This window comes from Dreissena polymorpha, chromosome 3, assembly GCF_020536995.1.
Source record: "Dreissena polymorpha isolate Duluth1 chromosome 3, UMN_Dpol_1.0, whole genome shotgun sequence".
NCBI lineage: Eukaryota > Metazoa > Mollusca > Bivalvia > Myida > Dreissenidae > Dreissena > Dreissena polymorpha.
This window is the reverse complement of record NC_068357.1, coordinates 100,344,745-100,615,448: the sequence shown is the minus strand read 5'-3', so window position 1 is coordinate 100,615,448 and position 270,704 is coordinate 100,344,745. Positions and strand designations below refer to the sequence as shown.

Below are 270,704 nucleotides of genomic sequence, written 5' to 3'. Positions count from 1 at the left end.
AATAATGAGTTTGCAAATTGCCAGTATTTTAAATGATCCAATAAGAACAATCTTTAGTTAATATGTTCGACAAGAGTTGTGAAAGTAATAGTGGTTTGACGCATTCTGTACATAACAAATTTATGAGCACTTAGTTACAATTTATTACATCGGGTGTTTTTGGTTATGATATGTGCAAACGCGAAGCTGGTTGTACCAAGTTGCAGGTGGATTATATGCGCTGGAGGATTAGAATCTTGCGCATTCAAGGCCGTGCGCATAGATCATTATTAGAGCAAATCGAGTATGGTTGGGTCGACAATCCTTACCAAAGCCGCGTACCATTGAAAAGTATTAGAGCAATCGAGTACGGTTTGGGTTCAATAATTCTTGAATAACATGGAACATTCAGGCGAGGGAATTCTCCTGTTTTGGCCGTTCTCTTCCCTTTTATTTTTTCCCTTTCGGTTTTCATGGGCAATTCCCTGCAGCCATTAAAAACTGGGAACCGTCTAATAAAAGTGGTGGTGGTGGTGGTGGCGGCGGTGGCGGTAGCGGCGACGGCGGTGGCGGCGGCGTAGTAGTAGTAGCAGTAGTAGTAGTAGTAGTAGTTGTTGTTGTAGTAGTAAAAGTAGTAGTAGTAGTAGTAATAGTAGTAGCAGCAGCAGCAGTAGTAGTAGTAGTAGTAGTAGTAGTAGTAGTAGTAGTAGTAGTAGTAGTAGTAGTAGTATTGTAGTAGTAGTAGTAGTAGTAGTAGTAGTAGTAGTAGTAGTAGTAGTAGTAGTAGTAGTAGAAGTAGTAGTAGTAGTAGTGGTAGTGGTAGTAGTAGTGGTAGTAGTAGTGGTAGTGGTAGTAGTAGTAGTAGTAGTAGTAGTAGTAGTAGTAGTAGTAGTAGTAGTAGTAGTAGTAGTAGTAGTGGTAGTAGTAGAAGTAGTAGTAGTTATACAAAATTTTCATTTCTATGAAACGGACTAAGCACATGTTTATTTAATATGTCTGAGCCATCGTGATCGAAATTATTGTGAAGATGTAAAGTCACGTTTAACAATGCCTGACTGTTAAGATTAAGTCCCACATTTGGGACGTATTAACCGACTACTAGTAACTGGTCTATATGTTTCAGTAGTTAACCGAATAACTGGTCTGAAATGTAACAGTTGACCATCTTTAGGACTGTTTTGTTTTACTTGACGGAAAACATAATGATGGTGATTTAAGCTAACTTTCAAAAGACATGTTCTGAATGGTTGACTTTATACAAAACATTCGAACGCTATACCCATGTGCTTCATTGTTCAATGAAATAAATAAATCCGCAGAATCATTAATTCTACTTTTCTCTTAGGTTTAAAGGGTATATTTTAAGTATTTTTTAACGCGTCCTTTCTAAAAAAAAGTTTTATAAATGTATTAATAAAGTTCGTGTATAAATACTGTACATGAATTTAAGAATCAGTTATTGAATTCATTCATGCGAGAATACGGTGAGACCTTAAGCTATAACAACGTTGTTTATGAAATTCCCCTGAGGAGTTTTTTTTACATATAAGCGGTGACTGAATCTACGCGACTTATCGTTTTTCCTTTTGAGAAAATAAATTGATTGTTCATGTTAAAAACAAATACCATGATCAATATCCACGTGTATGCTAGTTGATTTTTTTTATATGTAATATATGCAACTTATGTCGAGATAACGTTTTACGTACTTAAATACTAAGCGCACATTATTGTGTTGTTTGAAATTATGTCATATGTCCAAAACGCACTATGTGTAGTGATTAATATAAAATACTTACTCTGACTAATTGCAAACAAATGAATTGTACACGACGCATAAGTACATGTTTGAATGTCTTGACATCAAAAGTTACATGAAAACAACGCACACGAATTGTTTTAAGAATAAAAAGAGACCTGGGTGTATGTTAATTGTTTAAAAAAATCGGTGTTCAGCAGGGTTGTAAGTTAGAGAAAGGTGCGCTGTGGTCGCATAGATCTATTTAATTATCACACACATAAATGACATTACAAACTCTGGTTTGAGAGCAGAAAACGTCGCAAAATATTGAGGTATTGAGGGATTAAATAATTCGACAACTTTAAAGTGATCGTGCACAATTTCCGCTTCCTCTAATCCGCCCATCCTTATTTTTATTAAGTTCATGTATTATCAGATTAGATTGCTCCGGTGGAATAGATTTGCGCGAAATCACGGATTAAATATTAGTCAATGATCAACAAAATTGTCTACGCTACTTTTGGTGTATTATCTCAAAAGATAGTGTTTAATCTGAACAGACATCCCTACCGCCATATTTCACGTCCTTTAACTCCCAGAATCAGATCAAGCTTACGATATGATATCATGCGTAACCACAACATGCGACAAGAACGTGCACACGTGACAGGATAAGCAGTGGTTTGTAGCTCAGCTGTCCGGCAAGCCTGGTTCAGTCCTCTTGCCATGGAAATCCGCCCCACCCCGACAACACAAGGCCACTTTACATATCTTTCAGAAAAATATAAATAGCTGGCAGTTGCAAATTAAAGTTAATTTATTAGAAAATCTCGTCATCTTTGAAAAACACACATTGACAGATTATGTCAGCACGTTGTTATCTTAACTTCTGATATTCCGACTTAAATTTATTAAATTTATACACGGTCCGCTGAAGGCAATCGTTATTTTATTATGTAGCGCCACAGTGCAGCTTCCAAAAAATAACGCTCGATTCGTCATTGTCGGCTCGGGTACTACTTACATGTACCCCGGGTACTCTTAAGTATACTAACATGTAACCCAGGTACGGTAAATATACTTAAACGTACCCGGTCGATATTAGACTGTACCCGATTGCATTCCAGCCCGATATCCCATGCCGTAAATCGCGCTACCGATTACCGAAAAACGATTTTGTTTATCTAAAACAAACATCTTTTTTTAAATACTGCACCAAAATGCTTTTTTAGTATGAGCTTCGATAATATAGAGGCCATTTAACAGAACATTGACATAAACATGAACATAAATTAAAAAAAAATAGCCGACAACGACCGATTTAGCGTTAAAATTCCCAGGAACGTTTTAGTATATTTACCGTACCCCAGGTACATGTAAGTATACTTCAGAGTACCCGGGGTATATGTAAGTAGTACCCGAGCCGACAATGACCAATCGAGCAAAAATAACGCGCCTGTTATATAGTGACTCTTAAATATCATTGAAACCGACACTTTGAGTGCAACATTAATGAATACAACATATTTGTTAAGTAATTTTAGTACAACGCACAAAAGATATTCCTTATGGTGGCGTCCGACATGAATTAAAACAATTATTTTTTTAATATGTTCAGGTTGCAGATTTAAGTATTATTATTTATTTTTTTGCACAGTTAAATAAAAGTTACTCACTTGCTAACATTGAACAATAGTTGTCCCAAAATCATTATGATCTTGTAACGCTCAATGTGCATGACTGCATTCCTCAATCATAACATGACTGCATTCCTCAATCATAACATTTGATGTAAGCCGAGTCTTTGTAGTCCTAACTCCAATCGTCAGCAAATGTTTACTTTTCCAAAATATACTAGTATGCCCCCCCCCCCCCCCCCCCCCCCTCCATTCGGGCATTGTGGCGAACCTACGCGCTTGTAAAATTTGAATTGCCTCTGTCGGTGAAGGTTGCTTTCAGGCACACCCCCGAAATTCGACAGTTTAATTGGTCAATGTACACACACCCCTAATTGAAACCTGTGGAAAATGCGACACACCTCCATGACCGACCTGTAAACAAAATAGCGTGACAAAACATAGTTTTAAGCGAAATGAGGAAATTTTGTGGCTATCTCCAATCAGTCTAGAATTTTTGTGCGAAATTATCTCCATTGTTTGCATCAAAATAGGATGACATGGCGAAGTATTGTCAGTACGAATTGCACAAACAGGAAAGAAAGACGCTGTTTGAAACTCGAAGCTATAGCTCGTAAATGTCTCTGCAAAGGGATCGTTAGCGAAGATAAAGTCATCATTTTCTTTTGTCCAGCAGCTTCGAAAGCACCTATATTGTAGTTAACAATCCGAACAATAAGAGCATTATTTTCCGTCATTTTTCGTAAATTGAGGTCATCAGGCCCAAACACGTTTTGAACACGTGTTGTTGTAACAGTGTTTCACAAAGTAGAATACCTAAAGCCATGTTTGCTCCATGTTATAAGATTTTTTTACTAAAATACCCCACCCACAGCTATGGTTCGTTCAACAATAATAATAATTGCATGGTTAAGTCTATTTATATAATTAAGTTGTATACTGATAGTTTTAATAAAATAGTTTAATAAGAATTATAATGATGACGATGACGACGACGATGACGACGGCGACGACGATGATGATGATGATGATCACGATACACAGGTATACACGAGGTTTAGTGCTTGTGTTTGTTTTCTTCAACAGATGCGTTTTAGGTACATTTATTCCACGGGATCACGGCGAAGATATGCACGGCTGGTAACCTCTGTCGCCATCTCTTTGTGGAGATGCATTAATTAACGAATCAACGATACTTCCGATGTGCTATTGACCGCAAGTTTTATAAAAATGAGTAGACATAAGAAGGTGGGCATGTCGAAAATGCTTTCTTTGTTATAGAAAGCTTTTCCTTAAAAAAAAAACAATCGGGAAATGTTGTGCGATTTGTCAAAACCTTTTTCATTTTAAGCCATCAAGCCATTATTGGCAAACTACAATGTATTTCAAACACGGGCTACTTAAGTTATATATATGTCAATTTAAATCAACAACGTAATCTTAAAAGTATGTAAAGATAATAGTATTAAACCAGTTTATATAAAATCACGGTTTCAATTTGTTTTGCAAATTTGTTCTTGGGCCATCTCCTTGGCATTATCTCCACATTTGCTGAAAATGCACGTGGAAAACCTGACCAGTATCAAATTTTTGAAAGTTGTATTAATGAAGCCAGATTTAATGTTTGAAAGCAAATGTTTTTATTTCACAAGTGATACAAATCGGTGTTTATTTGCCCACAAAATAAGTAAAGGCACTAAATATGTGTTTCAAATGTCATAATTTTACAACAATTATGTTCCATTCGAATCAAAATTCGTTGTGTTAACCCTTCATATGTTTCTGTACATTTTAGAAGAATGTGTTTACCTGATCGCACTCTATCACCCAATTAAAAATGCGTAATATGCGACAAACAACGTAAACCGTGCTCGATTTTTCTTCGATTGTAACTAAATTCCAGTCATAAGCTCCCTATCGAAAGTATAGTAAACATGTTTATCAATGCATCTTTTAAAAACGAGCTAGCACCAGAGATTAACACTCGTGATATGGATAATTTAATTTTCACGGAATTTGAAGCATGTTGACAAAGCCACGTGATTATGACCGTGTTCAATAAATCACGAGCATTTCTAATTACGAATAAATATATTAAAAATGAGAACTGCTACAGTTACAAACATTCACAATGAATTCGCAATACATGGCTTTTTATTATACGACACACCTAAGATTAGGTGTATTATTGCGTGCATTATCAACAATCAAGAATCTGTAGTTATCTAAGTAAATAGAATTTTTTGGTAAACCATATGTCGCTGAAACTGCTATGCATCTTTATGACGTTTCGTTGAACTTGTCGTATATTACTTTTATGTATACGAAGACATGTCTTTGCATTATATTTATGTTATTGCGCAGCATTTGAATATGCAATTATGTATTTTTTGACCAGCTGTGTAACAACATTTTCTATATTAATGAGGTCCAGGGTGTGGATTCGGACCCATATAAATAAAACTCCGATCCCACCGATTTCGTCTTAATGTTTTCACTATTATCCGCGATGTCACCGGTATGCTGTTGTGTCGTGCTGATGCTTACTTTTTCCATGCGGCATGTACCCAGTGGTTCATGTTCAACGGTGGCTATTAGTTCTTTCGCATCAACAACATCGTTGTTAAATTCCTACGCATCGGGCCTTTACATCGTTGTTTAGTGACTAAAGGCTTTATATTATGTGACAAAAGAAGCGGCGATGGTATTTGTAATTTGCGGTTAGGCTTTTTTTTATCGTTTATCTAAATTGTTTCGCCTAAGATGGTCTGATAACAAGATCGCACCATGTAGCACAGGGTGAAGGTCGTTTATGACACACCCCTAAAGATAATGTCGCACGGGTGAAGGTCGGTGTTGACACACCTCCAGAGATACTGCAATTTGATTGGTTAAAGATGTAAACAAGCAGACACACCTCCGTGTGTTCCATGTTTACGAGCCGAGTTTGTTTCTTAAAGGGGCATTTATCAAATAATTTGAAATGTTAACGATTTTGGAAAATTTGACTTTCTTGCATCATCATCATCGTCATCTACGTCGTCATCATCATCATCATCATCATCATCATCATCATCATCATCATCATCATCATCATCATCATCATCATCATAATCATCATCATTATCGTTATCATCATCATCATCATCATTCTCGTTATCATCATCACCATCATTATCGTTCTCATCATCATCATCATCATCATTCTCGTTATCATCATCACCATCATTATCGTAATCACCATCGTCATCATGATTATCATCAACAACAACACTCAACAACAATGAAATTTAACATATGCGTGAGCATAAAACGGTTAATTTCAGAGGGAACATCTTGATCATCATCTTCTTCTTCATCAGCAGCAGCACCAGCAGCATCGTCATCGCTTTCATCATTATCATCATCTTCTTCTTCTTAATCACTATCATCGTTATCACCATCGTCATCATGATTGTCATCAACAACAACACTCAACAACAATGACATTGATCAACACAAAGTGCATACATATTAACATAAAACGGTACATTTTGTAGGCAACATCATCATCACCACCATTATCATCATTATCACCACCAACACAAACATAATTACAATTATACCAGTTATATACAGTGTTCAACACCTGAAAGCTTATTATAATATTACTGGAATGTTGGTATTCATTGGTGTCTGGATTAGGTTAAAACACTCGTTTAAACTGTGTATAAATCATTCTAATATATCATATCGATAATTAAGTTCAATTGATTTAACATTTGAACTGAATGTGATTTGAGACGTTTTATGGGTGTGATTGAACGATTGCACCCTATCTTTACCTGAGCCAGAACACAAACGCAATGATTGTATCTTGGATGAAGTAGCCTACTATATTTTTATTAGTATTTTATTTTTATTATTATTAATAACACATAAGCAGTGTGTATTTTTCAATTGAAAATGGCACTGTTCTGGCAAATAGCTCTTGTAAAGAAAGACTATTTGGGAGTTTTTTCTTCCATCTCTTGACATTTTTAAAACGTTAGTTTCAAAATTGTCCTGTTCCTTTTTGCGCATCGCGGCTGTTGCTTTCCGCTACGACTGTCACTCAAAGTCCGACAAACTCCGCCCATTTCGTTAAGCCGTTAATTATGCATTTCGAGCATGTATATAAATCGCCGCTTCAACAGCAATCATCATTCGGCATTAAAACTCGTATACATTTATAAAAAAACTTCAGTATTTACGAAATTTATAAACTAAGTCTGTTTATGAGAAGCGTGTAAAATATCAAAACAGTTAATTGCTAAAAGCGATCTACATTGCTGCTCGATTTTTGCTTTAATTGACCTTATTAGTACACGATGGACAGCATTACGGAACTGGTGCACATGGGCAAAGAGAAGATGGGGACGTGGAAGAAGTTGGGAGTGGTCGGCGTTCCCGTCAGTAAGGGACAGGTAGGGGATTTTACATTGTATTAAGATTTTGTTTAGCAGACGTGTAGCTCACTAAATTGAATTTATTGTAGATTTTGGAGAACATATGTCGGCACCCAGGCCGTAATGGTTTGCGCTCCTCAGAACCAATGTTTGATTGTTCGTTGTTAATCGTCCAATAATCAACGCTTTTACATGCATTCGAAATACCTTCCAAAATAAGGTACTGTGGCGTCTCATCTGGATCCAAACTGTTTGCAAAGGCCTTCGAAATTCGGTTCCAGCACTGAAAGAGTTAATCCCTCGTAACGAGACGCGCTCCTTTTGTGATATTGGTACCCTTTAGGTAGAAGTATATGTTAGCATTCAAACTTGTAAGCAAACATTCGCAAAGGATATACATTCACTACATTAAATATCTTATAGCCGCATATGTTTTCATAATTATAAATGTAGAGACTAACTAACTTTTTTAGTAAAAGCGATACCTTTGTTTCTGCTTGTTTTCGCTCAATACGCTCTTCAATAGTCCATTAATTCAATTATTTTTCCATGCAAGTCTTATTACATCTTTGAATGTTTGATTAATATTAAGTAATTTTGACTAGAAATTTAAAATCAAACCTTATGGCAACATTTCACATTGTAAGTGTGTACATATTATTATACGAAGATATTGGTATGTGTGGCGTAGTTTTCAAAACTAAGCACGTTATTTATTTACATATCATTTAGATATTGATATGAAGCATATATAACCCATTCTGGTAATGGAAATGGTATTGTTAATGATTTTTATTTACTGATAGTTCCATTACACCTCGTCACATTTATTACATTTATTACATGGAACTCATCGCAGATTTTCATGAACGATGGTCAAAATACACATGCGTTTTCTAAAGTTGTGCATAATTTCTTTTAAACAAATTTTGTAACAAAATTTATCAAAATAAATATTTTCGCTCATAAAAATGTAAAAAAAAAAAAAAGCAAACACCCCATCGAGCATTCTGTCCTTTTAGTGACCTCCCAATCACGAGTAGCTACACACGACTGAGTGTATTAAGGCCTTTTAGTCACCTCCTAGTCACCCCGAAATAATATAACCTATTTCAGTCATCGATCGGCTTCGGTGCGCTTAATGTTTTACGGGTGACGTGTCGGTCACTGAAAGGCGGGAAGGCCCGCGGACTTGTTCATAATTTCTTTAATGGTATTCTTTAATGGATAGGAAAATTATTGATAATGTTCACTAGTGAAAAAGCAACGTGTTTTATATAGGAGATTTTAATGGTTTCTTAGTGTGTGAGTTTTCACCTTTTCGGCCTTACTGTTTAATATGGGTTTGAACCAACATAAAAAATAACATGCAGTATAACATTTGGAAGACATGCCCTGCAACCCACCTCAATGCTTCTTACATGACAATTTCTCATTTACAAATTGAATATGCCGTTGGTGTAACTTTTGTCCCACTAAATCATATGATTTTATTATATTATTCGTTTTTTATGCTTTCATTTAGAATGTTTCTTCTTCATCAAACCGTATTTTGCACTCTTATTAGACACACATTTCATAGGGAATAAGGATACCTTACGATAAACCATAATCAAACATAATCTGTTTCCTGAGTGTTTAAAGTTTTTGTTTAATCGGGGGTCCGAGTGGGCAAGGTCCGAGCGGGCAAGATGGGACTTTGAGGCGACAGGCAGCTGCGCCCGTCCATTTAGGCCTAGTTGCAACACTGATAATGGTCTTTCATTTTGTAAACGTTTGTTTGTAAATTTTGTCCATGTAAATATCCTGGAAACAACATAAAACTTCATACGTATACACATGTTACACAGATTCATTCTAAAACAAGGCAAAAAGACTTCGCAATGTTTATTTTTATTTCCTGTATATAAATTTCGTAATAATAAACCGTCGCGAAGAAAAGTCATTGGTTAATATCTCTGCGTGTGATTCCTTGAATTGTACGACACTTTTTATATGTTGCAGCGGCGGGACGGCACCGACAAGGGCCCCAAGTTTCTCAGGGACGGCGGCTTACTGGAGCGGCTCAAGAAGATCGGCTGCGAAGTGAAGGACTACGGTGACGTAGACTTTGGCTACATCGACAATGACATGCCGCACGAACACGTGAAGAACCCTCGAAACATCGCACGTGGATCCCTCAAGGTATGTACTTATGCACATAATTTATATAGACGGTTGTTGGATTTTATAGATGCAAATTGTTGTTGGCTATTGTTTGTTTATAAGCCATTTGTGAGCTTTGTCCTCGTTAAAACTCGAATAAAGTTAAGACCATATTGCTTAATTTAGTTAACATTTAGGGTGAATGCTTCTGTATATTTAGTTTTTGCTTATTTGGCTTACGCCAAATATTTCTTATTTTCTATGTACGAAATGAAATTGCTAGAAGATTGGAAACGAAGAACACTTGTAAAATGAAATTTACATCAACGTTAACTTGATAATAAATAAATCACTGCTTTTCTTTTGAAAAAAAAAAAGACTGCGGACCAGGTTGAGCGCTGTTTGCGGACAGAGGGCCACTGCTTGGCCATAGGCGGAGACCACAGCATGGCCATAGGAACCATTATTGGGCATGCGCGCGTCCACCCGGATATGGCCGTCCTTTGGATTGATGCGCACGCAGACATCAACACGCCTCTGACGTCAGATAGCGGTAACATACACGGGATGCCCCTCTCGTTTGTCGCCCATGAGTTGGATCCTTACGTCCCTCATATGCCCGGCTGGGACGAAGTTCAACCATGGTTTGTGGATACTTTAGTTAAATTTTAAATATAAAAACGGCACATTTGTTGACCTTTGTATTTTGTAACTAATAATTTAATGTTTAGTTCAAATGAATTAACGGAACCAACATAAAACAGTGCCTTAAGTATGTGAATCAGGCACAAAAGGCTTCCGAACATACACGAAAAAAGCCCGTTTACTTTTAGTTTAAACCTATTTATTTTAGCCCGATTGCATTTAAAGCCTTAGGCCTATTGAAACGCTCTCGAATCCGTTTCATGTTAAAGGAACCAGTACTTGGGTTCTGTATGGGGAGATCGAAGGAACGCTCCCAGTAGGGATCGAACCCGTTACTTCCCGGTCGCTAGGCGGACATCATATCCACAACGCAACGTCGTGTCAGGTCGCAGTTGACCTATATGAGATGAAATATATAATAATAAAATTGCGCCTTCTAGTGTTACGTATGGCTAATACTGTAAGATGAGACTTGAAAGTCTTATCAGGTTCATAATCAGAATATATGTATTGTGCTATTTGCAAATTCTAGTATCGGCCTGGACCAGATTGCATGGATCGGCCTGCGCGACGTGGATCCTCTCGAGCGAAAGATCATCGACAAGTTCGACATGAACGCTTTCAGCATGCATGACATAGATCTGCACGGCATCAAGAACATCCTAGACATGGCGCTGAAAGCCGTCGACCCAGAGTGAGTGCACGCGCGAGATATTATGATATTGGGCTTGTTTCGAGTGGTCGCCCTTGAGATGCCTATTAATTTAATAAGCAGTTTTTATGAAATACTTTGACAGACAAATAAACATCTTTGAGCTCATAATTAAAAAAATATCAACCGCAAACCTTAAAACATGAATACAAAAGTTGTTTGGGAGTCTTATTTTACCCGCTCAATTATCTATTAATTACGTCCCTTAGATAATAGCAAGTAACACTACATGTATTCCTTGTACTAAACTAGCGAAATAACATCTTCATCAATACCGATAAGTATGGTATACCCATAGTATTCACTATAGCAATATGTATTTTACTCCAGAGGTGTTAGGCCAATTCACGTGAGTTTTGATGTTGACGCCCTGGACCCCGTACACACGCCCAGTACCGGAACTCCCGTCAGTGGCGGCCTGTCGGTCCGGGAGATGTGCTATATAGCGGAAGAGCTCGCTCTTACAGGTCAGTATCGGGTTTCATGTTTATATCTGCACTAGGTCTGCCATAGGCTCAAGGTACAGCTCAAGTTTTTTTTTTGATACTGCAGCTTCTCTTCTACGGCGCTAGACAACGACAGTAAAGTTATTTCATAAAAAAATAAACTGTTGGAAGCACGCTACTGTGCAGCTTTTGTGCAGATATTATTTAAAATGTGTCCACAGTTCTCATGTTTACAGTAAATAAAGCAAGGGTGGTGGTGAAAACAAAGGGTCCATATATTTATAAAATGCGGAGGGTCCACATTAACTTGAAATTAAGATATCACATATAAGGACTACGAAGGCAGTGTGTGTGCTCGCTCAATGCAGGCGAAAAGGCCGTTACATTGTACGATACTTTGTATTGGAATTGAAAATTCTTCGAAACTAAAATCATTTATTATTCAGGACGGCTCGCTATGATCGACGTCGCGGAGGTAAATCCCGCCTTGGGTGACTCAAAAGACGTCGACGTTACAGTACGCACCACGATCGACGTCATCGCTCGTTTCTATGGGCAACGGCGTCAAGGAATCGCTCCAACCGGCACCGACATCCCACAGGCGACCATTCGCCGCAACTCTTTAATTAACGCGCTTTAATTCACGCGAGAAATCAATTGACAATGGTTCTCATTGTTTGGTGACCGTACTTCTCCTTATTTGGAGATTTTCAGCCATCAAAGTATGCCGTTACTGTACGTGGCAACAAAATACTAGTACTTTAAATTTAGTTCGTTGTTTGTTGTTGTTGTACTCTGTTATTTGATTGTTAAACATGCTCACGCTTTATTTTAAAACTTTTCGTATTTAAGGTATTGACAAAAAAAAACGCACTTGCATTATTCTTTTTATGATATGTATATGTATGTTTAATTGTTATTAAATCAATGTTGTTTTAAAACGGGTGTTAGTTTTTACCTATACTTAGAAAAAATCGTCAAAATCCATCGATCTGTATTATCATCAATACGTAAGTCACATTAAACGATTGCTATAAAGGAAGTGTTAACATTTCACCAATCTTAAATACATTACAAGAAAATGTACAACTGAAAATTTAGAAGGTTAAGTCTTCGTACACGTTGTATGCAGGCTATTTTAAGTCTTTAACATAACAGTGTTATGTTATGTTGAAGCTACTATAATTACATACATGTTTTGTTGAGCAATTGTAAATACGTGATCATATGCGTTTCTACAGTTATTAAATAATATATGTTATTTAAAGGGCATTCGAATAACTATTGAGTAATCATAGGCGAAAACAGGGACTAACAGCGGTGTCCACCACCCACGTAAACAATATATTATTTCTATTTTCACATGACTTAATATATGTTTACGCAATTTAAATGATTACTTCGGCTCGAGATTTCTTTCTGCATTGTTAACGAGTACGTGGGTTGACTGGTCTGAATTGAAGATGGAGCGTCACATGCTGATAATCATTTAACACTTAACGCACTTCGATGCACATAATTGGACAGTTTTAAAATTCACATGCATTGAATGTACCGAGGTAAGCAGGGTGACACATTGAATGTACCGAGGTAAGCAGGGTGACACATTGAATGTACCGAGGTAAGCAGGGTGACACATTGAATGTACCGAGGTAAGCAGGGTGACACATTGAATGTACCGAGGTAAGCAGGGTGACACATTGAATGTACCGAGGTAAGCAGGGTGACACATTGAATGTACCGAGGTAAGCAGGGTGACACATTGAATGTACCGAGGTAAGCAGGGTGACACATTGAATGTACCGAGGTAAGCAGGGTGACACATTGAATGTACCGAGGTAAGCAGGGTGACACAACAGTATTATTCTAAGCTATATAGATCAACACTGAACATTTAAATGTCTTGTTGAGAAGCCTCATTGAACATGAAGATGTAACACCGACTGAAACTTCTTCGCGTTCTACTAGCGTTCTTAACTCTCTTACTGATGTGTTTAAAATGCTTGAGGTATCGGGTGAGAACACATAGTAATCGGCAGCGTTTTAGGCGTTCCCGATATAAACGGCGACAATTTAATATTGAACAATCGTAGAGTTAAATTTGAACATTACCGTGTTCTAGAGCGCCATGCATAAACTGTTCAAATATTTACATTTACTTGTTCAACACGTAGGATGTTAAGAATCTCAACGTCATGGTGTAACCACGTGGGGCGAATCAACGAAGAATGCGAGGTTAAATGTGTAACTAAATGGTCTTTTATTAGGATTTACTTTATTGTTGCTTAATTAACACATAGACATCGATGGTATACACACTCAGTAAAGTAGGTTTAATAAATATAAGCCATTGTTACGTTAACACTTCACGTGCGCGGGATAATACTAAGAAGAAATAAAATTGTGCGATTTGTGTAGTTGAGTTCAGATACCGTTTGTGGTGTGTATCGAAACAAAAAATGTAGCGCAAAATGCATATACTTTTTTTTTGTATACACATCGGTGTTTCAAGCAAAATCTAGACTCACAAAGAACCTACACGAAATAGTAAAATGCATGTCCATTAAGGTTAATATGTAACTTGGTGCATTTAGAAAAAAAAATCAATTGAAAACTGAATCTGCTAAATTCGTAGGAAAAAGTTTGGACTTGAACACAAATATGGGTCTTAAAATTATATGTAGTATATATCTTTATGTAAATAAAAAGCACGTGCATGTATGCATACGTTTTAAATCGTATCTTAAAGACATCTACTCTTTACCAAACAAATCAACATGTTTTTTAGCTTCAAGCGTAATCGAGCCCCTGAATCAATATTATGTTTAGGTCAACACTAATCCTACCTTGACCGTATTCTCACGAACGACAAAACACCTCGGTTGACCAGCCGAGCACAACAGCCCGAATAATGCTATAAATGCAATAAATAAATGTTCCGTATTGCTTTAATAGCAGAGCGAAAATTGAATGCATTAACCTTATTTAAGGATAATCCAGTATGTCGTACCATCGATTGAACCAGATTTCAACCATCACCTTTGCGGCGACTATTTTTATCACACTGGTTCCCCTCGCATAAAGCCAAGAACGGTGGTCCGTTGTGGTAGTGTCAACCTCTGTATGAAACGGCAAGAACACGAAAACATGCGACAACACGAGATTACGATGCGAAAACGCGATCTTGCATATGTCATGACTGCGCAATCGAATCAGCATAGCAAGAGTGCGAAGTTAACCACACACTATAGACCTACTCTCAATCAGGGACCTAAACAACCAAATAAATTTACAAACAATCAGGGACCTATACAAACAAAATTGGTTTCTACAGGTCCCTGTCTTGATCGATATCACGAAATACATATGCAGAATCGCGATCTTAATATCTGGATATACCCGGCAGCATAATTGTTTCGCTATCCTGATCGTATTCTCGCAATCTCGCATAGGTATTTCACGACGTAGCATCATAAACGAAAGCCTTTGTATTGTGTAATCGCGTTCTCGCTTTTATTATTAGATCGCCGATGATGCGCCATCCTACGGAATCTGGAACGTGCCATCTATAATCTCGCCCTTCTTTCATCAAGGGCGACACACGACACACGAAGCGATACACGATATTTTGCGCGACTGTCGCGGCGACGCACGATATTTTGCGCGACAGTCGCGGCGACGTACGATATTTTGCGCGACAATCGCGGCGACGCAAGATATATTTAACACGATATATCGCCCTTGTGAAGATAGCCTAAAAGGCGATATATCGTGTTCAATATATCGTGCGTCGCCGCGACTGTCAATACTGTTCAAACATCGCTGTAACAATTTCGCCTGTCGACTATCGAGTTTTTAAAAAATTAGAATGCGACAGTCGCCCTTTAAATGCGGTATCTCGCCATTTGAACACGACCGTCGCACTATACGAACGCGACAGTCGATATGCGATATTATTACTGCGATATTTGAACAGTACAAATATCGCGTGTCGCCGCGACTGTCCCGCAAAATATCGCGTATCGCTTCGTGCGTTGACTGTCGCGCAAAATATCGTGTATCGCTTCGTGTGTCATGTGTCGCCCTTGATGAAAGAAGGGCGAGATTATAGATGGTTAAAATTTACTAAATGATCGCTTCATGTAGGGCTGTACTCTCTAAAAATATCATAATTGACAGGAAGTCATGTTTTACACTTTTTACTATTATTCGGGTGTTATCTTTCGGAGATAATGGTAGGGCATGAATAGGTGTTCACTACTGAATCCCTGAAATATGATAGTCTTGAAGACTATAGTAAACCATTGCACTAGAAAAGGTTACATACCACTTAGAAACGGCCGAAAAAAAAGTTGCAAAAACAGTCGATTTTGATTTGTGTCAAGTTCTTTCTTGCATTGTACATGCCATATCTTTTTTATTGCATAAATCGATTCCGCTTAGAATGGCCTTTAAGAAAAGGTATGGTTATGGGGGTCTCTATGTGCAAAATGTTGCATTTATTTTCGCTCAAAGTTGTCGCTTTTACATTGAATTATATAGGGAAACTATTTAGTATATTATGACCTAAATAGATGGCACTATCCGGAATCCGTACCATCCCGACGCGAGATAGCAATGTGAAGTTGCGAGAATACGATGCAAGATATCGATATAACGATGCAATATATTGATATAGCGATGCAAGGTTTCAAGAATATCATGATGCAAGATCTTGATTTGATATCGTCATTTCGCATATTGCTTGCGCATTTTCCGACACGACGCCAATACACGAGATAACGATGCCAAATGGCGATACTAATATTGGGTTCAATCATCGTATTATGATCTCGCGTTCTCGCAACGTGATTTCGATCCTTCGTATCGTGTCCTGGCGTTCTCACTGTTGTAATCTATAGTCATGAATTTAAAAAATAAAAAATAAACCTAGTGCATTGGCGGAACACCGTAGTAAGTATATAAACCCACTCAGGCGTAGTATAAAGTCTCACTTCAGAAGACCGGAGCATGTCTATATAAAAACGCACAACTCCGAGATACGAACGCGCATGATAATAAACAGTTTCACATAGATCTTTGACAAAATTTATTAAAATAATATCTATTGAAATATAGAAAGGATTAATAAGAAAGTTTAACTTTAATTCATCGACTTATGTTTTGACTACACGCGTATATAAACGTTATGTCTATTTATCAAGAAAGGGAGAAAAACGATCGTTTCATGACGACAGAAGACAATATGTCGTTGGATACTCTTGGAATCGTAGGAGTTCCAGTGAGCAAAGGCCAGGTAAGCATTATATTGTTCAACTGTTTATTTTTATTGAAGGATATTAGGGCTGTAACGAATACACTAGGTGACGATTACGATACGTATCACGAATACAGGGTGGCGAATACGAATATTTATTCGCGAATATGAATCTAAATGAACAAAAGTAATACAGACAACTTGACATGACATTATATAGTATGAACTATGAGTATCTGTCAATTTTATTAATTGAATATCATTGCATACCGAAAATATGAAATATAACCCTGTGAAAAAACAAAACACTGACTAGCACTGCTTAAACTTTGAACACAGTCTTGAAACTTTAGAGAAAACATGACTAGTACCAATTAAATCCTTGAGTAGAACAATTGAGAGTCAACTGTTGACACATACGTGACAGTACCCATTCACATTTTTTAGTTGATTAGTTGCACAATCGTCGTAAAGATAAACAAAAAAGGAATTCCATCTGCTAATCCTTTGTTTGTATGTGTGAGCATCAATTCACCCGTATTTACCTAGATAAACATTAAACAGTGATTTTTTTCACCAGATTGGGAATGGGTCCGGTACCCATGCCATTGGGAATTTTTCGCGTCGTTATCGTGAAATCACCAAATTGGGAAAAAAACGAGTCGCGAAATCTTCCCAATTGAAGAATGGTATTTTATTTACTTTGTTTAACTTGTGTCAGCTTTAAATGACACAGGAAAGCATCATAAACTTTTATCCACAGTCACGCACAAACAACAACATGCTATCGGAACACAGATTGTGTTATAATTAGTTGCATTATTTTACCCTTTCAAAGTGTTGAATACAAGATGTGCATTGATAATTATGAATCAACACACAAGTATGAAGAAAACAGCACAATAAACAACCCTCTTACGGCATTCATTGTGCATGAAAGTGCTTAATATAAATTGTATTTACATACACTACCTATCCATCCCACAATTAAAATAAAGATATTTTTTATTGATCGATACTACGATGCCGGCAATATGCAGTGCTGTTAGATACAGCATTCATACATTTGCTCCATAGTAGGATGCAATGTGTGAAAACTATCAGAGATTTGACAGGATTATTCATGTGTATTTTAATCCAGTGTGAGGAAATATATTGTGTTTGCTGGAATTTAAATGGGAGGTTGCTTTACAGATATTGTTTGTGGATTTACTTTAAAATGAGGGCGAAATGAATTTCGCTTATCTCTTTAAAAAAAGGCCATATAAGCCGATGGCGTTTTCGGGGATTGTTAACTCTATTTTGATTGGGATTTTTTTTTCGGAAATTGGTACGGGTCCGGTTCATTTTGGGAACGGCTCTGTAATTCATTGGGACCAAAGAAGGAAAAAACACTGCATTAAACAACCATCGAAAGATTTTTAAATTCAATGTCGTAAATATTCAACCGGTGCCTGCCATTTTTGTTGATATTCTCACTGTGTAACATAGTGGGTGGGGTAAACATGATGAAACACGCCAGAATAAGGAGAAAAACATTTAAATATAGGGGTTTATTGTATGAACCTTCATTTGTATGGTTAGATAAGATGATTAAACATAAACTTTCAAACTCGAAACCACATTGTTTGTATTCGTCAAATATTCGGTTCGGGAGGTGGCGAATAACGAATACGAATAGTCCACAGCCGTATTCGAGTAATTCGAATATTCGAATGTATCGTTACCGCCCTAATGGATATGTTATTTGTTGAAAAACAAAATTAGACAGACAAACCAAACCATGTATTTAATAGCAAGGTATATTTCCTTCTACATATTGAGTCCGATAAAACAACGAGGCCATATCCGAGTTTTCAGCTAAATGTCCTCTTTTATGGGCGATTTTCGGAGAATTCAACAGCAAGTGAAAATCAGCACTTAATTTGCGTGTAATTTCTCATTTATTAGACTAATGTCGGAGACTCAATATAAAACGTTCACTGTCACAATATAGAAAACGAAATTGATGGACCATGCTATTAACTACAGCGCCGTGACGGCACAGAGAAGGGCCCACAAGTGTTACGTGACGGCGGACTGATCGAGAAACTGACGCGTTTCGGTTGGAACGTCACAGATTACGGGGACGTCAATTATGACTACGTCGACGATGACTTGCCGTATGATCATGTCAGAAATCCAAGACACATCGCCAGCGGCTCATTAAATGTAAAGTTGTGCATTTTTAGAATGGTATTTATTGCAACTCTATTTTCAACATTTTTTTTCTCATGGTATTTTGTTTATTTGTGTCGCTTTCTTGTGAACGTTTTCTTTCATCTAAGCGTAAAGTACGAAGTAATTTGTATTTGATTATTGTTATTTTAATAATCAACACAGATGTTCAGTTCTTATTCATGTTACAGACAGCGGACCAGGTGGAGCGGTGTTTACGGGCGGAAGGACGCTGTATCGCGTTGGGCGGCGATCACAGCATGGCTATCGGAACCGTCATGGGTCACGCGCGCGTCCACCCGGATATGGCGGTGCTCTGGATTGATGCGCACGCAGACATCAACACGCCGCTGACGTCAGAGAGCGGTAACATTCACGGGATGCCGCTGTCGTTTTTGGCGCACGAGCTGGACAACTATATCTCGTATTTACCCGGATGGGAGGAAGTAAAGCCATGGTAGTTTTTGCATTTCAACTGAAATGATGCTGTATTTTTATAATATATATATACATCGTGATAATTCATCATCGAAAACATTAACTCGTGTTTGTTGACGCAAAATATGTTTAGAATGTTCCACAGCACTAAATGTTCATATGTACACTGCACGAGTGTGAGCTAAATTAACTTTCTGACAAGATCTTAGCATTACACCATCACTTATTTCTGTTATCGTTGCCTTTTTTCCAGTATCAGCGTTGACCAGGTGGCGTGGATCGGCCTGCGGGACGTGGACCCTCTGGAAAGGGCCATCGTAGAGAAGTTCAACATGAACTCGTTCAGTATGCAGGAAGTGGATCAATTAGGCATCCGAAGGGTCCTCGACATGGCGCTAGAGGCAGTCGACCCGACGTAAGTTTGATCCATTATTATCTTGCAGCGTTATAGCAATATTATTGATACGTCAAATGCGTTTATTTTTAGCTATATTGCGTATGAAGCGGTGGTTTGGTTTTAAGTATATCTTTAAGTGTTCGTGCACCGAATCAAAAATGCATATCATTTATGTAACCTTAATGCACAGGGTTGATAGGTCATTTGGGGATTTTGATGGATTATTGAAATAATATTGAGCTACCATCAGTATCGGAACCGTTTTCCGGGTTGAACCAATATTTGGTGTCTTATGGAGGAGATTTTGATAACGTTTCCCGAGTGTAGCTCAATCACATGACTTCTCGATGGCTAGGTGGACGCTGTACCCACTCCTAGCATACCACCAGGAATTGTTTCCCCATTTTGGTTTTTGTTCTCAATTCGTTCTCAGAAATAACCCCCTTTGTTGACTGAAAATATTAAATATATTATTGGGATAAAACTGTTGTTGCTGAATATTTTGTAGATGTCAACATAGTTTTAGTGTTACAATATAACCAATACGTTAAATTTAACGCAGCTCTTCGTGTTTCTATATCAGCGGTACCAAACCCATTCACGTGAGTTTCGACGTCGACTCGATGGACCCACTGTACACGCCCAGTACCGGAACTCCCGTCAGTGGCGGTCTGTCTCTCCGAGAGCTGTGCTACATAGCGGAAATCGTGGCGCAAACAGGTGAGCGGTTTTTATCCGCTGTTTTGGAAATAGATAACGGGACTCTCAAACCCTTTATGACATTGCTGTCGTGGAAATAGATAACGGGACTCTCAAACCCTTTATGATATTTCCAATTTATTTCATGATTTTTTTTTTAAATATTGTCTGTGTGATTTTGTGTGTAGTTCAGTAAATCGGAAACTGAAGTTACCACGTCATTGGTTTTTATTTCATAAATATACTTACTTCGAGTTACACTAACTATATTCTTTCTCTCATTTTTCCATAACCATGACTTATGCTGTGCAATCGTGAAGAACTCAAGTGTATGTCTGGTGCACTTCCACGTCTAACTTTATTACTCTTCTTCCTGCAAAAATTAATGCATCGTCCGCAGATTTTCTTTATTTTGATACGTTTGTGTAAATCAAAGCAGAGCGTTCTATGATACACGTGGTAAACTACCATGCTAACATAATCTGTGAGTGTATTATCTATTGTACTTTCAGGTCGGCTTGCGGTTATAGACATTGCGGAGGTGAACCCGACGCTCGGTGACAAGAACGACGTCGACCTCACGGTAAAGACGACGATTGACGTTATCTCGCATTTCTACGGCCAGCGTCGTCAAGGCAACGCCCCCGAAGGCGCTGAGATTCCGCTTTCGATTACGAAACGAGTCCCATTGAAGCCCAGACCTGTTGGGACAAGTAGGAAAGTGCTTCAAAACTAAAACGTAGCGTCGTGTGTTTGGCTCAAAAGATGGAATGAATTCGTATCCAGTTAAACCTCGTTGAGGTACATGTATAAGTAATGACATTTTTACAGCCATTGTCATGATGAGGCGTTTTGGGCGAGTTCGTATTGTAGACCTCTCCAAAACCTAAAAAAGCATTCGCAGTGGTATCATGATTAAGCAAAGAGGACCGGAGGAATGGATAATTCATGTTATAGTTAATTACGGTATCATTTATTAACCTGACAATGAATTTAGGTCGAGGTCCCTCATGATCTTTCAAACTACGCATTTGTGTATGTGCATACGAACTATCACACTAGCAGATTTGTGTTTGAATCATACATTTCTTTACATATTTTTAGAGATATTGTTGACATTCGAACGTTGACCCTAATTATCAGTTGATATTTTACACTGTATGACTTTCAATAAGTTGATTCGTCGTTGTCATTGGAAACGAATTAATCCGGTTCACTACTACTAAGTGGGTTTATGGATCACTGAATTCGTTTATGTATTTTTCGCGCATATGTAAATGCATAATTTAGAGTTTTGAAAACTGTAAGGATTACTCAATTCAGCATTTTAATGATCAATAACGGCACGTGTTCATTAAGTACTCGCTCCTTATATCCTTTTCATTCGGTACATTTTGAAGTACTAAAACTTTGAAAAGTTGTGACAAGTAATTATCTACGCAAAGTGGTTAGGACGCAGTACTTGACAATGTATATCCTTTTTTTGACGTCAATCGATTGTTTATGTAAATGGTCACGTTTAATGTGGTTTTGTTTGTGTATCGATCCGTGATCGATATCTTGTTTAAACCGGAGTTCACTATTTCGCAATATGTGTTTATTTTCCTTAAGTGCAATATGAAATCTTTACAATTTCTTCTTCTTGCTTGGTTTACCGTTCACCAGCTTAACCTGGTTACTGTTATGCAATGTATTTATTATTACAAGTGCGATATACTATGTATAGATCTGAACTGGCGGTATCAGGGTTGGTTACGTATAAAATACTTGCCAAAATGTATATTAATATTGATTTGTCCTTATCGTTAATGTATATTCATTGCTTTTGTAAGGCAACAAAGTGTACATGAAGCAATTGTTGGTGATTATAAGCTTCCCAAAAACTATACGCAAGTACCAGTGTGACATTGCTTAATCAAGGCGTGATTTTCTATGTTAAAACTCGGGTTATTGTGACATTACGATATTTATTTTATTGTTTTTAATTTTCTATGTTAAAACTAGGGTTATTGTGACATTACGATATTTATTTTATTGTTTTTCTTCGCATGTAATAGTTATACTACATAAATCCATGATAACACGCTGGTATTATACAGTGTTTTTTACAGTATGATATCGCACGTTTGTAGGTGCAATGCTTACATACACAAGTTTAAACGCATATGCAATTTTTACATCGTTTTTAACTTATGGTGAGGCTTTATTTATATTATTAAATGTTGAACTTATGTAATTCTCATATATATATTACAGTTACATGCATCACATATCTTTTTTTATGCAACTTTTCTTTGTTGTTATAATTTAATGTATTTAATTAAATGTTACCAAAACACAACTACGGTATTCTTTGTTTATTCTGAGAAGTTTCATGTCGTTGCCGTTGTTTTTTTTATAAAAAGTTTGCGAATACTATGTATGGATATTAGTGTGATGTGAACGTGTCAACACAGTAGCAGTAAGTAGGGCCGGTGACCGTACGTTTGTACGGCCCGAAAACGAACGAAAATGAAAATATCCGCAAAGATCCTTCGTAAGTTGTCCAAGAAATTTTAAAACAACGAAGTATAGCCATATGAAGACAGACCGGGAATACGCCAAATATATTTTTTGTTAAATATGCTGCAAAAAAGGGCAAAATTTTCATGTAGTTCAACTGTGAACAAGAACAGATAGTGCTTTACATTAAAATGATACAGAAAAACTAAAGATGTAGAATTTGAAAGGCAATTAAAAAAAAATGCTTTCATTTGGTTTATATGAAAACATTGGTGAGTTAACACTCGTTTTTTTATGTTCAAACAGGTCCAAAATATTTGTGAAAAATTGTACCGATTTTTATGGCAAGCGGTTCGACGCATAAACCCAAGAAACTAGGTTTCTCATGAAAACCTAGGTTCTCAGAATGAGAACCTAGGTTTTCAAATGAGAACCTAGGCTCTCATGTAAAACTAGGTTTTCATTTGAAAACTTGGGTTTTTTAAGCCATGTGCAATCTTCAAGCGAGAACCTAGGTTCTGCTGAGAAACCTAGGTTCGTGGGATTATGCGTCGAACGGCAAGAAACTAGGTTTCTCACGAGAACCTAGGTTCTCAGAATGAGAAACAATGTTCTCATGAGAACCTAAGTTTTCAAATGAGAACCTAGGTTCTCATTTGAAAACTTGGGTTCTTGAAGCCATGAGCAATCTTCAAGCGAGAACCTAGGTTCTCATGAGAACCTAGGTTTTCAAATGAGAACCTAGGTTCTCATGAAAACCTAGGTTCTCATTTGAAAACTTTGGTTCTTGAAGCCATGTGCAATCTTCAAGCGAGAACCTAGGTTCTCATTCTGAGAACCTAGATTCTCATGAGAAACCTAGTTTCTTGGGATTATGCGTCGAACCGCAAGAAACTAGGTTTCTCATGAGAACCTAGGTTTTTAAATGAGAACCTAGGTTTTCATGAGAACCTAGGTTCTCATTTGAAAACCTAGGTTCTCATGAGAAATCTAGTTTCTTGGGATTATGCGTCGAACCGCTTGCCATAGATTTTCACTGACAATAGACGTACTAATTTATACGTTAATCCTGAAGAATGAAACATAAATTCTCAAACTTAAATCTTTCAAAATGCAAGCAAATGGTGGATAAAAAACTTGTCGGTTTTTAATGAGTTGATTTTGAACCACTCACGATCATATGACATTCATATTTCACTAAGACGCAGTCAGACCTAGGTGCCCGCGTTTAATGCACTTTCACGGCATGTGAGTTTCGTTGGTGGTCACCATACCGGACAGGTTTGGTTTCCTATAGTTTTTTTTCCGGTTGCACCAATTATTATAAAAACGAACCAACATGCGTGAGAAAAGTTAATTAGAAAGCAGTGCTGGGATACACTCGAATAATTCATCCGCAGTATCGTAAGGACCTTCATATTACTATGTTCTGTATGTAAGTGTTGTACAATAGAAGCACCTTCGCCTGTGAAAAGACACATCAAGAATACATTTGAAAGAAGAAGGAATATGTTTCCATTATATGAGATGTAAACATTTCATGTACGCATTCCTTTTCCACATAATCATTTTTTAAGTTAATTAAACTTAGTTACCCGTGTTTCTTTTTATTATTTATTTTAAGTGATTAAGTTAAGGGTAAGGTGAATAGCACTTCGAGCAAACGTTATCTTTGCGTAAAGGGGAATGATCCCTATGAACAAAAAGGGTGTTTTTCCTTCGCTTACTCTTTTTAAGTTTGTGACTACGCATTAGAATTGTCTTGATGATGCGATTCTCATTAACAACGACATATGATTTTATGAAGAACAAATCTTCTATAATTGAAATTAAACACCATCGTGTTGATCCACATGATCCGTTGTTTTTATCAATCTAAAAGGTGAAATTCGTCTTTTGCTTGCGTTTTAATACCGAAAAAAATATGCAGGGTTACTCGTCTTTGTATCTATATTCGATGTTGTTTGAATACTCAATAGCTATGCATTCAACCATGGACCCCAAAACCCATACAAAACACTGATTTCGTTATTGCGTCATTTTGTTCCGAATGTACACATATAAATTCCAAATAAAAACAAGATCTCACGCGAGATAAAATGTTGAACAAACAAGATTAACCCCATCCAAAACTAGCTACACGTTGATACATTAAACCAATAAAAGTCACCGGCAAATTAATTTCATTCCGCACACAAGTGTAAAAAGCGGTCGTGGTAAGGTTATGTTGACATATCAGCAAAAGTCAAATTACGGGTATCCACCGACTGTCCGAAATATGTGCTGAATCAAAGATCGGTTAATATATTAATAGGTCTTTGGCTGAATTATTTATTCGAGTCTTGTGAAAAACGTTTTTCAGAACGTGCTTGTGATAACTGAAAAACATGGAAGGTTGTTACGATAAACCCATCAAATTAAGCAACTAATTATTTTCATTTTAGATAACGGTATATATTTTTAATTGATTGTGTCTTTTTTTATTAAAGGGAAATGGTATCACTGTTACAAGTTTTAACGGTATTTTACTTAATTATATTCATATAAAGATTAATATGTCCATCAAGTAGCACTCCATTTTAAAGACACGAATTTAATTGATGCGTTTCTCTTGCCTCAATTTAACAAGTTGGCTTTCTTTGACCGAGTATTACCGTATGTGGAAAGTTCGAAACATCAAGAACTGTATGATGGATGAATCAGCCATGTTGTGCAAAATCGGTATTATTTCTGCCTACGCAGAGCGATCAGTAGCTAACCTGGGTATTACGACTTTCTAGAGTGTACGAAGGTAAAGGAATACATCTGGAGCTACACGGTTCGAATATGTCCTGAGGTCCATGTTTACATGACGCAGTTTAATTTTATGGACTGATTTCTATCGTGTTGGTGGGTTTAAAGTAACACTTAAATACGCCCACACGAAAGAATGGCAAATATAACAAACGTGTGATATTTGCCCTCCTTTTAGCCGTGCTGCCGGGTATAGTTTTCGTTCTATCGTTTGTAAATCCGCCGAAATAACAACTCGAAAAAGCAATTGATATACCTGCAAGAACGACAAAACGGCGCAAATACGATAGATATGGCCATTGGCCCTTTCTTGTTCTGGTTAGTTTTTGTCTGCGACTTTCATACCCGCCAAAACTATAGATCGATATGGCCAATCAGTCTGAATGGATTGGATTGGGAGAAATTAAAATATAATGATATAAAAAGACAAAACTATAGATCGATATGGCAAATCAGTCTGATTGGATAAGATTGGGAGCAATTAAAATATAATGATATAAAAAGACAAAACTATAGATCGATATGGCAAATCAGTCTGATTGGATAAGATTGGGAGCAATTAAAATATAATGATATAAAAAGACAAAACTATAGATCGATATGGCAAATCAGTCTGATTGGATAAGATTGGGAGCAATTAAAATATAATGATATAAAAAGACAAAACTATAGATCGATATGGCAAATCAGTCTGATTGGATAAGATTGGGAGCAATTAAAATATAATGATATAAAAAGACAAAACTATAGATCGATATGGCAAATCAGTCTGATTGGATAAGATTGGGAGCAATTAAAATATAATGATATAAAAAGACAAAACTATAGATCGATATGGCAAATCAGTCTGATTGGATAAGATTGGGAGCAATTAAAATATAATGATATAAAAAGACAAAACTATAGATCGATATGGCAAATCAGTCTGATTGGATAAGATTGGGAGCAATTAAAATATAATGATATAAAAAGACAAAACTATAGATCGATATGGCAAATCAGTCTGATTGGATAAGATTGGGAGCAATTAAAATATAATGATATAAAAAGACAAAACTATAGATCGATATGGCAAATCAGTCTGATTGGATAAGATTGGGAGCAATTAAAATATAATGATATAAAAAGTAGTAAATTGTATCGGAATAGTCAATCTTTTGTAGACTGGCATCAGGCCTTCTTTTATTCAAGAGGAATTAAGCCCAGACTTTCCTAGTTTAAGTCACGTGATCCTACTAATTTTTGACGACCTTCTACGTGAACTTTGTCTTCCAACTAGTACATTTTTTTGTTTACGTTGGATCTAAACATGGTGATATGGTTCCCGTCATTCAACAAACAGAGATGCGAAAATCCGAGCGGCGGTAAATGGGAAGTAACAGAAATATTTAAATTAAATATGAATCAACCTAGTTGTCTCCCTTTATAAAGTTTACCCCTACAAAAATCGCTCGACATTTATGGGAATGTTACTATATATATGTACGACTGTTGAAGAAAAAGCAACGTGCATAAACAATAATTTTGTTTCTATTTCAACTTAACACACAACTTCGGGAGTTCCTCCTGCCCATACTCACTTTTCATTCGTCGGTTTAAAGAGGCCTTTTCACAGATTTTGGCATTTATTAAAGTTTGTCATTAAATGTTTAAACTTTTATATTGATAAATGTTAACATTGGATCTAAAAAGCTCCATTAAAACAAGAATACAATTAAAAAAAATATTGTAACCCTCATCTGGGCTCGAACCACTGACACATGAAGTAAAAGGCAAACGCCAAGACCACTCGGCCATCTGCGCTCATACAACCAGTGATGAATTTTAAACTATAAATAACAAGTTTTCGTAGTATCACACAATTTAACAACAACACTCTCCAAATTATTCAATCGTTTTCGTTGCAACGTTTTATAATTTTCAGGTTTTCAAATCGTCAAAAGATGCATGTAATGGATATTTTAGAGCATGGTAAATGTTCAATATTACCGTCTCCTTAGAGACATTATAACTACAACGAAAATTTGCGAATCTTACACATCTGTTTTAATTTGTCAATTTATCGAAACGTGAAAAAGCAGATTTTAAATGTATCTATAACTGAAACAGAAATAATGGAAATAATCAACATTTTAAAAACTAACAAAGATATAGGTGATGTCTTAATAAGTCATCTAGTTCTAAAAACTCAATGGTGCGTCTATCGCAGAACATTTATGCTTATTGTAAATATATCATTACACGAATGCATATTTACTCCGTTATGGAAACATGAAATTGTGATGCCCTAACATTCAAACAATGGCCCCATCTTTCTTTTAGGAAAAAATATGGAGCGTGTATTAACACTTGTATAACCATTAAATTGCACACAATTTAATTGATTGCAAAAAAGCAGGATTTCTTAGTGGGCAATCAACAGTAAACTTATTAATATATTTGATCAAAAAGCTTGACCTAATGACGACAAAAAAAATAATTGTATGGTGTTCTGCGATATATCCTAGGCTTTTACGCGAGTTTGGCATGAAGGTATTTTATTCAAACTGATACCAAATGACAAATGACAATTGATTGAATGAAATTGTCTACAGTTGAAAAAGTATCTGTTTGCTCAGCCAAGTCTCAAACAAGTCTCAAACATTGCAAGTAAATACAAGTTTTCCTTTGGGCTCAGTATTTGGACCTTTTTTTGGTCTAGTGAAAATTAATTGTTATGTTGTTTTGTTTTCACCCATCTTCTTGCGGAAAATACTTAATAAGTATGTTTTTCATCTACAGTCATGCTGATCTTAATGGTATTTTGAACAATGTGGACCAATCTAGGGCTTGATGAATTTAATCTCCACAAAACAGAAGCAATTTCATTTACAGCACAAAATACTATTTCCTGTCACATATTAATATTTGATAGTATGCCCGAAACATGTGTTCATAATCACAAACATCTTGGTCTGACGTTAAGCAGAGATGGTAAACACATAAATAATATTATAAAACCCGCGAAAATGTGAAGTTCAAACTCACAAAAAAATGACTTAATTTTAATATACTATTTTTTCACCCACACGCGGGCATTTCTCTACTGTATGGGACGCTTGTACTTTGAACGTACTTTGAACGTCAAGAAATTACTTGAAAAATACAAAATGAAGCCGCTCGTATAGGCTACCGGTAAATCCTAACTAAAAATGGCGCGGCAGAGGCCGACGCGTATCCCCACGCCGCATAGATGTTATATTTAAAGGCAATTTTGGGTGGGCACGACCTATGTTGGTGGGGCCCCGGGGTGGGTAACGTGGACATGGATTGTCGAGAAAGACCGTGTTGTCATAAGAGATGTTCAGTTTAATCTGAAATCAATTGGTGAATAATTAAAGAAGTTATGTTAAAACAAAATTTTGGGTAGGCGTGGTCTATTTGGGAGGGGCGCCACAGGGTTGGTAATGGGGCCATGCACAGTTGAGATTGACCGTATTGTCATAAGAGAAGTTCAGTATCAATTAGAAGTGAATCGGTGTAGAAATGAAGAAGTGAATGTAAAATAATCTAAATCATTGAGTGAAAAATCTCTGACCCGGCCCGATGCCAACCCCCATAACTTTTGACTCAGGGGTCAGACCAAAATTCCAAATAGTGCATTGTCGCACATATGCTTATAGTTACCATGTGTTTAAGTTTCAAGGTTCTAGTGCTAATAGTGTTGGAGGAGATAGTGCCCAGAACGGACGGACAGACGGCGGAGATAACCACAATATCCCCACGCTTAAAAAAGCGTGGGAATAATTAGATCTGTATTGCTTAGAAATCTTTATAATATCTGCACAGAGCATAACGACCAGCGCCCCAATTACCTAACTACTCTTCTTAGACTAATAGTTTTTGAAAAGTCCCCCCGAAATCTTAAAAATTCGGTAGACTAATGTTGCACCTTACTTCCTTTAAAGTCCTACTTACCGGTTTTTTTCTTTTTAGCGAATAGCTCTTATTTCTGCGTTACGGCCGTTTTTACCTTAATCTGTGAAAAGACCCCTTTCAAAACAACACCTCAATTTTTAACGACGTTAATATATATATATAATATATATTTATAATATATTATACGACAAAGCGATTTATAACCTTTATCTTTGGGCCTATCACTATTTTAATACTATCCTAAACTTATAAGATTTTAGCTCTCCTGCGCACAACGTGCTTATTGTGAGCTTTTGGTATCACCTTTTGTCCGTCGTGCGTCGTCCGTCGTCAACATTTTGGCTTGTTAACACTCTACAGGTCACATTTCTTGTCTGATCTTCATGAAACTTGATCATAAGAATTGTTACAATGATATCTTGGTCGAGTTCAAAAGTGGGTTACGTGAGGTCAAAAACAAGGTCACTGGGTCAAATTAAAGAAAACGCTTGTTAACACTTTCACATTTATTGTACAATCTTCATGAAACTTAGTCACAACATTTGTCCTAATGATAAATCAAAATAATTCCGGTAAGTTGAAAAACATGGACGCCAGGCGGCGGGGCAGTTTTCCTTATATTACTATAGTAAAACCTTGTTAAAACTCTTGAAGTCTTTTTTGAGTCCAATTGGTCAGATCATTTGTTCTAAGGATATATCGGCTGAGTTCTAAAATAGTTCCGGTTTGTTGAGAAACATGGCAGCAAGGGGGCGGGGCAGTTTTGCTTATGTGGATATGGTAAAACATTGTTAACACTCTAGAAGTCACGTGTATAGTTCAATCTTCATGAAACTTAGTCATAACATTTGTCTAAATAATAATTCGATTCGGTTTGAAAATGGTTTCGGTCCGTTGAAAAATGTGACCTTAAGGGGGCAGGGCAGTTTTCCTGATATGGCTATAGTAAAACATTGTTAACACTCGATGAGTCACATTTATAGTCCAATCTTGATGACACTTGGTCAGAACATTTTATTTTTAATGATAGCTCATCTGAGTTTGAAAAAGGTTCCGGTCAGTTGAAAAACATGGCCATCAAGGGGCGGGGCAGTTTTCCTTATATGGCTATATTAAACTTTGATAACACTCTAAAAGTCACATTAATAAGCAACTCTACATGGAACTTGGTAAGAACATTTGTTCTTATGATAGCTCGGCTGAGTTTGAAGATAGTTCCAGTCCGTTGTAAAAATATGACCGCCAGGGGGGCGTGGTAGAGTTTTCCTTAAATGGCTATAGTGAAACCTTGTTAACCCTCTAGAAGTAACATTTATAGTCCAATCTTCATGGAACTTCGTCCGAAGATTTGTTCTAATGATAGCTCGGCTCAGTTCAAAAATGGGTACGGTTCTTTGAAAAACATGGCTGCCAAGGGAGCGGAAGTTTCTCTAATATGACTATATTAAAACCATATTAACATTATTGTTGTATTTAGGATGTTGATGCACAATGATGATGATGATGATGATGTTTATGATACTGGTTGTGGTAAAACAAATGAAACAACAAGAATTCTTACATATGAATCTTATTTTACCTTTTATTCGCTTAAATTAATCTCTATAAAACTCATTTATACACGTGCTTGCATTGTTGCTGCTGCACTAGTGTTGATTTATGACTTCTTAAAGGGATCTTTTCACGCTTTGGTAAATTGACAAAATTGAAAAAAGTTGTTTCAGATTCGCAAATTTTCGTTTTAGTTATGATATTTGTGAGGAAACAGTAATACTGAACATTTACCATGGTCTAATAGAGCCATTATATGCATCTTTTGACGATTTTCAAACCTAAAAATTATAAAGCGTTGCAACGCGAAACGAATGAATAATTTGGAGAGTTCTGTTTTTGTCGTTAAATTTTGTGAAACTACGAAGATTGCTTATATAAGGTATAAAATACGTTAAGCATGTGTACTTGGCGGAATAGCTCAGTAGGCTAAAGCGTTTTTACTTCAGGACTCTGGCAGGACTCCAAGGGTCACTGGTTCGAAACCTGGTTCGGGCAATGTTCTTTTCCTTTTTTTAATTTTTATTCTTGATTTTTTACTGGAGCTTTTACGATCCAATGTTTACATTTATCGATATAAAGCATTAAATGAATAAGTTAAAAAATGCCAAAATCTGTGAAAAGGCCCCTTTAAATATCAATGTGATGATTGTGTAACACTCCCTGGAAAGTGGCATCAATGAACTGGACACTCCCATCAAAGACCTTTGTCTTGATGTCAGATGGACACCATTCATAAGATAGATTACAACTCAATTAATGTTTTAGGCTAGTAGTGCTTATCAAAGATTTATGATTTGCAAATGTTTTATTGTTGTTTCAATATCATCACAAATATTGTTGCAAGGTGAGTCTGAAAAACAGCATATACATAGCATGATTGGGATAACATTCATTGGTAGACGGTACCCACTGGTAATCATTAATCGAGGATATAACAGCCACTTCAAAGATTAACGACTATTTTACTAACATAGTGTAACCGGAAACTAGTACCTACACAAGCTCCTTATACAATTAAAGAGGAACTTGATAAATATTTATCTTTTGTTAGTTTTTTCTCTTAACTTAAAAGACTTTTCGCCTTTTAAGACTTGTGTGTTTAAATGCATTCATCTGCCTTTCCTTTGTCATCATGTGTAATGCCTCAATAACCATATTATAAAATGGCATGTGCACTGAAGTTACTTCAATACACTTATTTGTGTTTTCAAATAAATTTTAAAACAAAGGTAAATGATTACAATACAAATCATTTGTGTAATTTAATGATACATGCCAAAATATTTGCTCCGTGTCTAAACATCGATAAACAGATGTGTAAAGGCTGTAAAACCCCTTGATCTTTAAAGGGGACTTTTCACAGTTTTTGGCATGTTTTGAAGTTTGTCATAAAATGCTTTATATTGATAAATGTAAAAATTAGATACAAAAAGTTCCAGTACAAAATCAAGAATCAAATTAAAAAAAGAAAAAAAAGTTAACCCTCAGCAGGGCTCGAACCACTGACCCCTGAAGTCCTGAAGTAAAAGTAATATCCACTTAGACCACTCGGACATCCTACCGGATACAATGCGTGATGTATTATATACTTTATATAAGAAATCCTCGTAGTTTCACAGAATATAACGACAACAACAGAACTCTCCAAATTATTATTTCGTTTCGCGTTGCAACGCTTTATAATTTTCGAATTTTCGGGTTTTTAAATCGTTACAAGATACATATAATGGTTATTTTAGAGCATGGTAAATGTTCAGTATTACTGTTTCCTCACAAATATCATAACTAAAACAAAAATTTGCGAATCTGAAACAAATTTTGTCAATTTTGTCAATTTACCCAAACGTGAAAAGGCCCCTTTAAAATCTGCAGACGAAATGTGATGGCATTAAGAGACCGTTCCTCTTAGACGTTACAATGGATGCTGTGAGCTATAGTTTCAACTCACAAGTTATTAAAACGCAACAAAATATGGGAAAAACATTCAACTTTAATGTAAAAACCAAAATAACATCAAACATCAACGTTATAATCTGTGACCTCTACCTGAACGTCCTCGACCGTGACGATCTGCTGTACGGGAGGCGGAAAACTACAACGGGCGAGGCATGGTCAGGGGTGATAACCCCAAAAAAGGGTTAGGGTAAGGGTTAGGGTTAGGGGTCGGGTTAGGGTTGGGGTTGGGTTTAGGCTAACCCAACCCCTAACCCGACCCCTAACACTAACCCAAACCCTAACCCTAACCCTCTACCCCCCCTTGCGCAATACCATACCATGCCTCGCCCGTTGTAGTTTTCCGCCTCCCGCGTACAGCAAGCGCTTCTCCCGATACCGTTCTTTTCAGTGGAAAAGTGCTGACGTCACAAAGAATGACTTACTCGATACGAGTCGGCTCGTGAAAGTTAATCCAGTTGTAAAAACTCAATTTCAAATGTAATCAACGTAACTAAGTAATTTGCAAATTTTGTTAACCTATTTAATTGTATAATGCAAAACGGTTCAAACAGTAACACATATGATAACGAGATTTAAAACATAAATAAAACTTTAATGTGAATTTTTAGCTGATTTGTTTGTTTTGGGCAAACGAACTCCGACTGACGTCTGACGACACGAACGGTTGTGCAGAAAGCTAGATGCACCCAACCGTTGAATTTATCACACTGTGCCCAGTTGACGATCTTCAAATGTGGATGGAGACTTAAGTCTGGAGGTGTAATCTGCTTGCAAACGCAGCATGGTAATGTGTCGTCCAGCCCATCATCATCGGTGTCCGTCTCCATGGCAACATCGGGTCGATTTATTTGAAGACCACTCGTGGATGGTAGTGGACTGCTGGACATTATCTTGCTGGTGTCGTTGAGCTCCTTTCTCTGGGATGTGTACGTTGCGAGCTCATTTTTATACGAGTCTGACGTAATTTCTCGTCCTTCTGACTTTGGTTTGTGCGTCCGTGGTTTTGTATTGTTGCACGAAGAGCATTACATTTTGGTTTGGTAAATGCTGCATTTCTTTGATGACGCTATGTCGTTTTCTTTTTTTAATTAAGAAATGCGAGCACCGCATCTTTCCCGCCCTTCATTGCCGCTACTTTAGGAACAGGACTTGCTGTGCGGAATCGCTCACAAGTTATCAGCTTCTCGGCAGATATTGCGTTGCTTGACAGTGGATGTATTCCGGTTTTCCTGAATGCCGACTGGATATTGAGCGGCGTCATGGCCTTCAGGTATGCCTTACATGCTTACTTTGCCATGTCATGTTATTTTCTGCCCCATGTGAGCATTCATGAAAGACGCGCATTCATTGTAGTAGTACGATTTAAAAGGCTCAAACAAGAACTGACTGCTGCGGTCCACGGGCAGAGACGTGTTCACGGAAGTGCGTCTTCAGGTACGCCAGAAATACGTCACCGTTAGACCATCCGGAGCCTGACATGACCCCCCCCCTGGCTCCCGGAGACGTACCTTTCATCAACTCGGGATTAAACATTTTGCCGTTAAAACAAAATAGGGTGGGAGTGAGTTTCCTGAGGCATTAGCGCACGCGATAACGGTTGTTGTTGTGGATCTGGGAGATGTTATGGCCTGCGGTTTGCTGCCGACGGGAGCGATAACATTGGGTGGGTTGTGTTCAGGCTGAATTCCAGTTTCGTCAATGTTGAACTTAAGATGTGGCTTGTCTAGGAGATTGTGTTTCTGCACCCGATACAACTCGAGTTAGTCTGTTCAACAGGCCTTAGGTTAATGGAGTTAGCCTGTGCGGACAGGCAATGGTATTACCAGGTGTACGGCAGAAACCCCCTTCGGAAGAAACCCCCTTCCCGAAAAACGGCACAGCGGAACAAACCCCCTTTCATATTTTGCATACGCGGTATAAACCCCCTCGCTAGTTTTGCATATGCGGAATTAACCCCCTTCCATAGCGGAATTAACCCCCTTCCATAGCGGAACAAACCCCCCTTCCATAAAGAAAGAATATGCACGTTTTTGTAAAATATTTTGTAAATACGCTAGCTATTCTTACGACACAGGAACAGTAACTCCGATCCTAATAAAAAGACGAATGCTTCGGTTATGGTAGGTAAATATGTACGTAATATCGTCGTCACGATCGGCGCGGGGCGCTAATTTGTCGTTGCTGCATTTTATTAAATTCGTCTTCAATGTAAAAAAATTCTTGCCTATTTTGGGTTATTGTAAGATATTTTTTATCTATATAGTACAATTTAACACATATAAAACTCTTATAATCTCAGTTTAACGAATGCAAGTAAAATTCACACGACCATCTTAACATTGTCAAGTTGTTAACAAACTGCCGGTACACTTCTTTAATCAGCACAAAGCAGTTTGGAAATAAATTTAATTAAACAGACGAATTAACAACTTGTGAACTAACGACCGGTACACTCCTTTAATCAGTTTTTCACATCTTCTTTTAAAGTGATATTATGCGCGTTTTTCACTGTCGAATTGAGATTCACAGCTTGAATATTTAATGTGTATCATTAACAACTTGTGAACAAAAGTACACTTCTTTCATCCGATTTTCGCACATTCATTCAAAGTGATTTTATGCGCTTTTTTCACTGTTTCAGTTTTTCACTGTTGAATGAGTTTAAGCTGAAAAGAAAAGAAATTACATGTCAATATACTGTCCCGTAATGTCCCGAAATTATCCGTATAACAAACAGAACAGAACCGTATAAAAAAATTGTGTCTGTGTGTCGTATGAATGAATCTGTCGTTTAATTGAATCTGCACTTACAGTAAATTAAGTGTCACGTCGTACATCGAGTCATTTCGTCAATTGTCAGAAGGAAAGTACGGTTTATATTCCAATGCATTATTTTCTCTTTCCTGGATATTGTTTTGATATGTTGATGCTGTATTTACAAGTATAAGTATATATGAAGTGAAAACACCAAAAAATAAACAACGGTTGCGATACACACTCATAAAGTTTAAAACATAGCATAAGCTGCTAGATGCGCATAACACTTTGATAATGGATTTTGGATACCACTTCGGAAGGGGTTTATTCCGCCTGTCTAAAAACTTGAAGGGGGTTTGTTCCGCTATGGCGTTTTTAGGGAAAGGGTTTCTTCCGCTATGGAAGGGGGTTTGTTCCGTGTATGCAAAATATGAAAGGGGGTTTGTCCCGCTATGCCGTTTTAAGGGAAGGGGGTTTCTTCCGAAGGGGGTTTATTCCGGTAATCGTATTACCATCATACCATTTGGTATGGGGTTAGCCTCTTGTACAGTGCGTGGTGGTATAGAAACTATTTTAAGTAGGTATGCAAGAGGTTAACCAGTTAGATAACCGAAACAACCAGTTAAACGGTTTCATTTTTGGAGAAAACTTTAGTCTGTATATGCTCATTTTTTTCATGCAATAATTCATACGATAAACGTTTTGAGTGCGGCATACTGCCAACTTACGCTTGCGCCAAGTTTAGTAGTTCCAACATGTCGCACCAACGACGGTACTAAATAACGTGTCAACAAACAAAGAAAGCAATTAAACTCGCGAAATTTAACTAGCGAACTGGGGGGGGGGGGGGGGGGGGGTTGGGGACTATTAGCGAAGACGTAATTGACACATTTATCTTGAAATATCGGATGAGACAATGGACGGCTTATTTTGATGTTTTCTTAACCAATAGCCAACACTGATTGCTCGCGAAAATAAAGTGTTTACAATTGGTAACAATTGTACCAAGATGTTTGACGTCACAAGATTTTGAGGCAAACGCTTACACAAAATGCAACATCCACATATCGCTCTCTGAATTCGGGGAAAATGGCTGCCTTGGTAAAGTTGGTAAGAACTTTTTTTGTAGATTTTTCTTATTTAGTTGATTGCAATGGATTCATCATTACATTTGATTTAATTTAATATTGCTAAATAAATATTGATAAAGTAACATGATATGAACAATATACCGCTTTGGAAATAAGTCGCAAGACTTTCAAGGGCTTTACTGACAGTACAGTGACGTCAGTGTCCGTCTAATATATATCACACTATTATAATAAACTTATAGTTATCAGTCTAAATTTGTAAGTAAATAAATGCAATAGTGCTCGAGTTCCATCTGAATATAAAGAAGTGAAACTCCAGCTGCTGGAGCAGTATTGAATTTTCATTAAAAACAATTAGTAGGTCCTTTATTTAAGGCAAGTGACCGATTGCCCAAACAGTACAAAACAGCACAATACAAACCAACATAAACACAAAATATGAATAAAGCTGGGGTCACCGCCTTGGAACGGTCAATGCAAAGCATTGGGGGTTTAAACCTGGTTATAGAGCGCTCAACGTCACACTTGGCCCAGCAATATTCGTAATACATTTAAGTGTAAATAAAATTTAACGTCATAGCATTGTAACTCAAATTAAACAATAATAAAAGGGAATTAAAACGCATGCAATTTAATTACTATTTAATTACTCAATTGCATTGAAGATACAAGAGTAACAGAATTACAACTTTTTGACGAACGATCAAATAAAACTATTAACAATTGTCAACTACATTCCTTCTTTATAGAAAAGATTTGAGAATATAGAATCATAGAGTTAATATCTCAGATAATCATCGCGCAAATACAGGAAGAAGCAGCAATAATGGGTGTAAAAATTCCATATTACATAGCTTGGTAGTTTATGTGACTGCTAAACAAATTAAAAATAATTAAATCAAACAAGAAACGCCTATCAGAGAGAAAATATAAATAAAATGGAACGTTATAAACCCAATGACCTATGCATGTAGATTACAACTGGTAAAGTCGGTCGTATGACGTCACAAAAATCCATAATGACGTGAACAAATTCCAAGGGCAGTACTAAATAAAAATGTTAATGGGGCTGTGCTACTAATAAAACAAGTTTAGGTGATTTAATATTAAGAAGCAAATGAATACAAATGGTAATTCCATTAAAGCGACATTGTTGGAATCAAACAGTATATAGGTGTTTTGACAACTGAAGAAAGAAATGATTTGATGTACGATTTGAGTCCAAATGTAGTTTACATGCAGATTTGTTCATACGACACAATGACACAATTTTATTCAACAGTGAAAAATGCCTATAATGTTGTATTCATGCAGATTTGTTCATACGACACAATGACACAATTTTATTCAACAGTGAAAAATGCCTATAATATCACTAATGATTCCAAATTTTAAGGGAAGAAAGATATAGTGAATCGAAAACCATCAAACACGTGTTTTTAAGTACATAAGCATCGTATCCTTTTGATAAAAACAAGTTAATTAAAGTGAAAAGTTTAATATGAACATTTGGTTTTTACATATTTTAATTTGCGGACACGCTTCAAAACATCTCCGTAAAATGATGGATGGGAGATTCCATTTTAAAGAAACATTATATTTTGAAATTAAATCACCATACTTAGAGTAAAATCTAGCAAATTTATTTCTTAGGTTATGATACAAAAAGCCTTGTTTTAGCAATTTTTTAGTTAATATTAGATTACGATCATTAAAATCTTTAATACACGAACATGCTCTGGCATAACGTACCAACTGCGAAATGTAAATACCGTAGGAAGGTCCTTTAGGGATGTTGCCATCTAGAAACGGAAAATTCACAATTTCAAAGTTAAAATCGTCCCGTTTGTCGTATAAACTAGTTTTGATCAAATTATTATTAATAGTTAAATGTAAGTCTAAATACGCAGCGTCTGTATTGGATATACACGATATATTTAAGACTAGTTCTTTTGGGTAGATTTTGTGAATATATTGTTCAAATAATGGATTATCTAAATTAAGTATGTCATCAATGTACCTACTAGTAAGGTTAAAACATTTAATCAAATCTACTTGCTTAGTTTTAGATAATTCTAACATAAATTCGCTTTCATAACAATATAAAAAAAGATCAGCTATAATTGGCGCACAATTAGTACCCATAGGAACGCCAATAATTTGTTTAAATATTTTACCATTAAATTCAACAAACAAGTTATCCAAAAGAAAAGTAAGTGCTGCACAAAAGTCAAGACCAGTCCAAATGATGTAATTATCTAAGATCTGATTAGTAAAAAAAGCTGTTTTAGTGTTTAAAGCTAGATACAAACATTTCTCTCTAGCAAAAGTTTTTTCAATCAAAGAAACAAGTTTGGATTTTATTAAAGCGTGAGGAAGCGTTGTATATAGTGTCGAAAAATCATAAGTACTTACCTGTGACACCTTATATTTTTTATTTTCAATTTTATCAATAACTTCTAAGGTGTTTTTTATTGACCAAAATAGGTTAATATTACTATTTTCATAAACTTTATTACAAAATTTAGCAATATGATATCTAATAGCACTCAATGCAGATGTAAGATACACTGATAATTGTTTGGTGGTACAAGACACTGAATTAGCGATAAAACGACTTTTATATGGCGTCTTATGTAATTTAGGTATCCAGTTAAGTGATGGCAATTTCTTGTCAGTAATATTGACTATTACATTTAACTTTATGCATTGGGCAATATGGTCGGCAATAATTTCATTAGGTTGCTTATTGTACTCACAATATGATGTAGTTTGTGAAAGCTCTTGTGAAATAGTTTGAACATAAAACACTCGTCATATTATGATAACATTATTAGCAGCCTTATCCGCAGGAACTAAGACGAATTTAGATTTTAAGTCTTCAAGCAATTTACAGAGATTTTGTTTATTAAATTTAGGTGAATGTGGTAGGGCCAAAGGATGTGTATCATAAAAACATATTTTATTCATGGCCATACTAAATATTTTTGTTTTCCAATCATTGAGTGCAGTAATTTCAGCATTTTCCTTCCTGCACCATTTAGTGCAATAATCATGTAAGGATGTTACGATATTCTTAATGCAGTCATCAAAATTAACAGGAATAGGCAGTCTGTACTTAGGGCCTCTGCGTAGCAAATTTCTAAGGTTTTTATTTTTAATGAAATGAAGGTCCCCAGTAATAACATGTCCAACTAGACCATATATATATTTAGAACTAGTACAGTCACATAATGTAGGACAATTTCTTATTACATTTATATATGTGGAAATAGAATTATAATTAAAAACGATACTTCTTACAGGTTTACTATATTTGTAGCAAATAAGTGGTGATTCAGTATTGCGGAAATAAGGGGGAATCAACCGACGTACATTTTTATCATTGAATATTTTAGGAAGGTCAATTAAATCAAGACCTTTGTTACAAAACTCAATTTTGATACGATTTCTAGTTTTGTTAAGTACATTTTCAATAAAAGGTTTAAGATAGTAGTCAGTGAAAGATTCAATAATACAAGCACATTCATATAGAGGGTCAGATTGAAGTAAAATAAGTTTACATTCCTTATCAATATGCGCCAACGAAGAAACAGAAAGAGAGCAAAGTGCACTTAGTAATTTATGTTTACCCCCATTTTGTGATACTGTGTAGCAATCATTTAAAGAAAGCAGACGTTTAAATTTACGCCTTAAGTTACCATTTTTCCTAATGCCATGTGAACGTTTATTTCTTAGACGTTTACTAAACAGAGAAAATGAATTAATCGATTTATTTTTAGAAATTGTTCCAACATTTAGAATATTATCATTTAATCCAAGTGGGTAAGCTGATTGCAAACGTTTAATCCATTCAAATTCTGACAGCCACCTTGCTTTTAATTGGCACTGACTTGAAGTACTATTATTAAAAATAAGTTGCTCCACAGGTTGAATTGAAATATTTGTTACGCTATGACCTGTTTTATTAAAGTGCTGGTAAATGAAGTTATAAAATTTATTGTTATTTTTAATCTTAAAAAAATGTTCCCTAAAACGTGTTTTAAGTGATCTACCCGTCTGCCCAACGTATTGCGCACCACAACAGGGTACATTTCAAGTAATAACATAAACCACATGCATAGAATTTCATGAGACATCGGATTTAATATTAACTGAAAATTTGCGGTTATTAACCGATGAAAGAATAAAAGAGGACATATTTAAAAACTTGCAACATAAACACTTCCTGGAGTTGCACTTATTTATTGTAGGATACCGATTACACGGAGCTAAATTACGCTGCGAACTAGAACCCAGCCGCATTGTACCGCCAATGAAAGATGTTCGAAGTAAACTTAATTTGACTGTAGGTTTAGAAAAAAGTAATTGTCTATAATTTAACGGCAAATGAATACTACGTGTTATCGGAATTCTCAATGGTGAGAGAACAACTTTCGGGTTTTTTGTAATCAATCTGTCCATAGGTTATTTATTTGGCGAAACCACCAATCTTATAATCACATTTATACACATTGCCAAGTCAACATACATAAAAGAGTAAGAGGCAGCTTGTCAGATAATGGTTTGTAAAAATTCAGTATAACCTGCAGAACTCTCAATTGATGAACATACATGTTTACTTTATAAGTACAGAGAATGTATAAGAATCTAAGTATAAGAAAGGTCTTAAACAAGGTTTCTTAAAAAATAATAAAAACACAATACCGCCACCAGCCTCTGAAGGCTGAAAATATAACAACATCGAAGATATGTACGGGGATACACGCTACTGCATCTACGCAGCACACATCAAACTGTTGTGCAATGCAATATAAAGAAGTGAAACTCCAGCTGCTGGAGCAGTATTGAATTTTCATTAAAAACAACAGAACGTCAACATCTAAATGTATCTCAAATTTATAACTCATGAAGTCAATTTGATCTGTGACATTTCAGGGGCGTAGCTGTTATAAGGCACAGCTGGCCCGGGCCTACACTTTTTTGAAACATGAACAATAAAAATGCTTCAATTTCGAAAAACGCATTTAAATGTTGACCTGAGTGGTGAGGTGTTAGAAATCTGCATTTCATATTGACATAATCCTCAGACAATGGATTCTGGTGTTCAAAGGACATATCTTCCAATTATTAACTTTTCTTCTTTCTATGTGCATAGATTCTAGCTCACTTCCTTTCACTTGACTTGATGTTACAAGTACATGTAGATCTTCTTGTCTCCATTTTAACATTAAAGTAAGTTGTAATCGGTTATCGTTGGATTTTTAAGAAACATTACGAATGATGTTTATGACCGCGGATATTTAAAATGGAGCACTTGCCCCCGTATCCCGATCCATTGACTGAATCCGGGTCGGTTCGGTCCATTGATGCCGAACAAAAACTAAACTTAGTTCTATGACATTGAAATAAAACAGTAAAATATCAAAGAAAAGCAGGCCAAAGTATTATATTTTCTTAATATCTTATTATTTGTCTAGATATACTTTAAATCTCACCACAGGCGTTATAGGACTTAAAAATGTTCAGGGGGAGGACCCCCGGACCCCCCATTTTTATGTATCATATCCGGGTCTACAGCTAAAAAAAAAATGCTAGCTACGCCCCTGTATTTTAGTGCTCAATATATGGGATCGCCCAATATTAGTGTTTGTTTTTAATTCAATTTGTTTTAAGCTTCTGTGAAAATGTAAATATGTTATTTAGTATTATGTGCAGAATAAACCTTATGATCAATCTATAACATTCATTCAGTTTAATTTAAATCACACATGGTTTAGGTCTGCATTCATGTTAAAAGCCCATACAGGGGCGGTTCCAGGATTTCTGGTTAGGGTGGGCGGGATATTGAAAGATTTGCTGGGGGTCCAGGGCAAGGCCCTGCTAGGGGGTCCAGGGGGCAAAGCCCACAGTAAGCTCCACGATTAAAGTGATTTGAAAGCTTTAACAACCACTTCTCGAGCATGTCACGCCTTATATACTATCATCAAAGTACCTTCTTATACTGCCAAACAAGTGCATAGTTTATCGTTAAGGGGGCACCGGAAGCTTCACAATTTTTATTATTTTGAAGGCTTTGACAACCACTTCTTGAGCATGTCACGCCTTATGTACTTTTATCAAAGTACCTTCATATAATGCCAAAAAAGTGCATAGTTTTTCGTTTATTGGGTCAAGGGGGGTGAACCCCAAGGAAGCTTCACGATTTTAATGATATTGAAGGCTTTGACAACCACTTCTCGAGCATGTCATGCCTTATATACTTTAATCCAAGTCTCTTAAAATGCGAAAAAAGTGCATAGTTTGTAGTTTTGGGGCTCCAGCCAGGGGGGGGTTGCGGACGATTTTAAGTGATTTTGAAGGCTTTGACAAGTTTTAATAGGTGATTTAGGACTTGTAAAGTGTGAAACATCAAATGTATTGACTTAACTTTGGCAACTGGATCAGCCTATGGCATATGATAATGTTTGTTTTAAATAAATTGATTTATTTTATTTTAACAATAGTTAGGTATGTTTGGCAAACCCATTTATATACTGAAAATGCTTCTTATTTCACACTGAATAGGTTTATTTTGGTTGTTTTTTGCCGTCAATAAAATATGCCACACCATTTTTGACTATTACTCCCACCCCCCTCCTTTTGTGTCACAAACTGTCACAAGTAACGTCTCGGAACCGCCCCCCCCCCCCCTAAAGTATGCCACATTTTGATTTTTCAATTGACACCAAATTAAAAACACACTTCGCTATTAAACTGTATTAAAATATCATGTTGCCACAAGTATCGCAGAATTACATAGTTGAATAGTAAGTTGATGACAAAAGTCACAGTAATGCATGGAAGAATTAAGTAACCCAATATAGATTGAAAACAAACATTGCAAATATTTGACTTGGCCATTATTTAAAGCACATCATTATATTCTTCTTATTAACACGAGTGAGGTCAAGTTTAAGATAATCTTTCAAGTGTTATTATTCTGCAGACATAAAACAATGCTTTGCAACAGCGTAATAGCATTCCTAGCGAGACAAATCATGAAAAACACATGTAAGAAATACACATTTCATGCTTTTTTGTCATAAAACTCTATTCACATGTTTTACAAAATGTTTGAAAAAAAAGTTAAGCCATTTAATTATAAAAAAATCTTTAAAAAAAGCACAACAGAAATGTGTGATATCATCAATGGCCCGACCGCACTCCCCCTGTCACAAACTGTCACACTTTCTCATGCCTCCCCCTCGAAAGCGTGACATACTATATGGATGCCCCTGTTCACCAAATAATTCAACTTGATTTGTTTTTGGTCTAAATCATTATATTACTACAGAATGTTACTTTTTCAGAGAACCAAAATAACAGAAAATCAGAAAGAGATATTATGTAAGTTCTTTGATGAAGGGATGATTTCGAAGGGAAAGGAGAAAGCTGAATACCACAACAAGGCCGCCCAAGAAACGGGGCTAGACATTAACGTTGTCAAGGTTATAACTGTTTTGTATTCAAGGGATCTTTTCACGTTTTGGTAAATTGACAAAATTCAAAATAGTTATTTCAGATTAGCAAATTTTCATTTTAGTTATGATATTTGTGAGGAAACAGTAATATGAAAATTTACAATAATGTACTATAGCCATTATATGCATCTTTTGAAGATTTAAAAACCTGAAAATTAGAAGCGTTGCAACGCAAAACGATTGAATAATATGTATAGTTCTGTTGTTACCGTTTAATTTTGTGAAACTACGAGGATAATGTTATATAAAGTATAAAATACGGCGGTCATACATAGTTGGCAGGATGGCCGAGCGGTCTGATTGATTTTTACTCCAGGACTCTGGGGGTCACTGGTTTGAGCCCTGATGCGGCAATTTCTTTTCCCTTTTTTTTAAAATTCAATTCTTGATTTTTTACTGGAGCTTTTTAGATCCAAAGTTTACATTTATCAATATAAAGCATTAACTGACAATTTCAAAATATCCCAAAATCTGTGAAAAGGCCCCTTTAAAATTGACAATGCTGCTTTAGTTAAGTATTATAATCTAATCTTGGGCATGAACAGATTTTTTTTCTCAGAAAGACATCATCAAGGTTTTTTTTCTCAAACACTGCAATACTCGTTCTGCAGGACGAGTGCCTGACACTTTTCACTTGTTCTGCAAATTATGCAGTCATTCTTCCAATATGTATGAAATAAAGATTGCAATGGGCTGATACAGTCTTCACGTTAATATATTTAAACCACTATCCCGAATTATGAAGCTATATCTAAAACGGACAAAAAATGCAATACCCTGACTATATAATCTAAAGAAGTTAAACAGTATTGCACTTCATTCATTCACACCTTCGTGGTCATTTATTTATGGCAAGGAACCAATTGCCAAAACGGTAAACGACGCCACAAAATGTAACAACATATACACATAGTAGAATAAAGTTGGGGTCAATAAAATAAATATATTATTAAATTCTAGTAGCCTGAATAACATTTCATCAGTCCCGTGCTGGCGGGCTTATAGTAAGAGTGAAGACTGGGCTGATACGACTTAGAAAGTTTCCTATAATACGCCTGAAATTTACTCAGATTAACACATTTACACTGTACATGCCATATTCATCTAATGTGGAAAAAAATATGTCTGTGTAATCTCCATTTTAAGCTGTGAAATAAGTTACTTTGTGAGAAAAAAAAATTAAATGAAGACGATTATTTTGCTTTACTGCATTTTGTGTACTTTTAAAAACAGCAACTTGACTTAAAATTATAAAAAAAACACTTAAACTTTCAGGATTATGAAGGCTTCACGATGTATGAAATTTACTATGCCTACTTCAGGTTCATTTAGTTCTTCTTTCTGTATTGAAACGTATAAAAAATGTATTAAAATAAAATAAACAATCATACTGGTAAAAAATACATTTGATTTTAAAGAACATTTTCATAATGTTTATGAAGTGAACCATATACTTTTCATCCATGTGACATTGATTTATTTTAAGGAATGGGTTGGGAATCATGCTAAGAAACTGTCAGGACGCAAATATACGTATGGCAGTCGCACAGCTGTTCACTCCAAAGGTGTTTCTGCATACAATCTGTATGTAAAAGAAATGAGAGGTACGTATTGTGTTTGAATTAATCCTATGAATGTTTTCATCAAGAATAATACAATTAAAATTTAAGAGTTGAAGAAAAAAGTTTAAAATGTTAACAATTCTGTATGATATTTTATCATGCACTTATGCAAACATTTTTTTTATGTCCCCCACCACTATAGTGGGTGACATAGTGTTTTTGCCCTGTCTGTTGGTCTGTCTGTCTGTCTGTCTGTCTGTTGGTTTGGTCAATCATTTGCCATAACTTTTGCAATATTGAAGATAGCAACTTCATATTTGGCATGCATGTGTATCTCATGGAGCTGCACATTTTGAGTGGTGAAAGGTCAAGGTCATCCTTTAAGGTCAAAGGTCAAATATATGGGTCGAAATCGCTTATTTAGTGTACACTTTTGCAACATTGAAGATAGCGACATGATATTTGGCATGCATGTGTATCTCATGGAGCTGCACATTTTGAGTGGTGAAAGGTCAAGGTCATCCTTTAAGGTCAAAGGTCAAATATATGGGTCGAAATCGCTTATTTAATGTACACTTTTGCAACATTGAAGATAGCGACTTGATATTTGGCATGCATGAGTATCTCATGGAGCTGCATATTTTGAATGGTGAAAGGTGAAGGTCAAGGTCATCCGTCAAGGTCAAAGGTAACATATATGGGGACATAGTGTTTCACAAACACATCGCTTGTTCCTTTATATAATAATGCCATTACCTACCTGGCGCTAAGGAAAAAACTTAATAGCCAATTTTATAACTGATATGGGCTAGCATCCAACAGCGCACATTTGAGATACATGTGGATGTAGAAATCAGGGGGGGGGGGTAATATTTCCTCACATGTCATCAGTGAACTGCGTGTTAATCTTTCAAGTACCAGTTTCAGCATCAGTGGCCTTTAAGAAGAAAGTAATGAGTACACTGTGCTGTGCACTTTGTTTTTCTTCGAAATTGTGTATGCAAAAACCTTCATGAAAGTCAAACTCTGGTCAAATTCTTGTTAAAGAACACTCCAAGCAGTTAAAATTGACAAGCAACTACAGACTCATTTGATATATGTCTTTTGTAATATCATTTTACTCAATTTGCAGATTCATTAGGCCCTATGTCAACATGGGCAGAATCCTGGAACATGTTATCACCTACAGAAAAAGGTGAATATGCAGAAAGGGCAGCTGTCACAAAGGACCAAGCTGTCTTGAATCCAGCCAGGGCGATAAAACAGATGATCAAAGAGATTCATTCAAGGGTATGTATAATTATTCTTTCATGAACTTTTGCCAAGTATTGCCAATATTGTTAGTTATGAAATGTTGCTTATTGCAAAGACAAATTGTAAAAGGTTAGTTTTAATTACATATAAGTGGTGTATACTCTGAATGAATGATGCCTCTGTTATACGTATTGAACATACCCTCCATCTGCATTATGCATGTATTCATGTCCCTTTTTAATCCAATTGAAATGGGAGACATATTAAGTTGAACTTGTCTGTCTGTAAGTACCTACTTTGAGAACTTTGGGTTTCAAATGTCCTCTGTCACTAGTAGGTGCACTTGTCTGTCTGTAAGTACCTACTTCCAGAACTTTGTGTTTCAAATGTCCCAAACTAGTAGGTGGATCTTGGTCATACTCTCAAAGTTGAATTAATTTATTGTGTAGGTGAGTGATCATACAGCATATATAAGATCGTTCTGAAATGATTTTTGGCAAAATTATGGCTTTGTCTTGTTTTGTTTTTTTAATTATAGTCTCCTGAAGATTGTGTTTTGAACTTCTCAACCTTATTGATCTCCCAAACTTTGAAAGACCTTAATCTGAAGATGATGGTTTAAGAAAGACATTTGGATGCACCACTTTTTGGCAGTGCAAATCCGTAACCGGTTAACTGGTTTCGATATTCGAGCAGTTAACAGGTTAATCGATTGGCGTATTGACACATGAATGAAAAAAATAATTACTGAAACCATGTTATCAATTAAATACTGTTTCTTTACAAATTGTGTTGGTCCATTAAATTGGGAATATACATTTGGAATCCAATACTTAGTCATTTCCAACATTGTTTACATGCTTGTGGGTGAACTGTGATGTTTCTCTGTTGTAATGTTACCTTCATGTGATTTACACATAACTTTTGTTCTACACCTTGACCAATGAAAGCTAGTGCAGAATTTGAATTATGTTGTGTTTTATTACCACTCATTATTCTTTAACAATTATGTGCGTTAACAGTTTGCTGATTAATAACAATTGTCAATTAGCGTAAATATATTTTGCAATGGGCATTGTGGTTTCCTTACCTCTGTTGTTAAGGCCTGTTAATACTCAATGTCTTAATTAGGGTGTTTAAGTTTGCAATAGTTTTTAAAACAAAAGTGATCAGGTGTAATCACAGTGTCCAGCGATATTGATTTTATCAAGCAATGGTAGTAAACACAATCGTACAATAAAACCTGTTCATTAATATGCTGCACCCCGATAGTTACAACTCTAATTGCTTTTGATCCGCTTGGGGCATCACGGGTCGTTATTGCCGATAATTTGCGATAAGATAAGTAGATAAGCCAATACAGTGAAATGAAGTAAAAAAAACACTAAACATTCAACCAAAAAGTGTGTTTTCTGAAGAGTAACCAAATATTAATATTGTAACCAGTTAACCTCCTTAAGAAATGGATAACCGATAAACCGAATATTGCCATTGCAAGTAAAATGTTATGAAAAAGTTCAAGTTTTTTTAGCAAAAAAGTTGTGATCAATTCTGTTATCGAAATAAGTTTATGATATTTGCGTGATATAAATATTATCCATGTTTTGTTCAACAGTGTATAATTCAATAATCAATTAATCGTGATGGGTAATAAAAATAAGTTTTAAATTAAACCATAAAAGTTTGATGCTCCTATGATTTGTGTTTTTTTGTTGTCACCCTTGTTTTTTATTTTATTAAACATTTGATAAAGCCAAGGATAAGTCTTACTTATATATAACAAGCCAACAAATCCTGAAAATAGTTGGCTGAAGTGTGCATTTGCTGTCTTTGAATTGACCAAATTGCCAGAAGCTCAAGACCTGTAAACAAACAATTAGGGCAACTTTATTTTAAGTCTGCAAAAAAAGCTAGTACAAGAAGTCTCAACAATTACAAAATGAAAATGTTAATTAACTCCAAAATGATAATGTGAAGATTGATGGCATCGCATTTCTTTTTAAAATCTTTTTTTTAAGTTTGGTAGGGAAGTGCTTTTGAGAAAATATCATTTTGTGACATTTTTGTTTAAATTTGCTTGCTCATCAATCTTTGTTTTTTCTTTATCGAGCATTGTGTGATAGAATTTGTAAGTTGTTGTACACTGAAGGAAAATAACAACTGGTTAGGGAATGTAGGTGATATTTATGTATGACATGTTTACAACACCAATGGCAGGATTTGTCTCCGTAAATAGTTTTTTTGTAAGATTATGTTTATTATGTCCTCCTTTAATTATGATGTCTTTACAAATGTAAATAGATCATGTATTATTTACAAAACATTCACTTTTCTGTAGCTAGAGATACTTCAACAGCTCGGATTAGACCCTTCTGTCATTGGAATAGAAAATGGCAGCGAAGTTGTTTGTGGAACTGGGTTGGTCCATTCATACATTTGCCAAAAACCAGAAATCATGCAGGATCAACGCTCATTTTTGTCGCGAGGTAAAATTATATTTAAATTAAGATTTCTGTCTTTGTAATTGACGACACTACATGTACTGTTAACAACATTCATTTGGATAGCTTTAAACAAATTGAATTGTACATGTTTGTTAAAAGTTTTGCAAACATGTGTTTACGCCTCTTCAAATGCTTACTAAGTATTCACATTGGTAAACAAAGACAATGTTACTGTTAAAGCTTGAATGTCAGGAGTTGTTTCTGTAGCATGATTACTCTTGTTATTGTCCCCTACCGGTTTCACCGGTGGAGACCTATTGTTTGCGCTCTGTGTGTCCGTCAGTCTGTTTGACTTTTCTGGATCCTGCGATAACTTTAAAAGTTCTTAATATTTTTTCATGAAACTTGAAACATGGATGGATGGCAATAAGGACATTATGCACCTCATTTCATTTTGTTCCTATGCCAAATTTCTGGTTGCTATGGCAACAAATATATATATAAATGATACTTTTGACAATGCTGGAGCCGATAGGGGACATATATTGCTTGGCAATAGTCTTGTAATATGTGGTGAAGTCTGTTAATAGTTAATTCCATATTGAGTCTGCCAAGCCAAAAAAGTAAACATTTTGTTCAGTTGTAGGTTATATGATAGAGAGCTTGTGTTGTTAATGACTATATTACCTCTGCAAAGAGTTCAACACTGAATGTCTTCATTGACGCTAAAGCTTCACAAACGGTTTTTGCAGGCATGTGGCATTCCAGTTGGAGGACAGTAAAGAGTTCCATAAAGCGCAGATCGAAACCAATTTTTGGGTTTGTTGGTGTTGCTGGCCACAAATTAAACTTCAAAAAGGTTAAAGCTGGCTCTTCACAACGGCATAAGGATGCCCTGCACTCATGTTGCTGACCTTTCAATATTATATTTGTTTAATTTACTACACATTTTATGCCAACTTTATCAAAAATGCATATATAATCATAATTGAGCACATAATTTTTTTTTTTTCTGTATACACATAGCAGTAGCCTCACAGCCTGCATAAGAAGTTTATGTATCAACACAGACTAGCAGATATTTCACACGTTTACAATGACTGCAAAATGCTTCGAGGTTGTGAATTACAACAATAAGTATAAAGACTGGGACATACAACTAAGTATTGACACAATTAATCCATATGATTCTATCACACACAAATTTGTATTCAATTGAATTTAGTATTTTAAAACAACCCTTGATAAAGATGTCGGACCTAAGTAATTTTAGTCTAGAAAGGGCTGACGTGTAATTTTCAGATAAGAACATGTTGGTCTTTTACATGAGTTACTTCAATAGCACAGCCTGTTAAAAAAATATATATTGTACCTTCATTATCAACCACGAAGATGGTGCTTTCATAGATGCTGCTGCATTCATAGTCTGCCTGGCGTAAAGTCCGCTGTATCACGAAAGGAACATACAGTGTTCCCTGAAAAAAGTAGTTGCTATTTAAACATAAACTAAACTAAACATTACCGAAAAAGAATACTAATATAAGTGATTTTAGAACCAGAGTTTGTTAGCTGTATTTAACACAATAAAAGCAATTTTTACTGAACTCTATAAGCTCAAACAACTCAAAAAGAAAACATTTCATACTCTGTGTTTTGTAAGCAAACATGTCAGCAGTTAACCATGCACAACACATTTAAATTATTCCAAATTAGTTTATTGTCAAAGTGATCTTTTGAAAAATGGATTGGAAAATGTTCAACAGCAACAACTATGTCAATATCAATGTCAATATCCAAGTAATGCTCTATTGGTCTTTGTAAACTTACATCTACCCCAGGTACATGTACGGTAACTATACTTAATCGTACCCAGTCGATTTGAGACTGTACCCCAGTTATGTTCCCGATGTCGTAAAACGTGCTACTGATTAACTTGAACAAACTGCTCTTTAAAAAAAATACATCAACATGCTTTTTGAGTATGAGTTTTGATAATAAAGCGGCCATTAAAAAAAAATGACATAAATGTGAATATAATAAATAATAATATTAAATAGCCTACAACACCTGATTTAGCATTAAATTTCCCAGTACATGATGCGAGTATACTTAAAATTACCCGGGATACATGTAAGTAGTACCCGAGGCGACACTGACCAATCGAGCCCAAGTAATGAAGGAAGATGTGGCTAGCTGAAATAGTAAAATCTAGTTAATTAACCAAGCAACTCTAAAATGGTTTACAAATAATTACTATCCAAAAGAAACTAAAGACACGAGAAACAAATTAACTATTATAAATTCTAATTAAAATCATTGGTATAATAGACATGTGTATGTAAAAATTAAACCTACATTCCATTTCTTTGGTCGATGAAACAGCATTGGCTTGTGGATTTGATTGCAACACAAATCGCAATAGAAAGCATAAGGACCGCAAGTGTCACAGTGTATAATGTTATCCACTGTTGAATGACACAGTACACAGCATGTTATGTTGTTGCTGGGATCATTTCCTCTATGTGGGTGTGCAACATTTTCGACCGAATTGCCTCCCAAGCTTTCAGAAGTTTTTCTTTCTTTGCAGAGTAGCTCATGCCTGGAACAATCACACATATCCAAGCTAATTTTGTGTTTTCACTTAAATCATCTTTCCATTATCAGAACCAGATTAATTGGCAACACAGATTAGATAGCAAATTCAATGGTTGGCATTAACAAGCCGTGTGCCTGCGGCCTTGCAGCAAGTTGGCATGTAATGATGTTACTGGAGTACAGTTTAAATAAAATAACAAATATAAATTGTTTCTAAATGTTTGCATTGGGGTTACACATTATCGTATACATAACACTTATTGTGCAAGCAATGTTGAAACTGATTTTAAATAAATTCTTTAGCACAATAAACTATCTACATTTTGGCGGCATACGAAGACCACCGCAACTGACTGGATTTATTAACTATGACACAATTATGTGAACTATGTACATAGGAGTCACAAATGTCAATACATATTAAGGCTCGTCATTGTAACATATTTCAAAAAAATGTTGACATTCATAACTTATGCAATGTAATACCTACTTGGTTTTATTAAAGAAGTGGGTGGGGGACTTGGAGGCTCCAGCATGTCCATCGCAATTTCTTTATCGGTTGCACTCGATATCGCCACATTGGCTGAGCCCTGGTTGTTATGAGCTTCATCGTATCTAATGTATTCAGATCGATTTCTGCCATTTTTACGACATATCTCCTAATTTTTGGAGGTTTTCTAGCATATTTGAACCTCTTCATGTTGCTTAATTAAACGCGAAAATAGGGAAACCCTAAAATAATATGATTTGTAAAAACCGCTTTCCTAAGAGAAGCGTTTTGATTGGTCGCTTATGAATTTCGGATTTACTCGCCCACCATCATTTACTGCGTTTTAAAGCCAGGTTATCTACAGGCTAACCCCATACCAAATGGTATGATGGTAATACCATTGCCTGTCCGTACAGGCTAACTCCGTTAACCTAAGGCCTGTTGAACAGACTAACTCGAGTCGTATCGGGTGGTTTCTGAAGGGAAATTTCTAAATTCTTGAAATACTGCTCTAACGCTTCGGGGTTGTTGACTTGGCGCGGTTGGTGTCTAATGCTCTCAGCTTTAATGAAGCTTTTCTGTCGTCCCACCTTTTTCTAAATCCGTATAGCCGTGTTGCTCATTGGTATGTTATTCGATTTTCTTCTAAGTTCGTTAAGCATTTCGCCGGCCAGCTGTTTAAGTTTCGCATTCGTAATACCATACCCCAAGTGGGACAACGTTGTGATGCGCTCAATTAGGGTTTCTTCTTCATCTTGCGTCATAACTCTCCATCATTCATTCGGATTCTCTGCGTTTACAAGACCCTTAACGCGATCCCTCAATGTCTGAGTCGGAACTCCGAAATTGCGCACTGCAGTGTTAATTTTTAGACCCTTTTCTTTAACTGCCTTGTAAGCAAGAAGCAGGCTTTCTGGATTGTATTTTCGTTTTCCGGCATTGTACTGTTAGGGGACGGGCTGAAAGGCAAAATTAATGCTACCTAAATTCTTAAATGTGTTTCATGTGAAGCTCGTATGATGCATGCTGAACTTTCGATCAATAGCTTTAATGTTCGATCCCCTCTAAATGAAGTTATAAATATCTGCTTATAAACTCAACAATCTATTTCGGTGAATGGCACTTTAGTTGAAATAGTGTGAAACTATTTTACTTAAATTGCCATTCGTGGCTCAGACATAACACAATATTTTTTCCATTCGATCTCGGTAATACCCGGAAATGAATGATAACACCTCATTAAGGAGACGGATTTCAGTGATATTTCAGTCAGTGTTTTTTTCCACCATTTTGGGAATGGGACCGGGTTCCTTTAATTTGGGAAATATTGCGTTCTTTTGACTAAATTTGGGAAATTAATGTTGTGGATTTAATTCTTCTAAATACTTTGAAATTGATAATAATAGTGATTTCAATATGATATTTTCTATGGTTCAACTTCTAGAGCTTGACTTAGTGATAATTTACATGTTTCGACTTATTAAAAAAAATAATTTTTTTTTGGTAACCTTCAATTGGGCATTTAAAGCGGGTATATACGATTTTTTATTTGTGTTAAATTGAAATATATTGATAAAATATGTTACAATAACATAAAATGGGAAAGAAAAATTAAACATTAAAGCCGAATTTCATAAAATGCAGCAAAGACAAATTAGCGCCCCGAGCCGATTGTGACGTACATATTTTCCTACAATAACCGAAGCATTCGTCTTTGTATTAGGATCGGAGTTACTGTTCGTGTGTCGTATGAATAGATATCGTTGCGGGAATTCAAATAAACCGTTAAACTAAGTTTAGATTCACATCGTACATGTATGGTATACATGCTGGCGAATTCGGCTGTACAGCCGTTTTCAATTTCAGAATTAAATATCTGGCTTATTTCGCATTTTTCGACACATGTTCTTCTTAACTTTTATTTTAATTTATATTGAAATATATATATAATAATTTTTTACACATTTTATATAAATTCATAAATATTTAACAAAATCGTATATACCCGCTTTAAGGTCCCATTTGAGGAAAATATATAATTTTTCCATTGGGAATGCGTCCCTTTTCCGGACCCAAATTGGAACGGAAAAAAACACTGACAGTGCAACCAAGCTTGAATGAAAGGTTAAAATTTTTATATTGGATTTTAATTGATTTTTATGCACGTAAGTGAACATGGTTTAGCGTAGACTTCCTGACATTACCTATACTTTTTAGGGCCTAAAATACTGACCTGATTTGTTACTTCCCTTCTGTGTAAACAAAAGACAACATAATTCTAAATCGGATTTTAAAGTAAATTTGGTTCAAAGGGTACTGATTTACATATTGTTTGTTATAATTAAGCATAAATATGATAATTTTCAGCAATATACCTGCTTATGACGCATGTTTTCTTCTGTATTTTCTTAGAAAGACGAGGTCCAGCAAAAATGGCGTAGTTTTCGGACAATGAAAGTTTCGCACGAGCTGTTATTCTTGAAATATACGTGACGTGACGGTATCTCGAGAATAGCTCTGTCCAGATTGGTGACTTGACAGTATGTTCAAATATATTATCAAGCGCAAGCCAGGATCAGGTTTTATCCTGCCTCTGTTGCAAACATTGACCTAATTGAATAAATTTTCCTATCTCCAGTCAACAGGAAGTAGTGTATTCCTACGCACGCTGTGACACATAGTTGATTGTAACCTTTCCATTACACTACACAAGGGTGTAGTATTTTACCAATATCGGCTGCTATCGTAATTGTAGATCTAATAAAATTATGAAAATAATGAAATGAAACAAGATTAAAATATATTAAAAACAATCCAAACATGTCATAAATCAATTTCAGTGTCAATTGGATAGAATTGGATGCATGGTAATCATAAATTGGATCCTTACCCTAGTTCTGGAAACACAGCAATTGTGGGTTGTCAAATGCCTGAACTAATTGAGTTAAGTACAAATGAAATAAAAGAGTTATTTGAATCTGAACTTAACCCATTTGACACTGTAAATAAACCTATGGAAGCACACATTAATCATGGCATCTCACAGCAGCCACGTGAACATGAGCTTGACAACAAAACACATGATGCCCTTTTGACTTCCAAAAGCAATGTCGGATTTCTTTGAGACTCTATAGCGCATATACACGTTAAAACTTTGAATCGAGCAAACAGTGACTGCAACTTTTTTTGTGTTGGCGATGGATACATTTGTGTTATTTTGTGTTGAAAATACCAGTTTGCATTATTTTCCAGATAGATACGACACAAATAACATACCAAATAGATATTACACATCCGTTAACCCCTTACCCTAACCCTACCCCTTACCCATAACATCACCCTGAACCCTACCCCTAAACCTAACCATTCCTGGGCGGAGTTAACACCGCACTACTTTTGTGCAATTTCTCTTTGGGTGATGAATCTATTTGGAACCCAATATTCTCGTGAAAATACCACGTCGTGACATGTGTCTTGTTGGTGGGTTGAGTAGCTAACAGTAACATCACGAAATGAACATGAGGGAGACACAATCGAAGGAGCTGTTGGGTTTGGTGATACTTCTGTGTTTGTAGATGTATGGAATCTGACAGGTAAGGGTGATTCATTTTTGTTTGTTCCAGTCAGAATGGAAAAATTTTCCTTGTGTTTACTTTCCGACATAGTTGAATAGTTAAGTACATACTGAATGTTTTATGTCCGCTGATCTGCATTATGTCAGTGGGAACCACTCTACTATCTCAAAGTTTTGACACAAGTGTTTTTTGGGTTGCATGGTTTGTCAGAATTTTATTGTTGTCGAGGCCAGCTTCTAAGCACATGGTTTTCATTATTTGTCCAAGTTTCTTCGCCCCTACTGGATTTCGTGTAAACCACCGGTCTTCTCCCGATGTAATGGCACATGTTCTAGGGGCTATGTAGAAGGATGTTCTGGCACTGAAAATCCTGGTGGTCGGTGCTTTTTTTGAAGAGTTTGTACATCTCCACGGGGCACCTATCCTTGTTGACAGCAGCCCAGACCTTTGGCTTCAGCGCTGGAGTATCGGAAAGACTGTAGACAGTGCGAGTTTTCGTTTGTCTCTCGTTTAGTTGTAGGCATTTCTGCCCTGCTGAGTCGCAGTTTAATGTTATGTCTCCCCATCTGTTAAAAATATAGTTTTTTTTCTTCATGCAAATTATATTAATAATTTCAAAATGATTATCGTTAAAAAAATTGTTCCTGTCATTTTTTTAATTTATATAATTATTTGTTTTTGTTTCTTTTTTATTTTATATTTTAACAAACCAAGATATTTTTTTTTTTAATTGCATGTTTCACTTTTTAATTGATTTCATGAAGGTGCTGGTATGTAGTACACATGTCTATGTGTGAAACTGGATGCTTATGTTTTAAAGTGATTACTAAAATAATCAGCAATTTCAATTACAAAATACATGAAATAAGTAAATAACATGTAAAAACATATCATTTATATTCATATGCATTGTGGATTAACATGTGCATTGTTATCATATTGTCAAGTAATTTCTGTAGTTCAATGAAGAACACCATTCTTTTTCATGATATGGAGATCCGAGTTCAAGTCTCGGCAGAAAAATTGCATATGTTAACTTGCACATTGAATTTTATCCTGCCTCTGTTGCAAACATTGACCTAATTAAAGCCGGTTCGAATAAATTTTCCTTTCTCCGGTTAACAGGAAGTAGTATATTCCTACTCACGCTGTGACACATAGTTGAGTGTAACCTTTCCAATACACTACACAAGGGTGTAGTATTTTACCAATATCGGGTGCTATCGTAATTGTAGACCAAAAAAAATCACATTTTCGATTCGTTTTTTATATTTCTTCTCATATGTTCAACTGGAAAGTATTAAAAGGAACGGTTTAAAGTGGAACTATTTTTTACGTGACACAATTGATAGTTATTCGGTCGTCAGGAATATTATGTACATGTAGGAGGCTCGACAAGATTAATTATTGTTATGTCAATTTATCATTTGTCTTTGATAAAACGTGTCAACGGCATGAAGCAGGAAAAATCGAATACATGGTTGGTGCCGAGATGGAGAAAGTTTATCCGGTTCGGCCCGAAAAAAAAATAGAGCTCGCTAAAGCTCGCCCTATTTTCTTTTTCAAAGCCTCACTGGATAAACTTTCTCCATCTCGGCACCAACCATGTATTCTCTATATCTGTTTTAATTTAATTTAATATAGATAATGCATTTTTTAAATTTAGTGTTAATAATCTTTTTAGATTTATCATCATTTAATTATATATACCTTAAATTGTAATTTTCTGTTGTGCCTCTCAGTCCGAGGAAAGTGCAGTTATTGAACCACAGTGTGTTTAGCAGTGATTTTGGTATGTTCCATCCTAATACCTCCTTTTCGAAGCTTTTTTGCAGCATTGGGTTTGTTCCATTTTCCCATTTTCTTTAAGCTTCTTTGTTTCGCCCGGAGGGCATCTCTTGTGAGCTGAAAGTGGTTGGAGTCCTTTTCCGTCATAATTTTGACTGGATAATTATGTCTTTTTAAGTGTCTTTCATTGCTTTAAATCCCCAATGCTTTGAATTGACCGTTCCAAGGCGGTGACCCCAGCTTTATTCATATTTTGTGTTTATGTTGGTTTATATTGTGCTGTATTGTGCTGTTTTGTACTGTTTGGGCAATCGGTCACTTGCCTTAAATAAAGGACCAACTAATTGGTTTTAATGAAAATTCAATACTGCTCCAGCAGCTGGAGTTTCACTTCTTTATATTGATATCATATTCCGTATTGTAGTTGGTTCATATTCCGTTTCATCGCCCTTTTTGACTGACAGAATGTAATTTGCAACATATTCATCCAGTAAGTCTGGGGCAATTTCATGAATATTTTTTTTCTTGCTTCTAAATTTAAGTACATAATTTAGGGTCTTTTTTAAAGTATTTTTGTTTTCGGACAGTTCAATTTGTATTTAACATCATCAAGTATGAAATGTTTAAATTCCACATCAAAATACTCTTCCCTATCAACCGTAGCAAAATTACATGTGTGTACATATACACTGACCTTGACACTGTTTCGTTATAAAATGTGTTGTTTATTTCTATAAATTTTACTGTTCAAATTGTTGACTTATAGCTATCATTGTGACTTCTATACTTCAATATGCTTGTTTGCTGTTCTTAAATTGTTTAAAAAAGTTGGATAAATTTCCACAGCGAAGAACTATTTCGTTGTGTACATGTAGTGATTTTTAATGGCGGCTCTACGGTCAAGTTTAAAAGTCACTGTACCAATTTTGAGATGCTTAATAACTGCTTGTGACTATAATTAAGATCAAACCAAGTGGAAACAGGATAAATAGAATACATGGTAGGTGCTGGGATGGAGAAAGTTTACCCGGTTCGGCACAAAAATGAAAAAAAGTTTCATTTTTTAAGCCTCACCGGATAAACTTTCTCCATCCCGGCTTAAACTATGTATTCTCTTAAACTGTCAAGGTCGAATAACCAATATAAGAAACCAACCCTTCCTTTTGTATTCAGCTTGACTGTTTCCTGTATGCATGTATTTTCAAAGACCGTGACAGAGGTAACAGACTAAAAAGCATAGACTGAAGATTTGATATTGTCACAATTTGAACAGTTATATTCTCTTTAACAAATGGCTCTCATTTAACATACATGTACTTTGGTCTTTGAAAATGAACGGACCCGAAATCCCGAAAGAATGAGCTTTGAAAAGCAACACACGATTGATAATACATTCAGAACATGAACAAGAGTACGTAAATGTTGTTTATGTGAATCAAGGTAAATGAAAATCAGTCTTAACTCATGTTTCATGATGCAATATTGTGTTATTATTATATACACGATAACCGATATTGTCTTATTGTTATATAACACTTCATTTTATTAATATATGACCCTTAGACTTAGTGAATTGTAAAACAGCCAGACCGATATTTGGGTATATTGATATCGCTATCTGTTTATAGGCGCAATCTAAATATTGTCGTCCATTCCCCATGGTAGATCTGTGTCCGAAAAAGTATTGTATGTAATACCTTTACATCGAGTAGTAGGAAATATTGTCTTAATATTTTTTAAACGCCAATAATGTAGTGCATTATGAGTATGAGTCCACATTAAGAAAGGAAAATTCACGACTACATGTTCGTTGATTTGTGTGCTGATGAGCCATGCCGTCGGACAAGATCATTCACGATTACATCGCGGGCGCAGTGGGAGGTATATATACACATATATTTAAAAATTACTCTTTTAAATATAACCTTATTTCAAATTGTGTTAACCCTAAAGTTTAAGACGATACCAACTTGTTTATCGTTTGTTTTCATAACCAAAACTTGAGTCTATGTGTTTAGATTTCTCAAAAGTGAGCAGGCGTTTTATACACTAAAGAATTTACTACTGGACATGAGATTATTAATTGTAATTGGATACAAAAACTCGATGCAGTTCTGCTTCCTCTTCTATTAAAGTTTTATTCAAGTTTTTTTTATCCAACTGATTTTAAACTACTGACTAAACCTGTCGCGCTGTCAGAACATATATAAAGCAACATTTTAAGTTATGGTAGCCTGGACTAGACTTCAGACTGAACTATCCCGATCAATGTAGAGCCAGCCATTAAAATAAAAATGTTTATTTCCGTAGGGTCTGCCGGTCTTATCGTTGGGCATCCTTTTGACACGACAAAGGTAAGACTAGTGTTAAAGTCACTATCACGCTCACCTATACATACTGCTACTGTATTATGCTATATAAAAACATTCGACAACAAGTAGTACCATACGATGGTTAATTACAATAGGAAGACCCTAAAAACAAGTAACATTGATTTAAAAACGTAATATTACAATCATTCGGCAAGTTTTAAGCATCTAAATATATAAATATCGTTCCACGATGTAATCTACTTTCGCTTTCGAGTCAGGATCGGATTCATTCGGGTTGCGTTCATTTGCATAATTTATACAAGCCATTTTCGCATTCGCTAAGTTCCAGTTACCCAGAATTCATTTTGATTTCACAGAATGATTATTCATGATAGCTACGTCATGCTTCCGACGCTTACCGTATCCAATCTCGTGTTCGCCCGTAAATGTTCGGATATTTCATGGGAGATATAAATGGAATTATTTGTGGCCACAAAAAAATAAAAACGAGCATTTTGTATCTCGTTAAATCAATTCTACCAGACAACATCTAACGTTGAAATTTTGCATTTTGCTAAAAGGAACATTGATTTTTTATGGGTTAGCTTTATTTAACGAAATATTCGATATTTTTGAGCGTGATTGTCACTTTAATACCATGTGTATTTGTGTATCTATATATGAATGTTGTATAAAGTAGGCGCTCTTGCTGAGAAATCCTTGATCAATCTTAGATTACACAAAAATGTTTTATGTAGTCGACATAAAGCTGAATTATTGGTTAAATTTATGATTTTAAAGAAATAAAAACTGCAAACAGAGTGAACTAGTGATCAAATGTAATACAGAGATTAAGTGTTACTTTTTTATTCTTAAACACTCGCCGCGAAATTGATTGTTATAATACAGCATAGTAAATGGCTGCCTTACTTATATACAGTTTGTTTGTAATGTATTCCAACTTTACAATTCCATCTGTCAGGTTCAGCTACAGACCCCTTAATTATTTTTTTCTAAATGTACAATGTCATCTGCCAGGTTCAGCTACAGACCCAGCATTGCGGCCACAAGTACAGGGGAACTTTGGAAGCCATCAAAAACATCAGCTCGTTCGGAATGGTAAACGTCTTTGCCTCTATCGTCATCAGCAACAACAATGGTATAATTATCAGCTTTGTCATTATTATTGTCGTGGTTATAATCGCCATGATATGTTTCTCAGTTTTCTCTATTTCGTTCGGAATGCTCATTACCCATAGATATGGAATGGTACTCCGTTCGGAATGGTAAATAGTATTGCCATAGTCATAAACATCATCATCATAGACCAACCTTGTTCGGAATGATTACGTGTTTTGCAAATATCATCTTCTAGATCGTTAACTTTCACCGTGACATCTTCTTAATTATAATTATCATCGTTATATTCGTCTTGAATACCATAATTGTCGATAGGAAAGGTAGACATACTTGTCGCTTTCGTTATTACCAACGACGGAATTTACAATTTTGAGGTTTAATTTTCCCTCGCAATTTTCTCCAAACGATACAATCCAAGTTTAATAGGCCGTTAACATTTTCAACAACTAAGCCAATTTATCTGTATACCATAGGTTCGTGGTTTCTACCGAGGTCTTTCCTGGCCCCTGTTATCGCTAGGAGTTGTCAACTCAGTGTTCTTTGGAGTTTACGGACACACGCTTAAGTTACTCGATTCGAATAATAGTAAGCGGAAGTGCAACTACCTCAACATTTTCATTGCCGGCTGTGTAGGCGGTTCGGCGCAGCTCGTGTTTGTCGTACCTGCGGACTTTATCAAGACGGCATTGCAGTCACAAATACCGCATGACGTCGATGGTTTCGATAAAGGTGTGGATTTTTTTTTTGTTTCCGCCGATATATATTTATTTGGTTTTTGCTATACATTTCACCATTAATTTATATAGCCTTGACCTACTTAGGAATAAGCATAATGCACATTGATTGTACGTAATGCACGCTTTTATAATGGGTTAGAATGTATTCGCACAGCACCTTTTGCTATCCTCCATGGATAATTACACAGTTGTAGTATATGAGCATCTCCAATCCTTATATTCTGACCTCACCTTTGCTTTGACATACTTTAGACTGAGAATAATGCAAATCGTCTTGGACAGGTAAAGTAAATTCAACCATTCAATGAAGCACCAACACATTTTGCTTCAAATATGAACAAAGTGGAACTGACCAATGATAGGCAAGTGTATGGTCATGTATGTACGGCAAGATACCTATTACCAAAACGGTAAGAGACACATTTGTACTAAAAACAACAATTAATTCACATACATTAATTTAAATGGGGTCATTGCATTTGAACCATCCTATGTATAGAGGTGTCAAGTCACAACTTTATTCGGTTCGATATGCCAATACCGGACAACACATGCACATTTTTACAAATTTGTTCATACACTTAGAAATCTTACTTGTTAAAAAATAATAATTTGCTAATACGTGCTGTTGAATAAGGCGTATATCATTATTAAAAATATGTTTTGTTAGTCTTATAATATTTTAAAAGAAGTGCCCATGCAAAGTGCAAAATGAAACTGGTTATTTGAGAAGCGGCAGATTTTGAACCATCAAGGAAAATTATTAGGAGTTTAAACAGGTTTTAAAGAGATAGAAACCGTAAAACTCTTTAATAGTTACACAATGTTGTAAACAACCATGTGTTATCCACTCATATCACCAACTTTACGACGTTCTTGTCCTGGGTCATTGACCCAGACTGTATGATAGCGCATACTCGATAAAGGCCAATGCGGATATTTACTAATTAAGTTTCCTATTTTATCGACTCATTATCAACTAAATTCAGCTGTATGTATCACCAGTGATGAAATCTTCTATAGTGATGTAAACAGTCACGATGAATAACAGTAATTTCATATTATGATAATGGCCCGATCATTGTAATCTTACACTCAACATCATGACCTGTCACAAAAATTAAGTATATTTTTATATTTCAGATAGCTTGTACGATGTTTTGCATACATTCTTTCATGTATTTATTTGTGCTTACGAATTTCCTACCAATAATATGCATTAACGGAAAATATTGCCTTGTGGTAGTAGATGTAGAAACAAACATGACATTAACGTGAAAAGGGATAACTGCAGTTAATTAATTGACTCTTATGTAGTGTTATAGGTCATCATTAATAAATTAGAATGTATCATAAACTAATCATCGACGTCCTAATCTAGTATTCCAAGATTGACAGGCTGAGAGAAATGTTAGCCCTAGAACGATCCAATAGTTTTACTACAAACGCTAGGGACGACGAAGTGTGTTCGCTGATTAGCATGTATGGAGTGCATCAAGACTAGTTTTCCCACATCGCAGCTGAGTGTGGATGAGTTCATGCTTGCATGACGATCTAACTACTTCGCTAAAATGTCGATGTAGGTTTAGTTTAAGTTTTTCTTTTCTGCACGATGTTTCATCTGTATATCCGTTCTTTTGCGTTTTCTAGTGAGAAGACCTTACTTTAAAGGTCCGATACAATGCGCCAGAGTCATCTACCAAGAACGGGGCTTTCTGGGCTTCTACAAGGGCGGACTGGCAATGACTTACCGAGAGGTCCCTTCGTATGGAATCTACTGTTTCACATACGAGTTTTTGAGAGCTAAAATGCACGAGCACAAGGTTCTGGCCAACAATGGCGTCGTTGCAAGTTTGATTGCAGGTGGACTAGCGGGTTGTTGCAATTGGGCGTCCGTTATTCCGTTCGACGTCATCAAACACCGATATCAGGCGGACTTTACGAGACAATACAGAGGCTTTGTCCACTGTGCCCAAATGTTGTATAGGGAAGGAGGAGTAAGAATATTCTACACCGGATGCTTGGTCACGTGTCTTCGAGCGTTTACGGTGAACGCCGTGACATTTACTGTCTACACGCATTTATTGAAACATTTGGAATTACACTATTAGCATTTAAAAAACAACAACTGAAAAATGTATATATTGCCTTCATAATTAATAAGAATTGGCACCGTGTCATCAAATGTATAAAATTACATTTATGTTCGTTCACCAACAACTTGGCGAGTATTGTTCTTCTGTAAGATTGATATACATTGAAGTAATGTTGGGAAAGGAATTATTTTAGGGTAACCTGAACATGAAGTGCTCAAGGTTAGCTATTTTACTCATGCTATTCACGGCGTTCTTTGTCGTGTGGGCCACCACGTTTTCTGAACCATGATGAAACTTGGTTTATCTTTAAAATATCTAGGACAAGTTGAAATCTGTGTCATGTTTGTAAAAAAGCTATGTAACCACGTCAACTATTAGTAAAAGTTAATTCCATCTCATTTAAGGTAAAATATTTCATCACATATTAATGATAGTTGGACATACTGTTTATATTGACAATACATAGGCGAAGTTTGAATCTAGGTATTTTGTTACAAAAATCACCAAATACAGTCGTAGAAAAACCGTGTAATTACTCAAGACGAATGTTTATGACTAACTCATTTGATTAACTTGGTCAGACTATTTGAATTGACAATATCTTTATGCAAAGTTGTTACTTTTAATGCCATGTGGTCATACAAAATTATCATGTGATTTTGTGTGAACATGAGTTGAAATCTGACATAATTTGAACAACATATGTTGTAATCAAATCTTGTGAATGTAAATAAAAAATCTTTATATTGCTGTTCTGAATCGATATTTGATTTCATTAAGAAACATTTCACGTGTACAAATTCAGGGCAATATGGAGGTTATACACATATTCAACAAAAACTATTTTAGCCAAAGGAACTGCAGCGACCTGGTTTTATAGTTTCGACCTGCCGGTACGCTCGATGCTCACGCTAACCCCTTATCGAAAGTCTACCAGAGTCTTTAAATACATGTATATACAGAGCTCCAGATAAGGGTCGTATTTTCGTAATTACGAATTATTTTCAAGTCTGTTACGTATTTATTTCAAAATCTTGTCGTACCATTAAGAATTACAAAATCAAGTTACGAATATTATTTTTACATCGGTTCGTATCGATTTTTATTGAGTTCTTTTCGCGTATTAAAGATCTTTGCGTTCCTCATATAGAATGGTTATCGGGTTTGTTTAACAAAGCGCATTTTTTTCCAATAAAAGCAGCGTATACAGTCTATCTGTCAAAAACAATGGCGGCGCCCAGAGAGCGTCTTTAAAAACTGCAAAGTGTCCAAAAACACGCTTTTAACATATTGTACGCAAAGAGAGCCGAAGTTAAATGTTTAGAAAGACATTATAGAAAATATCTTATACGATGTTGTATGTTCAGTTGCCGACAAAGTCGGAAAAGCTAAACAAAAACACGACACGACGGGTCCAAACTTAAACACAAAAAAAACATTGAACGAGTGGAAGGGACAAGTCCCGTGGCTAATCGTTGAAAAGATTGAAGGGGAGACCCGTTTTAATTGTGACAAATGTAAAAATTCATCTAAGGCATGCAATCTAAGCACAGTTTGGGCATATGAAGGCATTTGAAACATAAAATCGTATAATACTGAAAAGACACTGTTGAACTCGTATAAATAAAGTTGCTAGTATGTTTATTTTATTTTTTTTGGCATGAAAATAACCATTATTATTTATTTTTAGGTCATTTAGAAAAAATAAGAATTATTTTCCAAAACTTTGTAGTAACGTTAAGAATAAAATTTCAGATTTAAGAATTCTTTTTGAAAATCTGGTAGTAATTTAAGAATTTCACAAAACCTTATCTGGAGCTCTGTATATATATATATATATATATATATATATATATATATATATATATATATATATATATATATATATATAACGCTCAAAATCAATAATTTTGTACTGTATGAAGGAAATCATTTACCAACCGCCATATTCTGTAACGAACGACTTGTGCAGAGGTGTATTTAGACAGTATTTGGGCAAATGAATGTGTTTGCTAAAATGATACTTCTATCCAATTGTGCTGCATATTTAAGTAAGGTCCGAATTAAAAGCAGTGTAATAGAATTTTAATGGGGACAATTGATTACTTTCAAATTCTGGTAGACATTGACATGTAGGTTTTCTCATTTCTTCATATCGTGCAGTTAGAAAATATAAAAAGGGACATTTTAAGTTATGGCTGCCAGAGCTTACAAAATTTCATGAACAACACGCTTAACTCAATGACATTTTAAATTGAATAGTGATAATTATAAATGTACAATGAAACAATATACTATATCCGCCTACTTTCGTGTCCGGTTACTGTCTTGTCGCGCATGCGCCTACAATGGATAGTGATGAAACATTTTATGAATTGTTTACCATCGAATACATAATATTTCAATATAAAAAAACAACAACAACAACACAGTATCCTTTTTTACGGTGGCATAGAGGTGACACTCACTCCTCTTTTTCAAAGTGCACTCCTCCTTTTTCTATCTCGTGGCCACGACTTACTATCTCGTGGCCACGAGTAAGCTATGTCGTGGCCTCGAGTAAGTAAGTCGAGGACACGAGATAGAACATAGAGGATGAAATTTAAAATAAGAGGAGTGCAATTTAAAAAAGAGGAGTGAATTTCACCTCTATGCCATCGTATTGTTTTTACATATTCACTCAGTGATATTATGGGCATTTTTCACTGTTGAATTGAGCTGAAAAGAATTGACAGGTCAAAAGAGTTTGTTAAAATGTGGTTACTGACCAATTATCTGCAACACATCTTGCTACCAGTTGTTTATACAAATATATTTTATATTCGATATTTTACGTGACTGGTGAGTTCTGTACGCCGAAATCATCCGTAAAACAAAATTGTGTCTTTGTGTCGTATGAAAGAATCTGCACTAAAAATAAATTTAGTATCACATCGTACATGCATGATCAGTTGTTAGTCCATATAAACGGACTCCCAGAGCCTTTGATAATTTTTGCTATGGCGGCTCTGGCAGTCCATATGTACCCATTCATAGACATGGGTGCAGTTCAGCGCAGCGAATCCGTGCGCTTTACTAAACAGACGTCGTTCGAGACAAATTGAGGAAAATAATGAATAAACTTCATAAACATGTTAAATTTACCTGAATGGCAACCTACGGATGTCATCCTTTGCATGCACCCTATAAAAACACGACGATGTTTCAATACACTTTTCTCGCTTACATGTTTATGTTTAAATTTGAAACAGTTTATTCTGTATCGAATACCACATCATTATCGACTTTATTGGCTGGAAAACATAACCCGACGTGCAAAATATTGGTGTACTGCGACCTAACCAATATTGGGTCAATTTTCCAATATGGCGGATACAGCGTACAAAACAAAACCTAAGTCAATAAAATCAATTATTTCTTGCTTTAATTGTACCATTTGGATGCGTTTGTGGTTTAGACCTTGCATTGTTGATAACATTTTGCACCCATGGCCAAGAGAGAGCGCATTGCAACTACCAGCAACCCATTGGGTTATAAAGCTGATAGTTGAATTATTGCAACTAGATCAGTTGTCAAACGAAAGTACGGTTGATATTCGAATGCATTATTTTTCTCTTTCCGGGATATTGTTTTACTATGTTGATGCTGCATTAACAAATATAAGTATATATAAGTGAAAACACCAGAAAATAAACAACGGTTGCGATAGACACCTATAAACTGTTAGATGCCCATAATATCACTTTAACAATGGGAAGGTGATCAGTAATCTGTATCATCTAGATAAAGTTCTAATTGAATTCGAGCTCTGCGTTTTGCCTCATTCTAAATGGGTCTTTTAGTGGGAGTTTTTGTAAATTTCACTTATTGAAATGTATTGTTTCTTCAAAACACTATCTTCTGTATTTAACTTCTGTATTAAACAATGGTAGCGAGTTATTTTCAAATAAAATAATCCATCTGAGAATAGTGATGTTTGTATTTTTTACCACGTATTTTGTGTATATTAAATCTGGTTTTACACGTAAAAAAAACTTATTGAAACGAAATTTAAACCAGGAAGGAGAAACACTATTTAATGTTCTATATACCGCTTAACTAAATTTCAAAATGCGATCGTAGATTATTGTCATTTTTCATCACAGCCATGTTTTTGAGCAGAACTTTAAAGTGATATTATGGGCATTTTTCACTGTCGAATTGAGTTGAAAAGAATTAACAGGTCAAAAGAGTTAGTTAAAATGTGGTTACTGACCAATTATCTTCAACTCATCTTGCTACCAGTTGTTTATACAAATATATTTTATATTCGATATTTTACGTGACTGGTGAGTCCTGTAAGCCGAAATCATCCGTTAAACAAAATTGTGTCTTTGTGTCGTATGAACGAATCTGCACTAAAACTAAATTAAGATTCACATCGTAAATCGAATCATTTCTGTCGTCAGTTGTCAAAACGGAAGTACGGTTGATATTTAAATGCATTATTTTTCTCTTTCCGGGATATTGTTTAGTATGTTGATGCTGCATTAACACAAATAAGTGTATATGGAGTCAAAACACAAACAATAAACAACGGTTGCGATAGACACATATAAACTGTTAGATGCCCATAATATCACTTTAAGTGTGCTCAGTTAATTCGCCGGACGAACTCACCCCATGTGATACATATCAAATATGGCGTGTCATGCAAGTTTGGTGGAGGTATTTTCTTACAATAACACAGCTCAAGGTTTTTCTCCAGATTAAATATCTTTCTTCGAATCACTGGACGATGCGTATTTTACTAAGTTAAAACCACTTATGGACTGTATTTGAGATAGTGATTCAAAAAGTTGTCCTAACTTGCACTTTCCTTGTGTTTTGTCTTTTTCCGAGATTTAGCGGTATTATTGTAGTTATAGACATACATTGAGCCGCGCTCACTTCATCGCTTATGTGCAGCTCATCGAGAATCGACTCTTCCGTTATTACTTTCCACTTTATTTGGATTTTGTCATTTTTGCTTTTTTTATCGTTAGCGGGTTGCCAGACGCACGTAAACTTCTTTTCAGCCTTAAACAAAAGGACATTTTCTACAGCTTCTTTTATAGATTTAAAGTCCGTGACTTTTAGTAGAGAAGACGCCTCTCGGAAGGCTTCGCTGGGATATAGGTGGCAGCATAGGGGCATTGCCGTTATATTTGAAAGTAAGTCTGAATACTGGCTGGGATCATTTCCTTTAGATTTGCCTTACAAGCAATTTCAGCAAAAACAACACTTTCTTGCCGTTTTGCCAGTATTCACCTGCATATCCTTTTTACATTCGCTGTCGTAGTATGACTTCAATGGTTCGAATATATACACGTCGCTTCTCTTATCGCGCGAAATATTGAGTACTGAATTTAGACCGCGATACACGAGAGTCCGATAATATGGGCGATATTTGAATAATAAAATATCGTGTTTCGCTTCGTGTGCCGCGCAAAATATCGTGACACGATATTTTGCGCGATACACGAAGCGACACACGATATTTTGCGCGATACACGAAGCGACACGCGATATTTACCACGATATATCGCCTTTTGGGCTACCTAACCAAGGGCGATATTTCGTGGTACATTCTCGCGCGTCGCTTCGAGATATCGTGTATCGCTTTGTGTGTCGTGTGTCGCCCATGATGAAAGAATCGCGAGATTATAAATGGCACTATCCGGATTCCGTATAAATACGCCCACACGAAAGAATGACAAACATAACAAACTTGTGATATTTAGCGTCCGTTTTGTCGCTCTGTCGGGTATAATTTTCATGCGGTCTTTTTTAAACCCGCCGACATAACAAATCGAAAAAGCGAGAACGACAAAATGGCGCAAATACGATAAATATGACTATTGCCGCTTTTTTGTTCTGGTGAGTTTTTGTCTGCGACCGTCAAACCAACCAAAACTATAGATCGATATGGCAAATCAGTCTGATTGGATAAGAATGGGAGCAATTAAAATAAAATGATATAAAAAGTAATAAATTGCATTTTACTAGTATTTCTAGTATTTCACACGCGGCAATTTCTGGACCGTATGGGACGGTTGTACATTGAACGTCAAGAAATTACTTCAAAAAATCCAAAATGAAGCCGTTTGTATAGTCTCAATCCTAATTAGATCCGTATCGCTTAGAAATCTTTATAATATCTACAAAGAGCATAACGACCAGCGCCCCAATTACCTTACTACTCAACTTAAACTAACAATTTTTGAAAAGTCCTCCCGAAATCTTAAAAGTGCGGAAGACTAAACCTTACTTCCTTAAAAGTCCTACTCACCGTTTTTTTTCTTTCTTTTTAGCGAATAGCTCTTATCACAGCTGTTTTTTACCAAAATCTGTGAAAAGGCCCCTTTCAATAATCAAAACAACTCCTTTATTTTAACGAAGTTAATATATATATATATATATTATACGACACCGCGATTTATAACATGATCTTAACAATTATCTTTGGGCCTATCACTAGTTTTAATACTATCCTTAACCTTATAAGTGGTTTGCTCTCCTGCGCACAACGTGCTCATTGTGAGCTATTGGGATCACCTTTTGTCCGTCGTGCGTCGTCCGTCGTCAACATTTTGCCTTGTTAAAACTCTAGAGGTCACATTTATTGTCTGATCTTCATGAAACTTGGTCATAAGCATTGTCCTAATGATATCTTGGTCGAGTTCAAAAGTGGGTCACGGTTGGGTCAAAAACAAGGTCACTAGGTCAAATTAAAGACAAAGCATGTAAACACTACATGTGTAATATTTATTGTCCAATCTTCATGAAACTTAGTCACAACATTTGTCCTAATGATAAATCAGCTGAGAAAATAATTCCTGTCAGTTGAAAAACATGGCCGCCAGCGGGCGGGGCAGTTTTATGACTATAGTAAAACCTTGTTAAAACTCTTGAAATCTTTGTTTAGTCCAATCATCTTGAAACTTGGTCAGAGCATTTTTTTTAATGATTTCTCGGCTAAGTTCTAAAATAGTTCCGGTTTGTTGAGAAACATGGCTGCAAGGGTGCGGGGCAGTTTTGCTTATATGGATATAGTAAAACCTTGTTAACACCCTAGAAGTCACATGTATAGTCCAATCTTCATGACAATTGGTCAGAACATTTTATTTCTATTGATAGCTCATCTGAGTTTGAAAAAGGTTCATAACATTTGTCTCAATGATAGTTCGGTTAGGTTTGAAAATGGGTTCTGTTCGTTGAAAAAATGTGACCTCCAGGGGACGGTGCAGTTTTCCTGATATGGCTATTGTAAAACCTTGTTAACACTCGAGAAGTCACATTTACAGTCCAATCTTCATGACACTTGGTCAGAACATTTTATTTCTATTGATAGCTCATCTGAGTTTGAAAAGATTCCGGTCCGTTGAAAAACATGGCCACCAAGGGGCGGGGCAGTTTTCCTAATATGGCTATAGTAAAACCTTGTCAACACTATAGCAGTAACATTTATAGCCAAATCTACATGGGAGTTGTTCAGAACATTTTTTCTTATGATAGCTCGGCTGAGTTTGGAGTTCCGGTTAGGTTTGAAAATGGGTTCGGTCTGTTGAAAAATGTGACCTCCAGGGGACGGTGCAGTTTTCCTGATATGGCTATAGTATAACCTTGTTAACACTCGAGAAGTCACATTTATAGTCCAATCTTCATGGAACTTGGTCCGAAGATTTGTTCTAATGATAGCTCTGCTCAGTTCAAAAATGGTTACGGTTCTTTCAAAAACATGGCTGCCAAGGGAGCGGAAGTTTTCTAATATAATTGGGCATCAACATCCTAATTACAAAAAGAATGTTGATATGGTTTTAATATAGTCAATAATTGACTATATTAAAACAATATCAACATTCTTGTTGTAATTAGGATGTTGATTCACAATGATGATAATGATGGTGATGATGATTATGATACTGGTAGTGGTAAAACAAATAAAACAACAAGAATTATTATATATGAATCTTATTTGACCTTTCATTCACTTTAACCTCTCTATAAAACTCATTTATATCTGTGATTGCATTGTTACTGCTACACTAGTGTTGATTTATGCCTTCTTCTGGGCAATCCCATCAAAGACCTTTGTCTTGATGTCAGATGGACACCATTCATACGATAAATTACAACTTAATTAATGTTTTAGAACTAGTAGTGATTATCAAAGATTTATGATTTGCACATGTTTTATTGTTGTTTCAATATCATCACAAAGATCATTGCAAGGTGAGTCTGAAAAACAGCATATACATAGCATGATTGGGATAACATTGGTAGACGGTACCCACTGGTAATAATTACTTGAGGATATAACAGCCACTTCAAAGATTAACGACTATTTTGTTACTGACATATTGTATCCGGTAACTAGTACATATCCGACTACTACTCAAGTTCCTTATACAATCATTGAGGAACTTGATAAATAGTTATCTTTTGTTAGTTTTTTCTCTTAACTAAAAATGCATTTTGCTTTTAAAGACTTGTGTGTTTAAATGCATTCATCTGCCTTTCATTTATCATTATGACTGTGTGCCTAAATAACCATAAATGGCACACAGGTGGTTAGCGTGTGGCTATGATATTAATTAGTGAAAACATCATTTTGAATGATAAATAATCATATTATAACGAAAAATTAACTTTTCTGAATTTTTTTTTATTTCACTATCAAATATATATATAACAAGGTATGCAACTCAAAATCAGCCCAAAACGGGGTGCATCGCTTTGAACAGCCATATCTTCATAAATTTTGCAGCGATTTTCACGATCTCGGTCTTATTCAACGCAGAAATGAATTTCCTTTCTGGAAATGTATATGTCTTGCAATATTTTAACAAATGCTGGGTCAACTTTTAAGAAATAACACGATACACAACACGCATGACCCAGTTGACAGTGATCATGCTGTCTTTAAGACTGAAATCTTCACGGAGTAAAGGGCAACTTCCCTACAAAGTTCATGTAGTTCGATACCATAATTCAATAAAACGTATGAAAAAAAACATTATTACCGTTCTTGTCGTTACATTCTGCATCAAGACTAACTGTCCAGCGCCGTTTGAAACCTTTGTTTACATACATTTCAACTAACTGACATTTTAAACATACGAGTGATTTCATTGGTCCAATGCGGAGGTGTGTCTTTACAACTGGAGATTTCATTCATAAAGAATACATGATCACTGTCAACTGGGTCATGCGTGTTGTGTATCGTGTTATTTCTTAAAAGTTGACCCAGCATTTGTAAAAATATTGCAAGACATATACATTTCCAGAAAGGAAATTCATTTCTGCGTTGAATAAGACCGAGATCGTGAAAATCGCTGCACAATTGATGAAGATATGGCTGTTCAAAGCGATGCACCCCGTTTTGGGGTGATTTTGAGTTGCATACCTTGTTATATATATATTTGATAGTGAAATTTTTTTTTCAGAAAAGTTAATTTTTCGTTATAATATGATAATTTATCATTCAAAATGATGTTTTCACTAATTAATATCATAGCCACACGCTAACCACCTGTGAAATGGCACATGCACTGCACTTACTCCAATACACTTATTTGTGTTTTCATATAAATTTCAAAACAAAGGTAAATGATTACAATACAAATCACTTGTGTAATTTAATGATACATACCAAAATATTTGCTTCGTGCCTAAACATCGATAAACAGATGTGTACAGGCTCACAGGCTGTAAAAACACCTGACCTTTAAAATCTGCAGACGAAAAGTAATGGCATATTTATATCAAAGGGGATCAATTGGGCTGTTTTGACAGTTCGTTAAATAATACTTGATGTAACAACGGAGGGTCCGGGGAGATACAAAATTATTTAATATAATGTTAGCTAGTGTAAAGACAGCGTCACTCTTCTTAAAAAAATTCAACCCATTTATGAAAAAATGGCGGCATTTTTTATATTTATATTTTTACGTAGATCAAAGTGCTGAACTGCCGCTCAATTAATTGCCGCTCCATAAATTTGCCGCCCTAAGCGGCCGCCTACTTCTTCTAGCGGTTAAACCGGTCCTGAACTCATGTTCGACATCGACAATATGTTCTTGAGGGCATTTTAATCATTATTGTTTATTTTACTTTTTATTTTGTTAAGTCATTTGTTTTTATTTAGAAACACCTTGATAACATTAAGCTTCCTTTTCTTAAAGTCTAATTTCATACAGTAATGTGATAATTATGGTAATCTATGCCAAATTAAGGAAGCAATTGACCAAGGACTAATAGCAAAATAATTTGAAAGCATACTAGCAAAAGTACTGCTTTTAAAATTAATGAACTTCCAATAGCTAAATTTGATTTTTTTTTTCAAATTTGAGAAATTTACCATAAATTGCTTCCATTCCAGTAGAAAGGCATGGCTTTAAAATGTGACGTCATGAAATGAAAAAATGGCGGCACACATGTTAGGCATCATGCGTAAGGGATCATTCAAGGTAAGTATTAGTCGTTTAATGATTGTAGCAATATTGAAAAAGTCAAGGGTTCATATTTTATCACACAAATAGTAAACAGTAACGATCTGTCAAAACTTTATGTGCAATTGACAGCGGTGAAGCGAAATGTTTACGCTTATGCCATTGTAAATGAATTTGTTTTTTTCCAGAAAACTCACAACCTTTTTTGAAACATCGATAGTTTGAGATGAATTTAAAAATAATATGTGCAGAATAAAGTATGTTTTATTATCTGTACCTCTCAATTAAAAAAAGTTAAATGGAAAACATATAGAAATAGAATAAAATTGGATGCAACGGAGGCCAATTTTAGCTATAATATCATAAATAGAACAATTGTTCCATTTATTATAAACAATACTTGCGAGTTTTGTCAAGATTGAACAAGTTAACTACAAATAAGGTTTCTATGATAATAAACTACAAGCATTGAACCTATATGGGCGGTGAAAACAATTTGTGAATACCATTTTGTTAAAGTGCGACACAGACACATTAATTAGCACCTCGTGTTCAGCTTACCAAAAACGTCCCACAGATAACCCATGGTTGTAGTAGCAAAGATCCTAGTAGCCAGCGGCTTTCATTTTATTGAAAGAACAAGGGACAATAAACCAAATACACATGATTCAATCTTGCTTATATTAAATTGTATACAATCCTGTATCGCTATGCAAAATATTGCCTTGTTTTGATATGACTGACAAACATATACAGTTTCTTTTCAATAAACACACGCGATTGTTGTCATTTTACAGACGATGTTTTCATTGTGGTTGTTGTTTTCCAACATAACCGTTGTCAGATTCCCCATTTGTAGCAAACCATGGCATTTTATGACTTTTGTCGAGCATGTATTGAACATCCTGCTTGAGTGATGAGACATATATGAAACGTATTGACCAGCATTTTTACTTGCTCATCTTTGCATTTGGTTACATTTCGACATTGTAAAAGTAACTAACCTTTTTAAGGTTCAATATTTTACCAGTCAATGTCCGATCACATTTGACTGATTCAACGTTCAAGGTTAATGTGACACTTTATGGCGTAAGCTGATCACTTTGTCCAGAGAATAGCTCTGTCCAGCATTGGTGTCTTGCCAGTATGTGCTGATTTATTATCAAGCGCAAGCAAGGATCAGGTTAACTGTCAAGGTCGAATTACTAATATAAGAAACCAACCCGTGCCTTTTGTCTTGAGTTTGACTGTTCCCAGTATGCATATATTTTAAATACCGTGGTAGAGGTAACATACTCAAGAGCCTATGATTGAAGTTCTGAAATTGCCACTATTTTCAGAGGAACATTCTTTAATTTAAACAAATGACTCTCAATAAACATACTCTAGTCTTTAAAATTGAACGGACAGAAACCCCCGAAGAATGAGCTTTGAAAAGCAACAGACGATTGATAACACGTTCAGAACACAAACAAGAGTACGTGAATGGTGTTTATCTGAATCAATGGAAATTAAAATCAGTCTTTACTCGTGCTTTATTATGCATTATTTTGATATTATTGCATGCACGATAACCGATATTGAGACTTAGTGAATTGTAAAACAGCGAGATCGGTATTTGGGTATATTTACATCGCTATCTGTTAGACGCAATCTTTCATATCCCAAGGTAGATCTGTGTCCAATAAAGTATTTATGTAATATCTTTACATCGAGTAGTTGGAAATATTGTCTAAATACGCAGAAACGCAAATAATGTAGTGCATGATTAGTAGGAGTCCACATTAAGAAAGGAAAGTTCACGGTTTCATTTTGTCGTTGATTTGTGTGCTGATGAGCCATGCCGTCGGACAAGATCATCCACGATTACATCGCGGGCGCAGTGGGAGGTATATATAAACATATATTAAAAAATAACTCTTTTAAATATTACCATATTTCAAATTGTGTTAACCCTAAAGTTGAAGACGATACCCACTTGTTTATCGTTTGTTTTCGGCACGAACACTTGAGTCTTTGTGTTAAGATTTCTCAAAAGTCAGCAGATGAGCATGCGAAATTCAATTGTAATTGGATTAAACTCGATGAGTTTCTGCTACATCTTCTATTGAATTTTTTATTCAAGTTTTTTATTCGTCTGATTTTATACTACTGCCTAGACTTGTCAGAATGTATATGAAGCAACATTTTAAGTTATGGTAGCCTGAACTAGACTTCAGACTAAACAATCCCGATCACTGTAGAGCCAACCATTAAAATAAAAATGTTGATTTCCATAGGAGCTGCCGGTCTTATCGTTGGGCATCCTTTTGACACGACAAAGGTAAGACTAGTGTTAATACCATGTGTATTTGTGTATTATGTACATGACTATTGTATAAAACAGGCGCCATTGCTGCGAAATCCTTTATCAATTTAAGATTACACAAATCTGTTTTATGAAGTCGACATAAAGCTCGAATTATTGGTGAAATTTATGATTTTAGAGAAATAAAAACTGCAAAAAGAGTGAACTAATTAACAAATATTATACAAAGATTAGGTGTTAATTTTGTATTCTTAAACACTCACCGCGAAATTGATTGTTATATTACAGCATAGAAATCGGCTTCGCCTTACTTATACGAGTATACAGTTTGTTTGTAATTTATTCTAAATGTACAATGCCATCTGCCAGGTTCAGCAACAGACCCAGCATAGTGGCCACAAGTACAGGGGAACCGTGGAAGCCATCAAACACATCAGCTCGTTCGGAATGGTAAACGTCATCATCACCAACAGTTATATAATCATCAGCTTTGTCATAATCATTGTCGTGGTTATACTCGCCATGATATATTTCTCTATTTTTTCTATCGCGTTCGGAATCCTCATTAACCATATCTTGTTCTGAATGGTAAATATGATTGCCGCTAATGACATCATTACCGCCAAATGTATAATTTTCAGCGCCATGAATATTATTTCCATCGTCATCAATAGCATCATCATAGACCAACCGTGTTCGGAATAATTACGTGTTTTGCAAATATTGTCCTCTAGATCGTTAACTATCACCGCGGCATCTTCTTTGTCATAATTATCATCGTTATTTTCGTCATGAATACCATCATTGTCGAATTGTAGACATAATTGTCGCTTTCTTTATTACCAACGACGGAATTTACAATTTTGAGGTTTAATTATCCTTCTCAATTTCCTCCAAACGATACAATCCAAGCTTAAAAGACCGTGTACATTTTCAACAACTAAGCCAATTCATCTGTATACCGTCAGGTTCGTGGTTTCTACCGAGGTCTTTCCTGGCCCCTGTTATCGCTAGGAGTTGTCAACTCCGTATTCTTCGGAGTTTACGGACACACGCTTAAGTTACTCGAGTCAAATAAGAGTAAACAGAAGTGCAACTACCTCAACATTTTCATTGCCGGCTGTGTAGGCGGTACGGCGCAGATCGTGTTTGTCGTGCCTGCGGACTTTATCAAGACGGCATTGCAGTCACAAATACCGCATGACGTCGATGGTCTCGATAAAGGTGTGGATTTTTTGTTTCCGCTGATATATCTTTATTGGTTTTTGCTATACATAAACATATCACCATTAATTTATATAGCCTTGACCTACTTAGGAATAAGAATAATGCACATTCATTGTTCGTAAAGCACTCCTTTACGATGGGTTAGAATTTATTCGCACAGCACATATTGCTGTCCTTCGAGGATAATTACACAGTTGTAGTATATGAACATCTTCAATCCTTATATTCAAACCTCACTTTTGCTTTGACATACTTTAGACTTAGAATAATGCAAATCGTCTTGGACAGGTAAAGTAGATTCAACCGTTTAATGAACAACCAATACATTTTGCTTCAAATATAGACAAAGTGGACCTGAACAATTATAATAAAGCGTGTGGTCGTTTATGTCTGGTAAGACACCTGTTACCATACTGTGAGAGACAAAACAAGACACAATTTTACTGAAAACACTAAAACACATTCATTTTTATATAAAACTGGGATAATTGCCTTTGAACAATCCTATTTATAAAGGTGTCACGTCGCACCTTTCTGCTGATCAATATTACAATATTGGACAACACATGCACTTTTCTTTTACAAATTGTTCATACACTAAGAAATCTTACGTGCTAAAAAGGAATAATTTGCTAATATGTGCTGTTAAAATAGGCAAATATCATTATTTAAAATTTGTTTTGTAAGTATGATAATATTTCAAAAGAAGTGCCTATGCAACATGCAAAATAAAACTGGTCAGATAAGAAGCGACACCTATGGAAACATCAATGACATTATTAGGGGCTTAAACCGGTTTTAACGATATTTTAACCGTAAAACTCATTAATACTTACACCAATGTTGAAACCAACCAGGTGTTATCCACATCATTGACCCAGACTTTATGATAGCGCATACTTGATAAAGGCAAATGCAGATGATGATTACTTCTTTTTTTTACTATATTATCGCTTCATTACCTACTGAATGTCACCTATTCAGTGATAGATGTTTGTATTTGTAGCGATAAAATCTTCTATAGTGACGTGAGCAGTCAAGATGCGGAACAGTTATTTTATATTTTGATAATGACCTTAACAATCAACATCATGAACTGTCACACAATTGGTATATTTTATTTCAGAAAGCGTGTATGATGTTTTTGCATGCATTTGTTCGTGTATTAATTAGTGATCATGAATTACCTACCAATAATACGCATCCATAAATTAAACGAAAACAAAGCTTTGTGGTGGAAGATGGAAAAACCAACATGGCATTCCAATGAAAAAGGGGAACTACACTAAATTTATGGACTCTTGTGTATTGTTATAGGTCATCAGTAATAAATTAGAATGTATCACTGATATTATCATTGACGTCCTAATATAGCATTCCAAAATTGACAGGCTGGGTGCAATGTAAGCCATAGAACGATCCAATAGGTTTACCACATAAACAAGGGACGACAATTAGCATGTGTGGACTGCATCAAGCCTTGTTTTCTGAATGCGCGGCTAAATGTCGGTGAGTTTATGCTTACAGTTTGTATATGACGATCTTAGTACTACGTTAATATATAAATTTAGTTTTAGTTGTTCTTTTCCGCACGATGTATCATCTGAATAACCATTATTTTCCCTTTTTCTAGTGAGAAGACCTTACTTCAAAGGTCCGATACAGTGCGCCAAGGTCATCTACCAAGAACGAGGCTGTCTGGGCTTCTACAAAGGCGGACTGGCAATGACTTACCGAGAGATCCCTTCGTATGGAATCTACTGTCTCACATACGAGTTTTTGAGAGCTAAAATGCACGAGCACAAGGTTCTGGCCAACACTGGCGTCGTTGTAAGTTTGATTGCAGGTGGAATAGCGGGCAGTTGCAGTTGGGCGTCTGTTATTCCGTTTGACGTCATCAAAAACCGATATCAGGCGGACTTTACGAGACAATATAGAGGCTTTGTTCACTGTGCCCAAATGTTGTATAGGGAAGGAGGAGTTAGAATATTCTATACCGGTTGCTTGGTCACGTGTCTTCGAGCGTTTGCGGTGAACGCCGTGACGTTCACTGTCTATACGCATTTATTGAAACATTTGGAATTACACTATTAGCATATTTACAACAACAAAAAAAATATTGCTTTATTAATGAAAACGAATTGGTAACCGTGTCATCAAATGTTTAAAATTACATGGTATGTTCGTTTCACCAACAACTTGGTTAGTATTGTTCTTCTGTAGGATTGATATACATTTAAGTAATCTAGGGACAGGAATTATTTTAGGGTAACCTGACCATGAAGTGCTCAAGGTATTTAACTCATGCTATTCCCGGCGTCATTTGTCGTGTGTGTCACGTTTTCTGAAACTTGATTTGTCTTTAAAATATCTAGGAAAAGTTGAAATCTCTGTCATGTTTGTAAAAAAAGCTATGTAACCACGTCTAATCTTAGTAATAGTTTTTTCCAGCTCATTTAACGTAAACTATTTCATCACATATTAATGAGAGTTGGACATAATGTATATATTAACAATATAAAAGCGAAGTTTGAATCTGGGTATTTTGTTTCTAATACATAAATCACCAAATCAAGTCGTAGAAAAACCTTGTTATTAGTCACGATGAATATTTATGAATAACTCATTTTGATGAGCTTGGTCAGACTATTTTATTTGACGATATCTTTATGCAAAGTTGTTACTTTTGCACATGTATCCATGAGTCATATGGTCATATAAAAGAAATTATCACGTGATTTTTTTAATATGAGTAGCAATGTGGCATAATTTCAACAACATTTGTTGTAATCATATATCATTCATCTGCTAAATGTAAATACAACATCTGTTTATTGCTGTTTTAAATCACCTTTGGATTTTATTAAGAAACATTTAAGGAAATTTGTAGGTAATAAACATATTCACCACAAACAATTTGAGCTTACGGAACTGCAACGACCTGGTTTTATAATTTTGACCTACCGATACGCTCAATGCATCGAAGGTCTACCAGAGTCGTTAAATATACATTCTGTAACGAACGACTTATGCAGACGTGTATTAAGACGGCATTTTGAGCAAAAGAAAGCGATATGCTTGTTATAATGATACATCTATCAAATTGTGCTGTGTATTTAAGTAAGGTCTGCAATAAAAGCAGTGTAATATATTTTTAATGGGGACGATTGATCACTTTTCACATTCTGGTAGACATTGACCTGTAGGTTTTCTCTTTACTTCATACCGTGCAGTTAGAAAATATAAAAAGCGACATTTTAATTTATGGTTGCCAGAGCTAACACAATTTTACGAACAACACACTTTACTGAATGACATTTCTAAGTAAATGATGATAAAGATAAATGTGCAATGATACAATATTCTATGCCCTCGTACTTTCGCGCCCGGTTACAATTTATGTCGCGCATGCGCCTTCAATGGATAGTGATATTAAACCTTTTATGACTTGTTTACCATCGATTACATGATATTTCAACATCAAACAAAATACACAGTATCTTTTTACATATTCACTCATTATTTTTCTTGGAAATATAATCAGTGATCTGTATCATCCAGAGGAAGTTCTAATTGGATTCGAGCTTTTCGTTTGACTTCATTCTAGATGGGGCTTTAGTGGGAATTTTTGTAAATGTCACATATTGAAATGCATAGTTTTTTCAAAACACTGTCTTCTGTATTTAACTTCTGTATTTAATAATGGCAGCGATTTATTTTCAAATAAAAGTTTCCATCTGAGAATACCGATGTATGTAATTTTTATTACCGCGTATTTTGAGTATATTGTATCTGTAGTCGGGTCAATATATGAAAAAATATCACTCAACCTCCAAACAAATTCTACAAAAGGTATTTTAACTGATCCTGGTAGGGTAGAATGTCCTTTATAACATATCAAAAACAAAAGTTTACCGAAAAAGGACCACCGGAAAGTGTGTTTTTTTCAAGATGGCGTCCAAGATGGCCGCCAAAACCTATTAATGATGATAACTATGTGAGTATCCACTCAAATTTCATGATTTTGGTGTCCAAACTATAGTTTCGGGGGGGGGGGGCAAATGCAAATAACCCATTAAGCTAATACAAAATTATGTAAGTTTATTACGTTACAGAGAAATCCAACATGAGGTCCAAATTACCGCTAATACAATGACCACAAGTGCATAACTATTGACTCTAATTCATTTTCGCAATTTTATAATAAATAGGTTTTCATGTTTTGTTTTAAATAGTTATCCCTAGTATAACCTTGTATTCCATTATTGAAGCTCACGCGTAATAAACAACAACATATAAAAGCATACCACCGTTATACAAACTTAGCAGACCTGCGTGTGCTATACATTGCCAAATGCTTGTTTTTTTAGGGTTACGTCAATAATGCCATTATATTAGGCCCTTTCTGTGTTTATTGCAGCATTTCAAATCAGAGCAGTAAACACGTTATTATTGTCTGTTTTTGTCATAAATGGTAAAATAATGATCACAGACACTTTCAGGCAAGATTTGAGTTAATGAGATTACAAAGATTAACTGGGGTGCTATTCAGTGGAAGGGATTGAATGGAATAAATGAAGCTAGTGTGAAGCGGAAGTATTATCTTGTAACTGAGGCTGGCAATAAAGAACATTAAAATGTCGTCAGCAGTACACACGTGATCATAACAGCAAAAGTTATGCTGCAAAGCAAAGTAACTGTTGTAGTTCTGTAAAAAAGAGAAAAACAAGGTTATCAAGTGGAGGTTATGAAAGACTGCAAACTCTGTGGTTGTAAGGTTAAATTGGGCACAGGACATTTTGCCTGGGTACGTACTGACCAATTATTTTAGAGGCCTGTGATTCCCGTTTAGATGTCATTCGGTTATCCGATGACAAAGACACAAGGTGCAAGGTTGTGGCAGTTGGTCATGTCATTATTGAAGCAGTTCGTTCACGAGCTGTCATTATGAGTGGGACTTGCTGTTCACATCGATCATCTACAAGGTCCGAATGTAATTATCGAATGCAGTGGATTTTGTGGAACCTGGCAGTGATAAAGATATAGACATCCCCGAATCGCAGACAAATTTTCTGATTCCGCAAAAAACAGGCCAAAGAGCTTAACACTCGAAATAAGACATTATTCCTATCGTGGAGTATCGATTCGCACGGCATTCTTGTACTCAGGGAGTACTTGAGGACCTGACGCGATTTTTTGATGATGACAAGATGGTCGATATTTAGTGAGAAGTCTCCTTCAGCTTCAAGCAGGCAACACCGAATTGGCAGGGAATGATGAATATTGTGCCGCTGGAAAGCCAGCACCCTGAGCAGGGAATGATGAATATTGTGCCGCTGGAAAGCCAGCACCCTGAGCAGGGAATGATGAATATTGTGCCGCTGGAAAGCCAGCACCCTGAGCAGTCGTAAGTCAAAGTCTTGCCTATTATCATTTGTATTCTGGGGATATATCGTGCATTATGTCAACATTTGACTCTGTTTGTAACCTTGCCATGAAGCACAACATTCCCACCATGTTAACGTCTGACAAAACCTTATATTGGAAGACTGCCGAATTCATCATTGATGTGCCACAAAGAAGTTGCCTGAAAAGTATTGTTCTGATGTTGGGGTGTTTTCATATAAACTTGCTGGGGGTCATAGGAGTTATCATTGAAGGAATCGGTCTAAAAACATACTTGAGTCTGTTTATGGGGAAAATGCCATTGTGCAAATAATGACAGGTAAAGCTGTTCAGACGGCTTTGCGGGCCATTTTCGTGTTGACAAGTGCCTACATAGCAAGCTCATATCAGGAAGATCCCGAGATTCAGATACTGCTTGTTCAGGCAGCGTCATATTCTGACATTTAGATCAAATTCGAGACGGCTACAGAGAAGAAGTAACATGACCTTGCCCGGACCACAAAGACAAGCCAATTAGTGCTGAAGTATTACCTTATGGTAAGCAAGGCAAGGATGTTGATCAAGGCGGGTTGTACTGGTTGTTGGATGATGCCTTTGCAGGCAGTATCCAATTGTCTTTCCGTCTTTGCTGCAGCTGGTTACTTCAATTACCTGCGATCTGCTTATTACTATCTTCAGCCAATGAGCAGCCTATATGAAACGCACCCAGATGAGGTCTCTTTAAGAACACAGGTTGTCTCAGAGGTCGGCAGAGGGTACAACGAGGTAATGCAAAACCGCTGGGCCCTTTCTGCACCTGTAACAACCGAGCACACCAGTGCGATGCAGGATTGCACAGACCTGGCCTTTAATACAAGTCCACAGCACAAGACTCAACTGAGGTGCACATCAAAAGAAATGCTTCTGATCTCGAGAAAATGCAGACAAAGCGTAACAACCTGCTCGAGCCTAAACAGCTGATCTTTTGCGAAATACATTGTCAATTGGATAGTGGCTGGATCAAATGTGAATGTTCATGCATTTCAGGAGGTTTGGAAAAAGATCATAAGAGATAGCATAGGAAAGTCGACCTTTGTTTTATAAATCTAACGGTAAGAGAAAAACAGATACCAAAATCTCGGGAATAGCTCTGCTGTTAAGATTGCAAAAGACTGTGCTATTTATCCTGCCCTTCTGTTTCAGCGTTTCCTGGTCGTGTCAAAGTCTGGAGATCTTTCCCTTGAAGACATCTTGTCGTATGAACTAAGCCCCAATCCTCCTGCTCTCTCTGAGGCCAAGAACATACGTCATAAAGCAGAAAAGCCTCAGATCATTCAGTCGATTAAAGATCAAGCTGTAAACGTATCAAGTAAGGCTTCGACGAACTGTATCCCTGAATCAGATTGTTATGTGATTGATGGTGGCTCTTTGCTTCATCTTTACCATGAAAAAAAAAGGCGACACACCGAACTCAAAAGCCGAGTCTTATGCAGATGTCACGGACAAGCAGCAGCGATGTTCGATGGTCACGAAGACGGTCTTTATATCAAAGATATCACACACCAGAGACGAGGACCAAAACGTGAAGCCGAGTATGAGTTTCAATAAAGAGAAGAATTATCATACAAAAATAAGGACTTTGAATCTTTTTACAAAAACAATTCAGGCATGATTGCTCTGATCAGCACAGCTCTGACTAAAAGGGGATGTTATGTCATTTTGTCACCAGGGGTTGCAGACGTTGATATTGTTAAAGCAAAAGTGGAATGGTCCCGCCCATAGCCCCACAACGTAAACCGGCGAGGATACATATTGTGTATCAGATGATAGTGAACAGCTGAATGTCATAAATTGGATTTTATGTTAAATCAACTGCTAGGTGATATCAACAATTCAATCAAAGTCTTCTGTGTCTCCAACACTTTAACGGTGTTCATACAAATTATCACCTTAAAGTCAAACGTTATGGACTTGTGATCCTTGTCATTGTGGCGATGGCTATTTTTGGAGGCCATTGTGGATATATGTGTTTCATAATAAACATACACAATGTCTGATGATCTTAGAGTATAATTAAGTCCCCGAAACCTGGGTATAGTCACAAAAACATCATATTTGAGTGGATATTTACATAGTTATCATAAATAGGTTTTGGCGGCCATCTTGAAAAAACATCCGGAGGTCCTATTTCGGTAAACTTTTGATATGTTATAAAGTACGCGCTACCCTACCAGCATCAGTGAAAATACCTTTTGTAGCAATTGTTAGGGAGTCAACGTGTATATTGACCTGACTACTGGTTTTACACGTATACATAACTTATTAAAACGAAAATTAAACCAGGAGGGAAACACTATTCAATAATGTTTTATATACCGCTTAACTAAATGTCACAATGAGATCGTAGAATAATGTCACTTTATGTACTCCACAAAACCAGCTTTCTCTTTTATATCATATCCCAGACTAATATTACAGGGATTAGCTTTCCCTCATACATGCCCAATGTTTGAAGAGACACATTAAATATCAACGCGCCTCTTTTTACCGACAGCATATCCCTTCCTATATATCGCAACATTAACATTATGTGAGATTCTGTGCTGTATCTGCAGAATCTCTGATCAGACAATTGGGTTAGGTTTGGCTGAAAACAATTACTTTAAACAAAATATCAAAGCACTGAAGGCACTGACGTTGTTCGCTATTGTATAATTTTTGACGCAACTCATTTAAAAAAATGTGTTATAGCTTTTAATATCGCAAGTTTGAAATGAACACAACCAATTCAAATTTGTAAAGAGTGTGTCTTAACGCACAGGTCGAGATGCGTGTGCACTATTTATCCTCATATAAATGTTAAAGAAATAACTTAGACAAAATAACAACAACATGTCTCTTTTTTGATGCTCTGAAAGCATTATAAATATGATGAAAATGGTATAATGAAATTAAAATTTGCAAACACCATCATATTAAATGAATATTGTTGGAATATCGAATACCTATCTCACTAAGAATATAATTTCGTGATGAAAATTCCATTTACATTTTTTGAAACCATATACAATTCAAAATATACAATAAGAGAATTGATGAAAAATAAATAAAAAATAAATCTGCGAGCAGTAGTATTTTACTCATGTAAAGGTAGTCATAAAGACAGCGTTGTTTACCCTTATTGATGCATTTATTGATACCATAGTAGTTCACATGGGGTCAACGTTTGCTGATGATATTTAGCTACAAAAACGATAATGAAATTTGCACTTTTGTTGAATTTGTGACATTCTGCCTATTTGGCATGTTCAACCCCTTGTCTATATATTATATATCATATATAATGATTTTTTTTTATAGAATTGTTTCTTTATGCAATCCCAACACTGTGTCGGGTCCCTATGCAGACATCTACTTCTGAAACATGAATTGTGACGAAAATAGCTCTCCCTGGCTCGTTTTGTTACATAAATACGTCACATGAGATATGTAATAAATCAGCTGAATGAAAACAAAAGTACGGAAAGATGGTTTCGTGATACATTTTAGTAAACGTACAAAATAGGATTATATTGAACAAAAACTAATATACTACAGGGCTGGGTCGGACGTCTATAATCGGACAGCCGAAATAACGACAGTGTTATTGTATAAATATATACCTTTTAAATTTACAATTATAATATTTATATTTTAATAAAATTTTATATTGTGTCAAAATTAACTGAACCATATTTACGAAGTTATGTTATCAATATGGCAACACATGTGGTTTTAACTGCACATTATTTGCAGTAAAATAACGATCTGAACGTCGTTTAATCAATATTTCACACATACATTTTACTCTTACAAACAAAATCTGTAAAATGCGTTCGTTATAACCGGCACTTATTATTAGCTATTGTGTTGGCATATTGATTCAGTAACCATATCGAATAATAGCATTCTCTTAAAGTGGGTATGCACGATTTTGTCAAATATTTACGAATTTATATAAAATGTGTAAACAAATATTATAAATATATTTCAATATAAATTAAAATAAAAGTTAAGAATAACATGTGTCGAAAAATGCGAAAAAAAGCCAGATATTTAATTCTGAAATCGAAAATGTCTGTACAGACGAATTCGCCAGAATGTATATCATGCATGCACGATCTGAATCTAAATTAAGTTTTACGGATCATTTTAATTTTCTGCAACGATATCTATTCATACTACTCACGAACACTTACGCCGATTCTAATAAAAAGACGAATGCTTCGGTCATTGTAGGAAAATATGTACTAAATATCTTCGTCACAATCGGCTTGGGCGCTTATTTGTCTTCGCTGCATTTTATGAAATTCGTCTTCGATGTATATTTTTGTCTTGCCTATATTGTGTTATTGTAACATATTTTAATCAATATATTATAATTTAACACATATATAAATCGTGCATACCCACTTTAAACCAGTACTGCATAAAGCAATCGGTATCTTTGAATAATGATGCTTAAATCAACGAATGCTAAAACGTGTGTGTGTTTCATTAACACAACACTTCAAATTCGAAACAAATACTGTCAGCCAATCTGAAAAGGAAGTTTTCCGAAAACATTAAACGAGCGTATACATGTGAATAGGGAACTTGCACGTTTAATGATATCACATAGACGAGAGTGTGCCTCAAGACACCGTTGCGGCCCGTGGTATAGGTAAAATGAAGTTTCCTGGTAGTTCATCTGACGTCACTTCTGGATTTGTTCGGAGAAGCGGAACGTCCAACAGATTTTTGTTTTCCGGTACACTGAAAAGTAGGATGGAAATATCAATGTTGATAAATAGACTATCATTGTTACTGTCGATGTCAAACATTTATGGGTATAATTAAACTCTCATAATATTTGTTCGTGCTTTTTAAACTGCCCGTGAATTTAATGTAGATTACACATTATTTGTAGTTTGATGAATTTTATTAATACAAAGCGTTCTTATAATGTGATGTTGAGAATTTGCGGCCAATAAACATTTGCAGTTCTCTATCAAAGTATCAAACAACGAGTTTATTTATCTCCTAATTTGTTCAATATTAACGAAACGATGTTGTTTTTTTCAGAAATAATGTAAATCTGGTTTAGCAATTATTTTTTAAGTAAGACCGCCTCCACTCAGGGTCTATGTGACTTTTTGCCCCCACCCCCCTCTTTGCTTTTTAAATGGAAAGTGTTAAAAAGATAATTGTGTTCTTGTATATCTTTAGAAACATATGCGCGCCGCTGTGCATATTGAAATAAAAGTATGGATATTTTCTGTCCCAATGGCCACACCAATTGACCAAGACAATTATCACTCACAGCAATGTATGTAATTTCTCCTCCATAAGTCGAGAACGCTTGACGGTCGAGTCGGGTGTATTCACTGGCTGGGAGGGGGGACGAGACGACGACGCGGAAGTGGCCGACGAACCGCGACTTCCGGACGAACCGTTAGCGTATTTAGAAAATCGACGTTTATGGCGGGCAAATCCGTCTATAAACTCTCTGTGAAAAGAATACAGGTTTTAAATGTGTTCTTCATCTCCCAGTAAAATATTGGTAAATAAAAGTAATTTAAAAGCTTATAGCATAATCTATAATTATTATTATATTTTGGAACCCGAATAAGTATTGCGATGATTTCAGCCCGTTTACCACACAATTATGAATATATTTCATAGCGAATATGACATAACATGCATGTAGTTATATATGTCACCCGTAGGACTATGGCAAAAATGCAAACGTTGGACGTACTAAAACCAGTTTTGTTACAATATTAACACAATTATTCATCGAAAAGTTTAGGAACATCCACGCTACGTACTCAACGTCTATTTCGCCGCTGTTGTCGACGTCAAACACGTCAATGAGATGGGACAATTGCTTCTCATTCAGCGGACAATCCAACTTGCCGAGACACGACACCAGTTCCTGCTTCGAGAGCGTACAACTCTTGTCCGTGTCAACCTGCTTAAACAAGTCGAGCACCTTGATATTGCGGCTCTCTATGAAGTGGACGAAGACCAGTACGGGGTCTTTTGCCCAGCCCTCCTGCGCTTTCTTTTCCGCCACCTTGCACATGTCGCGCGAGTTCATGAAGCCACCAATATGAACGGTAAACAGCGGACGAGCGCGCTGGACGTCTTCCAACATTGCGTAGAATTCACGCGGTACACATGCGTCCTGCGTTGAATTCGTGTTATATTTTGTGTTATTTATCAATATATATCAATGCATTTAGTTCAAACTTAACGACATTGACTATGTTTTTGTCAGTTAGCTTTAAGTTATTAAATTATTTTCATTATCAAATTCGTTAAACAGCATGCACCAACAGCATGCACCCACCAGCATGCACCCACCGAATGAACATTAAGGCTCTTAATCGACCACTGAAACTACGTTTTTTCCAAGTTGGCTGGTCATACTTCAATCAACACAACATCAACCATGAAATCAATGGCTTGTCTTGAAACCACGGCTCAACCATTTCACACAATAGCTATGACGTCATTGCCAATGACAAACTCGTCCGCTACTTAAAGAAATCATGATATAACAATGAGGTATTCAATCCACGGCCCTGACATTTTACTGCAGCTATGAATTCCATGACACGGACCAAAAGGGTTTCTACCTGCACCATCTATGACATCATAGCAAGGTCTTGAAATCATGTCACCAACTTTCATAACAGATTTTAATCTCATTGCGCATGAACCAAGAGTCTTATACTTACATCAGCCATGCCATCACAGAATGGTTTGAAAATCACGACCCCAACTATTTATAACTGTTTATAACGTCATTGCCAATTGCCCAGACGGCTTGTACTTACAGCTATTTCAATCTGCTCCAGTACAGACGTCTCGCTCTTCTGTATCAAAGTCAGGGCTGCCATGGGCCCCTGTATTGTTATCGGGTTGTTGGTTAACTGCAAGGAAGGGCAAATAATCAGGTATGACACCTTCAATACCTTCATATGCTAGTGACGATCGCCAAACTTGACAAGCCAAGCTCACTGATTGATTGAACCACTATGGAGTCTTTTTTCTGGGAAGAACCAGTATCTGGTGTCATAAGTAAATATCTTAAGCATTGTCCCAACTTATGGATCGTACCGGCCTGATATCTTCTAGTTTGACATTATATCCACTGCACCAGCGCGACCTGAACATTTGGAAAATATTCACACACAAAGCCGGACATCTTACCCGGATAATCTTGAGTGCCTCGTTCTTGCCGATGCTCGTGAAGAGCATAGCCACGCCCTCCAGTCCGATGCGGTTTGAATTGAGGGAGAGGTCGGTGAGGTAGCGGTTGGAGGTGAGAGCCCTTCCCAGGCACTCCGCCCCCGCGTTGTCCACGCCGTTACCGGAGAGATTGAACACGCGTAAACTGTTGTTCTCCTGAAAGATGAACGGCGCAGTCGTTGACAGTCGTTAAACGAAGTTGTATTGAATGTGATCGCACAGCAAGAAAGAAAGAAACATGTAAACGCCAAGGCTCGGTTGCCCAAAGCGTTAATGACCAGTTAATGTAACCGCATGTTAACTTCAGATCCAGAAAAAAATACTTTTAAAAGCACGTTTGTGATTAAACGTATGCAAGTTATTTTGGGGAACTATTGGTTTGATCAGTCGTTAAAGATTTGAGTTACTAGGCCTGGGACGACAAAAAAAGTCATTAATGTAATTATTGTATTCGCGCCTTTTTGTCGTTTTGGTGATTATATTTGTCGTCATGGAGCGACCTTCAAACTCGCCTACACGCTAGCGCGAGGGGACGAAAAGTATGAAAGATGATCCAGGAATGCCGCTCTCGAACATATACAGTACAGCTCACGCAAAACCAACAAAATCCGCGGCTACGCCGCGGACACACTCTTTTGTTTTCGAAATTACTCCGCATCCACAACAAGTATTCCCTCGGCATCATGCCGAGGCACTCCGCGATGATTCGCGGAGTTACGCCGCGTCTATTCCTGCCTCGGCATCGATCCGCGGCAACACGCCGCGTCTTTACAAGCGGCGGTTCGCCGAAAAAAAAAATTACATACCATAACACATGTTAAATATTTTTTAAATAAACGATTATTAGAAACAGTTACAAATAATACGTTGATTTGTTTACTTCTGCGTGATTGTGTAAACTTTTGGTAAGCTTCTCTGCATACGGAACTTCATACGTAATGATTTTGTAGGTCATTATAACCATATCACTGAACCTTACACAGTTTAATCCCGAACATGATCTCGGAAACAAGATTTGCTTTAAACATCGAAATAACATATTGAGTATCATAATATTTGCGAAAATACATATGAGAACCAAACAACTATACACATAGAAAACAAATATAAATAATGTTGACAATTTTAATAAAAACTTATATTCGTTTATATTTAAAAATGATTACTTTCACTTCGTCCCGATTTTCAGAAATGGCCATGTACATGCTGCATCTAAATATAAATTTAATAAACGAAATTATCGGATAATATATTGAAACATTAAACTCGGCATAAATGTGACTACCAAAATAATATTGTGACGCAAAACAGTATCTTTATTGTGACAATTAAATACACTTGTAAATCTGCTGTTCTCTTAGAAATTGCGCGAAAATAAAGATGACTTGTGTAATATCACGTTATCTGCCTGGAAAGCGTGAGCATTTTCATTGTAATTTCAATAAATCTGTGCAAATAATACGAGGATATAACAAGTAATACAAGCGTATGCGAATGCAAACGAAAATGAAGTGAGAACCCCGCCTTAAAGTATTGAATTTTATACGGAAACATTAGGCGGTTAATCTTTTGATTTGTCTGCATTTTTTTTATACTGAAACATTAGGCTGTTAATCTTTTGATTTGTCGGCATTTTGTTTCATTTCAGACTCCATGCAGTTTGAAGATCATAATCTCAGTGCTTTATTACCCGAACTCGTTAGTTTCTGGACACTTGTGCTACTGAAAATAACCACCGGTTATGGCCCAAACAAGCACAAAGTGTCTAGTCTCCCGTGTGTTTTATCCCTAAATGTTAGATAAGCACGTGCACTATTAATTAGTATGTTGGTCAGTACAAAAGGCCTTCTGAAAACCGCCAAGTGCGTCTTTGTTTTATTGCTCAATCAAGCACCGATAATCCAATATCCCGTGTATTACAAAAACACACACTTTAGATAAGCACGTGTCGTCTGTCAAAACCATAGTTTATCAGTAAACATATCGAAGTAATTCTCGCATATGATCTCGGAAACGGGACTTGCTTTAAACATTTACCATAACGATATTTTTTTCCAGAAGATTTGCTTAAAACAAATGAGAACCACACTTTAGATAAACACGTGTCGTCTGTCAAAACCATAGTTTATCAGTAAACATATCGAAGTAATTCTCGTATATGATCTCGGAAACGGGACTTACTTTAAACATTTACCATAACGATATTTTTTCAGAAGATTTGCTTAAAACAAATGAGAACCAATCAAACATACACAGACAAAACAAAATGTAAATAATTATGACAAATTAAAGGGGCCTTTTCACAGATTTTGGCATATTTTGAAGTTTGTCATTAAATGCTTTATATTGATAAATGTAAACATTGGATCTTAAAAGCTCCGGTAAAAAATTATAATAAAATTAAAACAAGGAACAAAAAGTAGCCGGTACCAGGGCTCGAACCAGTGACCCCCGGAGTCCTGGAGTTAGTCTGAAGTAAAAACGCATTAGCGCTCTCGGCTATTCCGCAGAGTATACACACACAAGTATTTGAAACCTTATATCTTCGTAGTTTCACAAATTTAAACGACAACAACAGAACTCTCCAAATTATTCAATCGTTTCGCGTTGCAACGCTTTATAATTTTTAGGTTTTCAAATCGTCAAAAGATACATATAATGGCTATATTGGACTATGGTAAATGTTCAGTTATACTGTTTCCGCACAAATATCATAACTAAAACGAAAATTTGCGAATCTGAAACAACTTTTTTCAATTTTGTCAATTTACCAAACCGTGAAAAGATCCCTTTAAATGTAAAAAAACGTTGGTTTATTTTCGAAAAATCGCTTTTCCTTTCTCCCAATTTTCAGAAAATGACTTATACATGTTGCAAAAAATCTAAATATAGATGACGCTGTTAATTGGTCGTTGTAAAAGAATATTAACTTTACATGGCACTTTGTGTGCAATCAGATACAAGACAGTAATTGTTGCAATATTGAACGAACTAAAATATGAAAATGATACAGCGTTTTTTTTTACTTTTATTGTATTCAGGAAAATGTCAAAATCATTTGCGAAATACCCCAATACTCAAATGGAAATTCAATACGAAGCTTTTACAAGGTTGTCTGCGCTACGTAGTTTCGTGTATCAATAAATTCACCCACGCCTATTTTCGCGCGCTTTTTGTTTTAGACAAACACTTGACACGAAAATATCATGGGCATATACATGTATTTATTTGTGTCACCCTTGTCCCGATTGGACACCTATTTCATCAAATCTTTAAAAAGAAACATATGCCGAAATTCATTTGATATTTTAGAAAAATGTTGGATGTCTTTGTTAATGAGTTTTCTTGAGCTCTTTTCTATTAGTATTTATCAGAATTTGCATTTGAAAATGGAATACACGGGATTAGCGGGTAATGGATAGAGACGGAAAAATTCGCATGTATGTGGTAATCGATAATGACAGTAATAAACGCATGTATCGGGGAAACGATAGACTCGGGATTATACGCATCTATCAGGGAAAGGGTCAAGAAACAGTTAATGAAGATAATTTGGACAGATGATGCAAAACCTTAATGTCAATGTATTATGTAGTGAATTGTTTCGCAACGTAGTAACGCTCCATGTAATAAATTGTATGATGCGAAACTCGGAGTCCATTTCTATCCGAGGTACATGTACATTGTAAATTATAATTAATACGATTGTCCGCCGAATGACTCGACATCATCAACAAATTCCTCGGCATCATGCCGAGGCGTGTCGCGGAGACGAGTTGCGGAGTGCCTCGGCGGACAGACGAGGCTACTCGGCGACCAGATAGTCGATTCCGAGTCGACTCCACGAACAAAAGATGGCGTCTGACTCCGCTGATCGCGGAATATGTTTGTTTTGCGTGAGCTGTACTGTATGGCCAATCGCATTATAAACAACTGGATATTAGACAATAACGGAATATCTAAAATGTTGAATGAAACATATCTAAGGGCTAACAAATGATAGAGCATTTTAGTAGAAAGTTTTGGGCATTGGGCATCAATTGAGCAAGGTATATGACTTCACAACCTCAAATAACTTTTTAACTGATACATTTAGACTATGAGGCTTTTAAACGCTTGTGTTTTTATATATATAGAAACGGTTTATATAGAAACGACTACATTCCCGTCATTTACTTAAACCAAGAACGAATGCTTTTCTGAGTCTATATGTAAATATAATGTACTTTATATGAAACTTTGTTATAAAACCACGTAATTCACGCTGCATCTTCAACGTCACTAAATGCTTTTTATTATGAATTTTGAAAGCTTTCGACAAAAGAGGCGACAAATGTCACACTTTTCGTAACGACGTTCTTTTGTCGTTTCCATTGATTTATTTACCGTGTTTCGTGTTTGTGTCAACACACTATAAAGCCGCGAACGCGCTAAAACGAAATGGCAGAAAGCAAACATCATAGACAACTGATATAACATGCAATTAGAACTGCAGATCACATGTTGCTGTTCGTTTTTTTTCTACAAAATGTGTTTCAAACAGCGTTAAAGAGTAAGAGAGGTCTCAATCTTACAGCGAGTCCTTTGGCCAGGTGGTGGATCCCCGAGCGCCGGATCTGATTCCAGGCCAGGTTCAACTCCTGTAGCGTCTCATTGCTGTCTGTGCATATATACAATAATAATAATTATTATTATTATACTTGATCAAAATTAAAGAAAAAAAACCTTATACGTAGAATGTTTATTTTATACGGGAAGTTAATTAGTGCCCTAAAGGCAAAAAGGGCTGTAGTGGAATAGAATTTTAAATGCAATTATTTACATAAGTGACCATATAAGCAGCCACTTGCTTATAATCTGGAATTAGATTTCGATTGAGTTCCTTTAAAAAAATAAACCGTCATAATATCATTGTATATAAGCCTTAAAAGATCCCAAAATCATGATTTTATCACCACATACATTAAAATGCTGAAAACGGCGGCTATTTTAGACGCCATCTTGAATTTCTCAAACCCCCCCCCCCCCCCCCCCCCCCCCCAATATTCCAGCCCGGCATCAGTTGGATTCTTCAACAGTTACATGTTCCCTTTCAAAAACACTATGACATTTACTATTCACTTTAATGTCGGGTGTATGTCATTTTCTGCCGGACTATTTGCCCATGGCCTTTGCCGGACTATTTGTCCATGGCCTTTGCCGGACTATTTGTCCATGGCCTCTGCCGGACTATTTGTCCATGACCTCTGCCGGACCATTTGTCCATGGACTCTGCCGGACTATTTGCCAATGGCCTCTGCCGGACTATTTGTCCATTGCCTTACCTATTGCCTTGCCCAAGATTTCAGCCCCGATGTCTCCGAAATTGTTGTGCGACATGTCCAGCTTTTTTAGACCCGTGTATTGCTATAAAACATGCATGGGAATACATTAATGAATTGAAACGAAAATGGGCATTGTTAAACTTTACAAACCACTAACTTATATGTATATGTATATGACATCATACAATACTATCGATATCTTATATTATATCATACGTTTCATATAAAGGGAAGTGGGTCATTAATTTTCATCTGTATGGTTTAGGAAGTGTTCAAATACTTTTGAAAATAAAAGTAACCAACACTCGTATATGAGCATCATCATAAAAAAGTTTTCCGTAAGGTCAACTTTCAAGTTGATGTTTTTTTTTCAATCGAACTTTCATATCAACCTTCTTACTTCTTAAGCATATGATTTAAATTTGTACCCGAAAAGAAATGTTAAGTGAAATGTTCAGAGAGTACGGCTTTGTATGCTTGGAACATCCGAAAAATAGTTAGAGACAGAACATACATTTATTAAAATCTTACCTGGCTTTTGTCATTGGTTGCTATAACAATATTACTACTTTAATAACAAACTGCGAATAAGTATTATTATCACAATCGAAACTATATAAAACAGAACTTTTCTATATGCTTAAAAAACGTGAACAAACACGCACATGATATTATATGTGCTTTTATTATATACTTGATATAAAACGAATTATTAAATACAGATCGAAAAAATGCAACTTATTGAATAGTAAATGAATAGGACTGGCTTCCGAAGGCGTTGTTACTGAACAGAAAACACTATTCAAACAATGTCTAATGACTACTCACAAGGTCCTAATTTTATAATTGCAGAACTGATCGTAGGTAGGGACCTAGCGTTCAGATTCATACTACCGGACTAGCGTTTATCTTAAAGCAGTGGGTTGATGCTTGACAGTGCAATTGGCAACAACAGAATAGCTTCCATACACATCAGTACTTTAAATATGTTAACATTATACGCGTATTATATTGACTTTCAGATCACAATGGAACTTTAAATATGGTCGTGTTCTGAGATTCTTCAGTAATAGTAGACTCATTTTATAAAGCTGTACAAAGAGAAAGCATCATTGGTCAATGATTCTACAAAAGGCAACATGAGTTTTTTAGTTGAAAGGTACTAGTAGATCGTGTTTGTCATTTGGTTCAGACACTTACCAAACAAAGACAGGCATAGCAGCATAAAGAGAAAGAAAGCCTGTAAGAAGACTTTACTAATAGCAGATTCGGTATTTTGCAAATCTACTGCCATTATAGTGAGTGAACCGAACCACCAAGAGATCAGAAAATGTCCGACCCAAATCCGTTGTATTTTCTATCGCAAAGTGATCATCATTCAGACCATTTTTATCACAAATCACATACTAGTATATTACATCTGTGAAAAAAATATTTCATTTTTCAGAGACGTTCATTTTGAGATCTGATTATTCATACACCATTACTTGATCTTCATATTGTCAATAATAGTCGTGAAAGTTTCCTTATTTAGTTATTAGGAGATTTGCTCTTATGGTAAATCGTCTGCTTCTGTGATAATGACAAATACTTAAATTTTTGGTAAATACTATTCGATATCATTGAACGGGGATTAAGTACATATTAATCACAAGCATGTGCATTTTTTATTTATAGCCAGATTCCAATTGTTGTTGTTGTTCAACTTGCGAACATTAACAATATTCGTTTTAATTTGGGCTATAATTATTGATATAGTGCATATATTTAATATGCGTTTTAGGCCGGACATTTCGCTTGAGATTTGTAGACATTAAAGTGTTACTTGATGTTCTACAGAATACTTACACCATTTTTGAAGACGGGCTATCGGAAATTCCAAAAGCAAATAGCACAATGTAAATATCTATCTAACAAGAACACCACACTATCCATGATTGGTTAAAAAAAACGCAAACAGTGGTAGAATGACAACACACACCCATCGGTTTTCCGCGAAGTTGTACAAGGGGACAGGTAAGGCGCTGGTAGTTTCCAGTTCCAATGATAAATATGGCGATGATGTTAAGATGGTACATTAACGCAAATTCTACTTCAATTAAATGTAAAAAAAACGTTTACATAAATAAAGGTCCCTACATATTTCGTTACTAAATGGTCATATTAATCCCAAACCTTTACTATATACAATGTCCATATAACAAGAGTTGTTTGAAAAAGATGTGTGCCCCGCCCCATATCTGCCCTCCTGGTACATGTAGTCAAGTGTCAACATGAGCACCAGCTAAGAGATACTGTTTATGTTCCTTGTCCTGTGACCTTGAGTTTGACCTGGTAATCTTAAGGTCGATAGAGGTCTTACATTTATTCTTGTGCTTAATAATTAATAAGGTCGCAGGTTAAAGTATCCTCTATACATCGTGTCGAAACGGATTAATGTTACAAGCACCTGTGACCTTGACATTGGCCCTGTTGACCTTCAAATCGACAGACGTCTACATATACTTAAACTGTAACGTACATGTGTATAGGCAGAAAAATAATTCAATACTTACCCCGATTGTCAGAATAGCTGCGAAGTGTTCAGCATCTTTGTCTTTAAATTGATTGCCTTAAATAATAAAACATTTATGATTGAGGTGACCGATTTGGTGACCTTAGTGCTAGTGCAAACTATACGAAAAATAAGAAGTATAATACATTGTACTAAAATGTCTTACTCATACTGATTATTTTTCTTGCTTATTGGTACATTGAACTAATTCGGAAAGAAGCATTGGAAAGCGAACATGCAAATATTAAGAAAACAAAAACGAAAACCTGCTGATATTATTTACTCAGAGACATTGAATACGGTATCTCATGATAAATTATGTATGTTTTAATCTTTAGTATGTACTAACACCTACACACCACTGTATCAACGATACAGTGGTGTGTAGGTGTAACCTACCTGATAGTTTTAATGCGATGATGTTGTCGTTTTCTTTGAACACCCCGGCAATTACCTCTGCTGCGTACGTTTCAAGGTCATTCTCAGAAAGATCCTAAAATTATGAAAACTGACTTTTAGAAACATGTGCAATTATAGAAAATAAACAGTGAAGGATTGATGGAACTTTCCTAATTTAACATGCACACATTTCCTTTAAAAATCCTCACATTATAACATGTACGAGTACGAGTGATAACAAAATACCAGAATTGGAGACATTTTCAAAGAATGGAACAATTCAATGAAAAGCTCGTACATTTTTGTTTTTGTTCAGGTTTTCTATAATGATTCCACGACAATGATATAAATATGGTCACTTGGTATGTTATAGACATAAATATGTAACGTGGTCCAAAAATATTTTTTGATGTGTTTTATAAGCTTGAGAAACTTACTGTACTAAGTTTTCCTCGATTTATTTATTGTTGAAATCCTTGATTATAAATGACAGTTGATACCTATTGGTGTTTATTGTTGATCGTAGTATTAAAATAAGATGTATCTAGATCACTAATATTCGGTAACTGTTGGATTGTAAAGGACCGTCGGTATCTCTTATATTTAACTTAAAGGGTCTGTGGTCTCAGATTTACATCTATTTTTAGGATAACATTCTCTGGCAGCATCTAGGATTAAGTATACTAAAAAGATATGTTTAAATGCGTGTTCGAAATGGTGAGTGGATCTTACGACGTTGGCCAGCTTCCTTGAAAACGGGCGTAATGCATGTGCGTAAAGTGTCGTCCATGATTAGCCTGTGCAGTCTACAAAGGCTTATAAGGAACGACACTTTCTGCTTTTATGAAATGTTTCGTTTAAAGGGAGTCTCTGCTAAAGAAAAATCTACTGTATGCGGAAAGTGCCGTTCCTGATTAGCCTGTGCGAACTGCACAGACTAATCTGGGACGACAATTTACGCACAAGTATACAGCCCATTTTAAATGCATGTTAAATTGTCGCTGAGTGGATCTTACGACGTAGGTCAGGTACTCGTTTTCCTTCAGCATCTCCCCGACGTGTCGGATACCGTCGGTGCCTATAAAGTTGCCTGCGAGTAGAAGCCGGCTAGAAACTCTGTCCATCTGAAAAAGCGGGTTTTTTACGTTACATTATATGTTTTTACTTCAATAGATATTTGGGCAATGTAATTACTATGAATTCAATGTTTGTGTGAAAGCGATATAACCGACTCGATTGTTACTGGATAAATACTTCGACTTGTAGACACATTTAAAGTTACATCTCGTTTTGATAAGTTGATCTGCATTTTTAGCTATTTTTTCCATTTTTTTACACGACAAGAAAATGATAACACTGTGATTAAACTCACGTACATGTGGTCATAGTGCAATATATAGACAAATGGCAGAACTCAGCAAAAGTCTTTAAAATGCATGGTTTTAAAAGAAAAAAGTTTTTCACATGAGAAATCACAATTAATTAATTAAAAAAAATAAAGTAAAATCGCCCTGTATCTCCATATACATTTTATTAACGTGCATTTGATGTGAGTGGTTTTAAGCGGTTACATAAAGCGGATATTTTCAAGTGTTGGTCAACAGTAATACAAAGACTAGTAAATTGCTATTTTTGTTTAGTTTAGCATATTTGCGCTACTTAATAAGGAACATTTCATTTAATGCATTTAAAACCACTATTGTTTGATAAGAAACGTAACGGTCCTCGTTGTATGGGTATGTTTTAAAGTGTTAAGATGGTTGTTTCATTTGTTAATTCATACACAAATGACATACAATCGATATAACGTTAAGTCACGCAAATATGTCAATCAAATAAAATAGTCTTCATTGCAAATATGCACTTATGAATTTACTGAATACGTCTTCGATTTGTTTAGTCTAATATTTAAGATAAAGGTAGCTTTAAAAATTAATCAGGAAACGAAAATACACTCCTAATAAACATTTACTTATCATTATAAAAGCACAGCTATTTTGGGTAAACTTTGAGCATTTTAAATTCAATAAAACCCGCTAAAATTCATTTTTCGGAAATTACTCAAACGATCGCTTTGAGCTAATGTAGGGCGGGACCATATACCCGTTGTGACTAACCACTAATCCCGTGGCCACAGCACGGGTTCCTAGGGGTCCGAGTCCCTGGTAGCTGAGATTAAGAGTGTCCGTGTCGATGCCCCTTACAAAGCAGGTCGCAGGAACGATCCCCAGCTGCCGACAGGCCGCCAAGTAGACCTGCCGGGCCTGGTCTTCCGAAATGTATTTGTGGGGCGGCGCCTTCCCTGGAAAACATCATAACATGAGTCGTGTTATGAGAAAACTGGGCTTAATGCATGTGCGTAAAGTGTCGTCCCAGATTAGCCTGTGCGTTCCGCACAGGCTAATCAGGGACGACACTTTCTGCTTTTATGACATTTTCGGTAAAATGAAGTCTCTTCTTAGCAAAAAATCCAATTTAATCGGAAAGTGTCGTCCCTGATTAGCCTGTGCAGACTGCACAGGCTGATATGAAACGACACTTTGCGCACATGCATTAAGCCCAGTTTTCTCAGAACGAGACTTGCTAGTATACACTAGTATACACTAGTATTCACTAGTATTCACTAGTATTCACTAGTATTCACTAGTATTTGAGGTTTCGAGGTTTCAATTATTGTTTACATATGTATTGTAATACACATTCTAGAAACATATGTTAGCCATTCATACGAAAACATATGTGAACATTAGCGTGAAGTTCTTTGCAACTGCAAACATTCGATCGGTAATTTTTTTTGTAAAGTTTGGTATTGAATCCAATGTTGAACGTCAATTCAATCGTTAATAAAATAATTATTAATTGATCCTCGTGCATGCATCGCATTTTTCCAATCGCTTTTTATGCTTTATATGTGACATAGCTTCACAGGAAATAAAAGTTGTGAAAAAGAAACTCATGAAAAGACGTGAATAATTTCGTTTCGGTTTCTAACGGTTATCGATATAGTGCTATATTGGAATAACTAGTCAAAAATCAAATAAAACAATAGAAAATGCAAATAAAAAATGTCAGCGTGTAAAATTGTAATTTACATACACACATGTTGCATGCTCGTTGCTAAGTTTAAAATAAAGTTATATATAGTAGGGAAAGAATGGTGATAATACAGCATGATTTTTTTGTGTATAAAAATCTGTCATTATATGATATATATGATATATGACATTATATGCTGTACGTTATACAAGAGCAAATTGATCACAAAGAGGAAGTCGCTGTCCATTAATAAGTGAGTACCGGTATTCGAATTGAAAGAACTTATTTATAATCATGGACAGTAATATTACCAGAATACACACTTTTGTGGCTTGAACTTAAAACGGGTCGATGATTTTCTGACACTCGGAATATAATACTTTTGTTACCAATCTCAAATTATGGACAAATATACTTTTAAGTGAACATTTATAATTTAATATGCGGTCGGAAAAATCTACAGCAATTTATGGCGTTGGAAAATGTTTATCGATATATTAAGAAAACCCACATTCTACATCAAAGTAAATGGTGCAGGTATACATATTTGCATAAAATGACCAATCACCCTTATCGATTCAAGAAAAGTATAGAAAAGTGTTAGCAAAAGAGATATTTTACGTTCAAATTTAATTTAGATCCTATTCACAAGAAACTCGGTCTGTTTAGATTATTTTGTAATTTTCAAAATTTATTGTACCGTATTTGAAAAGAAAGAAATAAGAAAATACATTATTCAATAACTTACAATGAGCCATACATAAAATAATGTGGTAGAGTAAATAACATTCCGTGTCGATCAGAATCCTAGACAAGTCAGTGCTTGAGTAACCACACTAGTGTTCATTTTAAAACTTCATAAAAGATTTTTTATGTAAAGAGTGAAAACAAATTAAATGAAACGAAACTTTTGGCATCGTATAAACTGATTTTTGTTAGAATAATTATTTTATAACTTAATCAATACAGTTCATTAGTTCTTTTCTGAGTTGTGTAAACAGAACACAAGCTTATTAAAGTAGTTTACATGCATTTATGACATTAAAGACATCGAGTTTGCTTTCCTGATGTCAGATCACAATATTTCTTTACAACAGTTTTCATAATTTTGCGACAAGTAGATGTTAAGATATTTTGTTGACACCACACCGGATGTGGATTGTCCCATGTGATCCTCGCTATGGGCAACAGGATCTTGGTTCATTTGCATTAAGTGTCGTCCCAGGTTAGCCTATGCAGTCCGCACAGACTAATCAGTGACGATACTTTCCGCTTCAATGGAATTTTCCGTTTACATGAAGTCGAGTCCACTCTAAAGTTTAGGCGGAAAGTGTCGTCTCTGAGAAGCCTGCGCAGACTACACAGGCTAATCTGGGACGACGCTTGACACACATTCGTTAAGCCCCGTTTCCCAGCTACCATTATCGTTGTACCATACATACCTTCATCTTCGAGATCCGTGTCCCACTCCTCGTCCGAGTCCACGTGCAGCACGGCGAGGTCAGGCTCAGGGGTCACGTGCGCTGACTCCTCCCACTCCGAGTCGGGCAAAATGGCGGCCCCATCGAACTCGTCACGTTCCCCAGATTTCAGCTCGATATCATGAAACACGGTTCGTGACGTCAGATGCTCCATGGTTAAGACGTCCAGCAGTATCGTCAATCACGTATATATACGATACTAGATATACATCCGAAATTCATGCACTGATTTTGCTAACGCGGAACGTCTAAAATTTAAATGCTTCTATGTTCGTATTACAAATATAAATCCAGAGTTTAAACACCAATTAAGCTACAACGTATGTCGTTTGCACGTATGGCGGGAACGCCGACGTTCACATTTTTAATTGATCTAAATGGATCTGAAAATATAATTATGTCCTCTTTTCATACTATACACTAGACTTTGAACGTGTTTTGTGAATTTGCAACAATTAACGTGTGTCGCTAGACAAATTTAAATGAAAACCTGCATTGCTCAATGCACATCCACTAAAATTCCTTTTTATTTAATCCTACATTTAAACCCTACGTGACGGCGCATACACACATTTTGTTAAAAATCACACCCATAATAGCCTTTTACTTTTGATTTGAATACTTTTATTAAACGCGGACGTGGTAACATCCATTCACTTGTATCGCCTATTCTATAGGTATTTATCTACTTGAAACATTCAGTTAATCCTACTTCATTGCATAAAGACATCAATAAATTGCTATGTTTCTTCAGTTTTATAGGCTACTCAACTAGTTTAAATGCAGAGATAAACCGAATACATCATTTTGTAATCAATAAACTCACGGGGCGGCATGCTTCTAATAAACGCAAAGGCTGTGTTGATTTGAAGTTGAACTGTATAATATAGCCACAGGTTCAGTAAAATTAAAACTAGCTATGTCAAACATGCATTCAACAGGGATTAAAATCGATGAGACGTTATATGGATGCATGATATGAGCTTGAAAATATGGCTGATGTGTTTATATACCTTCATTATCATGATATGTGTTTGAAAAACACACACGTTTGTTAATGCATTTAACAAAGACTATCAACCCTTATATTGTGAATAGCCTGTGCATTCTCTAACCTCGTAAATATTAATTTACAGATGATATTTGTGTTGCTGACTTTTTGACTGTCGGTCCGTGAGTTAACGTTTTAAATTCAATATAACGGATTTGACACCACATAAAGACGATAGGAATGGACAGTGGAAGTCCACTGACGATATAAAACAAACATTTACGAGCATTTATATAACGTTCAACGCCGATCGGAACAACATTTACATGCACTCAAGACGATGTTAACTGACGATAGAAATAACATGTAAATGCGCTGGAAATGACTGACATTCAATCACAGTAATAAACGTTTACGGATATGACGTACGGTGGCACTAGAATGTGTTTCAGTGACACATAGTTCAAAATGAAGTTAAATGTATCCAGCTTTTGAGTAGCGTAATTATCAAGTGTGTGTCGACTTGCAGTAATGTCGAACATTTATATGACTTCAGAAAACAAAAATCTACACCTCGATATTAAATTGCACGTCGTTTGAACGTTTAAGGCGTTGATGAAATGTTGAAACAGCTGGCTAAAGAGCCGAATCTCAAAAAGTGTTTGTCCATTTGACGTTAAGTGACCTTTTCACCGATGTCGGCATGTATTGAAGTTTGTAATTGAATGCTTTATATTGATAAATGTAAAAATTGGATCTAAAAAGCTCCAGTAAAAATAAATAAATAAAGAAAACAAAGTAACCCTCAACTGGGCTCGATCCACTGACCCCTCGAATAAAAGTCTAACGCTTAGACCACTCGGCCGTCCGTTCTTATACAATGAATGATGCATTTTATACTTTTTGTAAGCAATCCTCGTAGTGTCACAAAATATAACGACAACAACAGTACTCTCCAAATGATTCAATCGTTTAGCGTTGCAACGCTTTATAATTTGCAGGTTTTTAAATCGTCAAAAGATGCATGTAATGGATATTTTAGAGCATGGTAAATGTTCAATATAACTGTTTCCTCACTAATATCATAACTGCAACGAACATTTGCGAATATGATTTTTTTTTAAATTTTGTCAATTTACCAAAACGTGAAAAGGTCCCTTTAATTTTTTAAGTATGTTACCGATGGTAAGTCCCTTGATATTTCATTTATCACAAACCACTTTTATGCATCTGTAAATACAAATACTTAAAATCAATATACATTCTGTACATCTCGCTGTAAGTTGTTTCAATTACACGAAAAATTAATTTTACTCCACTAATATTCGTCCAGTTAAACATAAGTATCTTATTTAATCCGAGAGCTATTATATTTGTATAAAAATAAGCTCACGTGTGTTCAACTAGTGAAGCTCCCACTGTAATCCCTAATTAAAATAAATGCCTGCACTCTGCTTTTTAAAATCGAAACTTTAAAACGGCCACATTATCAAGTTTATGAATAAAATATTGAAAGATCCGCTAATTACACAAATATGCCAGAGTTTTCATATTCTAAAGGACAAGTAGAAAGACGCGGAGAATCGATGATTGGAAAATAATTAGCGCGGTAATTCAAAATGTCAAAGTAAATTAGAAGTCACCATTATGGATACTAGGTACTACTTTGATAAAAAAAATCCCCACGAGGATAATGTGTTTATGTGATATAATTGAATTTATATGATAGATAATTGAACTCTAACATGTCATAAAACGTGATTATTGTTACTTTGAGATGGGTCGATTTTATCAACACTAAACAGTGTATTGTCTTACAAAAGCTTTTTATTACATGTTAGCGTTAGATAAATTATTAATACTGGTTATAAATGTATATGACGGCTATGGCCTGTCTACGACATAGAGCTAAATGTACATAAGTTGAATCGCACAAGATGCGGTATTCACATGACAGCATGGACGCGGAAATTCCAATACTGGAAAACAACAGCGAAGTAAAGGAACAACGTAAATGTTCGACTTTGCCAACAACATTCATTTGTAATCGGTGCTCTTTACACGAATATATGACGTAAATTGGTTGTGTGTGTGTGATGTAATGTGTTATTATGTATTGTTTAAGTGTTCTATAGCTGCTATTTTGGTCAAAGTATGTTTTAACTGCTATTTTGGTCAAAATGTGTTTTAACTGCTATTTTGGTCAAAGTGTGCTAAAGCTGCTATTTTGGTCAAAGTGTGCTACAGCTGCTATTTTGGTCAAATTGTACTACAGCTGGTATTTTGTTCAAAGTGTTCTACAGCTGCTATTTTGTTCAAAGTGTTCTACAGCTGCTATTTTGGTCAAAGTGTGCCACAACTGATATTTTAGACAAAGTGTTCTACAGCTGCTATTTTGGTCAAAGTGTGTTTTAACTGCTATTTTGGTAAAAGTGTGCTACAGCTGCTATTTTGTTCAAAGTGTTCTACAGCTGCTATTTTGGTCAAAGTGTGCTACAACTGATATTTTGGTCAAAGTGTTATACAGCAGCTATCTTGGTCAAAGTGTGCTACAGCTGCTATTTTGGTCAAAGTGTGCTACAACTGTTATTTTAGTCAAAGTGTGCTACAACTGCTATTTCGGTCAAAGTGTGTTTTAACTGCTATTTTGGTCAAAGAGTGCTACAGTTGCTATTTTGGTCAAAGTGTGCTACGGCTGCTATTTTGGTCAAAGTGTGCTACAGCTGCTATTTTGCCAAAGTGTGCTACAGCTGCTATTTTGGTCAAAGTGTGCTAGAACTGCTATTTTGGTCAAAGTGTTCCACAGCTGCTTATTTGGTCAAAGTGTGTTTCAACTACTATTTTGGTCAAAGTGTGCTACAACTGCTATTTTGGTCAAAGTGTGCTACAGCTGCTATTTTGGTGAACGTGTGCTACAGCTGCTTATTTGGTCAAAGTGTGTTTCAACTGCTATTTTGGTCAAAGTGTGCTACAACTGCTATTTTGGTCAAAGTGTGCTACAACTGCTATTTTGGTCAAAGTGTGTTTTAACTGACTTTATGGTCAAAGTGTACTACAGCTGCAATTTTGGTCAAAGTGTGCTACAGCTGCTATTTTGGTCAAAGTGTGCTACAACTGCTATTTTGGTCAAAGTGTGCTACAACTGCTATTTTGGTCAAAGCGTGTTTTAACTGATTTTATGGTCAAAGTATTCTACAGCTGCTAATTTGGTCAAAGTGTACTACAGCTGCTATTTTGGTCAAAGTGTGTTTTAACTGCTATTTTGGTCAAAGTGTACTACGGCTTCTATTTTGGTCAAAGTGTACTACAGCTGCTATTTTGGTCAAAGTGTTCAACAGCTGCTATTTTGGTCAAAGTGTACTACAGCTGCTATTTTGGTCAAAGTGTGTTTTAACTGCTATTTTGGTCAATATGTACTACAGCTGCTATTTTGGTCAAAGTGTGTTTTAACTGCTATTTTGGTCAAAGTGTACTACAGCTGCTATTTTGGTCAAAGTGTACTACAGCTGCTATTTTGGTCAAAGTGTGTTTTAACTGCTATTTTGGTCAAAGTGTACTACAGCTGCTATTTTGTTCATCAATATGCCTGGTAGGATTCCATTTTAAAGGGACCATTTCACGTTTTGGAAATTGACAAAATTGAAGACAAAAGTTTCAGATTCGCAAAATTCATTGTAGTTATGATATTTGCGATATTTACAATAGTAATACTGAACATTTACCATGCTCTAAAATATCAGTTATGTGCATCTTTTGTCGATTTAGAAACCTGAAAAACTATAAAGCGTAACAAACGCGAAACAATTTTAAAAATCGTATTGTTGTTTTGTACTGGAACTATTTAGTTAAAGCATTAACTGACAACTTGCAAAGTTGTCCTTTGGATATTAAGAGGGCGCGGAAAATTGATTTGTAGAAGTAGAATAGTAATGAATGAAATGTACACGTGATACTTCTTCTATACGCACGCGCACCACTGTTTTTGCCTTCTACCCAATTTTTACTTATTGTATAAAAATAAGTGTTATTAAATAAATATGAACAAGGTATCTGTATTGTTTTGATAGACGTCTATATTTACGGTCGATATGTCCTATATATTGAACTTTCTGGTTTACCTATTATTGCTAATACAATACATAACATCATGTGGATAATATTATCTGTTACCGGTATGGCGTAACACCTTTAATAAATTAAAGTGCTCTGTGTCGTTTAAACTTTTTAAGTCAATAATCTTTGCTCCAATGTTTCGATACGTATTCCATATTAACTATATCTATCTGGATCAGCGAACTGTCATTTTTGTGTAAGATTAATCGGCCGAGATGTGATTAAAGTGAAATGGGGCCGTGGTATATTTTACGCTATGTAATAAGACACGTAAGTGAACATGATCATAGACAAGACGACTACTTGTATGACCATTATGATGCAATATAAAATACCCCTTACGTCTAACCACCTTATTATGTATGAATGCTTAATTAATCTTTAATTTGACCATTTAAAAAGGATATATATTTTTTCCAAACAAATCTATAATCACCATGTGTTATTCTTGAACGTTAAGTGGGAGGGGTAGAAAACTTTGGGATCCACACAAACATGCAATGTCGCATAAAACGCGGAAGGACACTGACAACTTTGAAATACACATTTTTATGCCAGTCGAATCTCGCTTTAATAAGCCTCTCGTTCTGAGTCAACTAAAGTATTCCGATAGAGTCGTTTTTTATTGCGAGAAACTGCGCCACAGCACGCGTTTTTGTTTATACAAGACCAACTTTTGATTTAGAGACCCGTTTATAAATAAAGAGAATATTCCTCAACAAATAAATGTCCGTCCCGAATGAAAACCTTGTTGATGTTCAGGAAGTTATTTTTGGTGCGTATTCTGTATACGTGTTCATACATACACAATTTAACTTGACTCGTGCTTCAAAAATCCCGTTCGTGGAAATTATGAACTTAAATGTCTGTTCTTTTGTTGTAGAATAATTGTGGTTGAATGCATATGAACCTGCACAGTATTTCTTTGATTATTGGCTGATTAACCAGGGACCTATACAAACATATTTGTATTTGGATTAACCAAGAAAAATCATGTTGGAATTGAAAACAAACCGCCACACTTTCGCTTGTGGAATAGACTTCTAGGCAGGGAATAAAACTATTCAACGAGCCGTATGTTATTTTTCTTTATTCAAAAATACAATGTGATTGGGACGGAGATTTGATTCAATTATCATATAAATTAACAATACATAATAAAAAGTTTAAACACTTTTACATAAAGTAACATCTACAATAATATTTAATACCGCTAAGCAGTGGGAACGAACATGGACGGCATTAGTTGATTATAGTGCATTTTTATTAAAAACGCATTTATTATATACAATATTACTATAGATAACACCTTAATGTATTTACAAGCACATTATTTTTTTTTCAATTATAACTATGTTGCCAAGCAACGAAATCATTCAAAGGTCCAAAACGTACACTGAAATGAAACGTATTCTTTAATTTATATACATGTATATATACCCCCACTCTGAAGGAACGAGTTATTGAAAAAGCAAGATGACAGTTAAAAAATATACCCATAAATGCAGGTGTTAATCTTCAATACAAACATTTCAGCAGCTAAATTATGATCGAATTCCTAACAGTTTAATAATATTGACAAATATCATTCTACAAATATTGACGTTTTGTATCATTGTAACAAGTCAAATCTATATTATTTAAGCACCTGAATAAATATTTGGAAATAATATAATATTTCCTTTAAAAGGAAAAAAAGAAGATATTCCAGAAAAGTAAGTTGCACATGATATAAAGTACCAAAGATCTATCATGTTTAACAACCACCATATTTGTAACTTGCTTTTTAAGAACATCATTGGACCTGACTTTTAGATGACAAACACAGCTCCTATGTTTGTAAAAGGACTTTACATATTTTTTTCACTTTCTTCCAAGTCTTACATGTCAACATGTCTTAAACTTTCTTAAAACAATGTATTTTTATAATACTGATCCTGTAATTCAGTAACATGTGTTTGCTTTATTTGTATATTTTGTGTATTTATTCTTAACCTTTATCAAATGTAGGTACAACATATCAATAATAAAAAGGAAAATTGTTGTGCATGCCCCCTGAGAGGAATAATGTACAAATAACAGTGCTGTGTATAACCAATGTACATTCTTTAAGTACATTTGTTTATCTAGTTTACATTTTTTACATGCCATATCAAATAAAATCTAACATAAAACAGCATATGTCATACAATTCTCTACACCAGCAACAAAGAGTACAAAAATAAATCTTGATGTTCATTTATATTTGAATGTCAATGCACCAACACGAAACTTATAAAACACAATATACTAGCTAAACCACACCTTTGATTGTAAGAAAAGTATACTTACTTACAGGCGAGCTACACATATTTACTTATTTAACTAAAATGTATAAGTGCTACACATGTGCTTGGGCAATGTAATAAAACATATCCAGTACTGGGTCCATTATCTATTGGAATGCTTTCAATAAAGGAATGCATTGTTATTTACATTACGTGCAATTGAAAGTGGAATGATCATATGTTATGAAAACAGTTTCAAAACCAATAATTGTCAGTATAAATGCTTTCCATATCCAAGATTAAATATAAAACATTGAGAAATATGCAAAACAGATTATCATAGTAACAAATAAAACAGACATGGGCACATCAAGTCAGTCTGCAATCACATAGGCATTTCCATATTATATTTTATATAAAACTGAAGTAAATTCAAACATGTTTAAAAATAGCCAAGAATTAAGTATAAAACAATGTAGTTGGACAACATGTAACTTCCAACAAGATTGTTTTTGCAGTTTGATTTCTACAACATTTTTCAAGTCACTTGCACAGCACTGATTATATCTAATTGTATGGGAGAATTGTTTGGGAGATGTATGTGTCTGAAAAGAGAGAGCAAGACCAAAAATTTGCTTTTTGTAAATAACGATCATGTATACATACTGGAGTTTTCCACATGAAATGGAATCCAAAATTTGACTAAGTAATTTATTTATATAGCACAACCCCAAAATGTCCTTAGTTTTGCCACACTGTCTGACTGTGCACAACCCCATAATGTCCTTAGTTTTGCCACACTGTCTGACTGTGCACAACCCCATAATGTCCTTAGTTTTGCCACACTGTCTGACTGTGCACAACCCCATAATGTCCTTAGTTTTCCCACACTGTCTGACTGTGCACAACCCCATAATGTCCTTAGTTTTCCCACACTGTCTGACTGTGCACACCTTAGCCTACTGGCATCATTTTCAGTATTTTTCATATAAGTGGCAATATGAAATCAGCTATAACATCGGGGAAAAAAAGGGATTTCACGATTACATAATCATTTCACAAGGATTAACTACAGAGCTAGCCAAAACATAGTGACATCTGCCGCAATCTCTCTGGTTTGAAAATATATATAATATTAAAGTGGCATACGGTATGATAACTGGATTGGATGTTTTTGTACTAACTGTCTGGCAATTATCCAGTAACTGCTACTAATCACACTCTCTTTCTCTCTGAAAACCCACTTCAAGGTCCATTTTCCCAACACAACCAAGGTCCATCAAAATCAGGTTATTCACAACTTTATCTAAAGTTCACATGCTAAAAATGTATATTTATGTTTTTATATCACAAATGTTGAAGGTTTTTAAAAGTATAGCTTGTTAGTAACTTTTCTTATAGCAAACACAACTGTGTCCTTTGTAAGCTTTGAGACATACAACATGTGGTAAGCCAATAAAGCATGTTGGAGATTTTTTAAGGACATCACAAAATGTTAAACATTCAACAATAAAATGTGTTACTTGTACCCCAAGTCTTAACTTTTGAATGCTTGCATAAGTGCTTAAGGCATCCATGGTAAAAACAGTTTCAGTCAAATGATCTCTGCATATGTAGATGTACATGTTAGAGACATTGGAACAGGTATCATGGCTGTTCTATACTTCCCATAACTGAGCCTGTTGCTAATAGCAACCAAGGTACAGTTGCAGTGTTCATGGTCAATCCTCAGGTCAATGTTTATTTTCTGTTGTTTCGATTGTTGTTCATTCTGAAAATGCATTAAATGAAATGGTGAATATGTATAAGAAGTCATCAAACTTTAAAGTATTGCCACTTAAAAGTACATGGATATTTTATAATGTAAACATTTAAATTCATATAAAAAAGGAAATTATAACCTTTATGAAATGTTATATTGAAACATTTTAAACTGTCTGAACACAGTCATACATAAAAAGTAGTATGTTCACTTAATAATTGTCATATTACATTTTGTATATCTATTATAAGAATCGAGTGATCTTCATAAACAATGTTACGGTCAGACAGATGATTCAGTTAATAGAATTAATTAATTACAAGTAACATGCTTTAAAACTAATTCTGCCACAATACATTGCATACAATACAAGAAAGAAACATTTCAAACAGGGAAACAGTTATGAAAATGTAAAAACAGTATGCAATACTGCAAAGAAAGAGAAATAAACTCTGGTCAAGCCAGAAGACACAGTTGTCTTTCTTGGATCTTGTTTAATGAATAAAGATATATATTAAATGTGATTCAAAGGTTAAGCTTATTTCATATCACATAGACATTTTGAGCAGATATATATAGCTTTATATTTGAAACTTTTTTAAAATTTAGTTTTTACTGAGGAAGATTTTTTTTATTGCAGTTCTATGTCATCCTGCAATGCATGCAAATGCTAATGAAATACATATTATTATGTACTGTTTGCATTTTTTTTGCTGACGATAGATGTTAACTAGTGACAGGTGTCCCAGGTAAGTTTCCATACATATTTCTTAACATTTTGGAGAAACCTGTCTTATGTTTACGTACGAGGGTAAATGTAAGACATGGTAAACCAACAACACAAAATTAATGCAAATGCTGACTTGCACGCCCAGGTACGTGAGAACCATAGGAAAGCTCCGTCAGGGAAGAACATATTGTTTTCAAAATTATCAAGTTTGTAATAATAGATTCACTCCCCTAGTTTGTAATCAATGGTCCTAGAGGATGAGAACAGACTAATAAGGGTGAGTTCGCAATCAATGGTCCTAGAGGACGAGAACAGACTCATACGGGTGAGTTCACAATCAATGATCCTATAGAGGGTGAGAACAGACTCATTAGGGCAAGTTTGCAATCAATGGTCCTAGAGGGAAAAAACTCATAACTCATAAGAGTAAGTTTTGATCAATGGTCCTGGAGGGTGATAACAGACTCAAAAGGGCAAGTTTTGATCAATGGTTCTAGAGGGAGAGAACAGACTCATAAGGGCAAGTTAGCAATCAATGGTCCTAGAGGGCGAGAACAGACTCATAAGAGAAAGTTTTTATCAATGGTCCTTGAGGGCGAGAACAGACTCATAAGAGTAAGTTTTGATCAATGGTCCTAGACAGCAAGAACAGACTCATAAGGGCAAGTTTTGATCAATGGTCCTAGACAGCGAGGACAGACTCATAAGGGCAAGTTCGCAATCAATGGTCCTAGAAGGCGAGAACAGACTCATAAGGGCAAGTTCGCAATCAATGGTCCTAGAGGGCGAGAACAGACTCATAAGGGCAAGTAAGCAATCAATGGTCCTAGAGGGCGAGAACAGACTCATAAGGGCAAGTAAGCAATCAATGGTCCTAGAGGGCGAGAACAGACTCATAAGGGTAAGTTGGCAATCAATGGTCCTAGAGGGTAAGAACAGACTCATAAGAGTAAGTTTTGATCGATGGTCCTAGAGGGTGAGAACAGACTCATAAGGGCAAGTTGGCAAACATTGCCCTAGAGGGTGAGAACAAACTCATAAGAGTAAGTTTTGATCAATTGTCCTTGAGGGCGAGAACAAACTCATAAGAGTAAGTTTTGATCAATGGTCCTAGATGGTGGGAACAGACTCATAAGGGCAAGTTAGCAATCAATGGTCCTAGAGGGTTAGAACAGACTCATAAGAGTATGTTTTTATCAATGGTCCTAGATGGTGAGAACAGACTCATGAGGGAAAGTTGGCAATCAATGGTCCTAAAGGGCGAAAACAGACACATATGAGTAAGTTTTGATCAATGGTCCTGGATGGTGAGAACAGACTCAAAAGGGCAAGTTCGCAAACAATGGTTCTAGAAGGTGAGAACAAACTCATAAGAGTAAGTTTTGATCAATGGTCCTAGAGGGCGAGAACAGCCTCATCAGAATGAGTTCGCAATCAAAGGTCATAGTTAGTGAGAACAGACTCATAAGGGCAAGTTCACAATCAATTGTCCTAGTAGGTGAGAACAGACTCATAATGGCAAGTTCACAATCAAAGGTCCTAGAGGGCGAGAACAGACTCATAAGGGCAAGTTCGCAATCAAAGGTCCTTGATGGCGAGAACAGACTCAAAAGGCTAAGTTAGCAATCAATGGTCCTTGAGGGCGAGAACAGACTCAAAAGGGTAAGTTGGCAATAAATGGTCCTAGACAGCGAGAACAGACTCATAAGGGCAAGTTCGTAATCAATGGTCCTTGAGGTTGAGAACAGACTCATAAGGGCAAGTTGGCAATCAATGGTCCTAGACAGCAAGAACAGACTCATAAGGGCAAGTTCGCAATCACTGGTCCTTGACGGTGAGAACAGACTCAAAAGGCTAAGTTAGCAATCAATGGTCCTTGAGGGCGAGAACAGACTCATAAGGGCAAGTTCGCAATCACTGGTCCTTGAGGGTGAGAACAGACTCATAAGGGCAAGTTCGCAATCAATGGTCCTAGAGGGCGAGAACAGACTCATAAGGGCAAGTTTGCAATCAATGGTCCTAGAGAGCGAGAACAGACTCATAAGGGTACGTTGGCAATCAATGGTCCTAGAGGGTAAGAACAGACTCAAAAGAGTAAGTTTTGATCAATGGTCCTAGAGGGTGAGAACAGACTCATAAGGGCAAGTTGGCAATCATTGCCCTAGAGGGTGAGAACAAACCAATAAGAGTAAGTTTTGATCAATGGTCCTAGAAGACGAGAACAGACTCATAAGAGTAAGTTTTGATCAATGGTCCTGGAGGGTGATAACAGACTCAAAAGGGCAAGTTCGCAAACAATGGTCCTAGACAGCGAGAACAGACTCATAAGGGCAAGTTCCCAATCAATGGTCCTAGAGGGCAAGAACAGACTCATAAGGGCAAGTTCACAATCAATGGTCCTAGTAGGTGAGAACAGACTCATAATGGCAAGTTCACAATCAAAGGTCCTAGAGGGCCAGAACAGACTCATAAGGGCAAATTCGCAATTAATGGTCCTCGAAGGCGAGAACAGACTCAAAAGGCTAAGTTAGCAATCAATGGTCCTTCTGGGCTAGAACAGACTCAAAAGGGTAAGTTGGCAATCAACGCTCCTAGACAGCGAGAACAGACTCATAAGGGCAAGTTTGCAATCAATGGTCCTTCAGGGTGAGAACAGACTCATAAGGGTAGGTTGGCAATCAATGGTCCTAGACAGCGAGAACAGACTCATGAGGGCAAGTTCGCAATCAATGGTCCTTGAGGGCGAGAACAGACTCATAAGGATAAGTTGGTAATCAATGGTCCTTGAGGGCAAGAACAGACTCAAAAGGGTAAGTTTGCAATCAATGGTCCTAGTAGGTGAGAACAGACTCATAAGGCTGTAAAATTTCCCAAAATGTTCTCCCCTTGTAGGACCATTGATTGCGAACTCGCCCTTATGAGTCTGTTCTCAATGATACTCATTGCATGCATATTTTAAGATCGTTTCCATGAACTCTAAATGAAGTGATTGTGAACTATGTAGTACTACCAACCAAAGAACTATCAATCTGCATGCATTTCTTGTTACTAATTGTTTAGAAAGAGGTATTCTGTAACCTAAGTATTCTTCTATTTTTATCCAGTTTGCTAGAAATACTAAGGTTATACTGTAGTTTACCTCGACTCTACATTTTGGTTATATCTGTAATTAGAACATACGCAAAACATCTATTGGTTCAATTCTAACAAACAAGGATTTTACAAGGAAAATGCTTTAAACTTTTCAATAATAATATTTTTCAATTGAGTCAAATATTCATATATTTCGGTTGCAGTATATCTGCTTTAAACTTCTTTTGGTTTTTGTACATAATTTTGCCTAACACATGCTTGTAGCACTGTATTAATAACAGTGAATATTTCAATCTGATATGCTTGTTATAAAAACAATACATCAATTCCAAGCTGTGCACTGTAACCTGTGTGGGATGAATTTGTGTGCACAATTGTCTAACATTTTTAACATTATTATACTTTGAAACAAGAGATGTGTTTGTCAGAAACACAATGCCCACTATTCGCCACTTTGAAGTCATACATTCGACCTTTGAACTTGAAGGATGACCTTGACCTTTCACCACTCAAAATGTGCAGCTCCATTAGATACACATGCATGCCAAATATAAAGTTGCTATCTTAAATATTGCAAAAGTTATGACCAAGGTTAAAGTTTTGATGCCGCTTTGAAGCCATATATTTGAACTGTGAACTTGAAGGATGATCTTGACCTTGACCTATCACCACGCAAAATGTGCAGCTCTATGAGATACATATGCAAGCCAAATATCAAGTTGCTACCAAGGTTAAAGTTTTCCACAGAATGACAGACAGACAGACAGACAGGCCAAAAACAATATACCCGCAATCATTTGATCCGGGGCATAAAAATACAATGATATTTGACCTTTGACCTTGAAGGTTGACCTTGACCTTTCATCACTAAAAATGTGCAGCTGCAGTAGAAGTAAGTAAGAGATTGAATGGATAAATGATTTTTTTTTATTTTGACCTTTGACCTTGAAGGATGACCTTGACCTTTCACCACTCAAAATGTGCAGCTCCACAAGATACACATGCATGCCAAATATGAAGTTGCTGTGTTCAATATTAAACAAGAAACCGTTGGAGACTGGTGATGCTCCTCAATTTTTTTTTTTGTCACAATATTGCACTATATATTCAGATAAAAGGAAACGTCTTGAGGGGCATAACTTTGGACAAAATAATACGATGGATGGTTTAGCAACTTAAAAATTTCAAAGGGCCATAACTCTCTAAATAAATCATCTAACCAGAGCCCACACATAATATGCACATCTCCTGTTGGTAGTGAAGCTTCCCATAAAGTTTAATTGAATTCCCGTAATAAGTTGCTGAGAAATAGCTCGGACAAGAATTGCACTATATGTACAATGGAAAATTTCAAAGGGCCATAACTCTGTGAAAAATTAGACGACAAGAACCGGCTGATAATATGCACATCTCCAATTGGTAGTGAAGCTTCTCATAAAGTTTAATTGAATTCCGGTCATTAGTTGCTGAGAAATAGCCCGGACAAGAATTGCACTATATGTACAGTTAATGGAAAATTTCAAATGACCATAACTCTGTGAAAAATCATCCGTCCAGAACCGGCTGATAATATGCACATCTCCTCTTGGAATTGAAGCTTCCCATAAAGTTTAATTTAATTCCGGTCATTAATTGCTGAGAAATAGCCCGGACAAAAATTGTGCACGGACGGACATATGCACGGACAGACGAAGCGGCAACTATATGCTCCCCCAAAAAATTTTGAGGGAGCATAAAAAGTTATGATAAAACTTAAACGAAGGTTAATGTTATAGGAAAGAAAAATACAATGATATTTGACCTTTGTCATTGAAGGTTGACCTTGACCTTTCACCACTAAAGATGTGCATCTGCACGAGAAGTAAGTAAGAGATTGAATGGAGAAATGAATTTTTATTTTTTTTATCTTGACCTTTGACCTTAAAGGATGACCTTGACCTTTCACCACTCAAAATGTGCAGCTCCACGAGATACACTATGCATGCCAAATATGAAGTTGCTGTGTTCAATATTAAACAAGAGTGCCAAACTGTCACAAGATACGCCCGTTTTAAGACTTTGGACAACTTGATAACTTTACCATGACCCATATTTGAACTTGACCTACATATCATCTAGACACAACTTCTGACCAAAGTTGGTGAAGATCTGATGAAAACTACTTCAATTAGAGAGCAGACACCATGCTAAATGCTTGAAATGCACTACGGGACCTCGTGACCTAGTTTTTAACCTGGCAAGACCCATATTTGAACTTGACCTACATGTAGATATTGTCTAGACACAACTTCTGACCAAAGTTGGTGAAGATCGGATGAAAACTACTTCAATTAGAGAGCACTTGCTAAATGCTTGAAATGGTTTAAGTGACCCTGTGACCTAGTTTTTGACCTGGAATGACCCATATTCCAACTTGACCTAAATACTGTCTAGATACAACTTCTGACCAAGTTTGGTGAAGATTGGATGAAAACTACTTCAATTAGAGAGTGGACACCATGCTAAATGCTTGAAATGCACTAAGTGACCCTGTGACCTAGTTTTTGACCCAGCATGACCCATATTCGAACTTGACCTAGATATTGTCTAGATACAACTTCTGACCAAGTTTGGTGAAGATCGGATGAATACAATTTGAATTAGAGTCCGGACAAAGTGGCGCCGTTGAAAATGCACTAATTGACCCTATGACCTAGTTTTTGACCCGGCATGACCCATATTCGAACTTGGCCTATATATCAACTAGATGCAACTGCTGACCAAGTTTGGTGAAGATCGGATGAATACAATTTGAAATAGAGTCCGGACAAAGTGGCCCCTTTGAAAATGCACTTATTGACCCTATGACCTAGTTTTTGACCCGGCATGACCCATATTCGAACTTGGCCTAGATATCAACTAGATGCAACTGCTGACCAAGTTTGGTGAAGATCGGATGAATACAATTTGAATTAGAGTCCGGACAAAGTGATGCCTTCCGCCCGCCGCCCGCCGCCCGCCGCCCGCCCGCCCGCCGCCCGCCCGCCCGCCGCCAAGGGGTTTCACATAATACGTCCCGTATTTATACGGGCGTATAAAAAGTTATGATAAAACTTTAACGAAGGTTAAAGTTTTAGAAAATAAAAATACAATGATATTTGACCTTTGACCTTGAAGGATGACTTTGACCTTGACTTTTCACCACTCAAAATGAGCAGCTACATAAGATACACATGCATGGTAAATATCAAGTTGGTATGTTCAATATTGCAAAAGTTATCAAACTTTAACCAAGGTTAAAATTTTGGGACAGAATGACAGACAGACAGACAGACAGGCAGGCAGGCAGGCAGGCAGGCAGGCAGGCAGGCAGGCAGGCAGGCAGGCAGGCAGGCAGGCAGGCAGGCAGGCAGGCAGGCAGGCAGGCAGGCAGGCAGGCAGGCAGGCAGGCAGGCAGGCAGGCAGGCAGGCAGGCAGGCAGGCAGGCAGGCAGGCAGGCAGGCAGGCAGGCAGGCAGGCAGGCAGGCAGGCAGGCAGGCAGGCAGGCAGGCAGGCAGGCAGGCAGGCAGGCAGGCAGGCAGGCAGGCAGGCAGGCAGGCAGGCAGGCAGGCAGGCAGGCAGGCAGGCAGGCAGGCAGGCAGGCAGGCAGGCAGACAGACAGACAGACAGACAGACAGACAGACAGACAGACAGACAGACAGACAGACAGACAGACAGACAGACAGACAGACAGACAGACAGGACAAAAACAATATACCCTCGATCTATCAATTCGGAGGCATAAAAATATAATAAACAAGGTGTTAAATAGAAAATGTGTTCACAAATTAAACAGGGTCAAACACAATTATTTGTGGAAAACCTGCAGTTAGGGAATTGCATACAACATGTGTTATTTAAATACAAAAGCCACAAATCCAAACAAACAAACTGCACACAATATAAAAATAAACCAATAATTTAATAAAACTTAAGGAAATAACTTAATATTATTTATAGTAAATGACCCACATGTGAAAAAAGAACTATAATGATCTAGCATGAATGTTACATCAATGCATACGTTTGTTCACTAAATTTACATTGATATAATATTGCATGATATATAACACTAAAACAGCACTGTATATTTTTTCAGCTCTTGAACATAAATGTAGGGTTTTCTTCTATTTTATGTAATAGATGTACATATTTAATGCAGTATCAAAATGTGGGCCACTTGGTTAATGTGCAAACAAATGTAAGCCACAACCCATCAAATGCACAGCAATATGCTTTGACAGCCAAAAGGCACAACAAACTGGCAGATCTCATTGAAAATGTATGTTCTATGTTGTTTATAATTATCAAGTCAAAGTATTTAAATGATAACAGATTCTGAAAGACTACTTACTTAGAACTGATGAATAATAAAATCATAATACTTTTCATCATCCATGTAACAAGTTCAAAATAATTTATACAAATTATTAGATCACAACTTTGAATATAAGTTACCAAAAGGTAATGGTATAAAAAACAAAAACAAATCCTGTCAATTCATCAGAGGGGGTAATCACGTGATAGTCAAGATGGCGACATCAATACCGAGACAGTTATTTTTCGCCATGTTATACCCTTTATTACTTCTGTTTATTTTCCAAACGACGCTCACTTTCCAGCCATATCAGTAAAAAGGTGTTTAGCGTTTATTTCGTATTTAAATTCGCTTTATATCTCGACTTTACTCCCCGCATATTTTATTAGTGGAGCCCTAATTAGGTCATCCCGCTAAGAAATTTCGCACCGAGAAAATTCGAGATATAGAGCGAATATTCCTATGAAATAAAAACCAGTAACTTTCTTCGTAATATGGCTGGAAAGTGAGCGGAATGAAAAATAATAATACGAGTAATAAAGAGTATAAAATGACGAAAAATACCTGCCTCGGCATGGACGTCGCATTTTGTCTGTCACATGATTACCCCCTCTGTTCATTGTTATAAGAAATATTGACTGTTTAATTTGGGGATTGGGGCTTACAACTACTCTACTGTGAAAACACTTAACCGATTGGCTGAAATTGCATGTCTGAGGGGACATAACTCTGTAAAACACTGTCAAATAGCTGCTTAACATTGTTAGGAACAACCTGTACAAAGCCTTGAATGCACAAAAAGTATTACTAAAATATGTCAGTAAAGCATTCAAAATTAAAATCACAAAACTTTGATCATTTCGCTCCTATGGATCTAATGCTTGTGGTCTATCAAGCAAGATTTGATATGAAAATTCAGCATCAAAATGTAGTTGAAGTTTTAATTCTGATTAAAAGCACACCACAATAGAAAAATAATAAGCATTTTCTTAAAATAATTTAAGCAATAGACATCATAAAAGCTTGGCAATGATTTAATTGATTGTTTTGTGTTAATTTCCTCTTCAAGCCACTTACTCGAAGGATGCATGGTATTCAGAAAATATCTGGAACACGAAATATACTTTTAAATTAAATAATTTGTATCAAATAAATTTCGCTAAAACATAACCACACCACAGCAAAGATCCATAAGGCACTTGTTACTGGAAATTAAACTGTTTTAAGCTTTAAGTTCACCAATTAAAAGCAAGCATATTATCAAAATTAAGTTATTTACATTGAATTTGTATAAACAATCTGATAACCATGCCTAAAATAAAAGAAACATAAACAAATACAGTTCATAAGTTGAACTCAATTTGTTTTAATCAATAACATTTTATGTGTCAAAAAACACACAACAATTTTTACAAAAACCCATACAAAGATCTTATGATACTTTTTTTTAATAAACAAAACAACATCATTTTAGTACTGAAAGCACTAGTCACCCTCAGGCAAGCAATTGGGGGGATCTCTACCTTGTCAACCACTCAACATACTCTGCAGTTTGTGATGGCTGTGTTGCCACATAAGGAATTTGATTCAAATAGAACTGTGCCCGATTCCCGCTGTTTGTGTAGGCAAACCCTCCGTACCCTCCAGTTCCCCCACATCCTGCCTGGTACATGGTGTTCGTGCGCCCGAGTGGGGCGGGCTGGTTGGACGCTTCTCCGTTCTGCTTGGATCGCCTTCTCCCTCCACCTGGCAACAGTTGAACTAGAGAAATGAAATGTTGGAGCTGAATTGTAGTAAGATGTCCAGAAAAAACAATACTTTTTTAACTTGGTTTTGAAAATGGGGTTTAATGCATGTGTGTAAAGTGTCTGATTCATTAAGAAGGGACTATTTTAAAAAAAAATCATAAAGGCAGAAAGTGTTGTTCCTGATACGCATGTGCAGAATGCACAGACTAATCTGGGACAACACTTAACTCACTTGCATTAAGCCAATCTGGGACAACACTTAACTCACTTGCATTAAGCCAAGTTTTTCCCCGAGTACGTATATTTGTGGTGGGACAATCAGAGGAAATTAGTTGAGAAGTAATATGTTAAGACTCCCTAAATGAAGACAGAGTTGGCTGCTTTGATGAGTCTCCATTTTGATTGGAACTCTGTCTTCCACTGACTGAAAACAGTTAGACCGCAAACGTTGAAGCTGTATTGTGCTAGACATTCAGAAAAAACAAATTTATTTACTTGTGTGTGCATCTTTGTGATGGCATATTAAGAGGATATAAGTGATATGGACTGGTAAATGCATATTGGTGATGAAATTTTGAAATAAAAGGAGCTAATTTACTCAGTTATATGCATAGATATTTGTTGTTGCCTGTTATGAGAACATTAGTGATACATATTTGAGGTCTGATGTTCAGAAAATATATGAGATATTTACTGATGAAAGCATATTTGTGATATGCTCCAATAAAATTCAGAGAATATATGAGATATTTACTGATGTAAGCATTTGTGGTACGATCTGTTTAGAAAATTAGTGATATTTTATTGTTATTTGCATATTTGTGGTCTGGTGTTTAGAGAATATAAGTGACAGTTAATGACATATGCATATTTAGATTAGATAAATGAAGCTTAAAGATGAATTGTGGAGGTATGTTGACACATGTGCATGTGGCATTTACTGGTCAATGCATATTTGGACTATCATAGCTAAATAATGTATGTCTGTGGAAGTCAACACCATAGTTATAAAAAAAATATAATTAAGTAAAAGATACATACAAGAAATGAAAGGTATTTCAGACACAGTAGTTTCAGAGGTAAGACAAATGTATGACCATTTTAATAACACGATACAGAACTCAAATCATTTCAGACCCAGTTATGTCATTAGCTTACCTCTTTGTGCAATATCTTGTGCTGCTGATGTATCGTCATAGAAGATACTTCCATTCCAGAGAGGAGAGGTTGCCAGCTGCATGTTGGTGACCTTGACAGGGACTTGGGCCTTATACTGGCCAATACCGGGCAGGGAGCCATCGGCCGCAACCACCCCGGCAAGGCCGGGCTGCAACACCCAGAAATATGGTGATGATGGGGATCTGTGAAAAGGGGGTTTAATGCATGAGCGTAAAGCGTTGTCCCAGATAAACGTGTGCAGTCGGCACAGGCTAATCGCACACGCTAATCAGGGACAACACTTTCTGATTTTATGATAGTTTTTGTTTAAATTAAGTCTCTTCTTAGCAAAACTCCACTTTTTGGCAAAGTGTTGTCACTGATTGGCTTGTGCTGACTGCACAGGATAATCTGGGAGGAAACTTTACACACATGCATTAAACCCCCTTTTCTGATAGCACAACCGATATGCATCTGTGAAAGGGCTTTGCTGCATCACTGCATTCATTTACAAATGAAAAAGGTGGAACATTTAGACATTCATACTATAAGTAACTGACTATATGACCCAGTTATAGTGTCACTTTATTATGTGCCATTCTTGTACATTTGTTACATACAAGCACTATTTAACAGAATATAAACTTATTTAAAAAATAAATGGGCCCTGCTCTGCAAAAAAGGAGTTTAATGCATGTGCGTAAAGTGTCATCCCAGATTAGCTTGTCAAGATCCCAGATTAGCCTGTGCAGTTTGCACAGGCTAATCTGGGACGACACTTTTTGTTTTGATGATATTTTTTGTTTCAAGAAAGTATCTTCTTAGCAAAAATCCAGTTTACGCGGAAAGTGTGGTCCCTGATTAGCATATGCAGACTGCAAAGGCTAATCCGGGACAACACTTTACACACATGCATTTAACTCCCTTTCACAGAGCAGGGCTCATATTTCCTGTTTAAGGTGAGCATCATTACAAAGTGACTGTCCATCTGAACAACAACAACCAGCAGCTTGCTAGCATTGACACTGTCCATCTGAACAACAACAACCAGCAGCTTGCTAGCATTGACACTGTCCATCTGAACAACAACAACCAGCAGCTTGCTAGCATTGACACTGTCCATCTGAACAACAACAACCAGCAGCTTGCTAGCATTGACACTGTCCATCTGAACAACAACAACCAGCAGCTTGCTAGCATTGACACTGTCCATCTGAACAACAACAACCAGCAGCTTGCTAGCATTGACACTGTCCATCTGAACAACAACAACCAGCAGCTTGCTAGCATTGACACTGTCCATCTGAACAACAACAACCAGCAGCTTGCTAGCATTGACACTGTCCATCTGAACAACAACAACCAGCAGCTTGCTAGCATTGACACTGTCCATCTGAACAACAACAACCAGCAGCTTGCTAGCATTGACACTGTCCATCTGAACAACAACAACCAGCAGCTTGCTAGCATTGACACTGTCCATCTGAACAACAACAACCAGCAGCTTGCTAGCATTGACACTGTCCATCTGAACAACAACAACCAGCAGCTTGCTAGCATTGACACTGTCCATCTGAACAACAACAACCAGCAGCTTGCTAGCATTGACACTGTCCATCTGAACAACAACAACCAGCAGCTTGCTAGCATTGACACTGTCCATCTGAACAACAACAACCAGCAGCTTGCTAGCATTGACACTGTCCATCTGAACAACAACAACCAGCAGCTTGCTAGCATTGACACTGTCCATCTGAACAACAACAACCAGCAGCTTGCTAGCATTGACACTGTCCATCTGAACAACAACAACCAGCAGCTTGCTAGCATTGACACTGTCCATCTGAACAACAACAACCAGCAGCTTGCTAGCATTGACACTGTCCATCTGAACAACAACAACCAGCAGCTTGCTAGCATTGACACTGTCCATCTGAACAACAACAACCAGCAGCTTGCTAGCATTGACACTGTCCATCTGAACAACAACAACCAGCAGCTTGCTAGCATTGACACTGTCCATCTGAACAACAACAACCAGCAGCTTGCTAGCATTGACACTGTCCATCTGAACAACAACAACCAGCAGCTTGCTAGCACATTGACTTTTTACTATTCTCGAGTTAGATTAGCCATCTACACTACTTCATAGAAGAAAACTATATAAAAAAAATTAGTACAAAATACAGGAAATCAGTCAATACATGTATCAAAAATTCAAAGACAGTTATATTGTAGAAGAGCAAAACTTTTTGCAACCACTTTATATTCATTAACAACTACAAAGTCAAAACGAATATTGATTACCTATGGCAATAATTTTTATATATTTGTCACAGATGAATTGTTACCGTCCTGCAGGTAATATAAGAATTTGCTATTAAAGTTTTAAGAAAAAAAAGATAACTGGCCGTGAGAAGGCCCTAGCAATATGTTAAATTAAACAAAGGGCAATAACTGCTTAAAAAACGAAGTAATTGTGATACCTTGAAGATATGCAATGTATATAGCACTTTGAAGTAATATTTATGTAGAATTTTGTGAACAATGGCATGCCAAATATAGGATTTGCCTAAAGAAGATTTCATTTGACACCAAGGGTAATAACTCCTTTAAAATACAAAACAACACAATCATGAAACCTTAACAAAATGCGCTGAAGCACTTACAGATAATAATTCTGTTATGTAAAAGTTTAATAAAAATTTCACCCAAAATGTAAGAGAAATAATGCACGTAAGCTTTGATATCGTATCTTTAACAAAGGGAAATAAATCCTCAAAAAATATGACAATTGTGAAACCTTGACAACATGCACTGAGGCAGTTGTAGATAATAATTCTGTAAAAGTTTAGTAAAGTTTGCAAACAAAAGGTTGAAGAAGTTGTGCACAGAAGATTTTACATGTAAAACCAGACAGACAGACTTCCAAATGATTCCAGTATACCCCTTGTCACTTTTGTAGTGAAGGAGTGGATTAACAATGAGTAGGACCATACATTTACGTCACGAAATTGACCAACTGAAAGCTGTTGTTGAATGATTAGCTACAGGAATGGATGATTTAATTAAATCAATTTTATATGGACAAAATATCAGGAAATGGACTAGAACCAATTACATTTTTTGGGGGCTTAAAATGTTTGGTTACACTACATATATTAAGGCTAATGTAACAGTTACTTGTGCAAATGATCATTTGTATATACCTGAAGTTGTTTACATTTACTGAGCAGTAAATATCTTAACAAGCATGGCGGACACTAATTTATAAGTCTATTGTAACCATCACTATTTCAGAAATATACAGTTAGTTCATACAAAAGTAACACAAAATAACAATAATAATTTCATAACAAGTATTCTTAAGTGACTAAGGGAGGTAACTGCTTGTGCTGCTGACACCATATAACAAAGGGAGATAATTTGCTTACGGCAATCTTATTCCGTTATAATAGCGTTGTACCTAAAACATTTAGCTCAGCTGAAACGTTCTTAGCAAAACAACATTACAGCCTGCATCATATATACTATTAAACAAAAACAGTTTCAAAGACTAGCAATTTGCAAAACTAATCTTGCTTTAAATAATCACTATTGTTACCCACTTTTATACTACAGCCAAAAGTCAGGGTCATTTAAAATAAATAAATAAATAAACTTTATTTACTTGATAAAATTCATTAGCCATCCCAATTTTCCAAATTTTTACATTTTAAAAGTTAAACTATAGAGCTTCAGTTTATAAATATCAGTATTAAATAATGTTGAGGAGCAAAAAGTAGGTATTCATTGACCAGAGACGACTAATTAGTCTCAACAAGTTATAACACACACAGCAGAGATAATTCTATACATATATATTTCTTTATTTATAAACATTTTAAAAAAGTACAACAAATGTTGATATTTCAATATGAAATTCTTGTAAAACTATACATATACATGTATTTATACAAGAGGGCCTGAAAGGCCCAAAGTCGCTCACCTGAGACAACAAGATATTTTTGGGACAAATCTTCTGACCAAGTTTCATGAAGACCGCCCCTTGGAAGCCATGTTTTTCAAGCAAACATAATTATTTGCGAACTCATCCAAGATATCATTGAGACCTATCTTCTGACCAAATTTCATGAAGATTGGACAATAAATGTGGCCTCGAGAGTGCTAACAAGGTTTTACTAAAGCCATATAAGGAAAAATGCCCCCCCCCCTTGGCGGCCATGTTTTTCAACCAAAGGGCATCATTTTTTAACTCTGCTAAGATAATATTGGGATGAATCTTCTGACCAAGTTTCATTAAGATATAAATGTGGCCACTAGAGTGTTAACAAGATTTTACTATAGCCATATAAGGAAAAATGCCCCGCCCCTTGACAGCCATGTTTTTCAGGCAAAGGTTACCATTTTCAAACTCATCCAAGATATCATTTGGACAAATCTTCTGAGCAAGTTTCATGAAGATCGGATAATAAATGTGGCCACTAGAGTGCTAACAAGGTTTTACTAAAGCCATATAAGGAAAAATGCCCTGCCCCCTGGCGGCCATGTTTTTCAACCAAAGGGCATCATTTTTTAACTCTTCTAAGATAATATTGGGAGGAATCTTCTGACCAATTTCATTAAGATATAAATGTGGCCTCTAGAGTGTTAACAGGTTTTACTATAGCCATCTATAGCCATATAAGGAAAAATGCCCCGCCCCTTGACAGCCATGTTTTTCAAGCAAAGGTTACCATTTTCAAACTCATCCAAGATATCATTTGGACAAATCTTCTGAGCAAGTTTCATGAAGATCGGAAAATAAATGTGGCCTCTAGAGTGTTAACAAGGTTTTACTATAGCCATATTAGGAAAAATGCCCTGCCCCCTGGTGGCCATGTTTATCAACGAACCGGCATCATTTTCGAACTCTTCCAAGATATTATTGGGATGAATCTTCTGACCAAGTTTCATGAGGATTGGACAATAAATGTGGCCTCTAGAGTGTTAACAAGATTTTACTTTAGCCATATATAGCCATATAAGGAAAAATGCCCCGCCCCTTCGCAGCCATGTTTTTCAAGCAAAGGTTACCATTTTTGAACTCATCCAAGATATCTTCAAAGCAAGTTTCATGAAGATCAGAAAATAAATGTGGACTCTAGAGTGTTAACAAGGTTTTACTATAGCCATTTAAGGAAAAATGCGCTGCCCCCTGGCAGCAATTTTTTTCAATTTTCAACCAACCGGCATCATTTTCAAACTAGTACAAGATATTATTGGGATGAATCTTCTGGCCAAGTTTCATGAAGATCAGACAATAAATGTGGCCTCTAGAGTGTTAACAAGATTTTACAATAGCCATATTAGGAAAAATGCCCCGCCCCTTGGCAGCCATGTCTTTCAAGCAAACATAACCATTTTCGAACTCAACCGTCATATCCAGAAAAGACATGTTGTGACTAAATTTCATGAAGATTGGACCAAAAATGTGACTTCTAGAGTGTTCACATGTTTGTACTATATACGAAAAGAGAAAACTGCCCCGCCCCCTGGTGGCCATGTTTTTTCACCAATCTGGACCATTTTCAAACTCATCCGAGATATCAATGAAACCAATGTTTCCACCAAGTTTCATGATGATTGGGCAAAAATTGTGACTTCTAGAATGTTCACAAGGTTTCTCTATAGCCATATAAGGAATACTGCCCCGCCCCCTGGCGGCCATGTTTTTCAACTGACCGGAACCATTTTTGAACTCAACCAACATATCATTAAGACAAACATTTTGACAAAGTAACATGAAGATTTGGCATCAAATGTGACTTCTAGTGTTCACAAGGTTTTTCTTTCTTTTGACCTAGTGACCTAGTTTTTGACCGAGCATGACCCAGTTTCGAACTCAGTCGAGGTATCAATGTGACAAATGTTCTGACCATGTTTCATGAAGATCGGACAATAAATATGGTCTCTAGATTGTTTACAAGGCAAAATGTTGACGACGGACGACGCACGACGGACAAAAGGCGATCACAAACCTCACCATGAGCACGTTGTGCTCAGGTGAGCTAAAAACAAGACAACATATCGTCTTTTTTGAAATGTTACCAGTTCACATCAGGTATAGGGGCCATATGTGATGCACAGAATCCTTATAAAATGAACCAATTATATTTAATTGCACATCAAAATATTTGTTACATTAAGTATAACAAGATGGCCTGAAAGTCCCAAAGTCGCTCACCTGAGAGGAAAGGAACTGACCTGTTCTGTGCAGCACAAGATGTCATTAGAACAAAATGTTCTTACCAAGTTTCATGACTAGTGAACACCCTGGCAGCCACATTTTTCAACAGACCACAACCATTTTCATACACATCCAGGATATCATTTAAATAAATATTCTGACAAAGTTTCATGAAGATCAGACAATAAATGTGGCCTCTAGAGTATTAACAAGATTTTACTATAGCCATATATAGTCATATAATGAAAAATGCCCCGCCCCTTGGCAGCCATGTTTTTCAAGCAAACGTAACCATTTTCAAACTCATTCAAGATATCATTGAGACCAATCTTCTGGCCAAATTTCATGAAAATTGGACAAGAAACAAGGAAAATGTTTACGCCGGACAAAAGGCGATCACAAAAGCTCCCCATGAGCACGTTGTGCTCAGGTGAGCTAAAAATACAATGTAACAAGAGATGTGTTCGTCAGAAACACAATGCCCCCTATAGCGCCTCTTTGAAATTAAAAAAAATAAAATAAAATTACCTTTGACCTGAAGAATGACCTTGACCTTAAACTTCCACCACTCAAATTATGCAGCTTCATGAGAACGCCGCTTTGAAATTATCATTTTTTGACCTTTGACCTTGAAGGATGACCTTGACCTTAAACTTCCACCACTCAAAATGTGCAGCTTCATGAGAACGCCGCTTTGAATTTATTTTTTTTAACCTTTGACCTTGAAGGATGACCTTGACCTTAAGCTTCCACCACTCAAAATGTGCAGCTTCATGAGATACACATGCATGCCAAATATCAAGTTGCTATTTTCAATATTGAAAAGTTATGGCCAATGTTAAAGTTTTCGGATGGACAGACGCCATATATTTGACATTTGACCTTGAAGGATGACCTTGACCTTCACCTTTCACCACTCAAAATGTTCAGCTCCATGAGATACACATGCATGCCAAATATCAAGTTGCTATCTTCAATAGTGAAAAAGTTATGGCCAATGTAAAAGTTTTTGGACGAACGGACAGACGCCATATATTAGACATTTGAACTTGAAGGATGACCTTGACCTTCACCTTTCACCACTCAAAATGTTCAGCTCCATGAGATACACATGCATGCCAAATATCAAGTTGCTATCTTCAATAGTGAAAAAGTTATGGTCAATGTTAAAGTTTTAGGATGGACGGACAGACGCCATATATTAGACATTTGACCTTGCAGGATGACCTTGACCTTCACCTTTCACCACTCAAAATGTGCAGCTCCATGAGATGCACTTGCATGCCAAATATCAAGTTGCTATGTTAAATATTGAAAAAGTTATGGCCATCGTTAAAGTTTTTCCGGACAGTCGGACAGACTGACATACACATATACTGACATACTGACACACTGACAGACAGTTCAACTGCTATATGCCACCCTACCGGGGGCATAAAAATAACTTTAAATCCCAAAGTTTTGGATTATTTCTTGTTAAAAATAACAGGAATTATCTTTTCTTTCATGAAAAAAAAAGAAGAAATTCAACTGATAATGCGGTTGATCATAAAATTAAATGCATTTTAAAATTTGCAAAATCTAGTTATTGTTTCATCTATATACAACTTATTATAGTTAACAAAAGAAAGTAGCTTTATACCCCTGGCTTCTTAAGTAAGCCAAGTGATCATTGAATGATTACTTTGTTCATGTAATAAACAGTTTATTACTAACCCCTTTTTTTGTTGAACTAAGTTCAAACATAATTATATCATAAGTGACTATTATTCTGCCTATGACAAGCATATTTTCATAGGGATTTGTCCCTTTGCCCCCTATGTTGTGACTAATATTAAAACTTTCTAATTTTATCAATAATGCTTATAAAAGCTTATTGCATATTTTTAGAAAGTTTTAATATTAGTCACAACATAGGGGGCAAAGGGACAAATCCCTATGAAAATATTGTGACCTGTAAAATACTAAAAACTCAAGCAAAAGCTACTAAATTCTGTGACTAGATTGCAGCTACACGTGTCTATTCTTTATACAGAGTAACTTACTTCATATGAATTTAAAAGACTGCCCTGGAAAAAATATGTTAAATTGATAACTGTGACAGTATTAACAAAAATTCACAATATATCACTTTAACTTTTAAAATGCAGTGCATAAAATACTTATGTTACCACACAGTGCCTTGTGCCTGTATTGGCACACCTTCAGCAATATTGGCCGCATTGTGCATCATCACACAACAAAGCAATGTTGTGAGCTATGTATTAGATACATTCAAGATAGATGGAATCTAAAACAAGGGACAAAATTGTCACAAAACCAGGTTTTCATTGTGAAAAAAAATCTGATAAAGGGAGAAAACTCAAACTGAACTTTTGAAATGACCAAAAAAAATTAACCCCCTTTGTAAGTTTTTTTTTTTTTTTAAATCTATTTTTAGTCGTGGCGACCTTGACATTGGAGATATTGACGTGATTCTTTCGTGGGACACACCGTCCCATGATGGTGAACAAATGTGCCAAATGATTTTAAAATCTCACAATGAATGACATAGTTATGGCCAGGACAAGCTCATTTATGGCCATTTTTGACCTTTGAACTCAAAGTGTGACCTTGACCTTGGAGATATCGACGTAATTATTTTGCGCGACACACCGTCCAATGATGGTGAACAAATGTGCCAAATGATTTTAAAATCTGACGATGAACGACATAGTTATGGCTCGGACAAGCTCATTTATGGCCATTTTTTACCTTTGAACTCAAAGTGTGACCTTGACCTTGGAGATATCGACGTAATTATTTCGCGCGACACACCGTCCAATGATGGTGAACAAATGTGCCAAATGATTTTAAAATCTGACAATGAACGACATAGTTATGGCCCGGACAAGCTTATTCCGCCAGCCCGCCAGCCAGCCAGCCCGCCAGCCAGCCCGCCCGCATTCGCCAATCTAATAACCAGTTTTTTCCTTCGGAAAACCTGGTTAAAAACAAACCAAGAAAGAAACAAAAAAGCACAGTTAATAAACGTCAAAGAAATGCATGCTTCAAAAGTACACCATGTAATTTCTTTTTCAAAGGTACATAAAAAATGACATTACATAAAGTTACATTGATTATACATGTTTACATTAACAAATAATTAAGATTATTAGTGGAGTTAAAACAAGTTGTTTATTGAGAATTGTTATCTTATTTTCTTTATTATAATAACCCATTACATATAGATTATGCCAACATGGCTTTATGAAGATTTGCAATTATTTTCTAACACCGGTGTGGAGAAACCACAATTGTTTAACTGTCTATGGATAAAGTCATGGTACATAATACATCATTTTCATGCCATGAAATGTCATCATCATAATAATTGTCTATGAACAAAGAGACTGATAAAGTTTACTTGTAAGACAGTACTAAAACCTATGCAAGTTAAACAGAATTCCACACCCCTGTTTTGTTAATGACAGACTATTTACTACTACTAACAGATGACATGTAGTTATCATTTGCTACTGGAAGTACAGATATTTCACCAAAGTTATGTATCCATTTGAATACGATTTCCACAGACTTACAAACTTGTATCTAATAACATCTTATATCTTCTGTTTGCATCTGCCTTTTGACTGTAAAGGTACTTAAAACAAGAGGCCCTCAAGGGCCCAGGGTCGCTCACCTGAGAGACTTAGATGGAAAGAAACAAAGATTAAAACTCTTCAGCAAATATTTCAAATTATTAGTATGACAAGACTGACTTTGAAAATAAGGTGTTTGAAAGTATTCACAATAGGCCTATATAGAAAATTACCCCACCCACCCTGGCGGCCATGTTTTTAATACCCAGATTTTTAAAAATATATATATAAGGAAAATGCTTCTTAAAAACATAAAGAGAAAACTGCCCCATCCCCTAGCGGCAATGTTTTTCCACTGATCATGACCATTTTCAAACTTATACGACATATCAATAAAACCAATGATTTGACCAAGTTTCATGATGATTGGCCAAAAAATGTGACTTAAGAGTGTTCACAGGCTTTTTCAGTATATAAATATAAGGAAAATGACCCCCCCCCCCCCTGGTGGTCATGTTACTAGATGGATCAAAACCATTTTTTAACTCAACCGTCATCACATAATCCAGGAAACAAGGGTTGTTAACATTGTTTTGTGAAAAAAAAGGTTTGCTGTTTCGGCAGATATATACATATATCAGTAGTTTTGTGTGTGTGTGTTTATATTTTTTAAAATAGACATTTGTTACCCGTTGCGACAAAGCTATTATTTTTGATAAAAGTAATATGAGGACAGTTATTTAATAATGAGTATCAGCAAAAGAAAATGGAAGTACATTTTTCAACAAAGTGTTGTCCAAATTTGAGATCATGAGATAAGCATCTCAGCATCTTATAGGGGATGACTGTTTACAATCTGTTTAGCAAGAACACTTTTAGATACTGAAAACAACCATATTTGTTCAAGAGATTGTGTTTTTATAAAATAGTTTTTGCATAATTAAATAAAATATGTTGAATTGTTATCATATATCAAAGTCAGTTATACAAAAAGTAAATGAGTATGAGAATATGTACAGCTACTAGAAATTCAATATTACCGGTAATCTTTTATAGTACAAAACATCACTTGATCTTTCTTATAGTTATAAATGTGTGCAAATATAGAAGTAAACACACACAATTTAAGAGATTTGAAAATGTATCATATCAAAACAACTATCAAACTATTTGTAATTTAAATGCACAAAACATCTGCAGCATAAATACATTATTTTTGCAAAAACAAATGCAAATCAACTTTTCTTCAAACAGTTGTTTGTGCTTCTTAAAAGATGTGATAAGTTGTTGTTTTTTTACTACCAAATTGTTCAGATTTTTGACAAAGTGTTTTTAAACAACTGGAACAATTTTAGGACTCACCTTGCATTGATATTTCCAATTGAAACAACAATAAAACCTGCTAAAATCACAAATCTTTCATAATCACACACAAACTACTGACTAACTGAAAATTGTGGGGGTAAAACATTTCAAATTGTAATGTCTTATCTATCTTATGAATGGTTTCCATCTGACATCAACACAAAGGTCTTTGATGAAAGTGCTTAGTTAATTGGGGTCAATTTCCAGGAGTGTTACACAATTACCACCTGGCAACAATGCAGGCACAGGTATAAATGAGTTTTATAGAGAGTAGCCTATGATAAGTGAATGAAAAGTCAAATAAGATTCATATGTAACACTTCTTGTTGTTTTATTGGTTTTATCACTATGTTAAATTTCTGCAAAGATATAGATAACAATCAGAAGTAATGGCAATAATTAATGTGAGTAATGCAATAATTATAATTAGATATTTGGGTTGTGGTTAATGTTTCTGAATCCATTACCAGTATCATCATAATCATCATCATTATCATCATCATCATCATCATCATCATCATCATCATCATCATCATCATCATCATCATCGTCATTGTGCACCAACATCCGCATTACATTTAGAGTGTTAACATCGTTCTAATATAGTCATATTATGAAAACTGCCGCTACCCTGGTGGCCATGTTTTTTAACAAACCGTTACCATTTTCGAACTCAGCCAAGCTATCAATACAACAAATCTTCGGACCAAGTTCCATGACGATTGAGCTATAATTGTTACTTCTAGAGTGTTAACAAGGTTTCACTATCGCCATATAAGCAAAGCTGCCCCGCCCCCTGGCGGCCATATTTTTCAACAGACCGAAACAATTTTCAAACTCAGCCTAGCTATCATAAAAACAAATGTTCAGACCAAGTTTCTGAGTGATGAAGATTGGACTATAAATGTGACTTCTAAGAGTGTTAACAAGGTTTAACAATAACCATATAAGCAAAACTGCCCTGCCCCCTGGCGGCTATGTTTTTTTACCGATCAAAACCATTTTCAAACTCAACCGTCATATCCAGGAAACAAATGTTCTGACCAAATTTTATGAAGATTGGACGAAAAAGGTGACTTCTATAGCGTTCACATGTTTTCACTATATACATTTAGAGAAAACTGCCCCACCCCTGGCAGCCATGTTTTTTCACCGATCTGGACCATTTTCAGACTCGTCCGAGATATCAATGAAACCAATTTTTTTACCAAGTTTCATGATGATTGGGCAAAAATTGTGACTTCTAGAGTGTTCACAAGGTTTCTCTATAGCCATATAAGGAATACTGCCCCGCCCCCTGGCGGCCATGTTTTTCAATGGACCAAAACCATTTTTGAACTCAACCAACATATCATTAAGACAAACATTTTGACAAAGTTACATGAAGATTGGGCATCAAATGTGACTTCTACAATGTTCACAAGGTTTTTCTTTTTTTTACCTAGTGACCTAGTTTTTGAGCCAGCATTACCCAGTTTCGAACTCGGTTGAGGTATCATTGGGACAAATGTTCTGACCAAGTTTCATGAAGATTTGACAATAAATGTGGCCTCTGGAGTGTTCACAAGGCAAATGTTCATGACGGACGCAAGACGGAAAAAAAGGCGATCACAATAGCTCACCATGAGCACGTTGTGCTCAGGTGAGCTAAAAACATCAGAAGCATAAAATGGGAACTTTAAATGCAAGATTTCTATCAGGCAAATGTGACTGGATGCTAGTTTATTAATTTTTAAACTGTTTTTTACATTGTGTAAGGGAGTTACAAGTGAAAGCATTCTCTGATCAATAATGATCGCTAACGCCTCTCCAAGATGCACACAGATGGCAAAAGAAATGTGTTCATATTATATCATGCTGAGAGAAAATCGTGACAGTGTAACATTGGTTTGAAAGGGACCAGGCCACATCATAAAGTCTCTCCAGAAACAAAATATCCATATACTTCAGGTTAATATCTATAGTTACTTTTTAAAATCAACGTAAAACTACGAAAGAGGTAATCAAAGTGAAAGAAAACAGAGTTACTAAACAACAAGTAACTTACATCTATATTGGTTACATTTTTTGGCTGAAACTAATGTCAAAAGTTACAGTCCCCAAGCAATAGATCAACATTCATGTATCTATTTGGTAGTATATGTGAAAACCTTCTAAACATCTACATGGGGAAAGAGGTCATAATAAAATAACATTTAAAAAACAGGTAAAAGTTACATTTGAATATGCATATTAGTACACACATTTTAAAGAATACATTGGATGAAAGAAACAAAACTAATATCAGAGCGTGAAATAATCAACATCAAGTGTGAATATATTAATGCCAACTGCAATAGAAGAACATGATTTTTATAATTTATACATTCTATGTACTAGAAAAGTTTTCACCACATAATAATGTTCCATAATAAATATAAAAGAAGGAAATTGTCAATGACTGAAAAAAGCTTATTTAATTTTCTTTTTGAAGCATATACTTAAACATCTAACAGACAAAAAAACCTGCAGGAATGTTTAAAGTAGCAAGATTCCGAAAAGTACGTTAAAACATGAAATACTAAGAAAAACTTCCGCTAAGTCCACTGCGAATGTGAAACTACATAGAATCTACCTTTAATTCAAGAGCTAATAATCTAAAACCAGACATTACAAAAGTGTTGACGCTTGTTCATCTTATATATAAGAACAAAGACAACAGAAGCACAACTATAAATGTCTGGCTCTACTACAAGACCGAAACTTGCTGTTACCTTCAAGCCGAACTCAAGCTCCTGTGACAATGGAGACAGTGTGAATGTTTATGTCACATTGTTACTCAACAAGAGAAATTTGAGGCCCTTGCATTATTGCTGATACAAACAAGTCTTGCTCTAGGAAACAGCGCTTAATGCAAGTAAGTAAAGTACTGTACCAGACTAATAAGGGAAAACACTGTCCACCTTGGCTGGAGTTTTTAAAGAAGAGACTCGCTTAAAACAAACTATTCCTTAAAAGCAGAAATGGTCATCCCTGATCACCCTGGGAACCTGTACAGGCTAATCTGGGACAAAATTTAACAAAGCATTAAGCCTGGTTTTTCCAGAGTTTGGCTAAAATCCTTGTATTTTGTAAAAAATAAACAAGGTAGTTGACCTTCCATTTTCTAATGTAAAGAAATTAAAATAGCCAGTTTGGTGATTTTAATTTTATACTATATAACATATGGCAAAGGATCATGTTCTATTTATAAAATTAAACCGAGTACCTACCAACAATAACACAGTGGTTTCTGGTCAGAAAATATACTACATGATTAAATGGACTATGAAAAAAACAAGAGATGTGTTCGTCAGAAACACAATGCCCCCTATTGCGCCGCATTGAAATATTTTTTTTTTGACCTTTGACCTTGAAGGATACCTTGACCTTGAACTATCACCACTCAAAATGTGCAGCTTCATGAGACGCTGCTTTGAATTTTTTTTTTTTACCTTTGACCTTGAAGGATGACCTTGACCTTGAACTTCCACCACTCAAAATGTGCAGCTTCATGAGATACACATGCATGCCAAATATCAAGTTTCTATATTCAATAATGCAAAAGTTATAGCCAACGCTTTGATAGAAGTTATGAGCATTTTACCATGCTAAATCCTTGAAATGCACTATGTGACCCTGTGACCTATTTTTGACCCGGCATGACCCATATTCAAACTCGACCTAGATATTGTCTAGATACAACTTCTGACCAAGTTTGGTAAAGATCGGATGAAAGTATTTGAAATAGAGAGCAGACACGAAAAGTGTGACAGACAGACAGACAGACAGACAGACAGACAGACAGACAGACAGACAGACAGACAGACAGACAGACAGACAGACAGACAGACAGACAGACAGACAGACAGACAGACAGACAGACAGACAGACAGACAGACAGACAGACAGACAAACAGACAGACTGACAGATGGACAGTGCGAAAACTATATACCCATTTTTCTTCGAAAGGGGGCATACACAAGTTTTGGTTGTAGATATACGTTCTTTTCATCATAATATTTAAATTAAAACATGCTGGTATGCAACATTGGAAAATGTGGCTGCATATCAGACAGAATATTTTTTCGGTTCCGGTATTTGATAAACTGCAGGGTTCAAGCAGACAACTTCATTTGTGACTTATGGTGCAGAAGACTGTGTCAACAACATTTATATTTACCTTGGTAATAACAAGTGGTATTTGTTTACACTACAAAAAAATATCTCCTAGTTATTGGGTTTTCAACCTGTTTAAAAAAAGCCATTCTAACAGGTCCCAATTTTTTTATTTTGGTTGCAGTGTAGGCAACATTACCATCTTTCATTGTATACAGTCAAAATACACATCAATGAGATAAAAAGTAACAATTCCCTGTCTCAAAAAATCAAGACGGCAATGATTGCTCTGAAGCGCTCAACTTGTGGACACTTAGAAAAGATTGGATGAATCATGTGGTCTCTAGTGCAATGACTAGCTAAAAGCTAAAATAACTCACACTGACATATGCCAGACTTAGGGTGATCACAATAGCTCACAATGAGCACTTTATGCTCAGGTAAGCTACAAATAAAACACCCTAGGAATAATGCAGCTGCTGACCTACAAAAAAGACCTACAATAATGTGACAGCTACATAATTCAACCAACAAAGAACACACATAATCTGATAATAATTGTGCATTTACACCAAGACAAAAACTGATTACCATCATATATTATGAAAATACATAACATTATAGATCCATAAACTTCTTATGACATTAACAATCCTATACAGCCAGCATCCTCAAACTCAAACCTGGTAATTGATGCATGCAGACTCTTAGGAATATTCACAGACTCTGCAAAACATCATCCTTACACCCAATTATTCCATGAATGTTTAGCTATCTACCCAGCAAACCCTTGACACACAACAATTTAATGAATATTCATAAGCTTCAGCTTCCCAGCAACCCCTTGACCAATAATAATCTAGTGAATATTAACAAGCTCTACATACCAAGCAACACCTAGGCCAACAATTATTTGTAAGTTCTTTTGCCCCAGCATCTTTAAACAATGCTTCCTTTTTTGCTATGAAGATTTATATGCTCTAAGTATTCAAACTTTTTATGAGTATTTATAACCAATGTCTTCCATTGGCCATTTGGAACAGCCCCACATTTTGCAATGGAACAGCCCCGCATTTTGCAATGGAACACCCCACATTTTGCAATGGAACACCCCGCATTTTGCAATGGAACACCCCGCATTTTGAAAATATTTATTTTATTGCCTACCTTCTTGCCCATTTAGAAGAGCTTCAGCAGCTTCACAATAAATTAAAAAATATTGATAAGACCCGCCTACCTGTTGGTCCATGAAGTAAAGCTCCGCCTTTGCCCGCTCCTCCTCTGTCACTGGTATCCCGTCGATCACCATGAGGTTCTTCAAGCGATACACAAGCAGGGGACGATGTAAGTGTCGCCTTGCAGCCTGTTAAAACAAAATAACCCTACACCATTGTGATAATACTTAAATATGTAAACATCTGAGAACTATTGATCAATTCATGCTGGGAACAAAGTTTAATTTGATAGTATAGCATTGGACTATAAAAACAATTATTGTAAGTTAATTAGCCTGTTTTGGTCAAATCGGACTATAGCAGATTTTTGTTAACTATACCTTTTTTTCATCTTGACAAACATTATAATCAAACACTGGACATTCAGCTCAGGTCTCATGTTCATATCAGTAAAGGATGTACTCACAAATACACATGAGTTGCGTTCTGAGAAAACTGGGCATAATGCATGTGCGTAAAGTGTCATCCCAGATTAGCCTGTGCAATGTGCACAGGCTAATCAGGGACGACACTTTCAGCCTAAATTGGATTTTTGCTAAGAAAAGACTTCATTTAAACAAAAAATGTCATAAAAGCGGAAAGTGTCGTCCCTGATTAGCCTGTGTGGACTGCACAGGCTAATCTGGGACGATACTTTATGTACTTGCATTATGCCCAGTTTTCTCAGAACACCACTCAATTTATTAAAATATATCAGGCATTAGTAAATGCAGGGATTCATCCAGAGAAGCATGCAGAATAAGAAAGTAAAGTTTATACATCCAATCACATTAAACATTTCGGTCAAACCCAATGATACAAGGCCTGGAAAATTTGGGATAAGTTAATGTTTGCAAAGTGTTGTCTGTATCGTCATGCGCAGTCTAGTGGATGTCATTTTAGATAAGAAAGAAAATAACATCAAAGCAGAAAGTGTTCTCTTCAAATTCCCTCTGCCCAGAAAACAGGTTGATCCTCGACGACACATTATGCACATGTACAGTTTTGAATATTATATCTACACATTTGAGCCTGATTCTCAGAAAACAGGGCTTACTGCAGAGACAACACTTTTCACCTAAACTAGATGTTTTGTTTAGAAGAGACTTCAAACAAAAAATCCATAAGAGCTGAAAGTGTCCTCCCTGCAAAGGCTAATCTGGGATGACACTTGCACATGCATTCAGCCCAGTTTTTCCAGGCTTGTTTGATATTTGTGATAGTTACATTATGGAGAAGAGTTTAATAAAATTTTGAAGCGAGCAGCATCACATAACACGCTATTTTTGGGATACACAAAGAGGTTTAAAGTTGGAAAACACATATTGAACTGGTGGAAATGAAAGAAAATAATTAGAATGTTACAAGGTCTCTATGAAGACACACATGTAAATAAAAACATTCTTTCTTAAATGCTAGCTAGAGACAATAATTATGAAATATCAAATAATACTTTACATGCTGTTAGACAAAGGCACTTGAACCAACATGACAATGTACCAGTAGCAAACTCAATAATTAATTATGGTCTAAATTAATTTTCATCGAATTATCATTGGAAATGAGTTTGTGTCAATACATTTTCTTGTAATTTTACTCTTTGGCTTCATATTGCATAAAAGCATAAACAATAATTTTATTATAATCCTAAAATTCTTATCACTAGCTGTCCTACAGTATACTATTGTTTCTCTGTATCAACTTGGCTGTTTACAACAGCTGCTCTATTCATATACTAGTACATGCAACTAAAACAATGTCACAAACATGACCTGAATACCAGTTGTCACTTATGATTAGGGTTTTTATGTCCCCCACTATAGTAGTGGGGGACATATTGTTTTTGCACTGTCTGTTGGTCTGTTGGTTGGTCTGTTGGTTGGTTGGTTGGTTTGCGCCAATTTTAACATTTTGCAATAACTTTTGCTATATTGAATATAGCAACTTGATATTTGGCATGCATGTGTATCTCATGGAGCTGCACATTTTGAGTGGTGAAAGGTCAAGGTCATCCTTCAAGGTCAGAGGTCAAATATATGTGGCTAAAATCGCTCATTTTATGAATACTTTTGCAATATTGAAGATAGCAACTTGATATTTGGCATGCATGTGTATCTCATGGAGCTGCACATTTTGAGTGGTAAAAGGTCAAGGTCAAGGTCATCCTTCAAGGTCAGAGGTCAAATATGTGGCCCAAATCGCTTATTTTATGAATACTTTTGCAATATTGAAGATAGCAACTTGATATTTGGCATGCAATTGTAACTTATGGAGCTGCACATTTTAAGTGGTGAAAGGTCAAGGTCATCCTTCAAGGTCAGAGGTCAAATATATGTGGCCCAAATCGCTTATTTTATGAATACTTTTGCAATATTGAAGATAGCAACTTGATATTTGGCATGCATGTGTATCTCATGGAGCTGCACATTTTGAGTGGTGAAAGGTCAAGGTCAAGATCATCCTTCTAGGTCAAATATATGGGTCAAAATTGCTCATGTAATGTAACTTCTGCAATATTGAAGCTAGCAATTATATATTTGACATGCATGTGTATCTCATGGAGCTGCACATTTTGAGTGGTGAAGGGTTACGGTCAAGGTCATCCTTCAAGGTCAAACGTCATATAGGGGGACATTGTGTTTCACAAATACATCTTGTTTAACTCAAGATTGCTTGGATCACACAATAAACTCGGCAATGTGTGGATTGCAATTAACTCAAGAAAGTAAGGATTACATTTAACTCAAGTAACTCAGGTGTTTTGACTGCATTTGACTGAAATGTGTAGATTGTAGGGAAAAAAACAACACATTTTTTAGGCCTAAGGTTCTCACGTGAGACCCAACTGAACTTATTCAAGCTGTTCTTGTAATAGTTCAGATATAAGGATAACTCCCCCTCCCCAACCATAACTGCTCTTTTTTAACGGACCAAAACCATTTTGGAAAGATTTGATTCCTACAAATGTTTTGAGCAAGTTTCATGATCATTGAGCAAAGATACGACTTCTAGGACCTTCACAAGATTTAACTATAGTCAGATAAGGAAAACTGCGTATAACCTGCCAGCCAGATTGGGATTTTTTCATGGCGCTTGAATCATTTTCAAACTCGACTGAGATATCATTGAAACAAGAGATGTGTTCTTCAGAAACACAATGCCCCCTACTGCACCGCTTTGAAATAAGATTTCTATTTATCATTTGGCAGGTATAGAAATCATCTCCCATTAAAGCTTATTACTTCCCTTGGCAAGGCCTGTGCTTTATCAAAGAGATCATAGCCAGAGTTCATCATGTATCTATGGACATAAGTCCACAGGTATGTAATGAACTCTACCATTCACAAATTAGTACAGGAAAGAAATGATAATTATAACATTAAAAAAAAAAACTTTGACAAATCAATCATTTGAGTTATAAAAAATCAAAATACAAAATCTGTACAGTAACTGTGAAAAGAACCTAAATTCTTGGTAAGGAAATATATAATCTGAGATTTATAATTATATAAATTACTTCCCTTGAAAATAATTGTCTCTAACAAATCTCTATTTTTAGTAGCAAATAATTAAAAGCCACTACCGTGACTGTAGATTCACCACTCAAAATGTGCAGCTCCATGAGATACACATGGATGCCAAATATCAAGTTGCTATGTTCAATATTGAATAATTATCTCCCTTTAAAGCTTATTACTTTCCTTGGATTTGTATTTTTGACCTTAGACCTTGAAAGATGACCTTGACCTTTTACCACGATGTGTTTGTCAGAAACACAATGCCACCTACTGCGCTACTTTGATTTATTTAACAAAAATATATAATTTGGCAGGTCAGATAATTATGTCCATTTAAAGCTTATTACTTCCCTTGGATTTGTTTTTTTCGACCCCATGACCTAGATTTTGACCCGGCATGACCCATATTCGAACTTGACCTAGATATTGTCTAGATACAACTTCTGACCAAGGTTCGTAAAGATCGGATGAAAACTATTTGAATTAGAGAGCGGACACGAAAAGTGTGACAGACTGACAGACAGACTTACAGACGGACAGTGCGAAAATAAATACTTCGAAAGGGGGCATAAAAACTGTTTTGAGCAAAATGTCCATAAAGACTTCTAGAGTGTTCAGAGGCCATTTTTTAAAATTTGACCTTGTGACCTAATTCATAAATCAACATGACCAAGTTTCAAACTTGGGAAAGATATCTTTTTGACAAAATAATTTTCTCCCAAAGTTTAATGTAGATTTTGATACATAGCCCTTTTATAACTTTCTTTTGTGGTATAATTGTCATATGGATTCATAAGTACACAATACAGAGCACTATATAACTGGAATATAAATGCATGCATTCAACAATATAAAGCACACTTACTTTCACTAATGACCATGCCTTCAAAGAGGAGGAATTAAAAAATACAGCAAGCGATTATAGTACTTTTCCAAGAGCCTGTGATGTGTCAAATAAAAGAAACAACTAAGACATGCAACTATTAGCTATTTTGAATAAATTTAAGTACATAAATCGCTAACAATCAGTAATAAAATATGTTCCAAAATAACTACAGACTATCATGCATGATATTAATAATGGCATAAATTGCACAATGTCATACATGTGTGAGTGTTTTCATGACTACACATATTTGTCAGAAAATTTGTGTTTGAGTATAACAGAGGGGGTAATCACAGGACAAACAAAATGGCGACGTCCATGCCAAGGCAGGTATTTTTTGTCGTTTTATACCCTTTATTACTTGTATTATTATTTTTATTCCGCTCACTTTCCAGCCATATTAAGAAGAAAGTTACTGGGTTTTATTTCATAGTAATATTCGCTCTATACCTCGAATTTACTCGGTGCAAGATTTCTTAGCAGGATGACCTAATTAGGGCTCCAATAAGAAAATTTGTGGGGAGTAAAGTCGAGATATAAAACTCATACGAAATAAACGCTAATCACATTTTTACTGTTATGACTGGAAAGTGAGCGTCATAAAAAAATAAATAAACAGAAGAAATAAAGGGTATAAAACGGCGAAAAATAATTGTCTCTGCATGGACGTCGCCATCTTGACTATCACGTGATTACCCCCTCTGTATAACTTAGTTACCGGTAGTTTAGTGTTTTTCCCAGGAGGGCAAAGTGTTAATTTTAATATTGCAGGTTAATTATCATGATTTTTTATCTCTTCATCTCAAAATCAATTAGGGTCCGGCTTCTCTGACCAACAAACTCATTTACATGATTGTATGCAAATTCAATACATTTTAATTTGAAACTTGTTTTCATGTTAAAACCCATGCTACCTTGAGCTTTGACTAGTGGACCTCCAAATTGAAAAGTTTCATCCTTTACTTCCAAGTAACTAACATACCAATTTGCGTGTTTGGTATTGGAGAGTCAGAATGTTTCAAGATATTGTATTGACATGTATTTCATGTCACAAGCAAATTGACTTTGAGTTTTAACTCAAAATCATTCAAGATATTGTATGGACATGTATTTCATGTCACAAACCCCATTGACTTTGAGTTTTAACTTAACATCATTCAAGATAATGTATGGACGTGTATTTCATGTCACAGGCCTCATTGACTTTGAGTTTTAACTCAACATCATTCAAGATATTGTATGGACATGTATTTCATGTCACAGGCCTCATTGACTTTGACTTTTAACTCAACATCATTCAAGATATTGTATGGACATGTATTTTATGTCACAGGCCCCATTGACTTTGACTTTTAACTCAACATCATTCAAGATATTGCATGGACATGTATTTCATGTCACAGGCCCCATTGACTTTGACTTTTAACTCAACATCATTCAAGATATTGCATGGACATGTATTTCTTGTTACAGACCCCATTGACTTTGACTTTTAACTCAACATCTTCTAGGGGTCTCCCTTTCCATCCAAGTAACCAGCAAACTAATTTAGACAATAATAGATCAAAGGAAACATAAACATAATGGTCTACAAGCAGACTGACCAACCATCTGAGTGAGTAAAGGATAGACAGTTGCTGAGCAATATAGCAAACTTCGTCAAAGGGGGAATAATAAAAATGGTGAAGCACAATGGTTTTTGAAATAATCTTAAATAGCAGAAAACACAAAACTTATAAATAGTTCTGAAAATTTGAATAATGAAGTCATAAAAACATGTATATGTAACACTATGGAACACCAGGCACAAGATAGTGATAACGAATCAATGTAAACATGTACATGTAACACTATGGAACACCAGGCACAAGATAGTGATAACCAATCAATGTAAACATGTACATGTAACACTATGGAACACCAGGCACAAGATAGTGATAACGAATCAATGTGAACATGTATATGTAACACTATGGGACACCAGGCACAAGATAGTGATAACGAATCAATGTAAACATGTACATGTAACACTATGGAACACCAGGCACAAGATAGTGATAACGAATCAATGTAAACATGTATATGTAACACTATGGAACACCAGGCACAAGATAGTGATAACCAATCAATGTAAACATGTATATGTAACACTATGGAACACCAGGCACAAGATAGTGATAACCAATCAATGTAAACATGTACATGTAACACTATGGAACACCAGGCACAAGATAGTGATAACGAATCAATGTAAACATGTACATGTAACACTATGGAACACCAGGCACAAGATAGTGATAACGAATCAATGTAAACATGTATATGTAACACTATGGAACACCAGGCACAAGATAGTGATAACCAATCAATGTAAACATGTATATGTAACACTATGGAACACCAGGCACAAGATAGTGATAACCAATCAATGTAAACATGTACATGTAACACTATGGAACACCAGGCACAAGATAGTGATAACGAATCAATGTAAACATGTATATGTAACACTATGGAACACCAGGCACAAGATAGTGATAACAAATCAATGTAAACATGTACATGTAACACTATGGAACACCAGGCACAAGATAGTGATAACCAATCAATGTAAACATGTATATGTAACACTATGGAACACCAGGCACAAGATAGTGATAACAAATCAATGTAAACATGTACATGTAACACTATGGAACACCAGGCACAAGATAGTGATAACGAATCAATGTAAACATGTACATGTAACACTATGGAACACCAGGCACAAGATAGTGATAACGAATCAATGTGAACATGTATATGTAACACTATGGAACACCAGGCACAAGATAGTGATAACGAATCAATGTAAACATGTACATGTAACACTATGGAACACCAGGCACAAGATAGTGATAACGAATCAATGTAAACATGTATATGTAACACTATGGAACACCAGGCACAAGATAGTGATAACGAATCAATGTAAACATGTATATGTAACACTATGGAACACCAGGCACAAGATAGTGATAACGAATCAATGTAAACATGTACATGTAACACTATGGAACACCAGGCACAAGATAGTGATAACGAATCAATGTGAACATGTATATGTAACACTATGGAACACCAGGCACAAGATAGTGATAACGAATCAATGTAAACATGTATATGTAACACTATGGAACACCAGGCACAAGATAGTGATAACGAATCAATGTAAACATGTATATGTAACACTATGGAACACCAGGCACAAGATAGTGATAACGAATCAATGTAAACATGTACATGTAACACTATGGAACACCAGGCACAAGATAGTGATAACGAATCAATGTAAACATGTACATGTAACACTATGGGACACCAGGCACAAGATAGTGATAACGAATCAATGTAAACATGTATATGTAACACTATGGAACACCAGGCACAAGATAGTGATAACGAATCAATGTAAACATGTACATGTAACACTATGGAACACCAGGCACAAGATAGTGATAACGAATCAATGTAAACATGTACATGTAACACTATGGAACACCAGGCACAAGATAGTGATAACGAATCAATGTAAACATGTATATGTAACACTATGGAACACCAGGCACAAGATAGTGATAACGAATCAATGTAAACATGTATATGTAACACTATGGGACACCAGGCACAAGATAGTGATAACGAATCAATGTAAACATGTATATGTAACACTATGGAACACCAGGCACAAGATAGTGATAACGAATCAATGCCTCCTCACAATAGGACTAACAAAGTACATGTTAAACTTTTATAGTTCTGATGCAATGAAATCCATTATAGAATAACAACAGTTGTTTATTAGACTATGTACAACAAAACTGCAAGCATTATTTCAATTCTAAAACTATGTGTTGTTTAAGCAATTATAAGATTAGAATAGCATTTCACATTGTCCCCATAAATCAATAAAATGAGCTTCAATCTACTTGTTTTCTGTTTGTAGTCAAACATGTATAATCTAATTACAGTCAATCTTGTGCTTGCGACCACTTGAATTAGGGGACTTTTGTCTTATGCAACCACTTTAAATCCCGCCCGAGCGTTTTACCTATATTTTCATATTGTATTAAGCGACTTTTTGTCTTACGCGACCAGCGACCACTGATTTTAGTGTATTTTGATGCCCGAGTCTTGAATCAAGCGACCGCTTTAAGATAAAAGTGGTAAATCTGTTGACCGTTCAGGGACAAATCAGTGTTGATTGTTTATCTAAGTCGAAAACATGAACGATGACACCTTTGTTGTGATTTCACACCAGCCATTTTCCTTTGTCTCGATGACCGGTTCTGACCGGTGTTAATGCTGACTGCGTATCAATTTTTGGTGTCGAATAATACAGTGAGGTATTGCCAACAGACTACGGGTAAAAGAGTTTACTATCTGGGACGTTAAGTGACAAATTTGATCGCCGATTTTATTGCAGAAACAATGAGCCGACGCGACAAACATTTTCACAGTGTTCTTGAGAGGTGTAAAAAATAAACTATTAATCGGTAACATGTAGCGAAATCTGTTCATTAAAAAATGTAATTGTTATTATGCTAATTAGTTTGTGTTAGCAAATTTTCCAATCAGGCGTGTTTATTTAGTTTTCAATCAAGGTGTTTTATTTATTTCCCTATGTACCATAATCGAGTCAGATATATATAAGCTTACATGCAGAAATTAAAATGTCAAAACAGAAAGTATTAATGTTAAATGAGAAAATTCGGGTATTGGAAGTGTCGAAGAGTAAAAGTGCACTTAAATTTAATTGTGAATGAGTTTGGAGTCAGAAAAACCCATTCTCCATGCAAACCATTTACATTGTATTTAGAATTAGAGAGAACAAATACAACTTATTGTAAGTAAAAAATTGTTTTATTCATTACATTTATATTTAGATTCATTTGATTGCAAAAGCAGAAATCGCTGTGTCAAAAAGAGATAATCCGATATCTGGATTTTAAATCAAAAGTATGCATTCATCACAAATGGCCTTTTTTTAAATTTAAAGACCATTTTATTAAGAGACCACTTTTGGTTACTCCCTTTAGTGGTCTCTAAATACAAGATTGACTGTAGTCACAATTGTCATGGGGCATGTTCACTATGATGTAACTATATTAGTTCTACCCATCATACCCAGTCTACTCTGTCTCCTCTAAACTATAAGAGCATAAATGTACATACAAAAATATAAATAGAGAGAAATAATCAATCAAAAAAGAAACGTTGGAATAGCCGCTGATTCAACTTACAGATTAAGTATATTTAGGTTACATATAACAACTTTCAACAAACATGATGAATTACAATTTTTCAAAACAATATTAAAGAAAAAAAACAACAAGCCGAATGTCTAATGTCTAAGCTGAAAAAGGGGCATAACTTTTGTAACTTTTAATGTATGGTGATACAAAATCTCACATGCTCTACCTGATATTATAAGAATGCCTGACTATGAACAGATTGACATGACAGACAACTGTTGTGATTGCAGTATGCTCCCTGGTCACATATATTTATGGAGGGTATACTAAATTGGAAGAGCATTAATTGAAATACAGTTGTAACAAATGCTTTATTGCTTTAATGTACTTGTCTTTATTTTATATGTCCTAAAACCACACACATATCCTCATGTACAACTGTTCAACAATATAAACAAAAGAAATCAATTTAGTTATCTTATTCCAAATATAATACTTATTCCAACAAGGGCTGTTTGTAAAACATGCATGCCCCCCATATGGGCTCTCCGTTGTAGTGAGAGCCATTGTGTGAATATGTTTTTTGTCACTGTGACCTTGACCTTTGACCTAGTGACCTGAAAATCAATAGGGTTCATCTGCCAGTCATGATCAATGTACCTATGAAGTTTCATGATCCTAGCCATAAGCATTCTTGAGTTATCATCCGGACACCATTTTACTATTTCGGGTCACCATGACCTTGACCTTTGACCTAGTGACCTGAAAATCAATTGGGGTCATCTGCAAGTCATGATCATTCTACCTATCAAGTTTCATGATCCTAGGAATAAGCGTTCTTCAGTTATCATACGGAAACCATTTTACTATTTCGGGTCACCGTGACCTTGATCTTTGACCTAGTGACCTGAAAATCAATAGGGGTCATCTGCGAGTCATGATCAATCTACCTATCAAGTTTCATGATCCTAGGCCTAAGCGTTCTTGAGTTATCATCCGGAAACCATTTTACTATTTCGGGTCACTGTGACCTTGACCTTTGACCTAGTGACCTCAAAATCAATAGGGGTCATCTGCGAGTCCTGATCAATCTACCTATCAAGTTTCATGATCCTAGGCCTAAGCATTCTTGAGTTATCATCCGGAAACCATTTTACTGTTTCGGGTCACTGTGACCTTGACCTTTGACCTAGTGACCTGAAAATCAATAGGGGTCATCTGCGAGTCATGATCAATCTACAATCAAGTTTCATGATCCTAGGCCTAGGCGTTCTTGAGTTATCATCCGGAAACCATTTTACTATTTCGGGTCACCGTGACCTTGACCTTTGACCTAGTGACCTCAAAATCAATAGGGGTTATCTGCGAGTCATGATTAATGTACCTATGAAGTTTCATGATCCTAGGCCCAAGCGTTCTTGAGTTTTTGTCTGACAACCACCTGGTGGACGGACCGACAGACCGACCGACAGACCGACATGAGCAAAGCAATATACCCCCTCTTCTTCGAAGGGGGGCATAATAAATTTAATATGACAACCATAATTGGTCTGAAAAATGGAAATGGAAGGCAAGTATAAAAAACATTCGAAGTGAGAATATAGCTGTGTACAACCCCTGATAAACGCCACACTTTTAAAAATCTTACTTACAATCGTCAAGGTCAATTAGTGCGTTCTTTTTATTTTAAACAATTATGCCGAAGCATTCTATTTGAGCCTTTTAGGCCAGCTATTAAGTCTTCCATATACTCGTATTAATAAAAGACCATCACATAATTTGACTATAAAATGCTCCCTTTTGAAATTGTCAAGCCCTCACCCGCGTTTATTGAGGGACTGTATACAGACAAAATAAAACCTACAACTGTTCGAGTCCACAGTGATACTTACAGGGTTATTAACAACAGAAATCTCTATCAAGTTGTGAAGTCCATCCAGGTTTTCCAGCTCTATTACCTCCTATAAAACAAGAACACTGTGAAATAGGTGCGCTTCATGTGTTTACTATGCGTATTTTATAAGTAAAGTTAAGTTTTTTTTAACATGTCTTTCATATGACGTGTTTGATGACAATATCAGTGAAACAGTATTTAAGACAAATACAGTAAAGTTCAGCTGTCTATTAAAGAACATAGTCCTTCAACAATAGATTATGATAGCAAAACATGAATCATGGCAAATTACTAAAGAAGAAACTGAACATTTCAGTGCTTTTCTTCTAAAGGATGTTTGCTTAAGAAGATTTACTTGTTAAGATACATCAGACTAAGATAAGGCTCATACACACCCACATATTTGGAAAGTACACAAAGAAAGAACACAAATGTTGGTGTTTAGTTTGTTATTACACTGACTTATTCCATCAGAGCCCAGACAAAGTAAAATCACCTGAATTCTGTTGCAAAGCCAATTTCTTGAATTTTCTTTGAACCAAGGTAAAGTCCACTCACTTAACGTCTGTTGGAGCCAAAGTCAAGCCTTCAGACCTGAATTCTGTTAGAGCCAAGGAAAAGTCCACCAACATGAATTCTGTTGGAGCCAAGATAAAATCCACTCACTTGAATTATGTTGGAGCCCTGGAAAAGTCCACTCACCTTAACCTGAACAGACTGCGAGATACTCGCAGGCTGTTCTGGTTTTATGTTGTTTGCACATAGCCTTTTTCACTTTGCTTCTGAGTGGAAAGGGTAAACTGTTGGGGCCAAGGTAAGTCTTCTTACCTGAATCCTGTTGGAGCCAAGGTAAAGTTAACTCACCTGAATTATGTTGAAGCCAAGGTAAAGATAACTCACCTGAATTATGTTGGAGCCAAGGTAAAGTGAACTCACCTTAGTTCTGTTGGAGCGACGGTAAAGTCAACTCACCTGAATTCTGTTTGAGCCAAGGTAAAGGCCACTCACCTGAATTATGTTGGAGCCAAGGTAATGTACAATCACCTGAATCCTGTTCGAGCTGATGTTAAGTCCATTCACCTGGATACTGTTGGAGTGAAGGTTAAGTCCACTCAACTGAATTCGGTTGGAGCATAGGTAAAGTCCACTCCCCTGATTAATGTTGAAGCCAAGGTTATGTACACACACCTAAATTCTGTTGGAGCTGATATTAAGTCAACTCACCTGAATTCTGTTGGAGCTAAGGTAAAGTCCACTCTCCTGATTTCTGTTGGAGCCAAGGTAATGTACACTCACCTGAATTCTGTTGGAGCCGAGGTAAAGACCACTCACCTGAATTCTGTTGGAGCCGAGGTAAAGTCCACTCACCTGAATTCTGTTTGAGCCCAGGTAAATACCACTCACCTGAATTCTGTTGGAGCCCAGGTAAAGCCTCTGCAGGTTCTCTAGACAGTTAAAGTTGGCAAGCTCTCTAAGACGGTTCTCCTCCATGTGCAATTCCTGGAGATTCCACTGGTTGTTGAAGGAGGTCTCGCACACGTTCTTGATCTTGTTGCGGTCCAGGACAAGCTCTCGAAGATCATGTAACCCTTCCATGCCCTCCACTTTCTGAATTTCGTTTCCTAGGAAACAGGAAATAAAAAAAAAAGCTCTATGTTAATCTTATGCCCTCTATAGTTTAAATATAAATGACTAAAGGGTCCATTTTTTAGATAATTTTAAGGCTCAATGTTTCCTGAGGCAATAGGGTTGATAATTGAATTTTGTTTTGGTACAACTCAAGTGCCCACAAATACATTAATGATGTGTTGCCACAAACAACAGTCAAAACCCGATGGCTCGAACTTGGGGGGACCCACAACAAGAGTTCAAGCCATCTGGAATTCAAGCCAACTGATTTATAATGCACTTTTGTTTACTAACATGAATTTGCATAATGAGAATTTCAAGTTAAATAATATTAATACTTCCTAAATTCCATTCTACTTTTTTCTTTGGAATTAATTAGAACCAACTATTTTACACAGTTACACATACAATAAAACAAATATCTTATAATAAATTATATCAGTGAGTTGTGCGTAGCACATTTACGGAAACATGTAAAAACATCACTTACAAACAAAACATGCATAAGCACTATATACATATACAAAGTGTCTTTTACTCAAATTAATCAACGATTTAGTCAATGACATATTTGCCACCGGGTTGTGACTGTATTGCAACTATAAGAAATAAATCAACAGTGCTTTACAAACTGAAAGACTGATCAACTGCTTAATTGACATGAGTAAACCAATTTACACCAGTTTACCTGATTGGGGGCTGTGGGTTCAACTTTGGTGAGTGTACTTTAATGTGTCCCAGTATTGCTGCCTCATATACCTTAACACTGACTTTAGTAAATTGAAGTAATAAGACTGTAGCCTACCTTGCAAGAACAGTGCCTTTAACCCTGTCAGCCTGCTTAGCTGTAAAGCAGCCATATCTTTGATGCAGTTGTACCTGAAATACATGTGAGACTTGCATTGTACCTCAATTAGCCTCTCACTTTTGATTTACTTGACCTTAAACAATTGGGATTTCATTTAAATAGTCAAATTACAAATTCATGGTAGTGATCATGGACACAAAATAAGCAAATAGATTTCCCTTTACTCATCATCATATTTTGACCTATTTGTAGTACCTTAGAGAATGAAATTAAATCATAGACCTTTCTAAATAGAATCACAATTTAAATTCTTCAATTCCAACCCTAAGATACTGAAAAGCATCAAACAGCATAAAACCTAAACAGACAGGGAATCACACGCACGCCTGTTCAGGTTTTATGCTAGTAAATATAGCCATTATTAGCTTTGCTTATGAGTGGGAATGGGTTACGAAACTTCTCATATCACGACCAAATACCAGCCTACCCTAAATGCAACACCTCCAGATTCTCCAGCACAGGGTTGAGACTCGAGTCCTGGTTAAACAGGTCAGCGCCATTGCGCAGGGTTGCCTGGTTACCAGTCAGAGTTGTCTTAGACTTGCTGGGCTGCTTAGGCTTTGGCATGACACACTCAATACGATTGTGGTTCAAACATAGCACCTGTTGGATAGAAGGTGGATAATGCAAAATAACAAGCGAACAAAATCATATTAATGAACAGATTTTTTCATGATTAATGCTTTGAATATTATGTATCTTCATGTTGGAATAACAAGTTGATGTTACCTTTATTTTCTTAAACTTACAAACAATATCAGTTTTGTGAAGCTATTTGATTAATAAAGCATTCAACAGAGCAAATAAACTTAATTGGGAGAGAATAAAATTCTAGATTCCAAACTTGTAAAAACATTTTTAACTCTTAAATATGGATATATCTTTAGGAAAGATTTTATTATAAAGTAAAAGAATTTACCCTGAGATTTGGCAAGTAGATCAATCCACTGAATGATGTTAGATTGTTGTGCTCAAGATTTATACTGAAAGAGAACGAGATGTTCTAATTTCCTTTACAGTTATGTTGGTTATAAAAGATGTAAGAATATGGCCAATACTTAGCGACTGAAATGTAAACAATTAAAAATCTGTTTTAAAAACTGTGAAAACCATAATATTTTTCTTTCCTGAATGCACAAGTTACATAAATTTTATTGCATATTGATTAAAAATAAACCATTATTATAAAAAACAACAAACGTATTTTTTTTATAAACATATATATTTACATGTCAACATTTTCATACACATGAAGGATAGTAGTGTGCAACACACATTTTACAGACACTTATAGCAAACAGATTTAATTTCCATCAATTGTTTCCAATAAAGAAGAATATCATTCAAAAATCAAATATATCATAATCACCTGCGCAGATTAAGAAACACGTCCCTAGCCCCTAGGTCCACGATTCTGATTCCACTTGATGGCAGATCCACTTCCCGCACATCAAGGAAGTTGGAATGTCCCAGTTTCTCTGCCACAAAGTCAGGGGTCAGACGACCACCAAACATGTCCTTGGCATTGTTACCTTCTGCAGCCTCCTGAATTTGAAATAAGGAAAAACAACTTAAGGATAAAACATGTTTAGAGAAATAACAAAATGAACTGTTCTGAATGCTTTGGGCATTTTATTAAATTTGCAAAAAATGTTACAAAGAAACAAGAGATGTGATTGCCAGAAACACAATGCCCCCTTCTGCAACGCTTTGAAGCCATATATTTGACCTTTGACCTTAAAGGATGACCTTAACCTTTCAACACTCAAAATGTGCAGCTCCATGAGATACACCTGCATGTCAAATATAAAGTTGCTATCTGAAGCGACATAGAAGTAATGAGCATTTTTCGAAACCTAAACACAAAACCTAAACACAAAGACAGACAGACAGTGGCGGAAAGACAGACAGACAGACAGACAGACAGACAGACAGACAGACAGACAGACAAACAGAGAGACAGACGGACGGACGGTCCGATCACTATATGCCCTCCTTCCGGGGTAAAAAAATGTTCTTTTACATATAACTGAAGACATTTCAATCTAAAATCTTATACATAAAGAACAGCTGTGTTTGTAAGGTATACACTCAACAATGACTTACAATGGCTGTTCCATCAAGTGCTTTCAATGTCCTTAGATGATAGATGACAAACAGTCGATAGTTGTCGTTGTCATTGGCCACAGGGTTTCCGTACATGTCCAGAATCACCAGATTACCCAGTCCCTAGAAATAAAGCACAAAATCAAGTTTGTTGAATCACATAACGATTATTTCAATAGATGAATGAATATTATTTAAACAACTTTCTTTTTAATGCCAATAAAATTATAAATATAGGAATAATGAAACTCCTCAAACATCAGGGGAAACATTTGTGCTACCAATTGCCTATAAAAAAACAGGTCAATAATTTAATAATTTTACAACATTGACTTAGAAATAAGCTAACAACCAAAACAAAAACTGTTTTTGAAAAAAACAACAACAAAAAAACAAGACTATTGCCAAGCAATATATGTCCCCTACTGGCTCCACCATTGTCAGAATATTTTTTTTTTATTTGTTGCCATAGCAACCAGAAATTTTGATGTAGGAACAAATGAAATGACGTGCATAATGTCCATATTGCCATCAATCCATGCTTCTAGTTTCATGAAAAAATATGAAGAACTTTTAATCAGGATCCAGAAAAGTGAGACAGACTGACAGACACACAGAGCGCAAACCATAAGTCCCCTCCGATGAAACCCGTAGGGGACAATAAATATAAAGAACATCAGTACTCAAAAATAGGCTCTGTAAGCAAACAAATTGAAGGAGGCATACTTCACCTACCTCTATCTTGGTGATATCATGATTTAATTGTTGGCATTTTTCCTTCTAGTCATCATTATTATTAATAAATTTCAGATTAACTTAATGTGTAATCACTGACAGTTTATGTGCAATTACAAAATCCAAAAATGCCCATGCACATCACTGGAAAACTCACCTTCAAATGGAAGACATCCCTTATGTTAGCCATGCGATTATTTCCTACATAAAGCTCCATAAGCGGTGTACAGTTCTGCAAACCCACAATTGTAGTCAGCTCGTTATTATCGAGGGCAAGATAGTGCAGGTGCACAAGGGATTGGAACCCTGAGTTATCGATGGTTGTGATGTAGTTAAGCCCGAGGCTGAGTCTGCGCAGGCTCGAGATTTTTGACAGTCCCTCCACCTTTGTGATGCAGTTGTTCTCGATGGATAGTTCCTCTAGTTTGTGGCAATGGTCCAGACCCTTCATAACAAGATGTAAGAGATCTGATTTAAGGACCTTTTAAGAGATAGGAACAATTTTGAAAATATTTTAAAGATTGAGCAAGGAAATTTTCTTTGAAAAAGCAATAAATATGAGCAGAAGGTTACATAAATTACTTTGCAATATCTATTTATATGGGATAAGTGGATAAGTTTGAATTAAAAATGAAAATGTATCCATAATAAGGCGCTGTTGTACCGGTAATCTTTTAATGATACAGTCAACCTGTGTCAATGTTATCAGCATCCAAAAATAGCCTACGGCTTCATAAACAATGAAAGGCTCTAAAATCTCTATTTTTCGATTACCATAATGGAAAAAAAAATGGGGCTGATATGCACGCTGTCTAACGCGATTATTCCTAGGCTGGATGCATTCTTAGAGCAAACCTCATTATTGTTGAAGGAGGTGTATTTCACCTACCTCAATCTTGGTGATATCATTACAATTGAAGGAGGCGTATTTTACCTATCTTAATATTGGTGATATCATTATTGTTAAGGGAGGCGTATTTTACCTACCTCAATCTTGGTGATATCATTATTGTTGAGAGAGGTGTATTTCACCTACCTCTATCTTGGTGATATCATTATCATTGAAGGAGGCACATTTCACCTACCTCAATCTTGGTGATATCATTATTGTTGAAGGAGGTGTATTTCACCTATCTCAATCTTGGTGATATCATTATAATTGAAGGAGGCTTATTTCACCTACCTCAATCTTGGTGATATAATTGAAATTGAAGGAGGCGTATTTCACCTACCTCAATCTTGGTGATATCATTATAATCGAAGGAGGCGTATTTCACCTTCCTCAACTTGGTGATATCATTATTGTTCAAGGAGATGTATTTCACTTACCTCAATCTTGGTGATATCATTATAATGGAAGGAGGCATATTTCACCTACCTCAATCTTGGTGATATCATTATTGTTAATGGAGGTTAATTTCACCTACTTCAATCTTGGTGATGTCGTTATAATGGAAGGAGGCATATTGCACCTACCTCAATCTTGGTGATATCATTATTGTTCAAGGAGGCGTATTTCACCTACCTCAATCTTGGTGATATTATTGTTTAAGGAGGTGTATTTCGCCTACCTCAATCTTGGTGATATCATTAAAATGGAAGGAGGCTTATTTCCCCTACCTCAATCGTGGTGATATAATTATAATGGAAGGAGACATATTTCACCTACCTCACTCTTGGTGATATCATTATTATTGAAGGAGGCATATTTCACCTACCTCAATCTTGGTGATATCATTCAAATGGAAGGAGGATAATTTCCCCTACCTCAATATTGGTAATATCATTATTGTTGAAGGAGGTGTATTTCACTTACCTCAATCATGGTGACATCATTATAATTGAAGGAGGCATACTTCACCTACCTCTATCTTGGTGATATCATTCAAATGGAAGGAGGCTTTTCCCCTACCTCAATCTTGGTGATATCATTATAATTGAACGAGGCATATTTTACTTACTTCAATTTTGGTGATATCATTACTGTTCAGGGAGGCGTATTTCAACTACCTCAATCTTGGTGACATCATTATTGTTGAAGGAGGCATATTTCACCTACCTCAGTCTTGGAGATATCATTATTGTTGAAGGAGGCATATTTCACCTACCTCAATCTTGGTGATATCATTATTGTTAAAGGAGACTTATTCACCTACCTCAATCTTAGTGATATCATCATTGTTGAAGGAGGCATACATGTATTTCACCTACCTCAATCTTGGTGATATCATTATTGTTGAAGGAGGCATATTTCACCTACCTCAATCTTGGTGATATCATTCTAATGGAAGGAGGCTTATTTCCTCTACCTCAATATTGGTGATATCATTATTGTTGAAGGAGGTGTATTTCACTTACCTCACTCTTGGTGATATCATTATTATTGAAGGAGGCATATTTCACCCACCTCAATCTTGGTGATATCATTCAAATGGAAGGAGGCTTATTTCCCCTACCTCAATCTTGGTAATATCATTATAATTGAAGGAGGCATACTTCACCTACCTCTATCTTGGTGATATCATTCAAATGGAAGGAGGCTTTTCCCCTACCTCAATCTTGGTGATATCATTATTGTTGAAGGAGGTGTATTTCACTTACCTCAATCTTGGTGACATCATTATAATTGAAGGAGGCATATTACACCTACCTCAATCTTCGTGATATCATTCAAATGGAAGGAGGCTTATTTCCCCTACCTCAATCTTGGTGATATCATTATAATTGAAGGAGGCATATTTTACTTACTTCAATCTTGGTGATATCATTATTGTTGAAGGAGGCGTATTTCACATACCTCAATCTTAGTGATATCGTTATTGTTGAAGGAGGCGTATTTCAAGTGTTCCAGCTTCTCCAGATTGGACAGTTTGGTGATGTGCTGACCATCAAGGTTCAAGGCAGTGATCTGAAATCATGTATCAATGTAAAACATTTTGATCATATGAGCTGCAGTCTAGGAAAAGTGGGCCTAATGCATCTGTGTAAAGTGTCGTCCCAGATTAGCCTCTGCAGTTTGCACAGGCTTAAAATGGAAAACACTTTTTTTTTTAATTCTTTGTATAAAAGAGGTCTCCTCTAAAAAAATGCAGTCTAGATGGAACGTGTTGACCCTGATTCACCTGTGCAGACTGCATACAAAACTTTAAGGGCAAGCTTCAAGTCCAATTTTCCCATAAATTCTTATAAATAATGTCCACTTTTCAACGGCCTTTTGCTTTTATTTGGACTTCTTGAACTTTAAAACACATAAATTGTGTTATTAAGTGTTCCATGGGAGTGTAGAGAATACTACATATGTTGGTATGTTAATCCTACATGATAAATCAAACTTCATGTAATCTTTCACAAATTCAATTTACAAAGATTCAAAATGGTTGACATTTATAAAGTTGTTATGTTAACTTCACATTGAAATAAAACCACACTGTTTCATAAAATATCTTTAGAAAATCACATACTATGTAAACTACATTTACTTGAAAGAAAGTACAATAAGTACATAAATCAGGTCAGCATTGTTTGCAAACATGGATAAGATGGCTTCTTCCAAGGTTTTGAATTCAGAATGCAAGTTGTGGGTGTTTTAAAACCAGACAAATAAATCTTGTCTATTGCATTGGTTGCAAATACACTCACCTTTGAGTACCAATGTGTATCGTGGTCATTCACTCGTTCTGGTTTATTGCGGCTCATTGCGCACATAATCTGACTGGTAGAGAGCAGGCTAAGCGATCTTGGCCGCGATTGGTCAGTTCTTGAGAAGGTGAGGAGAGACACCTGGGATATGCGCGAGCCCGCTGCAACTCGAAGGGCACTTGAGGACTCGGACTCGTGGACAGGGATCCTATTGAGAACGGAGAGGGACTTGAGTCTGCCAATGATTCTCAGTCTCAGATTGTCTGGCTGTGAACAAACACAGAGAAATAAACACATTTTTTCGCCGCCAGTTTTATTATTAAATAAAGAATGCTGTACAGTAAAAAGTAGTGAATGTAATAGCGTATAATTTTCACTATTCAGATAGTCTCAAATACTGCATAAAAATCATCAAATGTGTTATTTAATTTTGGATTTATTTGAAGGATTCCAATTTAAATTTAGATAGAAATGTAATACATACATGCTTATCCATCAATGTATGAATCTAAACTATTTTTTGCACATTGAACATATATTGGCATGAAAACAATCCTTCACTGAACAAGGGAATGGTCGAGCGTTTTTTTCTAAAAGAAGTAAATAATTAAATGCTATTTTCTGACAAGTCCAATTGATTCAACGACTACATGCCTTCTGCCAGGGATTGTTCCGCACATCTAGTGCCGTCACGTTTGGCGTGTGTTTCCTCAGTAAGGACAGCTCGTCCTTTGTGTTGGTCAGCTTGTTCCAGCTCAGGTCTAGCATCTTCAACTTGTTTAAACCCTATGAGTGTTGCAAAAAGTTGCATAAATATATTGATTTATAAATATAAAACTAATACAGAGGCATTAACAATTGATACAAATGGGACTCTCATTCTCACATTTTAAACATGTTCAAATTCTTTTAATTCATGTAGTATAAATACCAAAAAGGGAATCTGTTAAATTTCAATTAAATTTCTACAATAACTATTATATGTATGTGTTAAATAATAATGACTGCAATCTTTTAACATTTCCAATTTTTAGACTATTTCAAGAAATAGCTGGGAAAAATATTGATATCATATGAAAAGCTTAAAGATCGTGTCCCTGTAATATGCCCATAAAAGAAGACAATAATGTAGTTGCTAAATGAGTATACTTCTTGTTTCCTTTTCAGACTTTAATTATGGAAAAGACAAAAGTTCTATTTTTTACACATATTTTACACAGTTCTGTTTTCCTTACAAAGAAAACCTACCTTTAACCCTTCTAAAGTGGTTATTTTGTTAAAACTTGCATCTAACTGCTCCAGCCCCTAGAGAGAGAAGAAACAACAGACTTATGAATATGACATTTTAAGAATAAATTGCCCACATAAACAATGTGTTAAATAATGAAGCAAAAAGCTCCACTTTTGTGAAGTTTGGAACAAGTTCAAATCTTTCCTGGCAAATATGTTTTTTACCTGTCTGTTAAGGCAGGGTTCGAACAATATTAAAATTTTAATCTAATGACTAAAACTGAAAATGTTTAAAATAAAGACTCATCATTCACAAAAAAAGATAATTGTTTTACTAATGACTCATCATTTGTGAAAGAGATCCTGTCTAAACTTGATAACTGACCATATGTGCCAACTCATCCAGCCGTGTGAGCTCATTAAAGCTGACCACCAGGCGTCGGAGGCTCCGTAGCGGCTGGAGTGGCTTGAGACGTGTCAGGCCGTTACCATGGAGATTTAGCACCATAATATGTTCCAGCTCCTGCTCCATGGTGAGCTTCAGGAGTAACTCGTCTGTGAGAGATATCAGTCTGAAACACGTGGAAGCTTGAATCAGTAAGGATCAGGGCATTGACTTATAGAAGATCTTAAAGCAAAACAAGAGCACTGCATAACAGGTGCCATTGCTCGGCTGCGGGTGCATTTTTTAATAAATAAAAGCTTGTCAGATTTTTTTTTTTTTTTTAAGAGGTCACAGTGACCTTGACCTTTGACCAAGTGACCCAAATATGGGTGAGGCGTGTAGAACTCATCAAGGTGCAGCTACATATGAAGTTTCAAGTTGTAGGTGGAAGCACTTTGATTTTACAGCCAATGTTCAAAACCTTGACAAAATGTATAGGTTTTAGGACGACGCGGACGTCGGACGACACAACGAGCTGGCTATGACAATACCTCGGGTTTTCTCCGAAAACAGCCGAGCTAATGAAGTAACAACTTAACTATTTCTCACAACAAATAGACATTTATGATCACAGTGTTTTTTAAATAAAGGACATAAAAAAAATTCAAATAAAAACTTGGTGCTTAATAATTATCATTCTTAAACGATAGCATCTCAATCTTAATTTGTCGCAAAATGTTTAAGATGAAAAGCTCCAAAGGAAAACATGGATGTTACAAATCGATGATTTAGACTTTTTTAGTTTTCAATGCAGGAAAATGTAAATTCAAGTATTGAAAGAATATTCCATGAATACAGGGAAACTTCAATGAAATATCCAATGAGCATATTATGTACAAACAGGAATTTGAAATGCAGCACTTACAGTTTGATTGGTCATTGTCCTCTCAGGTACTACTTTAAGGTACCTGGTTAATCTCAGGTATACTTAAAGGTACCCGGGGTATGAAAAATACGCTAAAAATGACCCCCAGTACAACTGAGTATGGCCTGGTGCCTTTAAGTGTATTTTCTGTACTGGAGGTACATTGTAGTACATGTATACAACAATAAATTGAGTACAAGTACCTGGGTCTTTGTTTGCTCTGTGGCTCCATGTTTAGAACGTCGCTGTCAATACCCTTGTCCTCCTCAAGTGGGGGTGGGCTGGGGTAGCTACTGTCCTTGTTGTCCAGCAGTACGTCGTTGAAGGCAGCAAATGGGGACTTAGCATGCATCTGAAGATGTATAGCATGTGAGATGTGCTCCTGAAGATGTATAGCATGTGAGATGTGCTCTATGAGGACTTAGCATGCATCTGAAGATGTATAGCATGTGAGATGTGCTCCTGAAGATGTATAGCATGTGAGATGTGCTCCTGAAGATGTATAGCATGTGAGATGTGCTCCTGAAGATGCATAGCATGTGAGATTTGCTCCTGAAGATGTATAGCATGTGAGATGTGCTCCTGAAGATGTATAGCATGTGAGATGTGCTCCTGAAGATGTATAGCATGTGAGATGTGCTCCTGAAGATGTATAGCATGTGAGATGTGCTCCTGAAGATGTATAGCATGTGAGATGTGCTCCTGCAGATGTATAGCATGTGAGATGTGCTCTGTGGGGACTTAGCATGCATCTGAAGATGTATAGCATGTGAGATGTGCTCTGTGGGGACTTAGCATGCATCTGAAGATGTATAGCATGTGAGATGTGCTCTGTGGGGACTTAGCATGCATCTGAAGATGTATAGCATGTGAGATGTGCTCCTGAAAATGTATAGCATGTGAGATGTGCTCTGTGGGGACTTAGCATGCATCTGAAGATGTATAGCATGTGAGATGTGCTCTATGGGGACTTAGCATGCATCTGAAGATGTATAGCATGTGAGATGTGCTCTGTGGGGACTTAGCATGCATCTGAAGATGTATAGCATGTGAGATGTGCTCTGTGGGGACTTAGCATGCATCTGAAGATGTATAGCATGTGAGATGTGCTCTATGGGGACTTAGCATGCATCTGAAGATGTATAGCATGTGAGATGTGCTCTGTGGGGACTTAGCATGCATCTGAAGATGTATACTGTTGAATGTGAGATGTGCTCTATGGGGACTTAGCATGCATCTGAAGATGTATACTGTAGAATGCGAGATGTGCTCTATGGGGACTTAGCATGCATCTGAAGATGTATACTGTAGAATGCGAGATGTGCTCTATGGGGACTTAGCATGCATCTGAAGATGTATACTGTAGAATGTGAGATGTGCTCTGGGAAAATGGGGCTGAATGCATCTGCATAAAGTGTTTATTATTTGCAAATGCTTTTTGAGAAGTGAATATAAATGCTCTTGTGTATTGTTTGGTGAGCAAACAATCCTTTGAAGCGGGTATTTCACTGATATAAACAATGTCAATGAATCATATTTGTAAAAAAACATGTTTTAAGCCATGACCCTATTTTATTTTCAATCATCTTCATACAAAAAGGTTCAGGCTGTAAAAATCTCTGCTCAGCCATTAAGAAAAAGTTGAGTCCAAACAAATTTATAGCCAAATGCAATGTATCAAAAGGTTAATGCCTGTCACTTTTAGTGTGTTTCAGGAGTTGAGGGGATGGAATGAAGTGATTTGAAAACACTATAATAAAAAGAAAATAATAAAAACGAGGCAAACAATTATAACTCTTTCATTGCAATTACCTTTGTTACATATTCATATTCCACGATGTACTCTGGCAGGACCAGGTCTCTGTCAAATATGTACCACTCACACTGCCTAGAGCTACACTCACAGGGGGCACTCTCAAGGTTCAGGATATCTGAAACACATGAATGTGTTGTATCCAATCTTTCCAAGCGACCAAACAACTGGGTTTCCTTAACAATTCATTTTGACATTCTGACAGTATGGATTTCCTTGTATGACAGCGATGTTTTGTCTGATAAATTGTTAATTTCCAGACTGAAAATGGTAAAAAAATGTCCCAAAACCACGAATCTAATAGCAGTCAATTGAGTGTACTGAAAAAGCTATCAACAGACTAACAAAGCATATTCTCATCGTAGAGTCACATTTTCATCAACATGCTAGCTTCTATCTGACACTCAGTTAGGCGTCTCTGCACATGGGCCAAAAAATAGCACCTTAGTCTTCCGATACTTATTTCAGATTTTAGTCACAAGGCCCTTATTCAGAGAAGTTCAAACGTGAATCAAGAGAGGTAATACATTTACCAAAATATCATGAATAAATATGATTGCCACCCTTACATCTCAACTTTTTAGATAAAGTAAGGATACAAGACTTTGGAAAAAAACATTGGCAATCATTATTTGAGGGTGACAGAACTCAAAAACATTAAAACAAATTACGGTCCCATGTATATAAGTGGTTTCACAGAATTTTATACTTTCAACATCCCATTTACATGTTTTAAAATAAAAATAATGTGATCCAACAAAATGACACTCACTTTTTTCTTGCCTGATACACATTTTTCTTGGCCTGTATACTGAATCCAGCTTTGAATAAGACTGCTGTTGTATCCTGCAAAAAAAAAGATAGAAACAAAATCTTTTTTAAAAGCCTTCACAATTTAAACGAATATTTGACAAAAAGTCGAAAATACAAGCTGAATTTATGTTTTCAACATAACAATATCAGGATAAATATATTCCTAGAGCATTCTTATAAGACATGAACATTTAATTTGTTAGATATTATACCAATGTGTTATTTTGCAAAGAACTTTTTCCTGATTTTATTTTTTTTCATTTGTAACTTACATTTTATCATCCATAACCTTTGCATTTTTGCCAAGGTACACCTTGGAGATAACCAACTGACCTGAAAATTTAACAATACCTGCAATTAATTGGTTTATTATTATTTCATTTCAATTCAATTATATCCATGGTTATATATTACAAACAAAGAGCAATTGCATAATGGTAGATGAACTTCACGTGTTTTTATGAAGAAATGTCAAGCATGATACACTTAACCATCTCTGTATATCAAAGTTAAGTTGCACCTCAATAAAACTATAAGACAAAATATTTAACAAACCATTGTTTCCCAGAACCCCCTCCCAATTTATTTTAATTGAATGTACAAAACCCGACTATCACAACTATTCTATCCAATTAGATCAAATGCTTTGCTTTCACATCAGCGGTCAATTTCAGTTGACCATTCAAAAGCTGTTCACATAACCAGCACTTAAGCTTGGTCTTAACTGATGGGCGCACCACTTTGTTGCCCTTCCTTCTAAGACTTTTGCCATGCCTTTTTTCATAAAGCAAATTTTATTTGAACTTTCAACGTTGTATGGGAAATATATCTCGGGGATAATAAATGTATGAAAGCACACACTAAAGCGCCCTTCAGTCAAAACAACATCCTGCCCTTTTCAAATCATAGCTGGAGTACTGCCTTACTGATGCATGATTTGAACATTATCTTTGGATGCAGAGCTGCCTTTTTTGTTCACAAGTCATTCGAATTATTGTTCTGTTTATAAGAAATCCCTTTTGGAAAGCTATACTAACCATATTTAAAGGGACACAACTCCTGCGTATCCTTGCCCCTGTTTTTCTGTATCAAGTGGTTAATGCGGTGTCGGTCAGCCAGACTGAGACTGTTGCTCAGAGGCACTGCACCATCACGACCCAGTTTCTGTAAAAGTGGAGGATAACACATGCTTGTTAATATACATTATATATTGTAAAACTTTTCCATACACAACTCTTTGTCATTCTGATTTGTTCATGTCCATGTGGCTCAATTACTATGCATATCATGGTTTATTAGCAATACAACAGAAATTTGAAATGAGCGTCAGTCGGTCAAAGTGTGCTTAATACATGTGTGAAAAGTTTCATCTCAGATTAGCCTGTGCAGTCATCACAGGCTAATTAGGGACAACACTGCTTTTTTGGTATTTTTGTAAAAAGGAAATCTCTTCTTAGCAAAAATCCAATTGAGGACTTCACAGGCTAATCTGGGATAACACTTTATCCACTTGCATTGAGCCCAGTTTTTCCAGAGAGAGGCTCAAAGGTATTTCCTCAATATATGCCAGCCCCTACCAGATAGTTGTCAGCGTCCATAAAGCCCTCCTCTAGGACCCTCTCTGGCTCCAAGGTACCCCCAGACAGGGCAGGGTCCCACATCCAGAACAGGTACTCCAACAGCTTCTTGTACCCCACACTTCTAGTGGCACAAAAAGCATACATTCACCAATTGTTTGAGTAAAACACAGAGAACAAGGGACAAAATTGTCACAAAACCAGGTTTTCAATTTGAAAAAAAGTCTGATAAAGGGAGACAACTCAAACTGAACTGATCATTTATAATTAACCCCCTTTGTTTCAAAATGAATCTATTTTTAGTCATGGCGACCTTGACCTTAGAGATATTGACGTTATTCTTTCGTGCGACACACAGTCCAATGATGGTGAACAAATGTGCCAAATGATTTTAAAATCTCACAATGAATGACATAGTTATGGCATACCAAATATGAATGTTACATTTGAAGGGACATAGAAATTATGAGCACTTTTCAAAACCTAAACGCAAAGTGTGACGGACAGACGGACGGACAGACAGTGCAATCACTATATGCCCTCCTTCGGGGGCATAAAAATCACACCCCTGTTAACAAGATATGTATAGAAAAAGACATCAGGTCCCACAAATACGAATTCAAAACTTAAACAAGATGCATTTGTGAAACACAATGTCCCCCTATATGACGTTTGACCTTGAAGGATGACCTTGACCCTTCACCACTCAAAATGTGCAGCTCCATGAGAAACACATGCATTTCAAATATAAAATTGCTAGCTTCAGTATTGCAGAAATGACATTACATGAGAAATTTTGACCCATATATTTGACCTTGACCTTTCACCACTCAAAATGTGCAGCTCCATTAGATACACATGCATGCCAAATATCAAGTTGCTATCTTCATTATTGCAAAAGTTTTCATAAAATAAGCGATTTGTGCCACATATATTTGACCTCTGACCTTGAAGGATGACCTTGACCTTTCACCACTCAAATTATGCAGCTCCATGAGATACACATGCATGCCAAATATCAAGTTGCTATCTTCAATATTTATAAAGTATTCATAAAATAAGCGATTTGGGCCACATATATTTGACCTCTGACCTTGAAGGATGACCTTGACCTTTCACCACTCAAAATGTGCAGCTCCATGAGATACACATGCATGCCAAATATCAAGTTGCTATATTTAATATAGCAAACGTTATTGCAAAATGTTAAAGTTGGCGCAAACCTACCAACCAACAGACCAACCAACCAACAGACCAACCAACAGACCAATCAACAGACAGGGCAAAAACAATATGTCCCCCACTACTATAGTGGGGGACATAACAATTAAGTTTAAACTTTAAAGCCAAGTGAACATTGAACATAAAACAATTTATATCTCCATCAGGATTTTACCTGTTTGAGATGTAATATTCCCCTTCTGGATCATCGACAATAGAAGTAAGTTTTTCATCAAAACGATTGCGCAAAATTCGGTTATGCAATCGGATGATTCTACGTATTTTTATGGCAACTATGCCGTGTTCGCGATAATCTGAGGCACAAAATCGTGACAGAACGAGATCATGACAAGATGTGAACCTGAAAGAAAATAAATAAAGTAGTTGTTGTGCGCATTTCAAGGAATTTCACATAAAATATTAAAGTGTATATACATATGGGAAATGATTAAAGAAAATGGATCATTAAAGATGAATCGCATACCTATTTTAGCTTCAAGTATTACATGTATAATGTTTTGTGCATCCACAAAAAAATATTTTATGTCAAGATCAATAAACAAGAGTGCACATTTTTCAAAAATATGGCATTTAAAGGTAAAGGTTACATTTATTTGTGTAGGATGCTTTAATATGCAGTAGAAATATTGGCAAAAAAAGGTTTAATGATGATACAATTACAACTATCAGTTAGTGAGAAGGCCACGCAGTTTAAGATCATAGGACCCACAATTTCGCAAAGACTGTACAATGAAGGAATCTCGCTGCACTCACCACAAGTCTGAGGGAGATCCCTCCTCATATCGCACATTGCCTCCTGACTCCAACTCCACAACCATGCGGTTCACCAGAGTGCTGGCCGACTCCTTAAAGCGGGACACCATTTCCTCATAGAACCACTCAATCCTAAAGCAGATGAAAACAATCCATTAACAACATGCCATAGTTCTAGTCTTAACCCTTTCTTGCTCAAAATAAAAATGGCTATATGCGATCAGCATCAAGCCAGAACAGCTTGCAAGTAACTCGCAGTCCGTTCAGGTTTATGCTGTTTGCTGATCTTCAGTGTCCTAGGGTTGGAAATTAAGCCTTTAAAACTTGAATTGAGTGAGAAGGGTTTTAATTTAATTTGTTTTGCTAAGGGGCTACAAACACGTCAAAGTGCATATATGAGTGGTTATTATTTCAAATAAAAATACCATGCGGTACAACAAATTCTACATCTATTAAAGCATATTCTTGTGTTTTATGTGTGGATGAATGCATGTGTCAGCAGTGTAGGAGAATGACTTATGGAAAGATTTTGTATACAGACAAAAACTTGGCTACAGACAGAGATATACCAATACAGACGTCCATGGAGATTTAAGTGTGCCCCGTTAATACCCATCCGATATTTTGTACCTGCTCCATTTACTTACTCAGCACATTTCTTCTCCCATTTCTTCACTCTTTCTCTCACAGCTTCCAGCTTAGCTGTGAACAGTGGTGAGCTACTCAACTTCTGTAGATCCATCTGTAATATCAGGTACATATAATCTAATGCCAACTCCTAGAATATTCATTTAAAAAAACTTTGCACAAGAATCTGGTTACATTAACATAAAGGCTTTTCTTACAAACAAAATTGTTTTCATTGAACTATACATTTTTTGTAGAATCTTTGGCATTTCAAAAAGTTTATTAGCATGGCAGTATATGCTTAGCCTGAACCAATAATAATGAAAAATTGTCCTGTTTCTTTCTTTTGTTGGGGGGGGGACTAACAGGTTTCTAATACACATTTGCTCTAGAAAAAAAATTTGGAATCAATACTGATGAGATGTAAGGATACAGTATTTTCTGGCTAAAAATAGCGTTATAACATTTCTTATTGTTTACAACAATTGGGTTATTCATAGATGCTATTAAATGTTCATAGTAAAATTTCCTCAATAAACATCTTTTTAAAAAGACTTTTTCAGATTATACTATATATTTTATTATATACAATGAAAATCAAAGCTCTAAACATATAAAATTCATTTCTGCTTCCATTTATTCTGTTAAAACAATTAATATATGAGTAAGTAAAACAATTTAATCATGCATGGGGTTAATTATTGGGAAAGGTTAATATCTAAATCATTAATAAGAAACACACACAAATGAGTAATGATATTACTTTAACTAACACTTTGTAACAATTAAATAAGTTTTAATAGAAATATGCATAACCTCCTTAAATGTACAATAGAAGCCACACTTGACAAGAATAAATATGCTTGTTTAATTGATTTATTTGGTTTTTGCTATTTTTAACACTATTTCAGTCACATCCCAGTTGTCAGTTTGTCTAATTACACTTGTCCTGGGTAAGCTGGCTAACCAGTACTGAGTGCATATTCTAATGACAGTAACAGGCAAAATCCCTAGTTGATTCAGAGGTATGGGGAGAACAGCTGTAAAATGTCATGACAAATCACCCCACAAGTTATGTAACCAGATCAGCAATCCTCAAATTTGAAGTCCACCACTCTATCAACTGAGCAAGCCGCAAAGTTAACTATGTTTCAATAGGTGAAACAAGTCGGTATATAATTGCACACAGGAAAGCTGGTACATGTAATTATCCTATTGTTGCCCAATATGTCAGCATAAAATACTGTAAAGGGGTGTTAAGCATTTTCTTAATTCCTTTTTTTGACGTTTTTGTGTGTAAAATATAATACATTTTGGTATCAAATTTTAGTTATGTTAAATCTGATTAATTTTTACTGAAACTTTTGGTCATGAATATTATGATGTTCCTCCAAACAAATGCCTCGTGACCTGATATTAGACATTTAATCAATTAACTTTGTTTCAGGCTGATATCAGGGTAAAGGTAAGAAAAAAGTAGGAAGTGGTGACTGAAAACAAAGCATTAGTGAACAGTTAATGTAACTTCATTCTTAAGTCAGTAATTTAGTACATTCTTAAGTCAGTAATTTAGTACATATACATAAAATTGTGTCCCTTTTTGTTATTTCAAGTTGTAACAAATATCAATTCATTGAAATTCCAATCAAACAATGTGTACTGAGTTTGCTTATCTTCTATAAACATTTAATGATAATTTTACTGCTTAAGATATTAAAATTAACATTTAAGCTGGGATATGAAACTTTTGCAAACAACTAATTAAATGATTACAATCATTATTAAACTTCGCTCTCTGATTCATCCACTAAACATATTCACTGATGAGCTTGCATTGTTGCAGTTCAACTGCTGCAAATACCAATTAACACAATTCTAATCTTAATATTTGCATGATAATTAGGCAAATTCAAAGGCCTGAAGCCAAATCAATTTTAATTTACCTATGAACGCCTAATAACATTGATGGACTTTGACAGTCTCATCAAAATTCTAAGACTGTACGAGTGTTTAGTAAAACAACCAGAGTACTTGTTAAAACCTACATCAGGAGGAATTTATAATTAATTATATACAGTTATTTAAGGGGCATATTGACAGATAACAAGAGTATTATAGTTTAAAAAAAAGATGCTGCATTCAATAAATGCGGACACCACTGTTAGAAGCATTGTCAATAACGATTCATAGTCTATTTGAATAAGAACACAATTATGTCAATGTCATATCAATTAGAAATCCTTACCCTATCCCTAACTCATGGTTTCAACTTAACATACATCAATATAAATACATTATTCTTGCTAGATAAATGTATAATAATAGGATGTAAATGAGCATTGTTTTAAAATGAGTAAATCTCTTGGAGGAAATGCTGTCAATATGCCCTTTCAAGACATTACCAGACACAGCAGTCAGTAGTGAATTTTAGTACTTTACAAAGACTGAATTGGTTAACTGTAAACATATGAAACACATGCAGGAACTAGGGGAAGGTCACCTGTTGATTGTCAGAATTGACTGTGTTTGAGGTCACGTTAGGCTGGTCGTACTCATGTGTGATATCACTGTTTTCCATCTAGAAACATGAGGGCAGACAATGATATAGAGATGTCATTTGTAATAGTATTTAGTCAAGAAAAGTCCAATGTTGTTGAGTCTTTTATTTCATTAATGATTATCCTCGATATTTTATATATGCTGTAATTTGCGTCTGCAATTGATCTCAAATAATGTAAGAAAATAAAATATTCACTTATGTCTTTGTTCTTCATTGAAACCTCTGAACACTTCCTTTATTTCAGACTTTCCTTCATTTAACTGCAATATTATTCATTTATGTTCTTATGAATTACCTCCTTGAGTACAGAGATTAATGCCCGTAATCTCTCCTGCGGGAAATGAAGCAGATGTTGCTGGTAGGTCTGCATTTTTTCTATCACCTGTGCCATGTTACGGTACACAGTGCGAATACGCATGTTGTAATACATCTTTTTCTTAAGCACTGTTGTCTGAAACATATTAAATGCTTCCAATTAGCTTGGAAAACACCTAAAAAATGAAATCAAATCTTGGCACTTGTATATTTAACAAAAGCTGGTGTTCTAGTTGTCATCTCAAGATGGTTACTTTGATCACTATATATACCGGTATGCAGTCACATAACATTCGTCTTTCTCATAAAAAAAGTAATGGAACCAAAATTCATAACTAAAGGCAATCGAAATCTAGAAACATGACCATTTTGAGCACTTTTAATTTTTCTTTTTTATTTCTCTAAGGTAAGATAATATTAAATGCAACATTACAAATATAGAAACAAGAGATCAATTTGACAGTATTGCTTCTACTATACAAATGTTAAGAAGACACAACAGAGCAAGTTTGATGCTTGATGTGTACATCTCAATCACCACTCTGAAATTTGTATGCGAGATTAAAAAGTAAATAATAAATAAATGGATTAAATACACCAATATTTGAAATAACCAAATCTCAAAACTTTAACCTTCTTTCAAGTTTCAAACACACTTAAAAAATTGAAAGGTTTAAACTTTACCAAAAACATGAACTAACTTGACTTAATAATTTTTTTTGTAATCAATTGAAATTAAAAAACACACACTAAGATTCTTAAAATTGCTTAATTTAACTTAAAAATATACCAATAGTCTCACACCTAACTTCTGCAACCTCTGTAATCATCTTGCCTATAAGTTCATATAAGCCAAGCCTTATCTTAAATAAAAAAGTCATTTGAATCGTAACCACACTGATAGCCTCAAACCTACCTCAGCGACCTCTGTCATCGTCTTGCTGGAGACTTCGTACGTGTCCAGCCTGGTGAGGGCCGGCAGGTGGTACAGCACGTGGGTGGCGTAGTTGCACAGCAGACTGACGGGCGCGGGCGAGTACAGGGGGTCCTTGAGGCTGAGACTCTTCAGGTGGGGCAGCCGCATCAGGTGAGTCAGGTCCTTAGGAGAAGAGTAGGACAGGGGGCTTAATGCATGTGCATAAAGTGTTGTCCCTGATTGGTCTGTGGCTTATCAGGGATGACACTTTCTGCTTATATGGGATTTTTGTTTAAAGGAAGTCTCTTCTTATAAAAAAATCCAGTCTAGGCTGAAAGTGTCATCCCTGATTAGCCTGTGCTGACTGCACAGGCTAATCTGGGACTACAATTAATGCACATGTATTTAGCCCCATTTTCACAGCATGTGACTCATATCAGTTTCATGACTTTATACTGTTACTTAGTCATGTGTGATATAGGACTAAAAAGGCTTGACTGTATATCATATTGTCATTTTGTTTAGATTTGTAACCAAATTTACATTTACTTTGAAAGAATTACTTTACTGACTAGATATTTGCCACTGCTTAATATGGACAATACAGGATGTTCATATTCCCACTCTTCAGCCAAAAAAAGAAGAGTATTCCATATGAGGTTATATAATATCTGGTTCGTACATGCTTCTCAGATAGGCAACCCTGATTAAACCCCTTTTTCATGCCAATGAGAGCTTGGTTGGTGGTCATTCTGGCTTTCCTCAACAAGACAACACCACACAAAAATTGGCTGCCTCTCAGAAAAACAAATAAGATTTTCATCCCAACTCTTATTAGTCAAGCAAGTAAATTGGGTATGACTGCTGGGACACACTCTGGGTTCTCACATAATGCAGCCCCTGGTGCAGAATGACCTTAAAATCTTCACAGACATATTCACACTTTTGAGCTGAACGTGTTTGTTGTGTATATGTCAGGTCCTGAGACCTTTATTAACAGAGATTGCTTTGATGGATCAGGCGAGCCAGCAGTCAGTACAATGAACAAAAAAGCACTCTATTCATTCTCAGTTGTCAGCGACTCAATGATATATGATCCACATCATGCAAAAATGGGACTTAGGACATATCAAATCAGTGTACCTCCAGATATGCCGTATACTGTGACAAGTCATCATATCAACTAATGAGACTACAAAATCTTGCCTTCATGACAGAGAGGGTAGCTTCTGACCAGACTGTGCATATGCATAATTGTATACCTTTTTTTTAAATACTTGGCTCATTTTTCTGCAGCACTATTATCCCATGTGCACTAATATGTTATAAATGTTTGCTAAGGATAACATACATGTCAGAACCCAGTAAAAAGTAATTGAATCAGGATCCAGGATCATAAAAAAGGTAATGTTTCTCTTAATGTAAAGATTGGGACACACACACGTACCTTGAGAGAAGAAATCCTATTTCCAGAAAGGTTCAGGTCCTCTAGGTGCTGACTAGAGTCGAGGGTATGGCCTGAAGGCAACAAACACACAGTCCCAATCGGCAAAATTATGCACATTCTAGCATACATTTGATGCAAGATGTCAAAAAACCTGACTTTATCTGTAAAATGTCATTCTAAATCAGCGTGTTAAGTCCTTGCTTATTTTTTTTAATTAAATTTTGTCACATTATTACATTTTACTCTGTTGTTTTCATTTTCATTTCATTTCAAAGTCAATAAATAACTTTGAAACAATATCTAAAAAAATTAAATATGTTTAACCTATTCTGATAAAAAGAAATAATGAACCTGTTTAATGTTCCAAACATTCCGAAATTCTCTGATTTGTCCTATTTCACTCACCAATCTTCTCTATCTTGTTTTCAGCCAGATTCAACTGCTTAAGCTTGGAAAGCCCTTGCAAATTCTACAATAAAAACATAAACATTATGAATCATGATTATGCATAACAAGGCAGTCCTGCACAAACACACAGGCTGGTCAGGATCTTCACTGATTGCATGTGGAAACAAGGCTATTGTCAAGCAATATGGTCCCCTACCGGCTCCACCATTGTCAGAAATTCCACCGTTTTCAGTTGTTTTTTGGGGGGTTGCCGTAGCAACCACAATTTTTGACGTAGGAACAAAATGAAATGACGTGCATAATGTCCATATTGACATCTATCCATGTTGCAAGTTTCTTGAAAAAAATATTAAGAACTTAGAAAGTTATCGCGGGATCCAGAAAACCACCATTTTCAGCAGTATATCTAGTCTATTTGTTGCCATAGCAACCAGAGTTTTTGACGAAGGAACAAAATGAAATGACGTGCATAATGTCCATATTGCCATCTATCCATGTTTCAAGTTTCATGAAAAAATATTAAGAACTTTTAAAGTTATTGCAGGATCCAGAAAAGTGTGACAGACAGACTTACAGACAGACAGACACACACAGCGCAAACCATAAGTCCCCTCCGGTGAAACCGGTAGGGGACAATAAGATCCATTGTCGCATGACACAACTCAAATAAAGTAAAGAACTGAATTTCAACATGTAAACCAATCAACAAACAGCCAGCGAATCCGTTTGTAGAGTGCGGGCCAACAAATCTGAGGATCGTGAATGTGATCCCCCATCCAGCCACATAATTTGTATGGGAAATGGTAGTAAAATCCAGGAAAGTGCAAGTTGGTAATCTTACTACCATAATGCGACTGAAATACAGATGAAAATGGTGAAAATTCATATAAGAAAACAAACAAAAGCATGTTATCATTACCTCGATGTTAAGAATCTCGTTTTGGTTGAGCCACAGGACCTCCAGCTCTGTGAGTGCCTCCAGATTCTCTATGACTCTGATCTTGTTGCTGTACAAGTAAAGCTTGTGGAGGTGCTTCAGGTAGTGAACCTGCTCAATTTTCTGAAAAATAATCAACTTCAGGTAAAGTTCACCAACTCTAATTTCTGTAGAATTATCAACTCGTAATCAATTTTATCTGCTCAATTTTCTGTAAAATAATCTCACTTGAAGTCAAGTTCAAGTCTCTCAGAGCAAATAAACCCGTACCTGTATTGCACACTCGCACACCCACAGTTCAGTCAGCTTCGGGCAAGAGTTGAGACCCTCAATACGCTGCAAGCCCGACTGATTTATGATCACAAGGGTGCGTAAATTCGGGAACATGTTCAGGCCTACCATCTTTGGGTAGCCAGAGAAGAAGATCTCAAGTGAAAGAACACGATTTGAATCTTCCCCGCCGTTTGACACTTTGTTATAGCTTATCCCATTGTTTACACACTGAAATAAATTTTGACAAGTGCATATTAAAAGGACATCAGTTCCAAGGAATATAATTGTATTTTTTTCACTTATAACCTTTTTGGTTTTAATAAATAGCTTTTAATATTGTATATTTACAAAAACACTGGCTACAAATGTTACATCAAACTTCAAAGTAGAAATAGTAGTTCACTTGTTAAATTTAATCCAGGCACTCTTTTTACCTGATGTTCAAAACTTGACTTTTAATTAACAAATCATTATGCTTTTGTACATTGTGTTTGGTAAGATCATACATGAGAAAATATTTGTGCATAGTGCTTATACAAATTTGTGTTGATTCCGACTTAAATGTTAAACTTTTTAGATATTTAAACTAACTTCCAACATGCTATTACATACTTTAACCAAAGCAAACATTTGTGCGATGCAATATCTAGTAAAACAGATTAAAATAAATTACAAAATAATACATCCACTTATAAAATAAACATACACAATATAAAAAAGCCGTTGAAAATAAAATATTAAAATCAATCATTTAAGTAAAGCCAGCACTTACAACTTCCTTCATGATTTCCTCCTCTTCCTCCTTGCTAATTCCATTTCGGGGGCGGGCTGTGGGGTGTGTCCCCATGACAGCCCCACCCCCACCCTGTGAGGAGGCTTGGTCCCCAGCCTCCCGGGGTGTCGCCTGCGAAGGCTCAGACATCAAAACCTTGTCAGTTTACTGATGGCATGATGGTTCCATTGTTTCTGCTGGTTATATCCTGAAATTGAGCCCATTGAGAGATAGACTGGTTACTTCGTATAATGATTACAAAATGTGACTGGTAAATAGTTTTTGAAATGTTATACAGTAACAAGTTTTTTAAACAAATTTAACAGTGTTTTTATGCATCCCTTGGTGTAGGAACTCTTGGAAAACAACAATGCCTAATTTGTGAAAATGCTGATGGCTAAATCAGTACAATTTTGCAACTTATCTTGACTAAATTGTGTTCTTCCATTTCCCATAATCCATTTAAATCACATATTAATTAAGTACAAAGTGGCATGCTTTGAAAACCAAAAAAACAAATCTATTAATGCTAATCTAAATGCATTATAAGCTTATAAACATTTCTATCAAGGAGCAACAAATGATCAGCAGTTTTGGCGCATGTAAAACATAATCTTCAAGAACTCACATACAAAGAATTCAATATGCTTAATCCCAATCATGTAAAATTCTGCCAAAAAAGTAACATTATTATTCTTTTAGACATTCCTATACTGTACCCTAATGTTTACAATTTATTGAAGATTTAAGGGTCATAATTAGGCTCAGAATAACATGTTCTTCATGTGTTTGATGACATTTAAAAGGGCCTTTTCACGTTTTGGTAAATTGACAAAATTAAAATAAAATGTTTCAGATTCTCAAAGTTTCATTGTAGTTATGATATGTGTGACTAAACAGTAATATTGAACATTTACCATGCTCTAAAATATCTGTTATATGCATTTTTAGACGATTTACAAACCTGAAAATTATCAAGTGCTGTGACGCAAAACGATCAAATAATTTGGAGAGTTCTGTTGTTGTCGTTATATTTTGTGATACTACAAGAATTACTTATATAAAGTATAAAATACATCACTCATTTAATGAGCATGGATGGCCGAGTGGTCTAAGCGATAGACTTTTACTCCGGGGGTCAGTGGTTTGAGCCCAGATGAGGGTTATTTTATTTATTTTTTATTTTTTTTACTGGAGCTTTTTAGATCCAAAGTTTTCATTTATCAATATAAAGCATGTAATGACTAACTTCAATACATGCTAAAATCTGTGAAAAGGCCCCTTTAAACACAGTTTGTTAAAGGAATATGGAAAAAATCAGAAATATGTAACAAACATTCAAAGTTCAAAAATAATATACCCCTGAACACTCATCAAGTAAAAGTACCAACAGCATGCTGGCAAGAAGGTTTCAATCAAACTATAGCAAAAATATAAGACTTTTATTTTATGAAATATAGGAATGGAACGTAATGACCATAATTATTGAACATCGTTACACATAAATATATTTGAATTTTAGAAATTATTAATAGATGCTTATAAAGAATATAATGTTATAATAAAAATAATAGAAGTCCGTTGTACATTATTATGTATAAATAATTAAATTTGGCAATTATAAATCTTTTATTATAATATAAAATACCTATTTTTTTAATTTCTTATAAAAATTCAAAGTTTATTTAAAATTTCTGAAAAATGTTCGGTTAGAGTACATGTTTATCGCATGACCAAAGAATTAACGTTACTCTTTCCTTCCTTCAGAGGTTGAAATGTCAAATAATGTTGTTGCCATCAAATAATTTCGTTGCATTTCCTCATAATTAGACCACAGGCAGACATATTGATTGTGTAAGCAAATCAGTTAGTAAATGGGTATGTTAAATTGCGATGCAGTATATATGTCACATTTGCGTTCATGTCTGTCACTTTCTGCCCGTAAAAGATGCGTGAATCACACACAAGTCAGTTGTTAGGAGGATTTGGCTAGATAATAATTAAGACCATTGTATATTGAAAATATAATTTTAGTTTGAATATTAAAACAAGTTAAAAATCGATTTAGAAGAAAAATAAAATAGAATTTGTAAACTATTCAGAGACTTACATGTATCTTTTTTAATAATAAGTTATACAGTACAAACAATTAGTGCATACACATATAATTACGGTACAGGAGTTTTTAGCATATTTTCAAAATATAGGATTTTTTTTTATAGTTACTATAATTGCTTGTGCCAGAATATTCTGAAATCCCATAAAGTATGACAAAATTATTGACCCGACACAAACATATACTTTCACTAAAGCAATGTCTGGCACAAGCAGCTACTTTCACTATATCATCCTATCGGGAATATGCAAAAACTTCAAGTGTCCGCTGTGACCTTGACATTAAAGTGAGCGATCTGTTTGATGACCAAACCATGCCATTTTGATATATTTATAATTTGTGCTTATTTATTTGAAAATTTTCTAATGAAAACTAAGTAATAACACAGACAAAAAAAGCCCCTCACAAACAACAGGACAGGGGTAATATGCCCTTTTGCCGTTGAATGTCAGTAGTAAGGCAATTCATAGAAATGTTACAGTACAAATACTATTATATGAATGATCCTCTATCCTATTTACTAAATCATAAATATCTTGTATCTGAATTAGCAAAATTTGTGTTCACATAAATAAATTGTAAACTGAGACATGCAAGACCAAACATTGAAACTTAAGAGTAAGATGCTTGCAAAGCGAGCAAGGACTTTTTGTTACACAAACGGACAAAAATATATAAGAAAGTTGAGAAACATTTACAGAAAAAGAGGAATATATTGGTAATAATAGAGGTTTATAAAAAAAGGATTTGATCTACAATATTGGTGATTTTGTAGGAATATTTGAATTGTTTTACAGCTTGTAACTTTGTTTATTTGTAAGTCCATGTAAAAAGATATGTGATATTATTTGTCTTAAGTGTATCACGTTTCAAGTATCAACACCTAATCTATTTAAACGTCAATAGTTTAATAGTCAATACTGCATGTATCACGTCAATTAACATATTTGTCAAATATTTACACTTCAGTAGTATTTCTTTCAAATGCTTTTCTACTCTTCAAACAAAAAGTTCATAGTGTTACTACGTCCACATGCTACAAAAATTGATAATTCATTTTTTAACATCTTTATTCCTATATGTCTTTTATTGCTATGTATTTGTGCTTTTTTTTATCAAAGGATTACCAATAAGTTAACTAATAAGGTTTTCTTCCACCAAAATAAAAAAAAATAGTTTCACTTATATATATATAGCACGGGAGCCCCACCCCCACCCCCTTACATTGTTATGCTCCACCCTGTTAAAATATTTAGCCCACTTCCATTTTTATGTCTTATTATGTCTGTATGTCTTTTATGTCATTTTAAATATAGTAATATACAGTGTTTATTAATATTATCATTAAATTATATTTGATAATGAACATATTTCATGGATTATGCAGTATGGAAGACTGAGTATGACTATATCTCCAGATACAACAAGTAAAATACCAAAATATCACTGAATTTGAATGTTAACAAATCATATTCCAGGTAAATTGTTATTATCTCTAATACCTTTCACAAAGGTCCATCGGCTCTGAAAACATCGCATCTAAATTTCATGATGTGTTCTTTTAAAACCCTTTATTACTAAGAGTAGTAACCAGGGGTGTCGGAATCAAATTGACATTAGGGCGGTGGATGGGGTGGGTACGGGTGGGGGTATCCCCCTCCCTTTGGTGGGGTTCCAACATTGAATTTTGAGTCATTAATGATAGACAAAAACCTGTATGTCTATAAATTAAGTCACAAACAAGAGATGTGTTTGTCAGAAACACAATGCCCCCTACTGCGCCACTTTGATACATGTTTTCTTACCTTTGACCTTGAAGGATACATGTGCATGCCAAATATCAAGTTGCTATGTGAAGGGACATAGAAGTTATGAGCATTTTTCGAAACCTTAACGCAAGTGTGACGGAAGGACAGATGGACAGACAGACAGACATATGGACTGTCTGATCACAATATGCCCTCCTTCGGGGGCATAAAAATAGAGGGTAAAATAGAAGGTGTCTGAAAACTTAGAGTAATTATGTTACTACTCTTATTCGGACAGTATATTTTACAACTCTATTGTACAAGATTTCCATCCTGTTTTTGCTTATTTCGTGACACTTCAATCATGGATTTTTACAACCGGATTATAGGTCAAAAAATCCTGGCAGATGCATGTCTTAAAGCAATAAACGATAACATTTGCGCAATTTGGTAAATAACCATTTATACCGGTATAAAACAAGCATTTGAAATGATATTGTCCTGTTAAGGAAGCGGTATGTATAATGTTTTTACTTTTTTGTTCCGAATCATTTCAGACAAGAATATCAAAGATGTGAAGTTGTATTTATTTCAAAGTAGAAAAAAAGAGTTAATCACAATAAATTTATTGTGTATTAATTCCTTTTATTTCAAGATAATTATAATATTCTGACACTTAATTTTTGTCTCTACATTTTCAAACACCTGTAATTTTTTTTTAATTTCCGTATCTACATTTTGAAATTATTTTTTAGTGTCCGAAAAACTTACAGTAATTACAGTACTCTGCATAAGAAATTGTTCATTAAATAAAGTGTTATCTATATCCCTTCAATATAAAAAGAACTGTTTTCTGAAGCAAAATTATTATAGATGCATGTCAAAAACACATCAATATTATTATTGATGCATTGCAAGATTTCAGGTTAACGCTACAATATGCCTCGATGTCCTTGATCTTTGCACACGACTTGCATGTGAAATGCCTTTTTTACATTGTGAATATTTGACATGCTGAATATTTGTGGTAAGTTATTTTAAATTTTTACAATGAATGATAAAGGATGCTATTGCAGTCTGGCTTTAATGAAGGACTTAATGTTTGTTCTTAAGTGTGATCTTGGCCTTTGAGCTTTGACAAGCCTTTGACACACATACATGCATGAGACAGACATCACATAGTGACCACATTTACAAATTATTTAAAATTGCCATATTAACGTGAAAATAAAATTTTGACTTAACACGCTCCACTCTTGCATTCACTTCTATTAAATAATGTAGTTTTTCTGTCAGTCAACCAATATAATAACCACACATAAATATTTAAAATTCAAAATTTATGATTAATTTATAGTTATATTTTTAATTAAGCTTCAAAATTACTAAATAACAAGCAGAATCACTGAATGTAGTTATGTTTTCAACTTTTGCCAATGATTCAATTAAATTCATTTTTCAATTGAAAGCTCGGTCTACAATAACTCTACCTACAGAATACAATTTCAACTCCAAACCTCCATCTTATAGGGAACTTTTCACAGATTTTGGAATGTATTGAGGTGTGTCATTTAATGCTTTATGTTAATAAATGTAAACATATTAAGATCTAAAAAGCTCCATTAAAAAAACAAGAATAAAATTAAAGAAAGAAAAAAAGTAACCCTCAGCTGGGCTCGAACCACTGACCCCTGGAGTAAAAGTCTATAGCTTAGACCGTTCGGCCATCCGTGCTCATACAATGAGTAATGTATTTTATACTTTATATAAGCATCCTCGCATTATTCAATCATTTTGAATTGTAACGCTTTATAATTTTCAGGTTTTTAAATCGTCAAAAGATGCACATAATGGGTATTTTAAGCACAGTTTATGTTCAGTATTACTGTTTCCTCACAAATATCATTACTACAACGAATATTTGTGAATCTTAAATTTTTATATGTTATTTTGTTGATTTACAAAAACGTGAAAAGGCCCTTTTAACTCATGAAATTTATTGGAAACTGTTTTTCCATTTCAGCAATGGTCATCTTGATTTTGACCTACGCGTACTACTAAATAGGTCCCAAATGTAATCTTAAGCCTGGTTTAGGTGTAAGCTACCAATACAAAACTGCAGTGCAAACCTTTATCTACACTCAAATAATTGAGCAGAAACCAATTTTTTTATTTTTACTGACAGTTACCTTGATGACTTGCTCCAAGCGCAAGATCTGCATGTAGGGAACCTAAAAATTAAAAATAATGGCAAACTACCTCCATAAGAAATCAAGTTATTGAATATTCAAAGTTTTTCTATTTGTAACAACTACATAGATATTGACTGTGACCAAATAACCACAAAATCCAATCCCAAGCTAGGGCATCATGCAATCTTGTAACATGAAACATTTTATCAAGGTTGGTCAATGCAAATGGAGGTAATTGAATGCCTCTGGCATAAATAGCGATATGGAGTTTTGCACACAAACATTGAAGATGCAGAATCTCACAAATAATAAACTCAATTTGTAAATGCATTGCCTTTTTAAATGATATGCCTGTACATTTAACAGGGCTATTGATAAAAGATTTGAAGTCATCTTAGAACTCTTGATTGTTTTATTGCCTACTAATCTGGTCCTTTAAAACTTCTTACTTCTGTAAGCATATATATGATTGTTATCAAACTGCTGTCTATGTATTTGGGAGTCTTTGAAGCTTTCAGCGGGTATATGTCTACAGAAATATTTCGGAAGATCATTGTCACAACGAATATTCTTGTTTATTTTTAACTTGACAATTTTTCCAATAGAGATTTATTCAACTTTGTGCCGCGGTATGTGAGATGGTGCCATAAATATTTTTTGAAACAAGAGATACATTTTGTATCAACAAATATCTGAAAAGATACATATTCTGCATCTTTAAACTCGGACAAATAGCGTTCCAATGGCAATGATGTATTTGTGACAAACATGTATCATGAATAAATCTTCAAATACAACAATGTTGTTTATACATTGCGCAGTGGTGACACTGGAAGAACTAAAATATCCAAATATTATTCACACTTATACAGTGCATGATTATATTACTACTGGGAAGAAATCACTCCCCCTTTTCTCAGAGCTCCAGATAATTTTTTAAGATAAAGAGTATTTCACTCATGACTTTTTTAGCTGATGAGTAAAATACAAAATCAAAGACTTTGCCGGGAGTATTTAAAATACTACCCCAAAAGACTTTGATTATGTATTTTATAAATTTTGTATACATAAACATGGTGAAAACATGTAAAGAACATCTACTCTTGTTTACATAAACATGCATTTTGAAATGGTTGATCAAATAATCCGAATTGGGGCACTGTTGCAGGCTTGGCAAATTTGGAAAAAATCTGCCGGTCATCCGGACAGGCATTTCAGAAAATGTGGCATTGTGCCGGTCCTGAGAAAATTTAGCCGAACCGAAAAAAACAACAACACAACACACTATGTACATGTACAACCTTTTATTTCAGCTCAACAAGCCACTGCCAGTGCTTTATCCTAATAAGATAACAGTTTTTCGGTGCTAATCAATTCGTCCTGATTGTCTGGACAATCTTCTTCAATTTCTATAGAAATGTAAAAACGACATATTGGATGATGATCATCCAACGCAATATGTAACAGGGCATCTAATTGGTCAAACTATATGACCAATGATATTCATTTAGGCTTTATAACAACGTAAACTAAAGTAAGAAGAAGCATCGAACATAAAATTGCGGTTAACAGACACTAACATGTACAATGTAAAATGATAACATTTTTGGAGACCTATAACGAGTGCATGTTATATAGATATCACTAGAACATTGTTTATTTTTAATGAACAACCTTTTTAAAGCCATGCTTCATGAAGAAATTCATATTTTAATATCCTTATCTTCCCGAAAATATGTCAAAGCTATCAAGATCTTTTTTGTTAGCCGCAGTTGCAGATTTTATATCACATTTTGCCGGTCACCAGGACCGACATTCTTGTTAAACCAAATTTTTATGATGATTTTTTGCACTCATCAAAAGTATAATTCATGCGCATTTGGAAATTTTCCATGAGTATTTTTATGCAAACACGCATCTTATATGGACCTCTGCCTTTTCTGCAGTGGGAACAAAAAAGTCCGAACAATTTTTTTTTTCAAAAATGTATCTGACTGACAGGGCATTGCTGGTAGGTTCTGTGTTTCTGAACATATTTCTTTGAACATATTTCTATATTTCTTAGGTTTTACTGACCTGATTCAACCAAAGGACTTGAATAAAACGTAGTCCAGGAAAACCCTTGAACAAATATGAACGAAAAATAATCCTGATGATTTACTAATCTACAAGATTTCGAACACATACACACGTTCAACAATCAGCATATATGTTAAGCAGATGCTACCTGTTCACTTTTAATTTGACTTATTAAGTTGGCTATGATTATGAGGTGAGAAGTGCGTGCATGTTTACATATTTATCAGAAAATGTCAATGCTATCTGCGTCGGCCATATTGAAGCTATATCCGCTCATTTCATTGGTCAATTTCATCTCATGGTGCTAAGGTGACGACAAAACAGGTGCGTGTGCAAGCGTTTAATGATACAGATTAAAGATGTCTGCGCCCTAGGAAATTGCCGGCTTGTAAATACAAAAATGGACTTGCAAATATGATTAAATTTTGTAATGGTCCTTGAAAAATAAAAACAAATTTGAACAACCGTAAGTTAAATTTGTGTTTTAAAACACAATTCGTTTAAAATATTGCCAAATATCAATTGTAATGTTTTTTCGCTTATTTATATATGGAAGGTCAACACTTGTCATTTTACCCTTTTCATTTTCATCATACGATGCTATCCGGTAATCTTGCGCAGTTAAGGGTCAATTGGTTTAAAAACACGTTCTTTTTATAAATTGGCAACATAATACCTAAATTTATTATGAAAATAAAGAGCTTGTGTACTTATTAACCCAAAAATATCTGATTAATTCACTGAAGAACTGACCGATTTGATTTCAAAACAAACATGATTCACCTCATTTTCCAACTATCACCGTGTCCGGTTATCTTGCGCACTTGGTGTAATGACCTGGTTTAGGCAAAATTGTAAACATATGGTATCCAATTATTGACAAAAAACATTCCAGAACAATATTTTAAAAATCAGTTTGTAAAACCATTGAAATTTAATGTGGATTTCCAGTGCAGTTTTTGTTCACTACAAATCAACAAATAATATAGTCACTAGTATTAGTGTACAATTAATAAAAAAAGTACCGGTATGTGTGAAAAAAATGTTTAAGAATTACAGGTTTAATTTTACCACGATCATGCTTCCATAGTTTACAGAAAATATAAAAACTAGGCCATTGCGCATGCGGAGATCATACCAAAAATGTTTGACAGAATGGCGGGAAATGATGACTATATCGTCTGATGCGATATATTTTCAAAGGCCAAAAATACCATTACTGATCGGATATTGTGCAATGGAATGCTAAATTACATGTTGGATTTATGAATTCTTAATTTAAAGTATGAAAACGCTAAAGACTGCAGGGAATTTGTGATTCATTTCTAATTTATCGTAAGAAGGCCCGTGTTTACGATGTATAGGGATGACACAACCGGTGTTTAAATGTAATATCGAATTTTATTTTGCATGGAGTACATACCTTTTAAATCCGTTAATGCTTATAAATGTGAAATTCCATCTTTCATCACTAAAAAAACCATTCGTAGTCTGCGAGATTCGAAACTGCGAAGTGCGCGAGATTACCGGACGCGCAAGATTACCGAACTTAACTGCATACAACTACAAGAAAATACAACATAATACTATCTGCATGTAATAATCCGCTGATTAAAAAAATAATTATTCCACCTTATTGTTATTTGTCAAATAAGTGGAATTAGTGAGTGGACATTTCAATATAATTTAAAGACAGTAAGTTTTAAAGGGGCCTTTGGCAAGTATTGAAGCTTGTCATTAAATGCTTTATATTGATAAATATAAACATTTGACCTAAAAATCTCCAGTAAAAAAAACTAGAATACAATTTAAAAAAAGGAAAACAAAGTAACCCGAAACTGGGCTCGAACCACTGATCCCTGGAGTACTTGAGTAAAAAGTCTCCCGCCTAGACCACTTGACCATCCATGCTCATGCTTTGAGCGGATGTATTTTTTACTTATATAAGCAATCCTCGTAGTTTCCCAAAGTGTAACGACAACAACAGAACTTTCCAAATTATTCAATCGTTTCGCGTTGCAACGCTTTATAATTTTCAGGTTTTCAAATCATCAAAAGATGCATATAATGGCTGTTTTAGAGCATGGTAAATGTTCAGTATTACTATTTCCTCACAAATATCATAACTAAAACGAAAATGTGCGAATTTGAAACAATTTTGTTTAAATTTTGTCAATTTACCAAAACGTGAAAAGGTCCCTTTAACCTATGCAAGGCACTGCTTTTAAAGGCTCTCTCCAGTTGATTTCAGTGTATGACTAGTACTTGGTGTCTTTAGAAGAGATCCCTGATAACATTTTTAGTGAGGGCATTGAACCAATGACCTCTGATAGCTAGGTGTATTCTATATTCAAATGAATGCTCCATCTTAAGCAATGTAAACATTCTTTCTATCACTACATACAGAGGTAATAAAGCAAAACAGCTAAACAAGAATTTCACCCTTTTGTGATAATTGACTCTCTAGAGTCTAGACTTCTTTGGATTGTATTCTTAATTTTTGGCTGGGCTGTTTTCGGAGAAAACCCGAGGCTCGTCCACTGTCCGTGTTGTGCTAAAACCTTTACATTGGCTCTAAAATCAAAGTGCTTTCACCTACCACTTTGAAACTTCATATGTAGCTGCACCTTGATGAGTTCTACACACCACACCCATTTTGGTCTCTAGGTCAAAGGTCAAGGTCTCTGTGACCTCTAATATAAAAAAATCTTCTGACAAGCTTTCATTTATTCAAAACTGCACCCGCAGCATAGCGTTGGCACCTGCTTTGTGGTGCTCTTGTTTAAAATATAGCTTTCTTTATTTTCTTTCTGATTCCAACATAGTATGGAAAATAGTTATATACTATTATTGAAATCGCAGTTTTCATAAGGTTGATTAATTATAATCTATTATAACATGGACTGTATAGATTATAATATAAATTAAAATATAATATTAAATTAATAATATATATATTTACTTGTAAGACACTGAATACATTTTAAAGAACAAGCTACAATGTTTGGTAAAATAAAATGTGGTAAATGAATGTAAAAACAACTACATAGCACTCTATTTTTGTAACATGTAATTCTTTCTTACAATACTTTACTTTTAGATACACTAAATAATCTATGTTGTCACATGACACATTGTTTTATGTTTTTACTCATACTGGTGTGTTTATTTTCAGAATGTAAAATGGGGCTGTCTGATATCATTTCTTCTCTTCAAGGCAACCCCTACTTTGGGGCAGGCTTTGGTTTATTTGGACTGGGAATGACAGCAGCAGTGGGTCGCAAGGCTCTTCAGGTAGGCATGATAGCCTTCAGGCGCCATTTTATGATCACATTAGAAGTGCCAAGCAGAGACAAAAGTTACCAATGGTTATTACAGTGGATAAGTGAAAAGGGAACAAAGACCCAACATTTAAGTGTTGAAACCTCGTTCCACCAGTCTAATGCTGGTAAAATATCAACAAAGTATGACTTTATACCTAGTCCTGGTAGTCACTTTTTCTTTTACAAAGGTCACTACATACGGGTGGAAAGAAATAGGGAAAAACAGATGTTTGACTTCAACAAATCTGCTCCGTTTGAGACAGTGACATTGACAGCATTAGGTAGAGACAGAGGGATATATTTTAATATTTTAGAGGAAGCCAGGCACATGGCCCTTCAAAAGCAGGAGGGGCGGACAGTAATGTACACAGCTGTTGGCCCTGAGTGGAGACCCTTTGGGTATCCTAGAAGAAAGCGGCCATTGAACTCTGTTGTATTAGACAAGCAAGTGTCTGACAGAATAATGAAAGATATTACTGAGTTCATTGATAATCCCACTTGGTATATGGATAGAGGAATTCCTTATAGAAGAGGATATTTGCTACATGGACCACCAGGATGTGGTAAAAGCAGCTATATCAATGCACTTGCAGGTAGTACTTTTGTGTATGGTACATTTATTATATGCCATGGGTGTAGCAACCTTATGACTGTTTTTTGTTTCTTGTCGAGCATGCAAAATAGGGAAATGATAAAATTAAAGTCAATGAAGCCATGTCATAAAAAGTATATAGTTTTTTTACTTTTGCTTGAAGAGACATTTTGATTGTTGTAATTAAGTAGTCCACATACATGTTAACATTGATATTGTCACAGCTATGCATTTATTGGAAAAGCATTTTTTCACAATATGTGATTTATACAGCAGACACTGAGATCAATGAAATTTCAAAAATTAATACAAAAGTAACATTACTTGTAATATTTCATTTAAGTAATAATAATATGATATATCTCATTGAGTATCATTCTGTCAAAGTGGTCTAGTTTGTGAGTCAAATGAACATTTAGGGAAAAGGCCCATAACTTGTTATAATTACTTGTGAGTACATTCCCTCCGTTAGTAACACCTTCTGCACAACTTGATTGCTTGCTTTTTTAAACCGGCCCTCTGTTTTCAGGCAGCCTTGACTACAGTATATGCGTTCTAAACCTCTCTGAGCGTGGCCTATCAGATGACAGATTGAATCATCTTCTGACTGTCGCCCCGGAACAGAGTATCATTCTTCTTGAAGATGTTGACTCTGCTTTTGTAAGCAGAGAAATCAGCTCAGAAAGTATGTGCAGTTTTAAGAGGCCATTTCACATCCCCAAATTTTTGTCCCATAATTTAATCTGCAGCATGTTTGATTTTTGCTACTGTTGGACCAATATGCCCGTTTTCCAAATGAATTTTAATAAAAGACCGGATACATGTGTGGGATTTTGACCAGTCGGTTTGTTTGTTAAATTGTTTTCCACAATTTTATAGCAGTTCATATTTAAATAGGACTTATTACTTACTTTTTAAAAATTGTATGCCCCCGAAGGAGGGCATATAGTGATCAGACTGTCCGTCCGTCTGTGCTTCCGTCACACTTTGCGTTTAGGTTTATAAATAATTCTCATAACTTCTATGTCCCTTCACATAGCAACTTGATATTTGGCATGCATGTGTATCTCATGGAGCTGCACATTTTGATTGGTGAAAGGTCAAGGTCATCCTTCAAGGTCAAAGGTAAAAAGACATGTATCAAAGCGGCTCAGTAGGGGGCATTGTGCTTCTGACAAACACATCTCTTGTTTAAGATGTATTTTCATGCCTTGTATTCATCATGCACCATTTTAATTTAAGACAATCTTTGATTTCCAGTAATAACCCCAATCACCAGTCGATTTTCAGACTCATAGACTTATCTCAATAATAGGCTTTCTCTCAAGAACAAAATTGTAATCATATATTTGCAAATATCCTGTTAATAAGGTTCCTGATTTTAAAAATATCCTTACAAATGCCATAGTTTAAGCCAGTGGATAATATATTATATATATATACATGCATATAGTAAACAGTTATTTTACAAGCTAATTGTCTCAAGAATTATTGTGTATATATGGAGCCCTGAATCTTCTAATTATATACATCCAACAAACCCATGTTTGAGGTTGCGGTGGAGTTTTCCTAGCAATTAGAAGGTCATGTTTTCGTTCCCCAAAATGGGACGGTTCTCAAGATCTTCTCTTAAGCCAGCAAGTACTTATTCTACCCAGAAGATATAATCGAGATTGAATCAATAATCCAGAGCCTTGGATTCAATCTTGCTAAAATAAATAGTTTCAAACTAAACCAACTAACCTGTTTTCCCTGCCCACAGATTCTGTGGCCTATCAGGGTATGAGCCGCCTCACGCTGTCGGGACTTCTCAATGCCTTGGATGGAGTGGCATCAGCTGAGGCCCGCATCATCTTCATGACAACCAATTATGTGGACAGGTACTCCTTAGTGGTCATTGACATGGGATATTACATCAAGCTTACTAGCCAAATATGTCTATTATTGACCAGTGGGTCGATATCCATCAATGACTTTGTTGATCAGTCTTTTGTTGACATTTGTGTGTTAATAAATGTCGACTATTGACTTAGAAAACTGCATTTGAGCTGCTTAAGAAAGCACATGGTTGCATAATGAAAAGTGATTTACTGTTGCAGAATATAAATATATAATCAAGAATAATAACAAGCGTGGAACTAAATTTGCTATTGCAACTGCTAATTTTGATAAAAGCAGTGGCAAACTGAATACCGTAAGGCAATATGCCAAGTAAAATATATAAATGTGAGTTCTCTACATAAAAAACATGAAAACCAATTTTGCAAAATTTTGTGGACTTGAAACATCAGAGTTAATGCTTTATGAACTTATGAATACATGTATGAAGCTTGATAAGTCTGTTGATCAAGAAGCAATTATGAAACCTGTTCTGCTATCAACTTAAAAGATTTAAAATACAAAATGTAGCCTACAATATTCAGAGACTACTATAAATCATGGTTTGGAAATTACTTGAACAAGGTACACTTAAAAAATCAATTTGAGAAAAAGAATATTAATGTCATCCATGCAAGAAGTATAAAAAATGAACAAGGGTGGGCAGATGTGGTACATAGAGGATATTAATTGGTTTTTGTAGATTATTAATTTTAATTCACAAGTGATCAGAGAAATGAATATTTTCATGAGTGTCTCAGCTATGAGTGATTATATTTGTTTTCTGTAATCATGAGTTAATAAAAAGAGATAATATTCCAAAATTTGCTTTTTTACGACATTATTTTATAGCAGAAATTACCTATAATTTTCACGGTTTTTAATTGGTTAAAATAGTAAATCATGTATTTTAATCACTTGTCTTTCTTTATGAACCACATAAAAGCATGCAATATAATTTTGTTATGTTTCTAACCATGATCATACAATTTTAGACTTGATCCAGCCTTAATACGACCTGGTCGTATAGACGTGAAGGAGAAGATTGACTATGCTACCGACTACCAGCTACAACAGATGTTCACGAGGTTCTACCCCAGCGAGGCTCCTGAACGAGCACAGGTGTTCTCTCACACTGCACGGACGCACAACACTAACATTAGTCTAGCCCAAGTGCAGGGACTGTTTTTGAAATTCAAATCGGACCCAGACTTGGTGTTTCAAAACATAGACAAGTTGAAGTCTATGTAGTTTGAATAAGATATTTATTCAACATATGCAAATCATAATAATGGTGTATTGTTTATATGAAAATAAAGAAAAATTACGGTTCACACGTTTAGTTGGTTTGTCCGTCATGCTGTTACTCTGTGTTGTGAACTTGTCTCTTAGCTTCTGTCAATCAACTTGAAACTTTTTATATATGCTGTTATCACTATGAAGAAGTGCATAACATGATTTTAATGTACGTCACAATGTTTTGCTTTTTACTTTGTGTCGTCAATAACAAGTAGCTTGTTTAAGGGTTTAAATGTCTTGCAATGCCTTCAAATATTTCAAAGATATCTCATTTTATTAGCTCTATTTTGAATGCTTTGAAATAAAGCAACAACTTATGCTACATATACAGGTTTTCAGCACTGCTTTAATTAATGAACTTAACTTGGCAATTGTCAGAAGGACATAAATGCCACTGCATTCCAGAAATTCTAATAAGGCTGAAAAAATGAACCAAAACCCCAAGGAGACTTGTAGTCTTTTTGAAAATCAATGTAACGGATTTTAAAAACATATCTAAAATATGGAGTGTGTATGTTAATATGCTGCTTAATATGGTTGAAAAGTTTCATAACTCTTGCAGCATTAATCGATACAAACATTTTACAAAAGGAAAAATGGATAAAGGCAAATCTTACATGTTTCCCTTAAAGTGGCGTTATCATGTCTAATCAAGACAAAACATTTGTCAGGGTTAATAAAGATCAATTTGTTGTCATGGGCTCAGACACTACTTAAAAGTATCCTCCCAAGTTCTGGTAAGTTTACTACAAAGTACACAGGGTTAAGAAAATATGCTTAAAGGCAGTCAGCCATACTCCGGGGTACTTTAAAGTAAATGTATATATTACGGATACCCTGCTTACTTTGTAGTATACTGAAAGAGTACCCGGGGTACTAAGATAATACCTTAGCCTACAATGACCAATCCTTGATGCTAAATTGGTCATTGTCGGCTCAAGTAGTACAAACTGTGTGTGTATTTCAAGTTTATAAGGTCCTTTCCCAGCCAGAGGCTACATTACGTGTGAACCTGGTGTGTGCCCCAGCACTCATTCCTATATAACTTACTAGACTCACAAACATTGGGACATAATTTTGAATTATAGCTGCAATTTTTAGCTATTTTGTTGTAATGAATGATATTTCAACGGTATGGTCTCCGGTCTTGTGTTGTGGGGGGGGGGCCGAGGAAACCACAACTGTCCGGTATGGCAACCACCTACCAAACTCACATGCTGCCGGGAACGGGAATTAAACTTGTGTTGCCCAGTTGAGGAGCCAGTGTACCAACCACTGGCTAGCCGGACAGCTAGGTTTTAAAAGTACCCTGTGTACTCCTAAGTATACTAACGTGTACCACAGCCATGGAAAATATGCTTTAAGCCACACACCTTGAAATGAACTACATGGCATAGTAAATTTAAGTATACATAAGAAACATATTTTATCTATGCCAAGTAGAATATATCTGGTGGTTACAAGGTAGAAATCAGTCTTTTTGCGCTTTAAAACTTAAAAATAATCGCCTTTGTCGAAATGGACGTATACGTCTAGAAATCCTACTTTCGGTTTTAAAAGCGATACCGTTTGAAAATAAATTGCTTGCTAACTTGGCTATAGATTTAATTTTATCTATGCCAATTAGAATATATCTAGTGGTTACAAGGTAGAAATCCGTCTATTTTACGCTTTTAAACTTAAAAATAATCGCGTTTGTCGAAATATACGTATACGTATAGAAATCCTACTTTCGGTTTTAAAATTAAAGAAAATAATAAATTACTTGCTAACTAGGCTATAGATTTAATGACAATTTTGCACACTTTCAAATTGCATCTATATGTATTGATTAACATGTATTTCATTTCAAGGTGTGTGGCATTAAGGACGCCTTGCAATTTTCCAGGGTACTTTTTTGTACATTTTCCGTACCCCAGTTAACTTTGCAGTATCCTTGAGAGTACCCAGGGTTCTTTTAAGTATTACCAAAGCTGACAATGACCATTCAAGCTTTAGTAAACATGTTGAATAATAACAATAGTTTCTTTAAATACTTTATAGAATAGAATGTCAAATGCAGATACTGCACCAATTACCAGCAAACATAAATTTGAAACAAGAGCTGTCACCATAGGATGACTTATGCCCCCTATAAACGCTTGGTATAAGTTATGAGCTTTTTTCAAAACCTAAACGCAGATTTTGAAACCTAAACGCGGACCCTAAAGTTCAAGGTCACAATGGTCAAAATTTGTGTGCGTATGAAAGGCCTTGTCCATATACACATGCATACCAAATATGAAATTGCTATCTGAGGCCACATAGAAGTTATGAGCATTTTTCGAAATCTAAACGCAAAGTGTGACGGACAGACGGACAAGTGACCCCATGACCTAGTTTTTGACCTGGCATGACCCATATTCGAACTCCATCTAGATATTGTCTAGATACAACTTCTGGCCAAGTTTGGTAAAGATCGGATGAAAACTATTTGAATTAGAGTGCGGACACGAAAAGTGTGACAGACTGACAGACGGACAGTGCGAAAACTATATACCCCCTTTTCTTCGAAAGGCGGCATAAAACCAAAGAAAGCGCAAACTGGATGTTTATTTTTTTTTCAAGATAATCATGTAGGACCAAATTTAAAATGCAAACAACTTGAAATAAAATATTTATTCAAGTACCAACACATTTGTTTTTCAATTACAATATGCTTTAGTTTATGTTTTTAGTCCCCTACCTGTTTCACCGGAGGGGACTTATGGTTTTGTATCCGTCCGTCCGTCATACTTTTCTGGATCCTGCGATAACTCTAAAAGTTCGTAATATTTTTCATGAAACTTGGTATATGGATAGATGGCAATATGGACATTATGCACGTCATTTCATTTTGTTCCTACGTCAAAAATTGTGGTTGCTATGGCAACAAATAGACTAGAAATACTGCTGAAAATGGTTTTTTTCTGGATCCTGCGATAACTTTAAAAGTTCTTAATATTATTTCATGAAACTTGGAACATGGATAGATGGCAATATGGACATTATGCACGTCATTTCATTTTGTTCCTATGTCAAAAATTCTGGTTGCTATGGCAACAAATAAAATAACAAGAGCACCGCCTTGCGGGTGCAGACCGCTCATCTATTTTCTTTTTAAAGGTGAAGGGACTCTCATTTTCAATCACAAAGGAGGGAGGAGTGGAGTGAAGAGGGGTGTATAGTGTGGGGTTGTGGACATTTATTACATTATCTTCCAAAAAAGCGAAAAAAAAAAAAAAAAAAAAAATCGGGGGGGGGGGGGGGGGGGGGGGGGGGGGGGGGGGGGGGGGGGGTTTTGGGTTGCGATGGTTGGACGGTATTTCAAACATAACCGTTTTAAAAAAAAATGGGGGGGGGGGGTATAGTGTGAGGGTTGTGGTGATAATTTGTGAGATGATCTTAAAAAAAAAAAAAAAAAAAAATCAAAAAAAAATATTGGGGGGGGGGGGGGTGGGGGGGTGGGGGGGTGGGGGGGTGGGGGGGGGTGGGGGTTTATAGTGTGAGGGTGTGGTGGTCATTTGTGAGATGATCTTAAAAAAAAAAAAAAAAAAAAATTTAGGGGGGGGGAGGGGGAGGGGGGGAGGGCACGGGGGATGGTTTGGGTGAAGTCTATTGTGGTATGTCAGGTAAGAGTAGTTTCATCAAAGTATCAATCAAATCTAATCATAAATAAAGAAGTTATGGCAATTTTAGCAAAATTTAATAATTTGACCTTGAGAGTCAAGGTCATTCAAAGGTCAAAGTAAAATTCAAGTTGCCAGGTACAGTAACCTCATGATAGCATGTAAGTATTTGAAGTTTGAAAGCAATAGCCTTGATACTTCGAGTGGATCGAAACACAAAATTTAACCATATATTAAAAGTTACTAAGTCAAAAAAGGGCCATAATTCCATAACAATGACAACCAGAGTTATGCAACTTGTCCTTTTACTGTACCCTTATGATAGTTTGTGAGTGTTCCAAGTATGAAAGCAATATCTATGATACTTTAGGGGTAAAGTGGACCAAAACATAAATCTTAACCAAATTTTAAATTTTCTAAGTATAAAGGGCCCATAATTCCGTCCAAATGCCAGTCAGAGCTACATAACTTTGCCTGCACCGTCCCCTTATGATAGTTCATAAATCTTGCAAGTATGAAAGCAATAGCTTTGAAACTGTAGGAATAAAGTGGACCTAAACACAAAACTTAATCAAATTTTCAATTTTCTAAGTATAAAAAGGGCACATAATTCTGTCAAAATGCCAGTCAGAGTTACATTACTTTGCCTGCACAGTCCCCTTATGATAGTTAGTAAGTGTTGCAAGTATGAAAGCAATAGCTTTGATGCTTAAGGAATAAAATGGACCTAAACACAAAACTTAACCAAAATTGTCAATTTTCTAAGTATAAAAAGGGCACATAATTCTGTCAAAATGCATGCCAGAGTTATCTAACTTTGCCTGCCCAATCCCCTCATGATAGTAAGTAAGTGTACCAAGTTTGAATGCAATAGCATTGATACTTACTGAGAAAAGTGGAACTAAACGCAAAACTTAACCAAAATTTTCAATTTTTTAAGTATAAAAAGGGCACATAATTGTGTCAAAATGCACGCCAGAGTTATCTAACTTTGCCTGCCCAGTCCCCTCATGATAGTAAGTAAGTGTACCAAGTTTGAATGCAATAGCATTGATACTTTCTGAGAAAAGTGGACCTAAACGCAAAACTTAACCGGACGCCGACGCCAACGCCGACGCCGACGCCAAGGTGATGACAATAGCTCATAATTTTTTTTCAAAAAATAGATGAGCTTAAAATATTCTGACAATGGTGGAATTTCTGACAATGGTGAAGCCGGTAGGGGACTTTTATTGTTTGGCAATAGTCTTGTTTATTTGTGTCACCAGAACATTTACGTACAGAAATTATAGATTGTTGTAAGACAATAGAATATGTTTATACCACATGATGAGAATGCCTTTTTCAACATGATGTTTCAACAACACATCATCTTTATCTTAAGTCTCCAAAAAGAAACTAGTCCACAACACTTACATTTATTGATAATATAAGTACCTGTTTGGATTATTTTCTAAGAAATACAATTTACTGGCATTTTAATGTATTTTATAAGACCTATAAAGCCATCCAATCATGGCATTTTCAAAATAAATTGGACTGATATTTCATTATACTAATTTTTTCTGACAGAACAGAAAAACGTTTTGACTAAGAATGCTGGCACCAAATCAATATTTACAAACAGGCAACAATAATTTATGTAAAATATGAACACACTTTGTATTAACCTTCCCATGTCTGCCTTCCATCAAAAAAGATAAATGCCACAGTTGTAAATTCCATTCAAAACGCATTTGTCTAAAACACAACCTTTCAGAGAACATCTCATTGGCTTGTATGATAATCTAAAATCAGTTCTGGGGCACTCAGGGCTTTTGATTTGTACCAGTATAAATTTCTAAAACAAGTAAAACAAGAGCACCGCCTTGCGGGTGCAGACCGCTCATCTATTTTCTTTTTAAAGGTGAAGGGACTCTCAATTTCAATCACAAAGGAGGGAGGGGTGGAGTGAAGAGAGGTGTATAGTGTGGGGGTGTGGACATTTATTACATTATCTTCCAAAAATGCGGAAAAAAAATAATTTTTTTCCGGGGTGCGGTGTGGGTGGGGGGGGGGGGGGGGGGGAGGGGATTCTTGGGTGCGATGGTTGGACGGTGTTTCAAAAATAAAATAATAAAAATAAATATTTGTGTTTTTTAACAGTTTGAAAAAAAACAACATTGGGGGGGGGGGGGGTTATAGTGTGAGGGTGTGGTGGTCATTTGTGAGATGATCTTAAAAAATAGGGGGGGGGGGGGGGTTGGGGGAGGGGAGGGGGACACAGGGGATGGTTTGGGTGGAGTCTATTGTGGTATGTCAGGTAAGAGTAGTTTTGTCAAAGTATCAATCAAATCTAATCATAAATAAAGAAGTTATGGCAATTTTAGCAAAATTTAATAATTTGACCTTGAGAGTCAAGGTCATTCAAAGGTCAAGGTAAAATTCAACTTGACAGGTACAGTAACCTCATGATAGCATAAAAGTATTTGAAGTTTGAAAGCAATAGCCTTGATACTTTAGAAGTAAAGTGGATCGAAACACAAAATTTAACCATATATTCAAAGTTACTAAGTCAAAAAAGGGCCATAATTCAGTAAAAATGACAACCAGAGTTATGCAACTTGTCCTTTTATTGTACCCTTATGATAGTTTGCGAGTGTTCCAAGTATGAAAGCAATATCTATGATACTTTAGGGGTAAAGTGGACCAAAACACAAAACTTAACCAAATTTTCAATTTTCTAAGTATAAAGGACCCATAATTCCGTCCAAATGCCCGTCAGAGTTACATAACTTTGCCTGCACAGTCCCCTTATGATAGTTAGTAAGTGTTGCAAGTATGAAAGCAATAGCTTTGATACTTAAGGATTAAAATGGACCTAAACACAAAATTTTCAATTTTCTAAGTATAAAAAGGTCACATAATTCTGTCAAAATGCACGCCAGAGTTATCTAACTTTGCCTGCCCAGTCCCCTCATGATAGTAAGTAAGTGTACCAAGTTTGAATGCAATAGCATTGATACTTTCTGAGAAAAGTGGACCTAAACGCAAAACTTAACCGGAAGCCGACGCCAACCCCGACGCCAAGGTGATGACAATAGCTCATAATTTTTTTTCAAAAAATAGATGAGCTAAAAATGTTCATATTTAAAACACTTAAATTAGCCAGTAGTACACAATAAGTCCAGTCAACTGTTTTTCTTCAATCCTGGCGATGTCTGCACAGCCATCTCTGTCACCATCACATTCTTCTTACGCACAACTTTCCTCTTCTTAGCAGCTGGTGGTGTTGCTGACAAAAATAAGATAAAAAACTATGCTTAAATGGACTCATCACAGATTGGGGCGAAAAAAACAACACATTACAAAATGTTTTTGTAGAATTTATCAAAACAGTTTTCTAAAATTGCAGATAGAGTTGCAGAACATGATTATTTTTATAGTTATTAAATGTCTATTTAAGAAAAATAATTCAAGGGCATGTGTATAAGGTCAGATAAAAATTTTCTGCAACATAAATATTATATATTTTAACAAAAACTTCAATTTTCCACAAGGAATTAGTTGCACAGGCAATAAAGTTTACAACTTAAAAACAAAATATCAAAATAAAAAGAGCCAACAGCAGTTGTAAATAACAAAGATAACAATTTTCTTGCTCTATTTCACTCTAATGTCACATCTATTCATTTTTACCTGCAGGAGATTTTACTAGTTTTGCTTTAGGTCCATTGTTGATCCCTGGAGATACTGAACCCTTGGGCGAGGCAAGCCTTGACAGTGCAGGGGATTTCAAAGTACCAGCGATTGTCTTGGCCCCAACTTTTCTTGCCAAAGCCGCTGCAGCTGTAGGGGACTTTGTAACCTTTTTCACTGGTGATTTCTTTTTGGCTGCAGAGCTTGGTGTAACTGGTTTCTGTTTTGGTGCTTGTTTAGCACCTGGTTTTGCGGGTGTTGTTTTAGCTGTCTGTCTAGGAGGCTTTGCCTTCGAGTTGTTGGGGGTATTGGTCCTTGGTGATGCTAATGCTGTCTCTGCTTTCTTTTGTTTTCCATCTGTGTCTGTGTCCTGAATCTTTCTTTTCACTGCTTTCTGTAACGAAAACTTGGTGATTGTAATGTGTTTTTAAAGTATTTTTGATAAAATTTACCTCAAAACCATTAAGATATTTAAATTGTAGATTGTAAAATCTATTCAAACAGCTCTTACTAAAACAATATTTATAGACAGCAATCTATTATCTGTTGAAAGCAGCATGATTTTTTTTGTAAAACCTATTAATATAACCTTGATAACTTCAAAAGCATCAAGCTGTATACAGAGAAACTTCTGAGAGAAGTTGCTTGAGTCTTTTTGAAACACCTTATGAAATACTCCCTGAGTTAAAAAAATCTCCGACAGCTTCTGTCTACAGCAACATTTAGATAGGTATAACATGTTTTATTTCAGCTTGTTAACATCAAAAACTGAAGGTTTTACACAGAAACACTCCTCAAGTGGGAATTGAAACAAAGACCCCCGAATCCTACCTTTGGTGAGACCATAGGGGTGCTAGGCTTGGCTCCAGCAATCGGGAGAGCAAGCTTCCAGGTGTCCTTGATGTGGAGGTCTGCCAAGCCTTGTGTGAATATTTTCCGCATTTCCGAATAGTCGGGCTTCTTTTCATAATCCAGTTTGGATACCATTGTCAGGTATGAGGAAATCTCAGCTGCAATATACAGAACATTTTAATGACATAAATACGTTACCTGCTATCCCTAGCTATACCTTTTCAAGGTGGGTTAGCTTCTCCAGAAATCTCCAAGCGCCGGAATCGGCCACCTTTCTAAATGAAAACAGATCAGGTTAAACATAGTACAATGTAACCTAACAGGACATCAAGAACCGCAACTCATCTTCCTTTTCTGGAGAACCGCCATGCAGACCGCCATTTTTCGTCGTCATTGAAATTTGGTCTTTTTACTCACTTCAGCGTGGTTGTTTGGGTTTGGAATTGATAAATTGCATGATTTATCGCTTCTGCTCTATTCAGAAATTGTTTCTTGTAAATGTTTTGTTGAATATTAATTGATTTTCAGACTTTGCCGGGTTTTGATAGGTGCTAATGCACTTGAGCACTTGCATTTCGTGCTTTAAGTCAACAAGTTATTGACTATATTGTACAGTGTATTATACATTGTTTTACTGTTTATTTCAGTTATTTTGTTCTTTAAACACTGTTTTCTTACGTAGATTCTTTTCTTTATTCTGTTTTCAGAATAAGAATGAATCTACAAATTAGAGGCTGATGTGGTCATATAAAGGCTTCGTGGGATTCGCACAAGTCTTGTTTATCGTGTACTCTTTGTACTGTTGATCATAAATGCTCTGTTTGCAGTGCGTGGGACGATGCGACATGGCAGAAAGAAATCTGTCGCAGAACGATTCTGAGCAGGAAACGGGCAGATGAACCTTGACCAGATTATAAATGCCCGGTGACTTTGCTGTCCACGGATGACAGATTGCAGCATCAGTCACCGGGTATCGGGCAAGATGGAGATCGTACTGTGCTAAGTCAGTTAGACAGTCAGTCAACATCAGACCATATGAAGACCCCCGTCAGCTGGTCTTTGCCTGATGGCATTGGTCATCGACCAATGCCAGACCATTTGGCAACCGCCATACTGTCATTACCTGGTGACAACACTGGTCATGATATGACCGGTACGTCACTGGGTACCGGACCGGTCATCGGTCCATGGCACCAGTCCGGTCACCAGTCACCGATCCGTGGTACCGGTCCATGGATAGGTCCGGTCACCGGTCATCTATCAACAGTGACCAGTCCGGTCACCGGTCAATACCACTGGTCAATACTACCGGTCATTGATCAACTATCAGAAATAGACATCGCTCATCATCATCGGACTATTCCTCCTCTTCTTCCTTTTCGTCAAACATCTTGGTCGTCAATGAGTACCGACAATAAAAGTAGACGTCTGACACGCTCACCTTTATCTAGCAGACCTTATTTCTGGCGTCGATATGATCATATCAAGGCTCTAGGAAACACTATTCTATGAGACGTCATTCCAATTGCAGCCGATCTGGCATTGCAGGAATAAAGCTCGTTGACATGCTTCACGTAGGCATTGTCGTTCTGACTACTCTTATCCTTCACCAAACTATCCTGTTTCGGATTGTAATGTCTCTTAACCTTATGTAACAGTTCCAGTTTCCAGTTTAACATTAACACACGTTGCTGTGACTGGTAATAGTTCGCAGACCTTGTCTTCTGGTGTTTATCTCACCACTACGGATACATGCTCTGCACCACGGGTATCGTCTACGTTACCTTGTCGGGTACCTCCTACTGCTACACCGTCAAATCCAGACACTTTATGGCTTCAAGATTCTTCGAGACAATTTGTACCGGTTAATTCTGATAATTTACCGTCGACTTCCGGTTTAAATTATCATTGTGTTGATTTTGTGAATGTTCATTCATCATTACCAGATAGTCACGTGACAATCTGGTGCATGATAATCGGCTTAGTATTTCCACTTCTGTTTCCGCTGATTCAATGCACACTGCTGGTGTTGTAGACAATGAGGCCAATTCAGAGGCAGATTCCAATAATGACACTGATCAATATTTGGCATCAATTAATCAGATCTATGAACATATATTTCAAACTCTCGGTGATGATTATTGACCAAAACCTTCTGAGATGTCTGCTAATTTGACGAATTCGATCACGGAAAAATTAGTTCGTACATTTGATCCCAACAGGCTTTCTCAGGCTACTTCTCGTCCTGATACACGCCTTTCTTAATTGGTTCTACTGTTTTATCAGTTTTTCAATCGTTGGAATCAGCTAATAAAGCCATTTCAAAACGAGGAGAACTGTGGAAAGTGTCTAAGGATTTGTCTGATCCTAAACAGCATGAACTTTCTAGAAGCTACAAGCCTTCTGTACCAGATCCAACTTCTGGCTTGGATTTTTCCAAATTACCGGTTCAGGATCCTGACATCAATAAGCTTTTTCTTAATATGCCTACTTCTTCAACTTCTGCGTCTGTTCCTTATTCCATGTTGGAATATTGGGGAGTGAGAGAGCGCAGATCTTAAGATCTTACCAACCAGATAGATCTCATGCTAGCAACTATTTTGCATTTGGTGTGTGATTGGTCGGATTCGGTTCCTGAATAACTTCGTGATTTGTTAATTCATCTTTCACTTACGACATTGTCCCTTTCACATAATGCTGCTTCTTCAATGTCGGAGATGCTAAGGATTTGTAGAAACCTTTCATCTTTACCTAAAGATTTTCTATTAGAACCAGGTATGAATTATCTCAGAACGGCACCTCTCTCATCAGAATTTCTTTTCGATGGAAGGATACAAGAAGCAATCACAGCGGACAAAGATGATCAACTTCATGCTTCTTTAGCTAGAAAAAACTCTGGACAACCCTTAGGGGCCTTTAAGCGTCCAGCTTCTAGGACACAGGCAGTTCCAACAGCTACGAAGGATAAGAGAAACAACCTTTTCTCTAAAAGGTCTTTGTTGAATCAACGGTCGGTTCCAAATAGACCATCTTTTAATAACAGACCTTCCTTTTCTCAGAGGTCTTCTTAAGAATTCTGGGAAAAAGAGCAAACCTCAGCCAGATAAGACAACTTCCAAACCTCCTCCTGGCAGGGGCGGACCTCCTCCTTACCAGCCCTAGGGGCCAACCCTTTCTACCGCCATCTCCTCCGATGCCGGAAATACCAGTCGGGGCCAGCCATCTACATTTTTCAAATCGATGGTAAGTAACTTCGGACACTTGGGTTCATTCTCTTGTTACAAAAGGCCTGACTTTTCAATTTGAAAACAGACCTCCACTTTCTCGCGTCCCTATAGAGCTGGTAACTCCGCATCCACATATTCCAGAGTCCATTCTCGGTCTCTTGGAAAAACAGGCGGTAGAGAGGTTTACAAACCCTTATCCTTCAGGATTTTACAGTTGTCTTTTTCTTGTTAAAAAAATGGTTCCTGGAGACCAGTAATAGACTTAAAAGTTTTCAACATGTATCTACTCAAACCAACTTTCAAGATGGAGACTCCTTCCTTTATAAGGAATTCCATCAAACCTCTGCACTGGTGGGTGTCCTTGGATCTGAAAGATGCTTACTTCCATGTTCCTATACATCCCAACTACCGGAAGTACCTTCGTTTTGCCTTTCGAGGCCAGGTATACCAGTTCCAAGCGATGCCATTTGGGTTGGCAACAGCTCCACTTGTCTTTACCAAGCTCATGGCTGCAGTCGGAGCACATCTCCAAGACGGTATTCTGCTTCTTCAGTACTTCGACGACTGGCTGCTACACCAGCTCGATCGTCAATTGCTTCTGCAACATCTGGAATTTTCTTGGAAGGAACTCCTATTCTTAGGGCTCCTTCTAAATGCTGACAAATCAGACCTCATTCCGTCTCAAGATTTCACCTTTGTGGGAATGAATTTCTTGACTCACATCAACAAGGTTAGAGTGTCACGTCAACGTATATCAGACCTTCTGGTGAAGGTCAATTGGGTTTTGTCCCAATCTCATATAACAGCTCAAGAGTTCCTCTCTCTCAACGGTATCCTGAGCTCAGTAGCAGACTTTGTGCAGTTAGGACGTCTGTTCCTTCATCCTCTTCAGCATTACCTCTTAGCTTGTTGGAAATGGTCTAAGGACAATCTGTTATCTCAGATTCCAATTCTTCCTGAGTTAATACCTCGTCTTCAGTGGTGGCTAGACAAGGAGACTCTCTTGGCAGGAGTGCCACTTCTTCCTCCGCAACCGTCTTTGTATCTTATGACGGACGCAAGCAAGGAAGGGTGGGGTGCTCATCTGCATCCACTTAGTCTGATAGTTTCAGGGTGGTGGTCTCATCAGGAGTCACATCTACATATCAACAATCTAGAAATGCGAGCGGTCTTTCTAGCTGTATCTCATTTCCAGTCACATTCTTCGAGACTCTTGTGTGATGGTGTCAACAGACAACACATCAGTTGTGACTTACATTCAGGCACAGAGGGGAACACATTCTCACTCCCTGTATCTAGAAACCAGGGAATTACTTGTTCTTTGCAAGATGCTCAACATTTCTCTTCTGGCAAAATATATTCCAGGTCGCCTCAATGCCCTGGCGGATGGTTTGTCTCGCAAACACCAATTACTTCCATCAGAGTGGACACTTCATCAAGAAGTGACCAATCAGATTTTTCTCATGTTCGGTTATTCTCTGGTCGACCTATTTGCAACCAGACACAACCACAGACTTCCACTGTATGTGTGTCTAGTTTATGATCCAGCAGCGTGGGCAGTAGATGCGCTTTCGTTCTATTGGGACCAACTGGACACCTACGCCTATCCCCCACCCATTCTGATTCCTCAAATATTGGAGTAAATCAGGGTAAGTTCGTGTCACATACTCCTGATTGCCCCTTGGTAGCCCAGGAGATCTTGGTTCAACAATCTTCTCAGTCTCCTGTGCCATTATCCCAGAAAACTTCATCACAGATCAGATCTTCTATCTCAAAGAGGCAGACTACATGGGGATCCAGCATTGTTCCACTTACATCTCTGGCCGTTATCAGGCAATCTCTGCAGAATTAACGCTTTTCTGTCAGGGCTTCAACCCTCGTTGGTTCTGCAAGGAGAAAGTTCACCAGAGCAGTCTATGATGCTCGATGGAAACTCTTCTCTAATTGGTGTATTCGAGGGAAAATTGATCCCCTCAATCCCTCTGCTAGACGCATAGCGGATTTTCTCATCTATCTGTTTGATGATAAGAAACTTTCTCTTAGCTCCATCAAAGGATATAGATCTATGATTTCGCATACATTGGCTTTTAGTAAGTCATCACAAGTCTGTGCTGATCCAGCGATTTCGGAACTGATTCGATCTATGGAACTTAAACGTCCTGTTTCTCGGACACTTGCTCCTAAATGGGATTTGGCTTGTGTTCTTGATTCTCTTACTAAGGCTCCATATGAGCCTCTGGATCTAGCTTCTTTACAGTTCTTACTTGGAAGACCGTTTTCCTTCTTACTAGGGATGGTAGTAGTATCCGAAATCGGTATCCAGATAACCGTATCCGCTATCCGAATATATTCGGATATCCGTATTCTTTTTTTAAAAAACTACAAAAGGCTGCTGCCATCATCACAACACTGAATACGTTAGTGTGCATTGTTTACAGAATAACAAACAATATAACACATTTATATGATTTCTTTATTTCAATTATTTTATTTATAAGAACAATATCAAAGTCGCAAAATATGTAATTTCTTTTTTAAAACAAGATGTGTTTGTGAAACACAATGTCCCCCTATATGACATTTGACCTTGTAGGATGACCTTGACCCTTACCCACTCAAAATGTGCAGCTCCATGAGATACACATGAATTTCAAATATAAAATTGCTAGCTTCAATTTTGCAGAAGTGACATTACATGAGAAATTTTGACCCAAATATTTGACCTTGAAGGATGACCTTGACCTTTCACCACTAAAAATGTGCAGCTCCATGTGATACACATGCATGCCAAATATCAAGTTGCTATCTTCAAGTATTCATAAAATTAGCGATTCGGGCCACATATAGTTGACCTCTTGACATTGAAGGATGACCTTGACCTTTCACCACTCAAAATGTGCAGCTCCATGAGATACACATGCATGCCAAATATCAAGTTGCTATCTTCAATATTGCAAAAGAACTCATAAAATGAGCGCTTTTGGCCACATATATTTGACATCTGACCTTGAAGGATGACCTTGACCTTTCACCACTCAAATTGTGCAGCTCCATGAGATACACATGCATGCCAAATATCAAGTTGCTATCTTGAATATTGAAATACTGCAAAAGTGTACATTAAATGAGCGATTTTGACCCATATATTTGACCTTTGATCTTGAAGGATGACCTTGACCTTTCACCACTCAAAATGTGCTGCTCCATGAGATACATATGCATGCCAAATATCAACTTCCTATCTTCAATATTGCAAAAGTTATTGCAAATGTTAAAGTTGGCGCAAACCAACCAACAGACCAACCAACAGACAGGGCAAAAACAATATGTCCCCCACTACTATAGTGGGGGACATAAAAACACACACATCGTAAAACTAAAACAAAAGCATACTACGTTATATACATTCTACATAAAGTAATTACATTCAGTTTAATTTCATTTGTTTTCGCTAAGATGCACTGACCAGGTTTTTGTTTCGCTATTTAGTTTGTTCCTTATCCGGTCGACGAGAACACGTGCTTAATCGGAACTGATTTTGCTGGAACTGCCAGAATACTTCGGGAATTTGAGAAATTGCGATTCGTATTCTCCTTTTTTAACAGATAAAAATTGATTGTCCAATTGAATTTTTTTTATTAAATAAAATTAATACTCAAAATCAACGAAAATTTCATACAATTGTTCGTAACATAAACTTAACCAATTAAAAATCAGTTTTCCTTATGGCAATTGCCAAAATTTCAACGCCAGATGTGGTCTGGTTAAACAGATGTTTGTAAATACAAATTGCTCGTTTTTATTATTGTTTTGCATATTAAATTCCATTGTAAATTTCCACAATGATATCTATTCATACGACATATGAACACTAACATGGTGTTTGTGTGTCGTATGGATAGATATATTACCGGGAAATTAAAATGGAATTAATTGTGTCACAAATAAATAAAAACGAGCATTTTGTATCAACAAAAATCTATGTAATCATACCACATCTAGCATTGAAATTGTGGCTATTGCTATAAGGAACACTGATTGTTTAGGTGTTTACTTTATTTTCCGAAATACTTTACAAATTTTCGTTGATTTTGAGCGTTATAGAGACTTTAAATTGGGCAGAGATAATTTTTCCATACTGTTGCATCCGTCGAGAAGCCAAGTAGCAGTTGGTGTCAATTATCGGGAAATAAGGACCATAAAACAAAACAAGGAGGCGCAAGTTGGCAATTATGCAACTCGGCCATTATCAACAAGGTGATCGGGAACTGGCAGGGGCACTCGCTGAGCAACAACCAATTAACGGGTTTATGTTACTCTGTCAACGATGTCTGGTATACAGATTAACGTCGAAATATACAATAAGGAACATAGTGTGCATAACAATATGGGTAATATCATTTAATCAAGAATTCGGATCCTTTTTTACGATTCGGATACTTGTTCAGTATTCGGATATCCGGATAATCGTTACCATCCCTACTTCTTACTTTGGCTTCAGCAAAACGGAGAGGTTAAATTCATGCACTTTCTATCGACGATGTTCATCTTCGTTTTGATTCCTCAGATGGATCTGTAGCGTTGTTATGTCAGCCAGGATTCCTTGCTAAAAATCAACTCCCCTTCATGGCTTCTAAACCCTTCAAAGTCTTTCTAATACTTGTGGACATGAAGATGATGATAGACTTCTTTGCCCGGTCAGGGCGTTGAAGTTCTATCTTAAAAGAGTAAAGTCTATTCGAGGTTCTTGCAAAAGACTTTTCATTCCGTTAAAAGGGGGTGGGGGGATGTGTCTGCGGCATTTATTTCTCGTTGGGTAGCCTTGACTATTAAGAAGGCTTATTCATGTTCTCATCTAGGGATTTATCCCTTTTTAAGATTAGACCGCATGAATTAAGAGCTCTTTCGGCTTCGTGGGCGTATATTAATAATGTTTCATTTTCTGAAGTGCTTCAAGCTGCTTTCTGGAGGAATCCAACCTCCTTTTCCTCATTCTATCGTCGTGTCAACAAGACAATTTATATATGTTGGGTCCTCTTGTGGTGGCTCAAACAGTAGTTTCTTCCATGGCATAAATGTGCTGGCCCTATCCGGAAATTAATGTACAATACTGTACTAAGGAAGATTATCTGAGGACAGAGTTCTACTATCTCTGGCTAAAAAACCTGAATATGGGTTTTGCTGTGATGGGAAAATATAAACGAGACCTTCACGCCACAGCTACAAAATCAGCTAGGGATAGCAGGTAACGTATTTATGACATTAAAACAAATTTTCTTTAATAAAATTCATTTTAATTATAAAAAACTTACCTGCTATCGGTGAGTCCCACCTCCCACCCCGCTCATCCTTTAATATTTTCATATAATTTTGAAAAAGAAGATGAGTTGCGGTTCTTGATTTCCGGTAAGGTTACATTGTACTATGTTTAACCTGATCTGTTTTCATTTAGAGAGGTGGCCTATTCCGGCCCTTGAAGATTTCTGGAGGAGCTTACCCACCTTGAAAAGCTAGGGATAGCAAGTAAGTATTTAATAATTAAAATGAATTCTATTTATAGAAAATTTGTGTTAAGATACCATGCTTGGGGTAGAAGCAATCTTACATGTCATTGTGATATAACCATAGTTACTACAAGTGGTAAATTAAGAATTCATTCAAATAAGAATAATACAAATGCCACACAGTTGGGATAGTTCAGAAGTCACTAAGTAGAATTGAGAAGTCAATCAATAAGGTTCATTCATAAATCATTCGATTGATATGACTCAAAAGTCAATCAATAAGGATGATTTATAAGTCACTAAAGATAATGCAGAATTCACTAGTTCAGAAAGAGGTCTCTAAATTGAAACGATATGATAGGTAACTCATTCCTTTACATGTACCGGTAATGTTGACATGCATTTGGCATACAGAGTTTCTTTTGCTCACACTAGTGTTATGATAAATTGAACCTTCAGTTTTATGTTGGAATATATATATATATATATATATATTTTATTTATATACATATATATATATTCCAACATAAAACTTTATATATATATATATATATATATATATATATATATATAAAGATAGATAGATAGATAATATATACACATATATACATTCCTTTCTTTTAGATTAGGGACAAAAAAGTGTTCAGCTGTTATTAACAAGAGTATCAAATATAAATTGGTTAGGAAGTTGGATGACTGGGCATTAAGACTTGACAACATCTTTGTAGTTATTGATAAATCAATCGCTAAGCGAGTAAATATTCTCTAATTCATAATCTCATTTGTGGAGTACTTTCATAGGTTATTATTTGACGGAAGATGTATAGACATATACCCTAATCATTTAATGGATCAACATCGAAAGGTAACAACATACCTGGCGCATTTCCGTTTGGGAAGCACTTCTTCATCAAGGAAGATATATCATTCATGTATCTGAAAAGATGAAAAAGTTTTCATGGTAAAGAGAAGCACTTTTGGTATTTGCAATTGATCATTTAAAAAACAAAACTAGAACTGCCACTGTTGTGCCTGAAATACTCCCCACATGCCACTTAGTGAGAGGACATAGTCAGTAAAGTTATAAGAACTGGTTTCCAAACAGTGTAATGTTTGTATTTAGTAAGTTTTGCTTTGATACGTAATATTGTAGCAAAGATAAGCCCTGAACAAAATTTTAGCATGAAAATTAACAAGGGCAATATTTGTAAAATTATGAAAGCAAGAGTCAATGGACTTGTGCACAACACATCTAATTATTGATATCGAGTTATCTTTAAATGTCAAGTTAGTACCTCTCATAGTTGGCCCCCATTCACAATTTTAACGTAATAAATTAACAAAAGGGTAATTGCTCTCAAAATATGGAAACAATAGTTATGGATCTTGTACAATTCACATCCCATCAATTACATTTGTAAATGTACATACCCATTTAGTTTAAAGATCATGCCACTTAAAGTTTTCAAGATATTACATACAAAATTTAAATTGAAAATAAACAAAGGAAAATAACTATTGAAGCTTGGAAGCCAGACATTTATAAGAGTAGACAAGAACAGTATTGGGCCTTCACACCGTCTTGTTAAAAGGTAATTACTCATATATTCTGTTTTTTGGTATTGTTATAATGTAAGTTGTACAAGCGGGTGGGGGGATATGTTGGTTTCAGGTTGTCCGTTGTCACCTGGACAGACCCAAGGAGACATCAACAAACAGACGCCGGGCATTAAGGCATTCCAATATATCATCATGCGCTCAGATGAGCTATTAAGGAAAACAAGAATGTGTTCGGATAATTTTTACCCCAGGGACATGATTTACAATTTTCAAAATATTCAATATGGAAAACACGTAACCCCTGGGCGTTCCTAATTTTGACGCCAGGAGCATAGTTTGAACAACATTGGTATAAGACCACTATGCTCTGCTAGATGGCAAATACCGAATCTCTGGGCCTTGAATAACATTGTTTAAGTCTTGTTAAATAACAAGTACCAAATCAGTGGGCACTGCAGTTTCAGATTTTTTTAAGTGTTAATTATATGCAAGAAAAACAGGTAACCACAGGCCCAGGTAAACTAGAGCTTTGTTCACAGACGTGACGTATACCCCCACATGCTGCATTGACACAGAATAGTTTGCATGCTGTCTTCACAAAACAAGAGAAGCTAATTTATGGCCATTTTTAAGAATTATTATGCCATTTTCATTTATGGCCATTTTGATCTTTGAACTCTTGAATTCTTTCGCATGACATGCGGTCCAATGCCTGTGAACAAAATTAATGTACAGAGTAATTTTAAAATCTCACAATGAATGACATAGTTATGGCCCGGACAAGCTCATTTATGTCCACTTTCGACTTTTAAACTCTAAGAGTGACCTTGACCTTGGAGATATCAACGTAATTCTTTCACATGACACACCATCCAATGATTGTGAACAAATGTACCAAGTCATTTTATAATCTCACAATGAATGACATAGTTATGGCCCGGACAAGATCATTTATGGCCATTTTTTATCTTTGAACTCAAAGTGTGATCTTGACCTTGGAGATATCGACGTAATTCTTTTGCATGACACAACGTCCAATGATGGTGACAAATATACCAAGTAATTTTAAAATCTCACCATGAACGACATAGTTATGGCACTTACAAGATCATTTATGACCATTTTTGAACTTTGAACTCAAAGTGTGACCTTGACGTTGCAGATATCGACATAATTATTTCGCATGACACGCCGTCCAATGATGGTGAAAAAATGTGCCAAATGATTTAAAATTCTCACAATGAACGACATAGTTATGGCCCGAACAAGCTCATTTATGATAGTGAACACATTTGCTAAATGATTTTAACGTCTCACAATAAATGACAAACCTATGGCCCTGACAAGCTCATTTATGGGCAACACCAAGTGTGACCTTGGAGATATCGACCTATTTCTTTCGTACTTAGTACATTTGTTCACCATCATGACACACCGTCCCATGATGGTGAACAAATGTACTAAGTCATTTTAAAATCTAACAATAAATGACATAGTTATGGTCCGGACAAAATTTCGGTTTAAATGCACTAAGTGACCCAGTGACATAGTTTTTGACCTGGCATGACCCATATTCAAACTTGACCTAGACATCATCTAGATACAACTTCTGACCAAGTTTGGTGAAGATCAGATGAAATTTTTGGGACAGACAGCCCGACCAACAGACAAAGTGACTCATATATAGCTCCCATTACCAATGGTAATGGGGGTACAATAAATGTGTCCTCTAGAGTGTTAACAAGGTAAAATGTAGACATCACACAATGGACAAAAGGCAATCACAAATGCTCATTAAGAACACTTTATGCCCGCGTAAGCTACAAAGGGGCATTAATAAGCTAATAACACAATGACCCCAGAAACACGTGTGATTATTCCATGGGATAAGTGTAGGAGAAACAGTGATATGGAGATGTTGAACATTCACCATAACCAAATTTCTAAGTACAAAAACGAGTATTATTCTGCTAATTTGCAGGTCAGAGATATAAAACTTGGCCAGATATCTTACATAATGACCCCTGACACATGTGTGAAGTTTCAATTAAATATCTGCAGGCGAAACAGTGATATTGATAAGTTGAACACAATAACTTTAAGCAATTTTCTACGTACAAAAAAGTAGGCATAAAATTGATTAATAAAAGGCCAGAGTTATAAAACTTTGTATGTGATCTTACATTAACAAGATAACCCTGATCAATTCTGCAAAGTTTCCTTTGAATACCTATAGAAGAAACAGTGAAAAGGAGTTAATGCATGTTTATGTAATTCAGAGTATTATTAGGGCGCGGTCATGTGGGTGAGAAGTATAGCTTGGACTATTCTCTAAAAGTTGAGGTAACAAGAGCACCGCATAACGGGTGCCACACTAGGCTGCGAAAGCTTGTCAGATTTTTTTTTTTAAAAGGTCACAGTGACCTTGACCTTTGACCTAGTGACCAAACAAGAGATGTGTTTGTCAGAAACACAATGCCCCCTACTGCGCCGCATTGAAATAACATTTATATTTATCATTTGGCAGGCATAGAAATCATCTCCCTTTAAAGGTTATTACTTCCCTTGAATTTTGTCCAATCCAACCGGGTTGGTCTCACAGTCAATTATGACCATGTCAGACAACACCGACAACCAAGGCCTGTGGTTTAAAAGAGATCATAGCCAGAGTTTTTTTTTCTTTTTCATAAAGTTGACCATGTATCTATGGACATACGTTCACAGGTATGTAATGAACATTAAAGAAATTATAATTATATCATTAAAAAAAAAAAACTTTGACAAATCAATCATTTGGGCTACAAATAATCAAAATAATAAATCTGTACAGTAACTGTGAAAAGAACTTCAATTCTTGGTAAGGAAATATATAATATGAGATTTATAATTATATAAATTACTTCCCTTGAAAATAATTGTCTGTAACAAATCTCTATTTTTAGTAGCAAATAATTAAAAGCCACTACCGTGACTGTAGATTCACCACTCAAAATGTGCAGCTCCATGAGATACACATGCATGCCAAATATAAAAAGTGTCTATGTTCAATATTGAACAAGGGCTGTTGGTAAAACATGCATGCCCCCCATATGGGCTCTCCGTTGTAGTGACAGCCATTGTGTGAATATGTTTTTGTCACTGTATGTCAATGACCTGTGAAATGTATCCAATTAATAGTGCAAAAACCAATCAGGACCTATACTAATAAATAACATGTTTCATTACCATTAATAAATAAAACATTACAAATTGTGTGCACGTTTCACATATTGTCAAATAAGTCAAAATGTGTGAAAGGAATCCAAAAAATCAAAGACTCAATCATATACCGGTAATGGATATAATTGATAGCAGTTAACTCCCCTAGTCAATGACCACCATAGATAGCAATGCAATCTGATTAAAAATAGCCAAGGCTAGTGTTGTGTATAGACCGTTCCATAATCGATAAATTGACCGCCGCCATATTGTAAGTCACGTGACTGTCCGCCATTACACTGCTGCTAACTGGTGCGAGTCTGCGATTCCAAAAGCCAAAGACGTAGAGAATACCCGCTTAACCGTTGTCGGATAAATAAATTACTTAATGAATTAATGTGAGGCGATTATCACATTTTTGTTGTTTAAATGATTGTTTGAAGTTGAGATTGATTGTTACAAATAAAATGTTTAAAATGCTTTCGTGTATTTGTTTTTTTTATATCTGTAATCAAGTGGTAATCATCGGCGAAAATTTGCCGGTTCAGTCGCTCATACTATGTCTTTGATTAGACTTGTTACTTTTAACGTTTCACAAACAATTCACGCATGTATTGTTGTGTTGATGTTAATAGCCACAACATCAAGCAATTTATATTTTAATTAATACTTATTAAAGATTCTCGCGCAATTAATTACCGCTAATTGTTTGTAATTGGTCTCATTTGGTAAAAATCTACATTCCAAAATCATAACATATTATATTAAGTACGGTATGATATTTTTGATACGCCTTCCATTATTTTTCTTGTTCTGATATCAAAGATAAAAAAATTGTGGTTTGGATTTATTTTTATTTTTTTTTAGATGGAATTTTGTCACGTTAAAAAACGAGCTTTTTATCATGAGAGAGTGATATTGATCTTGACGATATTTTATGTGATTATTCGGAAGATGAAAGGAATGCGATCTATGTGATATATCTATATTTTCATCTGTGAATCATTCAACAGCTATAAAGCTAAAAAATACTGAAAAAATGTATTTCATAGGTCTTTGAAGTAACGCAAAACATATGGATAACGACACCAAATGTTTAGTCAATTAATCCACACAAAAAAACCTCCGAAAAAAACACCTAAATAATATTTCAAAAATATATTATTAAGCGCCAAACGAATTTATTAATACATTTATTTGCAACTTTAAAAACGCGGCATAAGCATCAAATTAAAGATTATCTGAAGACTGAAAGGCCAACAATTTGACACAACAAAGAGCTCTATGCATAAGCCGTAATATTTTTTGCAGAAAAGCTTCAATAAATTACAATAGTAATACATCTAATTATAAAAATATAATTATGAATGGCATGAGTACGTTAGTGTGATACTTACGTGAGTAATAGAAAGTGTAAGGGGTGCATTGAAAATAAACGTACTACAAAGCCCTATTAAAAGCGAACTGCATGACAGTATTTACATGTAATTTTAATTTGATGGGTTTTGTACAGAGAATGACGCTATTGAGGAATATTAACATACAACTGAAAAACACAACTTTACATGATGCAATTTGAACTGTGTATTCATGTATATTGAAAACTCGTTACTAGTGAGTATGAGTGGCAAATATCTAACATTTTAACACACATATATCTATATATTAATATTTTTTTAAACATTATTTACCCCCGTTCGTGTCAAATGTAATTTCTTGTTTTTATGATGTCGTTCGTGCATTGCCGTAACATTAAATCTTCATACGAAATGACGTAGTTTTAATTAACCGATACCCGCTAAATACGTTAAATGTTATGTTTTTAGCTAAATTTTATAATTATCAAATACTTTTTTTCATAAATTAAACCAGGGATTAAACGGGCTAGTATCTTTACGGTGTACAATTTCTGATATTCTATATTGGACATAACTTTTAATTTGTACAATATGTAACATATCTAATGAACGCAACTGTTAAGTATGTCGGGGGTAAAATATTAAACCAAATGACTGCTTAATACTACCAGAAAGAGAAGACATGGTGGCATCATCAATTGTGTTTAATGACCAGACTGTCATCTGCCACCCAGTGTGGTTTATGACACCCCGGGATGACGCCATGTTGTTAGTTAAGTCTGGATAATATCTGATCAAAACGAGATAATCGGATTATGCAGAACAAACGGGCAATTCAACACTGGAATGCAAAGGATTACGAGATTTTAAGATTGATGCAATCAAATGATAAATATTGCATTTAGTTTAATTAAATGGGTTTTTTAATGTGTCAACGTTTTTATTTTCCTAGACAAATACCTAAAAAAATGCACGTTTTTCAAACATTTTTCTGTTCTAACACTAGCTTAACATCTCCTCGAGCAGAAAAACTTTAATTTCATACAATTTGCATGACAAACAAAAAAGTTTTACAAAAAGAAAGAAATTCACCCGTTGAATAATCGGTGCTCTCTTATATATGTTACCGGTTGTTTGGCAGTAGTGTAATGGCGGACGCGGAGAGTATTCAGGGGAGATAATTTGGTAATTACTAAATTATGGAACGGTCTATTGGGCAAATGTATACAAGTGCAACTTGACCACATGACCAGTATCATGTGTTTACCACACACAGAAGTCAGTTATGTAATAGACCATTAATTCCGCTCCCAACTTTGGCCACTTGCCAAGATACTGACCAGTATCAGATGGGGTTGTGAAACTGTGTAAACAGTGAACACCAGTCCATGTAATACTGGCCTACCACTTGTACTAGTTGATTTGGAGTTAATACAGTAATGCATGTACAAATGAGACACTAAGCTCAAAAGTTAATTATATGTGCCTCTGAAAAATAACCCGAGGAGTGGGTTGAAATTTACACTCTTTACTTGGCATTTGAGGAAATCTGAACTCTCAGGGTTTGGATAGAACATCCCCAAATTAACTTTTCTTTACACTGTTGTTATTTTTGTTCAATACACAAATATTAACCTAACTTTACAAATCCTGTACAGTAAAGGAAACTAAATCTAAGTTGATATTTTAATATGCTTGATCCTATTTATGTATTAACATTGTTTTATACATACAAACTGTGTTGCTGTTTTTCAATTAACAAGCAGATTAAAAATTAATTATATATTTATGTATAATTTGAATTGACAAAATTAAATGCAAGTTGCGTAGCAAGAATTACATGTTTGATTTATTGTCAGTGAATCGTGACATTTTCTCAATGTTTCAGACCACCAGTTTGTCAAAGCTATCAACCGCTTGGATGGTCAAGCTAAATAGAATTGACCCAGCAAATCACAACTGTCCTGTTGCCATATAATATTACATATCATATTACATTGGTTTTTTAAATGTTGAATTCTCACGTCATTTCCATAAACATAGTATTTACTGGCACAGAAACAAAGGCTTATACATCATTATGAATGAACATTTGTCAAAAATACAATTTGTAAGTCTCTTAACTGGACAGTGTGAAAACAGAATAAACTAGTGACCTGATAATCAATAGGGGTCATCTGCGAGTCACGATCAATGTACCTATGAAGTGTCATGATCCTAGGCAAAAGCGTTCTTGAGTTATCATCCGAAAATCATTTTACTATTTCGGGTCACCGTGACCTTGACCTTTGACCTTGTGACCTCAAAATCAATAGGGGTCATCTGCGAGTCATGATCAATCTACCTATGAAGTTTCATGATCCTAGGCATATGCTTTCTCGAGTTATCATCCGAAAACCATTTTACTATTTCGGGTCACCGTGACCTTGACCTTTGACCTATAACCTCAAAATCAATAGGGGTCATCTGCGAGTCATGATCAATCTACCCATGAAGTTTCATGATCCTAGGCGTATGCATTCTTGAGTTATCATCCGGAAACCATTTTACTATTTCGGGTCACTGTGACCTTGACCTTTGACCTAGTGACCTCAAAATCAATAGGGGTCATCTGCGAGTAATGATCAATCTACCCATGAAGTTTCATGATCCTAGGCGTATGCATTCTTGAGTTATCATCCGGAAACCATTTTACTATTTCGGGTCACCGTGACCTTGACCTTTGACCTAGTGACCTCAAAATCAATAGGGGTCATCTGCAAGTCATGATCAATCTACCCATGAAGTTTCATGATCCAAGGCATATGCATTCTTGAGTTATCATCCGGAAACCATTTTACTATTTCGGGTCACCGTGACCTTGACCTTTGACCTAGTGACCTCAAAATCAATAGGGGTCATCTGCAAGTCATGATCAATCTACCTACGAAGTTTCATGATCCTAGGCGTATGCGTTCTTGAGTTATCATCCGGAAACTAATTTACTATTTCGGGTCACCGTGACCTTGACCTTTGACCTAGTGACCTCAAAATCAATAAGGGTCATCTGCGAGTCATGATCAATCTACCTACGAAGTTTCATGATCCTAGACGTATGCGTTCTTGAGTTATCATCCGGAAACCACCTGGTGGACGGACCGACCGACCGACATGAGCAAAGCAATATACCCCCTCTTCTTCGAAGGGGGGCATAATAATTTTCTCCCTTTTCAAAGCTTATTACTTCCCTTAAATCTGTATTTTTTACCATAGACCGTAAAGGATGACCTTGACCTTTTACCACAATGTGTTTGTCAGAAACACAATGCCGCCTACTGCGCCACTTTGATTTATTTAACAAAAATATATACGTGGGCAGGTCAGATAACTATGTCCATTTAAAGCTTATTACTTCCCTTGACTTTGTTTTTTCGACCCTTGACCTTGAAGGATGATGTTCACCTTGAAATTTTATCACTCAAAATGCGCAGCTCCATGAGATACACATGCATGCAAAACATCAAGGTGCTATCTTCAATATTTAAAAAGTTATGGCCAATGTTAAGGTTTTAGCACGATGCCTAGGACGGACGGCGGACCTCGGACGGCGGACGATGAGCTTGCAAGACAATAGCCTCGCTAAAAATGAGGTTGTCAAAAATTTTAGTGTTTCCAGAAACTTAGAATACAGTCATTTATGATTTTTGTGTTAGGTTCCCACAATAGGGTCACCTTTACTTGTGTTAACTTAGGCTCATTAAATACAGTCTTCATTACTTGCATAATGTTTACTTAAACAAGAGGGCCTGAAAGGCCCAAAGTCGCTCACCTGAGATAAAAAGAAATGACCTGTTCTTTGCAGCCCAAGATATCAATGGAACAAATGTTTTAACCAAGTATCATGAAGAATGAACAACAAATGGCCCCTTGGCGGTCATGTTTTTTTTAACAGACCTGAACCATTTTTTAACTCTTCCAAGATATGTCCAAATTTCATGAAGATTGGGAAAAAAATGTGTCTTCTACACTGTTCACATGTTGTCACTATATACATATAAAGAAAACCGCCCCACTCCATGGGGGCCATGTTTTTTCACTGATCACGACAATTTTCAAACTCGTCCGAGACATCCACATAACTAATGTTTTGACAAAATTTCATGATGATTAGGCAAAACATGTGACTTCTACAAGCTTTTTTACTATATAAATATAAGGAAAAAGATCCCCCCTGGCGGCCATGTTTTTACCGATCCAAACCATTATCGAACTCAACTGTCCTATCCAGGTGTGGAAGTGCAGTCTCCTTCGCTTACGCAAATGAACCGGTCACAGGACGGTTACAAGTTATGTAACTTTGTACGCACTTATGTAATGCGGAAATATTTATTTGACAAACTCTTATTTCCGGTCAGGATGAATATACTGACTGGTTGTAATTCAATTAACAAAAGGCGTTCATTCAGGGACGCCTAAATACACTCAAAGAATTTATTTATAAGTGAAAACCAAGGCAGCTTTAACAAAAATAACTAGTTTTTATTCCAAGAACTCGGAAAATGAAGAACAATGACAGAAAATTATGAACAGGTACAAGCCAAGTCTAAAGAATCTAAGTATCGTTACAAAAATGAGCAACATAAAGCAAATACCTTAATGAATGTAAAAAGAAGTTCAAAATCTGTAAAAAAACTGATATAAATATAAGTTACTGTTAGTCTAGAAAGTGCTTCAAAAATCTAGTTTACAAAATAGGTCTAATTTAATCTAAAAAACAATATTTATGGAGATAAGGAAACTTCAGTGAATCAAATGTAAAAATAAGAAAAATTTACTACAGTTATTGAAATAGAATAGTCTTTCTAATTTAGAAAATGCCAAATAAAAATAATTTTAATAATAAGAATAATTTAGAAGATAATGCCAAAATGTCTTGATGCTGGTGTTAAAAATAATTTAGAGTTTAATTATTTCAAAATTCCAACCTTTTTCAAGAGCTGTTAACTTTTCAAGAAAGCATCAAGAGGTGTTTAAATCAGCCCAAACAGCTTATTTTATACAGTTCAGAAGAGATCAATGGCAGAATAGTCGATTTTCCCTCAGAACAGTGCATTTATCAATGATCAATATCTTCCCAAATTCCAGAGCAGAACTAAAAATAGATTACTGAACCAGGTTAAACAAGGGAGATAAATACTGCATAAATACTGCAAAATCATGTACATGTTGTCTTTCTTTCAGTTATCTCTTAGTTGAAAGGCTTATCATAAGTTTTAATGACTAAAACAGTTATGTTAACTATGAAAATTCTGTGTTATGAAAATTAACACGGTTAATGTCACATAATATTTACATAATAAAACCAAACTTTACTACACAGAAAACCAATGTTCTGACCAAATTTCATGAAGATTGAGCAAACTAGAAAGTTAACAAGATTTAACTATAACCATATATAGCCATATAAGGAAAAATGTCCCGCCCCTTGGCAGCCATGTTTTTCAAGCCAAGGTTACCATTTTTGAACTCATCCAAGATATCATTGGGACAAATCATCTGAGCAAGTTTCATGAAGATCGGAAAATAAATGTGGCCTCTAGAGTATTAACAAGGTTTTACTATAGCCATATAAGGAAAAATGCCCAGCCCCCTGGCGGCCATGTTTTTCAACCAACGGACATCATTTTCGAACTCATCCAAGATATCATTGGGATGAATCTTCTGACCAAGTTTTATGAGGATCGGACAATAAATGTGGCCTCTAGAGTGTTAACAAGATTTTGCTATAGCAATATATAGCCATATAAGGAAAAATGCCCCGCCCCTTGGCAGCCATGTTTTTCAAGCAAACGTAACCATTTTCGAACTCATCCAAGATATCATTGAAACCAATCTTCTGACCAAATTTCATGAAAATTGGACAATAAATGTGGCCTCTAGAGAGTGAACAAGGCAAATGTTGACGTCGCACAACGCACGAAGGACAACGGACAAAAGGTGATCACAAAAGCTCACCATGAGCACAAACCATGAGCACGTTGTGCTCAGGTGAGCTAAAAATCCTACACTACTTGTTCTATGTTTACTACAAAAAAACAGGCCTTACAAAGAGTTACTTGTGCTATACTTACTCAACAAAACTTATGTTATTTGTGCTCAGTTTACTCAACGAAGCCTACATGAATTGTGCTATATTTAATCAACAAAACTTATGTTATTTGTGCTAAGTTTACTCAATAAAACTTATGTTATCCGGGCTAAGTTTACTTAATAAAACCTATGTTATTTGTGTTAAGTTTACTCAAAAAAGCCTATATTACTTATGCCATGTTTACTCAACTAAACCTACATGTACATAACTTGTGCTTTGTTCACTCAAAATCTATATTACTTGTGTTTAGAGTCGGCCACATAGTTTTTGTCTGCCAGTTTGTCCTCCCATGGCAGGCGCCCACAGAGCCACTGCAGCAGACAGTACCCCAGTATCTCCATGTCTGCCCTTCGAGAGGGGTCTGCAAGACACCAATGATGGTATCAAAGTATTGTATTTTCATGTATTTTAAATATGTATAATAAAACATGGTTAAGACTGACGTACTATGTACAAGACGTAATATATTTCTGTTCTGTTCTGCTCTGTTATGAAATGGTACAGTTGAAGACATATTGAAATTTAAGAAAAAAAACATTCTAGCTTGCCAACTAAGGGTGTCTTCTCTTCGGTCTAGATATTTGGGAAACTGAGACATTGTAGATTAAGCTTTCAGCTTTAAAAAAAAACTCATTAAAAAACTCTCAACAGGCATGATAATCTTCAGCTTTCCACAAACCTACACCTTTATGCGCGTCTCTAGACGTTAACTCTATTGTGCCATCATGGGCCTTTGTTAACCTCCCACTTACCTACACCTTCATGTGCGTCTCTAGATGTGAACTCTATTGTGCCATCATGGGCCTTTGTTAACCTCCCACTTACGTTCACCTTTATGCTCGTCTCTAGATGTGAACTCTATTGTGCCATCATGGGCCTTTGTTAACCTCCCACTTACCTACACCTTTATGTGCGTCTCTAGATGTGAACTCTTTTGTGCCATCATGGGCCTTTGTTAACCTCCCACTTACCTACACCTTTGTGTGCGTCTCTAGATGTGAACTCTATTGTGCCATCATGGGCCTTCTTAGGCTCCTCTTTGTAAGGCTTGTGATCACCGTCTGGGGCGTACTTGAAAGCTAGTCCATAGTCCACCAAGAAAACCTAGGGAAAGATACAATAAATGCTCTGAAAATGTATAAAATCATGTCTCTGACTTAATCTGTTAAAATTCAGTTGGCACTTTTTACCTTTGCCTGTGAATTTGACAACTTAAAAATGAAAACAAAATGGGAAAATTAGAACATGGTTATATTCTAAATAATAACAAACTGTGAACATTTAAAACCCATCACTTTTCACATAAAACTTGGCCACAAAAATTAGTAAATGTTATAAATATATGGCAAAGATTATTTTATGGTTTGTTTTTTATGCTTTTAAACTCAGATGCACATCATAAAAATTTGTACCAGTAAAAGTATTAATCAGTTTTAAAGAGTATTATCAATGATTTTTCAGACTTGTATGCCCTAAGTAAGGATCAAAACCATAGTAAAACAATCGTTGGTTAGTATCTGTTATTATGATTTAGGTTAAGATACAGAATAACTAGAGCTTTGTCACAGACGTGACAAATACCCCCACATGCCCCATTGACACATAATATTTTGCATGTCGTTTTCACAAAAAACAGCGGACACCATGCTCAATTTTTAAAATGCACTAAGTGACCCCTTGACCTAGTTTTTGACCCAGAAAGGCCCATGTTCTAACTTGGCCTTAAGATCATCTCCATAAAACTTCTGACCAAGTTTGGTGAAGATTGGATGTAAACTACTTGACTTAGAGAGCGGACACCATGCTGAATGTTAAAAAACGCACTAAGTGACCCCGTGACCTAGTTTTAGGCCCGGAATGGCCCATGTTCAAACTTGTCCTAGAGATCACTTAGATAAAACTTGTGACCAAGTTTGGTGAGGATTGGATGAAAATTACTTGAATTAGAAAGCGGACAACATGGTGAGGTTTAAAACGCACTAAGATACCACGTGACCTAGTTTTTGACCCGGCATGACCCATATTCAAACTTGACCTAGACATCATCTAGATACAACTTCTGACCAAGTTTGGTGAAAATTGGATGAAAACTACTTGAATTAGAGAGCGGACAACATTGTGATATTTAAAAAGCACTAAGTGACCCCGTGACCTTGTTTTTGACCCGGCATGACCCATATTCAAACTTGCCCTTGACATTATCAAGATACAACTTCTGACCAATTTTGGTGAAAATTGGATAAAAACTACTTGAATTAGAGAGTGGACAACATGGTGAGGTTTAAAACACACTAAGTGACCCCGTGACCTAGTTTTTGACCCTGCATGGCCCATGTTCGAACTTGACCTACACATCATCCAGTTAAAACTTCTGACCAAGTGTGGTGAAGATCGGATTTAAACTACTTGAAATAGAGAGCGGACACCATGCTCAATGTGTAAAACGTACTAAGTGACCTTGTGACCTAGTTTTTGATCTGGCATGGCCCATGTTCGAACTTGGCCTTCAGATCATCTAGATAAAACTTCTGACCGAGTTTGGTGAAGATCGGATGAAAACTACTTGAATAAAAGAGAGGACACCAAGCTGAATGTAAAAAAAAACGCACTAAGTGACCCCGTGACCTAGTTTTTGACCCGGCAAGGCCCATGTTCAAACATGGCCTTAAGATCATCTAGATACAACTTCTGACCAAGTTTGGTGAAGATCGGATAAAAACTACTTGAATTAGAGAGCAGACAACATGCTGAATGTTTAAAACGCACTTAGTGACCCCGTGACCTAGTTTTTGACCCGGCAAGGCCCATGTTCGAACTTGGCCAAGACATCATGTAGATACAACTTCTGTCTAAGTTTGGTGAAGATCGGATGAAAATTTCTTGAATTAGAGAGCGGACACTTAATACTGACCGACAGACAGACCGACGGACCGACAAGTTCATTCCTATACACCCCCCTAAACTTCGTTTGTGGGGGTATAATAATAGTTATAAAGCCCCTTTTAAAATGGTGATGACTTTTGCGAACAATAAATAAAATTCTCCACGAGTAAGAATAGCACAACAACTTACAACGTCAGCCTCCACTTTCCCATTTTTATATCCCAGCAAGCAATTGGCTGCCTTCACATCTGCATGTACATAGTGGTTGTCATGGAGATATTCAAGAGCGTCTATCTGAGAACAGTGCAGCAAAATTGACAGTCAGATATGGGAATGGCTTTCATAAATTATGGTATTCATTGATAATAGCCTAATTATGCTTATTTAAGAAGAAACAAAACACAATAAGAATTTTTTTTAATAATAACTATTTTAAATGAATTGAATTGAACATTCTGAACATTGATAACAGCTATCTAGTTCCATTATTGAGTGTTTTAACTGGCTTTATTATGCTTATTTAATAAACAAGAGCATCGCATAACGGGTGCCACGCTCGGCTACGGTAGCAGTTTTGAATAAATGAAAGCTTGTCATAATTTTTATTTTTTTAATTTTTTAAAGGTCACAGTGACCTTGACCTTTGACCAAGTGACCCAAAAAATGGGTGTTGCATGTAGAACTCATCAAGGTGCATCTACATATAAAGTTTCAAAGTTGTAGGTGGAAGCAATTTGATTTTAGAGCCTATGTTCAAAACTTTAACAAAATGTTAAGGTTTTAGCACGACGCGGATGTCGGACGACACGACGAGCTGGCTATGACAATACCTCGGGTTTTCTATGAAAATGCCGAGCTAAAAATACATGTTTTCTAAATGTAAAGCTACAAATATAATTCATTGTGAAAGTGAATGTAAACCTCTACAGTTACCAAGAAAGACAACTATTTCAAACCATTATTCACTTAGAGCTTACTCTGAAAGTCTCATATAATAAAATAAGAACCAATTTAAGCCACATATGTGAAATACTATTGAAATACATACAGAATATTACGCTAGTCAATTGTTCCAAGAGTTTGTATCACTCGAGTGGCTTGTGCACTGACGTATCACACGAGAGGCGGAGCCTCGAGTGTGATGCGAAATAGCACAAGCCACGAGAGTGATACAAACTCTTGGAACAATTGACTAGTGTAATATTCCTTTTATTATATACAACAACTAACGAAAACAGTTAACAATTGTATTGTTTACTTTAACAAAACTGACAAAACAATGACTAAAACGGTACGCCATAGTTTTTAAGACGCGTATGAATACAGTTTATGTAAATTAACGTGCAAACATTCGAACTGGGAAAACACATGTTTCCGACACGCTTACCTTAATGCCATCGTTAATCCAATGTTTATAACAAGTTGACGACTTTAATCCGATGTTTATAATAAAAACGTTAAAACAATATGCACTTCCACCTATATTCTTCCATGTCTTTATCGAAACTTAGTTTAAACCACACTATTTTATTGTACTCCTATCGAAATAAACATTTAAGCATAATGAACACACACTCCAAAATACGTTTTGAATTTGTTTGATATTTTAAACAAATAGTTTACTGTTAAAAAACACCACATCCGACATGTCTTTAAATTCCAGAGAGTTTAGATAAAACTATTGTGTTTCGTCACAGAAATGACGTCACACGATGTACTACGTAATATATTTCGTAATTTAAAATATTTATATTTTCCGTGCGCGGAATGTGACGTCATTAAATGGGTCGAAGTAGTTCGGCTAGTATGGTAATACAGAAATTGGAAACAGTGAGTAGCGTAATACAGGATTTTTTATTTCAACGATTGATACAACCTGTATTTTGTTAAATGCATTAAACAGGTATATAATAAATACACATATTGTTGCCTGACATTTTTAGTTTTTGCAATCTAAATGGTAATACAAATAGTCACTCATATCTAGTATATTTGGTCTATGTATTACCAGTCGTAGTGCCAATGCAAACACTGTTTGCTTCGAGAACTGTTTGCCAGCGCCTTCAAAGATCAACTGCAGGTCTGTACCGAATCTCTGCATGACCATGAAACGATAGGTGGTGCCCTTGAACACATGCTGACCACTGGCGATGTATTTTGGAATGCCAAGGTACTTGAGCTTCTGAGACTGTATCCATTTATCAACTGTTGGTAAGAGAAACTAGAGCTTTGTCACAGACGTGACGAATACCCCCACATGCCGCATAGACACATATTTTGCATGTCGTCTTCACAATAAACAGCAGCACCATGCTCAATTTTTAAAACGCACTAAGTGACCCCTTGACCTAGTTTTTGACTCAGAAAGGCCCATGTTTGAACTTGGCCTAGACATCATCTAGATACAACTTCTGACCAAGTTTGGTGAAGATCGGATGAAAACTACTTGAATTAGAGCGCGGACAACATGCTGAATCTTTAAAACGCACTAAGTGACCCAAGTGACCTAGTTTTTGACCCAGCAAGGCCCATGTTCGAACTTGGCCTAGACATTATCTGGATACAACTTCTGACCAAGTTTGGTGAAGATCGGATGAAAACTACTTGAATTAGAGCGCGGACAACATGCTGAATGTTAAAAACGCACTAAGTGACCCAAGTGACCTAGTTTTTGACCCAGCAAGGCCCATGTTCTAACTTGGCCTAGACATCATCTAGATACAATTTCTGACCAAGTTTGGTGAAGATCGGATAAAAATAATTGAATTAGAGAGCGGACACTTAATACGGACCGACCGACAGACCGACCGACAGACAGACAGACAAGCTCACTCCTATATACCCCCCTAAACTTTGTTTGTGGGGGTATTATTACATGGTTGAGTCTCATTAACTCAGGGCCAACCATAAATGTGTAGCATAAGCAGTGAGAACAAGATGTGTTTGTGAAACACTATGTCCCCCCCATATATTTGACCTTTGACCTTAAAGGATTACCTTGACCTTTCACCTCTCAAAATGTGCAGCTCCATGAGATACACATGCATGCCAAATATGAAGTTGCTATCTTCAATATTGCAAAAGTTATGGCAAATGATAAAGTTTGACGATTTTGACCCATATACCTTGAAGGATGACCTTGACCTTTCACCTCTCAAAAGGTGCAGCTCCATGAGATACACATGCATGCCAAATTGGAAGTGTCTATCTTAAATATTGCAAAATTTATGGCAAATGTTAAAGTTTGACGCAAACCAACAAACAAACCAACAGACAGGGCAAAAACAATATGTTCCCCAGTATATACTGGGGGTCATAAAAATTAGCCTTCAAGGTTTGCACTTGCAAGTTGTAAAGCTGTTTAGTTCTGAATCTCGTTTGATTAAGGCGGGTTCATACAATTGTATTGCTGTCAAACTATATGAATTAGAACGTGCCTAGCAAAAACGGATTATTTAGATAACTGCATTACAATGAAGTACTGGCTTAAGGTAAGTATATCCTTATATCCTGCCTATGTTGCAAACATTTACCCCATAAAGCAGGGTCAAATAAATTTTCCTTTCTCCGGTCAACAGGAAGTAGTGTATTCCTATGCACGCTGTGACACATAGTTGAGTGTAACCTTTCCAATACACTACACAATGGTTAAGTATTTTACCAAAATCGGCTGCTATGGTAATTAAAATATATATACCAAGAAAAATATCACATTCTCGAATCTTTTTTATTTCTTATCATATTTTCAATAGGAAAGTATTAAAACGAACAGTTTAAAGTGGAAATATTTTTGACATGACACACTCGGTAGTTATTCGGTTGTCAGAAATGTTGTGTACATGTAGGAGGCTCGAGAAGAATAATTATATTGTTATATGTCAATTTATCATTTGTCTTTGATAAAATGTGTCAATGGCATGAAGCAGGATAAATCGAATATATGGTTGGTGCCGAGATGGAGAAAGTTTATCTGGTTCAGCCCGAAAAAGAAAAATAGGGCTTGCTAAAGCTTTCCTAATTCTCTTTTTCTAAGCCTCACTGGATTCTCCATCTCGGCACCAATCATGTATTCTCTATTTATGAGCATTACACTTGGCAAGAATTACCAATACAAAAATATATTGTAATACTGTATTTTTCCACACCAAAGGAACATTTTCAAAATAAATGATATCAAACATAATAATAATCATTATTATTAATTGTATCACTTTGTTTTTTCTGACTACCATTTAAGCAACTTACAAAAAGACACGCATTTTTGTATTGTATTTGGATAAATAATCTAATTATTGTTGTTCTTTTTAAGGTGCATGAAAAATAATCTAATAATTGTTGTTCTTTTTAATGTGCATGAAAAATAAACAATTTGGCCATGTGAACAATTTATGTGGAAGTTTGAGTAAAACATACTATGATTTGAAAATGTATCAAAATAAAACAGCTTATTGAGATTTCAAAAAAAGTTGAAAGTTAAAGCTCTGTTAGAATAAATTTCAAAGGTTGAATTGAAGAGATCCAATTTTAAGTCATTAATGACATGCTTACTGATTTCAGGTTTGGCAACTCGTTGATAGAAATGCATTTCACAAAATAATGGTCCATTGCTGATGGGTTCCTGAAAAATATCAAAATAAAGGGGTAACACAGATAAGAAGTAATTGCAAGTACCTGTTTAATGCCAGCCTTAATTAATTCAAACAAATGAAGTGACACAGTGTTTGCCTTAAACACATTATATAATTAATATATGTTAGATTTATCGAGACTAAACTAATGAAAGGGGGACTGGTCGGAAAAAATGGCAGGTTGACCTATGTTGTGAATAATAGTCAGATGATTCTTTCCAAAGTGTAATTTACTTTATGTGCTGTTTCTTCTTAAGTTATTATACTTAAGTATAATCATCAATTCAGCACACATTCCATGAGGTTTTTCCTTTATTAAAAAATAATTGATTTCACAGCATATTCATTTAATATATCGTCAAAAACCAAAAAACTATATCAGTGTGACTGTACTTCCACATGAAAAAAAAGAGTAAAAATTATTTGAAAAGGATGAGGCATAAAAACTTATGCAGGCCACACATTTTAGATGGGTGGGGCATACAAATGGAAGGGGGCACCTCTTGTCATTGGGTTTAAGCTTAATCCCTAACATATGTTGGCAATAATTATATATAATATACAATTTGGCAAAACACATACACATAATATAACATATTTTTGCATTATTTGTATATAAGGTTTAAACCCTATACACATGGGTGAAAGTTGAAAATATCTGGAAACCTTAGGTCGTGGGTCAAAATCAAAATCACACTCATTTAGAATTTAACAGACATTGTTTACTTAAAGTTGAAATTCCTTGACAGCAGTGATGCTTTCATTTGTCCATATGTTTTCTCAAGTCATCAGATGCAGATATATTAAACTGAGTATAAAGAAGGAAATGAGTTAAGGCATGAAATATTATAGTATTGGTTCTTCAAAGTTATATAACAAATAGTCAATGGATCATTTATATACAATAATGAATTTCTCAGATATGGAACTATTTTCAACAACTTATACAATAAATTGAAAATAAACATATCAATTACTTGCAATTAATTAATAAGCTGAATGCTAAACTGCATGATGCAATCAGCAATTTATAAAACAACTTACTATCTTGACAACATAGTTGGCATCTGGTCCCACTTTGGAAGTTTCTTGGTCAGAGGCTGAAACATAATTGAGCGGTTTGTGAAAAGGGGTTTTAATGCATGTGCGTAAAGTATCGCCCCATATAAGCAAGAGCAGTCTGCACAGGCTAATCAGGGACAACACTTTCCGCTTAAATTATATTTTGCTGAGAAGTGACTCTTTTAACAAATATCAGAAAAGCAGAAAGTGTCGTCCCTGATAAGCCTGTGCAGACCTCACAGGCTAATCTGAGACGACATTTTATGCACATGCATCAAAACCCCTTTGCACAGAGCGATACTAGATTGTATTTGTATGATCAAACAATCCCTTTTGTATAGTTTAAAAATATTGACCCTCTCCTAGCTTTAATCTAAGAATATTTGTCAAATGACAATTGAATCAAAATTATTATTAGATATCTAAACAAGCATATTTTTGTATGTTAACATACTTAAATTATATTTTTTCTCAATATAGTATTATAATGCAAGCTTTACATTAGGACCAATAACATTGTGGCATGTGAATGTTACCTATTATCTGCATGCAGGGTTTTTAATCTTATTTTTGGGAAAAAGCCTGGCCTTTTTTGAGGGGTAAAATAATCATGCGAAATGCTGGATTTTGGGGAAAAATAATCAAGCGAAAAGCTGGATTTTGGAGATAATAAGGAAAGTCTTAAATAATCAATTTAACATATTTTGCTGTTTTTAAAACTAATTCAAGGCAGCAGATAATTTAATTATGCAATATGTATTTTCTACACTGGATCAGGTTAACTTATGTATTTGAAGTTTAAAAAAAAAAGAAAAAAAAATTGGGGGGGGGGGATGAAGTCTGGGGGAACATTTACCTGCTGAGGGGAAAAAAATCCAAGGGGAAAGGGCTGTTTTTCGGCGGCTCCCAAAGAAGGAAAAAAAGCCCTGGCATGACCAGATTTTGAATCAAGCAGTTAGCTTTCATATCTGTTTCTTTCTCATTTTACATTCCAATATCACTCAGGGATGTTTGTGCTTAGAATTATTACATGGACGTTTACACATCTTACTTCTATTTTGTTTCCAGAACAATAATATCACACACACTGACACAAGAAAGATGAAACAGTGCTACCCATTTTTTACTAAATTATAACCGTTAAGAAACCAGAAATTCTCTGGTTAGCATTCAAATATTCAAGTGCAAATAAACCTAAAACTAGGACTAGATGGGCTAGAAGGTCATATTAATCACGAGTGGAATTTTGGGTCCCATTGGGTTAGGACTTTAATAATAAGTTGAAAAATACCAAATAAAATCCATGTCATGATGTGTTTTCTTTAGAGCAAATTGTTGAAAGTAAATGTTAAACTTATATTACACTATGGTAAAATACTCTTATTTTGGTCACAAAACCTATTTCAATTATTTTTAAACTTTAAAAAAGCAATATTAATACTGGTAACTCAAAATAAAAATAAGAAAACAATATTTTTAAAAATGACACCGGTTGATACATGTAACTCACCAAGGTAAATCAGTCCAAATCCACCTTGCCCTATAACATCTCCCAGCCGCCAGTTCTTCTTACACAAGTCTCGCAGCATTTCACCATTTGGAAACTTCTCAGCTAGTACATGGCCACTGTTCTTTGAAACTCTGGGCTTCTTGGCTAAAAAACACGATAACTGTTTCAATCCAATAATCATTTTTAAAAGACCAGGTGGCCATTGAAATTGTAGTCTTTCATCTATAAGAACATGCAAATATTAAAACTCCATTTATGTTACACCATGTAAGGAGCACAGTCCTCAACATCATTTTAGGTAAAAGTTAAAACCAATTCCATCTTTATCAGGGTATACAATAAACGTCTATCTATCACAGAGTACTCATGAATTAAATGACATCTCTAAAAAAGTTGCCAGTGCAAGCCCTGGGCTCAAAATTTTGGTCAGCCAATTTTGCCTAGAACTGACAAATCCTTTCATGAGGGTATATAATGGTGTTTTATGGAGAAAGAAAATGTAGCCAAGTAGAATTTTCTTTGGCAGAGCGGTTTTCGAAGCCATTTGCCGAAAAGCAGGGTAAGCCACATATAGTGTGGCTAGATTACAGATCTATAGACAGTTACTGATAAGAGATAACTGATCTAGGGGAAGCAATATAAAGTATCATTTTATTCTTTCACAAAACAATGCTTTAGAAACGATTGTTTAAGACTGTTTAAGTTTCAAACCTGGAGCTGTCCCAGCCTTTGCACGTGGCATGTTGGTCACGGATGGTGTAGTTTGGACTAACTTTGAACAGCGGACCCCTGAAACTTAAAGCAAAAGCAATCAATAATGAAGAGTTACATGAAAACTATTTCTGATTTCTTGTGTGGATTTGAAGGTGCTTTCACATTAGGCTGTTGTTTCTTTTTGAATTAATGAATAGACAGTTTACTTTAAAGAACTACTTTTTGTAACCAAAAACGTAAATTTTTACTGCAGTTGAAACAAAGCAAAGCCATTATCCAACTCCATTATTCTTATTGGTTACATAGCACTCATATTACATATGTAAATCAAAAATAGATTAACAAAGATCTGACATACCATCTAAAACAACAATTTATTAAGTTCAATGAATACAATTTTTTTTGGTTGAAATCATTGGGCATAAAGGTACGAAAACAAATAAATATCTGTTAATATTATTTATAGCTTCTCCAAAGTTTAAACAGTTTGTGATATATTTGTACATGTATATTTGAACATCACAAAAAGCGAACATTTGGTCTGTCCTGCATTCCAAATAGTATCCAACTTTTTGAGACAAGTTGCAAATGGTTGAACAAAAAGCACTCTTTAATCCTGTGTACTTATCTTGAACAGATCCTTATTGGCTTTGTGTCTACTTTTTGTCTACATTTCGTCTTCAAGGGATTTTCAATAGCTCTTACAGATAGTTGTCCCTTCAAACTTCTTCAATTTTAATACCATCACAACGGTCTGAACATAAATTTGTTATAAGAGTCACTAGTTAATTTGATTAACTCTTATTAATACACTTCTGATATGTTAAAACCCTTATCGTACCATAATTTGTCTAGTTGAGTCGAAATTGGGGTATGACGTTTTACAATGTCTTGAGGTACCATAAATTGTTCCAAACTGAGATTGTGCAGTGTCCAAAAGAATGGAGGCAAACAGACTTATATGCTTTTGGTTTTGCAAGTTTTAAACAATGACCTTTTGTCATTACTATAAAAATTGCCACAATTCACAAAATTGTTTACACTTTCTACGTTTTGTGGCCCCAAGGTACTGAAGGTGGGAATGGCACTGAATCAGTTAAGTGTGAATAATTCAGTGTTCTTTTTGCAGTTTGTAGGTATTATCAATTTGTCATACATGTACCAACCACACTAATTGGTTCCTATGCTGTACTCCTCAATGTTAAAGTCATGGAAAGTTACATTAGAGACTGATGATGGAAACAGAGTGTAACCCTCGTGGAAATAATGCTTTTCATGCATAATATTGTTTTAACATTTTTTATTTTATGTTTTCATGGTGCAAGAACCTGATTATGATATTGAAATAAAATTAGAATTTTATTTCATAGCGTTTCCCACTTTTCACATTGTTAGAAATATTATGGAGAATAAATATAAGGCAAATAGAAATATAGGGCTGTTACATCCTTACGATAAAGTTTATTAACTATGACACCAACAAAACAGAATGCTCCTATAATCGTTTTTTCTCAATGTCGAGGTTAAATAAATTATAAGCAATCATAATGCATAATAGAAAATTGTGTATGTTCAAACCTTACAATAATAAAGGCAATTATTAACTTAAATATTACTAGAATGCGTTAAATAATTTTGCATATGATATAACAAATATTGAACAGCAGTCACCTAAAACTTCGATCTGAAAACTAACATAAAATAAAAATTTAACATTTCATGGATTGACATGTGTTATGACCAAAAAATATGCTATAATAAAGTTTCTTAATTGTTGGACTCCTTGAAATCTGTCAGGGCTTTTTGTCAGCTTTTTGGGAAGATAGCCCATGGCTTTGACATTGGGAATTTTATCGGCATTTTCAAGAAATTGGGAAAACAAATTTGGATTTAAAATTACATGAATGAGTTCAGCACCTTTAACCACTAACACCACCATGATCAACAGTTTTCAACATAATAAGCTCACACAAAGTCAAATCAGGCACCATTTTATTAGGAGGCCCTTCATCTTCTTCTGAAGAACTACTGCTTTCAACATGTTGAATATCAGTCAGCACTTTGCTTTCCGAAATCAACAATGACGATGCAAAAGAGTCACTTGTTATTAAATAACTATCATTAAAGGGGCCTTTTCACAGATTTTGGCATGTTTTAAAGTTTGTCATTAAATGCTTTACAATGATAAATGTAAACATTAAATTTTAAAAGCTCAAGTAAACAAGAAATGTGTTTGTCAGAAACACTATGTCCCCTTCTCCGCCGCTTTGACTTAGTATTTTTGACCTTTGACCTTGAAGGATGACCTAGACCTTTCACCACTCAAAATGTGCAGCTCCATGAGATACATATGCATGCCAAATATCAAGTTGCTATCTTCAATATTGCAAAAGTTATTGCAAATGTTAAAGTTGGCGCAAACCAACAGACCAACCAACCAACAGACAGGGCAAAAACAATATGTCCCCCACTATAGTGGTGGGGGACATAAAAATCAAAAATAAAATTTAAACAAGAGATGTGTTTGTCAGAAACACAATGCCCCCTACTGCGCTCCATTGAAATAAAATTTCTATTTATCATTTGGCAGGTATAGAAATCATCTCCCTTTAAAGGTTATTACTTCCCTTGAATTTTGTCCAATCCAACCGGGGGGTGGGGTCTAACAGTCAATTATGTCCATGTCAGACATCACTGACAACCAAGGCCTGAGGATTAAAAGAGATCATAGCCAGAGTTGATAATGTATCTATGGACATAAGTTCACAGGTATGTAATGAACATCAAAGAAATTATAATTATATCATTTAAAAAAAACTTTGAAAAATCAATCATTTGGGTTATAAATAATCAAAATAATAAATCTGGGCCTGTATTCACCAACCGATTCTTAGACTTAAGAAAGAATAGACTTAGAACCAAGAAAAATGTGTTCAGTGTTTGAATATATATCACTGGTGATTATGTCATTAATCAGGGTTTTCCCTTCCTTTTATTTGAACAGGCCAAATAAAAATTTGAACAGGCCAAGCAAGGCACTCCTGCTAAGGGGGTCCGGGGGCATGCCCCCCCCCGAAAAATTTTGAAAATCTAGACGCAAAATGGTGCATTTTGGGGGGGTTTGGACAGAAATTTTAGAGATGAAAATTACTTGTTTTTTTGTGTATCACTTATGGAATTTTTCTAATTTTTTAAAAAATTTGTGAGGGGAGTGCCAAATAATTATACTGTGCATAGTGTGCGATGAATTTTGAAACAAGTCAATAACTAAGCTACTGGTTATGCCAAAGCCAGTTCATGAGTTCTTTGACAAAGCTTGGTAGAATGAACTGTTGATAAAGAACCATATCATTGAAAAACATCTGTAATTGGAGAAAACAATTGTCAGATAAACACAATAACATTAATTAATAAACTGAAGAAACATGTTCATTGTTTTTTGTGTTTTTCATTGTTAGTTATTCAAAGTCCATGATGGCATCTGAATCATATTCACTGTCAGTGTCACTTTCTCCATCTTCATTTTCAAGTTCCAAGTGCATTACTTTCATTGCATGTCTAACCATGTGGTTACGATTTTTGTAGTTATTTGCGTACTCAAAATAATCAGCCAATGAGAAGCGCCGTTTTGTAGTTATTTGCGTACTCAAAATAATCAGCCAATGAGAAGCGCCGTTATAAATTATACTTGTTCGGTAAAACGTACACACGGAAGTATAAAGAACATAAACAAAACGATGTTAAATCGATGTTTTCGCTTGTTTAATTTCGTCTTTTCTTAACTTTAACAATTACATCGATCAAAGTTGCAAAACCTCTCATAATTTTTGTTGTTACCAGCATTTGAACCGGCCAGAAAATCGATTGAACCGGTCAATTTGGCCGGCGGCCGGTTCTTAGGGAAAACTCTGATTAATAAAATGGTCTATATGAAGAATAATATAGATAGAGATGTTTACTGCAGAGTTTGACTAAAAAATAAAGAAATTCTTGAATATAATAATTAAAAGAATTTTCTTTATTCATAGACTTAAGTCATCTGTGTGCAGGGAACCAACTTCTATTGGACTTTGCTTGGATGTCAGTGGATGTTTGCCTAGCTCCTCGAGATTCGGGTCCGTGATTCTCGTGTATGTGAACGTGCAGACAGACAGCCCTTCCTTGACGAGACGTTGATGCGAGCAGACATGCGGAACTGTTGTGATTACTAAAGAAGCTGAGAAACGTACTATTGTAAGTCACCCTTTATTATATATTTTTGTATAGACTACCAGTACTGTCCCGGAACCGAAAGCTAACCGGATTAAAAACACAACAACCCTTTACTCAGACTAGTTAGCGTCGAGCATTGCAAGTACAACGAAAGATAGAATTGATTGTCATTGCAAATGGTCCTCAAAGATCTTAGTTGATATACGATGCAACATGATATTGAGAAACTGACTGGCAGTGCTTTTTTTGCTTTTTTTTGTTACAGCCTGTGGCATTTGGATTGGGAAAATTAGCGCGATAAACCATGAAATTGGGAAAAATAGCGCGATAAACCATGAAATTGGGAAATATTATAAATATGATTATAAGAACAGAATAAAAAAATTGCTAAGTTCATGTTTGACAGCATTTTTATATTATAAAGTGTTGCTTTCATGTCTTCTTACAACGTTTAGTTAATATCCTTCCACATGGATATTAAACTTGCAATAATCTATAGATTCTTCAATTTATATGTACCATTATGATTTAATCATAATCTCTTTAAGAGTATGAATTTAATTCAGGATGTTTTTTAAAGTAAAATATGATATGGTGAAATCATTAACAAATATTAACTAACATGCTTAAGTGTTCTTGCTGTGTTAATGTTGTATTAAATGGAGCTAAAATAATACATTACATTTGTTTACCTTTTAATATATTGCACAATCGACATCCTCAGTTCAATGCCATTTCACCAAACTATACAGCGTGACAAACATAATAAAGCAGAATATGCATATGAATCTGATTATACACAGATCCACTAACATATAAATCAAATCATGTTTGTCTCTTTCCATTTTAGAACGATACCCATCTTAAATGATTTAACTTTGTGAGTACACTAACTCCAATTTCCCAACACAGATTTCCGTGACGCACATTCACGGTGAAGATTTCTAATAAATATTTGTTGTTGTTCATCTCAAACGTAGTATTTTGCGTTAATTGACACACACATTAAATTATCTCCTTATAACCATGTGATGTCCGCTGTAAATTTTAGTGTTATTTATCATTTTCGCTGCTCATCGCAAACTTCTCGTCTGCTTGCCGCCATCTTGGACGTGTTTAAAAACAGGCGTTAACAATCGGGATACATCGATTATCGACGGTATCCTCCGCAATATAGAGAGAGATGTGTGGATAGCAACGTAAAAACGTTTTTCGGCTACATTCGCGAACATTCGTAAGTCAGTTGTCATTTGGCAAAGACGCGACAAGCTCTATCGTCACTCGTTCTACGAAATTAACGCTAAATGACATTGTAATCTTATTGGCTTTATTGGGAAAATTTGGTCATTTTTGGGGAAATTTTGGTCAGATTTTGGGAAAAAACGTCATTTTTTGCAATTGGGAAGCAGCCGAATGTCGGCGGTAATTTTGGGCAAAAAAAAATATTGACTGCCTTTGTTATGTAACGAGTTAAGGGGCGAACCGTTTAAGCGGTGAAACGTTACAGTTACGAAAATAAATATCATTCAATCATCACCTAGATTGGACTTTCACTCATTTCTATAACTGTCGATTTCTGTTCACTGTTTTGAAAATCAAATGTTTTTTGTAAGTAAATGAAATTACCGTTTAATATAAATGCTTTCGTTTGTGTAAACCGCTTTTCCTTTACTTGTTTTACTGAAAACCGTGTTCTTTTTTCCGGTTGTTTGTATTTTCCGCCCAAACGTCTATAGACTCGGATGGTTTTATTGTTTACAGGTATCATTATACTAAATATTTTCCCTATATACTTCAATGTAAAAGCGACAACTTTTGCGAAATTAATGCAACACTTTGCACATAAAGACCACCATAGCCACACCTTTTCTAAAAGGACAGTCTGAGGTGAATCGATTTAAGCAATAACAAAGATATGTCATGCACAAACCAAGAAAGGACTTTTCACAAATCACAATAGACACATTCAATATTCTCCCCATTTTCTAGTGCAATGTAACCTAATTAAGTGCAATTTTTCCCTACCTTAATCATATTTCAGGGATTTAATAGTGAACACCTATTCGACTTCAATATTCTGTCAAAAAGTAATGTACTTAGATGTCCCATTTTTCAAGACGCTATGAGATTCTTTAAGACCCGCGTCATGCGAAAATGGATCGATGCCATAATCGAGCAGCGTTGCTTTATATTAATAGCCCTGCCTGCGCATGTGACAATTTTTTTTTTCAGAGTTTATTTACAGGTCCTACTGGCCTCTTCACGAGGTTATTGTAGCCCGAAATGCCCCTGTGACCTATCAGGGGATAAAGGTTAATTTTGAGCCAGAGTAGGTCAAATTTTCCCCGTCTGCGCGGGTGTACGCCAAATGATTTTTATTTTTAAGAGAGTTCCGTGCACGTTGGCCAACGAGACCTTAATGTGCTCTCTACCGTATGGTGGTGATGATGTGCGGATCCCGCGGAGCGTCCTGCACACTACTAATGTACAAGACACTCAACGCGACCCACATCCCAACACCACCCGGTAAGTAAGACCCGGAATACACATACATAACACTCTCATACCCCACACTCATAACGGGTGATGTGTATGAGAGTGCCACGCCCGTGTGTTCCGGGTCCCTTGATGGTGATCTGTGTATGATTGTGTATAGTATGTGGTATGTGATTGTTGTGCATTTGTCTGGAGCTGAAGAGGAGGTGTCTGTCGGTTATTTACGGTCGTCGGTCAGTCATGAAGGGCTGTATATCGTTGCAGTTCCCAGATCGCAGAACACGCCGCCCCGCACAAGCGCACCCACGCCGAGCGAGCCCGAGCCCCCCCCCGCGCCCTTATACGGCCCCGGCCCGAGCCCCCACCCGCCGAAGTCCCTCGAGACAAGCACCCTCATCCACCCTCTCGCTGCGCGCGACAACAGATCAGCCAAGAACCGACCATAGAGCCTCCCAAAGCCCCACCCGGAGTCACCATCGTTCTTTCCCAAACATCCAGCCCATGTATCAAGCCGGGATGAATTTATTTTGTAGTTATGTTATATTTGCTATTATAATAGGATAGGAAAAGTAAATAATTGATATAAGAATGCCGTTGTTATATCATATGATTTATTTATGTTTGATATTATCTTGTAAAACTCATAGTATTATAGTTTATGGCCTTCATTTTAGCTTTCATTTACCCTTGTGTGGTTGTTGTGCTCTCCGCCCCAGGAGAGGTGTTAGTGGGGTTTCGAGCAGGATACAGGAAACGCCCCGATTCCAGAGGCGCCCCTGGTTCTTTTAAGTGCCCGGTGTATAGCACCGAAACACTGCACCCCCGTTTAACGTCCCTCGCGGAGGACATATATTAGTACATAGTGTTAGTATTGGTACTTATATATAGTTCTGCTGTCTTGTGTCATAACTTGCGGTGACGTGGGCTCTCTCTGTTGCTATTTGGTATATAGTTTGAATGGTATTGCGAAGGTCAGGCTAGTTTTTGAAAGATCATGTATTTGATGATAGAAGAGAGGAACTACGTTTGTTTGGTTGGGCCGAGATGACTATTTCGTTGGGGGGGAGGGGGGGGGGGGGGGTAGACAATTTCTTTGTATATTCTTTCTTTTTGTTGTGTTAAGTGTCTTGTGAGCCTGTGGTGTTGTAAGGGCCAGACTAGTTATGATAGATCATTTATTTGATGAAAGAAGAGAGGGTCTGAGTTTGAGATAATAGTATATTTGGTATTAGGGACAGCTCACACGTTAGTGTTTCTGGTTATAAAGGCTAAGGCAGTATTCCTATGTGTTTTTGTATTATGCCAGGTTAGTATCGTGGTCTGGTCTGGGGCATGTCGAGCTATGGGCTCGATCCGGCTACATAGGAAAATACAATGGTTAGTATACAAATGAACTGTAAACAGTGATTCTTTTCAGTACCTTTCAAAGAGGAACGGCATTTAGCGTCCCTCGCTGAAGACATATTAGTATATAGTGTTAGTATTGGTACATATATATATCTGCTGCCTTGTGTCATATTTTGTAGTAACATGGGCACTCTCTGTTGCTATTTTGGGTATTGATTGTATGTTGTTGTGAGGGTCAGACTAGATTTTTGAAAGATCATGTACTAGACGATAGAAGAGAGGGACTGAGTGTGTGTAATTGGACCAAGATGACTATTTTGTTTGTGGGCATAGACAATTTCAAGATTTTCTTTCTTCTTGCTGAGGTGGTTGTCTGTGGCACTGTGGTATTTTGAGGGCCAGACTTGTTTTTGATAGATCATTTACTTGATGATAGAAGAGAGGGACTGTTGTTATGATAGTTTGGTATTAGGAGAGCGAACACTTTACTGGTTCTGGTTATATTATATATGGTATCAGAGGCAGCAGTCCTATGTGCTATTGTGGCTATTACAATGGTTAGTAACAAATGAGCTGTAATTAGATATTCACATCAATACACTGAGAAACAAATAAAATAATTATCTTCACTTTTCTATTTTTGGTAATCTTGGGTGGGTCATGTCGGCAGAGACATAGTGCGCGGGGGGGGGGGGGCCTCACCTACCCAGCCGACACGCTCTAGCCAACATTTTTTAAATATAATGCATACAGAGGATACATGATTGTGATATTTTGCGCATGTGACAATGAAGCTTTGCGTGATTTTATAGCGGGCAGCTGGTATAAACGAATAATGAGCGGACTAAGCGTGTCATCAGAGATCTTGATAATCTTATCTACACATGTGCAAACATGTGGTGTGAGACGCCTTATCATCCACACTGGTGCCATCGTCTCCGATGACGAGAATGCAATCGCTCCTGTATCATATTTATTTATTCAAGACTACTCTTTAAACATTTACGTCTAATATTTAAGACTTAACTCATCAAATTGAATTACACAGATCGAGTGCATCGCAAAATGTGTTTATATTACCTTTAAAATGATACTTAATTAAGAAATGTAAATTTTAACAAGTGTATCGTTTTGTAATCTAAATAAAGGTTCGCTAATGAGTATACCCGATACTATTTATGTTTAAATCGAACAATTCTGCTCCGATTACACGTTTATATGTTTTTTTAATTTATACATTATTAAGTTATAAAACAATTTAAAGTATTATTTAAGTTTTTCACAAACGTCGACTTGTCCTTTTCAATAAACATGTAATATTCTGTTGCTTCCTGATGTTTCTCCTACTAATATTTCCGATTTATATAAGTTAAAATCATAAATTTAAGTCAGACTATATATTTTGTTATCACCTTGATCATTGAACTTTAATTATTACATCGCATGTAGAATAATTAAGATCTAGACAAAGACAACTTCTAAAGTGTGTAGTGGCAAAAAGCTCACTCGACCTTGATTATTTCGTTTTGTCAGTTAATATTTTATGTATTATTCTCATATCATAAATTACTCTTACTTCACTGTTATTTATTAATACTGTAATAAATATCGTAACTGTATTACTCTCAAGTCAACCGAAAGATGCTATAAAATCATGTTTAGTGGAAACAAACACAATAACGCGTTGCAATGTTCACTACTGAAATATGATAAACTTAGAGACTAAAGGGAAACTATTTAGTATAGTATAACCATATCTGAAGGAAAACGCCAATCTGAACGCATCGGACAGTGGGCTACACCACGCCGTTATGGCGGAATTGTCCGAGGGTTCCCGATTGGGAAAACGCGAGCTAACCCAATATTTGGATAACCCAAGCTATCCAACAGTATACCATTGATGTTACCACTCTTTGTTTTAGATCTTTGTTTGTGGGGGTCCAATTTATGCGAAAACGATCGTTAACTACACCAATGTTATTGCTTCGTTAGCCTTTATGACACTGTGCGAAATATGGTAGATACAGTATAAAATAATATTGCGACGTAAATCTGAATATTTGTTCATTTAAAACTTTAAAAACAGATCGACACCTTTCGTGTATTGATAAAAACGCAGAACGATTAATAACATCTCACATATTCATTCCCAAACTGGGCCCCATCAAGATTAAGTAGCACAAAGTAGCCGTTGGTCATAACGAGGTTAGCAGTGGACAAGTAAAGACGTGAGTAAGAATGCTCGGATAACTGGAGGCATAGGCATCATACACACAGGTATTTACGATTGTACGTATATCATATATAACAGAGCGGATAGGCATTCTCAATGAGAGATGATTATTACATGTACATAGCATATGGTGTACTTAATAAACAACACGTATGGTTTGTAAGTTTATTATACATCCATAATAAATATTTTATCAGGCAACCTGATAGTGCGCGTGTATGAGGTGAGCGCTAGCAATAGACCGAGTAAACTGCTGACTCCTGCATATTCAATTAAAGGCCTGTACTGTTACATCCTTTCTCTTTTATTAAAGAAATGATCTTTAATGTGCTTGTAGTTTATAAGTCATTATTATTTTCTAAAGCATATGCACATAATAAGCAGTATAAATGATCTAAAGTTGCCTTCCTTCATGAATTCATGCAAATGATAAATAAAATACAAGTAACGCATGTTTAATGTCAAAAGTCTGCACATAACTAAAGCACACTATTTACAAAGTTAAGCACATAGTCTTCGAGCCGCTCAGGTGGCTTAACTTGTCGACCTGATCTACCGTAGTTGTTTTTATTAGTGGTTCAATAAAGTATTGTTTTTGTTTCTCTGGCCCCTTATCATTCGGAAGATCAATGGGAGGTAATTCTGGTGCATCAAAGCTCTGGTTCTGGTTCTTTTTCTCGACTTTCCTCCCTTGGAGTGTAGAGTTCTGTCCAATCGGGACTCCTCGGACAATTCCGCCATAACGGCGATCGTCGACGGTGTGGTGTAGCCCACTGTCCGATGCGTTCAGATTGGAGTTCTGCAATCGTAACACTTCGTCCATCTCCGGATTCTCCGTAAAGCAATCGGGACACCTCGGACAATTCCGCCATATCGGCGATCGTCGACGGTGTGGTGTAGCCCACTGTCCGATGCGTTCAGATTGTCCGTAAAGAGTAGTATGCAATAAAAAGCCGGTTGGATCCAGAGTGGGAGTTCACTCTGGATCAGCAGACGATTTATTTCATAAATCAATCTCTGGGTTAATGGTCGCCATCTTTCGAACTACTTTCAAAAGTACAACAACAACAATAACAGTAGAAGACAATTTTAATTGCGAAAAGTTGAAAAATTGAGTACATGTGTCACGGTTGTTGAGTGAAATAGTGTTATTTTCAACTGTGTATGAAGCATGTGAACTGGTAGTGGAATAACCGAATTGTTGGTGGAAATGGAATTTAGAAATATATCTAATAGTAATAATTCATCATCGTGTAGAATAATCATCAGCATCATTTCTGTGGAACATTGCACTATTCAAAAAACAAGTGTTTCATAGATATGGTGCTTTTGACATAGTTCACTAACCATCAAGACTGAAATGATTCATGCACACAGGTAAAGTAAATAATTGAATTTGTGCAGAATGTTTATTTTTTACAAATTATTATTTAATTTGACCAATTTATTTTAGATTGATTGCACCGAAACTCAAAGTCTAAAGCTTAGTAAGACACTTAAGCCAGTTTTCTGAGAAGAAACAATACTTGTTCAGAGTATAGCAGGCTCATGCGGCCTCTGGTTTATTTATTTGGCCTCGGCCTTTAACCTGGGTCGCTTTGATTTCAGGTGTTTAGCCCCCATATCAACAAGGCTCTCGACCCTATATGTAGTTATTCATATTGTTTAAAGATTTTGAGAACCCTCACTCAGTGCCAGTGGGGATAAAACAGGGACCTTCTTATAGCTAGATGAATGCATCAAATATGCCAGCAACACTTTATAATCAATAACTTTATAATTGATGATTCTGTTCTTTTAACTACATTACTCATTTACCAAAACAATGTGAAAAACATTTTTATGCCCCAAAAGGAGGGCATATAGTGATCGCACTGTCCGTCTGTCTATCCATCACACTTTGCATTTAGGTTTGAAAAAATGCTCATAACTTCTATGTCGCTTCAGATGTAACATTCATATTTGGTATGCATGTGTATATGGACAAGGCCTTCCCATACACACACAAATTTTGACCCCTTTGACCTTGAACTTAGGGTCGGCTTTTAGGTTTTGAAAAATGCTCATAACTTCTATTAAAGCGTTTATCGGGGGCGTATGTCATCCTACGGAAACAGCTCTTGTTTTTGCTACTGTCCTCTGCACAAACCATGATATATCTGCATATATGCCTCCAACCAAATCAGTAAAACTATTTGTCACTTAATTACAGTAAACTTATTGCATGTTAACTTTTCAACAATATATATATACATGTATATATAATTATATATAACAGATCTTGAAAAGAACATCAAACTTCAAATTGTTTTAGTAAATTATAGGCTTTAAAGGGATCTTTTCACGCTTTGGTAAATTGACAAAATGGAAAAAAGTTGTTTCAGATTCGCAAATTTTCGTTTTTGTTATGATATTTGCGAGGAAACAGTAATACTGAACATTTACCATGGTCTAATATAGCCATTATATGCATCTTTTGACGATTTTGAAACCTAAAAATTATAAAGCGTTGCAACGCGAAACGATTGAATAATTTGGAGAGTTCTGTTTTTGTCGTTAAATTTTGTGAAACTACGAAGATTGCTTATATAAGGTATAAAATACGTCACATTGTGTAGCCGGCGGAATAGCTCAGTAGGCTAAAGCGTTTTTACTTCAGGACTCTGGCAGGACTCCAGGGGTCACTGGTTCGAAACCTGGTCCGGGCAATGTTCTTTTCCTTTTTTAAATTCTATTCTTTATTTTTTACTGGAGCTTTTACGATCCAATGTTTACATTTATCGATATAAAGCATTTAATGAATAAGTTAAAAAATTGCCAAAATCTGTGAAAAGGCCCCTTTAATTGGTATTGTGACATTGACACCACTCTTACGGAGGAATCCGAGATAGCCGATGTATCACGATTGAGTGGGAGTTCTGTCGTGTTTAGGTCAGAATACACTAAATAGTTTCCCTAAATAATTCAATGTGAAAGCGACAACTTTAGGCCGAAATAAATGCAACATTTCGCACATAGAGACCCCTATAACCATACCTTTTATTAAAGGCCATTCTTAGCGGAATCGATTTATGCAATAAAAAAGATATGTCATGTTCAATGCAAGAAAGAACTTGACACAAACTAAAATCGATTGTTTTTGCAACTTTTTTTTCGGCCGTTTCTTAGTGGAATGTAACCTCTTTCAGTGCGATGGTTTACTATAGTCTTCAAGTTTATCATATTCCAGGGATTCAGTAGTGAACACCTATTCATGCCCTACCATTATCTCCGAAAGATAACACCCGAATAATAGATAAAAGTGTAAAACATGCCTTCCTGTCAACTATGGTATTTTTTTAGAGAGTACAAAACGCCTTCATGAAACGTTTTTTTTTCGGTGTCACCGACGTGTAATGGCTTTATGTCACGTGCATTGAGGTTGTAGTACTTAATGCGCTTGACGTTTTTTTTACTTTCATTGAGTTTTCGTGTACGTCATTGGGTAATGCAGGCTAAAGCTTCGTAGACTTAATAGGTAACAGTGTTCTTGTTGCTCGCTAGAAAAACTGTTGCGCTGGGCTATAGCAAGTAGATTGTTGCGGAGTATTCCGGAAATTAAGGAATGCTATCATAGCGTCAGTGTTCGAGTGTTTCGCTTGTTTAATCATGTTCTTGGCAGCATTCTCGGCTTTTCCGTTACGAGCTGACGAGTATGAGTGAGTAAAGTTCCATTCCTTTTCAAAAAAGTTGAACTGCTCAGACATGATCACTGTAGCTTAATCTGACACAAGCGTTTCTGGTAGGCTATTCCGTGTTTTGCGAAGTGTTGCTTAAGTTTTGTGATGATAATTTTGGGCGTGGCTTGTTCCAAGCATTCGAGTTCAAAGAAATTGCTGAAATAGTCCACTGTCACTTAATATTATTTGTTGTTGATTGTGAACACGTCCGTTGCTACTTTAGCCCATGGACGCTCTGGTACGTCGTGGCTGATAAGCGGTTCCTTACACTGCTTCCTACCGAACGACTGGCATGTTTCACACTTGCTGACGTAATCCTTTATTTTTGACGTCATGTTCGGCCAATAAACACTGTTGCGTGCTCTTGCTAGACATCCTTCAACATCAAAGTGAGAATGAATATGTTCTAACGCGTGTTTTCGCATCGATTTCGGCACCACTACGCGTTCTCCTCGGAATATAATTCCATTTTCGCATTAGAGTTCATCGCGCACTGATACATATGGCCTTGCTTCTCGTGGCGTATTGGACCATCCGTTGCCTATTTGATTTATCACAATTCTTAAGATCGGGTCTTCTAGTATTTGCTTGCGTAGATTGTCTTATTTTGCTTGAGAAAGCACACGATTGTCCGTCATTTTTGTACTTTCAATCTCTTTTTCGTATCCAGAGAGTAGAACGTCGTCGAGTTTCGTTGAACTATTGCCATGGTAAGCTCTTGAAAGCGTATCCGATATGTACACGTGCTCGCCTTTCTTGTACACAATGTCATAATCGTACATTGGCAGTTTGAGTAGCATCCTCTTCAAACGTTTCGGAGCTCTGATCAACGGCCTTTTGCTTATTATTTAAAGCGGCTGATGGTCACTTTCCACAGTCACATTCCGACCATATACATATTGGTGAAACTTCTCAAATCCGAATAGCACAGATAAAAGTTCATGTTCGATTTGCGCATAGTTAATCTCCGATTTGACATTTTTTTACTTGAAAATTCAACAGGTTGTCCACCTTGAAACATCACACACCCATATCCGGTATCGGATGCATCACACTGGATTGTAGTTTCGAGCCTTGAATCGAAATATCGTAGCACAGGGGCATTACACACTGCTTGCTTGATCGCGTGTAGTGCTTCGTCATGCGCATGGGACCACTGGAATAAGTTGTCCTTGTGTGTGAGCTGGCGTAGTGGCTCACACATGTCACTGAGCTTGTGTAGAAACTTTGTCAGATAATTGACAAGACCTAATAGTCTCTGCACTCCCTTCTTTGCTGTTGATTTCGGCATTTTCATGATTGCTTCAACTTTTGCGGGTCCGGTTTAACACCTTTGTCCGTTAATAAATGACCAACTAACGGCATGCTTGTCTTATGTAGCTGCAACTTTTCCTTTTAAGCTTAATTTTGCGTTCTATGCATCGTTGCAACAACTCTTTCAAGTTGTTATCATGGTCTCTGACGGCTTCGTTGTATGCGGAGCCTTTGCCGTAGATAACTACTATATGTCGTCCGCTATGGCGCATGTTCCACTGAGACCACTAAGGCTTTCTTGCAAATACTGCTGGAAGTATTCCGGTGCTGGAGATATTCTAAACGGCATCTTGTGCCAACGGTTCTTTCCGTAAGAAGTTTAAAAGGATGATAAATGGCTAGACCCCTCATCTAACTTGACATGCCAAAAAGCATTTTTGACATCGCATTTACTGAATACTTTTGCTTGTGATAGCTCTGGTAATACATTTTCAACCACTTTCAGCAGGTATTGGTTACGCTTCAGCGTTTTGTTAAGGGGCTTAAGATCGATGCGTAGGCGAATCTTTCCAGAAGCACGTTTCGCAATTACAAAACTAGATAACCAGTCAGTCGGGGTGTCAACTTTCGCACGGAACAGGTATCTTTCGTTCGTAACGTTGGTCTTCCCAACACAGAATGCTTCTGGTAGAATGACGTCGTAATTACTAGTAATACACGAGCGCTTCAATCTTTTTTCCAGTATGTGGCAATGTTACCGTCCATGTCGAGCTTTCCAGGAAACGGTATTAACGATGCCATTGTCTCTGGCGCTGCTATCGCGGCTGCTGGTGGTGCTTCATTCCCAATGGCGTAGATCCAGATAATTGGCACATATAATAAAATGTGTTTTAGCTCACCTGAGCACAACGGGCTCATGGTGAGCTTTTGTGATCGCTTTTTCATCGTCCGTCTTCAGTCGTTCGTCGTGGGCCGTCAGCATTTGCCTTGTTAACACTCTAGAGGCCACATGTATTGTCCAATCTTCATGAACTTTGGTCAGAAGATTGGTCTCAATGATATCTTGGATGAGTTCGAAAATGGTTATGTTTGCTTGAAAAACACGGCTGCCAAGTGGAGGGGCATTTTTCCTCATATGGCTATATGGCTATAGTAAAATCTTGTTAACACTCTAGAGGCCACATTTATTGTCTGATCTTCATGAAACTTGGTCAGAAGATTCATCCCAATAATATCTTGGACGAGTTCGAAAATGATGACGGTTGGTTGAAAAACACGACCGCCAGTAGGCGGGGCATTTTTCCTTATATGGCTTTGGTAAAACCTTGTAAACACTCTAGAGGCCACATTTATTTTCCGATCTTCAGGAAACTTGGTCAGAAGATTTGTCCCAAAATTATCTTGGATGAGTTCGAAAATGGTAACCTTTGCTTGAAAAAATGGCTGCCAAGGAGCGGGACATTTTTCCTTATAGGGCTAAAGTAAAATCTTGTTAACACTCTAGAGGCCAAATGTATTGTTCAATTTTTATGAAACTTGGTTAGAAGATTCATCCCAATAATATCTTGGATGAGTTCACAAATGATGCCGGTTGGTTGAAAAACACGGCCGTCTGGGGGCGGGGCATTTTTCCTTATATGGCTATAGTAAAACCTTGTTAACACTCTAGAGGTCACATTTATTTTCTGAACTTCATGAAACTTGGTCAGAATATTTTTCCCAATGATATCGTGGATGAGTTCGAAAATGGTTTTGGGTTCTTGAAAAACTTGGCCACCAGGGGGCGGGGCGTTTTTCCTTATAAGGCTAAACATGGCTTTTGTAAAACCTTGTTAACACTCTAGAGGCCACATTTATTGTCCAATCTTCACGAAATTTGGTCAGAAGATTTGTCTTATTGATATCTTGGATGAGTTCGAATATGTCTAAAATGGTTACATTTGCTTGAAAAACATGGCTACCAAGGGACGGGGCATTTTTCCGTTTATGGCTATATATGGCTATAGTAAAATAATGTTAACACTCTTGAGGCGACATTTATTGTCCGATCTTTATGAAACTCGGTCAGAAGATTCATCCCAATAATATCTTGGATGAGTTCACAAATGATGCCGGTTGGTTGAAAAACACGGCTGCCATGGGGCATTTTTCCTTATATGGCTATAGTAAAACCTTGTAAACACTCTAGAGATCACATTTATTTTCCGATCATCATGAAACTTGGTCAGAAGATTTGTCCAAATGAGATCGTGGATGATTTTGAAAATGGTTTTGGTTTCTTAAAAAACATGGCCACCAGGGGGGCGGGGCATTTTTCCTTTTAAGGCTATATATGACTTTTGTAAAACCTTGTTTACACTCTAGAGGCCACATTTATTGTCCAATTTTCATGAAACTTGGTCAGAGGATTTGTCTTATTGATATCTTGGATGGGTTCGAAAATGGTTACATTTGCTTGAAAAACATGGCTGCCAAGGGACGGGGCATTTTTCCTGATATGACTATATATGGCTATAGTAAAATCCTGTTAACACTCTATAGGTTACATTTATAGTCCGATCTTCATGAAACTCGGTCAGAAGATTCATCCCAATAATATCTTCTTTTATGGCTATATATGGCTTTAGTAAAACCTTGTTAACACTCTAGAGGCCACATTTATTGTCCAATCTTCATGCAATTTGGTCAAAAGTTTGGTCTAAATTATATCTTGGACGAGTTCGAAAATGGCTATGTTTGCTTGAAAAACATTGCTGCCAAGGGGCGGGGCATTTTTCCTTATATGGCTATAGTAAAATCTTGTAACTAACACTCTAGAGGCCACATTTACTGTCCGATCTTCATGAAACTTGGTCAGAAGATTGATCTTGATAATATCTTGGACGAGTTCAAAAATGATGCCGGTTGGTTGAAAAACATTGCTGACAGGGGGCGGGGCATTTTTCCTTATATGGCTATAGTAAAACCTTGCTAACATTCTTGAGACCACATTTGTTTTCCAATCTCCATGAAACTTGGTCAGATTATTTGTCCCAATAATATCTTGTTATCTCAGGTGAGCGACGTTGGGCCTTTCAGACCCTCTTGTTTCTGAAACTGTCCGAACGGATTGATCCAATTATCAGCTATCTTCTGACACAATGTTTATTGTGTTTATGTTGTACTACATTAACTACACGTATAGATTATAAGTTTATTATTACATCCATAATAGTTTTATTATCAGGCAACTTGATAGTGCGCGTGCATGTGGATGAGCGGTAGCAATAGTCCGAGTAGACTGCTGAGGCTTGGTAGTTGTTCGCGTAGCAAACAGCTAATGTTGTTACTGAAAATTTTAAGTCAGTTCGGCTTATCTACGGAAAGCCTACTACCCGCCACACATGCAGTATCCGCGCGAGAAAGAGTTTTAAAATTTATGCAAGAGGTTTGAGTTCTCCAATTATATTCATTCACAAATGGAAACATGATGTGACTATCGTGTTAAATGGAATATTTTTGAACGGAGCTTAGGCCACAATTAAAATATTGTTGGTTTGCCCTTTACCGACCCTAAATTTTACAGGTGGGTAGGTAGGTAGGAAAATTATTTTATTTTATTTGAGAAATTATGTTTTTAATACACTAATAGTCTATGAATATTTAAAACACTTTTATTAAAGCACTGTTGCAGTGTACGAAGCCCTATGTAGCTTAACATTATCTTGTTTGCTGTTTCTTGCATATATTAATATCAAATGCATGCTTGTGTGTTATTACATCAAATATTTGTTCATTATGATTTTAATTGCTCAAATGCATTTGTAATTATTTAACAGCCAGACAGCTTTTATTTTTAACTTAAACCTTTCCCTTAAATTGGGCTTAATTAGCATGCAACAAGCATTGAAGGAGTGTAGAAAGACAGCCCAAAGCCTTTAATGGAAAAATTCAGACGTGGCGAAAGACCATCACATTTTACAGGCCAGACTTGCCTACCAGGAGAAACAATTCACAGGCCTGTTGAAGTTTTTACAGGCCTCAATTTTAAGTGTTTGACCGGTTAGTGCATAGTCTCAGCATGGAAAAGTAAATTCATAAAAGTGCAAACTGAACATTATTATAAAGCATTATTTCTTCTTGAATGCTCTGAGCTTTTATGAGTACATACGTACAGCTCAGAGGGTCAATAGCTGGGAGTTGTATTATTGCAACTAACATAAGCATGAAAACTTGATTTGGGGAAATAAATTCTGGATCTGGATAGGTACGTTGCAGGACCTTTCGGTGTAGGCGCAACGGGGGAGAGGGTGGTTAGTCCCACTGTAGGACAGTGGGTGTTAGTTTCAGTTTGTGGATATACTAACGCTTTAAACATATATACTTGAGTGTTGTCGATGTATTTAGCTAAGAGACATTAATAATAAATTAAATAAGTTTACCTTTACATATCCATTTCACTAACATGCCATTACAGTAAACTGTTCAGTGTGGCAAACATAATAAAGCAGAATATGCACATGAATCTGATTAAACACAGATCCACTTGCATATAAATCAAATCATGTTTGTCTTTTATTTTGCATTTTCGACAAAAAAAATCCTGTAACTGTAAGATGTATTTTTCTTTGCGAGTAGACTGCATTCCAATTTTCAAACACTTTATCACTTGTTCTGTGACATTCAGTTCATACATTTGCAAAAAAAAGAGAGTTTTATTTGTATCTAAAACCTATGCTCAATCGTAGAATGACACGCTCTTTTCATTAATCGATACTAATTATATGATGTCCGTCGTAAATTCGATAGTTATTTGTTCTCGCTGAGCATCGTTATTTCTTTTAATTGTCGGTCATCTTGGATCACGTTAACAACATGTGTACAACGAACGTAAACTCGTATATGTCCGACTACTTTCGCGAACCAATGGTTAAGTATGATGTCGTTCGGCCATTTTCACGGAACACCGCCGATCGCGATGCTGGTTATAGACGCTTGCATTACTGTCTATTCTGGGGCGTATGAAATTCCAACCATCGGAGCGACCTAGATCGGTCAGGGGCGATAATAATAGACAGGGATATAAATACGCGCATGAATAAATATTGCTTTCGGCTCTTTTGTCATCGTCGAAAAAAACGAAAATAAAAAAAATAAGTTTTCAGAAATCGCAATAAAATTTTTTGGGTCGGGGGGTAAAAAGTGGGTCGGTCGGTAAAGGGCAAACAAACTCAATTTTAATTTAGGCCTTATATAAAAAGAATTAACAAACAATGTTTGTATTATACGTGTCGCGGAAGAAATTATTTATGAATGATTAAAATAGTCAACTATCTGTTGCGTCTTAATGACGTAGTACAGGTCATTCATAATCTGAGGTTATAAATAGATTCGGGAAAACAACGCAATAGTATAAGGTTATCTTGGACGAGTTCGAAAATGATGCCAGTTGGTTGAAAAACATGGCCGCCAGGTGGCGGGGCATTTTTCCTTATATTGCTATTGTAAAACCTTGTTAACACTCCAGAGGCCACATTTATTTTCCAATCATCATGAAACTTGGTCAGACGATTTGTCCCAATGATATCTAGGACAAGTTCGAAAATTGGTTCCGGTTTCTTTCAAAACATGGCCATCAGGGGGCGTCACATTTGTGCGTATATGGCTATATATGGCTGAAGTAAAACCCTGTTAACACTCTAGAGGCCACATTTATTGTCCGATTATCATGAAACTTGGTCAGAAGATTTGTCGCAATGATATCTTGGACAATTTCGAAAATGGTTCCGGTTGCTTGAAAAACCTGGCCACCAGGTCCGGGGGATTTTTCCTTATCAGGCTTTATATGGCTTTAGTAAAACTCTAGAGGCCACGTTTATTGTTCGATCTTTTGAAACTTGGTCCGAAGATTCATCCTAATTATATGTTGAACGAGTTTGAAAATGGTTCGGGTTGGTTGAAAAACATGTACACTAGGGGGTGGAGCATTTTTTCTTATATGGCTATAGTAAAACCTTGTAAACACTCTAGATGCCACATTTATTGTCTGACCATCATGACTTTTGGTCAGAAGATTTGTCCAAATTATATCTTAGATGAGTTGAAAACTAGTTACGGTTGGTTGAAAAACATGGGCACCAGTAGTCGGTGCATTTTCCTTATATCATATGGCTATATGGCTATAATAAAACCTTGTTAACACTCTAGAGACCACATTTATTGTCTAATCTTCATGAAACTTGGTCACAAGAATTGTCCCAATGATATCTTAGACGAGTTGAAAAATTGTTTCAGTTGGTTGAAAAACATGGCCACCAGGGGGCAGGGCATTTTTCCTTATATGGCTATTGTAAAAAATTGTTAACACTCTTTAAGTAGCATTTTTTGTTTAATCTTCATGAAACTTAGTCAGAATGTTTGTATTAATGATATTTTGGATGTGTACGAAATATATACAGTCTGATGAAAAACGATCTGCCAGAGTGTTCACAATTCATGAAAGTTGGTTAGAACATTTGTTCTAATGACATCTTGGGCTGCACAGAACAGGTCAGTTTCTTTGAATCTCATGTGAGTGACTTTGGGCCTTTCAGGCCATCTTGTTTATGCTTTTTATAAGCATTTCTCGTAGTATCGCATAACAACAGAACTTCGCGTTGCATATAATGGATATTTTAGAGCATGGTAAATGTTTAGTATTACTGTTTCCTCACAAATATCATCACTACAACGAAAATTTGCGAATCTTAAACAAATTTTGTACATTTTATCAATTTACCAAAACGAGAAAAGGTCCCTTTAATGGATTTAAACACACCGGTAAGTGGTGATTTTTTTCAAATAACTTATAAAAACTGTTTCAAGGATTTATTCTTATGCGCTAAGATATCGACACAAACTGTATGAGAAACTTTTATACACTAAAGATTTTTGCAAATGTATTTCAGTAACTATAGATATTTGCAAAAATAAAGTTCTTGACGGTGTGTTTACATTTTGTCGAGCCCGTGTGTAAGCCCCTGTCAAGCCCGTGTTTTACCCTGAAAACCCGTGGATTCTGCACCCTGAATATAATTCTGATGCAACTTAACATTGTTGCTTTATCAAGACGGCATTGAAACATGCAGATATTTCGGCACAACAGCCGGCCATTATTATAATCTAAAGGGGAACACCAAACACAAACATTACCTAACATATGATACTAAACAGTGGTTTAATTTCTGCAATCGACAATGAAATACTCTAGAACCGAATATAACATAATTATTACTGATACTTTTTACAACCTCTATGCTTGTGAAATGCCTTAGCTACTGTTCAATAGATGCTGCGCTTTCGGCTATGAATTCTTTCTTTAATATTGTATGAGATATGAACATTGGAAATCACGCACTGGAGTTACTACATCGAATCAACTGCTAATTCCTTCCTTTAAGCCCCGAGGGGCACACACTAGATCGATGGATCAAAGACACTTAGTGCGGTCTGCCATATCAATCGATTATAGACACTGCCGGATCGAGTAACGCCTGGAAAACACTGTGAAAGATCCTTTGATGATTGGGTTTCCGAATAGTAATTGCATTAAGTTCTGATAAATTATTGATATGCAGACACGTCAATAAAAATGATAATTGTATAGATCTCATGTGGGATAATTGTTTATTATATTATTACGTTTATGCGACATAGTAAGGGGCTAGCTTTGATCTTAAGTTGTACGAATGAGGTTTTGATTTGGGAATTAAATATTGGACATAATCGTTAATGGTATGTGATTTATTTCGAACCAAGTTGTAAAATGCATTTTATAATGTGCTTTAATGTAAATGCACTATTACAGCTGTGAACATATTATAATATAAAATCGAATGACAGATAGGTCCAATCTTAAGATTATTTCATGCACCGTCAATTTTACCATATAATGATTAAGTTATAAAAGGTACAACATATCGACACCGCTAATGATATAACGATAGTTACGAAATGAACTTTTAAAGTATATAACGGGTCCATTTTGGAATTAATGTGTGGGATGACCTTATAGGATTGAACGAACATTACCTTTAACTTCTTTAAGGCGAAGAATAATCCGGAGTTCGTCTCACACAAAACTACCAAAGGGCTCACATACCCATCCTCTTTTCCCAATTTTGCGATAAATTCTTCCGTGTTACACTATAATATGACAAACGGCAGCTGTGTGACGCGTATTCAGTTAGTGGGATAACTGGGAGTTGCGTTTGGGAGGCAATCCGGATTAACCTTCGCTGAATAGGTAAGTCTAGCTCAGCGATAAAGCTCGATCACTATGTTATTCTAGTTAATTGTCGAGTCACATAATGTGCTATCGATTTACTCAAGTGTACACTGATACCGCAGTCTGATTTTCAAGATATACAATAACTCGAAAAAAGTATCTTTTTTGAAACAATGCATTTTGATTGTGTGCATTGTATGTTAAGAACCCATACTTTACATGCCGTGAAAAAACTACATCATTAAAAAACTGTGCAATTCAAGGAGGAAAACTGTTAATTGAACGTGCACACACGTGTTTCGTTTATATTCGAATGTCTTAATGTATGTTACGGATATATCCTTATTTTTTCTTCAATTATTATAACAGGAAGGGTCCACGCAAATTTTAAGCCGATATCCTTGACCGTAAAACAGGGACTATAATTCGTCATAGTATTAATTGTTTAGAAAAGTGTACACATACAATGTATGAAATAACATGATTATTGTTTTAACAAGATTGTATTCGTAGCTTTAAATGCGATAAATAGTGTAAATAACATCCGTACCAAGCGTTTTAAAACATTAACATTATACAAAGCAGGATACAAAAAAAACATTTACTGACAAAAACTGTCATTACATATCTTTTATTTTTGATTTTACCGAGCACACCAATTTCTTGCGGATCCGGTCAATTGCATAAGCTTACATTCTTTTATTCTATCGAAGTTATATATTTCATGCACTCTTGTTAAGGTTTTAATGTTCAGTGCTTACCTCCCCCATCTGTAAGAAGACATCTTACTGTTCTAAAATGTGTAAATTGTGTTTGGTTATAACTTATAATAATTAAATAGATTTTTCATCAGCATATACTTTTATAGATGTAACGAGAAAATGAAAATGAAGTTTTTTTTTCGAAAGTTTGATATTTCGAGCACATTTAATCCGACACGAATGCAAAAATTAACATTCAATTTTAATAATCAAGTTTGAAAGTGTCATAGTCAGCGTTTTGTTCGTTAAAAGAGGCAGTGGTGTATTTTAATCATAACGGCCACTCGTTAAAATAGCAGGGGTGTCGATTGTACAAATTTATGAGACCTTTGTAAATCCAATAATTGTGTGTGTGTGTTCGCGTGTGTTTGTGTGTGTGTGTTGTTGTTTGTTTGTTTGTTTTTTTTTTTGGGGGGGGGGGGGGGAATTGGTAGTTCGCGATCTTTTGAGAACGAATATTATCGGCATTCCGGAAATTCGCGCTCGGTAACGATTTTTTCACGGTATTTTATTTTTTGATTTCTGATTGTTTAGCGGATATGGAACGGATATGAGGGGCAACTGACGAGAAACCTTCGCTACTTTCCGAAAATCTTACAAGTGAACAAAACGTTGCAAATGCCCGCAATCTTGAAATATTTTAAGTGATCGATTAGCAAAGTAAAGCTCTGCAATAACGTATTGTAAAACAATATCTTAATCATCTATTGTTTTCGTATTTTCTAGGTAACTGGTTTTCATTTAATGTAGTCAAAAGATATGCATATTTTATTTCACGTGCACAACATCCACATTTTTTCGGTCCGGAGTGTCGTTTTCGGAAAAGTATTTTTCGTCGATTTGAAATTCATGTTCGACGTTCTTGTTTTATATAGAATGACGAATACACATTTGGTGTGATACGGATGGTCTGGTTTATAATAGTTCGCATTTTTTTACTTAAAATAGCAACAAGGGAGACTATACAAAATATATAATAAGAGCTTGCGGGGGAGGGGTGGGGGGTCTCTGCCCTTTCTCCCCGTTGGAACCTGCGGCCCCAACCCCAACTAAATTTTCCGGATTTCAAATTTGGGACAATTGACATCCCTGAAATCAGTAATGGGTATTCCGTTGGTTGTATTCAAAAACTTATTTACATGTGTATACGACTTTATTTATAACGATCTGTAAGGTTATTGTATTTTAATGTTTAAACGCTTAACTAAATAATTTTTCGTGGTAATATTATTTTTAGTTAGCCTACATACAAGACAAGGTTATTCACAGAAACCTTCATGTTTTAGGGGTTCAAGTTCACGTTTTCCAATACTGGCTTTATTTACGTCTTTTCGATCTATTGAATTTAAATTCTAAACGCATGAACTCTCAATGTTTAAGTGTGTCATGCTTTCGAGTTTGCACTTTAAAGGTGCGTGTATGTACTGAGCATTCCGTTTAATTTCTAATGGTTTTTTCCTAAATGCCTCGTGAACACCATCTATTACCGTATAAACGTAACGAACAATTTGAACGTTCACGTTACACGTTTAAAGTCATTGAAACTGAACATCCATGAAATAAAAGAGTATACAACTGCATATAATGTTCGTGCAGTCAACAAGTTATTCATTTAAAATTGTCATGTTCTCTGTTAGAATATTTACCAATACCATTCAGACGATGTTCAGGCGACACATTTTCGGTTCCGTAACACTCAAAATATAAATTTGATGGTATCGATGTAGCGCCAACAAGTATGTTGGTCTTTAAGAGTGCTATTTTTAACATTTGAAACATGAAATACTTACATAAAATGATTCTATGGAACGACATGAAGGAGATTATTCATCAGATAAACTGTCGTTTATGTTTAAGTAGCTAGTAGATATTTGATGTTAATGCCATTAAGCACTACATCTGTATACTTAAATCTTGCGACTTAAAATATAACTACATTCGTTTCAAGACACCGAATAAATAGACATGCCATCACTAAAATATCGCGTGCGCACGTCATAGCTATCTTGTGAGCATGTTATAGCTATCGCATGTGTACGTCATAGTTGTCGCGTGCATACGACGTAGCCATCTTGCGCGCACATTTTAGCCATTGCGTGCGCTTTTCCTAGCGATATTGTTGCTTTTCATAGCTATCGCGTGCACATGTCATAATTTGAGTGTGCACAATCAATAGCTATTGCATGCGCTTGTAATCGAGATTTCGCTTAATGAAATATTTTCTATGTACCATTCACGCCACCGTAGTATTTCACATAGGTTACAGTTTAAACAATTAACAACTGCAGGTGAGTCTTTGAGCTGTTCTATGTGTAGCTTGTATTAATTATTTGTGATATTTTAAATTATGGATATGCTTTTATGTAACATATATAAATTTATTTCAGAAATTTGCCATTTTAAATTTGATTCAGAAATACAAGTTTTATGAGATTTGTTGGTGATTTTTTTACGCGGATATCGGATGCTTGCTATGGACAGGATGGATTATTATTCATAATGTCTGTTTAATGTATATTTATGTTATTGTATTTTATTTTAGTAAATGGTTTCCTTAAAGCATATCTTAATTATAAGAAGGTAATCTTTTTCGCAAGCATATAGTATTATAGATGCTAAATTTGTCTAATTGATTTTATGTTTATTAATGATAACCGGTACATTTCATGGATGTTTGTTAGTATACACTTCTGTGTTGTCATTTGTATAAAAGACAAGAGAAAAATTAGCTTAACCAAATACACAGTGGTTTGAATTTAATTCAATGTTTTTATATATTAAATAGGTATTCTTTTAAATGTACATCAGATATAATATATCATACTATAAAAAGGACTTGGTCAGAGATTGTCAAAGATGATCATTTTTCATCTTTTTATTTCTTCAATAAAATAAATGACGAAAATTCACAATCTCTTAAATATTTATTAATTTTATGCACAAAATAATGCTATTTCACATGCACATTTTATTCATACTACAAATATGTAAAGAATGGCCATGCATGTTTTTCATATTGTATTGTATCTGTACATATTGAACAATTCATGGATTAGACAACACACTTGTAAATACTTATATGATCACAAAACTTTTCGGCAAAATAAAATTTCAAAATGTTGTTAATAGGCGAGGATTTCCCCATTAGTAGATCATTTACTCCATTATAGAATGCGATGACAATGGAAGTCAGTCAACACACGATCATAAGCGAAATTAGCTGATAAATTAACATTTGCCTTGCCAGAGGCAAAACTTAACATTAAACACCACAGCATTAGTAGTGCGTTTTTTTTCAGTTTAAATAACTTTAAACTAATCATTTGATCATTATTTCAAGCTGTTGTTTTACAGCAATTGACAATTTGTTTTAAACACCAAACGATAAGAAAAGCACAGGAGGTAAGTTATTGAACAAAACTATTTTAAAACTAGTAACCTGAAAATCAATAGGGGTCATCTGCCAGTCATGACCAATGTACCTATGAAGTTTCATGATCCTAGGCCTAAGCGTTCTTGATTTATCATCCGGAAACTATCTGGTGGACGGACCGACCGACCGATCGATCGACCGACGGACCGACCGACCGACCGACCGACATGAGCAAAACAATATACCCCCTCTTCTTCGAAGGGGGGCATAATAAACATTCATCAAAGCTAACAGCTGTTGTTGTGAACACAGTCATCAAATGTGTATCAATAAATAAAGTATTTCAATAAAGAACGATTATTGTTCATTCTCCACTTTCATCCATTTGCGCGATACTGCTTACATGTGACTGTAGTATAACAAACGAACACATAAATAACATGGTGAAAACATAGTTAAGTTGCAGAATCTTAAAGGGGCCTTTTCACAGATTTCGGCACGTATTGAAGTTTGTTATTAAATGCTTTATATTGGTAAATGTTAACATTGGATCTAAAAAGCTCCAGTAAAAATAAAGAATAAAATTAAAGAAAGAAAGAAAAAGTAACCCTCAACTGGGCTCGAACCACTGATCTATGGAGTAAAAGTCTATCGCTTAGACAACTCGGCCATCCGTGCTTATACAATGAGTGATGTATTTTATACGTTGTACAAGCAAGCATCATAGTATCACAAAATATAAGGACAACAACATAACTCTCAACATTATTCAATCGTTTCGCGTTGCAATGCTTAAAAATTTTCAGGTTTTTAAGTCTTCAACAGATGCATATACTAGATATTTTAGAGCAAGGGAAATGTTTAGTATTACTGTTTCTTCACAAATATCTTAACCACAACGAAAATTTGCGAATCTAAAACATTTTTTTCTCAATTTACCAAAACTTGAAAGGCCCCTTTAAGCTGGTCATGGTGAAAAACTGGACACTTTTTCTTTTGTAACTTGCGCAAATATCTTACCACCATAATCCAGTACAGAACCAAAAAAGTCACTGATTCATTTTGGAACATAGCCAAAAGGTTAAGCTGCCACATCTATTTACATAAGTTTTCTTTTTTCATCAGTTATCTGATTGTTACGAGCTTTGTCATGTGTAATTTTAGCTCACCTCAGCACAACGTGCTCATGGTGAGCTTTTGTGATCACTTTAGGTCCGTTGTGCGTCGTGCGTCGCCGTTCTCGCGTCGTCAACATTTACCTTGTTTACACTATACAGGCAATATTTATTGTCAAATTTTCATGAAACTTAATCAGAACATTGTTCCTAATTATATATCAGCTGAGTTCGAAAACAGTTCAGGTCCGTTGAAAAGCATGACCGCCTGCGGACGAGGCAGTTTTTCCTCATATGGCTTTAGTATTAAAATCGTTGTTAACACCCAAGAAGTCTTTTTGCCTATCCGATCTTCCTGAAACTTGGTCACAACATTTGTTCCTGATTTCTGTGCTGAGGCTAGAAATAGTTTCGGTCCGTTGAAAAGCATGGCCGACAGAAGGCGGAACAGTTTTGTTTATATGGTTGTAATAAAACTTTGTTAACACCGTAGAAGTCATATTATTAGTTCAATCTTCATGAAACATTCTAGGAATATTTGTTCAAGATTTTGGTCTAGTTCGAAAATGGTTTCAGTCTGTTGAAAAATATGGCCGCTAGGGGACGGGGAAGTCATCCTTATATGCCTTTAGGAGCTATTGTAAAACCTCAATAACGCTGTAGAAGTCACAACTTTTGTCCAATCTTCATAAAACATGGTAGGTATATTTGTTTTAAGGATACCTTCTCCGAATTTTGACATTGGTTGCGGTCCGTTGAAAAACGTGGCCGCAATAGTGCGGGTCAGTTTTCCTTATTTGGACATAATAGCTTGAGTAAAACTTTGTTAAAAATGTAGAGGTCATATTTTTTTGTCAAAAAAATCACAAAACTTGTTTGGAGAATTGTTTAAAGAAATATATTTGCCAAGTTCGAAAATGGTTCCGGTGCGTTTAAAAAAACAAACACATGGTTGCTAATATGGCTATACCCCTGCTAACAGTAACACTCTTGAAATCATATGCATAGTCATAAAGTTTATTCAGAACATTTGTTAGAATTATATGGGCGGAGTTCGAAAATGGTTATGGTCCGTTGAAAAACATGGCCGCTAGAGTGCGGGTAAGTCCAGAACTAGAATGTGGGTTGTTGTATTAATTTCTAATAGTAAAAGCTTTATTGTGAAGCTTCTTTTATACATCAAAGCAAAGAGATATGCCATCCAGATTGTACCCTTCCTTCCTTCCTATCCTGTTCTTGTCCTTGCTCAGAATGGAAATACTTTGTACAACAAGTTCCAGTGCCCCTCTGTCTCAATTTCTTATCCAGGGCAGGTGTTCCGTATATTGCAGTTTATTCGAGTTGTCTCTGTCGCTCAATGTTCATGATGGCTTCAATATTTTACTGGTTTTTACAGTGCTGTCCACTTGGTAGTACCTAAGTCTTATATGCATTAAATGTAGCAGTCTGATAAATTCTAGAAAGGCTTCTTTAATTTTGTCTGCAAAATTTCCCTGTGCTATTGAATTTCTAGATTTTCACCGGTATCCTTTTTTAAAACGGGGAAAGTTATTGGACCTGTTATCTGTTTAAAAATTAGTTTTGTTTATCTCTCCGCACCTCCTTTATTGCCCTAAAAAAACAATTGCCCTCCTGTAACACTAAATAACAGTAATAATTACAATGTAATAGCTTAAGTTATAAGATGGCATATGCCATCTACCATATATATTATTTCAGATATTCCTCGACTGGTGAAGAAATGTGTGACCCCGCTTATTCGGAAGACTTGCATTATGTGAAGCCAAACACCGAGTTCCACATGCTAGAATGCTCCTCTGCCTTTAACAAGCTGAGCGAGCGAGAAAAGAAGTACGCCCACTACATGTCCAGAGCCTGCTGGTATGGGGGGCTCATCATTCTTTACCAGGTAACACGATAGAAACAATAGGCGGAATCGTTGAGTTGATTTTAACAAGTAAACTGTGTTCAAGAGAACTTTTGTATTATGGAATATTAAAACCGAGAAATTATATAAAATTGATGTGCGAAATATCTTCTTTTAAAATGACAGCCGTTTGAAAAACTATCTATAAAAAGGCACCTGTCCTTAAAAATCATTCATAATAAAGCTCTTTCTTATCTGGAAATGCTGAATAGAGCTGCTGCATATTGCCTTAAATAATATTAATAGTTGAATGCATCATATTATTATTGATCTGTTTCCAACCGTTCCTTGAGGTATTAATACTTTTTAGTAAAATGTTTGATCACATTCAGTTCATACAACGTGATTGCTGTCTTTCTGCATTCGACAAAGAAAGCGATCATCTCATGAAACTTTGTGTATGCAAGTATTCATGGTTTCTATAACCTTTATAATAATGCGGTAGAAATACATTTGTTAACAAGAAAATCAAAACGCGATTTTTAGCTGATTTGAGAAAAGGCCATAGTATTCCATATTAGCGTACGTGAGCAAACATTGCTTTTGTTGATTTTTTTATTGTATTTTGTCGGGCGGTCGTCTTGCGTCGTAAATCGTGCCTTTTGCGTCGTCACCATTTAGAATGTGAACACTATAGGCCACATTTATTGTTTAATCGTCTCGAAACCTCGAAACCTGGTCATCGAAACATTTGTCCTAATGATTTCGTTTCCGAGTTGAAACTGGACCTCGTGAGGTCAGAAACTAGGTCACTATGTCAAATTAAATAAAAAGCTTGTGAACAGTCTTATCGTCACATTTTTCCAATCTTCATGATATTTGATCAGAAGATTGTTTTGATGATAATTCAACCAAACTTGAAAACATGTATATCTGAGGGGGCGAGGCAGTTTTACTTACGTGGCTACCGTTAATCTTTGTGAACACAATATAAGTCAAATTTTCCGTCTTATATTAGTGAAACGCAGAACATTTGGTCTCATGATATCTCGGTTAAATTAAAAACTGGTTCCGGCCCATTGAAAATCATGGTCGCTAGGGGGGATGGGGTGGGGTTAGCGCTTTCCCGCATGTGTAAGCAATGAAATGGATTTGGTTTCGACCGGAGCAAATTGTCATCTGGCTTCAAGTTGACCCAATACAATCATACAATCCTGACCACAGAGTAAATGTCATTCGCTCTTACTGTATTTCATTCACCCTCTCGATTGAATGACCCCTTTACGTCGTTTATCATCTTATCGCAAGTTTATTCAGGTTTCTGAAATTAATCTTTACATTGTAATTACTAAAAACAGCATGTTTTACATATTCCTGTTTAGTGTTCTTTTGGCACTATATTGGGGTTACTCCTTCAGTTTATTTAATTATTCGACCACGTATATCAAATCTTTGAAGTGTAATAACACAATAGCAAAATGTTTCACATATTCGTCTTTAGTATACTTTTGGCACTTTTTTGGGTTTACTCCTTCGATCCTTTCAGTTTATTTAATTATTCGACCACGTTTGTGGAAGTTGCACACATAAGATTATTATATGCTCCGAGAATCATGATTGTTGAGTATATTTACCACATCAATTCTGTTTCAACATATCAAAAATGAAATTGCTTTCTCCAGTGAATTCATTTACCTAAAATGATCCATATCAAATGTTCACAAGTTGTGCATGTACCGTTCAGCTGTTTCATAGTACTTTAGATATGGTTATACCCGTTTAAAATGACATTATAAATTAATGATAAACAAAATTAATTTCTTCAATAACTTTCGTGTAGACTTATATGTTCAATTTCCCTGTCATACAGTTAGAATTGAACTTCTTTGATTTGCTTTTCTTTGCTGGCAGTAAAAACCTTCTTTCAAAAACGCCCCATATTTGGAATAAAATCAAATACAAGTATAGTACAGTATTCTGTTAACAATTTGAAATACCTGTTACATCTTATAATATTATCATCACCCTAAAATCCAGACAAATGCGCTGTTTAGATTATTATTAAAGTTAATATATAAGTTTTTGTTAAGTGTATATTCAAGTTAATATTTTAGTTTTTGTTTAGTTTATATTTAGTTAATATTTATTTCTTTGCAATAGATTTTGCCAAAAATGTGTGTTGGCATTCGAAAAACATCAAGCAAAATTGAAGATCAAATAATGTTTATATGAAATGCTTTTCACATTGAAATTGATGAATTTCCAGATGGCATGCTCAAATAGCGAGCCGCGTGATAAACATGCAGAACACCTTTTTACTTTGAAATGTTTTGAGTGTTCACGTGTATGTTAAAGTTAAATAAATACTCAAAATAAACGAATATTTCGCACACTATTTCGTAAAATATAGTTAATCCATAAGTCATCAGCGTTCCTTATGACAAGAGCCAAAACTTCAACGCTAGATATGTTATGGTTAAAAACATTTCACGAGATACAAAATTCTCATTTTTATTTTTCCACAATATATTGCTTGTGAATTTTCCGTCACGAAATGTACGAAAGAACTCGAGACTGGCTTTGGATTCATGAGAACTAAGTCGTGTTCGCTGACACAAGCCAATCTCGCGTTCGCTCGTAAGTGTTCGGATATCGGCTCGGGAAATTCATTTTGAATATTTTGTAACACAAAAACATAAAAAACGCGTTACATCTATGTTTCCAGACCACATCTTGCGTTAAAGTTTTGTTTATTGCTATAAGGAACACTAATTTGTTATGCGTTTACGTTATTTTCGAAATATTGTGCGAAATATTCGTGTTTATGTCCTTTTAAATGAACACTACATGCATGTCCATTAATTATACTAAGCTCATTTTTACCGGTATGTCTCCAATATATAAACATGATGTCTTTGTTATAAAAATTTTGATCTTGATTTAATTTTAGCTCACCTGATTACAAATGGCTCATTGGAAGCTTTAAGGATCCATGATCATGTCCGTTTTCATGGCCACCAGAACGTACGTGGGTACTTCTGTCAATAGTTTCTTTTTAGCTCACCTGAGCACAAGGTGCTCATGGTGAGCTTTTGGGATCGCCTTTTGTCCGTCGTGCGTCGTGCGTCCGTCAACATTTTGCCTTGTGAACACTCTAGAGGCCACATTTCTTGTCCGATATTCATAAAACTTGATCAAAACATTTGTCCCAATTACACCTCGACTTAGTTCGAAACTGGGTCATGCTGGATCAAAAACTAGGTCACTAGGTCAAACAAAAGAAAAACCTTGTGAACACTGTAGAAGTCACATTTGATGCTCAATCTTCATGTAACTTTGTCAAAATGTTTGTCTTAATGATATGTTGGTTGAGTTAAAAATTGTTTCGGTTTGTTGAAAAACATGGCCGCCAGGGGGCGGGGCAGTATTCCTTATATGGCTATAGAGAAATCTTGTGAACACTCTAGAAGTCACAATTTTTGCCCAATCATCATGAAACTTGGTCAAAACATTGGTTTCATTGATATCTCATATGAGTTCGAAAGTGGTCCAAAGCGGTGAAAAAACATGGCCGCCAGGGGGTGGGGCAGTTTTCTCAATAGTTATATAGTGAAAACATGTGAACACTCTAGTAGCCACATTTTTGGTCCAATCTGCCTGAAATTTGGCCAGAACATTTGTTTCCTGGACACGACGGTTGAGTTCGAAAATGGTTCGGATCGGTAAAACAACATGGCCGCCAGAGGGGGGGGGGTCTTTTTCCTTATATATATATATATATATATATATATATATATAATATAGGGAGAAAGGTATGTGAACAACCAGATACACAGACATACAAACAGACATACATATTCCCATTTGAGACTTCGGCGTGTGCGCCTAGCTACGGTGCAGTACGAGACATACACACTATGAAATCCCCATCCCCAAGAAAGGACGGTTCATTCACAGCTATATATCTCGCACTTACACCGCAACACATCTCGACGTGGGAACAATTTATACATACACAGAATGGACAATGTTACATACATAGACACTTATTTACAAACATGAAACCATAGTTGTATTAGGGCAAGATCCGATAAGGATTCTAAACTACCTTCACACTATGTTAGAGACACCGCGGAAATCCGTTGGATCAAGAAGATACAGTGAAATCATGAATATATTTGTGTATTAACAGGGAGATAATTATATTTCATATATATATATAGTAGAAAAGCTTGTGAACACTCTAGAAGTCACATTTTTTGCCTAATCATCATGACATTTGGTCAAAACATTGGTTATGTGGGTATCTCGGACAAGTTTGAAAATAGTCGTGAACATTTGAAAAACATGGCCGCCAGGGGGTGGGGCAGTTTTCTCTATATGTATATAGTGAAAACATATGAACAGTCTAAAAGACACATTTTTTTGCCCAATCTTTATGAAATTTGGTCAGAACATTTGTTTCCTTGATACGACGGTTGAAAACATGGCCGCCAGGAGGGGGAGGGGTCTTTTTCCTTATATTTGTATATCAAAAAAGCTTGTGAACACTCTAGAAGTCACAATTTTTTGTCCAATCATCATGAAACTTGGTCGAAACATTGGTTTTATGGATATCTTGTTATGATATCTAGGCCAAGTTCCTTTATGGTTGCGGTCTGTTGAAAAACATGGCTTTAAATGGCTTACACTCTACTATGCAATTACCAATGTACACGTTGAATAAAATTTATGCATATTATGATATTCATGATCTCCATGTAGTCATCTGAATATTAATTCTGCCGATAAGATATACAGTTAAATTTCCAAAAATTATTTATTTATATTTGTTCCTTTCTGAAGAGGATTATTATGTTTATGATTGGTTGGGGATGAAGTGCAACACACATATTTTTGCCATCTGAAAACCCTTTATTAAATTTCAAAATTCTCAAACTTTTAAGTGGTAATATTGATTTCACAGAAAATTGCTTAGGGGAGAAACAACTGTATATAACTTGAATTCTGTTTGACCCCCAATCATGAATGCATGGCTTGACAGGAATGCACTCTTATTTCCCCATTGATCCTATTCATCCACCTGCTTTTCAGCAACTAATTAATTCGCTATTGACTGTTCTTGAATTGTTAATTTAATGTAACAGGCTTGTAGCTTAAAAGCCCTTACTTAGTCCCTAGAAATAGGCCCAGCTGGGAACTCACATCAAAGACCTTTAGACTGATAAGAGTGGAACACAAATTGTTATGGCACACAGTTTATGAATTTCAGGTGGGTAGTTTTGGTGTGATTATCAAAGATTTGTGTTTTAAATAGGGTTGATTGTTGTTTTAATTGGACGGGTGAGTCTGAAAATAGTTTGTTTAAAAGCAAGGCCCTGAGGTTGGTGGCAGATTTCTTTTGATTGCTATAGTGAAACATTGTGAACTCCCTATTAGTCTCATGTTAGTTCAATCTTAATGAAACATGCTGAGAACAAACGTTCTTATAATATCTTGATTTACTTTGAAAATGGCTCCGGTGCTCTGAAGAGCATGGTTTCTAGGGGCGAGCGAATTTCTTCTTGTGAACCTTATACTGATATTTGTGTTTCATGAATTACTTTTATTAATTTGAACTTCACCTTTACAGAATATTTTATTTCCTTTGGGTCTCAGGTGAGCGCCTTAGGGCCCATGGCCCTCTTGTTACAATTTCTCCACCTGAATTACTGGGTAGATTTTATCAAACATTTAAGCAATGATCCTTGGCTGATTCTCATATGAAGTCTATTAAATTGTTTTGGTCGATTGTATATGTAGGTCACTTAAGCTAAAAAAATATAAAAAAAGGAAACTTGGAGATCGTTTTATAGTAAACTGAACAAAGATTACACGTTTAATCCTAGGCGTTGTATTATTTATACAGGTATATATACGTAATTACTTTTAAAATATTCGACTAAGTAACCGAAAGGGACAGTGGTTTCATATTTGGTGAGTATATGATGGACTTCTACATTTCGTTTTTAAATATTGCCCCTAGGGTCAAACTGGGCTCTGTCTTGGGGATTACTTCTTTTCTTTTTATGTATATTATGAATACTTAACACGTATATTTTCTGAAATCTCAAGGCCGAAGGCTTTGGGTTTTAGGATATAACACGGTATTGTGGTCATGTATCAAGTCGGCGAAATTCATGTCCCTGGATTCAAAACTGGCCACGAGCAGGGGTCACACGATTTATATAGATTTATTTGCTTAATTACTAAAAGAATAGCTGACACCAGTATTGTTATGGCGACTGTAAAAATTTGTCTCGCCCTAGGGGTTACTTGTTTACCTTATTGAAAACTATTGAAAAATCTAACAATCTTCTATGAAACCACAAGTCCTGAAGTTTTCT

At 35.9% G+C, this 270,704-nt stretch overlaps 10 protein-coding genes and 1 long non-coding RNA gene across 35 annotated transcripts in view; 7 read left to right on the top strand and 4 right to left on the bottom strand.

Annotated features, from left to right (window-relative positions):
- The first annotated feature begins 7,556 nt into the window (after positions 1-7,556).
- LOC127873480 (arginase-1-like) lies at positions 7,557-12,673 on the top strand. The gene is made up of 6 exons (XM_052417364.1): positions 7,557-7,802; positions 9,789-9,968; positions 10,308-10,573; positions 11,107-11,268; positions 11,617-11,753; positions 12,179-12,673. Exons 1-6 carry the CDS (start codon positions 7,707-7,709, stop codon positions 12,370-12,372), a joined length of 1,035 nt encoding a protein of 344 aa, XP_052273324.1. The 5' UTR covers positions 7,557-7,706; the 3' UTR covers positions 12,373-12,673.
- Positions 12,674-16,746: 4,073 nt separating this feature from the next.
- On the top strand, positions 16,747-23,081 carry LOC127870765 (arginase-1-like). The gene is made up of 6 exons (XM_052413240.1): positions 16,747-17,028; positions 19,021-19,200; positions 19,398-19,663; positions 19,898-20,059; positions 20,625-20,761; positions 21,253-23,081. Exons 1-6 carry the CDS (start codon positions 16,921-16,923, stop codon positions 21,474-21,476), a joined length of 1,077 nt encoding a protein of 358 aa, XP_052269200.1. The 5' UTR covers positions 16,747-16,920; the 3' UTR covers positions 21,477-23,081.
- Positions 23,082-37,213: 14,132 nt separating this feature from the next.
- On the top strand, positions 37,214-52,896 carry LOC127870763 (uncharacterized). 2 transcript variants are annotated; one of them, XR_008044903.1, is made up of 6 exons: positions 37,214-37,330; positions 44,664-44,801; positions 46,321-46,438; positions 47,529-47,686; positions 49,993-50,136; positions 50,847-52,896. XR_008044903.1 is itself a non-coding variant. In XM_052413239.1 (6 exons), exons 1-6 carry the CDS (start codon positions 37,310-37,312, stop codon positions 51,005-51,007), a joined length of 744 nt encoding a protein of 247 aa, XP_052269199.1. In that variant the 5' UTR covers positions 37,214-37,309; the 3' UTR covers positions 51,008-52,896. The 2 variants fall into 2 exon arrangements, 1 of the variants encoding a protein (XP_052269199.1); XM_052413239.1 differs by having other exon boundaries at positions 49,989-50,136.
- Positions 52,897-60,202: 7,306 nt separating this feature from the next.
- Positions 60,203-65,577, top strand: LOC127870762 (solute carrier family 25 member 45-like). The gene is made up of 5 exons (XM_052413238.1): positions 60,203-60,423; positions 60,853-60,896; positions 61,893-61,973; positions 62,468-62,723; positions 64,382-65,577. Exons 1-5 carry the CDS (start codon positions 60,375-60,377, stop codon positions 64,840-64,842), a joined length of 891 nt encoding a protein of 296 aa, XP_052269198.1. The 5' UTR covers positions 60,203-60,374; the 3' UTR covers positions 64,843-65,577.
- Positions 65,578-76,982: 11,405 nt separating this feature from the next.
- On the top strand, positions 76,983-81,369 carry LOC127870761 (solute carrier family 25 member 45-like). Its single transcript, XM_052413237.1, has 5 exons — positions 76,983-77,188; positions 77,579-77,622; positions 77,977-78,057; positions 78,576-78,831; positions 80,468-81,369. The coding sequence occupies exons 1-5, from the start codon at positions 77,140-77,142 to the stop codon at positions 80,926-80,928; spliced, it is 891 nt and encodes a 296-aa protein (XP_052269197.1). The 5' UTR covers positions 76,983-77,139; the 3' UTR covers positions 80,929-81,369.
- Positions 81,370-87,745: 6,376 nt separating this feature from the next.
- Positions 87,746-106,791, bottom strand: LOC127870760 (leucine-rich repeat-containing protein 74B-like). 5 transcript variants are annotated; one of them, XM_052413235.1, is made up of 14 exons: positions 106,676-106,791; positions 104,253-104,674; positions 101,892-102,076; positions 100,791-100,898; positions 99,775-99,868; positions 99,377-99,432; positions 98,670-98,687; positions 96,822-96,903; positions 96,072-96,157; positions 91,459-91,653; positions 91,083-91,178; positions 90,069-90,427; positions 89,561-89,746; positions 87,746-89,013 (listed from the first exon to the last, which is right to left on the bottom strand). In XM_052413235.1, exons 2-14 carry the CDS (start codon positions 104,443-104,445, stop codon positions 88,893-88,895), a joined length of 1,779 nt encoding a protein of 592 aa, XP_052269195.1. In that variant the 5' UTR covers positions 104,446-104,674; positions 106,676-106,791; the 3' UTR covers positions 87,746-88,892. The 5 variants fall into 5 exon arrangements, with proteins under 5 accessions (XP_052269195.1, XP_052269194.1, XP_052269193.1 ...); XM_052413234.1 differs by lacking the exon at positions 106,676-106,791 and adding an exon at positions 105,118-105,136; XM_052413233.1 differs by lacking the exon at positions 106,676-106,791 and adding an exon at positions 104,899-105,080.
- A 3,679-nt stretch (positions 106,792-110,470) lies between these two features.
- Positions 110,471-186,927, bottom strand: LOC127870757 (leucine-rich repeat-containing protein 9-like). Of its 17 annotated transcripts, none has more exons than XM_052413217.1 (40): positions 186,802-186,927; positions 184,572-184,613; positions 178,519-178,726; positions 177,744-177,974; positions 177,456-177,596; positions 176,534-176,597; positions 176,129-176,199; positions 174,682-174,864; positions 173,746-173,901; positions 173,391-173,468; positions 170,911-171,005; positions 170,264-170,395; positions 169,665-169,850; positions 168,269-168,392; positions 167,729-167,855; positions 166,964-167,024; positions 166,651-166,724; positions 165,878-165,996; positions 164,269-164,417; positions 163,141-163,327; positions 162,774-162,830; positions 162,176-162,311; positions 161,526-161,788; positions 160,684-160,794; positions 158,044-158,331; positions 157,152-157,274; positions 156,415-156,590; positions 155,965-156,028; positions 155,473-155,648; positions 154,983-155,056; positions 153,953-154,170; positions 152,547-152,615; positions 145,400-145,417; positions 141,040-141,165; positions 138,418-138,438; positions 132,764-132,787; positions 124,490-124,658; positions 123,107-123,344; positions 117,294-117,317; positions 110,471-113,433 (listed from the first exon to the last, which is right to left on the bottom strand). In XM_052413217.1, the coding sequence occupies exons 3-40, from the start codon at positions 178,666-178,668 to the stop codon at positions 113,403-113,405; spliced, it is 4,734 nt and encodes a 1,577-aa protein (XP_052269177.1). In that variant the 5' UTR covers positions 178,669-178,726; positions 184,572-184,613; positions 186,802-186,927; the 3' UTR covers positions 110,471-113,402. The 17 variants fall into 17 exon arrangements, with proteins under 17 accessions (XP_052269177.1, XP_052269180.1, XP_052269173.1 ...); XM_052413220.1 differs by lacking the exon at positions 117,294-117,317 and adding an exon at positions 122,661-122,689 and having other exon boundaries at positions 186,651-186,921; XM_052413213.1 differs by having other exon boundaries at positions 186,651-186,921.
- On the bottom strand, positions 133,092-134,456 carry LOC127870759 (uncharacterized). Its single transcript, XR_008044902.1, has 2 exons — positions 133,499-134,456; positions 133,092-133,336 (listed from the first exon to the last, which is right to left on the bottom strand). It is a non-coding gene; the product is annotated as an uncharacterized LOC127870759 (long non-coding RNA).
- Positions 186,928-186,983: 56 nt separating the features above from the next.
- Positions 186,984-193,778, top strand: LOC127870756 (mitochondrial chaperone BCS1-like). Of its 2 annotated transcripts, none has more exons than XM_052413211.1 (5): positions 186,984-187,119; positions 189,829-190,569; positions 191,098-191,253; positions 192,331-192,448; positions 193,442-193,778. In XM_052413211.1, exons 2-5 carry the CDS (start codon positions 189,837-189,839, stop codon positions 193,695-193,697), a joined length of 1,263 nt encoding a protein of 420 aa, XP_052269171.1. In that variant the 5' UTR covers positions 186,984-187,119; positions 189,829-189,836; the 3' UTR covers positions 193,698-193,778. The 2 variants fall into 2 exon arrangements, with proteins under 2 accessions (XP_052269171.1, XP_052269172.1); XM_052413212.1 differs by lacking the exon at positions 186,984-187,119 and having other exon boundaries at positions 189,829-189,947; positions 190,291-190,569.
- Positions 193,779-199,637: 5,859 nt separating this feature from the next.
- On the bottom strand, positions 199,638-239,650 carry LOC127870754 (serine/threonine-protein kinase VRK1-like). Of its 3 annotated transcripts, none has more exons than XM_052413208.1 (13): positions 239,535-239,650; positions 233,694-233,777; positions 232,983-233,126; positions 231,455-231,510; positions 230,331-230,400; positions 227,791-227,987; positions 225,972-226,076; positions 223,871-224,003; positions 223,140-223,260; positions 211,531-211,589; positions 201,902-202,080; positions 201,071-201,464; positions 199,638-200,666 (listed from the first exon to the last, which is right to left on the bottom strand). In XM_052413208.1, the coding sequence occupies exons 2-13, from the start codon at positions 233,722-233,724 to the stop codon at positions 200,563-200,565; spliced, it is 1,593 nt and encodes a 530-aa protein (XP_052269168.1). In that variant the 5' UTR covers positions 233,725-233,777; positions 239,535-239,650; the 3' UTR covers positions 199,638-200,562. The 3 variants fall into 3 exon arrangements, with proteins under 3 accessions (XP_052269168.1, XP_052269169.1, XP_052269170.1); XM_052413209.1 differs by having other exon boundaries at positions 233,694-233,771; positions 239,535-239,641; XM_052413210.1 differs by having other exon boundaries at positions 239,446-239,568.
- Positions 239,651-243,920: 4,270 nt separating this feature from the next.
- The window catches only part of LOC127870753 (dipeptidyl peptidase 3-like), a 68,056-nt gene continuing 41,272 nt past the window's right edge, over positions 243,921-270,704 (top strand). The window contains exons 1-2 of the mRNA XM_052413207.1: positions 243,921-244,028; positions 264,171-264,360. Of these exons, the coding sequence (XP_052269167.1) occupies positions 264,193-264,360 (168 nt within the window). The 5' untranslated portion in view covers positions 243,921-244,028; positions 264,171-264,192. The remainder of the gene's footprint in view (positions 244,029-264,170; positions 264,361-270,704) is intronic.

Excerpts from the sequence above, each read along its gene's own strand:
- LOC127870762 (XM_052413238.1), top strand. The coding sequence starts at position 60,375 with ATGCCGTCGGACAAGATCATTCACGATTACATCGCGGGCGCAGTGGGA. Across the intron at positions 60,897-61,892 it reads ATCCTTTTGACACGACAAAG|GTTCAGCTACAGACCCAGCA; the intron begins GTAAGACTAGTG and ends GTCATCTGCCAG. Across the intron at positions 61,974-62,467 it reads ACATCAGCTCGTTCGGAATG|GTTCGTGGTTTCTACCGAGG; the intron begins GTAAACGTCTTT and ends TGTATACCATAG.
- LOC127870757 (XM_052413217.1), bottom strand. The coding sequence starts at position 178,668 with ATGTCTGAGCCTTCGCAGGCGACACCCCGGGAGGCTGGGGACCAAGCC. Across the intron at positions 164,418-165,877 it reads AATATGAATATGTAACAAAG|ATGCATGCTAAGTCCCCATT; the intron begins GTAATTGCAATG and ends ATACATCTTCAG. Across the intron at positions 163,328-164,268 it reads CAGAGCAAACAAAGACCCAG|ACTGATATCTCTCACAGACG; the intron begins GTACTTGTACTC and ends CACGTGTTTCAG.
- LOC127870763 (XM_052413239.1), top strand. The coding sequence starts at position 37,310 with ATGGCTGCCTTGGTAAAGTTG. Across the intron at positions 37,331-44,663 it reads TGGCTGCCTTGGTAAAGTTG|AGAACCAAAATAACAGAAAA; the intron begins GTAAGAACTTTT and ends TTACTTTTTCAG. Across the intron at positions 50,137-50,846 it reads ACGCTCATTTTTGTCGCGAG|GCATGTGGCATTCCAGTTGG; the intron begins GTAAAATTATAT and ends CGGTTTTTGCAG.
- LOC127870760 (XM_052413235.1), bottom strand. The coding sequence starts at position 104,445 with ATGGAGCATCTGACGTCACGAACCGTGTTTCATGATATCGAGCTGAAA. Across the intron at positions 100,899-101,891 it reads CTGTGGCCACGGGATTAGTG|ATGGACAGAGTTTCTAGCCG; the intron begins GTTAGTCACAAC and ends CCGCTTTTTCAG. Across the intron at positions 89,014-89,560 it reads GAGAAATTACATACATTGCT|TGTACCGGAAAACAAAAATC; the intron begins GTGAGTGATAAT and ends CCTACTTTTCAG.
- LOC127870754 (XM_052413208.1), bottom strand. The coding sequence starts at position 233,724 with ATGCCACGTGCAAAGGCTGGGACAGCTCCAG. Across the intron at positions 233,127-233,693 it reads AAAGGCTGGGACAGCTCCAG|CCAAGAAGCCCAGAGTTTCA; the intron begins GTTTGAAACTTA and ends CGTGTTTTTTAG. Across the intron at positions 224,004-225,971 it reads GGAAAGTGGAGGCTGACGTT|GTTTTCTTGGTGGACTATGG; the intron begins GTAAGTTGTTGT and ends ATCTTTCCCTAG.
- LOC127870761 (XM_052413237.1), top strand. The coding sequence starts at position 77,140 with ATGCCGTCGGACAAGATCATCCACGATTACATCGCGGGCGCAGTGGGA. Across the intron at positions 78,058-78,575 it reads ACATCAGCTCGTTCGGAATG|GTTCGTGGTTTCTACCGAGG; the intron begins GTAAACGTCATC and ends GTATACCGTCAG. Across the intron at positions 78,832-80,467 it reads CGTCGATGGTCTCGATAAAG|TGAGAAGACCTTACTTCAAA; the intron begins GTGTGGATTTTT and ends CCCTTTTTCTAG.
- LOC127873480 (XM_052417364.1), top strand. The coding sequence starts at position 7,707 with ATGGACAGCATTACGGAACTGGTGCACATGGGCAAAGAGAAGATGGGG. Across the intron at positions 7,803-9,788 it reads TTCCCGTCAGTAAGGGACAG|CGGCGGGACGGCACCGACAA; the intron begins GTAGGGGATTTT and ends TATATGTTGCAG. Across the intron at positions 11,754-12,178 it reads GGAAGAGCTCGCTCTTACAG|GACGGCTCGCTATGATCGAC; the intron begins GTCAGTATCGGG and ends TTTATTATTCAG.
- LOC127870756 (XM_052413211.1), top strand. The coding sequence starts at position 189,837 with ATGGGGCTGTCTGATATCATTTCTTCTCTTCAAGGCAACCCCTACTTT. Across the intron at positions 190,570-191,097 it reads CTATATCAATGCACTTGCAG|GCAGCCTTGACTACAGTATA; the intron begins GTAGTACTTTTG and ends CTCTGTTTTCAG. Across the intron at positions 191,254-192,330 it reads CAGAGAAATCAGCTCAGAAA|ATTCTGTGGCCTATCAGGGT; the intron begins GTATGTGCAGTT and ends CCCTGCCCACAG.
- LOC127870765 (XM_052413240.1), top strand. The coding sequence starts at position 16,921 with ATGTCTATTTATCAAGAAAGGGAGAAAAACGATCGTTTCATGACGACA. Across the intron at positions 17,029-19,020 it reads TTCCAGTGAGCAAAGGCCAG|CGCCGTGACGGCACAGAGAA; the intron begins GTAAGCATTATA and ends TATTAACTACAG. Across the intron at positions 20,060-20,624 it reads CTAGAGGCAGTCGACCCGAC|CGGTACCAAACCCATTCACG; the intron begins GTAAGTTTGATC and ends TTTCTATATCAG.